General features: G+C 47.3%; 11 protein-coding genes and 1 non-coding gene across 17 annotated transcripts; 5 read left to right on the forward strand and 7 right to left on the reverse strand.

Annotated features, from left to right (window-relative positions):
• The first annotated feature begins 15,554 nt into the window (after positions 1-15,554).
• Positions 15,555-27,437, forward strand: ABCG4 (ATP binding cassette subfamily G member 4). Its single transcript, XM_052652891.1, has 14 exons — positions 15,555-15,792; positions 20,797-20,914; positions 21,025-21,157; positions 21,289-21,339; positions 21,719-21,864; positions 23,017-23,140; positions 23,268-23,382; positions 23,578-23,720; positions 24,679-24,777; positions 25,001-25,169; positions 25,256-25,356; positions 26,622-26,780; positions 26,956-27,074; positions 27,212-27,437. Exons 1-14 carry the CDS (start codon positions 15,555-15,557, stop codon positions 27,435-27,437), a joined length of 1,941 nt encoding a protein of 646 aa, XP_052508851.1.
• Positions 27,438-35,644: 8,207 nt separating this feature from the next.
• NLRX1 (NLR family member X1) lies at positions 35,645-51,891 on the forward strand. 2 transcript variants are annotated; one of them, XM_052652733.1, is made up of 10 exons: positions 35,645-35,727; positions 37,545-37,672; positions 38,231-38,300; positions 38,775-38,863; positions 39,367-39,986; positions 40,366-41,181; positions 48,555-49,150; positions 49,389-49,475; positions 50,241-50,492; positions 50,820-51,891. In XM_052652733.1, exons 2-10 carry the CDS (start codon positions 37,603-37,605, stop codon positions 51,139-51,141), a joined length of 2,922 nt encoding a protein of 973 aa, XP_052508693.1. In that variant the 5' UTR covers positions 35,645-35,727; positions 37,545-37,602; the 3' UTR covers positions 51,142-51,891. The 2 variants fall into 2 exon arrangements, with proteins under 2 accessions (XP_052508693.1, XP_052508692.1); XM_052652732.1 differs by lacking the exon at positions 35,645-35,727 and adding an exon at positions 35,852-35,924.
• A 438-nt stretch (positions 51,892-52,329) lies between these two features.
• Positions 52,330-56,123, forward strand: NHERF4 (NHERF family PDZ scaffold protein 4). The gene is made up of 11 exons (XM_052653214.1): positions 52,330-52,411; positions 52,788-52,815; positions 52,966-53,039; positions 53,370-53,581; positions 53,877-54,069; positions 54,161-54,297; positions 54,543-54,747; positions 54,979-55,175; positions 55,271-55,495; positions 55,641-55,841; positions 56,094-56,123. Exons 1-11 carry the CDS (start codon positions 52,330-52,332, stop codon positions 56,121-56,123), a joined length of 1,584 nt encoding a protein of 527 aa, XP_052509174.1.
• Positions 56,124-58,401: 2,278 nt separating this feature from the next.
• CCDC153 (coiled-coil domain containing 153) lies at positions 58,402-62,245 on the reverse strand. Its single transcript, XM_052653352.1, has 6 exons — positions 62,176-62,245; positions 61,707-61,772; positions 61,194-61,313; positions 60,412-60,504; positions 58,802-58,932; positions 58,402-58,530 (listed from the first exon to the last, which is right to left on the reverse strand). Exons 1-6 carry the CDS (start codon positions 62,243-62,245, stop codon positions 58,402-58,404), a joined length of 609 nt encoding a protein of 202 aa, XP_052509312.1.
• Positions 62,246-69,383: 7,138 nt separating this feature from the next.
• On the forward strand, positions 69,384-149,973 carry CBL (Cbl proto-oncogene). The gene is made up of 16 exons (XM_052652621.1): positions 69,384-69,569; positions 89,269-89,516; positions 124,675-124,821; positions 126,968-127,124; positions 127,950-128,071; positions 128,405-128,542; positions 130,419-130,506; positions 130,873-131,004; positions 131,199-131,402; positions 136,370-136,501; positions 136,587-136,967; positions 138,681-138,775; positions 146,961-147,101; positions 147,485-147,585; positions 148,501-148,683; positions 149,671-149,973. Exons 1-16 carry the CDS (start codon positions 69,384-69,386, stop codon positions 149,949-149,951), a joined length of 2,736 nt encoding a protein of 911 aa, XP_052508581.1. The 3' UTR covers positions 149,952-149,973.
• On the reverse strand, positions 88,263-88,335 carry TRNAG-CCC (transfer RNA glycine (anticodon CCC)). Its single transcript has one exon. It is a non-coding gene; the product is annotated as a tRNA-Gly (tRNA).
• A 7,808-nt stretch (positions 149,974-157,781) lies between the features above and the next one.
• Positions 157,782-166,177, reverse strand: MCAM (melanoma cell adhesion molecule). 2 transcript variants are annotated; one of them, XM_052652677.1, is made up of 16 exons: positions 166,077-166,177; positions 164,131-164,255; positions 163,837-164,041; positions 163,681-163,751; positions 163,481-163,568; positions 162,227-162,406; positions 162,003-162,124; positions 161,756-161,918; positions 161,542-161,660; positions 161,326-161,467; positions 161,067-161,188; positions 160,818-160,959; positions 160,658-160,729; positions 160,352-160,499; positions 159,942-160,059; positions 157,785-159,460 (listed from the first exon to the last, which is right to left on the reverse strand). In XM_052652677.1, the coding sequence occupies exons 1-16, from the start codon at positions 166,141-166,143 to the stop codon at positions 159,431-159,433; spliced, it is 1,914 nt and encodes a 637-aa protein (XP_052508637.1). In that variant the 5' UTR covers positions 166,144-166,177; the 3' UTR covers positions 157,785-159,430. The 2 variants fall into 2 exon arrangements, with proteins under 2 accessions (XP_052508638.1, XP_052508637.1); XM_052652678.1 differs by lacking the exon at positions 159,942-160,059 and having other exon boundaries at positions 157,782-159,460.
• An 18,969-nt stretch (positions 166,178-185,146) lies between these two features.
• RNF26 (ring finger protein 26) lies at positions 185,147-187,881 on the forward strand. The gene has a single exon (XM_052652770.1). It carries the CDS (start codon positions 185,699-185,701, stop codon positions 186,998-187,000), a length of 1,302 nt encoding a protein of 433 aa, XP_052508730.1. The 5' UTR covers positions 185,147-185,698; the 3' UTR covers positions 187,001-187,881.
• Positions 187,882-189,750: 1,869 nt separating this feature from the next.
• Positions 189,751-191,704, reverse strand: C1QTNF5 (C1q and TNF related 5). Its single transcript, XM_052652981.1, has 3 exons — positions 191,509-191,704; positions 190,974-191,230; positions 189,751-190,632 (listed from the first exon to the last, which is right to left on the reverse strand). The coding sequence occupies exons 2-3, from the start codon at positions 191,185-191,187 to the stop codon at positions 190,115-190,117; spliced, it is 732 nt and encodes a 243-aa protein (XP_052508941.1). The 5' UTR covers positions 191,188-191,230; positions 191,509-191,704; the 3' UTR covers positions 189,751-190,114.
• Positions 191,705-192,421: 717 nt separating this feature from the next.
• On the reverse strand, positions 192,422-197,279 carry MFRP (membrane frizzled-related protein). The gene is made up of 13 exons (XM_052653200.1): positions 197,226-197,279; positions 197,001-197,103; positions 196,770-196,883; positions 196,489-196,650; positions 196,140-196,353; positions 195,573-195,703; positions 195,329-195,454; positions 195,031-195,107; positions 194,511-194,659; positions 193,866-193,996; positions 193,615-193,737; positions 192,736-192,863; positions 192,422-192,646 (listed from the first exon to the last, which is right to left on the reverse strand). Exons 1-13 carry the CDS (start codon positions 197,277-197,279, stop codon positions 192,422-192,424), a joined length of 1,737 nt encoding a protein of 578 aa, XP_052509160.1.
• A 7,651-nt stretch (positions 197,280-204,930) lies between these two features.
• Positions 204,931-230,392, reverse strand: USP2 (ubiquitin specific peptidase 2). Of its 4 annotated transcripts, none has more exons than XM_052653247.1 (14): positions 230,264-230,392; positions 221,298-222,115; positions 220,892-221,077; positions 209,527-209,577; positions 208,883-209,006; positions 208,603-208,714; positions 208,392-208,502; positions 208,169-208,233; positions 207,883-207,986; positions 207,716-207,796; positions 207,502-207,580; positions 207,215-207,322; positions 206,904-207,024; positions 204,931-206,686 (listed from the first exon to the last, which is right to left on the reverse strand). In XM_052653247.1, exons 2-14 carry the CDS (start codon positions 222,072-222,074, stop codon positions 206,599-206,601), a joined length of 2,007 nt encoding a protein of 668 aa, XP_052509207.1. In that variant the 5' UTR covers positions 222,075-222,115; positions 230,264-230,392; the 3' UTR covers positions 204,931-206,598. The 4 variants fall into 4 exon arrangements, with proteins under 4 accessions (XP_052509207.1, XP_052509206.1, XP_052509209.1 ...); XM_052653246.1 differs by lacking the exon at positions 230,264-230,392 and adding an exon at positions 228,141-228,269; XM_052653249.1 differs by lacking the exons at positions 220,892-221,077; positions 230,264-230,392 and adding an exon at positions 228,141-228,269.
• Positions 230,393-250,107: 19,715 nt separating this feature from the next.
• On the reverse strand, positions 250,108-255,846 carry THY1 (Thy-1 cell surface antigen). The gene is made up of 4 exons (XM_052652715.1): positions 255,760-255,846; positions 252,935-252,995; positions 252,103-252,438; positions 250,108-251,352 (listed from the first exon to the last, which is right to left on the reverse strand). Exons 2-4 carry the CDS (start codon positions 252,969-252,971, stop codon positions 251,240-251,242), a joined length of 486 nt encoding a protein of 161 aa, XP_052508675.1. The 5' UTR covers positions 252,972-252,995; positions 255,760-255,846; the 3' UTR covers positions 250,108-251,239.
• Positions 255,847-280,415: the final 24,569 nt, after the last annotated feature.

Consider the following 280,415-nt stretch of genomic DNA (forward strand, 5'->3'; position numbering starts at 1 on the left):
GTATTCTTGCCTGGAGAATCCCAGGGATGGGGGAGCCTGGTGGGCTGCCATCTATGGGGTCACATAGAGTCGGACACGACTGAAGCAACTTAGCAGCTGCAGCAGTCACATCTTAGCACTGTGTCCACTCTTAAGAGTCTCTGCCACTCTCAAGAGATCAAGGAAATATTCTTGGGTCTTGGATGGGCAGGAAGCTATCTCCCCCTTCAAAAATTAAATGTAATTCTTACTACAAAAAAGTACTTTTTTGTGTGCCTGTTGCTGAAAGAATTCAGGAAGAAAAGTCAGTTAATTCCATTAGCCATTTACTGAGTTCTAAGGGTACAAAGATAGACAGGTAAACGCAGGCAGGACCTGCCCTGGAGGGACTTGCAGTGCAGAGGTGAGGAAAGGCCTAAGGGAGTGTCTGGTCAGGGCTCACTGAGGAGACTCAAAGAAGGAGCTGACAGGATTACTTGGGCAAGGGCTCAGGAAGGGCTTCGGCAAAGAAACAAATAGAGCTACCATCTACAAAGGGGTGGCAGGTTTTTCCAGGCAGAAGGCACTAGGCCTGAAATTTAAAGAGGGACTTCGTGGTCTCAAGCACTGAGGGCCGTAGGTTGTAGAGAGCAAGAAGACTGGGAAAGAATGCAAAGCCACCCGGAAGGACTGTCAAGATTTATAATGATGATTCTCGCTATGATGGAGAATGAGAGAGCAGGCCGACCGAAGTTAAGGGGTTGCTGCAGGAATTCAGGCAGAAATTCTGAGGGCTTTAAGGTCAAATCAGTGTAGATGTTCATTTGCCTTTGCAAGAGCCCCTTCAAGAAACACCAATGTGTTCACCATATACAAAAATAAACTCAAAATGGGCTAAAGACCTAAATGTAAGACCAGAAACCATAAAATTGCTACAGGAAAACAAGCAGAACACTCTGACATAAGTTGTGGCAACGTACTTTTGGATCTGTCTCCTAAAGTATAGGAAACAAAACTAAACAAATGGGACCCAATTTTTAAAAGCTTCTGCATAGAAAACCTGTAAACAAAATCAAAAGACAACCCACAGAGGGAAAAAAAAATATTTGCAAATGATACTCAAAGAGTATCCAAAATATATAAAACAACTCATGCAACTCAAAAAGAAAAAATTAGAAATTGGGCAGAACTGAATAGATGTTTTTCCAAAGATGACATGCAGATAACTGTTAGGGAAATTAAAATGGAGGAAGTCTTGTTCAGGTTTCAAAGACAAGAAAGCGGAGCAGGCCTCTGACCTTGCTTATGACCTGCCGTAACACTGCCTTGGCCTCCCTTGCCTATGACGTTCCTGCTTGTGAATGCACTAATTGGTTCCAGTAAGGTGCATGACACTATAGATAAGATAGAGATTGAATCTTGAAATTCTCTTGAGCCCTGAGAATCTGGCCAACTCCCCAGGACCTGAAAAATTTCATAATTCACAAGATAAATAGCTTTGTAGAAAGGTTAAAAACTAGAGCTGCATTTTTCTTGTAAACATGACGATGTCAGTTTGAAGCTTGGGATTGTAACAGGGAGTCCCCAGAACTGCAATTTGAAGTCTTGCCCGTGGGTGGATGCACTGCCTGGGACCTTTTCTCAGTTGGGACTCCAGATTGCTGTTACACATCCCAGTGCTGTTTGGATGTTAGTCCGGTTCAGTGATGTATGTGGTGTTTCTCTCCTCTGCTGTTTCTATTTCTCTTTTAGTGGTTGTATGTTGAAAGTAAGTTAGATACTTCTCTATTAAATATTCAAATTTTTTATTTGTGTATAATGAGTGGTTACTTTTACTGAAACGAAACTTAGAACTTTCAGCAAAACAATAGCCAACAGGCGTATGAAAAGATGCTCAACATTGCTAATCATCAGAGAAATGCAAACCAAAACCACAATGAGATATCTTCTCACACCTATCAGAAAGGCTATTATCAAAAAAGAACATGTTGGTGAGGATGTGGAGAAACAGTTCACTGTTGGTGGGAATGCAAATCAGTGCAGCCACTGTGGAAAGCAGTGTGGAGGTTTCTCAAAAAACTGTAAGTAGACCCACCATACCATCCAGCAATTCTGCTGCTGCTGCTGCTAAGTCCCTTCAGTCGTGTCTGACTCTGTGCGACCCCATAGATGGCAGCCCACCAGGCTCCTCCGTCCCTGGGATTCTCCAGGCAAGAATACTGGAGTGGGTTGCCATTTCCTTCTCCAATGATGATAGTGAAAGTGAAAGCAAAGCCGCTCAGTCGTGTCCAACTTGCAGCGACCCCAGGGACTGCAGCCTACCAGGCTCCTCCATCCATGGGATTTTCCAGGCAAGAGTACTGGAGTGGGGTGCCATTGCCTTCTCCGACCCAGCAATTCTACCTGAATGTATATATAAAAAAAAAAAACACATGAATTCAAAAAAATACATGCACCCCAATTATCATAGCAACACTATTTACCATTGCCAATATATGGAAGCAACCTAAATGTCCATCTGAACTGAACTGAACTGAACTGAAATGTCCACCAACAGATGAATGACTAAAGATGACGTAGTATGTATGTTCAGTTCAGTTCAGTTCAGTCGCTCAGTCGTGTCCGACTCTTTGCAACCCCATGAATCGCAGCACGCCAGGCCTCCCTGTCCATCACCAACTCCTGGAGTTCACTCAGACTCATGTCCATCGAGTCAGTGATGCCATCCAGCCATCTCATCCTCTGTCGTCCCCTTCTCCTCCTACCCCCAATCCCTCCCAGCATCAGAGTCTTTTCCAATGAGTCAGCTCTTCGCATGAAGTGGCCAAAGTACTGGAGTTTCAGCTTTAGCATCAGTCCTTCCAAAGAATACCCAGGGCTGATCTCCTTCAGAATGGACTGGTTGGATCTCCTTGCAGTCCAAGGGACTCTCAAGAGTCTTCTCCAACACCACAGTTCAAAAGCATTAGTTCTTTGGCGCTCAGCTTTCTTCACAGTCCAACTTTTACATCCATACATGACCACTGGAAAAACCATAGCCTTGACTGGATGGACCTTTGTTGGCAAAGTAATGTCTCTGCTTTTCAATATGCTATCTAGGTTGGCCATAACTTTTCTTCCAAGGAGGAAGCGTCTTTTAATTTCATGGCTGCAGTCAGCATCTGCAGTGATTTTGGAGCCCCCCAACTAACGTCTGACACTGTTTCCACTGTTTCCCCATCTATTTCCCATGAAGTGATGGGACCAGATGCCATGATCTTCAGGCATACTATGTACAGGAATACTACTCAGTCGTAAAAAAATGAAATTTTGCCGTTTGCAACAATATGGATAGACTTGAAGGATATTGTACCAAGTGAAGTAAATCAGAGAAAGATAAATACTGTATGATATCACTTATTTGTAGAATCTAAAAAAACTAACAAGCTAGTGAAAAGAAGCAGATTCACAGATACAGAGAATGAATGAGTGGTTACTAGTTGGGAGAGGAAAGTGCGAAGAGACAAGATAGGGGTAGGGGATTAAGAAGAGACTTCCCTGGAGGTCCAGTGGTTAAGAATCTGCCTTCCAATGGAGGGGACATAGATTTGATCTCTGGTCTAAGAACTAGGATCTCATATGCTATAGAGCAACTAAGTTCCATGTGTGGCAACTACAGAGCCTGCCAGCTATAATAAAAGATCACGCATGCTGCAAGGAAGATCCCACCTGCCCCAATTAAGACTGGACACAGCCAAAAACAAATAAAAATATTTTAAGAAAAGAAATACAAACTATAATATATGAAATAAGCCATGAGAGGAAATTCTTTGGCGGTCCTGTGGTTAGGATTCTGTGCTTCCACTGCTGAGGGCTTGGGTTCAATCCCTGACCAGGGAACTAAGATCCCACAAGTGGCACAGCCAAGAAAAAATAAGCTACAAGGATATACTGTATACACAGGGAATATAGCCAATATTTTATACTAACTACAGATGGTGTATAACTTTAAAAATTGTGAATTACTATATTATATACCTATAACATATTATACTGCATATTGACTATAGTTCAATTAAAAAATAACTTTATAAAGAAGGCATTGAAAAGGTAATTTCAAAAACTGGCAACCCAGAGGAGAGAGGAAAAGCAAGTGAAGACTCCGTAAGCAAAGCTACTGCATCTCCAGGCTCACTCCTCTAGGATCCTGTGTTAATTTGGCTACCCCACACCCTCTCCCTCCACTAAACAAGTATAATTCTGGTTCCCCCAATAGGCCTTCAGATAGCTGAAGCAACAGAAGTTCTTTGTGCTAAGCACCCTCAGCTTCTTCTAAACTTCCTTGTGTTGTGCAGTTAGGGGTCCCTGTTCCATCCCCACATCCTCGGGGCCTAGGGCTTTGGTAGTTATACCACGTTCTCAGCTTATTATGAAGCCACTGCCCTCTGACATACCTAAGCCTTTATACGTGTTGTTATTGCCCAAACCATGCTTCTTCACTTTGGATGTCTGCAGTGGTGATCCTGGGCCTAACAGCAGGCCCTCGTGTTTATCCTCATTAAATTTTGACTTGTTAGACGCAATTGACAGCTGTCTCAAAGTGGCACGTTAACAGGGCCAAAGGCAAACCCCCAAACAAAGGTCAGTTAGAGACCTTTCTCCTAATCAAGACCAGATAAAGACGGGGACTGGCTAAGACTCTGTGCTCCTGATGCGGTGGACCTGAGTTGCATCCCTGGTCAGGGTACTAGATCAAACATGCCTCAACTAAGTGTTCAGATGCTGCAAGTAAAAATTCCGTATGCTGCAATCAAAGATCCCAAGTGCCACAAGTAAGACCTGGCACAGCCAAGTAAATAAATAATTAAGTTTTTAAAATTATTAAAAAAAAGACCTGCTGCTGCTGCTGCTAAGTCGTTTCAGTCGTGTCTGACTCTGTGCGACCCCACAGACGGCAGCCCACCAGGCTCCTCCATCCCTGGGATTCTCCAGGCAAGAACACTGGAGTGGGTTGCTGTTTCCTTCTCCGATGCGTGAAAGTGAAAAGTGAAAGTGAAGTCGCTCAGTCATGTCCAACTCTTAGCGACCCCATGGACTGTACCCCACCAGGCTCCTCCATCCATGGGATTTGCCAGGCAAGAGTACTGGAGTGGGGTGCCATTGCCTTCTCCAAAAAAAAAAAAAGACCAGGTGAAGACTAAAACCTCTGAGCCCTGATGAGAGTATGGCGCTCCAGGAGCCCCATTCTTGTGTATAATTCAAAATGAAAATATTAAACTGGGAAGCAAATATAAGGAAGAACAGCGCAATTATGCTTTCAAAAACATATATTTATAACCTATCAAATTCTGGCATCAATTTTTTTCTTTCATTTTTTTTGGTGCCCATGTTTTGCCGGTGTTCTAAGCAATGGCGTGGGCTGCCCCTTGCGTGGTTACTCCAGCATTTACTGATGCCATTCATTCCTCAGCTGAGCAGAGCTTTCAGGGTCAGGACAAAAGGGCCTTGCCTGCCAGTTGTATGGGTCACACCCACACCAAATCCCGTTGCTCTGTCTGGACCATGGGGGCAGCAGAAGACATTTTGACCTGATACTGTATGATTCTAGCTCTCCAGGAGGAGGGGATCCAGGGCTCTGTGTGCCTGGGTTAGAAAGTGCTAAACTGGAGAGACAGAGTATTGAGTCTAAGCAGCCAGATGCCTGTGGAAGATATTAGAGGCTGGGGGTGGGTGAGAGCAGATCCCTGGAGGGAGCAGCCTGCCAATACTAATTTGATTAGAGTTTCATCTAGAGTCAGATCGTGGTGCCTGAAGATTAAGGAGACACCTGTCTCACTCTTCACAATGGGGTGAAGGTAGGAAGAGAGGGCAAGAGGGTGGAAGCTAATGCTTCCTTTCTCTTCTTTGGAGCAAGTCCCTAACCTCCGACAAGAGCAAGGAAGAACTGAGCCAGTAGAAAAGAGAAATATTTCTCCAAAATGAGAAGAAGAAGAAATAGTCATGGGGAACAAAGTCATTTCTGTCAGATTATGATATAGGGGATATAGACTTTCAGTGAATGAATGAATGTGGGCAAGATCAGGAATACTATGGTGCATTTGGAGAATGAGGAGCATGCTCATTTCATGTACAGTGGCAGAGGAGGTGAGGCTGAGAGGGAGGTTCAGGAGTTTGTGAAAACTTTTCCTAGCATGCTAAATAGCTGCATTTCTTGACTGGGAAAGGAGTATGGAGGACAAGTGGAGAGAAGGAGCTTGGAAAGGACTGGAGACACCCCTTCTTTAAAGTAGTGGGAAGACAGAATGAAAGAGGACATGGATTTAGTTTGTAGGAGGTATAAGGTGCGAGGGGCATTTCATGCCTGGAGGTCTCTGTTCTCTTGATAGAGTGGGGATTAATGTGACTGAGGGATAACCTGTTGGATTAAGTTTCTTTATAAGAATTGTCAAGTTTTAGAAATACCATCAATAGATATAGGAGTGGGATAGATCACCTGACAAGTCAGCAAAGCTGAAATCTAAGAACAGGCAGAGGCAAGTTCAACACAGACACCTTTTTGAAGCCGATATCATCACTCCTGGAGCAAAAGAAGAAGAAAGAAAACTGGATTGATCCTTAACTATGATCTTCCAGCCTAGACATGAATTGCCTAGGGAGAAGGAGCAAGGTAATTAGAGCACCCAGAGATAGATAGTGACATCAATACTGGACACGGAGGCCCTCGGAGGCTAGTTAGAGTCAAATAAAGTGAACCTTTGAAGATTAGAGGGCAGGAGGGAAAGGTGGTCAGAACAAAGGTATATTTTTAAGGTTTTTTTTTTTTTTAACTGAGGTACAGTTAACTTACAATGTTGTGTTAATTTCTGCTGTATAGCAAAGTGATTCAGTTATACATACATACATACATACATATATATATATATATATATATATATATATATATATACATTCTTTTTCAGATTCTTTTCCATTATGGTTTATCACAGTTCAGTTCAGCTCAGTCGCTCAGTCGTGTCCGACTCTTTGCGATCCCAGGAACTGCAGGACACCAGGCCTCCCTGTCCATCGCCAACTCCCGGAGTCCATCCAAACCCATGTCCAACCATGTCGATGATGCCATCCAACCATCTCATCCTCTGTCGTCCCCTTCTCCTCCTGCCCTCAGTCTTACCCAGCATCAGGGTCTTTTCCAGTGAGTCAGTTCTTCGCATCAGGTAGCCAAAGTATTGGAGTTTCAGCTTCAACATGAGTCCTTCCAATGAACACCCAGGACTGGTCACCTTTAGGATGGACTGGTTTGATCTCCTTGCAGTCCAAGGGACTCTCAAGAGTCTTCTCCAACACCACAGTTCAAAAGCATCAATTCTTCAGCACTCAGCTTTCTTTATAGTCCAACTCTCACATCCATACATGACTACTGGAAAAACCATAGCCTTGACTAGATGGTTTATCACAAGCTATTGAATATTTTAATAGCTTCCTGTGTTATACAGTAGGACCTTATTGTTCATCCACTTTATATATAATAGTTTTCCATCCTTTACCGCTCTATCCCTCCCTCAACCTCCCTTTCCTTTGGCAACCACAAGTCTGTTCTGTATTGCTTTGAGTCTGTTTCTGTTTTGTGGATAAGTTCATGATATGTGGTATCATATGGAATTTGTCTTTCTCTATCTGACTCATGTCACTTAGTGTGATAATCTCTAAGTCCATCCATGTTGCTGCAAATGGATTTTTTTTGGAATGACTAAGTAGCCTTACATTGTATGTAGGTACCATATCTTCATCCACTCATCTGTCAGTGGACATTTAGGGTGTTTCCATGTCTTGACTATTGTGAATAGTGCTGCTATGACATTGGGGTACAAATACCCTTTTGAATTATAGTTTTCTCCAGATATATGCCCAGGAGTAGGATTGCAGGATTGTGTGGTAGCTCTATTTTTAGTTTTTTAAGGAACCTCCGTACTATTTTCCATAGTGGCTGCACCAATTTACATTCCCACCAACACTCTAGGAGGGTTCCCTTTACTCCACACCCTCTGCAGCATTTATTATTTGTAGACTTTTAAAATCATAGCCATTTTGACTGGCTGAGGTGGTACCTCATAGTGGCATTAGTTTTGATTTACATTTCTCTAATAATTAGCAATGGCGAGCATCTTTCTTGTGCCTATCAGCCATCTGTATTTCTTCCTTGGAGAAATGTCTATTTGGTCTTCTTTCCATTTTTTGACTGGGTTGTGTGTGTACGTGTGTGTGAAAAGGGACATTTCTAAATGGAGCTATTAAGAGTCTGGAGTATGTCCACAAGGAAGCAGGCTGCTGAGTGGAGACAGAGGTCATTGGAGTAGCGGAGACCAAGGGAAATAAAGCATTTTGAACACCTACTAGCTGTAGCCTTTCTTCTCACCCTCCAGTGAGTAATCCGTGTTAGGAGCAGGAGAAAAGGTCACAGAGAAAATCTGGGCAGACACCTGGTCTCAGGCTGGTTCCATGCAAAGGGTACAAAGGGGTGTGGTGGGAGTTCAGGTTCTAGGAAAAGAAAGATGGCAAGCTGAGACTGGGAGGCAGAGGTGTGTGGATTCTCAAGGAACTAGAGACAATGACTTGGGCAGAGAACCTTGGCATTCTGCACCTTTGAAGAACCCCTCATTTTCTTCTTATCAAAAGGAAATGGCAGTACATCACAGGTAAGAGATGGAGAGAGAAATATCACACTTTATTTATTTATTTATTTTTTTACGTTGAAGCCCAGTATCTTGGTTTCAGGTTCTTCTAATGGGACTTACATATAAGCAACTGTTATAACGTAGGAAAAGCTGTTCGGATTTCATGCCTCTGACCCTTAAGCACACTTAGGCTATTCACAACTGCATTACTCTCTATTACACAGTATGTCTGGCAGTAAACTGAAACTGAATTCGCTCAGGTGCGTCTGACTGTTTGCAACCCTACTGTAGCCTACCAGGCTCCTCTGTCCATGGGATTTCCCAGGCAAGCGTACTGGAGTGGGTTGCCATTTCCTTCTCCACACACTTTAAAAATATACTTCAGTATTGCTTGATTGTGTTATATATGTTGTATTCTGATTTTTTAAACAAAGTTTTGAAAGTTAGTTGAGTTTTGGCTGCACTGGGTCTTTGTTGCTGTGTGTGGGCCTCTCATTGCCGTGGCTTGTCTTGTTGCAGAGCATAGACTCTAGGCAGGTGGGCTTCAGTAGCTGCGGCGCTCAGGCTCAGCAGTCGTTCCTTGTGGGCCCTAAGGCGCAGGGGCGAGGCACGTAGGCGCGGGAGCTGCGGTCGTGTGTCGCGGGGCACGCGGACTTCAGTAGTTGCAGCTCTTGGGCTCGATCGTTTCGGCTCTGGGCTCAGTAGTTGTGGTGCATGAGCTTAGTTGTTCTATGGTGTGTGGAATCTTTATGGACCAGGGATCAAACCCATATCCCCTGCACTGGCAGGCAGATTCTTGTCCACTGCACCACCAGGGAAGTCCTAACAATAAAGGTGTTTTTTTTTTTTTTTTTTTTTTAAGTAACATCAGGGACTCTTTGTAGATACCACTCCACTGCCTGGACTCAGGTGCCTATACCCGTCTTTACTACCCACCTCCAACACCTCCCTCTTCATCCACCACTCTCTTCCATTTCCCCAAGTAGACAGCAGAGGGTCCTTCCATTGACAAATACACTTGATAATAATCTATCCAAAGATGAGAGGCTGTCCTGGTGGACAAGAAACCTGGCGTGGTGGAAGAAAAACAGAGTCAGCTTCAAAGTCCTCAGTCCAGTTTCTGCCCAGCTCCCATAGGATCCTGATACCCTTCCCTTTTCCCAATAGGTCCATAAATCTCCTTATCAACTGCTTCTCCCACAAATCCGTGCCTAGAGCACCCTGTGTCTGCTTGATTACTTCCTGGCACTAAGCTGAGACAGGAATTTTCTGCTTCTGCCTTGCTCCTCGTAAGCCAATTACCATCAACACTTACCTATCTGGGTCTAGGGAGCCTGTCCTCGATGGAGGCTGTCTTGGTGGTGATGGGAGGGGAGGTTCTGCAATGGGAACTGGGGAGGATCCTAGAGACAGAAGAGGATCAATGACAGGGAACGAAGGAGGTCTATTTGAGGAAAGGGGGAAGGGTTCATTGACGCATTGAGGAAAAGTCCAGGGTAAGAGACTGGAAGTTTATTTGGGGGATGAGAAATCAAAATGTACTCCCAGACTAGCAACATCAGCATCACCTGGGGACTTATTGGAGATGCAGATTCTCTGCCCCCACCCCAGACGTTGAATCAGAAGCTCTGGGGGGTCGGGGACTGTGATCTGTGTTGTAAGGATCCCTCCAGGGGATACTCATGTGTGCTAAGCTTGAGAACCACTATTCCTGAGTTACAAGGCCTCTTCTAGGAGTTAGAGGTGTGCATACTATGGAATCAAAAGTCCTGTCTGGGAAGGTATATGGAGGGAGTTGGAGGTATCTCCCAAGATGAGAAGGGTCTACCCTAGTGGCTTCTAGAAGATTGGAAAACTTCGGTATCCTAGAAGGGGAAAAAGCCTGTTTAGGAGAGTGGAGATGGATCTGCTTCATAAAATGGGAAGCTGACACTACCAGGGACTGAGGAAGCTTGGCATTGTAGATCAAGTCATGGTTTAGAATGTGTAGTCTTGGATTTGGATCCCTGGATCCACCACATGAGTTGTATGACCTCACACTATTTCTTAGCTTCAGTTTCCTCATCTGAAACATGAGAGGATAATAACTGGCCTTAGTGGTCCAGTGACTAAGACTCCACATTCCCAGTGCCTGAGTCCCAGGTTCAATCCCTGGTCAGGGAGCTAGATCCCACATGCCACAACTGAGTTCGTGTGCTGCAAATAAAAAAACAAACAGAAAAAGAACCATACATCCTGCAGGCAGCAACTAAATACCCTGCATGTCACCATGAAGATTGAAGATCCTGCCAGTCAGAGCTAAAACCTGGTGGAGCCAAATAAAACAATCACAGTAACAAATACTGGCCTCTAAAGTTGTGAGGACTGGTTAGACTATTTAGTCAACAGATAGCTATAGAGTGGGTTTTCTGTGTACAAGTTCTGGGAATTCAGGGGAGAAAGAGAGAGACCTAGCTCCTTCTTCAGAGCTCATATCCCTAAGATGAGAGCCGAGCACATAGGAGACGTTCAAAAAATGCAGTTCCCTTTCCTTTGCCAAGGAAATGGGAGATTCTTCTGGGGAAAATGAAATGACTTTGAACCATGATAAGTCTGACTTAGAAAGTAAGACTTAGAGAGTAAGGATGCATGATCTGTTTTTGAGAACGAAAAATCACCAATCTAGGCACTTGAACACTTGAATCTCATAAGAACCTTCTGAGGTAGATATGCAGGATTTTTATCATTCCCACAACTTGAATGACGCTCAGAGAGGGAGAGAAATTTGCTTCAGTACAGAATTAGTGAGAGCACCAAGGGTAGAATGCACATCTTCCAACTCCAAATTCAGGACATGAAAGAAGTGTTCACAAAATGGGGAGAGGGTGTCCTGTGTCCTAGAGAATGTCCCAGGGAAGAGACTGCCTATAGTAGGCACATGAAAGTGAGAGTGAAGTCGCTCAGCCGTGTCTGACTCTCTGCGATCTGATGGACTGTAGCCTACCAGGCTTCTCAGTCTATGGGATTTTCCAGGCAAGAGTACTGGAGTGGGGTGCCTTTTCCTTCTTCAGGGGATCTTCCCTACCCAAGGATTGAACCCAGGTCTCCTGCATTGCAGGCAGATGCTTTACCCTCTGTAGGCACATGACAGGTGTTCTAACCCAGGGAATTGGAAGCTTCATCTAGGGTAGTGGCTCTCAACTTGGCCTGCTCAGTGGGATAAGTTGGGGAGCATTTAAAAATACTAATACCTGGATCCAACCTTAGGGTCAGCATGAACTGCTTTAGAATGTTATCTAAGCATCTTTTGAAAATCCCCAAGTGATGCCTAGTCTCAACCAAAGCTGGGGATCACTGCTCTGGGGCTGGGGATGTGAATCACACAGAGTGGAAAGCTGGTAGAAGACTTAGGAATGTTGATCTCTGAGGATAGGGATGTCTGACCTGAGGAATGGGGACAGAGCATTCCTAAGAAGGGGAGGAAATTTTCCTGAAAATTGTCAGGTTATATGCCATGGAATGGAGGAGAATGTCCTTAAGCTGTGAAGGTTATGAACAGCCTGTCCGGAGAGTGGAGGGAGACAGCCCTGGAACAGGTTTTCCAGGGGCTTCACAGCAGAGTGGGTAAAAGTGAGGGCTTTAGGGTTTAAGCCCTTTTCTGCTGCCAATTAGATATGTCTTCTTGGCACATGGCTTAACCTCAGAAACCTCAGAAACTTATGCCTCAGCTTCTTTATCTGTAAAGAGTTGTTGTAACACCTGCTTGTAGGGATACTGTGAGATTTAAATGAGATAATGCAACTGTGGGGAGGACTGAAGGTTACCTTGGAGAATAGAGGGTGCTGAGGAACAGTGGTGATGTGGGGCATGGGATCAGAGGAAGGTAGAGAGGACTGGACCTGAAATCTATTTGCAACTGTAATGTCGGGAGCCATGTTAGGCATTACTGACCAAATGGAGGCACGGCCCCAGACCCCTCCCCTCATTCCGCAGGCATGGACCCGGGATGAAGGAGTTAGGCCTTGTAATTCTGACTTGTTTTTTCTCTCCTCGGCTGAGTTGACTGAAAAGGAATATTAAGGTGCTTATTGTTCTTGAGAGGAGCATGAGAAGGCACAAAGCCTTCTGCAGCTGTGCTCAGAAAATAATTCATAAAGTTAATCATTGACATTTGTTTAACGACTTTTACAAAAGAGTGTTCCAGGATGAGCACATAGGCCGCAGCTTGAGGCCATGGGAGGGATTGCTATCTGAAGCCTATTTGTGAGGAGAATGTTTATGGCAAAGGAGTTTACTGAATTTAGCGCTTAGAAATAATTAAAACAGTTAGAAATTAAAGATTTAAGGAATGTTGTAAAGTTAGCATATTTTACTATAGCTTATAGAAGTTAGGAATTTTTAGAGACACTATAGTTAGAAGCCTTTTTAAGAGATAGTGAGCTCAGGATGTTAGGGGCAAACAGGACTTAGGAAGATAAGTAGTAAACTGAGGAATGTAGCATGAGTTACAATGTAAATCACAAGTTAACTACAGGACACATTAGAAGAAGTAGATAATAGATGGTAAGGTTGATTCCGAGAGAATCACTGAAGCAGGAGCTCTGTTTGAAGAACAACAATAATTTATGGACATAATAAATCTGGATGAGGGGGAACTGAAAATGTCAAACCTCTGACCTAATGCTTTTGTAAAAGTATAAAAGAAAATCTTAAACTTGAAATAAATAGGCAGTCCAAGAAAACTGAGAGGCTGTCCCATTGCTCGCTGACACCGTTCATCTCTTCAGGTTGAATCCCTGGCCTCTGGAGCTGGACTCCGGCACTCTAAGTCACAGAGCAGGCCCTGGAGGTGTCCTGCAGGGGCCGCCAGACTCCAGGCTGCAGAGAGGCTGGGGGACGGGGGTGCGACCTGCGGGGCAGAGGTTTGACTGCTAGTAACCTCTGCTGCGGTAAGGAGAAGCCTCAGCAGTGGCAACAGCCTCCCCAACCATCCATCTTTGCTATGTGACAGGTGGGAACTTAAAAGCTCAGGTCACGTGTCTCAGCTGGCTAGCCTACTTACCCCTTGAAGACTGGGGCTGGGGCAGGCTGGGGCCAGGAGGAGATGCCTGAGAAAGGCACAGGGCAGGGGGAAGCCCCTGGGTGCTCTGGGGTCTTAAAGGCTTGTAGGGTGAGGGCGAGGATGTACACGTGTGTGAGAAGATGCCAAACACAGTGTTCTGCTCTACGCCCTGGCACACACCTCCAGCATCAGGCGTTGTCTGCCTTAAAGGCCCGAATTTGCCTGGGAGAACCAAGATTTCTACAGTTGGAGATGGAGAAGGAAATGGCAACCCACTCCAGGATTCTTGCTTGGGGTGGGGGTGAGGGTGTCCCATGGACAGAGGAGCCTGACTGGCTGCAGTCCACCGGGTTGCAAAGACTGGATGACTTAGTGACTAAATGGCCATCAGCCGGAGTAGGCTGGGCTCTGGGTACCAGTTTAACCTTGGAGCTGCCTCTGAATTCTCCAAAAGCAGTTCTGTCCCTTTTTGACTGGTCTCCTGGTCCTCAGAGAGGGAAAGGGACGGTGGGGAGAATGTCCCAAGACTCTTGCTTGGGAATTCCTAGGGGATGCTGAGCTCAAGAGCCAGAACTGAGGGAAACTGATGGGGGGTGGGGTGGTGGTGCAGACAGCCTGGCAGCTCCACAATCCCTTGAGAGTGACGGAATCTTCACCCTCCAACCCCTCCCCCACCACCATTGTATAGTCTGAAATTCAGGGACCTGTCTCCACTGAGCGACTTCAGCTCTCTTCACCGCCTCGGAGTCGGCCTTTTGCCACCAATCTCCAGTCCTGGGTCCACACTTGCACTCTCTCCCGCACCCCGCGTAGCCGGCGCTTCTCTGCCCTTCGCCATCCTCGCTTCCCCTGGCTGCGGGGCGGCATGGGCCCTTTAAGAACCGCAGGACCGGCTGGCAGCAGCTTGGGCAAGAGCGCATAAAGGTTCGGCCGAGAGCCGGCGGGTTCGGAAGGACAAGGCACCAAAGATCGGGCTTAGGGAACCGCGTGTGCACGGCCGAGAAGGGTAGGGGCACGCCCCAGTCGCCCCTCCGCAGACTTGTCATCTCTTTTCTGACCTGACGCTCGAGCCCTCCCCTGTCGCCTGCCCCGCCCCGGTCCCGCCCCGGCCCGGCCGCCGGGTTCGGGAGCCGGGACACCGGGCCCAGTGCCGCAGCCAGAGGCAGGTAAGGAGGACCTAGAGTCTCCATCCTCAGCCCGTGGCAGCGCTCATCATCTCAGCTCTGCACCAGCCCAGGGCGCCTCAAGGTGACCAGGCTTGCGGAAAATGGGAGGGGAATGACCCCCAATGCGGCGTTTAGTTGGCAGTGTGGGCTTTGAGTCCGGGTGGTGAGCCCGTTCGAGGCGAGAGTCCAGGGCGCGCGGACCCAGGGCTGCCGGCAGGAGGGACTGGCCAGGGCACCTCGCCTAGAGATGGGGAGGGAGGCGCAGCAGGAGGCCCAGAGCCTACCCTTCCTCCGCCTTTGCCTGGTCCATCCTGCGGTCACCCTGCTACCCTGATTTCCTAGCAGGCAGAGGCTGCTGCACCCCCAGTCCTCACCCCCACCCCCATCCCCGCCGCGCCCCATCCAGTCCCCAGAGACTGCTGGCCTGCAGGGTAAGGAGATTAGAGCCTCCTCGGGCAGGAGGGAGCGGGTGCGGGCTTCAAGGGGCCCGTCTGGGGCTGGGGCTGCTTGGGACCGAGGAGAGGTGGGGACTGAACGAAGCTGCGCTGGGAGTGGTGGTCGGTGGAGGGCAGATGCTCTGGAGGTGGGACGTGGGAGCTTCCGGTAGCGGTAGCCGATCTACCCTGAGAAGGAGGCGGGGAGGCGAGGGCACAAGAGAAAGCAAGGGAGCTCCGAGCCAGGGATGGACGTCTGCCCCAAACTGAGCAGGGCCTCTCCCTTCAGGCCGGACTTGGCGTGATGGCAGAGAAGACTCTGGAGGCCGTGGTCTGTGGACTACGACCTGGAGCTGTGGCCATGGCCGTGGCGCTGGAAGATGGGGCGGAGCCCCCTGTGCTGACCACGCACCTGAAGAAGGTGGAGAACCACATCACCGAAGCCCAGCGTTTCTCCCACCTACCCAAGCGCTCAGCGGTGGACATTGAGTTCGTGGAGCTGTCCTATTCCGTGAGGGAGGGGCCCTGCTGGCGCAAACGGGGTAAGGGAGCCGTCTGGTGGGGAACTGTGGGCCCCCATGATTTGCCTCTTCTGGAACAGGAGGCCTGGGTTTGTCCCCTGTTCTACAAATCCTGCAGGAGCCAGTCCACTAAAATCTCAGCCTTTCACTTACTCTGCAGACAGCTGAGGTCCCAGGGTCTGAGCTCCCTTCACACCTGTAAGCACCAGGGGACACTAGGTTCAATGGTTATTTCCTCTTCTAAGTTGATGCTAGTGCTTCTGGTCCTTGAGGAGTTGTCCTTTTTTGTTTCAGGTAGAGCTCCTACCTTGTAGGGTGGATATGAGAAAGTCTGGGCTGTACGGCAGCGGTTGTCCTGTGGTTAGCAAAAATCCTTGGCCCTATGGAGCACTGCTAATTTTAAAAGATGTTCTCATTCCTGTCTTCTTACTTCATTCTTGCCAAAGTTCTCCAAAGCAGGGAGGGTGAAGGGTTGGTAGGATAGGTGACATCTTGTTGTTTAGTTGCTAAGTCTTGTTCGACTCTTTTGAGACCCCATGGACTGTAGCCATCCAGGTTCCTCTGTCCATGGTGTTTCCCAGGCAAATTGGACTGGGTTGCAATTTCTTTCTCCAGATTTGCCCGACTCAAGAATAGAACCTGGGTCTCCTGCTTTGCAGGTGGATTCTGAGCCACCTGGGAAGCCCTTTCTATGTTGCTAATATGAAAACTGAGGCCCAAAGAAGTTGAGTAACTTGACTGATGTCACACAGCTAATAAGTGGCAGTGTGAGGACCAGAAGCCAGGTTTCCCAGCTCTCCTTGCAGTGCTCTTTTCTCTCTCTTATCTTCCCTGTTAAGCATTCCCATCTTCACTGCTTCTCTCTTTAGGACAAGTGGGTAATGGGATAGCCTGAGGCTCCAAATTCTCTGAATCCTCACCATCTCCCCTCCTTTGCTCCTCACCCCTTCCCCCTTCCCTGGGCAGGTTGAGCTGGGAATAGAGAAGCTGGGGTTTCCCCAGAGCCTGGGTGGAGTTGGGACATTCTTCTCTGAGGTTTAAGAAATGTTTGGGGTGCTTCAGGGCAGAGCTGAGCCTGTATTCTCTCCGTACTCCCAACCCTCACTCCCATGATCGACCAAAAGATCACAGGGTCTGAGTCACTAGAATATGAGATATCTGGGCTCTCTGCTTAGTGCCCTTGGTCCTGAAGCCAGTTTGGGGCACAATCAGGAGGTACCTGTTATTTCCTTAACCCTCAGCTTTTAGGACTTCCCTGGTGGCTCAGACGGTAAAGAATTTGCCTGCAATGCGGGAGATTGGGGTTCGATCCCTGGGTTGGGAAGATCCCCTGGAGAACGGAATGGCTACCTACTTCAGTATTCTGGACTGGAGAATTCCATGGACAGAGGAATGTGAGTGGTACAGTCCATGGGCCCCCAAAGAGTTGGACATGACTGAGCAACTAACACTTTCAGTTTTAGGAGAAATGAAAATTCAAAAGAAGTGTCTAGATGGGCCAACTTTCTGGTGGCTTTAACTCAACTCACTAGCCACAAATGGGCACCCCGACCAGGTCCTGCCCTCCTTTGCCCTTGCCAGCCCCATTCTGTTCTACTGGCCATCCTGCCATCTTTTGCATCCCTTGTCCCTCTCTCTGCCCTCTGTACTCCTCTCTTTTGCCGCTTTTCCCATGTGAATCCCTGTCCTTTTCTTTGGAGGATAGAGAGCAATTAGAGGCAGTGGTAAAGAGGCTGCCTCTTGATGCAGGAGACACAGGAGACACGGGTTTGATCCCTGAGTCGGAAAGATCACCTGGAGAAGGAAATGGCAACCCACTCTAGTATTCTTGCCTAGAGAATCCCCATGGACAGAGGAGCCTGGTGGGCCACAGTCCATGGGGTCACAAAGAGTTGGACATGACTGAGCATGCAGGCACATTCACTCATTTCAAGAGGAAAAAGAATAAGGGGCATGGAGAAAGGGAGATTCTGACTTTCCCAGGTCAGAATTTGTCACCTGCCTCTCCTGATTATATATGACATTTCTTGATATTCAAAACACTTTTAATTATTATTAATCTCACTTAATAGTCATAATAACCTTTTTTTGTCCTTGGGAGGAGATACTTCTATCCTTATATTACAGATGAGGAAATGGAGGCCCTGAAAGAGTAAGTGACTTCATAAAATTGCAAAGAAAGTTACTGATGGGGGCAGAGCTAGAACTCTGGTGGGTCTCCATCCTGAAAGCCTGGGAGGCAGGCCCTTCCCAGGTTGAGCAGTTGGGGTCCAGCAGGAGTCCCAAGACATGGGTTCTTAGCCAGTTAAGCTGCGTGATCTTGGGCAGACTGCCTACCCTCTTCTGCTGTCACTTTCCTCACCAATAAACAGGGATGATAAGAATACTCACTGCATGGGCTTGTGCAGCTCAGCTGAGACATTAGCCATGAAAATGCTTTGTGAAAGGCAAGCGTAAAGATAATATTTGAATTCGACATCAGAGTTCAATCAAATGCTTAGTGGTAATTAAATGAGGGGAAGGTTTATCATTGCCAGTTTTTTCCGGTAAAAGAAATCACTTCTTGTGTGGAGCTCTGAGAGGCATATGCTGGTGTGCACAGCCACACGTCTCTCTGATTGATGGTGACAATGACTGAAGCAGAGGGTTGGAATTCATGATGTCCCTTCTCCAAGTAAAGAACTTGCTGTGTGACTCTGGGTGTCACTGGATGTCTCTGGGCCCTAGCTGCCTCATCCATTGCAATAGCAGTGACTGAGGCCACGAGCTTTGTAAACCAGAAAGCACTATCCAGGCAGTTAGTATGATCAGGATCCCACAGTGGGTACCAGAGGATCCCCTGTCTGATGGAATGTGTTCAGAAGGACAGCTGGGTGCTGCGGAGAGAGGGTGAAAGATCACATCCCTTCACTGCCTCTGCTAAGGAGGTAGAATGGAGGGAACTGGGCTCCATAGGGGATGGAAGAGAGTGGTAGTGAGTGTTGGCTGGTAGGGATTGGTGTTTCAACCTCACTGAGGCAGGCCTGTAAGCAGGGCAGGCAAGGCCAGCCTCCTTGACTTATCTTTCCTCTCCACCTCCTTGTCTCGGCAGTTGACTCTGTGGAATCCCTGCCCTCTGCTCCCTGGATTGTATTACATATATGTTGTTATATAGCAGAATTTTCCTCCCAAAGCCTGGAGAGCCTGTGCCTTCCTTTTCCATTTTGAAATGCTGCTCATTCTTCAACACTTAGCTCAGATGCCGCCTCTTCCTTGAAGCCATTCCTGATTTTCCCCTTGCCCCTCTACCCTCATCAGTTCTATTTTCTAAATCCTCATTGCACAAGACTTATGCTTGTATGATAACCCTTACTTTATCTTTCTTCAGATCTATAGATGATTTCTTTTTTAAAAAATTACTTGTTATTTATGTGACTGTACTGGGTCTCAGTCGCCACATGTACTATCTGCAGTCTCCATTGTGGCATGTGGGATCTTTAGTTGTGGCACGCAAACTCTTGGTTGGGACATGGGGGATCTAGTTCCCTGACCAGGGGTTGAAACTGGGCCCCCTGTATTGGGAGTGCGGAGTCTTGGCCACAGGATCACCAGGAAGTCCCCATAGATGTTTTCATGTCCATCTCTTTTACCTAGACTATCACTGTCTTGAGTGCAGGAACTGTGTCTCCCTCTTTTTTTTTTTTTGATTGAGTGTCTGATAGAGTTTGGAATGTAGTGTATATCAGTAAGCATTGTCACATGGAATTAACATTAAAATGTCACTTGCTTTTAATGCGCTCTATATACCAAGCACTGTGTCATAGACTTTACATACATATGTATATATATATTCATTTCTTTCTTTATGGCTGCGCTGGGTCTTGGTTGCCGTGCGGGCTTTTCTCTAGTTGTGGTGAGCAGGGGCTGCTCTCCAGCTGCCGTGCGAGGGCCTCTCATTGCGGAAGCCTCTCCTGTTGCAGAGCACAGGCTCCAGGGTGTGCAGCTTCAGTAACTGTGGCACATGGGCTCAGTAGTTGTGGTGCACAGGCTTAGTTGTTCCATGGCATGTGGGATCCTCCCAGTACATGCATTGAACCCATTTCTCCTGCACTGGAGGATTCTTTACCACTAAGCCACCAGGGAAGCCCTGCTTTACATATATTATCTCATTGAACCTTTATAGCGACCCAATGAGACAGATACTACCTATCTTACAAGGAGGCACCTTACAAATGAGGCACCTGGAGCTCAGAGAGGTTAAGCAACTTGCCGCAGGTCACACAGCTAGCTGGTGAGTGTGGAGTCAGAATTTGGATACAGATCCAACTGATTCCAAATGTGTACTCTTAATGCGTATGCTGCCTCCCAGTGAGTGAAAGGTGAGATTTTACTGGGCCACAGTAGGGGCTGCTGAGATAAGCCTGGTGGGGAGACAGAGCACGCTGATGAAAGACTTTTAGACGGAGGCCAAGGCTCTGAGAACACACATTCAGAACAAACACTAATTGAGCATCTAGTACATGTCAGCCAATCTGCTAAGGTTACACACACAGACCCTGTCCCCAAGGAGCTCACTGACTAAGAGGCTGGGGGAGGGGGCTGAGGGGCAGGCACCTCAAGTAACAAACATGCTGGCGTATGAGAAGTGCTGTGGGAATAGAGGACAGTTGGCTAGCTCAGCCTGGAAACTGGAAAAGCCTTCCTGGAGGGGGTAAGAGAGTGACCGCCGGGTTTATAGAAGAGAAGTAGGGTCCTCTGTTGGGTCCCCTCTCCATGCCCATCCATCAGATGTGGGGGTTTTCCCGCAGCTTTCAGAAGAGCGCTGTCACCTCTGGCACACTGACATTAGTGGTGGTTGCTTCTGGGGGGACAGAATGAGAGGGCACAGGTCATCACTGGGGCTCTGAGGGTCACTCTGCCATCCTAACCAAGTCACGGTGAGTAGAGCCTGCCTAGTTCACTGATAGCCATGGCTCCTAAGAGTTTTAGGTGTCTCTGTTCATTGAAGTGCTGATCAAAAGTTCCTCCCTCCCTCCCGCATTGCAGGCTATAAGACCCTCCTTAAGTGCCTATCAGGTAAATTCTGCTGCCGGGAGATGATTGGCATCATGGGCCCCTCAGGGTCTGGCAAGTCCACGCTCATGAACCTCTTGGCAGGATACAGGTAAGGACAAGGCTGGGGCAGAGTGGGGGCAGGGCCCAGGAAGAGAGGTGCCCTGGGGAGCACGGTAGAGGTTCCCTGACCTCCATCCCTAACTGACGGCATTCCTGCAGGGGGTCTGGAATGAAGGGGCAGATCCTGGTCAATGGGAAGCCGCGGGAACTGAGGACCTTCCGCAAGATGTCCTGTTACATCATGCAGGAAGACATCCTGCTGCCGCACCTCACAGTGCTGGAAGCCATGATGGTGAGAGCTGGGCAGCCCCTGCCTCCTCCCAGTCCCCCAGGCGCCTGCCGTCCCCACCCTTTCCATTGGCCAAAGGGTCAAGGCCCTGCTGCCCCCACGCATATCTGATCTGCTCTCTCTCTGGGCTCCAGGTCTCTGCTAACCTGAAACTGAATGAGAAGCAGGAGGTGAAGAAGGAGCTGGTGAGTCAGGGCGGGGTGGGGGGATGGGGAAACAAGGCGGCTGCCCTTTCCAGGCCCTGAGATCTGGGGTGCCAGATCGAGGGATTTAGGTGGGAGGAGAGGGGTGGCCAAGGCTGGGATGCTGGATTTAAGGGAGATGCTTATTTAAATTGGGGTGGTGGGGCTTGCCTGGTGGCCAAGTGGTTAAGACTCCACACGTCCCTTGGAGGGGTCCCAGGTTCCATCCCTGGTCAGGGAACTAAGATCCCACATGCTGTGCTGGGTGGCCAAAAAAATAAAACAATTAACAGATATTTTGAATAAATAAATACATCGGGGTGGTGCTGGGGGGAAGCAGAGACTCTGAAGCTGACCTGGGCTGGATCGGGGGCTGGGCCAGGTGACAGAGATCCTGACGGCGCTCGGCCTGCTGTCCTGCTCCCACACGAGAACAGCCCTGCTCTCCGGCGGGCAGAAGAAGCGCCTGGCCATTGCCCTGGAGCTGGTCAACAACCCACCTGTCATGTTCTTTGACGAGCCCACCAGGTAGTTCTCCCCTCCTCTCCTACTGGGCTGCCCCCTCCCCTCTAGCCCAGAGCCAGAACTGGAGGCTGCATCTGCTCCACTGCTGGAGACCAGAGCACGAATTTGCAGCCTCCTGGGGCCAGAGAAGGGCTCCACCCCTGCCAAAGCCTGTTGCCTAGCAGCCCTATCCTTCACCCTCGCAGAAATCCCCATGTCCTCCCTGGCTGATGCCACCCGCTCCTTCTCTCCCCCACAGCCAATCAATCACAGAGTCCTGCTGAGTCTACCCTCTTTCTCCATCTCTCAGATTCACCCCACCCCCATTCTTAGTGCCAGTGCTTAAATTCAGGACATCATCAACTCTTGCCTGCATTTCTGCAACAGACTCCTCTCTCCTTGTCTCCAGTCTCTCCCAGCCCATCTTTCCCCCAAACTGCAACCAGAGTGAACTTTCTAAAAGACAAGTTTGGCAATACTTACTCCTCTGCTTAAAAACATGCAACGATTCACATTTGCCCTCAAAATAAAGGCAGAGGACTTACAAGGTCTGGGGCTGAACCTACTTCTCTGGCCTCACATCTTGCTTCACGCTGTCTTGTATTTTATGCTCTAATAAGATTGAATCGCTTATTATTCTCTTCGTCAAGCCATGTGTTCCATGCCTTTGAGCCTTGCACATGCTGTGTCTTCTGCCTGGAATGCCCTTCACCACTGCACCTGCCCTTGCCCCCTCACTTGACTTAGCTCTTTCTTCTGCCAGACTCACTCAGGAACCTCCTCTGACTCCTCTCCCAAACCTTTGTACAGCGGAGGTGAATTCTCCCCTACTTTTCACCCCCTGTTTCTACAGCATGGTCCACATTGTCTCAAATGATCTGTGCATTTCTCTCTCTCTCCCCCTTCCAACCAGAGTCTATGTCTTATTTATTTGCCCTTGTAATCCCAGTGGCTGGCATTCAACGAGTGCTTAATAATTGCTTGTTGCACCTAACCGTAGTCTGGGCTTCTTGGTACCTCTAAACACCTGAATCATACAGTGTGGATGGGATATAGGGGTGGCCAGAGTGACCCCCTTCCTGCCATCTCCCTCGCCCTCATAGCAGCTGCCCCATCCAGACACTCCCTTGGCCATACACACCTCACCCTGCCCCCTGGTGGCCTCTCTCTGGACAGTGGCCTGGACAGTGCTTCCTCTTTCCAAGTGGCGTCCCTCATGAAGTCCCTGGCCCAGGGGGGCCGAACCATCATCTGCACCATCCACCAGCCCAGTGCTAGGCTCTTTGAGATGTTTGACAAGGTGAGGGTCTCTGGGACTCAAAGGTGACTGACCAGCGATGGGGAGAGGGCCAGGGGTCGGTCAGGGTGTGGTGGGACCTGCCTGACCCCCTTGTGCTATTTTCTTTGCCCTTCTTTTTCCGCCTCAGCTCTACATCCTGAGCCAGGGTCAGTGCATCTTCAAGGGCATGGTCACCAACCTGATCCCCTATCTGAAGGGGCTCGGTTTGCACTGCCCCACCTACCACAACCCGGCTGACTTCAGTGAGTAGGGGCCTGGTGGTCCAGGCTGGGATATGGTGGCGGGCCAAATCCAGGGGTCCAGATCATGTACTTGGACCTCCTGGGGGCAGAGATCTCACTGTCGCCTGCCTTCCACACACACTCAAGGAATGGCTGGCTTGCCCTTGGGAAGCAAGGAGATACCTTAGCTGAGTGCACTCCCTCTGTGTCCCCCAGTCATCGAGGTGGCCTCTGGCGAGTATGGAGACCTGAACCCCCTGCTGTTCAGGGCTGTGCAGAATGGGCTCTGTGCCATGGCAGAGAAGAACAGCGGCCCTGAGAAGAATGAGGTGCCCACCCTCTGTCCCCCTTGCCCTCTGGTGAGTAGGGGTGGAGGGAGCAGGATGCAGAGTTGGGGAGGGGAGACAGGACCGTGGACATGGCCCAGCCAGAGAGGCTGTGCCCCAGAGCCATGCCAACCACTGGGTACTAGGAAGAACCCAGGACTTGGAATAGACCTACTATTAGCTGTGTGACCTTGGGCACATTACTTAACCTCTCTGAGCTTCGGCTTTGTCGTTCATTTATTTGTTCAACAAATTCTTACCAAGCAGCTGTAGTGCCACCTGGTAAGCAAGGTTGAATCTGTCTCTGGCCTTGTGGCCAGTGTGGTTTACTGTAATCTTTAACTTGGGGGTGATGATACTTATTTCACAGGCTTATTGGGAGGACTAATTAGATTAGTCACACAAAGCTCTTCCTACTCTAGCTGGCTCTTTTCCTTAAATGAGAACCTGTGACCCCAGGGGACCAGGAGGGTTATTGTTGCTGTTGTCATCATTACCACTGTTAAAAATAGTATCGTGAAACTGGTTGCATAAAGGTATTATGCCCTTAGGATAAACGTATTCAATGGATTAAAATTTCCCCAGAATGACTGGGAATTCCCTGGCAGTTCAGTGGTTAGGACTCTGTGCTTTCGCTGCCTAGGATGTGGGTTCAATCCCTGGTCAGGGAACTAAGATCCCGCAAGCCATGCAGCTCAGTCAAATAAAGTTTAAGAATAAACAACTGATCTATTTGTAGCCACCACAGGTGTCCTTGACTCCCCTTCTGTCTCCTCCCTCCCCACTTCTGTTTACTTCCTCTTTGTGTCTCTCTGAATCTCACTCTGATTCATACCTCTAAGGCCAGCTTCCAGGTACCCAGCTCAATGGTGGAGAATTCTGGAGGACCCTTGTCCCTGGGGACAGGCTCAGGGGTTTTCCTACTGACTGAGCTGGCTGCGTGGTGGGTGCGTGGGGCAGCCCCTCACCTGATCCAGTTTCCTCTCCCCAGGAAGTGGATGCCATTGAAAGCCACACCTTTGCCACCAGCACTCTCACGCAGTTCTGCATCCTCTTCAAAAGGAACTTCCTGTCCATCCTCAGGGACATGGTGAGACATCAAGTTGGAGGAGGGGGAGGCTGGTGTTGGCCTGGCCTTGTGTGGTGTAGGATCCCAACAGGGGAGATGGTGATGGGTCGCCCTCCCAGCAGCCTCCCAGTGCTCCCATGGGTCTCTGTGCCCGTGAGGGCACACCCACATTCCTATGCAAGTGTGACTCACCCATCCCTAGCCTGTGATCCATCCTCTTTCCTCATGATCACCCCTCACACAGGTCCTGACCCACCTGCGGCTCATATCCCATGTGGTGATTGGCGTGCTTATTGGTCTCCTCTACCTGCAAACTGGCAACGATGCCAACAAGGTCTTAAACAACACCGGCTGCCTCTTCTTCTCCATTCTTTTCCTCATGTTTGCCGCCATGATGCCAACTGTGCTCACCTGTGAGCTGAGATGCCCTGGGCATGGGAGGACGTGGGGAGCATGGGGTAGGGTCAGGGTGCTATGCCTCATCAGCCTGTGTCTTCAGTCCCCTTAGAGATGGCAGTCTTCCTGAGGGAGCATCTCAACTACTGGTACAGCCTCAAAATGTATTTCCTGGCCAAGACCATGGCTGATGTGCCCTTCCAAGTGAGCCTCTTCCTCCTACCTCCCTGCTGCCTCCCTCCTGTCTTGCTCCTTCCATCCTTACTTCCTGCCCCCACCTCAACCTTGTTACGTGCCATCCTTCCCTTCACTTCTGCTTACTTAGCAAGAGGTGGTGAGTACCAACCATGCACCAGGCTCTTTGTCAGGCCCTGGGGATGCAGCAACAATAATGACGGAAGTAGTCTTGACCTCATGGAATTTGTGTTCCAGTGGGAATAAGAGAGGGCAAACAACACATGATGAAAATAATAGCCCTACAGATGACTCTTACTCAAGGCAACAGAGAGCAGCATGGGCTCTGGAGCCTTGCTCTCCTTGTTAGCTGCAAGACACTGAGCAAGTCACCTAATCTCTCTTGGCTTCAGTGTCTCCATTTGTAAAATAGAATGATGATAATATCTACCTTGGGATTGTTTATGAGAATGAGATGAGTTAATACAGGTAAAGTACTTAGAATAGTGCTTGGCACATACTGAAGTACCCAATAATGTTTGCTGGGTTTGATTGTTATGGCCACCACCACCCTCTTCCAAGCACCAGGGTCACCCTTTGAGCAAATTAGAAGACGTGTTCCTTCCGCAGGGCGAGGGTGCATTGTGCCAGGGTGAGAAGAGTACAAGCGGGGGCTTGGCTTCTGGTTGCCTCTTGGTTGAGGGCCTCGTACAGGGAACAACCCTCACTCCTCCACTTGATAGTCTCGGTCCCTGTTGCCAGGAACTGATGGGGACAAAGGGCTCCCCAGGTGGCGCTAGTGGTAAAGAACCCGCTTGCCAGTGCAGGAGATGTGAGAGACACAGGTTCAGTCCCTGGGTTGGGAAGAGCTCCTGAAGGAGGGTATGGCAACCGACTCCGATATTCTTGCCTGAAGAATCCCATGGACAGGGGAGCCTGGTGGGCTATGGTCCATAGGGTTGCAAAGAGTTGGACATGACTGAAGTGACTTAGCACGTACAGCGGGACAAAAGGCTCTCATATGTAAAGGAATTAGCAATATAAAGAACACACTGGTCCAGATGGGATGGATCTTCAAAGAAGTCACCAGGCCTGCATGGGTCTGAGTGGGCCTGATGGAAGGTGAATGAGGTTCTTAGAGCCAGGGAAGGGGACCCGTGTCAGGCTCATGTGACAGCATGAGCAGGAGTACAGAGGACCAGGCATGGACACTCTAGCAATCGCTGTCCTAACGGCTCCTGCCTGGGTGGAGTGGAGGGTCTTGGCCGCTGCCCAGCCCCGTGCCTGCTCCCCAGGTGATATGCCCAGCTGTGTACTGCAGTATCGTGTACTGGATGACAAGCCAGCCGGCTGAGACCAGCCGCTTCCTGCTCTTCTTAGCCTTGGGTGCCTCCATGGCCTTGGTGGCCCAGTCTTTGGGGATGCTGATTGGAGGTGCCTCCAGCTCCCTACAGGTGAGCAGCTGGCACGTGGGGACCCCCAAGAGAGGGGTCGGAGTCTTGTGGGAGGAAGCAGGGGCTGGCCTAAGGAATGGGATGGATCTCGGAAGCCTGGGCACCCCCTCAACTCCAGTCCTGAGTCTGTCCTGGTCACCCCTGTGATGGCCCGGTCCCCCTCCCTCCCCTGCAGGTGGCCACCTTTATGGGTCCTGTCACCGCTGTCCCCGTCCTCTTGTTCTCCGGTTTTTTCGTCAGCTTCAAAACCATCCCCAGTTACCTGCAGTGGAGCTCCTACCTGTCCTATGTCAGGTCAGTACCCCTTCCCTTACCATCCGCCCCTGCTCCTCCTTGCAGGAAGTGAGAGATTGCACCTGGCCTCTGGCAGTTTGCCCAGGTGGCAGGGGCCCTGTGCTCTGCGTCCTGCTCTGATGCCTATGATTGCCTAGGTATGGCTTCGAGGGTGTGTTACTGAGCATATATGGCATGGGGCGAGAAGACCTGAGCTGCCTGACGGAACACTGCCCTTTCCAGAAGCCAGAGAACATTCTCCGAGCCATGGACGTTGAAGATGGCAAGCTCTACATGGACTTCCTGGCCTTGGGCATCTTCTTCCTGTTCCTGCGGCTGCTGGCGTACCTTGTGCTCCGCTACCGAATCAAGTCTGAGAGATAGAGCTCTGCTCTGGCCTGGGCCCCAGCCCTTCGGGACTGTTTTAACCTTGTAGACTTGGGCCCTCCTTTCTCTCAGCTCCTTTGCAGGCTGGCTGGCAGACTGCACTCCCAGCCTTGGCCCTAGGGGTGGGGGTGCCAGGCCTCTCTGCCATGCCCAGGAATCTGTCCAAGTTGATGCAGTCTGTAGCTTCCTCCCTCCTCTCTCCAACACCTGCATGCGAAGACCACTAGCAGGCTGCCACCCTCCTTCCTGCCCCGCCCCCAACACCCTCCTCTGTTGTCTGCCTGGGAGCCCCTGGCTCTCCAGGCCCCCCCTTACAATTGACCAAAGTGGCCCCCCTTTTGGGTCCCACCACACAAGTGTATGTAAACTGGCTGTTATAAGGTTGGGCTTCTAGGGCTGGGTCCCAGTGAGGTCCCCTGGATGTCCTGTTGGAATGGGGCAGGGACAGGCTCTGGAAGTCTCTTCTTCCTTCTCCTCACCTCTCTCCACCCGTAGACCCTGGCTGGTCTGGACAATCTGTTGGGACAGGTGTCTGGATCTGTCTGGACCATCCCTCGCAGTCCTAGGGCTTGGAGAGGCCTGGTGCCTTGGGCTGTCCCCCGGACCCCTCTGGTGGGGGCTGGGCCTGTGGCTCCACTGCAATAACATCTCTGTTTCTTTCCCATCTGTTGCTGGAAGTGGAGAATGCACTTTATTCCAGGGTGGGGGTGAGGGTGGGGTGGAGGCGGTGGTGGTGAGTGGGCGAAGACCCAAGCCTCCTTTCTTGCTGTTCATGTGGTCCCGCAGTGGTCCCTCCCCTCTCCTGAGTTACAGGCACAGATACACTACACAAACAGGCAATCTCAACCCTATACACACTCGCCATCCCCCCAGTGGCTCAGAGGAAGGGTGATGGTGGCATGGTGGTGGCAGGTGCTGTGGGGAGGGCAATGCCAACCTCTTCCAGGGGCTCCCACTTTGACTCTAAGGATGAGGTTGATGGTGCCCAGGCCGTCTCCAGGAGCTGCAGGTGTCTACCTCCCCGTCTTCCCTCCTTCCCAAGCCTGGGGTGGCACAGGGCACCAGCTCCCTGGCGTCAGGACCCCACACAAGCACAAAGCGCGAGCATGAGTTGGACATGGTCACTGCCACCCCACGGCTCTTCTTTTGTGTGTCAAGCTGGCAATGTCACTCCTCCACCCCTTCCACGGCCACTTGCTGCTCATTCAAACTCCTGTCCCTGTCCTGCTACCTGCTTCCTATCAGCCAAGGTGGGCCCTGGGGGTCAGAGCAGCATGGCCGGGGCACCGGAGTGACAGATGCACCTAGAACATGTCTGACTTTCCTGGGGTGGCTGGGGTCCAGGCTCATTCTACTGCTGATTCCCTCTTCCCTTAGGGCACTTGTCACCCCTTCTTCCTGTGCACATACCTCTCTACCTTCCTTACCCTGCAACGGATTCTCCCCATCACACAGAGAGGCCCATTGTATTTGTGGGATTTCACTCATTATTAATAAAACCTATATTTATACAGTATGCTGTGTGGAAATGTGTGTGGCTCTGGCACTCGGTACCATGGGCTATGAGGTGGTCTTCAAAGCTCTTGGCAAGAAGTCTATGTGCTTTAGGGAGCTGTGGCAACAAAGGATGGGAAGTCCTAGATGGAAATCAAGCTGGTGAGTGTGTAACTTATGAGATATCTGTATTATGCTCCACATCTTACAAATGCTTATGTTCACTATCTCAAGGGAGTCTCAGATCAAACCCACATTACCCCTCGTGACAACCCATTTTGCAGATAAGAGAGCTGAGACTTGGGTTAAGTAACTTGCCAAAGGGCCCTGAGTTAATGGAAGTGGGAATCAGCTCTGGCAACCAGGTCTTCTGCCTCCTGCCTCATCCTTGGCATCAGCTGATGATGCTTATTTATGGTGGATCTGCAAGCTGTGTGCTTCCCAGGTGGCACTAGTGGTAAAGAATCTGCCTGCCAATGTAGGAGACTCCAGAGACGTGGGTTTGATTCCTGGGTGGGAAAGATCCCTTGGAGGAGAAAAGGCAACCCATTCCAGTATTGTTGCCTGGAAAATTCCATGGGCAGAGGAGCCTGGAGGGCTACAGTCCATGGGGCTGCAGAGTCAGACACAGCAAGCATACACATACATACAAACACATGCAAGCTCTGTGCATGGGTTCTGTGTCTGTTGCATGGGTGTGTTCGTGCCTGACTGATAGCTGGCTCTCTTTTCAGAACTCACTGAACCCTGGTTCCCCGATTGTGCCTATGGGAGAGAGGGGAGGGTTAGGAGTCGTGAAAGCAGTGAGAAGCAGAAAGCTCCAGGGGCCTAAGCCCCTAGATAAGAAGTGGCAGGGACCCCACTGAGCTCAGCACAGCTTTCCCCATTTCCTTTTCACTTCTTTCCTACTGAGCCACACTTCCAGGGCCAACCCATCAGCCATGAGGACTGCTCTGGTTGAAACCATTTGGTGTTGTCTGGGGGCTCCAAAGACCTCTGGTACCATAATTTTTTATGTCTCAGCACAGAGAAGATAGAGAGAAATGATTCATTAGAATAGGAGGCTCGTGAGACTTACAAGCAGGCAGGCAAGGGATGCTTCACCCAGAACTTACTGGGCTACAGTTTTATAATCAAAAGAAAAATGAGGAAGCGGAGAAGAACTTCTTTGTCTTTGACATCGTGCTTCTATCATCAGCTCCTTCTCCAGGTTGAGCAGGGGAGTTTTCTTGTCCCTATATGGTCAAGCTAGGTCCACAAATTATGGACCAGATTTTGTTTATGTATGCAGAGGGCATGTCCTAGGAATCATTAACCATTGTTTTCTTGTTTTGGAGCATGTCTTGTGCTTCTGTTGCATGGTTTCACTACTAAACAAGCCTGTGTGGTTTTGTGGTTAAGCAAACCTGCTTTCTTGAGTACCCATTAACTTACAGGGGTCTCCCATATTTCTTTACTTACAACTGCCTAGTGGGATTATCTATTTAATCACCTACTTTGTCCCTGTACTCTGTCTCTGTCACTGTGGCCTGAGATTTGAAGTAGGCAATTGGCCTGAGATTTGAAGTAGGCAATTGTCTGGAAGGCCTTAAGGGCTGGTAGCAGGATTACCCAAGAAGGAATACATTGTCTCACCCTCTTCTCTCCTCATCCTGAGCTTGGGGACTGAAGGAAAGGGCAGCATCAGTCCTGCTGGTTGCCCAGAGTACCCTAGTAGTGCCACGGGCAGAGCTAAGTGCCCTGGGCTAGAGCAGGGCCCAATCTATGACTGGCTGGGTTCTTGGCTGGAGATGGACAAACTGAGTTTCTTATGGGGGTGGGCATGGGGGTTGGGAAGCAGGAAGTCTGAGTCCTAGCTCCTGGCATTGTAGTTAGCTTTAAGGGCCACTCTGGGTGCCACCTTCTCCCTGGCATAATGCCTATAGATGGCTCCTGTAAGTCAGAAGGCACAAAATCCCACCACTACATAGTCTTAAGATACTTCATTTTTACTTTCTCTCTCTCTTAATATTTATTTATCTGGCTGTACTGAGTCTTAGTTGCAGCATGTGGGATCTAGCTCCCTGACCAGGAATTGAACCCAGGGGCCCTGCATTGGGAGCGCAGAATCTTAGCCACTGGACAATCAGGGAAGTCCCTTCTTTCTCTTTTAAGATGAAATTTAAAATACTTTCAAAAGAGTAACACTTATAAGTTCACACATTTGTACATTCCCTTAGGAGCTAAAGGAAATGAACAGCCATTCCAGAGCCAGCAAGGGCCCTTCAGGCACAAAGAACATTCGTAGAGTGGCTCACCTAATTGGGAAGAAAGCACTTTTGTTTCTTGCAGCAACCCCCTGTGGCTGAGAGAAGGAGTATGATCATTTCCTCCATTTACAGAGAAGGAAACCAAGGCATGGAGAAGTGCTTTGAGCAAGCTCTCAAGTTGCAATGCTCTTGTCACCGAGAGCCTTCTCAATTTCTACTCCCAGGGCCAGTACCCTGCGGAGGTGCGGGGCGGCTTTCAAACGTTTTGAAATGCACCCACTCTCCCCTGAATGCCAACCTTCCTGGACCCAGAGATCATTTCCTTCAACACGGTGCCACCTTCTGCGTCAGGGTCTGTGCAAGGGGCAGGAGGACAGCGATGACCAAGTCTCGTCTCTGTGCCATGGCTTTGTGGCACCTGCCGCCCCATCCTGAGGTCAGACGACAGAGCGCGTGCCCGCAGCAAGACTCACGGTGCTTCTGTCTGCAAGAGGCCAGTCAAATTATATGTCATTAATAGAGCTTACATGGCTGCCATACCCGCTGAGGGGGCGGGGGAGGGAAATGGTTTGTTCTGTACTGGGTCCAGTAACGCAGCCAGAGGCCTGTCTGCCTCACGTGGCTAGGGAAGTGGAGTGAAGCTAGAGGGGCCTCCCAGGCCCTAAAGCCGCGTTCGCAGGGTCGCTCTGCCTCCTCTCCCCTCACCCCTTACCCCTCCCACTCCCTGTTCAGAACTCTGTTGAAATCAAATGTGTTGTTTTCCTGCTGTCTGGAATGCCCTTTCATTCCTTGGTTTTTTAAGAAAAAATTTAATTGACGTATTATTGATTTACAATGTCTCAGGTGTATAGCGATGTGATTCAGTTTTTTATATATATATTAAACTATATATATATTCTTTTTCAGATTCTTTTCCATTATAGGTTATTACAAGATATTGAGTATAATTCCCTGTGCTATTTGCTGTTTATCTATTTTATTTTTGCTTTTTATTTATTTTTATTTTTATTTTTTTATTATTTTTTTTAATTTTATTTTTTTTAGTTTTTTATTTTTTTAATTTTAAAATCTTTAATTCTTACATGTGTTCCCAAACATGAACCCCCCTCCTACCTCCCTCCCCATAACATCTCTGTGGGTCATCCCCATGCACCAGCCCCAAGCATGCTGTATCCTGCGTCAGACATAGACTGGCGATTCAATTCTTACATGATAGTATACATGATAGAATGCCATTCTCCCAAATCATCCCACCCTCTTATTTTTACTTTTTATTTAAAAAAAAAAGTATTTATTTATTTTTTTGGCTGTGCTGGGTCTTAGTTGTGGCAAGTGGGATCTTCCATCTTCATTGAAGCACGTGGCACCTTTTTAGTTGTGGCATGTTGGATCTAGTTCCCTGACCAGAGATTGAACCCGGGCCCCCTGCAGTGGGAGCGCAGAGTCTTAGCCACTGGACCTCCAGGGAAGTCCCTGCAGATAAGTCCCTGTTTTATATGTAGTAATGTATATCTGTTAATACCAAAGTCCAAATGTATCCCTCCCTTCCCTTTCCCCTTTGGTAACCAAAGTTTGCTTTTTATGTCTGTTTATTTCTGTTTTGTAAATAAGTTCATTTTAAAAATTAATTTATTTTTAATTGGAGGGTAATTGCCTTACAATATTTTGTTGGTTCCTGCCATACATCAGCATGAATCAGCCATAGATATATATATGTCCCCTCCCTCTTGAACCTCCCTCCTTGTATCTTTTTTTTTTTTAGATTCTGCATATAAGTGATATCATATGATATTTGTCTTTTTCTGTCTGACTTACTTCACCTAGTATGATCGTCTCTAGTTCTATCCATGTTGCTGCAAATATCATTATTTCTTTGTTTTTTGGGGCTGAGTACCATCTTATTTTTTAAGATCCAGTTTAAATGTCACTTCCGGGTCACAGTCAGTAACTTCCTCTCCCAGACTTTCCTAAGGCTTCTATCTGCCTCTGAAGCACAGTCCTTTGGGTCCCCTAGAGGGGAGCTGCTCTGGTCTGGTCCTTGTTCTGAAGAAGGAATTCATAGGGTCTGGACTCCATCTTAGGCCTGTTCATGCTGATCATGCTCGGCCACTTTTCCAATGGGCTCTGAACTCTGTGTTTAGTGCCTATGAAAACAACAACAGAAGGATAAGACCCCTCAAGACAGGGGAACCTTGAAGATCATATCTAGGTGACTCATCACCTAAGAGAAAACCTACACTAATCACCCCTTCCTCCAGACAGGCCATAAGTTTTTCTGTGTCTGTCGGAGTGTAAACTTGGGTTTATTGATTATTGGCTAACTGTTTGACTGTTTGAGCACATGAGCACATAGCACGTGAATGATGGGTTATTGGGATTGTATTTTCCTTGGTTTATGTAAGTCTCAAGGAATTTGGAGTGGTGGGTTCAGACACGTACACATGGGGTATAAAAGATTTTCACAAATGCTGGTCGGGGTCCTTGGCTAAGAGGAGACTCTGCCTTGGGCCCGCCAGTGTAATAAACTGCACTCCACTATCTGCATTGTCCTTCTGAGTGAGTTTGTTTCCTGGAATGCGTGGTTACAACAGTTCTTCTTGTTCTTGATGTTCAGTCTTAGCCCAATGCACATGTTTGGTGAAAGAACAGATGTTTACATGTTTAAGTAAACAAGGGGAAAAAAAAAGTAAACAAGGATGGAGAGTAGAGATTGAGTCAGGAGATAGATGGGCTCCAGGCTAGACATTTACAACTGGGCTCCTGTTTGCATTTCATGGGGCTGGAAGAAGCGGGCTTCAGCCTGGGTAGTTAACAACAGTTTGCAATTCCTGATATAAGAGATAGGTAGGCTCCAGTTGAGGAATTTATAATCAGCTTCCCCCCAGTCTTTGTCAAGGTAATAGTCATGGCAAGGACAAAGATGTGCAAAACTCTGTTCGAGTAAAGGATTAAGGGATCTCCATTCCCCACTTTTTGGGAAAAAGGAGACACTATACATGCGCAGAAAGGCTCCTTGAGGGTCAAAATTCAGGGGATAATTCCAGGCAATAATGAATGAGTCTTGTGCCTCCCAGAAGCCTTCACTTTGAGATAAATCTTGACTGAGGGATGCCTGTGCAACCAGGGGAGGGTCCCAGGGCAGGTCAAGAAAAAGGAACCAGGTAATTGGCTGAAGGAAGACAAAGACCCAGAAGGACTGACCTATATAAATGACTTCACTGCTATTTTACTGCACTCTTCCTCTCTAAGGGGTATGCTCCTTCTTTCCGGGTGTACATCTCTGCCTTGCTTCTGCCTTGACTAAACAAACCATTTCTCTATATGCTCTCCCACCTGTTGTGCTATGTCTCTAATGATACTTTGTACCAACATTTACAATTTTTGCCTCTGTGATACATGTATTTTTCACTGGGGGCAAAGATCCGGGGAAAAATGTTTTCTAGCCTCTAGCCCTTGTTGGTCTGGTGGCTAGGATTTCTGTTTATCATCCAGGCTACCCAGGTTCAGTCCCTGGAGAGGGAATTAAGATCTTGCTTCAAGCCACTGCTCACTGCTGCCTCGCTGAAATCAAGATCACAAAGCCCTCTTCCCAGCCCTGCCCGGCTGCCTCTCTACCAGTTCCCTACTGCACGCCTCTGTTCAGTGCACACCTGTGTTTGCTTGCGGAGGCATGCCCTGGCTGTGGGTGGCGGGTGACGCCTCCCTCAGCTTCAAGGGTCCTGAGCATGCCAGGTATGGAAGCACAGGGACGAGAGTGAGGGTTTTGAGGACCAGGAAGCCCCAGGGCTAGGCTATGACTGGGTGCCAGACAAGAAGGGCAGTTAGAGGTGGGAGCAGTCCCTCGCCCCATTCTTCTCTCTTCCTTGAGGCAAGTGACCAGAAGCCACAGACAGAGGTTCTGGGCAGAGGTGAAGAGAGCCAGGTACAGAGAGAAGACCCAAGATCCCAAGATCTCTGCCAGGAGGTAGGCTGAAGCAGTGAAGAGGCACAGAGGGAAGAATGTTCTGGGGATGAGGGAGTGAGATCGCCTTGGGAAGGTCCAGGGGTCCGAGGTAGGAAGACCCAGGCCCCAGATTCTTGATCTGGTTCTTCCAAGTTGGGTCAACCGGCGGTGCAAGTCATTTCACCTTTCTGAGCGGCAGTGCCTTCATCTGTACAATGGGCGTTGCAACAAGCCCTGCCTGAGAGATGGTGACTAATGGGATGAGATTGTCACTCGGTGACCTGCAGAAGACAAGCTCCAGCCGGATGGAGGGGTGTAGCATGGGAGGCGCGGGGAGATGGCCGGACGAATGCGGAGAAAGTCCCCGCCCCGGGCCTGCTCTCCGGGACCCCAGCCTGTCTCGCTATCTCCCTCGTTCCAGGACCCGGAGGCCGGGAACGCTGAGGCGCGTTCTCGCGCGTGCCCGCTGCCGGGCGAGTAGCCAGAAAGGGCAGGGCTCCGCGCAGGCGGGCGGGGCGGGCAGGAAGCGCGGCGCCGCGCCGGGCCTCTGCGAGTAAGCGAGAGACTCCGGCGGCGACCCTCCCGGCCTGGACCGCGGCGGGTAAAGGTCTAAGCAGCGGGGACGGGGCGGGGCTGGGCTGGAGCCGCAAGGAGCTGGCTACCGGGGTTGCGTAGGACGCAGCGGTGCGCTGAATGGTGGCCGTTATGGCGGGCTCTCCTCTTGGGTCTGAAACCAACTTGAACAAGGAAAGCTGGGGTCCCGGATTAAGGCTCTGGATTTGTGCGAGCACAGACCTGGTACCTTTCCTGCGGTGCCCTCTTTTCTCATTGCTCTGGAGACCAGGGGTGATCCTCCGAAAGTTAACCCTCCCCACCCCCGCCCCCACCACGAGTCCCATCTTGAATCAGAGGCCCTGCGTCTGATTTTTTCCCACTGAGCTAGTTTCCCCGAGCTTTTCCAGCTTGCCAGGGCCGCCTCTTAACCCTTCTTCTGCAACCGGGACTCCAGATCTGAGCCCCAGCCTGCACCTCCACTGGTTGGCCCTGCTGGCAAGAGGGCCCAGTGCACCCACTTCTCCCTAAGTGTGTCCTGCCCGTAAAGAGCCACATCCCAGTGGAGACCGGCTGCCAAAGAGCTGTGTGCTTCATTTAAGGGAACTCAGGGATGGAGAAAGACTGCCCAGGAGAGAGGGACTTTAAGCCGTTTTTAAAAGCTTGGGTAGGATTCTGGCAGGAGAGAAAGGTCTTTCCAAGCTGATGGAAGAGTATGAACAAAATTAGTAAAGTGCAAGCAAATTCGGAAAGCCTGGTGGATAAGGTGCCGGTCAGGGGCATTATCAGAAAGATAGCAGTTGTAGGTCAGGTATTTGGACTCCATACAATCGAGGATTTTAGGGAGGTGGTTGGTGGCTGGGATGAGGGATGGGAATGGAATGGCACTGAGGGCAGAGAGAAGGTAAAGAGAAGAGGGGTCCCCGGAAGTCTGGGGAGGGTCTGAGTTAGCACAGGGGTGGGAGGGATGATGCAACAGGAACAGGCTGGCAAAGAATGGGGGGGAGGAATGGCTGGGCTGTTTCCAGTGGTTGAAGGAGGAGGGAAGAATTTGAAGACAAAGTGGTCAGATTTCAAGAAGAAATCATGTGATTGGGAAGATGTGCGGTAAAGTAACTGAACAGGGACGAGGGATGCTGAGTTCAGTTCTGCGAGCATGCATCTTGAAGCACAGGCAGGATGTCCATATGGAGACACCAAGTAGGAAGTCCTTAATTCATTTATCTATTATTTATGCCAGCCTGAAAAGCAGGTTAGATAAAAGTCACAGAGAAGATAAAACGGTCAAACTATTAAAACCCAGCTAAAAGGACCGGATAGCTACAGAAAAACTTTAGAGGAGAGTGGATGATTGTTTACTGGGAATTGTTGGCTCAGAAAAGCTTCTGAACATGAACACAGAACTCCTATGAGTTTGCTGGAAGCCAAGCAAAAGAAGAAAAGGACAACAAGGGGGACTTCCCTGGTAGTCCAGTGGTTAAGACTCCGTGCTTGCATTGCAGGGGGTACAGGTTCCATCCCTAGTCAAGGAACTAAGATCCCACCCACATGCTTTGCAGTGCAGCCAAAATAAATAACTTTTTTTTTTTTAAGGACAACTAAATAGTTCATTAGGCTGGAACTCAGGAGAAAGGCGATCATGAAGCCATAGGGTAGAGGCAGTGGGTAGTAGGAGATAAAATGAGATCACTCAGGTGGGGGATGTGGAGGAGGCAGGTCTGAAGGCCAGGCCAGGGTTTGGCGACACTGACCCTTAAGGAAAAGCTAATGTTCTCTTGAGGAGGAAGGCCACCCTTTGGCCTGCTCGGGGAGGTGGGGTGGGAAAGTTGGGGTGTGTGAGGTCCATTCATACCATTTTTCCTGCAGGGGAACAGGCTAGAAGGCGGTGTGCTCAGTCCCGCAGGCTCTGACTTTTTCTCCTGCCATGAGGTGGGGCTGCCATTTGCCCAGGGCCTCTTGGAGCCCTGGTCTAGGAAGAGTACTCCAGCCAGCAGGTGAGCAGGAAGCAGGGGTTTCTGTTTCCAACTCTCCCTTCATCTTCAGAGTCCAGACGGCACCCCCAGGAGAACAGGGATCCAGATACCAGGCGTGCTAGTTCCAGCTCTGTGATTCACTAGCTGTTGACCTTGAACAAGTCACTGCACCTCCCCAGCTTCCTTTCTCCCATCCTAAACTAAGGGAGTTGAACTGGAAGATCTTTGAGGGTCCCTGTAGCTACATAAGCCCAGGAACACTTGTCTGACTTCATTTTGTGTTAAATAGATATTTATTGAGTGCCTGCTGTGTGCCAGACAGACCCTGTGCTTAGTTCTAAGTAGATAATTATGAACAAAACAGATGTAATCCCCGCTCTCATGGAAGAATGGGTGTGTGAATGAATGTTAATGAAATAATTACATAATGAAATATAATAACTGCTGCAAAGGGGCAGGTCGTGATGCTGTGAGAGCAAATGATGACGGGGGTTGACATAGATGTGGGGGTCTATATATTGTTGAGCTAATGTGGGTGAGTTCTTGATGCTATTTCTTCCTTCTTCTTTTTCTCTGTAGACGAACGTATCCCCTTCCTGATTCACTGGAGTTGGCCTCTTAAAGGGGAGCGCCCTCTTGGGTCCCCGAGGTGAGGCCTTGGTGTCATACTTTAGGACACATCTGGACACAGAAGAGTAGCCTGGGAAGGGTCAGGACTTGCAGAGAGCTTGATGCCCTGGGGAGAGGTTGGTCTTCGGTGGGTAGAGAGCGTGGAGAGTCAGCTACTAGACCTAAAGAGGAAGTTGGCTTATATCATCCATGGTGCAAGTCACAGTGGTCAGCCAGAGGAAGAACTGGTGGAAGGTGGGCGGAGTCCGGCAGAAGCCAGCCTGAGTTCCAGGCAGGCAGGGAGCAGTGGGGAGCTGGAGGGCTAAGGGCGAGACCTCAGGCCCTGGGAAGGGTGTGAGAGAGTCAGACAAGGCTCTGGACTTGGATGTCCATGGTCAGGGCTGGATCTCAGGAAGCCAGAAGTCTATCAGCTGAGGCAGGACTGGACTCTGAGCCTCTGTGGAGCCTGAGCCCAACAGCCAAGCCCCAGCTCCCTCCCTCTCTTTGCTCACAGGGCCTTTATACGCCACAACGGAAGCTCAGTGGGCAATGGTCCTTCATGCGGGAGGCACGGACAGTTGTTCCAGGGCACTGCTGCATCTGGTAAAGGGACTGGCTCCTCAGTCAGCCTGAGGAGAGGGGCTGCTGGGATCCCAGGGGGTGTGATGGGGTTGGGGAGGGTGGGCAGAGAAGCAAGCAGGAAGGTGGTATAGAGTACCCGTTACCATCGGCCATCTGTGGACCCACTCTCCCTGGCCTTATTATCCATCTGTCTGTGTACCCTTTCCTGCGACACTCGTGCAGTGCACACTCACGATGTACAAAGCACTGGGAGGGACACACTGCCTCTAGCTGTCAGGGTGATCATGCACAGATAATCGTGCAACCGGTCAGCCCAGACTCACCGTCACTCATCCCATGGCTCCCCACTTCCTGTCACAGGGGTCTGAACTTCCTGGACATTCTGAGCGAGTCTTGTATGTCCAGCACCATTTTGGACTCCAGCATCTCTTGACTCGGCAGCTTGACCCTACCATCTCCCTAAGCTCTTGAGTTTCCCTGCCCCTCTCCCTGACGCCCCTCTCTCCTCTTGCCTTCCCATTCAGAAGCTCTCCAGCAGCACCGCCACAATCTGGCCGAGTGGTTCAGTCGGCTGCCCAGGGAAGAGCGCCAGTTTGGCCCGACCTTTGCACTAGACACAGTCCATGTAGACCCTGTGATCCGTGAGAGCACCCCTGATGAGCTGCTGCGCCCACTGGCTGAACTGGCCCTGGAGCGTCAGCCACCCTCTGCTGGGCTCCCCCCACTAGCCCTGTCTCAGCTCTTTGACCCAGATGCCTGTGGGCGCCGGGTGCAGACGGTGGTGCTTTACGGGACCGTGGGCACAGGCAAGAGCACGCTGGTGCGCAAGATGGTCTTGGACTGGTGTTATGGACGGCTGCCAGCCTTCGAGCTGCTCATCCCCTTCTCCTGTGAGGACCTGTCATCCCTGGGCCCTGCTCCTGCCTCCTTGTGCCAACTTGTAGCCCAGCGCTACACTGCCCTGAAGGAGGTTCTGCCTCTGATGGCTGCTGCTGGCTCCCGCCTGCTGTTTGTGCTCCACGGCTTGGAGCATCTCAACCTCAATTTCTCATTAGCCAGCACAGGGCTTTGCAGTGACCCTGAGAAGCCAGAGGCGCCAGCTGCCATCATCACCAACCTGCTGCGCAAATACATGTTGCCTGAGGTGAGTGTGCCCTGCCCCGATTTGGTGTCCCTAACTTGCCTCCTAAGGATTTTTGCGTTCGGGGTCCACATATTTAATACATAGGAGTGTAGGCTTTGGGTTAGTTCAAATCCTTCCCCTCCGCTTCTGAGCTGTGGGACTGAGCTGGTCAGTAGCTTCTCCAGGCTTCCACTTCCTTCTCTTCTTGAGTTGCGTTGATCAAATGAGATGCTGCATATGAAGTGCTTAGCACGGTGCCCTGGATCATAGTGGGTCCACAGTAAATCTGAGTTATTATTACTGAGGTCATCATCATCTTCACCCTTGGACTCGCCTCCCTGGCAAGTGAGGCAGTGAGGACACCAGGGTCTTTCTTAACCCTCCACCATGCCCTTCCCAGGCCAGCATTCTGGTGACCACCCGGCCCTCTGCCATTGGCCGCATCCCTAGCAAGTACGTGGGCCGCTATGGCGAGATCTGTGGCTTCTCTGATACCAACCTCCAGAAGCTCTACTTCCAGCTCCGCCTCAACCAGCCAGACTGCGGGCCCGGAGCTGGGGGTGTGTCGGTCACGCCGGCTCAGCGCGACCACCTGGTGCAGATGCTGACCCGGAACCTGGAAGGGCACCATCAGATCGCCGCTGCCTGCTTCCTGCCCTCCTACTGCTGGCTCGTCTGTGCCACCCTGCACTTCCTGCATGCTCCCATGCCAGCCGGCCAGACCCTCACGAGCATCTACACCAGCTTCCTGCGTCTTAACTTCAGTGGGGAGATGCTGGACAGCACTGACCCCTCCAAGTTGTCCCTGATGGCCTATGCGGCCCGAACTATGGGCAAGCTGGCCTATGAGGGTGTGTCCTCCCGCAAGACCTACTTCTCTGAAGAGGACGTGCGCGGCTGCCTGGAAGCCGGCGTCCAGACAGAAGAGGAGTTTCAGCTGCTGCGCGTTTTCCGCCGAGACGCCCTGCGGTTTTTTCTGGCCCCGTGTGTGGAGCCAGGACACGCGGGTACCTTCGTGTTCACCGTGCCCGCCATGCAGGAATACCTGGCTGCCCTCTACATCGTGCTGGGTTTGCGGAAGACGACTCTACAGCGGGTGGGCAAGGAAGTGGCCGAGCTCGTGGGCCGTGTCGGGGAGGATGTCAGCCTGGTTCTGGGCATCATGGCCAAGCTGCTGCCCTTGCGGGCCCTGCCGCTGCTCTTCAACCTGCTCAAGGTAACAGCCCCAGGACCCCCGGCTGCCAGTCCCCATCCTCCCTGTTCACCCCCTGCTCCTCTCCCAGAAGGAACCTGTTTTCCCTGCATAATTGTGAATCTCCTTCTTGGCTCTGTTTCAGATCTGGGCAGTCTGGGTTTTAATGGGATTGGGGTATAAGGAAGAGGGAGAGAGAAGCCATAGGCTGGGGAACGCTTGGAGGGGGATCTGAGGGTGCAGGGACTTTATTAATAACAATCCCATAACTCTAGTCTTCGTTGCTGGGCAGCAGGGGTCACTACAGTCCAGGGTTTATCCTGTGCTTTGCAGGTCCAGAAACCCAACTGTATCTATTCCTCAGAGGTGATTAGACTCTGGGAGTGACGTCTCATCCTAACTTAATCACCAGAGACAGGTTTATAAAGCAGATGCCGTTTTATTCATTTATATCAGGAGGATAAATGGCATTGGTAATTGATTTAGGACAATCCGTCCAGGGTGCAGGTCCGCTCCAGAAACCAAATAACAGGCCTGAGGACTGTGCTGTGAGCAGTGCAGATGCACTAAGTTTTTGATGGGAAGAAATATCCACTTTCAGCTGATGTCTGCCGGATGCCTTGTAAATGAAACACTATTATAATCCTTTTTATAGACGAAGAAACTGGGGCTCGCAGAGGCTAAGTAACTTGACCAAGGTCACTCACTAAGTAGAATAACTGGGATCTGAGTGCAGGTTTTATAGTTCCGAATCCTGTGCTTTTTCTGCTAAACTTTACTGATGTACTATGGATATTTCTGTGAAGCTGTCGTGCTTTGCTGGTAACCCCGGTCCTCTGTAGAAATGTTTCAGTTACCTATCTTGAAGAAGCAGGGCCTTGGTAAGTGGACAAAATTTTAACAAGTTTTCCTTTTTATAGGCAGCAAAACGTCAGGGTTAAGAATAGGGATTCTATAACACAGCTACCTGGGTTCAAATCCAGGCTCTGCCACTTAACTAGCTGTGTGACTTTGTACAAGTTACTTAATCTCCCTGTGTCTCAAGGTCCTTATCTGTTAAATGGGAATAATGTGTGTGTTCATTCACTCGGTCATATCCAACTCTTTACAACCCCATGGACTGTAGCCTGCTCAGGCTCCCCTGTCCATAGAATTTTTCAGTCAAGAATAATGAAGTGGGTTGCCATTTCCTACTCCAAACTGGAAAAATAAAGTATCTGTATCATTGGCCCCATATGAGGATTAAATGTCTTCATCTGCAGATCCTGGCACATAGTAAGTGCTTTTTAATTGTTTGTTAGGGACTTCCCTGGTGGTCCAGCGGCTAAGACTCCACCCTCCCAATTCAGGGGGTCCAGGTTTGATCCTTAGTCAGGGAACTAGATCCTACATGATGCAACTAAGGTTTTACATGCCGAGAGTAAGACCCAATGCAGCATAATAAAAATAAATAAAAAGCTTAAAATTTTTTTTTGCTGTGAAACATAAACAGGCTCAGGCAGCCCATCGCTTCTCACAGCATCAACCCAGGCAGGAAGGTAATGGCCATTGCTGAGGCTGCTCCACCCCTTTGAGGATGTACTTGCTTCATCTGGATCGCAGTGAGGTTGTGGTCTCCTGACGGGATTCAGAAAGCCGCTCAATTACTTGAGGGGGCACCACACCCCCAGCCCCTCTTGGAGGGAGGGTTGCCTAGCAGAGGTTGGGTCCCATCTGTGCCTATATGAGCCTATTGATTCAGCTTCCCAGAGTGACTGTTTTCGTATCTTGTGTCCAGATGATGGTTGGGGGAGGGACACCCTACCTCCATGGTGAGAACCTTGCCTGTAACAAGTGAAAAAAAACAAAAGGCAGGCATTAGAGGTTATTGTTCAGTTGTTCAGTCGTGCCTGACTCTCTGCGACCCCATGGACTGCAGCACATCAGTAGAAGAGGTGCCACAGAACAACCTCGTGGCTCTGGCTGGAGGTCTGTCCTTCTCAGAACCATTGCAAACATGGGAGGTGATGTCACCAACCTCCCAAACATTCATTTTTTTTCGACAGATATTTGAGTGCCTGCTGTGTGCTAGACAACGTGTTAGATTCCGAGGAAGAAACCTAACAGAACCCCAGATTTTTGTCTTTTTTGATCATGCAGTCTCAACACAAACATGTCAGCATAGCCATGTGATTAAAAATCTTGGGAAGTGGCCTGGAAGGCCAAGTTCCAGGTGCTGTGGAAGTGTGTAAGGCAGGGACCTGATTTAAGGGGATAAGGAAAGCAGCTCTGTAGGAAGGGCATTTAATCTGATTCCTGGAGGATTAACCAGGAGAAGCACTGGGGGGAAAACACTCCAGGAAGAGGATGTAGCTTTGAGGGAGGAAAAATCTTAGCACTGTCAAAAAGACAGCAAAGAGAGAGAGAGAAGCAGAGAGGGCAAGAGCAGAGCGAGTGAGAGGCTGTGATGAAGGCGCTGTGGTTGGCAGGGGCCTGTCAATGAAAAATTAATCAATCGTCCATCTGTTGCAGGAGGGAGGACCCTTTCCAGGGCCTGAGAGTGGGCTCTTGTCTAACTCTTGGAAATGAATTGTCTGGGGAGACACATACTGACAAAGCAAGAGGCTATATTGGGAAGGGAGGTCCAGGCAGAGAGCAGTGGGAAAGGGGGTGGAGAGAAGCAGGACTGCTCTGCACTGTGACTCACAGTCGCAGGTGTTATGGTGATGAGATTAATTTCTGGGTTGTCTTTGGTCAATCGTCTTGGCCCATATTTAGTCTGACTCAGGGTCCTTCCAAGTGGCGTGTGCATCTCTTAGCCAAGATGGATTCCAGTGTGCAGGATTCTGGGAGGTTAGTAGGACAGTATTATGGGGCTGGCATCTCCTCCCTCCTTTTGGCCCCTCCCAGATTTTCCAGGTTAGTTTCTGGCAGCAGCACCATGTTCCTCTTTGGGACCTCCTACTGTGAGAAAACTCGTGCAAGTGGCCATCATCGCTCTGGTCAAGGAGGGCCGCTTCGGTCAATGGCTCCGTAACATATCTAAGAAAGAAATGGAAATTTTAATTCAAGCCAATCTGAGGATTATAACCTGGGAGACAGTCTCTCAGAGGGTTCTAAGAACTATTTCAGCGGTAAAGAGGGAGACCAGTAAATATACTGTTTTGTTGAAGGGAGTGTGTGTGTGTGTCTATGTGTGTTTAGTTGCCTCAGTCGTGTTGTGACCTCATGGACTGTAGCCCACCAGGCTTTTCTGTCCATGGTATTCTCCAGACAAGAATAGTGGAGGGAGTTGCCATTTGCTTCTCCAGGGGATCTTTCTGACCTAGGGATTGAACCCACATCTCCTGCTTGGCAGATGGGTTCTTTACCACTGAGCCACTAGGAAGCCCCATCTAGTCATGAGGAACAGACATCTTAGTTAATGGTTTTAGTGCTTTCCTAAGTATGGAAAGATGCAAGAATCCAGGTTCATAAAAACTCCTGAAAATATCTAATGACCAGTTCTGTCAGTTTGAGTCCAGTTCAGTCGCCCAGTAGTGTCTGACTCTTTGCGACCCCATGGACTGCAGTACACTAGGCTTCCCTGTCCATCACCAACTCCTGGAGCTTGCTCAAACTCATGTCCACCGAGTAGGTGATGCTATCCGACCATCTGATCCTCTGTCGTCCCCTTCTCCTCCTGCCTTCAATGTTACCCAGCATCAGGGTCTTTTCCAGTAAGTCAGTTCTTCGCATCAGGTGGCCAAAGTATTGGAGCTTCAGCTTCAGCATCAGTCCTTCCAATGAATATTCAGGACTGATTTCCTTCAGGATGGACTGGTTGGATCTCCTTGCAGTCCAAGGGACTCTCAAGAGTCTTTTCCAACACCACAGTTCAAAACCATCAATTCTTCCATGCTCAGCTTTCTTTATAGTCCAACTCTCACATCCATACATGACTACTGGAAAGACCATAGCTTTGACTAGATGAACCTTTGTCAGCAAAGGAATGTCTCTGCTTTTTAATATGCTAAGTTGGTCATAGCTTTTCTTCCAAGGAGCAAGCGAATTTTGATTTCATGGCTGCAGTCACCATCTGCAGTAATTTTGGAGCCCAAGAAAATAAACTCTGTCACTGTTTCCACTGTTTCCCCTTCTATTTGCCTGAAGTGATGGGACGGCATGCTATGATCTTCATTTTTGAATGCTGAGTTTTAAGTCAGCATTTTCACTCTCCTCTTTCACTTTCGCTGTCAGTTTAACCAGAGCACAAATTGCCTCATCCTGATCTTTGCCCTGAATTCCTTTCAAGGTTATTGTAGGCCAGCAACTGCAGTGGCTGATGACTTGATTTTGTAGAACTGTGTAGTGGGCGACATTCTTTATTTTACAATCCCTTCCCTTTCACTCTTAATTTTGATCAAGGTTTGGGAGGCAGTTTGTGACCAATTTGTTCCAGGGAACTAGGACTGCTCATTCCCAGGTCAGGCAAGGATTTCACTGATGGGTCACTCAGTGTGCTGTTACTGGACTAGGCCTTGTTAACAGTAGCCAAAATCCTCTGTCCTGCCTGTCTTACTAGTCTGTTATGATCCAGAAAATGATTCCTTCTTGTTGCTTCATCCCATATCTAGAGTTACAACTTACAGTCATTCATCTTATAGAACTATATATTTGATCAGTATTTCAAGTTGCCTGGCCTTCCCTAGTGGCTCAGTTGGTAATGAATCTGCCTGCAATGCAGGAGACTCAGCCAGGTAGGGAAGATCCCCTGGAGAAGGAAAGAGCAACCCACTCCAGCACTCTTGCCTGGAGAATCCCATGGACAGAGGAGCCGGGCAGGCTGCAGTCCATGGGATTGCAAAGAGTCAGATGAGACTGTGTGATTAACTTTCACTTTCAAGTTGCCTAATCATGAATTTTATCTGAAGCTCAGTCACATGGTAATTCAGAAAACAACAGTCTTATAAAATAGGCAAATGCCAGCAAATTTGGAAAACTCAGCAGTGGCCACAGGACTGGAAAAGGTCAATTTTCATTCCAGTCCCAAGAAAGTCAATCCCAAAGAATGCTCAAACTACCACACAGTTGCACTCATCTCACATTCTAGTAAAGTAATGCTCAAAATTCTCCAAGCCAGTCTTCAGCAATACATGAACCGTGAACTTTCAGATGTTCAAGCTGCTTTTAGAATAGGCAGAGGAACCAGAAATCAAATTGCCAACATCCTCTGGATCATGGAAAAAGCAAGAGAGTTCCAGAAAAACATCTATTTCTGCTTTATTGACTGTGCCAAAGCCTTTGACTCTGTGGATCGCAACAAACTGTGGAAAATTCTTCAAGAGATGGGAATACCAGACCACCTGACCTGCCTCTTGAGAAACCTATATGCAGGTCAGGCAGCAACAGTTAGAACTGGACATGGAACAACAGACTGGTTCCAAATAGGAAAAGGAGTACATCAAGGCTGTATATTGTCACCCTGCTTATTTGACTTATATGCAGAGTACTATCATGAGAAACGCTGGACTGGAAGAAACACAAGCTGGAATCAAGATTGCCGGGAGAAATATCAATAACCCCAGATATGCAGATGACACCACCCTTATGGCAGAAAGTGAAGAGGAACTAAAGAGCCTCTTGATGAAAGTGAAAGAGGAGAGTGAAAAAGTTGGCTTAAAGCTCAACATTCAGAAAACGAAGATCATGGCATCCAGTCCCATCACTTCATGGGAAATAGATGGGGAAACAGTGGAAATAGTGTCAGACTTTATTTTTGGGGGCTCCAAAATCACTGCAGATGGTGACTGCAGCCATGAAATTAAAAGACGCTTATTCCTTGGAAGAAAAGTTATGACCAACCTAGATAGCATATTAAAAAGCAGAGATATTACTTTGCCAACAGAGGTCTGTCTAGTCAAGGCTATGGTTTTTCCAGTGGTCATATATGGATGTGAGAGTTGGACTGTGAAGAAAGCTGAGTGCTGAAGAATTCATGCTTTTGAACTGTGATGCTGGAGAAGACTCTTGAGAGTCCCTTGGACTGCAAGGAGATCCAACCAGTCCATCCTAAAGGAGATCAGTCTTGGGTTTTCATTGGAAGGACTGATGCTAAAGCTGAAACTCCAATACTTTGGCCATCTCATGCAAAGAGTTGACTCATTGGAAAAGACTCTGATGCTGGGAGGGATTGGGGGCAGGAGGAGAAGTGGATGACAGAGGATGAGATGGCTGGATGGCATCACCGACTCTATGGACATGAGTTTGAGTGGACTCCGGGAGTCGGTGATGGACAGGGAGGCCTGGCGTGCTGCGATTCATGGCGTTGCAGAGTCGGACACGACTGAGTGACTGAACTGAGCTGAACTGAATAAGTAATAGACCTAATAGCACTGATAAGATCATAAGTAAGTATTGAAGCTAAGATCTCCCATGAGGTGAGGCCCAGTATCCTCCCAGGTCATCTGCGAAATCTTGTTTTGCATCAATCGATAGCTTCAAGGAAAATGACATACTGGCATTTTACATAAAGTTCACCTAAGATGTTTGCATATACAAGGTGAAGGGTAGATCATCGTGACCCCTTAGAGGATTGAAAAAGGAATGTTATCTTCAAAGAAGTCACATAACTGACACCAGAAAAAGAAACTGATCTTTGTGGCAGGTATTTTTGCCATTGGGGAAGTCTAGTTAAATGTAGAATGGAGATGCACAGTGCATACCAGAAGGAAGGGAGGAGGCCCAAATGGGCAGAGAAAAAGTTTATGTTTAAATTTTTCTTGTCTTACGTTAAAATATGAATTTTATTTCATCAGGTCAAGTCATGAAGGGTCTGAAGTAGTAGGAGTGACATCAGTCATTGCTGCTGTGATGACAGTGATGATGTTGAAGATGGTGATATATTTATACCACCTAGCAACCCACTCCAGTGTTCTTTCCTGGAGAATCCCAGGGACGGGGAAGCCTGGTGGGCTGCCGTCTCTGGGGTCGCACAGAGTCGGACACTCTCTGGGGTCGCACAGAGTCGGACACGACTGAAGTGACTTAGCAGCAGCAGCCTGGGACCAGGCTAGATGAATAGTATATGCTAATTTCTTCAAGCTAAATGCATAATATATGCTAATTCTTTTCCACCAACCCTGAACTTTGAAACAGAAGGGGTGTTAGGGAAAAAGAAAGAATTTCCTTATGTCTGGAGTAAGTGAGACAAGTGCTGAGAGATGACTCTGGAAAGGTCCAGTTGGGGGCAAATTCTGCAGTTTTCTATTTCACATGGGCAGCGGGGAGCCACGGAAGGTGCTGCAGGAGGGGCGGGTGGTGTGAGCTGACAAAGCACGTTCCGGTTTAAAGAAGACCTTGAGGCTTAGGCAGGAAGGCTGAAAGGCAGGCAGAAGGCTGCACCCGCCCCCCAGTCCTCCATACTGCTTCCCTTCCAGGTGGTTCCACGAGTGTTTGGGCGTGTGGTGGGTAAGAGCCGCGAGGCAGTGGCCCAGGCCATGGTGCTGGAGATGTTCCGAGAGGAGGACTACTACAACGACGATGTCCTGGACCAGATAGGTGCTAGTATCCTGGGCGTCGAAGGTCCGCGGCGCCACCCAGACGAGCCTCCAGACGATGAAGTCTTTGAGCTTTTTCCCATGTTCATGGGCGGGCTTCTGTCTGCCCACAACCGGGCAGTGCTGGCTCAGCTTGGCTGCCCCATCAAGACCCTGGATGCCCTGGAGAACGCCCAGGCCATCAAGAAGAAGCTGGGCAAGCTGGGCCGGCAGGTGCTGCCCCCCTCGGAGCTCCTGGACCACCTCTTCTTCCACTATGAGTTCCAGAATCAGCGCTTCTCTGCCGAGGTGCTTGGCTCTCTGCGCCAGCTCAACCTGGCAGGTGTGCGCATGACGCCCCTCAAGTGCACGGTGGTGGCAGCTGTCCTGGGCAGTGGAAGGCATGCCCTGGATGAGGTGAACTTGGCCTCCTGCCAGCTGGATCCTGCTGGGTTGCGCACGCTCACGCCTGTCTTCCTGCGTGCCCGGAAGCTGGGGTGAGGCCCTGCCCTCCTGCACGGGCAGAGGAAAAGGTTCTCCGGAGACCAAAGGGAGCGAGGAAGGACCAGGGGGTGGGGTGAGTCTGGTGCGGGTGGAGGTGACGAGCCACGGAAGGGGACGCAGCTGTGGGCTACAAGAGGTGCATGATGAGGGAGGGTCCTGGTGGGTGGGCGGGCTCCAGGCTGAACTCCTTCCTTGGTTTCTTACCTCCCCTCTGGCCACCTTCTGCTCTAGGTTGCAACTCAACAGCCTGGGCCCCGAGGCCTGCAGGGACCTCCGCGACCTGCTGCTACATGACCAGTGCCAAGTGACCACCCTGCGGTGAGTGCCTGTGCAGGGGGCTCCATCCTGCTGGCCAGCTATGGTCAAGGGTGGGCTCTCCACTTCCCAACATGCCTGGTGTAATAAACAAGGCAGGAGTAGACCCTGACCCACCCTCGTTACTCCCCCCACCCTCCTCTCCCCAATCCTCCCTGTCTAGTACAAGCAGGCAGGCAGGGGGAAAGTACCACAGGTCGTAGCCACCTCTCACATGGCTAAAATCAGCCTGGGGAGGGGCCAGTGGAATAACACCCAGTCCAGTTGCCTGGTAATAGCACCACTGATTCCCTCCCAGGATTTTCCCTGTTGCCTCACGAGTTTGACCCTGATGCTGGGCACTCAATAGATGCTCCCAAAGTGTTGACTGGTTGACTAGCAACCGAGATGCCTGGGTTCCTGATTTCAGGTTGGAGTAAGGGGAGATGAATGGGGTGGGAAGAAGGAGGGGCAGTTGGGAACAGAGGGCAAAGCAGGGATTGGAAGGGAGTGAAAAAAGGAGGAAGAAGGGGAGGGGGAGAGGGGAAAGGGAAGGGGGGTGTCACAAGGAGAATGGAAGGCAGGAGGAAGGGAGGGAGAAGCCAGCTTCCATTTCACTCTTCCCCCTCTGCAGTGAGCTTACCCCTATTTCTCATTTCCTGGCCTGCATTTCTCTGCATCCAGGCTGGTCTCTGCCCCAGGCGATGCACCCTTTAGGCCCAAATCCCAGTGCTCAGCACAGGGCATCTGCTAGGAGCTCTCATAACCTTAGACTGCTCGTGGCCCTAGGCTGTCCAACAACCCACTGATGGCGGCGGGTGTGGCCCTGCTGCTGGAGGGGCTGGCAGGAAATACCTCCCTGAAACATCTCTCTCTACTGCACACGGGCCTTGGGGATGAGGGCCTGGAGCTGCTGGCGGCCCAGCTGGACCGAAACCAACAGCTCCAGGAGCTGAACGTGGCCTACAACGGCGCTGGTGACACGGCGGCCCTGGCCTTAGCCAAGGCTGCCTGGAAGCACCCTTCCTTGGAGCTGCTGCAGTGAGTTTTCCTGCCCCTCCCCCACCCTGTCCCATCTCCCCACCTCCCATCCGTGATGGGCCCTTCCCCTGCCCTGATTCTCCACCACTGTTTCTCTTAGGGTCCTGGTGGCCTGGTTCCTATCGACTGTGGTCCCACTGAATTCTAGTGCCATTCCTGCCTCCCAGTGGCTACCGCCCTCTGTCTCTGGCATATTGCAGACACTTTCCCCATTGCATTCCACAGCTAGGGGATGAGTTATGAGACCCTTCGCTTTCTGTCCACCCGCCCTCCGCCTTCCTTCTCAGAGCCCCACTGAGTGGCATCTACTCTGCTCTCTCCCGCTAGTCTCTACTTCAACGAGCTGAGCTCAGAGTGCCGCCAGGCCCTGCGGGACTTGGGGAGCGCTGCAGAGGGCGGTGCCCGGGTCGTGGTGTCACTGACGGAGGGGACAGCAGTGTCCGAGTACTGGTCGGTGATCCTGGGTGAAGTCCAGCGGAACCTCAACAGCTGGGATCGCAGCCGGGTCCAGCGCCACCTGGAGCTGCTGCTGAGGGATCTGGAAGACAACCGGGGAGCCACCCTTAATCCCTGGCGTAAGGCCCAGCTGCTGCGGGTGGAGGGCGAGGTCAGGGCCCTCCTGGAGCAGCTGGGCGGCCCTGGAAGCTGAGACCGTGGCAGCAGTGTGTGTCCCCTGGCCCCAAGTCCTCTCTGTCTGTGACTCCCAGCTTCCACTACTACTTCTAGAAAGATCCCTTCCAGGGATGGTTGGAATGTGCACACAGGTGTGCCAGTTGCTCTCCTAGGGCATGTCCAACCAGTGTTCCGAATCTGGAGTTTCCAGGATCGTGGAACATGCCTCACCTCCCTTCAGCTAGAAGGGCTGAAAGATGTGGCATTTGGTGGCCACATTGTCCCTTAGCGTGTGTACCTGCATGCTAAGTCGCTTCAGTTGTGTCTGAGTCCTTGCGACCCTTTGGGCTATAGCCCACCAGGCTCCTCTGTCCATGGGATTCTCCAGGCAAGAATACTGGAGTAGGTTGCCATGCCCTCCTCCAGGGGATCTTCCCAACCCAGGGATTGGACCCATGTCTCCTGTGTCTCCTGCATTGCAGGCAGATTCTTTACCCCTGAGCTATTCGGGGAATACACCTGTCCTGTAGCAGCACCACCAAGCGCCTCTCTGATCGTGCCACCAGAGGGCACTCTTCTCATGTGGGACTTGCTGTCCAGATGTGTTGGAGGGTTTCCGCGTCCTGCCTTTATGTTTTCTGGGGACACCCAGGTTGCCAGCAGCCACTTTCCTCTCTCACTGGTGCTGTCTCCTCACCGTCATCCCCCTTTCACCAATGGTACCCAAGCTCGGTGGCCCCTAGGGACGTGGGCACTGACTTGCTTCTATTAAAGAGCTGTGTCTTCCAACTACTGTGACCTCTATTTTGCCTGTTGCTTTCAAGAAAGGGTGCTGTTCTTGGTCATTCTGGTTAAACCACTGGCCACTTTCTATTGCAGCTGTTTCTTGGGCACTGAGTTCAGAGGCAGCGAGGGCTGGGGAGGGGGTGTTACATGAACTAGATGTTGGGGGGGGTGGCCTTATTGGGCCATAGGGCTTCTGTCACCCATGTCATACACTTATCCCAGGCTTGGAATTACAGTGACCAGCAATTATAGTGACCTTTCTCTGCGCAGAGGGGGACCTGGGACAGCAGCAGAGCCTCCTGAGAAAGTCGGGGCTCAGGAATGGGGCGGGAAGGACATACACACTTCCCCAGAAGACAAGACTCTCCTCCCCTTAACCATTACCCAGCTGCTTCTAAGGCAGTGTCTTGAAGGAGGCGGGACGTGGGGGCGGGGGTAGATGGGAGGATCAGCTGGTTTCGATGGACCTTGTCCTTACACGGGGCGCTGGGTCGCAGATCCAACCATGGAGGCAGCTGCAGGTAGGAGGCCGGGAGAAACCCTCCGGAGGGGACTTCACGCCAGGGGGTGGATTGGAAGGGTTTGGGACTAGGACACACTTGGTATTGGGGCTTGGAGCCCTGAAAACAGACTGGAAGTTAGGAGGTGAGAGGTGAGTGGGTGGATGTGTCTGCCTTCCTGGTCCACGCCCTGAAATCTGATATGCTCAGATTTCTGTGTATATCAGGTCTGGGCCAGGGAATGGAAGGAAGGGGAAGGGAAGACCCTTTGGGAGCAGAACACAGGGCGAGTCCTGAATTTGGGGGTTCCCCTAAGTCCTTTCAGTTAACGACCATGGAAGTGGAGTCTCGGTGGGGAGGCTGCCTCTCGTCCCCTCACCCCTTCTTTGCCTGGCAGATCTTCAGGACACAGCCTCCTTGGCCCTGTAAGTGCCGTGCTGTGAAAGACTGGGGCAAGGAGAGGAGGGAACTGAAGTTGGGGAGGCTCATCAGCTGCCTTTGGCACCTCAAGGCGAGCCTGGGACCCAAGTCTGGATGTCAGCTTTCTCCTATCTGCGTGACTTGCCTCCTTGCAGGAAGTTTGAGTTTAACCCAAAGCTGGGCATTGATAATCCTGTCCTCTCCCTGGCTGAAGACTACGACCCTTCTGGTAACCTCCCCCAACCCCTTGGGGCAACCACTTCCTTTCCCCAGAGCCACCAGGGCACCACAAAGCATCCTGTCTCCTTGGAAACCACTCACTGTCTCCCTCTGATGACAGCCTTGGTGGGGAGTGACTACCTGGAGGAGGAAGGGGGCTGGGCTTTTTCCTTCTGTCCTAGCCACTCTGCCTGGGCTGTGTTCAGCCCCACTACCCAACACCTAACTGGGCAGAAGCCTGTTCGCTGTTCAATCACATAGGCAGGGGCTACCAGGCACAAGGTGACTTGGGTCATGTCCCCTTTCCTCCGCATTTTCTGCTGCCCACCTCCCCATCCAGATCTCTGGAGCCTGGAACGGCCTCGCTTCTACCTGCTGAATAAAGAGGAGGGCAGGACTTTTGGCTTCCACCTGCAGCAGCAGCCGGGCAGGGCTGGGCATGTGGTGTGCAGGGTGGAGCCAGGCTCTTCCGCCCAGCGCCAGGGTCTTCGAGAAGGAGACTGGATCCTGGGGGTGAACAACCACGTCGTGGAGCATGAAGATTATTTGATGGTGAGGTTGGGCTGGAATCCCGGTAGTACGAGGGAACATTCTGTAGCACCTGGGGGAGACAGAAGCCTCTTGGTCACCTCCCTGGGTATGTGGGGGTGACGTATCTCCCACACGGGAGGTGGGAGGGTGGGGGGGTCACCTCCCCCATCTCCCAGAATTTAGGGATGCCCCAGGTCTGAATGGCTGGGTGAAGGCCTCCAGAGAGCTGGTTCCCATGGTGAAGAGTGTAGCTTCTAGGGAGGGGACCTTCATAAGAGGGGCCGGCCCAAGCCCACCCCGCGTGCCTGCTGTTCAGGTGATTCGCCGGATCCGGGCCAGTGGGCCTCGGGTGTTGCTGACAGTTTTGGCGCAGCATGTGCACGAGGTGGCCCGAGCTCAGCGGGGGAACAACAACACCCATCTTTGTCCCCCTCTCGGCCAGGGGGTCCGGCCTCGGCTGTGCCACGTAGTGAAAGACGAGGGCGGCTTTGGCTTCAGTGTCACCCAAGGTGAGCTTAGAGCGTGGGAGGGGTCAGCAGGGGGGCTCTGAGCCCTGTTGTGGGTGGACAGCAGGCAGAAAGTCACTCTTGGGGCTTCCAGGACGTCGGGGTCCTTTCTGGTTAGTGCTGAGCACTGGAGGAGCAGCTGAGCGGGCAGGAGTGCCCCCTGGGGCCCGGCTGCTAGAAGTGAATGGGGTCAGTGTGGAAAAGCTCACACATAACCAACTCAGCAGGAAGGTATGGCTGCTTCCTCTTGTCCTCACCCCTCTGGGCTTGTCCCTGTCTCGGGAAGCAGGCTCTCAGTCTCCCAGTCTGACCTTGTACCTCCATCACCATCCTTCCCTTTCCACTCTGTGCTCGCCACCCCCCTCCCCTCCTGAGGGCTTCATTCTAGGGCCTGGGAAGAAGGGCTGGGAGGGGGTGCCTGCTTCTGCCCTCCCTCCCCAGTTGGTTGATGCTGATGCCCTGCTGGGTCCCCACAGCTTTGGCAGAGTGGCAAGCAGGTGACCCTGCTGGTGGCAGGGCCAGAGGTGGAGGAACAGTGTCGCCAGCTGGGAATGCCCCTGGCTGCTCCTCTGGCAGAGGGGTGGGCACTGCCCACCAAGCCCCGCTGTCTGCATCTTGAGAAAGGGCCCCAGGGCTTCGGGTTCGTGCTCCGGGAGGAGAAGGGCCTTGACGGTCGCCTCGGTGAGTGGGAGCCCTGGGGATAGGGGTGGGAGGGTGGGCCTTGGGGTGGGCACACCAGTGTCTGCATCCACCGCTCAGTGCACACAAGTGGTGGCCCTGGCTGAACCCCAGCCCAGGGCCTCCTCCTCCTCCTGTGTACCCCGGGGTCAGTCCCCCAGTGTGCACACAGTGGCCTGGGCTGGCACTGGGGGACAAGGGGGGGAAGGAGCCATGAGGATGTCTGCGTCCCAGGTCAGTTCCTTTGGGAGGTGGACCCAGGACTGCCAGCGGAGAAGGCCGGGATGCAGGCTGGGGACCGGCTGGTGGCTGTGGCTGGGGAGAGCGTGGAGGGGCTGGGCCACGAGGAGACAGTGTCCAAGATCCGGGCGCAGGGCTCCCGAGTCTCCCTCATTGTCGTCGACCCCAAGGCTGACCGCTTCTTCAGTATGGTGCGAGCTGAGGGGCCGGGGCTAGAGACGGGGCCGGAATGGAGCAGGGCTCAGGTTAGGGAGGAGCACGGACTTGTCCTGTTCCTCTTTTCCAGGTTCGCTTGTCTCCACTCCTCTTTTTGGAGAGCACAGAGGCTCCTGACTCTCCCCGGGGTAGTGGCTCAGCCGCTGTGGTTGAGACCAACAGCCCACTTGTCGACACAACTGTGGCTCCTGTCCCGTGCAGCTTCCGCCAGTGCTTCCTGTACCCTGGGCCTGGTGGCGGCTATGGCTTCCGACTCAGCCATGTGGCCAGCAGGCCTGGTCTCTTCATCTCCCAGGTGATGGATGCCCCGGGCACCTTGGATGTTTTCAATCCTTTGCCTCTTGATGAGCCTTCTTATGCTTCCCTCCCAGAGCCCCAGAATACCCAGCAAACTTTTCTGTGGTGTTCCAGGCTCCTCTAGACCCCACCTATTCCACCAGGTGACCCTAGGAGGCTCCGCTGCCCAGGCAGGGCTGCAAACAGGAGACGTGATTCTGGAGGTGAATGGGTATCCCATGGGTGGAGAGAATGACCAGGAAAGACTTCAGCAGCTGGCTGAGGCGAAGCCACCCCTATGCCTGAAGTTGGCGGCCAGATCTCAGCAGGGCTTGGAAGCCTGGATTCCCCCAGGGTCCAGAGAGGTGAGGAAGAGGAGATGGATGAACTGTGAGCAGCCAGAAGAGGAGAGGGCGTGGTCAGAGAGGAGGGCAGAGCGGGAGGCTACAAGGTGAAGCAGTTTGGGGGACCCTGGTTGGGACTTTAGGCCAGGGTAGGTGGGAACAGAAAGACCCCAGAGAAGAAGCCCTATTCCTGGGCATTCCAGTGCAGGTGGGGACAGGGAAAAGGAACTCTTCTGTTCCCTGAATGACTTCTTCCCTTCTTTCTTTGCTTAGGATGGGGTTCTGGCCTCAGATCTGCTGTAGCACCCCATGCTTGGCAATGATCTGCCCAAGCTTCCCTGTCTTCACCCTCCAGCCTGAGGTGGTGGGAGCTGAGATGCTCTCTTTAAACCAGAAGCTGCAGCTTTAGGACTCCTGATACCGCCAGTCACAGGATTGTTCAAGGTCTCTCTCCCTACCCATGGCTCCACCTCCTGGAAGAGGGTGTGGCCAGAGCCCTCAGGTGGGCCCGTGAGGGAGCTTCCCATTTGATTCTGGAGGTCATGTGGGGTCTTTGGGAGCTGTGCCCCAGAGATGAAGATCTGCTTGAGATGAACAGTGTGATTTTGTGGTTTATAACAAGAAATATATATTAGGTTTTCCTATCCTTTCCTGGCAGAGAGCTTCTAAAATCCTTGGGATTTTCTAAGTAATAAGAGTGATAAAGGTGTCTTCTGTTATTCATAATAAGGCTCGTTCAATTACAGCTATCCTTGTTAATGAAGTACCTTTTGGCAAGCACCTAAGAATGGGGCACTGGTTTCCAGGGGAACCGACCATGTGATTAGCAAGCTGGAACTTTCAGTGCCACCCCCACCCTCAGTCTCCTGGGAGGGGACAGGGGCTGGAGGTTGAATTAATCACCAGTGATCAATGGATTGATTAATCATGCCTACATAATGAAGTCTCCATAGAAACCCAGAAGCACAGGTTCAGAGAGCTTTCTTTGTTGATGAACACATGGAGGGGCAGGGGTTGGCACACCTGGAGAGGGTATGGAGCTTCCATGCTCATACCCCACCCCGTGTATTTCTTGCATCTGGCTGTTCTTGAGTTGTGTCATTTGTAATAAAATGGTGATCTAGTAAGTAAACCATTTCCCTGAATTCAATCACTCTAGCAAATGATTGAACCCTAGGGAGGGGGTTGTGGCTATCACTGATTGATAGCCAGTTAGTCAAAAGCACAAGTGACAACCTGGACTTAAGGTTGGTATTTGAGGTTGAGGGCAGTCTCGTGGGACTGAACCCTTAACCCCTGGGGTCTGATGCTATGGCCAGGTAGATAGTGCCACAGTTGAGTTAGATTGTAACACAAAAGTTAAATTATGTCTACAGAGAATTACTTGTTGTGGGAAATCTCCCCCTCCCCCCTTTTAAAATGTGTTATATTCATTTCTCTTGGAGAAAGTTTAAGCACCATGGTGGTGTGGTGGTTTAGCTGCTCCGTCGCGTCCAAATCTTTTGTGACTCCGTGGACTGTAACCTGCCAGTCTCCTCTCTGTCCACGGGATTTTCCAGGCAAGAATACTGGAGTGGGTTGCTATTTCCTTCTCAAGGGGATCTTCTTAATCCAGGGACTGAACTCAGGTCTCCTGCATTGCAGGTGAATTCTTTACTAAGCTACCCAGGAAGCCTTTTAAGCTCCATAGCTAAAAGGTGCACAGTTGTGCATAGTGGAAACAACTGTGCGTAGTGAGTGGAATCCTGATACTCATTTCTACCTAAACCTCCACCTGTTCTACCTGAAAGATCAGTCTGTAAGGATGAAACACAACTTACTGAAAGGAAGAATCTACAGAGGGTGAAAATGAACTGTTTCTGCTGTTTCTATTATGGTGAATATATATTCTGTTATTCCCAAGAGATGGCAAAACAGTTAGAATATATTTAGTTATTCCTACTTTATACAAAATTAATTAGACTAAGTAAACTTTTTAAATGATATTATAAATTCAATACAAGGCAATGCTGGGATTTCTTTTCAAAATCTCCCCCTTCCATATTTAACCGGAAATGAAGTAGAACTGAGAACATCGTCGTAAAATAAAGGAGAAGCAGAGAGTATTCCATTTTCAGGTGGGCTGTGGGGCTGGCTAGGATTGAAGCCATCTGGAACTTTCCCTAAGCATGACTCCAGGATGTTGGGTATGTTATAAGAATTTGGAGACTAGCTGCACCTTCCCTCTGTGGGCACCTGGGGATTGTGGGGGCTGGTGCCTAGTCACTGTTGGTCCTTTATAGAAATAGCCTTATCCACAAATCTGGCTGCCTTTGTTGGTGCTGGTGGGGATAGGGTGACCAAAAGGGCTCAAGGGTCAAGGGGTGGGACCCAGACTCCCTAGGAGAGAAGTTGAGACCTTGTCAAATTTCTCTCTTCTTATTCCATCTTCAGGATAATGGGTCAGTCCAGAACTGAGATATTCCCATGAGAGGCACTCCTCTCTGCCAAAAAACACAGCTCACAGTCCTGCTGAGGTCTACATCAAGACAGCTTTATTGCTGGGGCCTCAGAGGGCCCCAGAGACTAGAGACTCACAGCTTCAAAGATCCAGGGGGTTGAGTCCAAACTGGCGGAGCTGCTCCTTGAGCCTGGCGTGGAGTCTCAGCACAGCCCCGTCCCACTGAGGCTTCACGGCTCTCAGCTTGGCCAGGAGCCGGTCCAGGCTGTCCTGCGGACACCGAGCTTCAATCTCAGGAAGGAAGAGGGTAGGGTAAGGGGTGCCCCCAGCCTGGTCTGTAAGCTTTCCCAGCCAGTGTTTTCTTCAAGCTCTTATTCTTAGTGGGTAGGCATGGTTGTATCCCCTTAAGACAGAGCAGAATCCCCTGTGAAGATGCTTCTTTCCCTTCCCCCTGGTCTGTCATTGTCATACTCGCTGGGATTTGTGGGGATGGGGAAGGGCTGGGCCCTGGGATGGCTGGTCTTCAGAGGATAGGGCTTACATGTAAGATTTCCTCATACTTGGCCTCCATGTCTGCCACGTGGGCCCGAAGCTGAGCCAGAGTCTGGTCCCGCTCTCCAAGGGCCTGCTTGGCCTCCCTCTGGGCAGCCTCAGCCTCCCTCTGGCACAGTTCTGGGGGAGATGGTGCCAGGGAGGAGGATGAAGGAGGACAGGATTGTGACACTCTGCCTCTGAACAGAGTCTCCCACCCGAAGAGCACAACATGAGCAGGACTGTTTCAGACTTCCCCAGAGCCGTCAACCTCCCCTAGTTCCTATAAAGAGCTGACATATACCGTTAAGGTACAAGAGAGGGGTCGGGGTGCTTGGGTCAAGAGATTTGGCTCCCAAATCAGGTTGCTGTTCACTACTTGTGTAACATCTGACACATCTCTAAGACTCAGTTTCTTCCTCTTTATAGAGAAAATGACACGTGCTTCACAGGTGTGCTCTGAGAGTTAAATGTGATAATGTGAGAACATCCTCAGTGCCAGTGGCTAGGACTCTGCGCTCCCAGTGCAGGGGGCTCAGGTTTGATCCCTAGTCGGGGAACTAGATCCCCCACGCTGCAACTAAGAGTTCACATGCTCCCAACTAAGACTGGGGGCAGCCAAACAAACAAATAAATAAAAATACATTTTAAAAAATGTGATAATGTGTGGGAAAGCACCTCGTATGTAGGAGGTGCTTAAAAATGCTGATTGCATTTGAGATAAGGCAAAGATTAGGAAAGGAACTCAGGGTCTGCGTGGGAAGATAAGCAACTCTTGGATATCTAAAGCTAAACTAAAGCTACTTTAGGATAAGAAAACTTTGAGGGCAAAATTGTGGAAAATCCGTGCCATGCTAAAATTTTTCAACTCTGTCCTGTTACCAAGATGGGAGAGAGCAAAAGCTTCCTGTTTGTTTTTTGTTGTTGTTGTTGTTTTGTTTTGCTTTGTTGCTTATTTAGAAGCTCATTTATTTATTAGCAAATAGTTATTCAGGACCTACCACACATTAGGTCTTGAAGATACGGAGGTAAGTAATTCAAACAGTTATATTCAAGCTTGCTTTCATTCTAAACATCAGCCAGACTAAGAGAGAATGTGTTTCGCTCGTGAGACATGGGGACAGTGGGGAGTAAGAACTGTCTTTAGAGAGACCATTGAGAGAGGGAGGTGCAGTGAGAAAGTTAGGTCTTCTTCATTTATAACTAAAAGTTTAAGATTGGGTATTTTTTGCTATCCTGAACCTTCTGTTGGAAGTAGTAGAAGAGTCAGTGGGGGAAGACAGTATGAGAGCTTAAACTGCAGTTTTCTAAAGAAAGACCATTCTAACTCCACCCCTTCAGGCTGGACTACATCAGTGTGATCCTCTGAGAGAAAGTGCTGTGAGGGCAGGGTGTGCTGTGTGTGCGTGCTAACTCGGTTAGTGCTTGACTCTTTGTGACCCCATGGAATGGGGCTATCCAGGCTCCTCTGCCCATGGGATTCTTCAGGCAAGACTACGGAGTGAGTTGCCATGCCCTCCTCCAGGGGATCTTCCCGACCCAGGGATGGAGCCCACATCTTTTAAGTCTCCTGCATTGGCGGGCAGGTTCTTTACCACTAGGGCCACCTGGGAAGCCTACCTAACTGCTCCTGCAGGCCCTTCACTTCTTCCTCCAGCTTCCTGGTGCGACTCTGCATCGCCTCCTGCAGGCTCCGGCACTGACGACTCATCTCTGGCAGAGTGGTGGGTGGCCAGGGACCCAGGTGGGGAGAGAGCAGTGGAGAAAGGACAGGAAGTTGTGGGTGGGGAGGGCTCTGCTTGGTCCAGTGGGCAAGTGCATAAAGGTCTGTTGGGGGCCTTCCCTGGCAGTCCAGTGGTTAAGACCTCACCTACCAATGCAGGGGACGCGGATTTGATCCCTGATCTGGAAGCTAAGATCCCATATTCCTCAGGGCCAAAAACCAAAGCATAAAACAGAAGCAATATTGTAACAAATCCAATAAAGACTTTAAAAATGGTCCACATTTAAAAAAAAAATCTTAAAAAAAAGTCTTCTGGATTCTTGTGGTGATCTGAGAAGGTGGCGACAGAGCTAGGAAACAAGACACCCATCCGCTATGCCAGCTCAGTATATGAATTCAGGCCCTCCTTCCCACCCACTCCCACGGGAGGAGTGAGATAAAGGCTAGGGCTGCGTTTCATAGTCCACGGGACATCAAGCACAAAGCACTGCATGTCACGGAAGGTTTCTGCCCAAGACCACAGAAGGCCCCCTCAGGATTCCTGTGGGTGCAGGGAGGGCTGAGGCTAGGTATGGCAGTTCGAAGTCCTCCTTGTCTCCCTTTCTAGCATCCTTGGGCCCTCCCAGTTGTCCTCTTCCGGGCCCCTGTCTCCCGCCCACCTGCTCGATCAACCTCACACCTGCATATATGGCCATCCCTTCGCTCCGGGCCCCCTTCAGTTCAGCCTCCAGGTCTTTGATCCTCTGCTTGAGCTGGTCTTCCGAAGCCTTGGCTCGGCGGGCTTTATCTCTCTGCAGAGCTGTGAACAGTCCAGAGCAGCCCTCTGCACTGGCTGGGGGCTCCACTCAGTCAATCAGCCCCCATGGCCTTGATGGACTCTGTCCACCTTCAGAAACCTGGCGGCAGCCTGCCAGTCTCTCATCGTCATTCTGTTTCCCTTCCCCGCCTCAGAATCCTACAGACTCTGTTACTAAGAGGGAAAAACTCCCTCTGTGTTCCAGCTATGAAAGTTAGCTTTCTTTATCAACCCTCACGGCCCACCCTGTCCTCATGACCCCAGCTCTTGACAATCTTTTCCCATTAGGGGATGGTTAGAGATCAGCTCAGCCCTCCGCCATTGTTCCAAAACTTTAAGCTCCCAGGGATACACAAATGCCCACTGTCTCTGTTGCCGAACTTCTACCCTTCTTACCCAAGTGGTCTTGGAGCACCTCCTTTTCCAGCAGTGCCAGCCTGTGCATGGATTCAGCCTCCACATCTGCCCTGGCAAGACGGCAGACCCTCAGCTTGTCAGGATCTCAGCCTTCCCTACCCTCCTCCCACCCTCCTCCCATACTCTGGACTTCTCTTTTTTTTTGTGGGAGATACAAGGACCATTAAATGAGGGATTTTTATAGCAAAGCCTAATGACTTCACTACCCAGCTCACAGTAGGTATTTGAAAAATTGTAATGAATATACAAGGAAGGCACACAGCCAGAAGGGATTCATGGGTGCTGATTTTCCCATGTTCCCAGCTCCATGGCACCTGAATATGGATATAAAGGGGGAAGGCCAAGACAGCTCCATCTTGTCACGCAGAGGGATAAATTCTCTCTGGAGGTCTCTGAGCCAGAACAAGGAGAGGCTGGGAGGCACCCACCTCCACCCAGTCTGACTCACCAGCACCTGCATTTCTTTTCTTCTTCTGGGCCCCAGCTTTTGTCCCTTTTTCTTTGGTCTTAGGTGGCATCTCCTTCCTGTCCTGGAGGGAGGGAGGGGGCTCATATTTAGGTCTGGACATGGAGATGCTCTCCTGACTCCCTAGACTGAACCAGGAGTCCCAGGAGAATTAGTGCTCTCATCTCCAAGTCTGTCTCTTACACTTTCCAGAAGCTTCAGTTCTTGGTTTCCTTGGAAACTTAGGCAAGGCTGGGGCCAGGGGGAAGGATGAGCCCATTTCTCTCTACCAGTCAATCTCTAAGTACAGAAATCATTCCTCTCAACCCTCTTTCAGAGAAAATAAAGCTCAGTACCTGGCCCCTTCTCTCTTCCCATCATCCTTACCCTGCCTCTTCCTTCCTCCAAGACCCTCACTTGTCTCTGTTGTATCTCCCTGTGGCGTGACCCACTTTCCAGGAGGGGCAGAGAAAAGGCCCAACCAGCTAGGAGCCGGAGGAGGAGATTGTGTTCTGGGACCCAATCCAGAGTGGCAAATTTCATTTGGGGGTGGGACTGAGAACTGGAAGGTTGGGCTTCTGGAGGCTGCACGTTGTCCAGGCAACTGGGAAACATGGAGCTGATAGGAAGGTACATGCATGCTTGCTCAGTCGTTATAATTGTGTCTGGTAGAAGGGGCTAAATACAATGCTTAAAATACCAAGGTCTCAGAGGGCCAATACTCTTCTTGTCCCCAGATCCTAAGTGTAGTTTGAGGAGAGAGGGCTTTGGAACTGATTAAATATGATTCACTTCTATGTAGCACTGCCTGCAATTTGGACACTTACAAATTATAGATTTACACATCCAAAATAATGCTATTGCACTTATACAGAGGAAAAGAACTCACGGTAGCCATTTGGGGTGATTTACATTTCCCAAAGTCTCATCAACAAAATGACATTATTAAATAGGCTTAAAATTGAAGATCCCTTTCAGGAAGGTATTCTATGGTGAATGAGGGAAAGAAATTCAGGAGACGGTGGTTGAGAGAGTTTCCCATTTCAGATAAATGAGACACAGAGGAGAGTTCGACCTAGGACCTCAAGGTGCTGTGCTAAGTCACCTCAGTCGTGTTCGACTCTTGCAACCTCTTGTGACCCCATGGACTGTAGCCCTCCAGGCTCCTCTGTCCATTGGATTCTCCAGATAAGAATACTGGAGTGGGATGCCATGCCCTTCTATCCTGACATAGATGCAAATCAAGAAGAAAGGGTACTGGTTAGAGACAGGAGCTTTTGAGTTCTCATCCTTACCCTTCTCCAGATATGTAAATTTGGGTAAGTCATTTTCCTTGCTCAGCCTCGGTTTCCTAAATCTTTAAATCTTTGATTTTGTAAATCTTGAAAGGCTTGGATTTTCACCAGGTATTTACAGGGCTATCTTCTTTTATGGTGACTTAATATATTTCCTCTTTCTCCCTATTCCTGTCTGTGGTTGATTTTCAGACAGGTGCTGAGAGAATAACCAGCTTGGTTCCCTGTGGCATTGAGTTGATTTGGGCTCCCTCTAGTGGATTTTCTTGACCTTCTACTAAGCCTCCTGAATTTTTCTATTTAAATTATTTATGGAGCAATGTTGGGGGCACCCCTCATTTAGGGGTGCTGCCTAGCATCTTGCTGGAGTCACGAATAGTTGGAAAAATAAATCTGGAGAAGGGAGAATGCTGAGTGGCTTGCTCTGGTTAGCTGTTCCCTCCCCGAAACCCCTCTCTCCAGCCTTTTGCTATTGGGAGCCTTTGCTGTCTGTCTGCCACCAATTTGTGAACACCAAAGTGGCTAAAATGAAAACAGCAGAAACTTCAGGGCTTTCCCCCTTGTGGATTTAGGGAACTGCAGACTCTTTCTTTAGATATTTCTCTGTCTTCCTCAACAGTTTTGGTCAATTGCCTGTTATCAAGAACAGATCTGAAGAAACTGCCTGCAATGAGATCTTGGGGCCAGGGGTGCGGTGGGGGTCGGAAATCCTTCTTCTAGGTGGTAGCAGATTCAGGCAGAGCCTGAGGATATTTATTTGTCACCTTCACAGCTGCAGGATACCTCTCTGACCCCAGTGACATTTTACAGAGTAAAGGGAAGAGCCAGCCTTGTTCTTTGTGATGCTTACTGTTCCTCTATTTCAGTGTCAGAAAATCTTGCCCACATGCCCCAAATCAGAAGAAGAGTTTTCTTCTAACCTTGACGCATGTTTTCATTTACTCCTGCCCTCCCCACACCACACCACCCCACCGACAACCGTCTCTCCCCGAGTAGGAAAGCAGTAGAGGTCTCTGTCCTGTCTTTCCCCTCGTCCAGAATTCTGTGCTGGGGACTTTTCCATAGAATGATTAGTGTCTCTGCTAGGCTGAGGCAGGGAGTCATATACTGAGGAAGAGATTACAGAGAATAAACAACATATCGTGTCTCAGAAGAGCATTTACTTTTCAAATACGTTCAGTCAACTGACTTTCAGGTGCAGAATGAGGATGTGGTTTGGGGTGAAGGTGAAATGGAATAAGAAGAGTGCCACGGATCACATGATGCTATACAAACTGAGCCAGCTCTAGAATGATCCAGGAATGAGAATGACATTGTGCTCCACGATTCAATCTCTAGTACATTTTGAAAACAAGCCAAGTGAAAATTGGGAAAGAAAGGTCAATCTTTCGTCCTTTTTTTTTTTTTTTTTCATTAACCTCAGTTCAGAAGTGAAAAGAGGAAAGATCATTTCAGCAGAATTCTGCCTTCCTTTAAATAGGATCCCATTTGGGGGTTTTAAAGAGACACAGAGAGAAGGTCACCCTCTCTACTTTATTCAGATGTGAGACATAGGTCATCATGCATTAAAAGAAATATGGCTTGCTGCAGCAGGAACAAAGTGCAAATTACACCATCCCATTCTATAATATACAGACCATACTGAACGTAATACAAATTGGAAGCCTTAAACCAAGCCAGAGATGGTGTAGATGAGCCACAAGCTCATATGCAACTCTAAGGGTTAATTTCTCACCCTGAGAAATCTGTATGCAGGTCAAGAAGCAACAGAACTGGACATGGAACAACAGACCAGTTCCAAACTGGGAAAGTAGTACGTCAAGGTTGTATATTGTCACCCAGCTTATTTAACTTATATGCAGAGAATACCATGTGAAATGCTGGGCTGGATGAAGCACAAGCTGGAATCAAGATTGCCAGGAGAAATATCAATAACCTCAGATATGCAGATGATACCACCCTTATGGCAGAAAGTGAAAAAGAACTAAAGAGCCTTTTGATGAAAGTGAAAGAGGAGGGTGAAAAAGTTGGCTTAAAGCTCAACATTCAGAAAACTAAGATCATGGCATCCTATCAGTTCATGGCAAATAGATGGGGAAACAATGGAAACAGTGACAGACTTTATTTGTTGGGGCTCCAAAATCACTGCAGATGGTGACTGTAGCCATGAAATTAAAAGACACTTGCTCCTTGGAAGAAAAGCTATGACCAACCTAGACAGTATTTTAAAAAGCAGAGACATTATTTTGCCAACAAAGGTCCATCTAGTCCAAGCTATGGTTTTTCCAGTAGTCATGAATGGATGTGAGAGTTGGACTACAAAGAAAGCTGAGCACTAAAGAATTGATGCTTCTGAACTGTGGTGTTGGAGAAGACTCTTGAGAGTCCCTTGGACTGCAAGGAGATCCAACCAATCCATCCTAAAGGAAATCAGTCCTGATATTCATTGGAAGGACTGATGCTGCAGCTGGAATTCCAATACTTTGGCCATCTGATGTGAAGAACTGACTCACTGGAAAAGACCCTGATGCTGGGAAAGATTGAAGGCCATAGGAAAAGGGGACGACAGAGGATGAGATGGTTGGATGACATCACTGACTCAATGGACATGAGTTTGAGTAAGCTCTGCAAGTTGGTGATGGACAGGGAAGCCTGGTGTGCAGCAGTCCATGGGGTCGCAAAGAGTCAGACACGACTGAGTAACTGAACTAAACTGAACTATACTCTATTAAATCTAGGATTTGACTATGAGGGGGAAAGTGTCCCCTTGCATGTCTACAGTGTGCTAGGTACTGTGGAAGACCAAAGTTGATAGGACAGTATAGCATAAGTTAATGCCCGCATGTGTGCTCCGCTGCTCCAGTCGTGTCTGACTCTGCGACCCCTTGGACTATAGCCAGCCAAGCTCCTCTGTCTATGGGATTTTCCCAGCAAGAATACTGGAGGGGGTTGCGATTTCCTCCTCCAGGGGATCTTCCGGACCCAGGGATCAAACCTGAGTCTCCTGTGTTGAAAATGGATTCTTTACTGCTAAGCCACCGGAGAAGCCCTCAAATTAATGTGTAATAGGTGAGAAATAGATGGTTATGGAAATTTAGAGGAGAGAAGAATTATTCTAGCTGGAGTGTCTGATGAAGAGGACAACATTTAAGTATAAAAAATGGATTGGACTTCATTGCACTCTTTAGGCAGAGGGAATGCTCTGAGTAACGGTGATGAAAAAAGAATTGTGGTATTTCATGACTTGGTGAGTCACCCAGCATAGAATATATGTACTAGAATAGTATAAAACTGCAAGGTAGTTTGGAGTTAGATCATGACTATTAACTTCATTAAGGAGGCAATGGGGAGTGCTGAAAGTTATTGTTTTTTTGTTGTCAGAAGTATACTTTAGGAACACTGGTCTGGTGACAGAATGGATTTAAAGTGGCAGGGAAATCAGTAAGGAAACGGTTTCTATAGACGCAGTGGGAGGAAAGGAGGGCCTACAACTAAGGGTGGACGCATCAGGGGTGGGAAGTTTTGACAATTATATAAGAGCTTTGCCTGTATTTTTTCTTTAGCCATTCTAACTCTTTCTAGGTAAGTACTGATTAATGGAAATTCTACTGATAGGAAATGATAATTCTGACTCCACAATCAATTGTAGATACAGGCCACTGAGTTACAAACAAGAATGTCTGGCTGAAGAGTCTTTGAGTTCAGAGATCTTTTTTCGCCCCTCTCTTCTACGATCATTTGATAAGCTTAATTCCCTAATCAGTCAAGAGCTTTGTAGAAGAGCCAGGTGGGGAATCTAAGGCGGAACTGAGTACTTATTGACACACCAGGGCCTGCAAACTCCCAAAGCTGAGGCTCAGAATTAGCAAATTAGGGCAGGGCACTTCCTTCTTCAGGAGGGAAGTTCTGTTTTTTCAAAGTTCTTCCAACGGAACTTTGAGACTAGAAAAGTGGAAGTGACTGGGAACTGCATTGCTGTTCCTGGGAGGGGCATGGCCTCCTCAGGCCAGGGCTCAAAGCTCAAGGTTTCTGTGGTCAGGGCCTGATAACTGGCCTACCCACCTGCAGAACAAGGTGCTAAGCAAGGGAATCTTAAGGCAAAAAAAGGGGGAAGTGGTTTTTTTTTCAGAAGGTCAAAGGGCCTGGAAGAAGAACTCATGGCCTGATGGTGCTAGCCTTTCTGAGGTCTAATCAGGATGCAATGATCTGCAGCATTCCCATTCCTGGTCCTGACTTAACTAGGAGTTTAAAACACAAGGGAGTGGGGGAAAAAACTTCCCTTTTTCTTCCACAATGTTAGGAGAAGCAAATAAAGTTCAATTTCCTAATTTGTCAGGTGTGGGGTAAAGACAACATCGAGATTCTTTCCATGGCACGTCTTATTTATTTATTTAACAATTGGGGATTCCCAGCTGGTGCGAGTGGTAAAGAACCCATCTGCCAATGCAGGAGACATGAGAGATGTGGGTTCAGTCCTCAGTTGAGAAGATCCCCTGGAGGAGGGCATCAGGACTGAAGCGACTTAGCATGCATGCAGATGTTATCTTAAGGCTTCTCAGGTGGTACTAGTGGTAAAGAATCTGCCTGCCAATGCAGGAGATGTGGGTTTGATCCCTGGATGGGGAAGATCCCCTGCAGGAGGGCATGGCAACCCAGTCCAGTATTCTTGCTTGGAAAATCCGTGGGCAGAAGAGCCTGATGGGCTACAGTCCATGGGGCCACAAAGTGTCAGACACAACTGAATGACTGAGCACGCACACTACCTCCCCAAAACACACACTCTTTTCATAATGTAGAAAGGAGCTTTCACAAAGCCAGAAGTTTAGAAAAAGAAGTTTAAGCTCAGATGTCATTCTAAATTTGACTCTCATCAAATTCCCAAATGTCCTTTCTTCTAAAATCCTTTCCAAGAATCATTATAGGTAAAATAGTGCAGTAGACTCTCTTTTAAGAAGACTCAGTATAAACTAGATAACCAACAAAGACCTACTCTGTATCACAGGGAACTATACTTAATATTTTGTAATAACTGTAAGTGAAAAGAATCTGAAATATATTAATAGGTACATATACAACTGAATCACTTTGCTGTACACCTGAAACACAACATTGTAAATCAAATATACTTCGATTAAAAATAGAAATAAAAATAAAAAAAGAATTCAAATGACCCCTCACCACAAGCCTGAAATATACATGAAACTGAAGTTTGACTCACAACTCAGGCATCAATTTTTTCTATTAAAGTAGAGGTTCATGTGGGTAACCCTCTGAAAAAGACCACTCAGAATCAGTAACTCAGAAGAGGTTACAATCACTTTGTGGGAGAACTGGTCGAGGCCTTTGTTCTGGTTCTGATTAACCAGTGGAACTTCCTAGCTCTACCCGTCTTAACTTAAATAGCCCAGTGACCTCCTCCAAGGCTGACAACCCACAACCCAGAAGGAACATGGAGGGCCGGCTTCTGCCTAGTGCGCAGACTCCACGTTAGCCACGCCCCGCCCTTTCCCCAACTCTTCCAGCAGGGGGCGAAGGGGGACGGTTCGGCCTGGGCCCGCCCCCCGGGGGCAGGGACGGGGGAGGCGGCGCGGAAACTTGGCGGCGGCTTTCCGGACGCGGTGACTCGGGAAGGGGGAGGCGCAGGAGAGGCCGCTCCTCAGTCCAGACGCGGCCGCTCGCTTCTCCGAGCCCCGCGCGCTCCCCCCGGGCTCGCGCTCTGTGAGGGGGCGCGCCCGCGCGGACTCGCGCGCCCGGCGCCGCCCACTCCCCTCCCCGCGGCCGCCCCTCCCTCCGCCGGCGGCGGCTGCGGCGGCGGCGGCGGCGGCCGGGAGAGGCCCCTCCTTCACGCCCTCCTTCCCTCACTCGCAGCCGAGCGGAGCCGGCGGACGCGGCTGGGCCCTGACCCTCTCCCGGGCCATGGCCGGCAACGTGAAAAAGAGCTCTGGGGCCGGGGGCGGCGGCGGCTCCGGGGGCTCCGGCGGCCTGATCGGGCTCATGAAGGACGCCTTCCAGCCGCACCACCACCACCACCACCTCAGCCCCCACCCGCCGGGGACCGTGGACAAGAAGATGGTGGAGAAGTGCTGGAAGCTCATGGACAAGGTGAAAGGCCCTGCGGAGCACCCGCGGGAGCAGGGGTGGGCGTGGGCGGAGGGGCTGAGGGAGGGGAAGGAAGGGACGGAGGAAGCTGGGGGAGGGGACGGGTCGTGCAAGGCTGGGGAGGCGAGGAGCCGGGGTGACGGGGCCGAGGGCTGGGGGGTGTGGGGGTAGGGAGGAGATCAGGAGGACGGGGGTCGGCGGAGGGGGAAGGGCTGCGGTTGGGAGTCGGGGGGAACGTTGAGGTGGTGTGTTTGGGGTTGCGAGACAAAGATGGGGTGGGGGCTGGGGGAGGTTAACTGGGGAGCCACCGGGGCGGAAGTCTAGTGGGGCTGCAGAGTTTGGGGCTCTGCGCAGGATGTAGGGATGTGGGTCACGGAATTGGCCCCGGGAGATAGGAGGGAGGGGGCGGTGAGGAAGAGCGCTTGATTTACCGGCTGGGACTGAGCTGGACGGGCTCTAATTAGGGAATTGGGTTTTACGGGCTCTCGTGGAGAGACCTGGGGTCCTGACAACTCCGCGGGCAGACTGCTCTGGGTGAGCGTACAATTGTTTTTTTTTTTTCCTTCCCTTCTTCTCATTAAGATGTGACAGAGATAAAAGAAATGGTAATATTTAAATGGACCGAGGAAGGAACTTTCCTCCACATCTAGTGCTGGCTCAAGTTTTTCTCTTCCAAAACATTGGATGGGATCCATTGCTGGTGCTGAGATATGCACTGATTAAACCACAAGTTCTGGTTATAACCTTTATCTTCGGAGAGATACGTTGACCGAGTGGGTTAAGCAGCAGATTCTGACTCCTTTCAGAACTTCCTCCTCATACACAATGCTTTTTGTTGGGTTCTACTTTTTTTGTTAATTATCCCAACTCCTTATTACAGAACCTGACTTTAAAATTGTTAGATGAGCTGCTTTGATTACTTTTTTTTTTAGCAAGTGTGAAAAATAACTTCACTTTAAGCTTGGCATTTGACAGAATTTTACTTCCTTATAGTATGTCTGTATAATGAAAGATAGTAGTTAGTCCCAAGCCTAACGGTTTGTTCCAGAGCATTCAGTTTTTCCTTTCTGTTTTTCAACATTTATCAATAGCTGATTTTTGCAAAACTCATTCTGTAGATGAAAGATGGTTAGAAGGATCAGGCGTATATTGTAAGAGAATGGTGTTATTTCCTCCACAGTAAAATTGGTTTTCTTTGGTTCCTCTCTGAGCCTAGGTTCCTCTTCTGTAAAGTTTTTCATGGATTGCTTTGGACTAGAAACAGCTAATAAAAGTGATTATGAAGCACTTGGCAGATATAAATGTGCTGTAGAAATACTTAATAAGTCCTGTGTGAATTAGCGCTCCTGTAGTGCATACCAGTGGCTTCAGAAGCTACTTTTTCAGGGCTGGTTTTTCTCATGTTAAGTAATTGGTATTGTAATTACTGTTACAATGCTAATTTCATTCTTAGAAATTGCAGTAAAACCATTACAGAAAGGTAGGCAGTTAAGGGAATTTTAAGTGCATTGATACTTTAAAAATATATATTGAATATATTCAAAATCTGAAGATTGTAGGTTTGCATTTTAGGGATTTAGAGTTGACTTAAAAAGTTTCTCCTGAAATTTGCATTTCTAATTAGCTTCTCATTTGAGACACATGTATCAACCTGCAATGTATCAAGATTGTATTGATTAGAGACCTCTCCTTAAAAATAAAACTTTTTGTCAAACTCTAGAGTCTCTGTAATGTAGTCCTTAAAATGGTTGCCCCCACCCCTTAAGCCTTAACTCCATCTTTTTAAAGAGTGTGTAGTATGATTTCTTCTGCAGAATGTTTAATTATTTGGGAAGAATAAAGACCTCTGTTTTGAGTCAAAGGCTTTTCAGGTTTTGATAGTTGAAGGAAAGTAGGTTTCTACCTTTTCCATTCTAGTGTAGGAAGAGCGGTGGTTTTATTCTTGTGTTGATTGTTTTGAAAGATGATTTTTAGTAGTCTGTGCCCTGTATCACATGTTACTGGTTGTGCTGAAATGAAAGCTTCATTCTTCTTTCTGATGTGTTAATCCGATAGATTTATTCTGCTTTCCAGATTTTCTGAATACTCCTGTAATGTTGTTAGAGTGTGCTCTTTTACTTTTGATGTTTTGAGCATAAATGTTCTCTTTTTTCACTTTATTGTTGACAGCCTTAATGTATCACTAACCCTTCTTGACTTCATGTCGTATAATACAAGTGATGAAGAACTTCGTGTTAAATCCACAAATGTCCCACTCATTTATTGAATTTAGCTCTAAGTCACCATCTCTTACCTGTTTTAACCTTGTCATTAAAGCTAGGTGAATATTATTCCAGCTTATTATTAATCAGCTTATTGATTTAGTACTGGAAACTGTCTCCTCTCCTTCGTATTTGATATACATGGATGGAGAAGTTGGCCTAAGTCATGGATTCTGGTCAGTGTAGGTTCAATTTACTATTCCATTGCAAAACTTGAACTCATCGTTGGAAAAATGCTTGTGCTAGGATGCTTGTTATTAAACAGAAGATGTGGTTCAGTCTCTATAGTTTTTTTTTCTTTTTTTCCTTGCCATCCCAGTATATTGTAATTGATATTTGTGAAGCTACCCATATGTGAAGAAAGTGGCTAGTAAGGAAATAGACAACTAGCTAGGGGGTAGAGAAAGCAATCATATAATTGCCTTAAATGTAAATGTGGAAATATCAAGTATTGAGTTTAGTGAGAGACTCAAAATTCCATTGTGAGATAGAGTGGGAATTGACAAACTTTCTGTCATGGAACAGGTAGTAAATACTTTAAGCATTGCTGGCCACCTATGCAGTTCTGTATTCTTGGCTGCTGTTGTTTTTACAACTCTTTCAAAATGTAAAAGCCATTCTTATCTTGCAGGTGTACAGAAAAATCCATCACGTTTTAGTTTGTCCACCACTGAAGTAGAGCATCATGCCGGCAGTATTTTAGGTCCCTGCTATGTTTTTATTTTAAATTAGCTTACGTTAGTAAAACCTCGAGGTATTGATTTATTTAATGGAATATAATTTATTGGAAAAATGCTTTCCTTTAAATCATGGATTTGAAAAAGCTTTTTAAAAAGATAATCCTCCTACTACTTACCTTTTCTGGCTTGCTGTAAAAAAAAGCACCTTAAGTAACTTCTTGTATTTTGGAAGTAAAATGCACGTAACAGAATTTATGAATCCGTATGTTTCATTGGATTGCTTTCTCCCTTCCTTTTTACCTTTCCCCCATGTTTGCATGCTCACTAAATCCCAAGGATAGCACTACGTGTAAATTCTTGCATTCCAGGAGATTCCATTATAGTGATAAGTGACTAAGTAAGGATGTTCAGTGCGATACGGGATCTCTTAAGTTTAAACATCACGTACAGGGACTTCGCTGGTGGTCCAGTGGTTAAGACTCTGCACTGCAAGTGCAGGGGGCATGAGTTCAATCCCTCGTTGGGGAGCTAAGATCCCACATGCCACGCAGTTTGGCCAAAAGATTTTTTTTTAAAAAAATGCACATATTTCTTCTCTATCCTAACCTCTCAAGATGTAAATATCACGAGGACAACAGCTGTAATCTCTTTATCTCCTGCAGTCTCTAATCACGAGGTCTTACACAATAGTAAGTGCATTTGTAAATATTTGTTAAATGAAATTGCTTTGTGTGTCCCCAAAGGAAAACTGAAAGGAAGAGGTATGCAAGTGGTAATCACTATTAATTACATTAATTTCTTTCACTAGTTCTTTGGCAGTATCATTCCTCTTTTTTGGGTACTTAGCTTTGAAGAGGTTATGTTACTTAGTTAATAGGGAGCTTGACTTAGAATCCAGGATTACCCACCTCCTAAGGCTTAGTTGGGGCTTGTACCTTGGAAGGAAAGCTGTGACAAAACTAGACAGCCTGTTAAAAAGCAGAGACATCACTTTGCCAACAAATGTCTGTACAGTCAAAGTTTTTCCAGTAGTCAAAGTATGGATGTGAGAGTTGGACCATAAAGAAGGCTGAGCACCAAAGAATTGATGCTTTTTTGAACTGTGGTGTTGGAGAAGAGTCTGGAGAGTCCCTTGGACAGCATGGAGATCAAACCAGTCAATCCTAAAGAAAATCAACCCTGAATATTCATTGGAAGGACTGTTGCTGATGCTGAAACTCCCAATACTTTGGCCACCTGATATGAAGAGCTGACTCATTGGAAAACAGACTCTGATCCTGGGAAAGATTGAGGGCAGGAGAAGGGGAAGACAGAGGATGAGATGGTTGGATGGTATCACTGACTCAGTGGACATGAGTTTGAGCAGACTCGGGGAGACAGTGATCGACAGGGAAGTCTGGCATGCTGCAGTTCATGGGGTCACAAAGAGTCAGACACGGCTTAGCAACTGAACAAGGCTTAGTTATTTCCTCCATACAGTAAGTTCTCAGGTATACAACAGTCTTGATAATGAAAGTCATTTTTCAGAAAGTGACCTGTGTAGGTATACAACAGCAATCCTCATGCATACTCTCACACCTCCATTCACACACAAAGTAGATATTTTCTTAAATGATATTAACATGATGTTTAACTAGTACCATTAAAAGAAGTATCTACTTTTAAGTTAAAGATTTGTGTCTTTTCAAATTATGTGTACTGGTTACTTTGCATGGTTATTGTGGGGGCTTCTACATGTTATTTTTCTACGATACTTAATTGATGTTATCTGTGGTAGCATTTATCACTTTTTATTTCATCTGTCTCTTCCTCCACTAGATCTCTTCAAGATCAAGGCTTTGTCTTAACTTCAGTTCCTGTGTGTGATATATAGTATTATACTTGTTGAATGAAGTGCAGACATTTTAATAAAGTAAAATGAGATTGAAACATGCTCCCTTATTTTCTGTGTGATTAATTAGGGGGATAAGGTAGGGAATTTTTTATTTTTTGAGTGTTGAATTAAAATAACATTTGCTAAAAGTAGTTTTTACCTTCTTTTGGTTATAAAAGTGATACATAGTCATTGTAAAAAAAGATGGTGTTGTTTTCAAACCTGTTAAGAATTCCCCCAATGGATGTAATATTCTCTCTCAATTCTTGTGAAATGTGAGCTCACTGAGCATTTCATGTGATTCATGATAGAAATTTTGAAGGGTTTAGGCTGGGGAAGAAGATAGTCTGCTCTGTTCATTTTGTGGCTTTGGTTGAAGTTTTTGGTGACTCTTGCTATAATGAAACCTATTTTTCATATGTTGTTAGCTGTATGCACATGGGCAAGTTGGTTCCCCAAGTCTACTTTCAGTGGAGTTCATGTTACAGTGAACCATATGAGAATGTCCACTAATGACTAACCTAGAGCATTCAAAGAAAAATGAACTAAGTATTAAAAGAAAAATGAAAAAAATAAATAAATAAATAAAAGAAAAATGGTCTAAGTATTTGTTTGAAAACTGGGCCTAAATTTCATTCACATTTCCCAATGAAGTTATTAATTCTGATCTCCATTAGGTTTGTTGGAAGAGGGGAATTATAACAAGCAAGTCATTGTGAAATATTTTCATGATTAGCACATTTTGTGCTGGAAGGAAGTAGGTGGGAGTAGTCAACCAGGAGCACTGGAAGCCAGCCTCAGCTCTGTCCCCACAATGTTCCTTCCTGCAGCAGCTTCCAAAAGGAGGAGGGGAAAGGGGTGATGGCATTCATGGTGCACACCCATGGGGAGTCAAGCCCTAGGAGATGGAATGTCACCACTATAGAAGCTCCTTAATCAGCAGTGACTCGGGGTCTCCCCTCTGCAACTTCCAGGACAGGTGGCAGGTCTTACTCAGCGGTGTCCACTACCTCGGGCGCCTCCTCACAGCTACCCCTGACCTTCCCTGTGGCTCTGGGATCAGCCATGAGGAAATCTTAAAATGAGGCCAACCCGCTGCTCCTTCAGTGAGGGGGGTGGGATCCTAATTCCTGCCTCCTTGCTTAGCCCTGGGCTTCCCTGGTGGCTCAGTCAGTCGAGTCTGCCCACGATACGGGAGACCTGGGTTAGATCCGTGGGTTGGGAAGATCCCCTGGAGAAGGAAATGGCAACCAACTCCAGTATTCTTGCCTAGAGAAATCCATGGACAGAGGAACCTGGAGGGCTACAGTCCATGGGTCACAAAGAGTTGGACACGACTGAGTGACTTTCACTTCTTAGACCTATCTGAATAGCAGTATACAAATACAGCACTCTTTATGAGAAACAATTTATGGATCATAAAATATATAGAACAAAATGTAAGTCTCCGTTTAGTCCCCTACCCCTAAACTACTATTCTCTCTAGAGGTAACCACTGTCTACTATTTGGGGTCCATCCCTCCAGTTCCTTTTTCTAAACGGCTCTGAACAAGTTGTTGCCTTCTTAGCATTTAGTCGCGAAGACTGACAACTACTAATTCCTTATATTGTGGAGCAGTTTACAATTTCACATCTGCGGATACAGTAAAAATTTCAGAATAATGTGTCTTATGAGATCGAAACAAGATTCAGAGAAATTAAGTAAGACAAGCCACCCAACTCATAGTTTTGTTTTTTAATGTGGATCTTGAACTGGTGTTCAGACTCTGTTAAGTGAGTTTTATAAACCAGTGCTTCTCAGACTTTAACATAAATTCAGATCTGTGGATCTTGTCTGAATAGGTCTGAGGTGGGGCCTGAAACTCTGTGTTGCTGACATGGATCATACTTCAAGAAGCAAGGCCCCTTCCACAGTTACTTTTATTTTAGATAAGTTTGACAAATTTTATTAAAAAAAAGTGGAGTATCTTATTTAAGTTTAAGATATTATGTTCTTAAATTTGAAAAGTGGTATATATAATGTTTTTAATACATATAAAATACATTGTTAAGCAAAAGTGGGATTTTTAAACAAAAGTGCTTCTAGAATGAAAAGATTATCTACGTTGATACAACATGTAGGTCTCCTTGAATTCTTTTTTTAAGTTTTATTTATGATTTTATAATATGGATATGTTATAAATCATATTCTTATAGGTTGTTTCTGATTTTTAATATTAGAAACGGTGTTACAGTGACAATCTATTATGCAGTTTCTAGGTATTCTTCAGGATAAACTTCTAGAAATGAAATGTACTGGGTCAAGGGAATCATACATTAAACTTTGAAAAGTATGTATTGGCACCTTGCCTTCCAAAAAATCCGCTTTTATCCGCAATCCTTGTCTAGTTTGTTGATTTAAATATGGTAGCTGATTCCTAGTTTCTTTAGGTGAAAATTGTGTTGGCACCTTTCCACATCACATTTTCACTGAACTTCTTGCTGGGTGCTAGGGAATTAAGAATGAGCCAATGCTCACATTTACAAACTAGAGATAGAACTGAAGTTATACCGGCTGAGGAATCCCAGCCCTGCTCCCTATACCCCACACCGTGGGAACCATCAGGCACATCTTTACCTAATCCTTGAACCAGAAAGGGAATTGGGACTGGGGAGGTGCTTCAGACCAAACTGGAAACTCTGCAATACCCTGATTCACAGTTGTGCTCTCATTAGGGTCTGACATCCAAAAATCTTGCTAAAATAATTTAATCTCTAGTTCATGCTAAGTATTTGGTTTTGAAGTTGCATTGATAAGTCTGGGAAGAGAATTATTTTTTCCTTTTAAAGACAGAATCCATATATAAAAACTGCACAGTTAAGCTGTAAGCACATGTCAGTTGTTTGATTTCCTATTGACTGTATTTTTGTCCTGTGATTAATGTGATAAATGAAAATAATGAGATTGGTAATTAGTTGTAAGTGGCAGAGTGTTTTTAATAAATAGTGTTGGGTGGTATTTGAGAAGTTCAGTTCAGTCGCTCAATCTTGTTCGACTCTTTGAGACCCCATGAATCGCAGCATTCCAGGCCTCCCTGTCCATCACCAACTCCCGGAGTTCACCCAAACTCATGTGCATTGAGTCAGTGATGCCATCCAGCCATCCCATCCTCTGTCGTCCCCTTCTCCTCCTACCCCCAATCCCTCCCAGCATCAGGGTCTTTTCCAATGAGTCAGCTCTTCGTATGAGGTGGCCAAAGTATTGGAGTTTTAGCCTTAGCATCAGTCCTTCCAATGAACACCCAGGACTGGTCTCCTTTAAGATGGACTGGTTGGATCTCCTTGCAGTCCAAGGGACTCTCAAGAGTCTTCTCCAACACCACAGTTCAAAAGCATCAATTCTTTGGCACTCAGCTTTCTTCACAGTCCAACTTTCACATCCATACATGACCATTGGAAAAACCATAGCCTTGACTAGACAGACCTTTGTTGGCAAAGTAGTATCTCTGCTTTTGAATATGCTGTCTAGGTTGGTCATAAGTTTCCTTCCAAGGAGTAAGTGTCTTAATTTCATGGCTACAGTCACCATCTGCAGTGATTTTGGAGCCCCTAAAAATAAAGTCTGCCACTGTTTCCACTGTTTCCCCATTTATTTGCCATGAAGTGATGGGACCAGATGCCATGATCTTAGTTTTCTGAGTGTTGAGCTTCAAGCCACCTTTTTCACTCTCCTCTTTCACTGTCATCAAGAGGCTTTTTAGTTCTTCTTCACTTTCTGCCATAAGGGTGGTGTCATCTGCATATCTGGGTTATTGATATTTCTCCCAGCAATCTTGATTGCAGCTTGTGCTTCATCTAACTGAGCATTTTGCATGATGTACTCTGCACATTAAGTTAAATAAGCAGGGTGACAATATACAGCCTTGACGTACTCCTTTTCCTATTTGGAACCAGTCTGTTGTTCCATGTCCAGTTCTAACTGTTGCTGCCTGACCTGCATACAGGTTTCTCAAGAGGCAGGTCAGGTGGTTTGCTATTCCCATCTCTTTCAGAATTTTCCACAGTTTATTGTGATCCACACAGTCAAAGGCTTTGGCATAGTCAATAAAGCAGAAATAGATTTGAGAAGTGTTGGGCAGAAAGTGAAGAGGAACTAAAAAGCCTCTTGAGGCTTAAAGCTCAACACTCAGAAAACTAAGATCATGGCATCTGGTCCCATCACTTCATGGCAAATAAATGGGGAAACAGTGGAAACAGTGGCAGACTTTATTTTTAGGGGGCTCCAAAATCACTGCAGATGGTGATTGCAGCCATGAAATTAAAAGACTCTTACTCCTTGGAAGGAAACTTATGACCAACCTAGATAGCATATTCAAAAGCAGAGACATTACTTTGCCAACAAAGGTCCATCTAGCCAAGGCTATGGTTTTTCCAGTGGTCGTGTATGGATGTGAAAATTGGACTGTGAAGAAAGCTGAGTGCCAAAGAATTGATGCTTTTGAACTGTGGTGTTGGAGAAGACTCTTGTGAGTCCCTTGGACTGCAAGGAGATCCAACCAGTCCATTCTGAAGGAGATCAGTCCTGGGTGTTCTTTGGAAGGACTGATGCTAAAGCTGAAACTCCAATACTTTGGCCACCTCATGCAAAGAGTTGACTCATTGGAAAAGACTGTAATGCTGGGAGGGCTTGGGGGCAGGAGGAGAAGGGGACGACAGAGGATGAGATGGCTGGATGGCATCACCGACTCAATGGACATGAGTTTGGGTGAACTCCGGGAGTTGGTGATGGACAGGGAGGCCTGGCATGCTGTGATTCATGGGGTTGCAATGAGTCGGACACGACTGAGCGACTGAACTGAACTGAACTGAACTGGGTAGTGATTATAGTTCAGGTCCCTGGATGGGTTTTGATAAATCAATAATGGAGAATAGTAATTTGAGTAAAAGCCTTTTTTTCCTTGGGGCTATTACTAGTGATGATACGTTTCTCTTAAAAAATATGGGTTTCTGATTTCTCTTTGAAAAAAGTCAGGAGTTGTTTTCACTTAAATACTTCACTGTGTAGTTACACTTGTAAAACTTAAAATCTCTTTTAAGTTTCTAAGTTGATTAGTTTCTAAAACTTGAAGCTTTAAGAAGACTTTAAGAAATTAATTGATCTAACTTAATTTGTAGAAGGAGAGAGTCCTAGAAAGATGAGTAACCTGCTCAAGGTCACATAGCCAGTTAATGTCAGTCACCAGACTAGGACCCAGGTCTCTTGGCTCCTAGTCCTTTCTGGTGTACTTCCAGTTCTCTTGAGCAACTGATTCTTTAAAACTGTAATCAAATTTTCTGTGTTTTATGTATAGTTCACCATACTGAATACTTGCTTTTGAAGCATAGTGGTTGTTTTAATCATGCTTTTTATCATACGAAAAAGTTTGAAATGAAAAATGCTTCCATGGATAAGGTTACAGAGATAAAAATACTTAATCATTCATAGTCTATAAGTTATACTAAAACTATAAGCTTATAGTTTTCTGCCTAACTATAAATTTAATTCCTTAGTGTTGTAGAAGATTCTGTGTTCAGAATAGAATTAGGCAATTTCCAACCATAATTTATTCCTCTTTATTGTAATCATAGCACTTTCCAAATTTTTTTTTTGTTGACTGTTGAGCCCTTGGCAGAAGCAAAGGGAGGTGTTAGGCCAGTGAGGAAGCTATTATGAATGGAGTATATGGCAGCTGTACAAGTATATTGTTGGTTTCCCGGAGCTGAGTGTGTTTCTTTTTGACATTGTTCTGAGTGATGCTGTAAATGTACAGGCAGAAGTAAACAAAAGGAAGCCATTTTTGCTATTCCAGGACTTGTAAAGCAAAATAAAATTAGTCAAATGGAGAATAGACAAGGAAAATATCTTTCAGAAATTTTTTTGGTGAAGTTTTAAAGCTCAGAATGCTCATTTGTACTTTAGAGGTTAATGAAAACTAAGTGTTTAAAATCCTTTGCGACCCCATGGACTGTAGCCTACCAGCCTCCTCCGTCTATCCATGGGATTTTCCAGGCAAGAGTACTGGAGTGGGTGGCCATTTCCTTCTCCAGGGGGATCTTCTTGACCCAGGGATTAAACCCAGGTCTTCCACATTGTAGGCAGACGCCTTTAACGTCTGAGCCACCTTGTATCCCTAAGTAGTAAAGGCAGGTTCTTTTGGCTTTTGATGTTTGTTAACTATTGAGTTGAATTATTCACAAAGGCTTTGGGAAACTTTTCCCCTAGAGGCTCTAAATATTTAGGGAATTTTTTTTTTTCTGGAGATTTTAATATCAAAAAAGTTACTCAACCTGTATACTTTCTTTATGGTCTGTGTTAGTGTTAAAGACTCAGAGTTGTCAGTGGAGTGCTGATTTTCCTGGTCATGTGATGATTTATCTTTGAAATATCTTGAGAAAAGCAGATATTTAATCTACAAACGATCTTTATGAGGTCACATTCTAAGGAGGGACTGGTAACATTCATGGGATGTACCACGGGATGGTGGTGGTTCAAAAATGTGAACTAATCAAGTGTTTAGGAGACATTTTAGACCTCATGATATTTTAAATCTGTTTGTTGTGAGGGGTAATATGGTTTTTCAGTTCATTGTCATTAACAGCATTTATGGTTTGCTTACTATAGGTTGGGCAGAACAATTTTAGTTTAGTTTTGTTATTGGAAGGAAGTATACCTTTTTCCCAGAGGTGTTAGGGAAATACTCCATTTTAGCTTGAATTCTTAATACATTTGCTTTGAAATAGGGAGAATATAGGAGAAGACAATGGCAACCCACTCCAGTACTCTTGCCTGGAGAATCCCATGGACAGAGGAGCCTGGTAGGCTACAGTCCATGGGGTCTCAAAAAGTTGGGCATGACTGAGCGACTTCACTTTCACTTTTCACTTTCATGCATTGGAGAAGGAAATGGCAACCCACTCCAGTGTTCTTGCCTGGAGAATCCCAGGGACAGAGGAGCCTGGTGGGCTGCTGTCTATGGGGTCACACAGAGTCGGACACGACTGAAGTGACTTAGCAGCAGCAGGGAGAATATATGGGTTAGGGGTGTATGGCCTTGGATACAGTAAATTTGGAGGGACCTCTGCTTGATTTGAATCTTTGAAGGAGTGGATACTGTAGCTTTTGCAGGTTGTTGGTCACCCTACTCTTGGGAGGCTTGCTGCCTTTTCTCTATCTTTTGGTTACGAAGTAGTCTGAGACCATACACGTTTGGAAGGCTATCTGCAGCATGGCCAGGATGGTAGGAATAATGGGGTCAGTTTCTGGGAGTTATCAAAAGGTTATGTGAGGTCTAACCTGTCTTCAATAGATAATTCCTGTGTAACCTGCAGATAAACCTGGTCAAATTGTATGGAAATGGGGAGGGGATGAGCCTTAAATGTCTGCTTTTTTTTTTTTGAAATTGTGCAGTCCCTTCATAAACACTTATTATGAGATGGGTATTATTATCTTACAGGTAAAAACTGAGGCTCAGAGGTTAAGAAATTTACTGAAAGTAAAAGACAGAAATAGGACATTCTGATGTGGCTATTTGGTATAATCTTGTTGTATTAAAACATTTCAATTCAACACATAAACACATATTTTAGGCTTTCTCTTACTGTCTCCTTTTTAATTCCCTGATGCTCCACATCTCTCTCTTAATGACCCTCTTTACCTTGCTCTTTACATGTTAGTCTCACTGACCTTTCTGTTCCTCAGATCCAAACCTGTTCCCACCCTAGGGCTGTTGGATTGGTTGTTCTCTCTGTTTGACCTACGCTTCTGCTGATTCTACGTGACTGGCTCCTTCCTGCAATTTTAACTGAGCCTAAGTTCATCTTAGAGAAGCCTTCCCTACTCACTATGCTACAGTGTCATTCAGTATTTTCTTATTATTCTATTTTAATTATCTGCAAAGAAGCTGATATTTTTCTTATTGATTTCCTTTTGTTGTTTATTGCTTGATTCCACTCAGATTCAGGATTATTGTATTTTCACTTCTATGTCCCAGTGCCTGACATATTTGTTGAATGGGTGCATTGAGAAAAATCAAAACCAGGTGCAATCTTCTTAAATATTTGTGTCTGTTTCAACCTGTCCTCACTCCCTTTCTTCCTGTTTTAGGGGAAGAAGGTGTCCCTTCTTTCTATGGTATTAGGTGTTTAGTGTTCCTAGCTGAGTTGTAGACCCCATTTAATTTATCTTCTCTTCTGGCTCTTTATCCATGTGAAACCCATTCCGTAGTCTCTGAAGATAAAACCTTCAGTCTTGGTCTCTTAGTCTCAATGTCACTCTCCCCTAACTCCTTCCGTGCACCAATTTAAGAACCTACCATTTTAATTTTTATTATAAATGTATATTCTCAGTCATAAATACCTGCCTTACAAATGAGATTTTGGAATGTAATACTTATAAATCAAAGACTACTTTTTAAAAATTAGTATGAGTTCATAACTCTGTTGCATTTCAAGTATATTATCTTCTGAGGTAGAGTCCTGTTTCTTGGCTGTGTTGTTCCCTTTTGGCTTGAAACCCTTAATAGGATGAGCCGCTTCCTAAAACACTATTAAAATATTCATAAATCAGATATTTTTGTTGATTCAGCTTGTCTTTATTTGCTAGGCTTATATAGGGCTCTGTTTCAAGAGTACAGGAAATGATGTACAGAGGATAAAACATTTAGTTTAAAAATTTTCGTATGCTCTTACATCATTTGAAGAACAACTAGCAACTAAATTGGAATTTTGCAATTGTTCTAGATGGACCTAGTGATTCCATAGTTGTTCATCACAGTCATATTTGTAATAGCGAAGACTTAAAAACAATATTAATGTTAAAGTGGAGGGGATGGTTTAAGATGCAGTATGTCCATAGAGTACAATCATTTAGATGTCTTTAAAAAGTTTATATAAGCTTTCGGTGACACAAGAAAATAGGCATTTTAAAATATGAATTAAAGCATTGGAAGTCAGATTTCTTCTTCTACCAATGTTAGACTAGGTTGTTTGGAACCAAATAATGCTGCTGGCAACTAGAGAAGCTAGAAGAGGTCAAAGAGCTATAAAGGCAATGAGGAATTAGAGGCCAGGATCTGGAAGATAAGGAAGGCTCTGAAAGGTAAGGCTGATTTTTGAGGCTGCCTTGCCCATGAGGTCATTGTTGATTCTGAAAGCAATAGGTGAAGAGGCCAAATAGAATTTTCAAAATGCTCATGTCATGGAGGACAAAAAACTGGAATTAGGGCCTGCCACGGTGGAGGGAAACACTCTGGATTTGGGGGTTGAGTCCCTGAGGGCCTGAATTATAGGAGTTATTCACTTCTGTCTTTACAGGGAACTGAAGACTGAAACCCAGCTTTTTAATCTCAATTTTGGGTTAGATTAAGACGACCTGGAATTCCTCATGTCCCTAGCTAATCTGTTTGCTAGAAGCAAAAGCAAATCCTTTCTGGATAATATCATCCATAGCCTCAGATTATCTCTATAATTTTTTATATACACTGTTCAGTCCTCAATAAAAATTAGGAAGGCTTATGAAAAGGTAAACTACAATGAACAGGAAAGATTGATAATAGAAACATACAAGGGATACAGATATTTGAGCTGTCAGTCATGGGTTTATATCTATGATAAATGTCTTAGAAGAATTGAAAGTAAAATTGATAATTTTGTCAGAGATCTGAAATGGTACATAATGAAATAGAAATTCTAGAACTGAAAAACAGAAGAACTGATTGTTAAAGAACTCAGTGGTTGGGTTTAACAGCATAAAGCTGAAGGAAAAACTAGTGAAGTGGAAGATAAGTCAGAAAAAAATCTAGACTGAAGCATTGAGAGACAAAAGGATGGAGAGTGTGAGAGACGTATGGAATACTGAGTAAAGTTCTCATGGACAAGTACTTGAAATTGAGAAAGAGAATAAAGGGAATGAGGCAGAAGCTGTATCTGATGGAAAATTGGTTGAGAATTTTCCAAAACTGGTGAAAGTGAAGTCATAAAGTGTTCTCAACACCAGGAAAAATCCAGAGTAAACTGCACTGAGGCACATTCTCAGTAAAGCCCGAAGAAAAGAGAAATCTTACAAGCGACCACAGGATAAAAGACGTTTTACAGTCAAAGGTGCAGCAGTGAGACCGACAGCAAGCCTTTCCAGCAGGAGCAGTGGCATCCAGAAGGCATGCCTCATTTCATTGCGCCTGACAGATGATACATGTTTATAAATTGAAGGCTTGTGGCAGCTCTGTGTTGTCAGTTGAAGATTAGCAATCTTTTAGTAATATTTTAAAATTAAGGTATGTATATTATTTTAAAAGACACATTACTATTGGACACTTAATAGACTGCAGTATAATATAAGGATAGCTTATGTGCACTGGGGAACCAAAAATTGTGTGTGAGTTGCTTTATAGCAGTACTCCCTTCATTGCAGTGGTTTGCTCTGGAAATGGTGGTATCTCCGAGGTATGCCTGTAGCTGAGGAGAATTTACAGCCCATAGCCTATACCCTGAAGGGCAGAGGGTGTTCTTGAGGCTGAAGGAAAATGATTTGAGATGCAATGAAGAGGATGAAGGGTGGTTATGTGGGTAAATATGAATGAATGTTGTCTGTATAAAATAATAAATAGTAATGACTTCTGAACTTGATATGCTATTTGGGAGTCAAATGTATGATAGTAATAGCACATGACTTGAAAAGAGTAAATGGAGTTAGTGCTCCACGTCCCTTGCATTGTCTGGGAAGTGTAAAAGTACTACTTGATACAAGTTTTCATGAATCAGAGTGCATTTTATAATTACTAAGGTCTTCATTTAAAGGTGTTCATTTAAAGAGTAGCAGAAGAATATATATTTGACAAGCTAATGGTGAAAAATGGGACAGTAAACGTGTAAACTAAATGACGGCTAGAAAGGGAAGGTAAAGGAATGTGAAAGAAGAGAGACACATTGGAAACAGTAAATTATTTTATTACTTACTATACTGTCAGAACTTATTAAGTGAACCATATGAAATTGGCAGTATTTGACCTGCAATAATAAGTTTCATAATTGAAGTGTAAACAGGTCAAATTAGTTAAAACCAAAGATTGTCAGGATGGATTAAAAGGAAGCCAGTTACATTCTGCACAACAAAATCATGCCTTAAATGTAAGAATCCTTTTTTTTTTTTGGTGCACATCTCGGCTTGCAGGATCTCAGTTCCCTGATCAGGGATTGAACCCAGGCCATGCAGTTGAAAGCCCAGAATCCAAACCACTAGCCCCCTATTTGTAGACTTTTTGATGATGGCTAGGAAATCCCGTGGACGGAGGAGCCTGGTAGGCTATAGTCCATGGGGTCTCGAAGAGTGGGACACGACTGAGCGACTTCACTTTCACTTTTCACCTTCATGCATTGGAGAAGGAAATGGCAACCCACCCCAGTGTTCTTGGAAAATCCCAGGGACAGGGGAACCTGGTGGGCTGTCATCCCTGGGGTCGCACAGAGTTGGACACGACTGACGCGTCTTAACAGCAGAGCAGTCTGACCGATGTAAGGTGACCCCTAACTGTAGTTTTGATTTGCATTTTTCTACTAATTAATGATGTTGAGCATCTTTTCATGTGTTTGGCCATTTGTATGTCTCCTTTGAAGATGTGTCTATTGAGATCTTCCTCTTATTTTTTGATTAGGTTGTTTGTTTTTTGAAATTGAACTGAATGAGCTGGTTTGTATATTTTGGAGATTAATCCCTTGTCAGTTGCTTTGTTTGAGAACATTTTCTCCCATTCTGTGGGTTGTCTTTTGTTTTGTTTATGGTTATGATTTGTTTTAGTGTCTTAAGTAATACTTCCCCTTTGAGATCATAAAGTTCAACAAATATTTTCCAAATTTTTTTCCGAAAATCTTGAAAGCTTTTTCTCTGCACAAAATCTTTAATTCACCGGAAATTTACTTCTTATGCAATGTGTAAGGGATATGTTTTTTCCATATGGATAACCAGTTTTCCAGTAGTTTTTCTCTTTAATTGATTTGTGGGTTTGCTGTTTTTTTCGCCATGCCTCAGGGCATGCAGGATCTTAGTTCCCTGACCAGGGAGAGGACCCGCCCCAGAAGTAGAAGTGCAGAGTCCTAACCACTGGATCACCAGGGAACTCCTCTTGGTCTTATTTGTAATGCCGCTTCTGATACTGAATTTCTGTACGTGTGTGTCTCTGTTTGGTCTCTCTTCTTATTCATTTGGTCATTTATCTGTCTTTGGCTGATATCACATTATTTTAATTGTAAGATATGAAAGAGTCTTGATAGCCCATTGGGTAAATACCTCCTACTTCAAAATAGGCTTGACTGGTTTTCATTTCTTTTTATTCCATGTGAGTTTGGGATCAACTTGTTAAGTTCTGCGAAAAAGCTCTTTGGGGTTTTGATAGGAAGTGCCCTGCATTTATATACTAACTTGGGGGAGAAGTGACATTTCCTTAAACATGATACAATTGTTCCTTAATTTCTGTTTTTACCTTCTTCAGTAAAGTTTAATAATTTTCTTCATAAAAGTCTTGCAAATTGTTAGATGTATTCCTAGGAGCCTTAAAATTTTATTTAAGCCATTTAAAATGACAACAATTAAAATCATGTTTTAAACTTATTTATAAAATATTTATGAATGCTGTTTTGGTTTATTGGTTTTGAATCCAGGTTATTTTTGAATCCAGTAACCTGTTAGACTGTTTGTTTCTAATGGTTTGTCAGTTCTCCTTTATTTTAATCATGGACAGTTATATCAGCTGCAAATAAGATAAATTTTATTTTTTTCTGTTACTTATATTTTTACCACCCATGTATGCATATCTCAACAATTTAATGGGATATCTTTGTAACAGTAGTGTAGTCATATATGATAATGGTGTTAAGTATATTTTGTTTTCTGGTTTCTCTAGATCTGTTTTGAGAGGAGCATCCATGTGGTAGTATGGTGGTGGTGGTGTAGTCACTAAGTCGTGTCCAATTCTTGCGACACCATGGACTGTAGCCTGCCAGGCTCTTCTGTCCTTGTCCAGGCAAGAATACTGGAGTGGGTTGCTATCTCCTTCTCCAATGTCGTAGTGTAATATTGCTAATAAATATACTACAGTTTATCCACTCTACTGCTGATGGACATTTGGGTTGTTGGTAGTTGTTAGTTGTTAAATATTTTTGTATGTGTATCCTAGTATACCTTTCCAGGTGGAGATCTGCAGGTTGGTAGAGCATATGAATCTTTTAGCCTGACAATATAGTGCTGAACTGTTTTTCAGGGTGGTTTTATTAGCTTAGATTCCCACCAGTAGTATTTGAAGGTCCTTGCTCCTTTCCAGTGATTTAGCATTCCAGTTTCGTGTGTGTAGTGGTAGTTGTGAGCGTATGATTTTCATTTTAATGAAATTAAAATGATTAATAAGATCAAGGACCATTTCATATGTTTAGTGGTTATTTGGATATCTTCTTTTGTTGTGTTCTTGTTCAAGTCTTTTGTTCATTTTGTATTAGGTTGTATCTGCCTTACTGATTTGTAGATGCTCTTTATATATTCTGAATATATATATGTCTTAATATGTACATATTATAAATATCTTCTCTGTTTCTGTACATGTGTTTTCACTCTTTCATGGTATCTAGAAATTCTTTTAGAGTATAGTAGAGTTTAATATTTTCCTTTATTGCTAGTGTATTTATGGTCCTGTTTCAGAATTTTTTCTCCATCATGAGGTAATGAAAGATAGTTTTCCTATCTTCTAAAGCTGCCTTTCACATTTGGGTCTAGAACCCATCTAGGTTTTTGGTTTTGTTTTGTCCTTTTTTTGAAGAGTGGATTCTTTTTATTTTATTCATCTTAATTTTTGGCCATGCTGTATAGCACATGGGATCTTAGTTCCCTGGCCAGGGATCAAACCTGTGTCCCCTACATTGGGAGTACAGAGTCTTAACCACTGGACCACCAGGGAAGTCCTTGATTTGTTTTGTTTATTATATAGTATAAGGTGAGGGTTTAGTTTGACTTTCTTTTTTTCCTGTGTGATTGTACCACTACTGTTTTTGGAAAGATCGTCACTCCATTGTGATAAGTCAAGGGTCTATATATGTGTGGGTCTATTTCTTTACTGAAATAGACGTTATTGTTCCGCTAATTTATGTTTTTTTCAGACACAGAAAAATCTGTGTAAATGTAAAGTGCTAAGTAAGAATAAGAATGAATGCAGATTATTAACCATTATAACAAATATAAAATATACTAAAGTCACCAGTCAAAAAGACAAAGATTGTTACATTGGATTAAAAAAATCTGACTATATGTTTTTTAAAAGAGACCTACTTAAAGCTAAGAACTCAAAAAAGTTTAAAAGAAGGTAAAATAAATTACCAGGCAAACATTCTGAGAGTCTTGCATTTAAATGGGAAGAAATGGTGTCTTGAAAGAGTTGGTTTCAACTCTGCTGGGTCCAAGAGTCTGTGCTCCTGTCCCCCAGTGGTCGTCAAAGCTCTAGGCTCCTACATTTCCAAGGTTTTCCTCCCAGGGCAGCCATGTTCTTTATTTGTGCCCCTGGAAAATTTCTTTGTTCTGTTGTGGGATGAGCCATGCATTTCAAAGAAACTTGCTGTACTTCGTCTAGCATTTTTTAGGCATGTGTGTGGGTGTCTCCCCCACCCCAATTGTGTAGTCTTCTGTGTGTTATCTGAACTGTTAAATACAGTTTAAAGAACCCACCCTTTCGGGGGACTGCTAAAAGTGATTGGGGGGGTGTTATGGATCATTATATTCTTGTGCATTTTTCGTATTTTTGCAAAAGAGCACATATTTTATAACTTTTTTAAATTTAAAAAAGGAAGTTGCCCGTAAGATCCTCCAAGTAATAGTCCTTCTTTTCCATTTGTTGCAGGTGGTGCGGTTGTGTCAGAACCCAAAGCTGGCGCTAAAGAATAGCCCACCTTATATCTTAGACCTGCTGCCAGATACCTACCAGCATCTCCGCACTATCTTGTCAAGATATGAGGGGAAGATGGAGACACTTGGAGAAAATGAGTATTTTAGGGTGTTCATGGAGAATTTGATGAAGAAAACTAAGCAGACCATAAGCCTCTTCAAGGAGGGGAAAGAAAGAATGTATGAGGAGAATTCTCAGCCTAGGTAATGGAGAATACTACACAAATATTTATTCAGGTCTGTGACTGCCCGAATGGGTAACACATAGAAATAGTTGAGTTGGTTTTAATTTAATGTCAACAGAAATAGAACGCAAAGATTACATTTTGACTTAAAGCTGTGTTTTGTGTTAAAGGTTGCCTTGGAGGGTAGTGATCCATCCCTAGCTCTGATCATTTATTTACCTCTGAAAAGTGAGTGACTTACAGTCAGGAAGATGAGCTGGAGACAGGCGGTTTTTTAGAGATCCGGAAGATTGTGGATAGGTGAGAGTTTGAAAGAAAGTAGTTGGAGTTGACAGTAAATAGTAAGGGGTCAGATTTGGACCATGAACTGTGGCCCGCCAGGCTCCTCTGTCCATGGGATTCTCCAGGCAAGAATACTGGAATGGGTTGCCATGCTCTTCTCCAGGGGATCTTCCCCCATCTAGGGATCAAACCCGTGTCTCTTACATACGTCTCCTGCATTGGAAGCTGTGTTCTTTACCACAAGCTCCATTGCCTGAGCCTCATTTGCCTCATTTGCCTGAGCTGGTAGCATATTAAGTAAAGTTATAAGTTGGGGATAATAGAAAAAAATTAGCTAGTAGTTTGGATAACTTTAAAAAAAACTAAACCTAAGTGAAATGACATTTCCTTTATAGGTAAAGTAGATTTTTAAATAGAGAAGAGTAGAATACTTTTCAAATAGAATTGGCAAAATGCAGTTAATGCAATAAATATTTGAGGAACCATTAAATATTCTTCTGTAGTTGTTATATGCTAAAAACTGTATTGGCGGTTCCGTATGTTATTGGCTTGGTTGTTGTAAATTACGTATGGGGAGAGAAATAGATTGATTGCATGTATCGTATAGTTGTGTTTTGTCCAATCGGAATTAAATATTAACTTACCTGGAACAAGTAATAAGATATAAATTCTGTTAGAACTTTTTGGGGAGTAACTTACTCTTGAGGAGTGACTTGAATTGGGAGGGACAATAATTTCTGAGGGCATTCAGTCGGTGTGCCAAGGAGTAATTTACTAAATGGTATCCTTGTAGCCTTTGATTCTGTTGGCTTAGATTCTGGGAACTTTCATCTCTCACTTAAAATTTTACCCACATCATTACTCATGTTAACTTTACTGTGACAAATGACTCAGGTTTGGTCCAGAGTATTAGAATTTTCTTCTTAAGAAGATTTCTGGTGACTGAATTCTATTTGTAGGAACTTTTATAACATCTAATTTATATGAAAATGACCTTTGTCTACTCAAATTATTTAAATTTTATGGCTTTTGTTAAAACCATGACTACTTAGACATTAACTAATCAGTCATTTTGTATTGCTAAATTAAAAGTAATTTTGGACTTTATTAAGTACTGTAACTTAAGAATAATTTTATTTATCATCCACAGTGTACTCGGTTCTAATTCTAGGAGGTGAAAAGAAGAGTTAAGCATTTAATTCTGATGTGATAAGTGCTTTAATAAAAATATATACAAAATGCTGTGTGAACAGTTTTGCCTAGTGGCATCAGGGAATGTGGCACAGAGAAAGTATTATTTGAGCTAGATTTTGAAGGATCTTCTGAAGGAATTTTCTAGGCAGAGAAGTGAAGCAAAGGCCTTTAACACAGTGGCGTGAAAATGCAGGCTCTGTTTAAAGAACGTGAGCAGTCTGGTTTGGCTAGAACTAGGGGAGATAGATAAGCTGGAAATACAGGTTGGAGTCAGATTGTAAAGAGCTGTTTTTTGACCTCTAGAATTTCTCCTGTTGATAACATGCTGCTATAGAAAAGGTTTTATTTATTTATTTTTTGAATTGTTGTTCAGTTGCTAAGTCATGTGCAACTCTTTGTGACCTCATGGACTGCAGCTTTTTTAAAATGATGAAACAAAATTTGTAGATTTTTCAATCTTTTTGGAGCACACTGAACATTGACATTTTATTTTTTTTTAATTTTTATGACTGATAGTTCATCACTGAGAGGCAGGACAGTCTACTGGTTAAGAAGAGGATTAACTCTGAAGCCAACTGCCTTAGTTTGAATTTAACTTTTCCGCTTACTTAGTGAGCGACTTCACTTTCACTTTTCACTTTCATGCATTGGAGAAGGAAATGGCAACCCACTCCAGTGTTCTTGCCTGGAGAATCTCGGACGGGGGAGCCTGGTAGGCTGCCGTCTATGGGGTCGCACAGAGTTGGACACGACTGAGGTGACTTAGCAGCAGCAGTGTGATTCCTTGGTTTCCTCATCTGTAAAATGAGATAATATAACTTTTCTTGTGGGGAATTTGATAAGTAAATGTTGGTACTTAGAACAGTGAATTTTCTTGTTGGGAATTTGATAAGTAAATGTTTGATACTTAAAACAGTGATTGGCATATGGAAAATAATGAGTGGGTTAGCTCTTATTATATTAATCATCTTCATTACTTTTATTACTATAAACATAGATTGTTGTGTCAGGCTGTTTGTTATTAGTAAGCGTAACCTAATGGGACTTCCCAAATGGTGCTAGTGATAAAGAACTCACCTGCTAGTGAAGGAGATAGAGGAAACAAGTGTTCGATCCCTAGATGGGGAAGATCCCCTGGATAAGGGCATGGCAACCCACTCCAATATTCTTGCCTGGAGAATCCCATGGACAGAGGAGCCTGGCGGGCTATAGTTCGTAGGGGTACAAAGAGTCAGACATGACTGAAGCGACCTAGCAGGCACACATACATGCCGTGAAACGCATAAACCAGTTTGCTCTTACTACATGGCTTCACAAGATGCTTGTAAGTTCTTTTGCCTTTTTTAAAAAATCTTACTGTCAATATGTCTGTTGGTATCAATTTCATTTCCCCTAATATAAAGCTTTTAATCCACTATAGGCTTTGCCCATACAACCAGGCTTGTACAAATTATATATAAAGTGGGAATAAATAAATTTGAGGTGAGAATACAGTTTTTTTAAGTAAAGGAAAATATATGGCTTTATGATCTTTGTGATCTGTATTTTGGTTGTTAGGAGGCTTTTTTCCTATGCAATTTTAAAAATTGAGATAGAATTCATATACCATAAAATTCACCCTTTTAAAGTATATAATTTAGTAGTTTTTAGTGTGTTCACAAAGTTGTGCAACCGTCACTACCACTTAATTCCAGAACATTTTTATCTCCCCAGAAAGCAGCCTCATTTTCATTAGCAGTCACTCCCCATTCCCTTCTCCTGCTTCTCCCCAGCCCTTGATGACCAGTAATATTTACTTTCTGTCTCTGTGGATTGCCTGTAATAGACATTTCATTTACATATGGCCTTTTTTGTCTAGCGTCTTTGACTTAGCATGTTTTCCCATTCATCCATCTTATAGCATAGATCATTACTTCATTCCTTTTTATGGCAAAATTATATTTATATTGTATTTGTGTGTGTGTGTGTGTGTGCGCGCTAAGTCATGTCCAACTCTGTATGACTCCATGGGCCATAGTCCACCAGGCACCTCTGTCCGTGGGATTTCCTAGGCAAGGTTACTGGAGTGGGTTGCCATTTTCTTCCCCAAGGGTCTTCCTGACCTGGGGATCAAACCCGTGTTTTCTGTGTCTCCTGCATTGGTAGGCGGATTCTTTTCCACTGTGCTACCAGGGTATTTATATTGTATTGTAATTATATTTTATTGATATTGTATTGACATTTTGATTACAGACATTTGGATGCTTTTATTACTAATAATGCTACTGTGAACATTTATGTGCAATTTTTTGCGAGACTATATGTTTTCAGTTCTGTTGGATATATATCTAGGAGTGGAATTGCTGAGTCATATGGTAATTCTGTATTTAACATTTTGAGGAACCACCAAATTGTTTTCCACTGCAGCTGCACCATTTTACATTCCCCAAGCAATGTATAAGGGTTCCAACTTCTCACCAATACTTTTATTTTTTTTGTTATAGCCATCTTACAGGGTATGAAGTAGATACTCAATTGTTTTGATTTTCGTTTTCCTAATAAGTAATAAAATGAGCATTCTTTTTATATGTTTATTCTCTGCTTGTGTATGTTCTCTGGAAAAATGTTTATTTGAATCCTCTGCTTGTTTTTTTGACCTGGGTTACTTGGCATCCGGTTCTATCACTTCATGTCATGTAGAAGGGGAAAAAGTGGAAGCAGTGACAGATTTTATTTCTTGGGCTTTAAAATCACTGCAGATGGTGACTGTAGCCATGAAATTAAAAGACACTTGGTCCTTGGAAGGAACGCTATGACAAACCTAGACAGAATATTAAAAAGCAGACATCACTTTGCCGACAAAGGTCCATTTACTGCTGCTGCTGCTAAGTCACGTCAGTCGTGTCCGACTCTGTGCGACCCCGTGATGGCGGCCCACCAGGCTCCTGTCCCAGGGATTCTCCAGGCAAGCATACTGGAGTGGGTTGCCATTTCCTTCTCCAGTGCATGAAGTGAAAAGTGAAAGTGAAGTTGCTCAGTAGTGTCCGACTCTTTAGCCTACCAGGCTGTAGCCTACCAGGCTCCTCCGTCCATGAGATTTCCCAGATAAGAGTAGTGGAGTGGGTTGCCATTGCTTTCTCCAAGGGTCCGTCTAGTCAAAGCTATAGTTTTTCCAGTAGTCAGGTAATGATATGAGAGTTGGATCATAAAGAAGGCTTAGTGCCGAAGAATTGATGCTTTCGAACTGTGTTGCTGGAGAAAACTCTCGAGAGTCCCTTGAACAGCAGGGAGATCAAACTAGTCAATCCTAAAGGAAATCAACCCTGAATATTCATTGGAAGGACTGATGCTGAATCTCCAGTACTTTGGCCACCTGATGCAAAGAGCTTACTGTTTGGAAAAGACCCTGATGCTGGGAAAGATTGAAGGCAAAAGAAGAAGGGGGCATCAGAGGATGAGATGGTTAGCTAGCATCACTGACTCAGTGCACATGAATTTGAGCAAACTCTGGGAGATAGTGGAGGATAGGGGAGCCTGGTGTGCTGCAGTCAGTGGGATTGCAAAGAGTCAGACACGGCTTAAGGACTGAACAACAACTTGTCTTTTTATTGTTGAGTTGTAAGAGTTCTTTACATATTCTGGATACTAGATTCTTATCAGATATATGATTTGTAAAACTTTATTCCTATTCTGTGAATCATCTTTTCACTTTGTTGGTAGTATAATTTGGTAGCCTTTCCCTTCTTTAGGGGATCTTCCCAACTCAGGGATTGAACCCAGGTCTCCCACATTGCAGGCAGATTCTTTACCAGCTGAGCCGCAAGAGAAGCCCAAGAATACTGGAGCGGGTAGCCTTTCCCTTCTCCAGGGGAGCTTCCTGACCCAGGAATCAAACTGAGGTCTCCTGCATTGCAGGCAAATTCTTTACCAGTTGAGCTCTCAGGGAAGCCCAGATTCTTATCAGATACATGATTTATAAAACTTTATTCCCCTTCTGTGGGTCGTCTTCTCTCTTTCTTGATAGTGTCATTTGAAGCAGAGAAGTGTTTTATTTATTTATTCGGTTGCACCGGGTCTTAGTTGCCGCACACAGGCTCTTAGCTGTGGCGTGTGGGATCTAGTACTCTGACCGGGGATCGAACCTGGGCCCCCTGGATTGGGAGTGCAGAGTCTTAGCCATTGGACCACCAGGGATGTCCCTGAAGCATGAAAGTTTTTAATTTTGATGAAGTGCAGTAATTTCTTTCTTTGGTTCCTGCGCTTTTGATTTCATAGCTAACAGCGAAAGTGACAGTGTTAGTTGCCCAGTTGTGTCCCGACTCTTTGTGACCCCATGGACTGTACCTCTGTTCATGGAACTCTTCAGGTAAGAATACTGGAGTGGATTGCCATTCCCTTCTCCAGGGGGTCTTCCTAATGTAGGGATCAAACCCAGATCTCCTGCATTGCAGGCAGATTCTTTACTGTCTGAGCCACCAGGGAAGCTTCATAGCAAAGAAACCAGTACCTAATCCAAGATCATGAAGATTACAGTTATGATCATTTTGTGTTAATTTTTGTTTATGGTGTAAGGTAAGGGTCCAACTTAATTCTTTTGATTGTGGTCATCCAGTTTTCCAGCACTATTTGTTGAAAAGACTGTGCTTTTCTCACTGAATGAAGTTGGCATCCGTGTTGAAAGTTAATTGACCATGTGTGTGAAGTTGTATTTCTGGGCTCTCTATTTTATTTCATTGGTCTATATGTCTATCCTTATGCTTTCCCTGGTGGCTCAGACAGTAAAGAATCTGTCTGCAATATAGGAGACCTGGGTTCAGTCCCTGGGTTGGGAAGATCCCCTGGAGAAGGGCATGCCAACCAACTCCAATATTCTTGCCTGGAGAATTCCATGGGTAAAGGAGCCTGGTGGGCTCCAGTCTGTGGGGTTGCGAAGAGTCAAACACAACTGAGCAACTGACTTTAGCTTTCTGTATATATATCTTTATGCCAGTACCACATCATCTTAATGACTGTAACTTTGTAGTAAAGTTTTAAAATCAGAAAGTGTAAATCTTCCAGCTTCATCCTTTTTCTAAATTGTTTTGGCTTTTTGAAGTCCCTTGAGATTCTTATGAATTTTAGGATTAGCCTGCCAATTTCTACCAAAAGGGTAGCTGGAATTTTAATAGAAATTGCACAGGACCTTTAGATCAGTGCAGGAATTACTGCTATCCCAACAATACTAAGTCTTCGCAATCTATGAATGTGGGATGACTTCCCATTTATTTTGGGGTCTTTAATTTCTTTCAGCAGCATTTTGTTTTCAATGTACAAATCATTTACCTCTTTGGTTAAATTTATTCCTAAGTACTTTACTCTTTCAGATGCTATTATATGAAATTGTTTTTTCTTAGTTTCATCTTTGGATTGTTCGTTGCTGCTGTGTAGAAAGAATATGGTTCAGTTTTGTGAAGTTTTGTGTTTGATTTTGAATCCTGTAACTTTGCAGAAATAATTTATTGGTTCTGGTAGTAGTAGGTTTTTTTTTTTTAATGGATTCTTTAGGATTTTCTACAAACAAGATCATGTCATGTGCAAATAGAGGTGGTTTACCTCTTCCTTTTCCATGGGGATGTTTTTAATTTCTTTTTCTTGCCGAATCACTTTAGCTAGAACCTCATGTGTTGGATAGAAATTATGCTGAATAGAAGTAGTGAGAACAGACATCCTTGTCTTGTTCCTGATATTAGGAGGAAAGCTTTCAGCCTTTCATCACTGGGTATGATGTTAACTGTGGGATTTTCATAGATGCCCTTTATCAGGTTGAGAAAGTTTCTATTTCTTTAATTTGTTTTTTTAATCACAAAAAAATGTTATAGGCCTTTTATGATTTGCTCCTGGTTTTTCTTCTTGGGAAAGGAAAATTTCTGGACTCTTGAAATTCTAGAAAAAGTATCTTGAGTTGTGTTAAGGACAAGAATGCAGGCAAGCCCAAGGAGTAACTGAAATCAGGGTTGAGAATCCTGCCAGGACACCACCTGCATTCTCTCAATGCAGATTAATATCTGAATTGTGGGGAAATCTGGTCTCTGCCAGAGGCTTCCCCGGTGACTCAGTGGTAAAAGAATCCACTGCCGATGCAGGAGATGTGGGTTTGATCCCTGGGCTGGGAGGTCCCCTGGAGAAGAAAATGACAACCCACTCCAGTATTCTTGCCTGGGAAATCCCATGGACAGAAAGCCTGGCACGCTACAGTCCATGGGGTCACAAAGAATGAGACACAATTCAGTGATTGAGCAACAGCTGGCCTCTGCTAAACCCAAGATTTACATCTTACAGGTTTCCACCATAGCAGAGCATCTGTGTCTTGATCCCCCTTTTGTTTTAGGCTTGGTATAGACCAATTGATTATCTATGGACCAATCAACTCTAAAAGAAAATCTTAGTTCTATGATTAATCAAACATGGACAAAGTGTCACTTCTAAACAAGCCTGCTATGTCTTGGGGAACATATCTGTTCCCTCAAACCATGTACATGAGGGAATTTGCTCCCTGACTGGATGTTAAGGAGCTTATCCCTTAAATATTCTGTAGAAGAGTGTACATAAGTATCTCAGTATACAATACAGTTACTTCCTGTTTTTATTTTAGAGAGGATATTAGATGAATTAACTTCTCTGAAGACAAATTTGCCCTCATTCTTCTTAGACTTTGTAGAAAATGAATTAAGTGAAAACCATAAGCTGCTTTCTTGCCTTTTATCTTTAATTCTGGTTTTTGCACCTGTTTTCCTTAGTGTGCAGGATGTTATAGTAGAAGCTGAGTGGGATTATATGGTGCAGTTAATTTAAAAATTATCATACAGTATTGTCATTGTCTTATTGTATTCATTTTGGAAGTTAGATTAAACTTTTCTGTTGCATGTATATTATCTTTTTAGAGAAAGCTGAAATTATCAAAATTTGGTTTTGTTATATTCAGCCAGGAAGAATTCAGAAATAGATAAAAGCTTATGTGCTAACCATTCATTAAAGAAAAAATAGTAAGGAGTATTTTCTCTGTGGTAGACACTGCTCTAGGAGCACTGATAGAGCAATAAACAGAAGATAGTCCCTTTTCTCACGATGCTTATTGCGAAGAGTAGTACATGACTTAATGGTTGAACAACAAAATTATAACCTTATGTTCTGTCTCTTTACATTTGCTTCAAAAATATAACCACTGAACCAGTATTCGTTTGGTTTCCGGGTTATCCTCCAGTGGAAGAGTGGTGATTCACAAAGAAATGGCAGAATTTGTTACTGCTGTAGTTTTTCCCTAGTAGCCTGAAAATAGGTGTCAACAAGTATGGCAAATCCTATTGGTAGATAATGGTGTCTTAGATCTGTGTTGAGGAGTTTGGGCAGAACTTGAGGTGTTTTAAAGCTTGCATAACATGACTTGTAAATGCATTGGATTAGGTTTCTGGTTTGAGCACGTGGATGATGTAATGGGAAGCCATGGAAAGGTATAAATAACAAGGGACAGTCATGATCTGATTTTTATTTTACAGTGCTAGTATTAGCTGTTGTGTCGGAAATAGATTAGGCTTGTGGAGGTAGCAGTGATGAAAGTAGAGGGAATAGGTTAAAAGGCTACTGCTATAGACCAGATGAGATAACTTAGATTAAGGATGAGAAAGTTGAAAGGAAGGAAAATAAGTGGAGCTAGACTCAATAAGAATTGCTAATGGATTGGACAAGGGAATGGTGAGAAGAATGGGCAGGGAAGAATCAAGGATGCTTTGTAGGTTTGTGGTCATTAACTCTGCCAACTGGTGGCAGCATTTACTAAAATGGAGAATTCAGAGTAGAGATGGGAAAAGTAAGTTGAGAGTAAGGGAAATTAAGAGTTCCATTTTGGGCAACTTTAAGTTTGAAATATTTTCATGAGCCATCTAAGGTGATACATCAAGGAGGCAATTGCGTATATTAGAGTTTGGAGTTTAGAAGGAGAGATCTGGAATAGAGAGAGAATTTTGGTAATATTCAGAATAGTATTTAAAGTCAGGACATCTGGTTGGGGAGAGAAATCATCAAAGGAGACTTAAGAAGGGGCACAACTAAGGAAGAAAGTAGAGAATAGATTAAAATAGCCAATACAGTAAAAATCAAAAACAAAAGAATTCTCTCTAAAATGGAACCCTGCTATGCTGTTGGTAGAACTGTAAATTGGTGCAGCCACTGTGGAAAATAGTATGGATATTCCTCAAAAAAAAAAAAAGGCAACTAAAAATAGAATTGCCGTATGATCCAGCAATTCTATTCCTGGGTATTTATCCAGAGAAAACAATAATTCAAAAAAATATATGCACCACTATGTTCATAACAGCACTGTTCACAATAGCCAAGACATAGAAACAACCTGAATATCTTTGAACAGATAAATGGATAAAGAAGATGTGGAATACACACACACACAGATGTACATACACATCATGGAATAGCACTTGGCCATAAAAGAAGGATGAAATGATGCCATTTGCAGCAACACGGATGGACCTAGAGCTTATCATGTTAAGTGAAGTCAGTCAGATAAAGACAAATACTGTATGATATCACTTATATGTAGAATCTAAAATATGATGCAAGTGAATTTATCTACGAAACAGACACTCACAGGTATAGAGAACATACTTGTGGTTGCTGAAGGAAGGGAGGTGGGTGAGATTTGGGAGTCAGCAGATGCAAACTAGCATATATAGAATGGATAAATAGCAAGGTCCTACTATGTAGCATGGGGAACTATATTTAATATATTTAATATCCTGTGATAAACTGTAATGGAAGAGAATATAAAAAAGAATGTATATATATGTATAACTGAATCTCTTTGCTATATGGCAGAAATTAATACAACATTGTAAATAAACTATACTTCAGTTAAAAAAAAAAAAAAAAAGAAATATCCTTCCTTCCCCTCCTCAAATTCTCTCTAAATACAAAACTAGCAAAGGAAATAAGTAATCCATGAAAGAAGTGGATTGCAGGCAGATTCTTTGCTGCCTGAGCTACGAGGGAAGCCCTTCTATCAATTTGTTAGTCGTAAAAAATTTCCTTTTGGCCTGTAAAATTGGCAAAAGACAAAAAAAGGAAAATCTACTTATAACTAATGTTTCAAAGGAGGGGGTACAGGAATGTGAGTACTCATACCTGGTTGTGGTAGAATGAAACTGGTTTAGCCTTTCTGGAGGGTGATTTATCAGAAAGAACAGAGACGCAATTTGGGTTAAAATGCAGTTACAAAGCTATTCATTTAGATGCTGTATATAAAAGGGAAGAACTGGAGACAACCTAAATGTCCAACATAAGATAAATTACATACACAAGAGAAGATAAGGTGTGCTATGTAGACATAAAAGTTTCTGTCAATAAAGATTTTTGATAGGCAGTATATTAAAGAAATAGTAAAAGTGTCAAAAGGTACATATTTCTAATTATAAGGTGAATAAGTCCTATGGATATAATGTACAACATGATGACTATAATATTTTTATAAAGGAAAAGAGGCTACAGAATTATATCTGTAACTAATAAGATCACATTTTTGTAAAATGTATTTAAGAAATATAGAAAAAACATGGAAGGAATGATACCAAAATATCAACAGTAGTTATTTCTAGGTATTGGAATTAGAGGTAATTTTAGTTTTCTTTCTATTTATATCTTTTCTCAATTTTCTCCAACTAATATATAATCAACCAAATTATTTTTTGAAAGAAGAAAAAGATGTGATACTTCTTAGGTGACAACTTGGATTTACAAGGACAATCCTGAACTTCCTATTTCTTGTAGTAACATGATTGGTAGGTTCAGTTGAGTTCAGTGAACCTAGTCAGAGTCCCAAGTTCTCAGCTCGAGAGGCTAGAGAACTGGGCTCAAATGGACAGGGTGAAGTTTAATGAAGGTGAAGAGTCACATTTAGTTCTTAACACCATCCTGTGCAACTATAATATGACAGCACTTACAGACCAGTTAATCATAAATTACTGTGGTTAATTGTTAATATTGATAATAAGATCTTAAGAAATTCTAATGTAGGTGTTTGGCTGAATATTAGTGCCTAAAGTACTGTTAAAAATAAATATCTGCATTGTCGTATAGAGCTGTTGTTAATTGATATAGTTTCTTCCTCAAAGAAGACCTCAGAGAACTTTCATGTATGTGGATTATATATCTATCAATATTTATCATATTCACTATTAAAACCAAGAAAATGAAAATATTTAAAATAACATTTAATAATAAGCCCATTACATATTAACATAAAATAGTTTTTTAAACCTGAAAACATTTTAATAGAAAAAAAATTTTTTTTTCCCCTTTTTTGGCCACATCACGTGGCTCGTGGGATCTTAGTGCCCTGAGCAGGTACTGAACCTGTGCCATAGCAGTGAAAGCCTGGAATTCTAACCAGTAGGCAACCAAGGAAACTGACCACTAGTTCCTAAGGGAACTCCTTGGGAAATATTTTAAAAAATAAGTATCTTTCCATTTTCACAAACCTCTTAAACTGCCTCAGACAACATTTTGTACTTGGTTACATCAAAATTCATTGGTCTGTCTTGCATTTGGAATGAATCTTTTACCCGTGCATGGTTTTATAGCGTCATCCCTTAATCACTTGGAAAATATTGGTTCACTAGGTTATGTAGATTTTCCAAGTGTTGACACATGACTGTATAATCACATTCATTAGTTAAACATCATTAGAAAAGTTTAATTTGGAAGCTGTTAAGCTCATAGTGGAGGATGGGCAATCACTTGTTTTCCTTGAAGTGACAAGTCACTTTGCTTATTTTGGAGAAACTGCTAAATAGCTGAGTCTGAGTAACCATACTTTATCTATTAGTCATTCTTTGAAGCAAAAATGGTGTTCTATGCCATATGTGAAAATCCCACAGCTAACATTATACTCAGTGGTGAAAGACCGAAAGCTTTCCACTGACATCAGAAGGGATTTCCCTGGTGGTCCAGTGGCTAAGACTCCATGTTCCCAATGCAGGGGGCCCAAGTTCAATCCCCGGTCAGGGGACTAGATCCCACATACCACAATTAAGACCTGGCACAGCCAAATAAATAATTTTTTTTTTTCAAACGAGAAATAAGACAAGGACGTCTGGTTTCACTGCTTCTATTCAACATGATTTCTGTTCAGCATATGAAGTTCTAGCCAGAGTGATTAGGCAAAATAAAAGAAATTAAAAGCACCCACATGGAAAAGGAAGAGGTAACACTATCTCTGTTTGCTCGTTACATGATCTTGTTTGTAGAAAATCTTAAGGAATCCATTAAAAAAAAAAACCACTACTACCAGAATCAATAAATGATATCTGCAAAGTTACAGGATTCAAGATCAAACACAAAACTGAATTATATTCTTTCTACACAGTAGCAATGAACAATCCAAAGATGAAACTAAGAAAAAACAATTTCATATAATAGTATCAGAAAGAGTAAAGTACTTAGGAATAAATTTAACCAAAGAGGTGAAAGATTTATACACTGAAAACAAAAAAAATGCTGCTGAAAGAAATTAAAGAAGACCCAAATAAATAGACATGTCATGTTCATAGATTAGGAATGAGTCAGTATTGCTAAGATGGTAGTACTACCCACATTGATGTAAAGGTCCTGTGCAATTCCTGTTAAAATTCCAGCTGCCATTTTGGTAAAAATTGACAGGCTAATCCTAAAATTCATTAAGAATCTTAAGGAACTTAAAAAAGCCAAAACAATTTAGAAAAAGGACAAAGGTGGAAGATTCACGTTTCTTGATTTCAAAACTTTTAGTACAAAGCTACAGTAATCAAAATGATGTGGTACTGGCATAGGGATAGACATATAGACAAATGGAATAAAACAGAGAGCCCAGAAATACACCTTCATACATATGGCCAATTAATTTTCAACAAGGATGCCAAGTCTTTTCAACGAATGGTGTTAGCAAAACTGGATAACCACAATTAAAAGGATGAAGTTAGACTTTCACTTTATAGTGCATATAAAAATTAGCTTTAAATGATCAAAGACCAAAATTAAAGCGCTAAATACTAAACCCTTAAGACAGGTGAAGATCTTCATGATGTTGGATTAGGCAGTGATTTCTTGAGTTGCAACACCAAAAGCACAGACAAAAAAAAAAATTTGATCGGTTGGATTTTATCAAAATATAAAAACTTTATCCATCAAAGGACACTAACAAGAGAATGAAAAGACAACCACCAACTGGGAGAAAATATTTGCAAAGCCTATATTAGATAAGGGATTTAAATCCAGAGTATGTCAAGAACTCCTACAACTCATTAGAAACACACACGCACAAACCCAGTTCAAAAATGAGTAAAAGATTTGAATAGACACTTCTCCCAAGAAGTTATGTAGTTGGCCAGTAGGTGCATGAAAAGATCCTCTATGTCATTAAGAAAATGTAAATAAAAACCACAAGATACCACTTCACACTCTTTAGAGTGGCTATTATGAGGAAAGCGAAACTAACAAAAGTTGGTGAAGAGACATTGGAATCCTTTTCCATTTCTGGTGGAGATGTAAAATAGTGCAATCACTTTGTAAAGAATTTGGTGGTTCCTCAGAAAGTTGAAGTGGAATTACCATATGCTTTACTGATTCCGCTAGGTATCTACCCCCAAAGAATCAAAAGCAGGGACTTAAATATTTGTGCACCTGTGTTCATAGCAGCATTCTTCCTGATAGCCAAAAGGTAGAAACAACACAGGTGTCCCTCAGTAGATGAATGGACAAGCAATAGGTGATGTACTCATGTGATGGAATATTATCCAGCTATAAAAAGAAATGAAATTCTGATACATGCTACAACATGGCTGAAACTTAAAAGCATCCTACTAAGTGAAATAGATACAAAGAGACAAATATTGTAAGATTCTGCTTATATGATGTATCTAGACTAGGCAAATTCATAGAGACAGAAAGTTAGAAACGAGGTTACCAGGAGGCTGGGCAGAGGGAGAGTAGGTAGTTATTGCTAGCATTTCTGTTTGGAATGATGAAAAATTCTGGACATGGGTAGTGGTGATAGTTACACAACATTGTGGATGTACTTAATGCTACAGAATTGTACGATTTAAAATGGCTTGCAAAAGAAGATATTCCTCAAAAAAAGCAACTTCTTCAACTAACTAAACATGGCACGAATGCTTTTTGTGAGGACAACTGTTATTACAGCGAGAATGCTTCTGGGGTACTTCTCATTCGGTCACACGTAGTTTTTTTTTTTTTTTTTCACACGTATTTTAAAAAATATTCTCAATATTCAAAATCTAAAGAAATTAATGGTGTTTCCTGTTTCATCAAGGATATTCTGACGTACAGTTAGCACTTTTTTTTATTTACTGCAAATCATGGTGATGAATACGGTGCCTCCATGTGCAGTTCAGGGCTCCTGCCTTGATTTAGCCAGGACACCAGCAAGACACAACTCACCATTGACTGTGTCTTCGGTGCAAGTGTCAACCCAGTGGAAAAGATGAATCATGTCACGTCTTAAGTAGTAGTATGGAAATAGTTTTGATGTTGCAAACTCTGAAAGGGTCTCAAAGACCCCTAGGGATTGCATAGCACACTTTGAGAACTACTATATTGATATACAAGTTTTAAAAGTGCTTCAGCCATGTTATAGAGAATTGAAAAGTAGTGCAAGGAAAAAGATAGTGATTCATGCTGCTGTTATTTTGATATAGTTTCTTTTAGTCTCTTAAAGAGTGACTTGATGTTATACTGTTCCAGTACTGTCTCATAATCCTGGAGCAAGGCAGGCTAATCTTAACCCTCTTTTATGTTTGAACCATTATACATTTCAAGGGAACAGAATATCAAGGCTGGTAAATAGGTTTTAATAATTGCTGGTCCTATAGCTAGGGTATAGCTGCTTAGATTGTTGTTTTGAGGAGTTCAGTGGGTAAAGGTTGGCTTAGAAATGTGGAATAGAAGTGTCTCTTGGACTTGGGAAAGAGATATGATATTGTCATAATTTGTTCTTTGTACTATTTTAGTCTAAAATTCATAGTTTTAGAAAATCTTTATCTAATTTCTTCAGAAAAAAATTGTTTTTTCCCCTCAGGGGGCTCCATTTATATGTATATTTGGCTACTTGATGTCATCCCATAGGCCACTGGTACTCTGTTCTTCATTTTTTCCCAGTGTTTTATTTTGAGGATTTTCTATCACTGTGCTTTTGAGTTAATCTTTTCTTCTGCAGTAGTTAATCTGCTGAGAATCCCTTCCATTTTAGTTTACATGTCCAGAAGGTAGGTTTAGATCTTTTTTATGTCTTTTATCTTCAACATGTACAAGAATTTCTCTGCCTTTTTGTACAAATATAGTTTAAATAATTATTTCGATATTCTTGTCTGTTCTGTCATTGGTGTCACTCATGGATTTAATTCTGTTGATTTGTTTTTATCCTTACTTGCTTATTGCTTCATTTCATGTTTGCTGATTTTTGATTGGATGCTAGACATTGTTAATTTTACTATGGTAGGTGCTCTATACTTCTGTATCCTTATAAATATTCTTGAGCTGTATTTTGGGATATAGCTGAATAGTTTGATCCTTTTAAACTTTGTTGCTGCTGCTGCTGCTAAGTCACTTCAGTCGTGTCCGACTCTGTGGGACCCCATAGATAGCAGCCCGTCAGGCTCCCCCGTCCCTGGGATTCTCCAGGCAAGAACACTGGAGTGGGTTGCCATTTCCTTCTCCAATTTTAAACTTTGTTAGGCAAGGCCAGAATAACTTTAAAAAAAAATATTAACCTTTCAAAAATTGAAGTATAGTTAATTTTGTACAATGTTGTATTAATTTAAGGTATATATCAGGTGTAATTATATATATATATATATAGAGAGAGAGATTTCAGATTCTTTTCCATTTTAGATACTGAGTATAGTTCCTTGTTCTATACAGTAAGTCCTTGTCATTTCTTTTATGTATAGCAGTGTGTATATGTTAATCCCAGCCTTCTAATTTACCTGTGCTCCTCCATTATCTCCTTTGGTAACCATAAGTTTTTTTCCTATGTCTCTGAGTCTATTTTTGTTTTGTAAATAAATTCATTTGTATCATAAGTGATATATGATATTTGCTTGACTTCACTTAGAAGTCTCTAGGTCTGTCATATTGCTGCAAATGGCATTATTTTGTTCTTTTTTTAGCTGAGTAATATTCCATTTTGTGTGTGTGTATATACACAGATATAAATGTGTTGTTCAGTTGCCCAGTTGTGTCCGACTCTTTGCAGCTCCATGGACTGCAGCATGCCGGGCTTCCCTGTCCCTCACCATCTCCTGAAGTTTGCCCAAGTTCACGTCCATCGTATCAGTGATGCCACCCAGCCATCTCATCCTCTGACAACGTCTTTTTCTTCTGCCCTCAATCTTTCCTAGCATCAGGGACTTTTCCAGTGCGTCAGCTGTTCACATCAGATGACCAAAATACTGGAGCTTCAGCTTCAATGTCAGTCCTTCCAATGAGTATTCAGGGTTGATTTGCCTTAAGATTGACTGGGTTGATCTCCTTGCTGTCCAGGGGACTTTCAGGAGTCTTCTCTAGCACCACAGTTTGAAGGCATTAATTCTTTGGCACTCTGCTTTCTTTATGGTCCAGCTCTCTCGGCCATATGTGACCACTGGGAAGACCATAGCCTTAACTATATGGTTGGCAGAGTAATGTCTCTGCTTTTCAACATACTGTCTAGGTTTGTCATAGCTTTCTTGCCAAGAAGCAGTCATTGATTTCATGGCTGCAGTCACTATCTGCAGTGATTTTAGAGCGCAAGAAGAGGAAATCTGTCACTACTTCTATTTGCCATGAAGTAATAGGGCCTGGTAGCTCAGCTGGTAAAGAATTTGCCTGCAGTGCAGGAGATCCCAGTTCAATTACTGGATCGGGAAGGTCCCCTGGAGGAGGGATAGGCTACCCACTCCAGTATTCTTGGGCTTCCCTGGTGACTCAGATGGTCAAGAATCCGCCTGCAATGTGAGAGACCTGTGTTTGATCTCTGGGTTGGAAAGATCTGAAGGAGGGCTTGGCAACCTACTCCAGTATTCTTGCCTGGAGAAACGCAAATCACAAAGAGTCGGACACAACTGAGAAACTAAGCATAGCACAATGGGGCCGGATGCCATGATCTTAGGTTTTTTTTAATATTTAGTTTTAAGCTGGCGCTTGCACTCTCCTCCTTCACCCTCATCAAGAAGCTGTTTAGTTCCTCTTCACTTTCTGCCATTAGAATGGTATCATCTGCATATCTGAGGTTGTTGATGTTTCTGCCACCTATCTTGATTGCAGCTTGTAACTCATTCAGCCCAGCTCGTCTCATGGTGTGCTCAGTGTATATATTCAAACAAACAGGGTGACGGAAGATATATAATAGTCTGTAGGTCCATCATGTTGCTGCAAAAGGCATTATTTCATTCTTTTTTTTGCTGAGTAATATTCCTTTTTGTGTGTGTGTGTGTATACACATATACACACATACACATGCATACCACATCTTCTTCATCCATACACCTGTCAGTGGACGTTTAGATTGCTTCCATGTCTTGGTTATTGTTAATAGTGTTGTTATGAACACTGGGGGCATGTATCTTCAAATTCTAAGAGTTTTCTCCAGATAGATGAATAGCTTTTAATCTAGCTGCATTCCAGAACTACCTGTGCTCTCTGAATTACAAGATTCCTCCCACCACCTCCTATGTGAGAACTGGGGCATGTTCCTGTACTCCTTTCATATGGGTTGTCCCCAACCTCAGGTTGCCCTTTGCTTATCGGTGCTCAGCTGTGGATTTCCTGAGCTTGTGCTCTCTATGCATGTCTCTCCTTTCTTGTATTCTGTACTGAGAACTTCAGCTGCCGTGGTTTCCCCAGACTCAATTCTGTTTTCTCAACTAAAGAGACGGTCAGGTTCTGCCTGGGTCCCCCCTCCCAGTACTGAGACCTGGAAACTCCAGGCAGTAAGTGTAATCAGTCATAAGCGTTCACCTCCATTTGTTTCCCCTCTCTTAGGGATCACAGTCCTCTGTTGCATGATGTCCACAGTCTGGAAACCATATTTTATATATTCTGTCCAGTTTTTTAGTTCTTTCAGAGAGGGCATATCCAGTCTCTGCAAATTCCACCTTGGGTGAAAGTAAGAGTCTCAGTCTAAAATTTAATTTGGAGTTTGAGTTTTCCAGATTCAAATATCATTAACATTTATCATGTGATTGCTGTATGCCTGAAAAGTTCAAATGTGGTCTAATCTTTACTGACTCCCTATCTCACCACACTTATCAATTGGGCACTCTCTCTTTTACGTTGAACAAAAAGAGCATGACCTTTGCCTTTTCACTTTATAGATGTAGAAACCAAAGCTCAGAAGGTTAGACTACGTCACCCAAGTGTATGAAGTTATTTAGTGTCAGGGCCTTTTAAATTTAAGCTAGTCTCCCAAGTGTTTATTAACAATTACTTTGGCTTTCTTGGTTTGAATTTAAAGGAATAATGATTGTGTGTTTCATTTCATATTACAGAAACGATCCCTTGGAGGCCATATTTCAAGTAGTATATGAAATGGTAAACTACATAAACTTGGGGAAGTTAAAACATTTTAATAGACCTGTCTTTTGAACAGGCAAATATTCAATATTGTGATCTACTACAGGATTAGGTATTCACATAGCAAGAGAATTTCACTCAGAATATTTCTAACAGAACATAGGCTTGATTATGCAGATAGAGAGGGAATATGAAGGTACCCTGGCCCTTGCCTCCCCTCAAAGAATCAGTGATGACTTTATAAGACCAGAGCAGTATAGAGAAGTAGGCAGTGAATGTTGAATAGAATGTGCGAAAGCCTTTTGTAATCACTTTGCTCTAATAGTGCCAACCAAGACTTGCTCTAAAACCATAATACTTGTGAAGTCTACAACTGCATTTAAATTAGGACATCTTAAAGAACAAGCTCAAAAGCTGGCTACAAGAATGTCTTTTTCCGGACTATAGTATACAAAGCAGCAAATGCTTGCTAGAGATACCTAGTAGTGTGAAAATGTTAGAAACATAGTAAACTTGAATCCTGGAAACATATATATATATATATGTATATATATATATATATATTTTAGTTTTACTTGCTGTTTATTGAACCTGAAGTGTATGTTTTGTTCAGAAAGCTTAAAACCCTATATATTAAATTTGTTAAAGAAATGGAATAAAAAACTCCCATTAGCATTTTTCTTTTCTCTTTGTTTAAACCCTTCCCCTACTCCTTTTACATGCAAAACACTCATCCTGCTTAGCATCTAATAAAATATATCTAAATGATTTAAGGGAAATAGATGGGGAAACAGTGGAAACAGTGTCAGACTTTATTTTGGGGGGCTCCAAAATCACTGCAGATGGTGATTGCAGCCATGGAATTAAAAGATGCTTACTCCTTGGAAGAAAAGTTATGACCAACCTAGATAGCATATTCAAAAGCAGAGACGTTACTTTGCCGACTAAGGTCCGTCTAGTCAAGGCTATGGTTTTTCCTGTGGTCATGTATGGATGTGAGAGTTGGACTGTGAAGAAGGCTGGGCACTGAAGAATTGATGCTTTTGAACTGTGGTGTTGGAGAAGACTCTTGAGAGTCCCTTGGACTGCAAGGAGATCCAGCCAGTCCATTCTGAAGATCAGCCCTGGGATTTCTTTGGAAGGAATGATGGTAAAGCTGAAACTCCAGTACTTTGGTCATCTCATGCAAAGAGTTGACTCATTGGCAAAGACTCTGATGCTGGGAGGGATTAGGGGCAGGAGGAGAAGGGGATGACAGAGGATGAGATGGCTGGATGGCATCACCGACTTGATGGATGCGAGTCTGAGTGAACTCCAGGAGTTGGTGATGGACAAGGAGGCCTGGCGTGCTGCGATTCATGGGGTTGCAAAGAGTCGGACACGACTGAGCGACTGAACTGAACTGAAGTATTCAGAGTTACTATTTCTTAACTTGTTTCATTCTTATTCTTATGATATTTTTCTTATTTACATTTAAAATAATTAGTTGAATGTTTTATGTACCCTGTAACATTGAGCCAGATTGTAGCGATCCCTTTTCTTTTATTCTTCTGATCTAACTTAAAAGGGCATGACTAAAAAGCCTCTTTTTAGTGGCTTTTTAGGAAAGGAAATCTTTCATCATTATTTCTGTTAACAGTGAGTTTGAACTGAGTTCTCTGTTTTCTGAAAAATAATTTTATTTATGTATGTATTTACGGCTGTGCTGGGTCTTCGTTGCTCCGCGGGCTTTTCTCTAGTTGCAATGAGCGGACGCTGCTCTTAGTTGCAGTGTGTGTGGACTTAATGCAGTGGCTTCACTTGTTGCAGAACTCAGGCTCTAGGGCATGCGGGCTTCAGTAGTTATGGCACCCGGTCTCTGAGCATAGGTTCGGTAGTTGTGGCACATGGACTTATTTGTTGCTCTGTGGTGTGTGGGGTCTTCCCAGACCAGGGATTGAACCTGTCTCTCCTGTATTGGCAGGTGGATTCGTTACCACTGAGCCACCAGGGAAGCCCCAAGCTAAGTTCTCTTGACATGAAACATTGTGAAGGGCTCTTTAGGCCTGTATATGACTGAATATTACCTATTTCATTTTTTATTACTAGATTAAGGTTGCATAGATTTGATGAGTGATTAAGGCACTGCTTAATACCACAGGACCTAGGTATTTGGTTTTTTAAAACTTAGAGATATACACTCATTGAAAAATTATGGGAGGGGGAAAATGTTAAGAGAAGTGTCGTACATATACACTTTAAAATAGTAATAATAAATTTTATGTCATGTATAGTATATTTGTCATTACTTTTAAAAAAGAAATGGCATGATTCAAAGGCTACTAAAATTTTCTTTATGCAAGTATTCATTCAGCAAGTATTTTTTAAAATTAATTTATTTTAATTGGAGGCTAATTACTTTACAGTATTGTGTGGTTTTTGCCATACATTGACATGCATCAGCCACTGGTGCACATGAGTCCCCCAGTCCTGAACCCTCCTCCCACATCCCTCCCCACCCCATTCCTCTGGGTTGTCCCAGAGCACCAGCTTTGGGTGCTCTGCTTCACGCATCAAATTTCCACTGGTCATCTGTTTTACATATGGTAATATACATGTTTCAGTGCTATTCTCTCAAATCTTCCCTCCCACGCCTTCTCCCACATAATCCAAAAGTCTGTTCTTTACATCTGTGTCTCTTTTGCTGTCTTCAGCAAGTATTTTTTTTTTAATTTAATTTAACTTTTGCTTTTTGGCCATGCGGTACGGCATGTGAGATCTTGGTTCCCCAACCAAGGATTGAAACAGTCCCCCTTGCATTGGTGCATAGAGTCTTACCCACTGGGCTGCCCCAGAAGTCCCAGCAAGCATTTTTGAAATCTTGCTCTCAGTGCATTCTAGGTGAACATCAGGCTTGAATTCATAAATGGAAGGATGAGCCTGTATAGAGACACCTATTTTCTTGGTGTCTTGTGGAGAGAAGTGCTCAAGCACAGTTGGCTGTGTCTTGGGAGTGAGCTCCAGGAAAGGGGCTCAACTTCCTGCATTGTACCCCTGCACTCTATTTATGGGGGTCAGTGTGATACGTGAGGTAAAAAGTATGTTTGGTGCCACCTCTTTATAGGAGTTGCTGAGAACCAGTTGCCTGGTAACTAGAGACTTTGGAGGTGGCGGTTCCTTGGGAAGATGTTAGGAGGAGCCCCTGGTCCTAGTTAAGCTCGTTGCCAAGCAATGCAGAAAGAGCAAGATGACCAGTCAGGGGTCAGATGCAGTAATCTTAGAGGGATGGTCATTGTTTGTACTAAGGTAGTAACTGAACTGTGGTGGAAATAAAAAGTCACTGGATCGATAAAATAATTACATATATATACACACATACACACGTTGCATATGAGTAGCTTATTCCTCTGTTTGCTAAGTAGAATTCGGTTATATGGGTTTACCACAATTTGTTTATCCATTGATGTACATTTTAGTTGTCTCCAGTTTTTGGCTACTATAAATGCAGCTAACAGGAACATTCATGTCCGAGTCTTTGTGTGGATATGTATTTTAATTTCTTTGGAGCAAGTATTTAGGGTGATATGTGTATGTGTGTGTATGTGTGTGTATATACACACACACACATATATATTTTTTAATAAGAGAAGCCTGCCACCTCTGTCCTTTTCTGACTCCATCCTACATACCCCCATACTTCCAAAGGGAGAAATTCCAAATCTTTTCAAAACGGTGTTTCAGTTGCTTTTAAACTTTTAGAAGTTTATTGAGATGTGACTGACATACAGCGTTATGTAAGTTTAAGGTGTGCAGTATGTTGATTTGATAAAAGCTCCATTTCATTTTGATTATCCCATGTGAGTGAATTAGCAGATAGGTCATTCTCAACAGCGTCCACAGCCTTACAGAGGTATTCACAGATCTATTTCTCTACTTGCTACCTCCTTCCTAAGTTACCTGCTAGACAGGCCATAGTAATATCTTTCAGACATCTCATACTCAACATGTCTGAATACTGAATGTGTCCTCTTCATTAGCAAACCAGCTTCCTCTTCTAAGTTCCCTCGGTTAGGATTATATAGTGGTGACAGGCATTAGTTACGAGACTGACTCTGGGATTAATTTCTTTCAACCAAGGTTTCTTTCATCTATAAAATGGGGGTAAGAGCAGAATCTGTCTTAGAGGATTGTGTGTGAAAATTAATTAAGTAATAAAAAATATAAAATGCCTGACACACAGTAAGCCCTTTAAAAATATTAGCTTTATTGTATATGTATGGCTGAGGCCCTTTGCAGTTCACGTGAATCTACCACAACATTGTTCACTGGCTATGAAAGAAAGTGAAAGTCGCTCAGTCCTCCGACTCTTTGCAACCCAATGTACTTCTCCAGAAGTCCATGGACTTCTCCAGACCTGAATACTGGAGTGGGTAGCCGTTCCCTTCTCCAGGAGATCTTCCCAACCCAGGGATCGAACCCAGGTCTCCCGCATTGCAGGGGGATTCTTTACCAGCTGAGCCACAAGGGAAGCCTGTTCATCGGCTATAGCCCAATAAAAAAAAAAAAAAAGTTTTTTAAAAAAGTATTAGCTTTATTAACATATTATTTTTAAGACCCTACTCTCAGCTGCGCAGGCTCAGTTTCATCATTTCTTCCCTCCTACTAATCATCTCATTTTCTTGATTTTACTTCTGCAGTCTCTCTCAAATCTGTCTTATTTTACTGCCCATTTTTTGGGCTCCCATTACCTTTCTACTGCAGTACTATCCTGATTGAGCTTGCTGCTTTTGTCATTTCCTCTCTGTTTCATCTTGCGTACTGCTGTCATTTATGGCCTTGAAACAGATTCGATGTCACCCCTCAGTTCCAAACCCTTAATGACTTCCTGCTGCATCTGTAATCTCTCTCATCTTGGTAATTAAATCTCTACATTTTGAGTCCTGCCTGTGTTACTCAGTTTTATCACATGCTGCCATGATTCTACATTCTAGCCCATGCTCAGTTGCTCAGTGGTGTCTTGACTCTTTGCGACCCCATGGACTGTAGCCTACCAGGCTCCTTAGTCCATGGAATTTTCCAGGCAAGAGTATGGTGTGGGTTGCCATTTCCTTCTCCAGGGGATCTTCCTGGCCCAGGGATCGAACCTGTGTCTCCTGCCCTGCAGATGGATTCTTTACCCCTGAGCTAATGGGAAGACCATGTCCATCTATTTGCCGGTCCCTGAACTTTTTTCTGCTGAGCCTTTGCCTTGGTCATTACCTTGACGTGGAATCCCTTGCCCTCCCACATTGTCTTTTGGAATCCCATCTATTCTTTAAGAAGCCTCCTAAAACATACTAGTTTTAATTAATGGTTCTCCCACCCATGCTCTTTTGACACTTCAGTCTACTTTATTTTACTCTAGTCCTCAGCAAAGTCTGCCTAAATGTGTGAGTTTGCTTTGATAACTGGTCAGGGCCAGGAAGACCTTCTTTGCTGTGTTATCTGACGTTGTCTTTAACTATAGCTTTTTAATAAAACCATATTAAATTTTGTAAAATGCTGCTAATTAAATACTACTAACTAAAATACTAACACCAGAGTTGTACAGACATAGATTCTTGAACTTGAGGAGAATTATTTTTCATGGAAAATACATTGCAGAAGATGGCAGTGATAAAGATTCTCTGATTTTGATGCCTCCACATAGAGGAGATTCAGTTAGATATAGAAAATTTCTTCTTTCCCAACTTTTGAGCAAAGTTGCTCTGTGTTTGTTCTGGGAAGCCATGTATTTGAAATGGAAATGGATGTCTGATAAATCATACTCAGGAGTTAAATAATTAATGACAATTTGATATGCTTTTTACGTATTTGATTAGATTCTATTAGAGCTGTCTCTTCCTCGGTATATAATTTGTCTGTGTATTTGTATATTTTAAAGTGTTTTTTTTTTTTTTTTAAGTTCACGGGATAAAACTTCTGAAGGTGCTTGGTAATTTTTGTCACTTGTTGAGGGGTGTGAGAAGTTTTGGAGATTTCGGTATTATGTTACTGATGTATTTGTATGTTCTTTTAAGTCACTGATGTAGAGAAATAGTGGGCTTCCCTGGTGGCTCAGACTGTAAAGAATCCGCCTGCAGTGCAAGAGATGAAAGTTCAATCCTTCGAGGGCATCTTCTCCAGAAAGACCCCTTGGAGAAGGGAATGGCTCCCCGCTCTAGTATTCTTTCCTAAGAAATCCCATGGACGGGGGACCTGATGGGCTGCAGTCCACGGGATCACAAAAAGTCAGACACAGCTGAGCGACTAAGCATGCACACAGAGAAACAGTAATCAGTTCTCAGGGTTAATTTGCTTTTAGCTGCAGACAGATGCTCCAGTGTATGTAACTTACATAGTTATCTTTCAGAATGTGGGTTGAGTAAATTCAGAGGTTAATTTGAAAGATAGGGAAGTCTGATTATATTCTTGACCTCTTTAGGAAATAATGATGATAGTACCTTAAGTTAATGTAACTTAGTGAACATTTGCTAAATGTTTCAATGAGTTTTAAGCTGTTTTTGTCTTTTCCAAATGCACTAAAAACCAAAGATATTAACTTATAAATACTATGTTTTTATAGTGTGTGCTTTAATGAGAATATCACATTAATCATTTAAAAATAGTGATGAGTATAAGTGACCTGCTTTACATGAGTTAGGAAAGAAGGAATGTATCTGTGGGAAAAAATAGTAAGTCTTTTCCAGTAGTGAGTGGAGAAGCATGGCAAATCCTTAGTGCCTTAACTCAGGTGGTCAAAGTTAATATCACCAGTGATGTCCTGGGACTTCATGTACCCTCCAGTATTAGGTGATGAGATAGGCACCTCTGTGGTATTGTGACCATAAGGCTGATAACCCCAGTCAAAGCATGAGAAAAACATCAGCTAAATAGAAACTGAGACACATTCTACAAAATACGTAACTGGTAACTCCTCAAAACAGTTTAAGATCATGAAAAATAAGGAGTGACTGAAGAACTATTACAGACCAGGGGAGACTAAGGAGATGTGTGGATAAATATAATGTAGTACCCTAGATTAGATCCCTGGATAGATAAGAACATTAATGGAAAAAGTAACTGGTAAACCCTGGATAAAGTCTAGGGTTTAGTTAATAACACTGTACTGATTAGTTTCTTAGTTTTGACAGATGTACCACAGGAATATAAGATGGTACTATTAAGGGAAACCATTGAATGAGGGGTAGGGAATGCCTTGTACCATCTTTTCCGCTTTTCTGTAAATCTAAAATCCCACAATAAAATGTTTATTTAAAAAATAAGGAATATTTTTCAATCCTATAAATTTATGGACTGTCTAAGTGCAAGGCAGTGTGCTCACCACTGCAGGGGATAGAGTGTATAAGACACCTTCACTGCGCCTGCCCTTAAGGAGTTGTCATCCTGCTGGGGAATAAGACACGTGATACACAGTGGAACATGATGAAGCCAGTGCAAAGTATGAACAAGATGCTGTGAGGCACGGCAGGCGTGTGTCTGAGTTTGAAAGTAGACACTAAATGAAGACTGGGAATACATTTCTGAGAAGACAGCATTTAAAGTGAATTTTGAATGGGCAAGATTTCTGTAACCATAGTCCTTGGAAAGGAAATGATACATATCACACCAGCAAGCCTGAGCTCTTGAATCACAGATTTGCTCTGTCACTGGCTCTGTGACCTGGACAGCTTATTTGATGTTACTAAAGTCTTTGTTTCTCCTTGTAAAATAGGATTAGTAATTTCTGTTTCAAAGCATTATTATGAGAATTAAATGAGGTATACATATAGCTTAACAAAGTACCTGATGCATGAAAAAAGTGCAAGTGTTGGTTGCTCAGTCGTGTCTGACTCTCCGAGACCCTATAGACTGTAGCCTGCCAGGCTCCTCTGTCCGTGGAATTCTCCAGGCAAAAATACTGGAGTGGGTAGCCATTCCCTTCTCCAGGGGATCTTCCCAACCCAGGGATCGAACGTAGGTCCCCCGCGTTGCTGGCAGATTGTTTACTGCCTGAGCCGCCGGAAGAGCGTATCTGATCCATAGTAAACTCTTAATGTTACTATGAGAAAGAGAGACATAGATTATTGATATAACACCATCACCATAGGCCTGGGGCCTGGAAAATATAGAATGTTTTGGGAAATACTGAGTAGTGTATGTCTGGAAAAGTGAATCAGGACCATACTGTGCATGCTTAGACTTATAAGCAGAGTAGCTTAAACATTTTTAGTAGTTATTGGTAAATCATTGAGGATTTTGGTGTAGGGAGATTAAGGAGATTGAGTCTATGTTTTAAGGTTGTAATAGAATTAGAGGGTCATGTTGGAGATTGTTTTGCAGGCTGCTGCCTTCCCCTTTACCTGGTGAATGAGATTAGTGTTTCTTCAGGTTTAAAATTCTATGAAATGGCTCCAAATGCTCTGAATAATACTGTTCTAATCTGTTACCATGTAACTTGGGGGGTCTCAAAAGCATGACCATTAGTATATTATCAAATACACTTAATATGTGTTAAGTAAAAAAGGTCATTGATATTTTTAGATATATTGGCTTAGTACTTTTTTCTCAATAGGTGATGGTTTTTGCTTCACCTCCCTCCTTTTTTTTTTTAGCAGCTTAAGCAGATAAGAGTTAAACAGTACTTCATTGACTTCCTGTGAAGCTTTGCTGAAAGAAGTTCCGTTGTATCTATTTTTAAAGCTGATTACTGTGAGCAGAGGATGCTGCTGTTGAGTTATAAATGTCATCTCAGTATGTTCTCACTCAGCGTTCTTTGGATGACACTGGTGTTTGCATATAAAGTTTTGGAGTTTAATGAATAGAAAAAGTAACACAGTTATCCCTGAAATGGTACCAGTAAATGAAATACTTAAAAGCGTTGATCATGTCACTGTTGAGCAGTATGATTATTTCTCATCATCTGTGGAGGTTTTACAGCTCACACCATGACTGAGTGGCAGAGGGAGTTATATTGTGACCTTATTTGGGAAATACTTGACTGCTCCAAAATGGTATTGTATAATGGTGTGCAGCTTGTTTGTCAATCATTGTATTAAGTGTTAATCATTCTGAAATTTACTCCCTGGGAAGTACAGGATCATTGGGTCTACAGATACTATTAAAATAGATTACTGAGGTTTTCCCCACCAATGTTTTATTATAAAATTTTTCAGTCATACAGAAAAATTGGGAAAAATTTTTACAATAATTATATACCTATCACCTAGATGCTACAGTTACCTAGATTATTGTTTTCAAGAGGAAAGTTGCACTTCCTTTGCTTTTTACAAATAAAAGTTTTGAGCTTTGAACCATTTTCACATGTGACAATATTTTCACTTAACTGGGATGATTTTTGATGTTATTTTTTCAGAAATGATAAAATTCTTTGAGTAAAATAATTCAGTACATATTCTAGAATTTAGTAGACCCCTAGTACTAGAGTAGACAACAATATTTTAATTTATCTCCATATACGGTTAACTTTTAAAATTCCATAAGATGTAAGTTTATTAAATTTTTGCAGGCAGAAATAAAATGTACTTTTAAAAATTCTTGTTTCTTGACATTATTTCTAGCCCTCTGTCATATAAGGGTAAAGTGCTGCCTTTCTCTCATGACTTCAATCTTATGCAGTTAAACTGCTGAAGTTAAGGTTTCTTTTCCAGTTTCAAATCAGTGATAATAACTAACATACATTTATACATTTTTATAAGTGGAAAGATACCTTTGGGAGTAATTGGTTCCAGTTTCCTTATATTACATTTGAGTCAGTGGAGGCTCAGAAAGTTTAAATAACTGTTGCAGGACACAGTAAGTTAATGGGAGACCAGGAAGTGCATTTTAGATTTCGAGTTGTCTTTTCCCCCTGTGTTTTGGCCATGCTACGCAGCATGTGGGATCTTAGCTCCCTCGCCAGAGACTGAACCTGTGCCTCCTGTAGCGAAACATGGCGTCCTAGCCACTTGACTGCCGGCCAAGTGCCTAGTCGTCTTGACTATTATCATATATATTTTCAAGTACTCTTTTGCAGAAAGAATAAACAGAGCATACTTGTCAGTTATACAGTTTAGCCACTGAATGACAGCAGCTGACTATCAAAATGTAGTTTTCAGAAAAAGGAACTATGGGAATATCTTTATGAATACATTGGACTGATTGTTTTGTAAGTCATCATTAAATTTTTTTCTAGATCTCAATCTCTTAACATTAATTTCTCAAAATTAATGTATAAAATTAATAAATTTCTTTTTCTTGAAACTTTTTTTGGGATGGAACATTCTCATTATAACAAAAAAGAATGGTACTGTTCTCTGTACTTAACTTAAACATTAATAGATACACTTTAATATAGAGGGTTAATACATCTCCCCATACTATGTTCTTTTTTCCATTTCCTTTTCGCAAAGTACTTTGTGGCCAAGAGTAACATGGCAGCTTGTGTTTTAGTATTTTGTGTAATAGAAAATTCATTGGTTGGCCTCTTTTAAGGAGTTTTCTGTTTGTTTCATATTAATATAAAGGCTACTTTCCAACACTGTCTTGCTTGATCTATAGAAATGGTGATTGTGGTTTCTGTCAGGTTGTATTTATCTTTTTACTTTTGAAGCTAAAACAGGAACAGTGGTTATTTAATTTTCAATATCCTTATGTATTGGTGAAACGTACATCTTAGTCCCTTTTAGCTGAAAGTATACATGGAAAAATGTATACCGTTACATTAGGCCTGAGGTACAAAGGTACTTTGGCTTTTAGAGTAGGACCTGAGGTTGGGGAGGAGAACTCACACCAGTTCTGAACCTTTTTAAAAACTGACACTGCATACTGAATCAGCATTGATTCTGGGGAAGTTGTGAGACGACAAGAGAAAAGAAAGATGGAAGCTATAGAGTAGAATTTGCAGTTACTTAGATGTGAAGGTTAGTGTTAAGGGTAGTAAGAATAACTGCCTTCAAATACTGAATTAAAGAAAAGCTTTTGTTACCACTCAAAAGTTAAGAAAGACAGGTTTTGTCTTCAGTGCATTTACAAGAAAAATTGAATAGTTGTATTCCTCTGTGGATCTTTGGAGAAATGTTAGAACACATTGTATAACTGAAGTAACTGCTGACAGAATTTTGAAATGTAATTTCTTACTTGTAATAAGCCCAAATATCCATCATGCTTCATTGCTCTAAGTTTACAAGTTTAGACAGATTTTGCTGGTTAAATTCTGGCCTGAAGGCACTGAACCATAAGCCTACTGCCTTAAAATGTTTTTGAATAGAATTGCAACTCAGACCACTTATCAAATACTCTGATCCATGCATGGGCTCTTATAGTTTCTTTTTTTTCCTTTTAAGAAGTGTGATGCTTATGGTGCACATCTCTGGTGGTTTTAAGAAATATAAGCTGGCTTTTTGGGGGATGCATCCTTGAATAGGAAAATGTTTTTAATTGATTTTCAGTAACTCTGTCAGCCAGCACTTCAGATTGTTCTTATGCACCTAGTGCCGTTATATTCTTGTGGTCAATAACTTTCTTCATGTTGTGGCTTACTCCACAAATTAAAATAACTTTTTGGCCCATTATATTTTGGTTCGTGTATTTTATCTCTGATCCAGCATAGTACTGGATACCTGGTAGATTCTTAGTGGAAAATTATTTGAAAACTCAAAGATATCGACATGGCCCAGTCACCCAAACACTGGCTTCCTACCTTCACTTCAGAATTGGCTTGAAAAATCACCCCTCAGAGAGGACTGTATACAACCATCCTCTCTAAAGACGGCAACCATACAGGCCTCTCTTCACGTGCCCTGCTTTGTTTTTCTTCAAAGCCTTTTTCTCATACAGCCCTGATACCAAGGAAGTGGGAGTGCTGTAGAACCAGTGCTCTAACACTGCCTTCAAATACTGCATTAAAGAAAGCTTTTGCTGCCACTCAGACTTTGTCTTGTTCATTGTTGTATCCATCCCTTGTCCCTAGCGAATAGTATGCAGTCACATATTTTCTGGAGGTGTATTAAAGGTTAGAAATGATGCCAGAAGGATATAAATATACATCAGAAACGAATTCAGCCCTCATGTACACAGATAACTGTAGTACAGGATGGGTTCAGATGACATGGAGAAGAACTGCAGTGAAAATCCTCAGGGTATTTTAGAGGTTTGTTACTTCTAGCTAGCCTCTTAGGAAAGTGACATTTAAGCTGAGTCTTTTTCAAATTAAGGAACAAATACATAGTGATTCAGAGATGAAAAAGTGAATCAGGGTAGTATGTATAAGAAAAGGTAAAATGAGAAAGAAATGCAGAAAGGCAAAATGGTTGGCTGAGGAAGCCTTACAAATAGCTGAGAAAAGAAGAGAAGCTAAAGGCAAAGGAGAAAAGGAAAGATACACCCATTTGAATGCAGAGTTCTAAAGAATAGCAAGGAGAGATAAGAAAGCCTTCCTCAGTGATCAATGCAAAGAAATAGAGGAAAACAATAGAATGGGAAAGACTAGAGATCTCTTCAAAAAAGTTAGAGATACCAAGGGAACATTTCAGGCAAAGATGGGCACAGTAAAGGATAGAAATGGTATGGTCCATTTCTGGTCCAGAGCAGAAGCAGAAGATATTAAGAAGAGGTGGCAACGATACACAGAAGAACTATATAAAAAAGATCTTCATGGCCCAGGTAACCACGATGGTGTGATCACTCCCCTAGAGCCAGACATATTGGAATGTGAAGTCAAGTGGGCCTTTGGAAGCATCACTACGAACAAAGCTAGTGGAGGTGATGGAATTCCAGTTGAGTTATTTCAAATCCTAAAAGATGATGCTGTGAAAGTGCTGCACTCAATGTGCCAGCAAATTTGGAAAACTCAGCAGTGGCCACAGGACTGGAAAAGGTCAGTTTTCATTCTAGTTCCAAAGAAAGGCAATGTCAAAGAATGCTCAAACTACTGCACAATCACACTCATCTCACAGGCTAGCAAAGTAATGCTCAAAATTCTTCAAGCCAGTCTTCAACAGAATGTGGACTGTGAACTTCCAGATGTTCAAGCTGGATTTAGAAAAGGCAGAGGAACCAGAGATCCAATTGCCAACATCTGTTGAATCATCGAAAAAGCAAGAGAATTCCAGAAAAACATCTACTTCTGCTTTATTGACTATGCCAAAGCCTTTGACTCTGTGGATCGCAACAAACTGTGGAAAATTCTCCAAGAGATGGGAATAGCAGACCTCCTGAGAAATCTGTATGCAGATCAAGAAGCAACAGGTAGAACTGGGACAACAGATTGGTTCAAAATCGGGAAAGGAGTACATCAAGGCTGTATATTGTCACCCTGCTTATATAACTTATATGCAGAGTACATCATGCGAAATGTCGGGCTGGATGAAGCACAGGCTGGAATCAAGATTGCTGGGAGAAATATCAGTAACCTTAGATATGCAGATGATACCACCCTTATGGCTGAAAGCAAAGAAGAACTAAAGAGCCTCTTGATGAAAGTGAAAAAGGAGAGTGAAAAAGCTGGCTTAAAACTCAACATTCAGAAAACTTAAGATAATGGCATCTGGTCCCATCACTTCACGGGAAATGGATGGGGAAACAATGGAAACAGTGACAAACTTTATTTTGGGGGGCTCCAAAATCACTGCAGATGGTGCCTACAGCCATGAAATCAAAAGATGCTTGCTCCTTGGAAGTAAAGCTATGACCAACCTAGATAGCATATTAAAAAGCAGAGACATTACTTTGCCAGCAAGGGTTTGTTTAGTCAAAGCTATGGTTTTCCCGGTAGTCATGTATGGATGTGAGAGTTGGACTATAAAGAAATCTGAGCGCTGAAGAATTGATGCTTTTGAACTGTGGTGTTGGAGAAGACTCTTCAGAGTCCTTTGGACTGCAAGGAGATCCAACCAGTCCATCCTAAAGGAGATCAGTCCTGGGTGTTCATTGGAAGGACTGATGGTAAAGCTGAAACTCCAGTACTTTGGCCACCTCATGTGAAGAGTTGACTCATTGGAAAAGACTCTGATGCTGGGAGGGATTGGGGGCAGGAGGAGAAGGACGAAAGAGGATGAGATAGCTGGATAGCATCACCGACTCGATGGACATGGGTTTGAGTGAACTCCGGGAGTTGGTGATGGACAGGGAGGCCTTGTGTGCTGCAGTCCATGGGTCGCAAAGAGTTGGACATGACTAAGTGACTGAATTGAACTGTATATATCTGTTAATCTCAAATTCCAAATTTATTAATGCATCACTCAAGGAAGGTTAGTTTTAAGTCTGAGAATGTTGCTTTGAGTTGCTAGCATTTGATTGGAGAAATACAGTAGGCAGTTGGAAAGCTACCAAGGCCTAAGATTTGGGAATCTTTTGCAAACCAGTTTTTGAGTCCTTGAGTTAGCAAAGGAAGATTCAAGAGAGTGCATGGAGAGAGAAAGGAAATGGAGAGCAGATTCTTCAGTTCACAGCAGATTCTTGGGAAATAGCTATTTTAGGAGGATAGAAAGGAAAACCAAAGGAAGAACAAAAGCAAGTAGGAGAACCAAGAGAGGATGACACCGGAGAAACTAAGGAAAGACATTTTCAGGAAGAAGTAGGATTCAAACTGTTTCTTCCAAAAGGATCTCTGTTGTAACTGTGTAATATGCGTATTTTCTGTCATGTATGTTACTCTGCTGTGCTGTTTAGCATAGTTCTTTACAACACATAGTTCTCAGCAATTTAGCATATCTTAAGGGAATCAGGACTCTCTTGCTTATCTTTAAGGATTAACATTTGGGAAAATGTTATGTAAATATTAGGGTTTAGTGCATTGTGCAGTCTGGTGTCCTGCTGAAGACTTTGGGAAGTCATTGGGAATAATTTGTGCTTTGCAGATTTTCTATATTATTATCTGTGAGATATATATATATTAATATCAATAGTCTCTGTTTTTGTTTCCTGTTTATTAAAACAGTAACTGTCCTAACCAGCAACAATTGAAGGCTCTTAAAATACCAAGAGGAAAACAATTAATGGAGTTTAGGGATTGGATAAGTGATTGTGTTTTTCAACTTACTTACTTGAGCTTTACAACTTACTTGAGCTATTTGGCATATGAATTATTTTAGACTGACTTCAATGAATATTGATTTTATCACTTTTTTGATGCTTTCAGAAATAGGAAAATTAGAAAGAGTAAAACTTGATTCAAGTGCAAAAGACAGATACCAGAAAACTTAAGCTGATTTGTTGAAAAGCTGATTAGAAAGATTTCAGAAATATTTTGCAGAAAAGTTAGGGCTGTAGGGACTTGGTGCAGCATTTTATCTAGGAAGGACAAAGATGGGACTAATGGTGAAAAGAAAAATCTGTGTTAAAGAGAATTTTGAGGCAATAAAATTGATCATGGATTGACTTGAAATTTTATTGTCTACTTGTATGAGACATAAATACTAATTGTTGAGGCAAGGGAAACTAAGCAACTGCACTAGTAGCTGGTTTGGTGAATAGCAATATCTAAGGCATCTGTATCTTGTTCTGTAGCAGTACCGTTAAAGATTACTGAGATAATCTGATTTAAGTACACACCTGAAAGCAGAGACATCATCTGGTGTCTTAAATTGGTACTTTATAACCACAACCATTAAACAGAGGTGGTCAGGCTAAAGTTAACTTGTTAAAATATAGTAGTAACGTGCACTTATTTAGAAGTTTTTACATGGTCTGGGTGTTAGCTTATTTATTTTTAATTTAGATGAGTTGCAATAATTTAAACATCCAGATTAGTTTATGCAAAGCAGGAAATAATATATTTTGCTTTTCTAACATCTCTTTTGTGAGTGAATGGTTATAGCAGTGTACAACTTCTTATACTTTTTGGTTGAGTCCTCTTTTATCTATCAGCCTAAAAAAGGTAGATTTGTTCATAGAAGTTTATGCTCAGTTATTAGGCCTGATTAAGATTAAAAGTCTTGAAATAGATTACTGTTAAAATTATTTTTTCTTATTTACCTGTTAACGCCTATTTGAACAGAGGGACAGGAGTGGACTTTAGTGAATGCAGCAGTCTTTCTTGCATTATAATCACACACCTGGTGTAGTGGATTCAGCACATTTAAAATAAAAATAATTTTATGTGCTCATTTAACCATTGCACTTCTGATCATTTTTAGGCGAAACCTGACCAAACTGTCCCTGATCTTCAGCCACATGCTGGCAGAACTAAAAGGAATCTTCCCAAGTGGACTTTTTCAAGGAGACACGTTTCGGATTACTAAAGCAGATGCTGCAGAATTTTGGAGGAAAGCTTTTGGGGAAAAGTAAGTGTCAAAATAATGAATTTGAACTATGAAGAACTGAAGCTTGTGTTTTGGGTTTTTGTTTAGTTTGAGGCAGAAAAATAAGGAATATATGCATAACTACTTCCCAACTGTGGTAAGTGTTAGCCTAGTTTTTGTTGTTGTTGTTGTTCTGATCATGTTTGTGTTTTTTTCCTTAGAGAAGTAGATAGACCTTTGCAGTTCTCTTGAAACCCATGCTGTTCTCTTTTTCCTCATCCATTATGCTGTTAATGAACACATACATTTCAGAGTATTTGCTATTGCAAGCAGTGCTACAGGAAAGAAAATTGTATTTCCCTTCATATGCAGGGGAGAAAACAAAATTGTATTTGCTTTCATATGCAGGAGTTTCTCAATACTTACATACTTAGGAATGGAATTGCTGAGTCAGGGGGTTTCACATCTTCTGCTTTGCCAAACGTTGCCTAACTGCTTTCCAGAGTGGTTGTACCAGTTTCTGTTCCTGTGAGTAGCATGCACGTGTTCCAGTAGCTCTGCAGTTCGGCTAACTCTGGTAATATGAATTGGTATCATATTTTGCTTTATATTCTTAATGACAAGGGAGCTTGAGCACCTTTTCACATTTGTCACCTGTCTAGATTCTTTTTCTGACTTGGCTGTTTCTATTCCTGACTTGTCTGTTTTCCTGTAGACTTGTCTTTTTCCTATTGTAAGATACTAATTCTTTGTTATTCACTAACATTAGAGATGTCTGTGGCTTGTGTTAGTCACTAACATTAGAGATGTCTGTGGCTTGTGTTTCCACTTTGTTATATTGTCCTTTTTATAAAAAAAAAAAATTTATTTGGCTGTGCTGTGTCTTAGCTGTTGCACAGGCTCTTCTTTAGTTGCTGCAAGCAGGGGCTGCTCTCTGATTGTGGTGCATGGGCTTCTCATCGCAATGGCTTCTCTTGTGGAGCACAGGCTCTAGGACATGAGGGCTTCAGTAGTTCAGATTCCCGGGCTCCAGAGCACAGGCTCAGTAGTTGTGGCACAGGGACTCACTCAGCTGCTCCACGGCATGTGGGATCCTCCTGGAATAGGAACAAGGATTGAACCCATGTCTCCGGCATTAGCAGGTGGATTCTTTACCACTGAGCCACCAGGGAAGCCCATGATTTAAGTATTAACATAAATGTTCTGGAATATACTCTGAAATTTTAAATTAAAGAACTGAAAAAGTAGAAAACAATAAAATTTTTCAGTTGAGTATACAGATCCTAATGTAAGTTTCTCTTTGAATGCTTTTTTTTTTAAATTGCAATATAGTTGATATACACTGTTAAGTTAGTCTCAGGTATATACTGCATATTGATTTGATGTATGTTAAATGCTTGCTTTATTTTAAAAAGTTGTGTTTAAGCATCAGATATGGAATAATTAGATAAAATAATAATTATTTTAAAAAACCTAGTTGAAGAGGATAGGCATGAGTTTAACTTTGTTACTTTAACTTAGTAACTATCTACTTTCTAGAGTTTGAATTGCCACTTGATCTCTTACTTTCAGGCAGGCAAATACATAAAGGCAATGAGATTTTACTTTATTTATTTTTTTAATCTTGAGAAGTAGAAATCCCGTAGTACCCTTTGCTAGCCACATCTGGAGTTTAATCATTCTTTTGTTAAATAATTTCTTCTTCATTTGTATCAGAACTCTTTTCTTCCTGTACCTTAAGCTTTATATTCCTCAGGTCTAGTCCTTGATAGTGTGGGTTCCTCAAAAGAATCAGAGTGTTTTATGTGCTTTAAAAGGTTAGTTTAAACACAGTGAGTGAAGATCTGGCCATAGGTTACATCTCTAATACAAAAAGGATAATGTCATCTCTCTTCCTGCTTCTCTAATACAACAAATGTCTGAAGGTGAGAAAGGGGATTAACATGTGGCACTTTGCCAAAGAAAAGTGGGAAAAGATGTCTCTATTATTAATTTACTCATCAGGAAGTTAAGACACGTATCATTTATGCCCTTTCTGTTATCAATGCAAAATATAATTCAGTTTCTCTAGGAAAATTAAAGTAGATTTTGAGAATTTAAAGAGACTATTTTCCTTGACCGTAGTAATGCCTGGAATTATCTGCTATCTTATTCTGTGCCTTCTCTCTCACCCCCACCCGAATCCTAGGACAATAGTCCCTTGGAAGAGCTTCAGACAGGCCCTTCATGAAGTACATCCCATCAGTTCTGGGCTGGAGGCCATGGCTCTGAAATCCACTATTGATCTGACCTGCAATGATTATATTTCAGTTTTTGAATTCGACATCTTTACAAGACTCTTTCAGGTAGGATGCTAAAATGTTGGCTGAACTAATTATTGCCACTTTTCTGAAGGGGAACCTTTTAAAAAAATAACATTTGGACATTTGGGAGTTTGCCTATTATAAAAGTATTTATTCTAGAAACTATAGTTTAAAAAAAGGTTAAAACTACTCTGTATTTTATATTTATATATATATGTAAAAAGAGTAACTATAATCTGCTTATTCTCCTCATATTTATAATATTTCTCTGTTGTTAAATATTCTTCTTTACATCATTTTTTTTTCTTTGCATCATTTTAATGGTTGTATTTTACCCTGAAAATGGGTATAATATACTTCCTGAGTTCAGTTACTGGACATTTATGTATGTTTCCAGCTTTTTCTCCTGTGGTATTAAAATTCTTGACTAATACTGAGATGCATTGATGGTTCACAACTCCTTTCCTTTTCTAAAAATAATGTGTGTATATGCTACCTTGCATAAACCTTTATTTGGAACTTGTTACTTGCACATCAGGCCTTGCCCTGTTTTCTCTGTTTTTGTCTGTTGTTTAAAACCTCATCATTACTCTAATAGCTCCAGCAGGTTAGAGCTGCTTGAAAATTTTCTGTATTTTGCACAGTTAGGCTTCTCCCTGTGTGTTATTTTCTTCTTAGCTTTTCAAAGTTTTTGTTTCCCAAACATGTTTATCTTCCCTTAAAGTAACAATATGGTTGAAAATTTGTGGCACTAAATGGAGAATTTATATTTGAGCGTTGAGGTGGTTTTTCTTTTTGTTCTTCATTGCTCTGAGGCTGGTTGTATGTTTGGAGCTGGATGGTCTGATTGGTCTCTTGTTTCCTTAGCCCTGGTCCTCTTTGCTGAGGAACTGGAATAGCCTTGCTGTAACTCATCCTGGTTACATGGCTTTCCTGACATATGATGAAGTGAAAGCACGACTCCAGAAATTCATTCACAAACCTGGCAGGTCAGTGGAATGAAGCAAAGAGGCTTATTCACCTGAATTTTATTCTGTGACCTTTGCTGAAAAGGAGGAAACATGATCTTTTACTAGTTCCCCAGTGGCTACATTTCTGTGGTAGGATTGATGTCTGTTTATCAGAGGAATTGACTTATTCAGATACTATGATTTGATAAATGCTTTCAAGCCACTTAAGAATTAAGCTTTTGTGCCTTTTCCTTTTGGTGTGGAGTCACTGAAGAATCTATTATTGATGGTCTTTTTGATTTTTGTCTCTGTCTCATCTTCCACCCTAATGCAAGCATGTGTAATCAAGGTTTTGTTTCTCTCTGTTTTCAGTTACATTTTCCGGCTGAGCTGTACCCGTCTGGGTCAGTGGGCTATTGGGTATGTCACTGCTGATGGGAACATTCTCCAGACAATCCCTCACAATAAACCTCTCTTCCAAGCGCTGATTGATGGCTTCAGGGAAGGCTTGTGAGTACCTACTGTTGATCCTCTGTTAGAGTCTAGGAACTTAGGGCTGTGAAACTGCATCATTAATGACTTTATTCCAGGTTTTCTCTACAGGTTAAGATTCAGGAAACATATTAACAGCTTATATTGTTTGAATTTTCAACTTTTGTAGGACTTCTGTTTTTATTTAAAAAGGATTCCTTGAGTGAAATTATTTTTTCCTCTACTATTTCCCTTGTTACCCTGAGTAGATTTTATCTTTCTTTTTTTTCCACACGTTAACTTATTTTCAGGTCTATATTAGATTTTAAAATATATAGTACTGTCCAAACACAGGGGCCTCCCCTAGAGCTCAACAGGTAGAGAATCTGCTTGCAGTGCAGAAGACACAGGAGACACGAGTTTGATCCCTGGGTTGGGACGATCCCCTGGAGAAGGAAATGGCAACCCACTTGCCTGGAGAATCCCACGGACTGAGGTGCCTGGTGGGCTAAAGTCCAAAGGGTCACAAAGAGTGACACAAAGACAGGAGTGAGCTACTACAACACTGACAACATCAGCATTGTCCTCCAGACACTGTTATTCTATCTCCAGGGCACAGTGCCACAGGCTGTATTTTAATCAAGGGGTTGATAAGCTTTTTTTGTGAAGGGCCAGATAGTAAATATTTCACCAGTCTTTGTAAACCACATAAGTCTGTGTCACTTGGTGGTGCAGTGGTTAAGAATTCACTTTGCAGTGCAAGGGACATGGGTTCGATCCCTGGTTGGGGAACTAAGATTCCACATGCTGCAGCTAGAGATTTCAGGGCCACAGTGAAAGATCCCTCATGACACAGTGAAGATCTCCCGTGCTGCAGCTAAGACCTGACTCGGCCAAATAAATAAATAGATAAATATTTTAAAAATGTATTTCTATACCAGTTAGCAGAAAATGTTACCAGTTATTTGACTAGGCAAAATTAGGATGACTTAAATGTTCCTGATGGCAGCCGGCTTAGGCCTTCATCGTATGTTCATTTTAATTCAGCAGAATTTCTTCAGGCTATGGGTTTTTGTAATCTCTGCTAATATTTATGATTTAAGTTCCTATTTATTCTAGAATTCCTATTTCTTTGGAAATTCAAATTGATTATCAGTTGGTAACCACTAAGAATACTAACAGTTGACCAGGTATGAGAAAACTACTTGTGTTTTAAAGTGATTAGGAAAATCCATTTTCCACTACACATCATTTCTACAGTAATGTTAGAACTGAAAGGGGTACTTCACTAGATGTCAGAGCAATTGGATGCTAGAAGCTTCCTGGTAGTTGATCTCAGTGGCTTAATTTGCTTCTTGTTACTTTTCTTTCAAATTGGTGTCTCTTAGTGTTAAACTGTAAACAAGGGTGTTTTAAGGTCTTTGGTTGAAGCAAATGTCGTTTTTTTAAATTGAGAATTCACACTTTAATCTGTGGTCATCCACAGATAAAAATAGGAGTTGGTAAGTTATGGTGCACAGACTAGGTCTTCTAGTCTGTGTCTAAGATAGTTTTTCCTTTTCAGAATGTTGTTTAAAAAAAAAAAAAAAAACGAAAAATATGTGACACAGACTTATGTGGCTTGCAGAGCCTGAAACATTTACTAACTGGCCCTTTACAGGAAACGCTTGTCAACCCCTTAATTAAAATAGAGCCTGTGACACCCTGGAGAAAGAATGTCAGTGTTTGAAGAGTATCTTCTTAGAACTGATCTGTGTTATTTAATTTTTTTGAAGTACTAATAAAATTTCTGTTTGCACTTCTCCTAATTTGCCCTTTTAGAGTGAGAGAATTCCTAGATAACATTTGTCTGTATTAGTAAGCAGTGATAAATTGGCTTCAGTAGACCCCCCAAGATTGGTTACTCTTTTTACAGCTATTTGTTTCCTGATGGACGGAATCAGAATCCCGACCTGACAGGCTTATGTGAACCAACTCCTCAAGACCACATCAAAGTGACCCAGGTGAGTTTTGTTTTCCATTTTAACCATATTTCTAGACCCACCCTTCTGTATATTACTCTGTAGAACTGACAGAATTATATTAAGTGATTGGAACACTTAAAATTTTAAACCATCGACTAGATTAGTGAATTTATGTGTGTGTGGTCTCTTTTTAAACCCTGTTTCTTAAAATAGAACCAAGACTAGGTGCTTTCTGTTTTACCTGTTCACTGTTGTGACACTCCGTTTCCAGGCAAAAGATTAGTATTACAAGTAACCATCTTCAGTTTTCCTATTTTTAGCATTTATAGTTGCAGTCATTCATTCATTCATTCAACAAATATTTGTAGCAGACCGAATAATCTCTTTTTTCTTTTTTAATCAAAGGAGCAATATGAATTATACTGTGAGATGGGCTCCACATTCCAACTGTGTAAAATATGTGCTGAGAATGACAAAGATGTGAAGATTGAGCCCTGTGGCCACCTCATGTGCACATCCTGTCTAACATCCTGGCAGGTATGGATCCAAACCATGCTTTTTCTCAGCTAAATAATCACAGTGAAGAATTGGGGATTGTATATCCTTTATGGATATAAAGAATGGTTTGTGGGGTAGGTTCTAAACTTTTGGTGCTTTTTTCATTTTTAGGTACTGTATTTTTAGTGGACGAATATTTTAAGAACTTTCAGATGTGTCTGTTTCCTTTGTAGGAATCAGAAGGCCAGGGCTGTCCTTTCTGCCGATGTGAAATTAAAGGTACTGAGCCCATTGTGGTTGATCCCTTTGATCCTAGAGGAAGTGGCAGCCTGTTGAGGCAAGGAGCAGAGGGAGCTCCCTCCCCAAATTATGATGATGATGATGATGAACGAGCTGATGATTCTCTCTTCATGATGAAGGAATTGGCTGGTGCCAAGGTAAGTCTGCAGTTTAATAGATTGTGGCAAAATCTATCATCAGCTGTGTCCTAAAGCAGTAGATCACTTAACAACATCTAAAATACAAGGAGTAATAATAGCTAATATTTATTGAACATTTACCATGTGAAAGAGAACCATGCTAAATACTTGACTACTTTAACTCATAATCCTATATTTATCCATATTCATGTAACCCTATGAGTAGAAGCTATTATTATTCTCATCCAGCAATTGAAGAAATCAAGGAACAATGAGGTTAAGGAATTTGCTGAAGGTCACACTACTAGTAAGTTGAGCCAGAATCTGTGGCCAGGCATCCCGCCTTCCAGGCCCATGCTCTTACTGTCTGTATCTTAGAACTGGGTTCTACTCGGATAGCTTGGTGGAGAAAATGAAGGAGTAAAAGAATTGGACCGTGTCTTGCTACTGTGACTAGAATATTTTCTCCTTGTTTTTCTCTCTAGTGGAGTCTTGGCAATGGAAAGTTAGGTTTAGGCAGGAGAAACAAGGCCTTGTTAACAACTAAATAAATGGCAACTAAAGTGATTGGAGGGCGGTAGGAGGTACCGTACAGAGACTAAACTAACTAGAAAGGCCCTAGTAAAGATAGGAAAGATAAAGGCCAAGAAAGGATGTGACCAGATTCTGTTACATCAGTGGTAGGATAAAACAGATTTATTTGCTAATTCAAAGTAAGGCAGTCACCAAAGATTTTAATAAATATAGGGCAGACAGAGGTTCTAATATGCTATCAGTTCTCTAGTTTTAGGCTGTTACAGCTTTCATAGGAGGCATTTTTAGTGCAGAAGAATCTTTCTTTTGTGTCAGCACCTGGCTGCCTGGTGCATGGTTGGTGCTCAATAAATCCTGAGAAGGTGGGTGGGATTCTCTTCAGTGATTGTGTCCCGTTTGTTTCGTCCTCTCTGTCCTCAATGCCACTGCCTTATTTCAGGCTCTCAGAAGCATAGGTTCTCCCTGTTTCCAGAGTCATTGATCTACAACACACACCTTGATCATCTCATTCCTTTGCCTCGTGCTCTTTAATGACTTCTCATTACTTAATGGGTTAGTCAGTACATTCTCTGTTCTAGGCACTTTGCCCTGATAATCCTTTCCACTTTGTGTTTTATGGGAGCTGAATCATCAAAGATTTCTCCATGCTTTTGTCTTGATAGTTTCTATGTAATTTAGCTCAGTTTTCATATCCTGAGAAATCTTTCCAGACTATACCCTGCTTCTCCTACCCCTAACTCACACATATTTACCCAAATATAATCTAGGTCTGGCTAAGTATTTCTGGGATACTGTGAAATGTCTGCCATAGAATTTACCACCTGGCAATAAAAAGTATTTCCTGGAAATTGCATGGCAGTCCATGCCTGGAAATTGCATGGCAGTGGTTACAGTTCCTTGCTTCCACTGCTGGGTTTGATCACTTGTTGGGTAACTGAGATTCCACACACCATGTTGTGTGACCAAAAAATAATCATTTCCCATTGTAAGTTCCTAGAAGGCAAGAGTCACCTCTCATTTGTAACTGGCTACTCACAAATGAGCACATAGTAATTGCTTTGGATGTTTGGGAATTAAAAACACATTGAAACAAATTCATAAATGTGTCTATGCTATATGGATAGTTGAGGAAATCTGGACTATTTGAGGACTGCATTTTAAATTTTTTGAAGTTGACCCTTATGGGCATTCTTTTGCAAGTCTGTCTGTAGGGTGAATTTCTAACAGTAGGATTGCTAGATGAGAGTATGTCCATTTAAACTCTTTGAGAGAGGAGAGGGATATAATTAGTGCTGGGGCATATGGGAATTTCAGAAAGCAATGGTATTTCGTTTTTTTAGCTGAAAGGTAGGTTCTATGTGGGTGTTTCATCTTATTCTTTGTACCTTAGAGTTCATTATCTACTTTGTATGGATAAAATATTAGAGTAAAAATATCTCTTAACTCTTTTTGGATAGACATTAAAATTTGTTCCCTGTATTTTTTGTCCTAAGGTCACTCCTAAAGTGTATGCGACTATGAGAGGACCTGCTTTGTCACATCCCAGTAGCTTGTTGTTTTGTTGCTTAATTTTGATTTGTTTTTAAAATAGTGAATCTACTTTTAAAAATATCCTTGTGATAAATACACATGGTTTTTTTGTTGTTGTTTAAAGTTGAAAAGAATTGCTAAAAATGTCGGTTATCTGCTTCCATCTCCTCGAGCTCCTATGTCCCATTCAGATTTTTCCATTCCTAAAGCTGTTCCCTAGCCATAGGCTATACTGCTTTCTCCTGGTTTTTCGATATTAGTTATATGTTTAGAAAAGGATTGAAATCTCTTATCTTCCTCCTTCCTACTCCCTAACTTCCGACTGTAGTTAATTGGAATGTTTTTGGGTTCAGTCAGTATTCAGTGTTTAAATGATTTTTGCTCCCTATTGTTTCAAGTATATACTATAATGTGATTACTTTTGCTTTGTTTTACAACCTTCCACTTTTCTGAAATAATTGATTTGTTTTTATTTCCTTAGTTTCCAGTTTGTACCTGTCACTACCAAACATCCTCTTGCTATAATTTTCTATGGAGTAAATTCTATGCATGTATTAATAAAGTAGATACTGTATAATGTGGTATACTGATATATGGGAGCCTGTCATGTTCTGGCTCCAGTGTGGACTGGTTTTCCACTGGGTGTGCTGCCTTCTGTCACCCTGAAGTCTGTCTTCACCATCATCATGGGACGTCATTGCCTCTCATCTGTGTTGGATTTCGTAACTCCCGTGTTTTTCTGTTTCTTGCTTTAACTTCCTTGTTTGAGTAGAGTATGCTCTTAAAATAGCATGCTGTGAAAAGGTGAGAGGTGAAATTTTTGAGACATCTGATATCTTAAAAATGTCTTTATTCAGCCCTCAGACTGTCTAAATATAGACTTACTGGGTTGAAAAAAATTTTCACCTCTGTGAATTGTTACAGCCTCAGTGACTTCTAGTTTCCAGCAAATTTTTGCTCTTTGGTGCCTCCTTTCTCTCTGTCCTCAGAAGCCGTAGAATATTTTCTTTATCCTTGATTCCCTGAAAAGGGTGTTGTTGTTTGGCTGGTTATGGGTTTCTTTTCTTTCTTTGGGCTACCTATGTAATGAACACTTTCTATATGGATATTTATATCCCTTAGGTCTTGCAAATACTTTTTTTTTTTGTAATTTCTTCCTCGTATGCACTTTTATCCTTTTCTGGAGCTTTATTATATGTTGAGATAAAAGAACATTTTAGGGATTGGTTATGATATTGAGGCATGAATTGAAGAATATGATTGATTAGCTCAACCCTCTGCCCTTTAGGGATGAGGAGTGATGATTGAGGAGGGGGATTAAAATAGGCAGAGAGGACTTTCCAAACTGAGAAACAACTTGAAGAAAGTTAAGGAGGTAGGAATTCCAAAATAGAGAATTACAGAAAACGCTATTGGTTAGGGAGACCAAATTAGACTCGTGAAAGCCAGGTAGGAAAGTGACATTTTATGACATGGGAAAGTAGGAGTTAGTGGTGGATGGTTTTTGAACTAGTGAGGGTTTAAGGATGGTTAAGCTGGTAATGGTGAGCAAAATGATTTGGCGAGATAAGAAACTAGAAAGTTGGGAGAATCGTTAGAAGGTGGTTTTGATAAATTAGGTCTGAGGTTGGTGAGTAGAATGAAAAGGAAAATACAGATATGCCATTCTTTTGTGGAAAAATAACAAGATACAGTGAAAGAAAGAAAGTGAAGTCACTCAGTCTGATTCTTTGCGGCCCCATGGGCTGTAGCCCGCCAGGCTCCTCTGTCCATGGGATTTTCCAGGCAAGAATACTGGAGTGGGGTGCCATTTCCTTCTCCAGGGAGTCTTCCTGACCCAGGGATTGAACCCGGGTCTACCCGCACCGCACCATAGGCAGACGCTTTACCGTCTGAGCCACCGGGAAGGTGTAGTGACTGACTAGATATTGGTGATGGAGGGAGAGTGAGTGTGGCTTTCCACTTTCTTAACCCTTGAGGTACGGCGCTGCTCATGTTCCATTGGCGTGGAGGCTGTGTTCTTGTGTGAGTCAGAGCAAGCAGCCTGTAATGCAGGCTTTTCCCCTCATTCCCCGCTTGGCATTAATGATAGGACTTAATATGAAGATGGTTGTTTTTCTGTCATTTTACATAAGTGCTTGTAATACATATTTGCCTATTTTCCATCTGTTTTGCTTTCAGGAAATGCAAATGCAAAGTAGTATTTTGTATAAATTCTCGTATATCTCTTGACAGCCTACTTGGACAAGCTTATCAGCTATTCATCACCCTGCTGTGGGCAGGGAAATGGAAAAGGTTATACATTTATTTGTTTCTTTTGATTTGACACAATTTTTGGAATACAAATTGACAAAAAAATCATCCTTTTTAATTACTGAATCAAAATAACATTTCTTTGGAAGATCACAAGATGCTTTTTAATAATACCATCGATCACTTTATCTTATAAATCTCTTTTTTTCTTTGAATCATAATAACCTCTGGAGAGTTTATTTACTTTGATTTTTTTCTTCATTCTGCTCCTTAAGCATTATTTTCTTACATGATTTGTTGAGAGATTAATGTGTATCCCTTTCTTTTAATACGACTTTCTTTTTTTAATCTTGAAAAGATTTTTCTTCTTCTGAAGATTAAGAGGTGTGAAATCGTAAAGTTTTTTTTAAATTGTCAGCTTGAAAGCTTCTTACAGCACAGCAGTTTCCAGATAAAAGCTTTGTAGCTTGTATCCTTATGGTACTTTTGTGATTGAGAGCGCCCTCTTATGGTAACATATAAATAATTCAGAAAGCACTTCTGTAAGCCAAAGTCAAGCTCATTGGTATATTCACTGTTCACATTATACTTCTTTACATATTTAGGAGTTGAGAGTTACCCCTCCTCCAAACAAGAATAACCTATTAGGAAATTTTCACTTGTATTAGGTGGAACGACCTCCTTCTCCATTCTCCATGGCCCCACAAGCTTCCCTTCCCCCAGTGCCACCACGACTTGACCTTCTACAGCAGCGAATATGTATCCCTTCAAGTGCTTCTGGTCTTGGAACTGCTTCTAAGGTAAAACGTTATCCATTTCTACAGTTTTTTCTGATTCTTTTTTGTGGATTAGTGGAATTTGATTACTTCCATCATGCTTCCGTAGGCTCCTTCTGGCTCTCTTCATAAGGACAAACCATTACCAATACCTCCCACTCTTCGAGATCTTCCACCACCACCCCCTCCAGACCGGCCGTATTCTGGTGGAGCAGAAACCCGGCCTCAGAGACGCCCCTTGCCTTGTACACCGGGCGACTGTCCTTCCAGAGACAAACTGCCCCCTGTCCCCTCTGGCCGCATTGGAGAAACGTCATGGCTGCATCGGCCAGTCCCCAAAGTACCAGTAGTTGCCCCAAATCCTAGTGACCCCTGGACAGGGAGAGAATTAACCAACCGGCATTCACTTCCGTTTTCATTGCCCTCACAAATGGAACCCAGAACCGATACGCCTAGGCTCGGAAGCACATTCAATCTGGATACCTCCATGGTGAGTCCTGATTATTATTGAAATTATTGAAATTATTTATCTTAGTAACAAATATTTGTGGATGACATTGATGGGGAATGTTCTATGGTGTGTTTTATACTGGATTCAGAGATAATATAATTCCTGTTTTCAAGAAATATATCTGTTAATATGTTTGTGAATGCAAGAAGCATATATCTGCCATGAGTTATATAAATAGAAAACATTTTAATTTTAGAGAAAGAAAAGATTATTTCCAGATAGAGCAATCATGAGGGCTTTACGAGAAGAGTGGCATCTGAATTTTAAGTATCCTTTCCAAAGTAGATACTGTTTTAAGATAGACCTACAATGACAGAAATGCTTAAGATGTATTGTGGAATAAGACGTGTTTAATTTGAGAGAAGGAGAAGTTTTGTGTATCAGAGTAGGAAAGGGGGCTAGAAAGGAACACTGTTGCTAGACTAGAGGGCACTCTCCCAGAAGAGCTGGAATTTATTTGGTGTACATGAAGATTAAATTAGTGCAGTAATGTGACCAAAATGATGGCTTAAAGAGCGGAATCTAGGAATAGAATGCAGAATGGATTAGAAAGAGAATGGATTGAAAGAAGACAGGTTAGCAGTCCATTGGATAAGCAGGAGATAAGGGATAGAACTAGGGGTGGGAGCGGTGTATTCCTTCTTTTGTTGGTTCTTTATGCACTCAGCAAAAAATCTTGCCCTCAAAAAATTTACATTCTACTGGAGGAAGGATAGAAAATAAACAGGATAAACGATAAAATAGAAAAGATATTGGATGCTGATGAATGCTGTGGAGAAAAATAGGGTGAAAATGGTGTAGAGAAAGCTGGAGTTGGGATAGGGAGGGACATGAAGGGGCGACATACATTTCTGAGCAAAGACATGGAGCAACAGGGGATGGAGGGAAAGCAGATGAGTTTGGGAGAGTCTGTGGTTGTAATCACAGAGAGGTTCCACATAGCTGGTACAGGGTAAACGAGAGGGAGACTCCTGGTCCAGGAGCAGAAGGGGGAGCCTGATTATAGATAGAGACTTTAGGGAGCATGAAACAAAGACCCAGTGAGTCTTGAAAGCAGTTGGTCAGTGGAAAAAAGGATGAGAGGTCGCATATACATATATACACATATGCACACACCCCAGAGGTTTTTAACCTGGCTAACTAGGGATAGACATGTTGAATTTGACACGAGCCATTAAAGGAAGAATTGCCCAGTGGATAGTTAGAAACCCAAGAAGAAGATCGAATTGAAGGTAAAGTTGAGAAATGCTGTGGTCCTTAAATGAACTGTGTATTTCTTGGTTGAAAGAGAAGGGGGAAGGTAACTTAGCATTTAAGTGGCATTTATGGGATAGGCAGTCTCAATTAGTGAGAATGGATTAGGTTTGACTTTCGGTGGCATCAACATAGAAAAATACGTAGATTTTTAAAGCTAGAGTGGTATTTGTGCAGACAGCCAGTTTCCTCAAATCTTTCTAGAATTAAAACAAACAATTCCCATTTCCTTGCCTCATTTTTAGATCTATTCTCCCTAACCCTTATGTTTGAACCTTCAGCTATACTTTTGTCACATATAGTAAGCCCAAAGCATGGCATTGAGGATGAGGTCTCTGTCTATATGACTTTTCTTGTTATTTTGAATAGGTTAAATAAGAGGAGATGCTTAGCTATATTAAGAATATTGTTTTTTTTTTTAAACTCTTTTCTTTCCAGAATATGAATAGCAGCCCATTAGCAGGTGCAGAGTGTGAGCATCCCAAAATCAAACCTTCCGCGTCTGCCAATGCCATTTATTCTCTGGCTGCCAGGTAAGTTTCCTAAAACTGTATTTCATACAATGGAGTTGATACTTTCAAACAACTTGTTTATAGGAAATTTAGAAAACCCAGAGGGTTGTAAAGAAGAAAATAAAAATCGACCTGTATTTCCATTATTTAAAAATTATCATGTATTGGACTGTTTCTTTCCATTATTTTCTCTGTGTATATGTACATAGTAGGAATGGAAAAGTAGGAAGTCAAGATATATCTGGAGTAACAGGCAAGTTTGGCCTTGGAGTAAATAAAAATGAAGCAGGGCAAAGGCTAAGAGAGTTTTGTCAAGAGAACACACTGGTCATAGCAAACATCCTCTTCCAACAACAAAAAATGAGAAGGAACTTTGAGACCAAAAAAGCAAAATAAGGTACAACGTGGAGTATATTGTGGAAAACTTTCATATAGGCAGGATATTGGGCAGACAACCATCCAGAGGCACTTGTAGCTGCGCTGCACGCCACTGAAAGGGGAACAAGGGAGTATAAAGGGGCTAAAGCTAAAGATAGAATCTGACTTCTGAAGGAGAAGTGTGTCTGCAGCAATAGGAAGCCGGTGGGGCGAGCTGTGGGGAGAATCTCTTGCCATTATTCCTCACAGACCATTAATCATCTGTGTCAGCCGAAGCTGCTATTCAGTTTTCATATCAGATGAAACAAAGGTAAAGGTTGATAGGGAACTTACCTGGCTTGGGCATATTCCTTGTGAGCAGGCTAAACCCAGTCACAGAGCAGGGGCGGGCACGGGACTGCAGGTGTAGATGGAGCTCACAGAATGGAGCCAGTATGGTTTCAGCTACACAGTTATTCAGGAGTGTGTCATTTAATTTCCACAGTTTTGTGACTTTTCAGTATTACTTTTTTTTTTAAATTGATTTGTAACTATCTGCTGTGATTAGAGAAAATGTTTTGTATGATATTTTAAAGAATCTGTTGAGACTTAGTTTGTGGCCTAACATGTTGTCCATCTGTAAGGTGTCCTGTTTGTGCATGAGAAGAGCGTGTGTGCTGTTATTGTTGAGTAGAGTTTTTCTGTTTGTCTGTTACATCTAATTGGTTTATTGTACTAAGTCCTTTGTTTCTTTACTTATCTTACATTCGATTGTTCTGTCCATGATTATGAGTGGGGTGTTGAAATCCCTAGTTGTTGTTGTAGAGCTGTCTGTTTCTCCCTTCAGTTCTGTCAGGTTTTGCTTCACATATTGATATTTGGATGGCCTGTCATTAGGTGTATCAGTTCAGTTCAGTCGCTCAGTCACGTCCCACTCTTTGCAACCCCATGAACCGCAGCACGCCAGGCCTCCCTGTCCATCACCAACTCCTGGAGTCCACCCAAACCCATGTCCATTGAGTCGGTGATGCCATCCAACCATCTCATCCTCTGTCGTCCCCTTCTCCTCTCTTTCCCATCATCGGGGTCTTTTCCAGTGAGTCACCTCTTCGCATCAGGTGGCCAAAGTATTGGAGTTTCAACTTCAACATCAGTCCTTCCAATGAACACCCAGGACTGATCTCAGGTGTATAAATGTTTATAATTGTTAAAATTTTCAGTTTATATAATTTTCTTTGTCTCTTGTAACCTTTTTTGACTGAAAGTCTATTGTGTCTGAATATTAGCATAGCTCCCTCCTCCCTGCACCCCTTTGGCTATTATTTGCACAGAATAACTTAATCCATCCTTTGGCTTTCAGCCTGTTTGTGTCATGGAGTCTCAAATGAGCCTCTTATGAGCCTCTTATAGATAGCATATCATTGGATCGTGTGTTTTAATCCAATTTGCCAGTCTCTGTCTTTTGATTGGAGAGTTTAGCTCATTTATATTTAAAGCAGTTACTGATATGAAGGGACTTCTATCATTGTGCTGTTTGTTTTTTTGTATTCCCTGTAGTTTTTTTGTCCCTCATTTCCTGCATTACTTTCTTTTGTGTTTAGTTTTTTTGTGTGTGTGGTGAAATGTTTTAAGTTCCTTTCTCATTTCCTTTTGTGTATATTCTATAGATTCTTTCTTTGTGGTTACCATAGGGATTATACGTAACATCCCAAAGCTATAACAGTATAATTTGAATTTATACCAGCTTAACTTCAGTAGCATGTAAAAAACTCTGCTCCTTTACTGCTCCACCACACCCCTTTGGTTGTTGAGTCAGTGAATTATCTTGATATAGTGTGTGCCCCTAGTTCTTTTAAACTAGATTGTGATCTAGTTCTTGTAAGTGCATTAGTTTCCTAAAATTTATACAGAAAGAGAGATTTAGAGTTACCAACCAAAGTTACAGTAATACTGGCTTTTACACTATTTAATTATGGATTTTTTTCCTTTTAAATGCATTGGTCTGTTAATCATGTAGAAAAAAACAGGTACAGTTACAAACCACTCTTATAACAATACTAGCTTTTATAACTGTCCGTGTATTTACTTTTATGCATGTCTTTATTTCTCCATACAGCTTGAAATTACTGTCTAATGTTTTCATTTCACCCTGCAGGACTGACTTGGGCATTTCTTGCAGGGCAGGTCTAGTGGTCATGTACTCCCTCAGCTTTTGTTTATTTGGAAATATCTTGATTTCTCCCTCAATTTTGGAAGCAGTTTTACCAGATACAGGCATACCTCAGGAGACATTGTGGTTTGGTTCCAGACCACTGCATTAAGGGGAATAGTGCAGTAAAGTGAGACACCTGAATTCTCTGGTTTTGGTTTCCCAGTATACGTAAATGTTATGTTTACACTAGGCTGTAGTCTACTAAGTGTGCAGTTGCATTATGTCCTATACACACACACACACACATACACACACACACACACACGTTAATGTAAAATGTTTCATCGCTAAAAAACTCTAACCATCACCTGAGCCTTCAGCAAGTCATAATCTTTTTACGATAGTAATATCAGAGATCACTGATTACAGATCACTACAACAAACATAATAATGAAAAACCTTGAAATATCTTGAGAATTATCAAACTGTGGCACACAGACATGAAGTGGAAAAATGCTGTTAGAAAAACGGTGCTAGTAGACTTGCTCGATACAGTTGCCACAGGTCTTCAATTTATTAAAAAACCCAACAAAGTGCCATCTGTGAAGTGCAGTAAAATAAGGTATGCCTGTGTAGGAGTCTTGGTTGAGAGCTTCTTTTCTTTTAGCATTTCGAATATATAAGCCGACTGTCTTCTGGCCTTTGAAGTTTCATAATCTCATTGAGGATCCCTCATGTCTGCTGATTTGCTTCTTTCTTTGTCTTTGTCTTTTAAGAATGTGAGTCTTTTTGAGTTCCTTTTACTTGGAGTTTGTTGGACTTCCCAGATGTTTGTGTTCATTGAGTTGGGAAGTTTGGGGCCCTTATTTCTTCATCTATTCTCTCTGCCCCTTTTCTCTCTCTCTTCTAGGACCCCCACAGTGTGTATGTTGGTCCTTTGGTGGTGGTATGTCCCGCAGCTCCCTTAGGCTCTGGTGTTCTTCAGTCTTTTTTTCTTTCTGTTTATTCCTCAGCCTTGATAATTTCCATTGTTCTCTCAAGGTCACTGATTCTTTCTCCTCACTGCTAAAGTCTACCTTTGAATGCCTCTAGTGGTTTTTTTTTTTTTCATTTCACTTGTACTTTTCATCTAAAATTTCTTTTTTGTTTCTTCTTAGGTGTTTCTGTCTCTTCTTAGGTGTTTCTGTCTCTATTGATACTTTCATTTTGTTCCACAGGGTTTTCTTGATTTTTCTCCATATCTTCCTTTAAGTCTCACGGAAGTCACTTCAGCTGGTATGGGAGGGACTTAGAACAGTGCAGGGAGGCGCAGCAGCAGTGGCTTTTGTCAGCACCTCTGTGAACAGGAGCAGCAGTCCGTGATCAGAACACAGATTCCCAATACTTGAGGGGCTGAGTCCTTTTTGTCCACCTTAACTCCTGAATATTATGTGTGGGCTGCTCCAGGAATGTTTGTAGAGCTGCCTGCCCTGTGACAAGGGCTGGGAATGGATAGCGGCTGCTATGCTCAGAACTGAAATTAATAGCAGTTTAGCATCCTGACCTTTACCTGGCAGTTACAAGCCTTCAACAGACTCTGGAGTTCCAAAAGGGTTACGTCAGACAACTTCTACCATCTTCCCAGAATCCTCATTGGGTATCTGCTTTTTGTTTCATTGCTTTCTCCTCTTATATTTTTTCTTCCAGCTTTCTTTAGGCTTTATTTGTTAGTTTTCTAGCTCCATGAGCTGGGTGCTGTGTTAATAGGCTCAGGCTGCCATAACAAAATACTGCATGCCGACTGGGCATTTTAAGCAGCAGAATCTAATTTTCTCATAGTTCTGGCGACTGGAAGTCCAAGATCTATCAGGATGTCAGCATATTTGGTTTCTGGTGAGGAATCTCTTACTGGTTTACGTGCTCACATAACCTTCTCACTATGTTCTCATATGGCTTTTCCTTCATTCATGTGTCGAGGGAGGGGTATAGAGATCAACAGCGGGCTCTCCGGTGTCTCTTCATATCAGGACACCATCCTGTTGGGTTGGGGCCTGTCCTCATGACCTCATCCAACTTTAGTTACTGCCTCAGATGCCGCATGTTCACGTATAGCCACACTGGGGATTCGGGCCTCAGCACAGTAGTTTTGGGAAGGATCCACACAATTAGGCCATAGCAGATGCTATAGCTGTAAACTGCAGATTTTGATAAGTCATGTTTTCTTTATCATTCACTTCAAATTATATGATGATTTTCCCTTTGTGATTTCTTCTTTGACTCATCAGTTTATATGTTCCCTGATTTTCAAATATTGAAGATTTTCTAGTTATTTTTCTGTTCCTGACTTCTAGCTTCCTTCCAGTGTGGTCAGAAACCATACCCTGTGATTTAAATATGTGCTACTTGTGGGACCTTCCTTATTGACTAGTTTATGGTAAATTCCATATGTGTTATTACCACCTTCATTTTATAAAAATGAATATTCTGCAGTTGTTGGACACAACATTCTGTATATGTCAAGTTTGTTAATTATATTTAAATGTACTGTTTCCTTGCTGATTTTTTTTTTTTAATTTACATGTTCTGCCAAATACTAAGAGGCATTATGTTAATAACTCCACCTACAATTGTGGGTCTCTGTTTTTTCTGCTTATTTCTGTGTACTTGTATGTGTATTAGTCTATGTAATTAGGGTACATAGAAATTGAGAATTATTGACTAAATAATCATTGTTCTTGTTACTCCATTCACTCTCTGAATGTCCTTCTAACTAGCTTTAGTTTGCTTTATTGTTATTGTTCAGTTGCTTAAGTCCTGTCCGACTCTTGTGACCCCATGGAGTTTGACTTATATTAAAATGTCTGTATCATAGTCCTAACCCCTGGACTCAGCTCTGTTTTAGTGTTTGCTTGAACTTTTTCCATCCTTTTACTTTCAACTTTCCTGCTGAGGGGATGTTTGAAGGTATGTTTCTCGTAAGCAGTATATATAGATATACTTTTTGGCTTTTTTCCCCCTTAAATCCTGTCTAGCATTTTTGTTTTAAAATATGTGTTCCCTACTCTTTGCCCCATTTTTCCTGTCTTTGCTCATTTTTTTCCCCCTAGTTTCTTTCTTTGGGAGTAAAATAGTTTTTATTATATCATTTCACTCCTTATATTCTTTTAACAGTTATCTTCGGGATTCCAACATATACCCTTGACTCGTGATCATTAGAGTCCACTTGGAATCAGGGCCTCTTAACACTTCAAGGACATTTAAATTTCCACGTATTTATCCTCTAGTATTTTAATTTCTTCCTGCTTTGCCACCATTCCATCTGAAATCTTTTTCCTTCTGCCTAAATAACTTCCTTTAGAGCGACAGAGGGAGAGAAAGAGGAGGCTGTGTTAGTATATCTTCTATTAATGGATTCACTTAAATTTTCTTTGACCTAAAATATCTTTTATCTTTCATTTTTTAAAGATATTTTTTCTAAATATAGTACATTCAACCCTTGAACAATTCAGGAGTTAGGGGCACCAACCCACTATGTATTGGAATATCCAGATATGACTACAATACACCCTCTGTATCCACAGTTATACATCCAGATTCAACCAACTGTATGGATTGTGTACTACTATAGTATGCATTTATGGGGAAAATGTGTATAAAAGTGAACCAATACAATTTAAACCCATGTCTTTCAGCACTTTAAAAATATCATCACACCGCCTTTTGATTTTTATTGTTTCTGTTGGAAAATGAGCGTAATGTTGCTCCTTTAAGGGTAATGTTTCTTTTTCTGACTACTTATAACACCTTTTTGTCTTTGGATCCCAGCAGTTTTACTATAATGTGCCCATGTAGTTTTCTTTATATTTATGCTTAAGGTTTTTGAGTTTATGGGTTTTGTCATTTGATGTTTTTAATCAGTTTTAGGAAATCTCAGTCACTGGGAATTCCCTGGTGGCCCAGTGGTTAGGATTCTGTGCTCTCACTGCCAAGTGTCTGGGTTCAGTCCCTAGTTAGGAAACTAAAATCCTATAAGCCGTGCAGTGCAGCCCCCTTCTCTCCAACCATTCCCCCCCACCCCCCCCCCCGCCAAAAATCAGCATGGGAAATCTCAGCTACTATTTCCTTTTTCTTTTTTAACATTTTTATTGGAGTATAGTTGATTTACAGTGTTGTGTTAGTTTCCAGTGTGTACTGTTTCTTCAGAAGACTGAAACAGTGCAGTCTCTCTTCTGTGACTCCAGTTACCTGAAAGGTCAGTCTTCTTGTCATACCTCGTATAGCTCTTTTGCTCATTTCCATGTTTTCCATTCTTTGTCCTCTCTTTACTTGAATTGGAATAGTTCTTACTCTATTTCACTTGCCTAATCTTTTTCTTTTTTTTTTTTTTCAGTTTCTAATCTGCCCTGGAATCCATCTAACAAATACTGTGTTTTTAGGTTCTAGACTTTTCATGTATAGCTTTCTTATAAAATTCTTTTTTCTTGCACATATAAACTATAACTATTTTAAAGGCCATATTTCAACTTTGTCTCTCTAGTTTGGCAAGACAGCCAAAGTACTGCTGCTTTTTGCTTGGTTTCTCAGGATCTTGTCCCATGCATATATGGTTTAAGGATTCACAGTAGCTCTAGGGAAAATTGCAGGCAGCATTTCAAACCTGTGTCTGATTTTTGACTCCTTGTGTCTTGGCCATCGGGGTATTCCCAGATTCCAGTCCCTCTCTCCTCAGTCTGTTGAAAACTACACCGAAAGCCCAAGTTCAGAGCTCCTAATGCGGGGCTTATTGCAGCGTATTCTCCTTGCCTCTGGAAAGAGAGTATGCCTCTGCTTCTTTCTTTCGTGTAGTCTCCTGCTTTTATAGCTGCCTGTTACAGGCAGACAGTCAGACGATACTTGCTACTTGGCCGTGGCTGCAGGGATGTCAAATGCATTTATGTTTGAGATCAATATAGTGTTATGTTTTCCCTTTTTTTTTTTTAAACTTAGCATTATATATTGGGCATTTCTTCCTTCCAGTTAAAAAGTTCTTCAAAATCCTCACTTTTAACAGTTGCATACTATTACGCAACATGACTCTTTTGTTGTCGCTCAGTCCTGTCTGGCTCGGCGACCCCATGGGCTGCAGCGCACCAGGCTTCCCTGTCCTTCACTATCTTCCGCAAGTTTATGACAGCGTATATTTAATCATTCCTGTTGTTGGATATTTATTTTGTTTGAAAGCTTTTAATGTAGTGACTTGACTTCAGTGTGTCTTTCTACATAGCCAGAGATGGAGCCAAGGTAGAATTACTGTGACAGAAGAATGTGAATATTTCAGAGTATGTATTGCCAAAATGCTTAATGAGTAAATGGTGCAATTTTATATTTTATTAACATCAACAAAAAGAATTGTAATTAAAATTTTCCTTTTAATGACCTTTTTCTCTTCATGAAAATAGTGTTATAAGAATATTTAAAAAACACAGGTGAGCAATGCTAAAGAAAGTTAGCAGAATCTTACCACCTAGAGTCAGACAGTAATTGGCAATAGGTAATATACTCATTGCCATTCTTATGTGTTCAGAATCATGCTTGCTGTTTTTTACTAGGAGTATCTTGAACATCTGAGGATGTTATATATTTCTTCTGCCACAGTGATTTTCGAATTACTTCAGGTAATTGCAAAGCAGTTCATTCTTTCTGTTTTCCTTTTCTGTTTTTTTATTCTTCCTCTTCCAGACCTCTTCCTGTGCCAAAGCTGCCCCCTGGGGAGCAGTGTGAAAGTGAAGAGGACACAGAGTATATGACTCCTTCCTCTAGGCCCGTGGGACTTCAAAAGCCAGAAGTGAAGTGGCCTCCGGAGATAACGCAGAGTTCACGGTAGGTTCACAACAGTCGTGTTTGGGAATTCAGTTGACACCAACTCACTCACCTGCTTGGCTTGCTGCCTGCGCATAGCGTTATCCAGCCAAAAATACAGCAGAAAGATGTGTGTAGCCGCTAATGTTTTAAGCTTCTTGCAGCTGCAAGCAGTTCCACTTAACGTTTCTTCAGCATCACAGTAATTTCAAAAACATTCACAGCTGTTACTCACAATAGGAGTCAATCTTATGATATTTGCTAGTAGTGGCACTGGTGAAGGGAGAGTGTTATCTTGATAGAATCAGGGTCTAGAGAAGTTGTGAATAAGTGACTCCTGGTAAGTCTGCAGATAACAGAGCTCTGTTTCTGAAGATCATTATGCCACTTTGCTTCCGGTCCAGAACGTGTGACTGTGACCAGCAGATCGATAGCTGCACGTACGAAGCCATGTATAATATTCAGTCCCAGGTGGCGCCGTCTGTCACAGAGAGTGGTACCTTTGGTGAGTAGTCATTCTGCTACTTTATTTACTTATTTAAATTTATTTACTCATTCGGCTATGCCGGGTCTTAGTTGCAGCACGTGGGATCTTTAGTTGTGGCATGCAAACTCTTAGTTGTGGCATGTGGGATCTTAATTCCCTGACCAGGGATCAGACTTGGGCCCCTTGCATTGGAGACACAGAGTCTTGGCCACCGGACCACCAGGGAAGTCCCCAGTTTTGCTGCTTTAACAATCACTGATGTGCCGGAGGAATGAGCTGGTAATGTCTGGCCAATGAGAGCTTGATCTAAGTGGAATATTCGTAAATAATTTTCTTTGCAAAATATCTTTGATCTATGGCAGTAAAGGCCTTTCTTCTCTTTTACTTCTCATTCACACAGCCAGTTCCATTTGGGTTTTTCATCCTTCCAGGGCCTGGCGGCCCTTGTGTTATATGGCCTGGACCTGCAGTGCTGGCAGCTAGCTCCCTCTTACTCCCATTGCTTTTCAACATTGATGAAATTCTTGTGTGTGTGGGTGGTGAATACTCAATTCCCATATTAACTAGCTTACCAAGTTGAAAGTTCAAGAAGGCAGTACATACAACAGGGCCCTTTGGCTGATCTTCCAAGGTGAAATGCAGATGAAAATGTTGACTGAATGCTGTAAAGTGGTGCTTGAGTCTTGGATTTCAGTGGCTGTTAACCTTGGCCAGGGTAGCTTTTGACCTATTTAGAAAAGTAGAGCTGCAGGACTGGTGCAGATTTTAGGGTCCTTGTTTCTTTTATTTCTACCCACAGGGCCACACAGGGTTTGGCCCATAATGGATATCCAGTAACTGATGCCATATATGCTCGATGAGTGAATGTCCCTGTCCTGAAATGTTAGAGAAGTACGTTAGAAAAAGAGGATAACTGCATGAACTTTTCTCTAGGTGACGGGAATTTGGCTGCAGCCCATGCCAACACTGGCCCTGAGGAGTCAGAAAATGAAGAGGACGGGTATGATGTCCCCAAGCCACCCGTGCCTGCGGTGCTGGCCCGCCGCACGCTCTCCGACATCTCCAACGCCAGTTCCTCCTTTGGCTGGCTGTCCCTGGAAGGTGATCCCCCAACACGTGAGTCTCCAGGCTCCCTCAGGTTTTCCTAGAAATGCTGTGTGGCTCCCTGTTTATATCAAACAGAGAATGGCTGCCAAGTGACAGTAAGTCAGTAGCCGAAAGGAGTGGACCAAAGTGGGAGGAAAGCTGGTCCTGGGGCCCAGATTGGGAAGTTAAAGCTGATTTAGACTGTTGAGAATTTTGCCTGACTTAGAAATAAGGTTATTCCTTACACCCTGGCTCTGCATATGCTGGGGGTAGTAGGCTTTCTGGCTCATCTGAGCATCCGTGATGACAGTGATAATTCAGCTTGATGATTCGGAGCACACATTCCTGACTTCTAGGCCCTGTCCCGCTGGAAGGGAGGCATACTGGCTCTGGAAAGCACACTGAGTGGGCCTGGAGCCAGCCCACGTTTGGACCTCGACTGTTAAGGGCTGTCCTTCTTGCACCTGTGGCCGCTTGGGAACGCAGCGGCCAGAGTTTCTGTCACTTTAGTAACAGAAGACAGCCTTTAGGACAGCTGGTGAAAAAAGATACATAGCATCCATTGCCCAAACAGGCAGTGATTCCCTGCCACCCAGCCTTGTTTAATGCTTCTTCACTGTGACCTCGGCTTATTTCTATTCCTTGATTTGTAAAAGGAGAAATCTAGTGTCTGCTCTGGCCCCTCAGAAATGTTTTCTGACTTATTTAGGCAGTAATGCATGTGAAAATTTGGTGCTCAATGTAAAGTGTGTTGCAGATGTGTGTCCAGGGCAGCGTGGTCCCTGTCAGTAGGGCAAGTGCATGGTGTCTTTAGAAAGTTGTCCTGCCATGAGAGGAAGGCTGTACACTAAAACCCTTAAAGCTGTTAAAACCCAGCCGTGTAACTGAAGAACACATGGAGCCGACTGACAGTGGGTCAGTAATATCTCATACTAGCACATCGTTATTAGATGAGGCTCTCTCCCCACCCCCACCCACCTCCAGATTTGCAAATATTCTCTTTCCGATTTCTTCCAGACGTCACTGAGAGTGCACAGGTTCCTGAGAGGCCACCCAAGCCGTTCCCTCGGAGAATCAACTCTGAACGGAAAGCAGGCAGCTGTCAGCAGAGCAGTGCTGCCGCCTCAGCCGCCGCCTCCCCGCAGCTCTCCAGCGAGATCGAGAGCCTCCTGAGTCAGGGCTACTCCTATCAGGACATTCAGAAAGCCTTGGTCATTGCCCACAACAACATTGAAATGGCCAAAAACATCCTCCGGGAATTCGTTTCTATTTCTTCTCCAGCCCACGTGGCCACCTAGCACACCCCCTCCCTGCTGCAGCTTAGAGGACCGAGGAGCTGGGAGCTCTTGCTCAGGTAGCACCTGAAAGGGCGGCTAGGTTCCTTTGGAAACTTCACAGTGAGATCTTGCCCTGTCTGTGGGGTATCACATCTGTGGTTCCAAGATTTCAAAGCAGTGGACTGAGGACGGAACAGCTAGGAGGCTTGATTCTTTTCTTTGTTTTAAGAGTGCATTTGAAGGTGTCCTTCAGTTCCCACTTGGAAAGAGTGGATTTTTGTGAAATGGTAGCCTACCTGGGGAACAGTCCAGAAAGCAGAAGTACTGTGCTGTAAATCCTAATTGAGGACTTAAGACTTTCTTGGGTTAAGGATATGGTTGTGTGCGTTTTGTCCGTCTGTCTGTGGTTGTGTGTGTCCTGTGATTATAAGATTAACCTGCTGTGTGTGTAAATTCCAGGCGGGGAATTAGCACAAGAGGTTTAGGAAGGAATCTTAAAGACTTCCATCTACTGTGGTTTTCTCCCCAACCCCAGCGTGTGTTACAACTCAGACACTCCCCTCTGGCTTAGATTACCATGTGCATAGCTGAAGTCTTGTATTTTTAGAACACCTCCCCTCCACCCCCACCCCGCTCTGTCTTTTCCCTGTCTCCTCCGCCCTCCTTCTCCTTAGTGTCCGTCATTGGCAGTGGGCTTGCTATGGTCAGCCTCACTGACGCCAAGCAGCTTATAGGATGTTCTTTATAATGTGTGATGGTGTTGGTTTGTTTGGTAGATAGATGGGGGAAAAGTACTGTTGCTCTGTCATTATGGTCCTGTTTGATACTCGCAGCGAACACTGGTCACTCCGAAGCACTGTTTCTATAGGAACATTGAATCTGTTTTTAAAAAGATGTTTTAATTATCGTAATTACATAATGACTGATATGAGATAGAGGCCTTCAGATACATTCCATGCTCTCCCCAGAAAGTAGTCTGCGGGAGTCAGTTGCCTTGGTGCCAGGTATGTGTTCTAATGTAGGTCATGAGATTTTCTACTTAATGGAAAGGGGAAATCATTTGTTTCCAGCATGGCTTTCTGGCCCAAATACCATGAAGCACTTAGGAAGCTCCGTTCACACGCTCTCTACCTTGTTATACATAAAATGCACACAGCAGACAATAAAGATTTCTCTCTTCAGCTTTTCTTCCCAGTGGATTTCAGCTTATATGGGTGTCTCCCTGTGATAATGAGCCAGGTTATATTTTCAGAGATGAGTTTTTTCTTTCCTCTTTAAGGAGTTGGGGGTATTACTCCAGGGTAGCACAGCATTCTGCTGACAGTTAGCACCAACCCTACACTGGTGCTGCCTGGCGACTCACTTTTCTCTTTGTGCCTATGGCTTTGGGAATGTAGCATTTCCTTCTTCCTCCCCTTCCCCATTCTTTTTCCCTCTAGCTCTCAGATGCTCTTTAGGGACTGCGTTCCCCGTGGTCTTTAGACATCGCTGGTGTGATCAGTGCCTTTGCTGCACTCAGACAACATGACAAGCCCTGCAGCTTGTGCCCTTGCCAGCTGGTAAAGAAGACTCGGAGTTCGCTGGTCTGTCCTGTGGATGCTGCCAAGGGACCTCTTGATTTCAGTTAGTTCTCCAGCCCGAGCCTTTTAACTGACTTCCCTGGCAGTGGGTGGCCTTCCTCCTGGTCAGAAACAAGCCTGCTCCTTGATAAACCCACCTGCCTCACAATCTAAAACCTGATTTTGTCTCACAATCCAAACAGAAATGACTTCGCATCTGGTTTCTTTCCCATGTTATCATCTTTGGACTTAAAGCTTTTCCTGACTCTTTTCTTGGCTTTCAGTTACTCTTAGATCTTTTGTTTTTCTCCTCTTGCCTCCGAGCCATTTACATTCCCAGAGTGGATGGTTTGGGGATTCTTGCTGAATTGCCGTGGTTACCCATTGTCTTCTCTTTATGGTAGAAAATGACACAGCCCCCAGCAGGTGCAGGAGGGCCTGAATCCGGGTGGAGGGGCAGAGGAAAGCGCCAGAGAGTAGGAAAGAGGACCATAGTATCTCCCACTCAAAGCCAGTATAGTGTTTCACTTGTGGCAGCATTCATTTTGCACTTTGTTTAGATGTGGAAGGCCTAGGTGAGGAACTAGAAAACCTGGCGGCAGCCTGCATGCCTCGCTGCTGGAGTTTTTCCTCATCTGCAGATACTGCCCCTAGCCTGAAGATCTGTCAAGAGAGCAAAGCAGTGGTTCTGCAAGTCCTTCGTCTTTTCAGAGTGCATGCAGAATCTTCTTTGAAGATTATGTCCCTACGTATATATGCTAAAGGCAAGCTTATCCTTTTTTTTTCCGTAATGGTTCATTGGGTCATTCAGTACTCAACAGTTCATTGAGTACCTGTGTGGTTCATTGGGTCAGCCCTCAAACTTGGGGTTGAACATATGCACCATTGCTTGGCCTGGTTCTTAGCTTGTTGGTTGTTTATCTGCAGGCAGTCAGGGTCTCAGACCTTTCTGTGAGAGGTTCCTTTGGGTGCTCTGAGTTCATGCCTGGGTCTGAGCCTGAGATTGCCAGGTGAGCCTCAGGCAAGTTTTTGCATGGTTCTTGTTTTGAGGATATTTCCAAAACCAAACTTTCTTAAATTTTCCTTTGAGGCACCAGTCACCCATTCTTCATCCTCAGTTTGTGTGGCAATTTTTAATTCTTTGGTTCTGCTATTGCCCTTTCACAAGTGGGCTTTGAATTTTGCCATTTGGAGCAATCACATCCCCTTTCTCCCTCTAAATTACAAATGGTTCCTCCTCTGTTAGCTATCAGGTAAGTAAGGTAAAAACCACTTTGCTGTTTTCCCTTTGCTCAAATGCATTAGGCTCTTCGGTTCAACCCTACTTCCCCATGTCTCCCTGGACTACTTTCCACAGCCCTCCTTGATGCTGGGTGGCTGTTTCATCCACTGCCTCTGCCATACTCCTTCCATTAAAGTCAGGGGTTCTCAAGGTGGAAAAAACCTGTGGGCTCAGTGATATACCTACCTCCCTTTAGGTAAATAATAGATTTGGCAGTCTGTCGTCTCAGCATTTATCTGTTAATATATATATCAATATAAATGGCCACCTATGGGTGGCCATTCTCGCCCCTGACTCTCTCTGTGCCCCCAACCCTGCTCTGCATGTTGTGCCATCCTTCTGTTCTTCTGCTTCTCATGCAGACTCTTAACACCAGGGCCCACAGCGTGGGATAGTACTGCTAGTACCATTTAGCTGTTCTGTGGATTTAGAAGAAAAATTAGGGGGGTTGCTATTTCTCATACTTAAAATATTTATTTCCTTTATAGAAAAGTAAAATATATTTTATGGTCCAATCAGAAACCTCACGCATGAATTTTATATATTTGCTTGCACAGTAGGGACCAGCTGTATGTTCCCTTTAACAAGATCTAGACCTTTTTTGCATGTGACCAGCAATGGTTTTAGTGCAGAATATTCTCCTACCTCATGTCATGAGAGGCAAAGGGGTACAGGCCCTCTTCCCAAACTGTAAATCTCCTCTCAGGCTGTTGGCCTTTCTGACTCTGCAGTGACCACTGCCCATGGAATAATGATATTCTGACCATTGGCCTGGCTCTCACAGAGTGTGTGTCATTCAGCAGGTGGTTGTGAGTGAACACCATGAGCCTGAAGTGCCAGCTCTGTGTCCTCCCCTGCCACCACAGGGCGGTTTACTGATGTTGAGGAACTGTACTTGGACTGTCTGGCACGTCCATTTGGCCCTAAAATACCCATTCCCGGTTCAGTCGTGCAGTTTATAGTCACAGCTCGTGCAGACGTGCGTTTCCTTATAGAGCTGTCCTGGTTAAGAATCAGTTCAAGATGCTCCCCTTAAACCCTGTTATCTTCCTATAGTTTTGACAGTGTCTGGGAGATTCCTCCATGTAAGTCCCATGGATTACCCACCATTTTTATGTGTTTACAGTCTTTGGTGGGTCTGTTCATCAGCTCAGAGTTGCACAGTAGGGCAGTCAAATGTTTAAGGAAAGCATCTGCCTACAGTCCCCTTTCCACTCTAGTGCCTTCCTTGATCTTTTTACTCAGCTGCTTGTATTCCTATTTTCCTTTATTGGGAAGTTTTCTTATGACCCTTCTGGGACCTCTTACCATCTCCCATCCTGTGTGGAATTGGTTTTCAATCATTCCACAACCTTTCTGCTAATCCTGTGTCTCTTTAGAAGGGCCGAAGTTGTGAGAGGAGGATGAGCACCTGTCTCTGGGTCCTGATCGTCCACCAGTTGTTTGGTCTCCCGAGAGCCAGGCAGTGAGGTAGATTGAACTCAGTTCTCAACAATGTCAGCCTGTATCTCTAGGAGTATGGAGCTGAGAGACCCTGGAACTTAGTGTAAGAGTCAGCACGTAATTTTCCTGGATTTTCATGCCCTAGAAATTCGATCTGAAGTATTCTCAGCATAAAGCATTACTCTTACTCTGATCTCAGTCTGCATTAGCAGCCTCATGTTAGAAAGGCATGTTGCCACTTAATGCATGGAGGAGGGTGCATAGTGGAAGAAGGTCAAGGCTGTATGTTTGACCATCCTGTTGAGCAGTCCTTCGGATACAAGAAGCAGAAGAATTCAAGCAGAAGAAAGGAGGGAGTCATCAGGATGCAGACTGTTGCCCAGAACCCAGCGAAGCAGTACAGCTGATTCTGCATGGAGCTGAGAAACTTTGCAACTTGACCTTTCTCCTCCAAGGAAATCTGTTTGTCAGTAATATGTGGCCCTGAAATCGGAACCCTAGTCCTCAAGTCCTCATGACCCCCCAGTTCTAGGGAGCATCACTTTAACAGATACCCAGCTCCTCTTGTTCATATTCTCAAGGAAGACTGTCATCAGCCCAGCATATTGATCAGGTGTGGACACCCAACCAGTCAGCCTTTGCCACACAGGGTGGCAGCCGCATGTTAGTTCAGGCGGGAAGAAGGGGCAGTGGGAGGTTCTGACTGGAGGTGAGAGAGACCCTAAATCATTTTGGGTTGTCCAAAAAGTTCAGTCAGCTTTTGTGTGTGATGTCATGACGTGAAAATCCAGATGCGCTTCTTGGCCAAACCAATACTTTAGTAGTAAAGTTTACCATACTGCTTTCTCGAGAGGGGAAAGGCAGGCGTGGGACTGTGTCTGGGACATTGAAGAAACGCTTAGGTTAACGTTAACTTGGGTTACTGTCTTCACTGTTTCTTTATGGCCTGTGTTTCTTTCCTTTATGAGTCCTGGCATCCAAGATTTCTTGCCTCTTTCTTCAGGACCCGTTTCTCGTGTTCCAGAGCTAGTCTGTTCTTAGGTGACATTTCTTAGGTGACATTTCTTAGCCTTCATTTAATCTCAGGTTTCTGGCTGTCTTTCGGTTTCTTCAGAGAGCAGATCACAAATCCCCCGTCACCCCTGCCCGTGGACTTCTGGGCTCTCTTCAGGTTTTAGTGCTGAGAACATACTCATTCTCCAGGCGCGTGGCCTCAGTCCTTGCATGTCCTCCTCCCCACCCTTTCATCTAGTCTTTCCTCTGCAGTGATGTCCTTAGGCAGGCCTTCTGCAGTACCTCAGAGACTACTTTGCAGTAAGAATTTATGGCATTGGGACAGTTGCCAGGATGTGAATTAGGTATAGATTCCAGTTGAGAGTTGCTACTGAGAGCTCTTTCGACAGGATGCATCTGTCCTCTCTGTCCGGTTGCTTCCTTTGTCGTCCTGTAGTAAAGCCTCTATTTGTTGTTTTTTTAAAGCCATGTTTCTGCTTGCCTGAATCTTCTGATCTTATTTCGCTCATCCCAGAGCCTGTCCCTTGTTATTAATGCATTTCATAATTACTTAACAACTTTTTTAAACTACTGGAGTCATTTGATGTACATCGAAGTCACCTAATAATCCAAAGATACACGCTGAGGCCCATGGTGAAGGCTGGGGCCTGTGTGTTTGAAATTCCCTTCTAGGCTCCAGAATTCAGGGGCAGAGGGACAGCAGTGCCTCGTGCCTTCACTGAGTCCTAGGAAGTCTGGGTTGGTTTCAGAGAGGGAGCACCAGTGTTTCTTGTTTCCACAAAGTAGCCCAGGAGTGAGTGGGGGAGTCGGGGTGGGGAGAGCCAGGCCTGCCTGGAGGCCCCCTGCCAGTCTTCTGGAGAACACGGTGCCAAAGGGCCAGCTGTTGACTAACAGACTAACAACTGTTTGGACATCTTGCTGCCCCTTCCCTTGTTCATTGCTTGAGAAAAATGTAGCTGACCACTCGCTGTGTGTGTAGAGAGCAGAGGCTGAACGCCAACCTACTGATCTGGCAGTGGAACAAATCAGAGTTCTCATGCCCGGCCCCAGATTCTTATTTGGCCCCCAAAATGTGAGAGGCGCCCTTCACAATTTCTCCTTCTGCCGCTGGATCACTTTGGAAGGCCAGGGGATCCTGCTCGGTACCGGCTGTCTGAGCCTCCCCAGGCCTGGCGCCGCTTTCATGCTGGGTCCCCGCCTGGGGTGTGTGTGTGCCTGCACCCAGCGCTCTGACATAGGTGCTAACGTGCCCTGTGTGTCAGTCCCCTCCTCCCCACCTCCCTCTGACGGCGTTTTGTGGCTGAGGAAGCTGTGCTTACGGCTGTCCGGAAGCTGATGAGGCAGGGGACTGCATACGAGGCTGTAGACCACGTGTATTCTCTTCCTTGGCTTCTTCCTTCTGCTGTTGGGGTGAGTGAGCCTGCAGGCGCCAGGCCCACAAGAGTGGATGCCTCCTGACCTGCCCGTCTCAGCCTTGTTTTAGTGTCTTGGCCTTGGCCTCCTGCTGAAATGTGTGGCAGGGGCGTGGCAGCTAGGAGGTACCTCCTCCCTCTGCTTTCTGGCTGTGGTGACTTGGTATTTTTAACCTTATATATCTTTTTCCTTTATTCAAAACAAAACAATTTTTAGCACACTGAAAAAAAAAAAAAAAAACCAAACATTTTGTGCCTTTCTAAGGCAGCACTGTATCCCAGGCTGCATTTTAGGACTTAATATGGAAATACCAGAGTCTTAGCTCCTCTACCTTGAGTGTCATTAGTTCTCCAGTCTAGGGGAGAGGAAGTGTCTCCGTGCAGCTGGGGTGGTGGCACCCAGGTGCAGCGGGTCAGCGGTCCCTTCTCCCAGCCACAGTGCTGAGTTGGAAGAAATGAGCATTGTACTCCAGGATGGTTTGGTTGGCTCCAGTCAGAATCTTAATTGTCAGGTTGGATGTTCTGTACTCAGGAGGAGACAGAACGTTCCATGACTGCCAGGTATCCTCTGGACCGCCTCAAGTGACCCAGCCTCCCGATCCTGTCAGTGACCCAACTACATGGAACAGTGTCGGGTGGACTCCCGAGAAGAGGAGGTTGTCTGTCTTGTCTTTATGCTGGATCCTGAACTGGCCTAGACCTCCTGCCTCTCTCTTAAGACTTGGCTTTCCTTTCATTTGAAAACTTCAGTCGTAGAGCATTAAGCAGATAGTGCCTCTGCAGGGGTGAGTTTTCCCCTGGTCAGGGTGGCAAGGACCACGTGCCGGAACAGAAGCCTGTCCTCAGTATGGTGGCCACTGTAGATCTCAACAACAAAAGTTTTCTGTATAATGACGTTTTACTTGTCTCTTCCCCTCTTCTCAGTTCTTCCTTGCCTTTAACTTAATAAAGAATTGGGAGATAGAAACAGTTCTTTTCAAAGTCCTCCTTTATTCAGGATTTTGACATTCTTGGCCTGGGTGGGGCTGGAGAGAACTTGATGCTTTCTCCAGAATGAAGAGTCCCATTTGTATATCAGTGTTAAAACAAAGTGAAACCTTAGATGAGATTTTTGTGGACTATTTTAAAAATGTGTCATTAATATAAAAAAATTATATTAGCAGTATTTAATCATTCTCACCTGTAAAGAATAAAACAGAAGGTAAATATTCTTACAGAGAATAGCAGAGCTTTAAGAGTCATTTTCATTTTAAGTCCATTTTGTTTTGCCAATGTATTAATGTTTAGAGGTTCTGTTATACTAATGTTATTTATTAATTTTTTTCACTTCCATACACAGTTAACTAAAGAGCTTTTTCAGGCACCCATGTCTGTAAAAAATATTTTTAAATAAAGTTTCTTTTGTTGTAGCAGACCAGAGTTCTTGCTCATTCCTGGGTCAAGGAGTAATACCTTGGGAAACTACAGGGTCAGATGTATAATCCCACCAGTTCATCACCAGACATCTGTTCTGCTACCTGGAGGGCCGTCTAAGCGACTGGAAAGGGGCAAAAACTCTTGCCGACAGCTCACCAGACTCTGCAAGCTGCCTTGATCAGGGCAGCTCTGCTGCTAAGGAGCAAGCTTATCCTCTGTGTTAGAGCTCGAGCCCTCTGCTGAGAAGCAGAGATGACCTCTGGTCCCTGCTCCCAACTGCAAAGGGCTCTGTGTTCCTTTTGGCATGGTTCCAACTGCAGGCCGCAGGCTGCTGTGGTACCCATGATGAATAAAAACTGAAGATTAAGGGACAATTAAGCTTTATTTTTCATATATATATATATATATACACACATATATAAAAAGGAAACAATTTGCAAATTTACAACCTAACAAAACTGTAAATATACACACACACATACACGCAGATACACATACACGCCCCAAAGCTCTAGCCAGGCCCATTTCTCATCTCCAAGTACCATTCTCCCATTAGAACCCTGGTGCTAATATAACTTTATAGCCTTAACCCTTGTAAAGGACAATCTGGACCTCATCTCCAGCCCCTACCCGCAGCGTTCAGTCATAACGTGATTCCTAGAGAGGGTGGGGGGAGCCAAGTGAATGAGGGTGCTCGGGCCCAACGGCCTTCACTCTGGAAAGCTGTGCCCGGCATCCTCACTGACTATCCTGTAAGGACCACCACCAGGTCCTGGCTTCTGCCCAGGGAAAGAAAGGAGTGTCGCAAAAGGGACTCCAGGAGCAGGCAGGCAGCTGCTTCCATTTACTGTGGGGGGGTCTCCCCAGAGCTGAAGTGAGCAGCAACCCTCACCCGCGGAGACAGGCCTGGGCTCACTGCAACCACACTTCAGCGATACGACTGGATTATGAAGCCAGCCCTGGAGCAGGAAGTCAGCTCAAGATGAACAGGCTACCTAATTTGGTTGCTGGTAGAAGACAGGTACTTACATCCATAATGTGTAAAGAGAAAACAAGTTCTATAAGAAACTCTCCTATGCATTTCTGGGATACTGAGGCCCCTCCTTGGTCTGAACAAATTGAGACCATGGTGAACAGGTCCCCAAAGAGGGGGCCTCCAGGGCCACATGAGGTCTTTCTCAGGACAGCTCAGGTCCCAGCCCACATGCCCTCTGAAACAGGGTCTGCAGGTGAGCTGGGGGCGGGGGGGGGTGGTCTTCTCCACTTCAGTAGTCCACTTTAGAGGCTTTGGCGACCATCCTGAGTGCTGCGGAGGAGGCTGAGCAGGGAACGGGAGGTTCCAGGCAGGACAGGGAGCGCCGTGTGATTCAGCGGCTAGTGCCTCAGATCGATGTATTTCTCTCCCTAAAGAGGGGTGAAGAGCAGAAGTGAGGCAGGAATTCGGAGACACAGACCAGAGTTTAGGTGTGAGCACTAAAAGGGAGGAGGGACTGAAGCCACAGCTGATGGACTAGGTGCAGCGCCTGGAGGGAAAGAAGCCAGGGTGGGGTGGGGGCGGGGGGTGGCAGGGCAGGGAATGAGAGATGAGACCCCAAATCACACTGGGCCGCACGTCACACCTAGTGATGTGAGCCACCAGCGCCGTTCAGGAAGTGGTGATAGACTGGGTCCTGCTCTTGGTCCTGGGGGCTACCTTCTCCGGGGTCCCTCAGCCACCTGCCTGGCCCTACCAGCTGTGAGTAGTGTTAGGGAGACAAGGTGGGAGCTGCTCCCCGTTGGAGATGGGGAAGGATGAAGGACAGAGTTAGTGTTCAGCAACCGTCAGCCCCTGCTGCTCCCAATCCCTGAAGACTGTCAGGCTCTGGCCACGGGAACTGCCTCCTACCTGGTCTCCTGGAGCCCTCTTGTCACCGCTGCTGCCCTGAAGGAGTCCCATCTCTTCTGGGAGCTTATCTGACTTAACTTCAACTACAAATTCGCTCTTACGAGACGGGGGCAGCGTGCTGGGAGGAGGGAGGGAGGCAAGAGGTTGGCAACTTGAGGGCAAGGGAAGGGGGGCTGTCAGGAGGGATGGGGCACTGGGTGATGACGGGCCCTTGGGTGTTCTGGGCCAGCTGGGGAAGGGCAACAGGGAAGAAGGGAAGCAGTGTGGTGGAAGGAGCTAGGTAGTGGTGGGAAAGCAGGTGTCCCGGGCAAGTGGGCCAGGGGCTGGCGGGGGAACGTCCCTGAGGAGGCAACAAGCTGGCAGCGTGAGATGGGGGGGTGGGTGTGCAAGATGCCAGGTACCATGCTTACATCTCTTGTTTGCCTGACCGTCCACATGGCAGCTTGCCCTTCTTGTAGAAGAAATAGAGGACAGCGCCCAGCAAGGCCAGGACCAGGACGCACACGGTCACAGCCACGATGACCACACCCTTGCTTTCCGGCTCTGTCAGCTTCTTCTCTGTTCCACAAAGACACTCAGAGTCACTCCCTGCCCCAGGCTGCCACATTACCATCACTGCCCTGCCCAGTCCAGGGCTGATGGAAGGTAGGCAGCTGCCCAGGGCTCCCCTGGGCTGGGCAGGGCAGAATGAGGATGCCCGGTCCAGCCCAGCTCACCTGTTGAGGTGCCGTTGGCTCTGGCAGGGGGGCTGACGGTGGAGGTACTGAGGTTGGTGGTTCTGTTGGAGTCTGGGGTGGAAGACATGAAATGGATTGGGGTCAAGGGTGGGATAGGAATGAGCCCACCCCCGCCCCCTCTGCAGGACCCGGCCCTTACCCAGCTCCAGGAAAATGATGGTGGTGTTTCTGCCCAGGGAGTTGGAGGCCACGCACTCAGCGCCTGTCTCCAACAGCTCTGGGGTCACCAGGACGTTCAGGACACTCAGGACATTCTGTGGCTCCTGGTCTTGCTCACTTGCCTGCAAGGAAAGAGAAGCAGCTCAGGGGTGGGAGGGTGTCGGGCAGTGGCTGCAGAGCCTGCAAGGGGACGGCCCAGCACCTGGGAGGCTGCCGTGTGCGTGCTCACCATGCCGTGGACGCTCCACACGATGCTGGGCCGAGGGTGCCCCGAGGCTTCACAGGACAGATTCAGCACTGAGTTCTCCTTCACCCACATCTTCTTCTCCCTTGATGCCATCCACGGGGGCCCTGCGTGAGGGCAGGGCGGGTTGAGACAGCACACTCTGCCTGCCCGCCACCCACTCCCGCACCAGAGTGCCCTAGGGCAACAGGTGATTTCTGGCCCCCAAAGAGCTTGAAAACACTGACCAACTCAAGGGCCTCACCAAAGATGGCCACGTTGACCAGCTGGGAGCGGTTCAGGCCGGGAATGCTGGGCACAGAGGCCAGGCAGCGGTAGCCTCCCCCTTCCTCCCGTTTCAGGTTGTGTAACTGGAGCACCTGCCCCTTTGCCAGTAACTTGCCTGTCTGGGGTGAGATATGGGTCAGAGGTCACTCCCAGGCCCACCCATCCCCCCGGAGCCCTGGGCCCACCTGGGTACCTTTTCTCTCAGCCACTGGAACTGAAGGTCCTGGTTGCTCTCGGCCTCACAGTTCAGGGTGAGGCTGCTGCCCTCCTGGCTCTCAGGGGCTGCGGGGCTCACCCGGACATCAGACACATCTGGGGGTGCAGCAGTGGGGTCAGGCAGGACAGGGCGGGTTGGCTTCCCTCTTGCCCCAGCCTGGTCCCCCTGTCCTGGGCCCCCAGCCCCTCACAGTTCACCACCAGCTCCTGTTGGTCGCTCTGCAGCGATGTCGTGGTCTCCAAGTCCAGGCCCTGACATTCATAGCGGCCACTATGCTCCTTCTGTGCAGGATCCAAGACCAGGACCCCGTTGTCATCCGTCCTCTCTTCCTCCATCTCCCTGGTGTTGAGGTTCTGGGAGAGGACGAAGGCGTGATCAGAGCGGACCTCCAGCCACTCCTGCATGCCCGCCTCCACCCAGAACAGAGGGCCCCACACCTGCTTGATGATGCTGAAGTGGGGCTGGGGGTTGCCATCAGCCAAACACCTGATTTCCACACGGTCCCCCTCCTTCAGCATCCCCTCAGGCTCCACTTCCAACCACACTCTCTCTGCCGGGTCTGCACAGGCAAAGGGGACAGTTCTCAGCCCAAGAGCGGCCTCTGCGCCGGGTGGGCAGATGCTCGCAGGACTCAGCCCCATTGTGAAGAGTCGGTACTCACAGAAAACAGGGACGGTGACCTCCTTAGATTCTTTCATGTGGTTCCCACTGGGCAGCCGGTAGCTGAGCTCACAGTAAAACTGGGCATCTTTGTCCTCCTTGGACACCTGCGCCTGCAGAACGCTGCGCAAGGTAAACAGACCACTCGACTCCTCCGTCTGGGATGACTGGATGTGGACCCCTGGGCAGGGAGGAAGGGGAGAATGGTTCGGTGAGTCTCCGCTCCGCCTCCATCCCCACCCTGTGTCATCTTGAGTCGGGGAAGGAAGGGCAGGGAGCCCTTGTAGAGGGCCACGGATCATTACGAATGCCACCTGCAACCCTTCAACCCAGCTCTTTACTGCTTGTTACCTACCCCAAACACACGTGGGCACTCATACAAGGGTGTGTGCAAATAATACTGCAGTGATTTAAAAATACAGAGAAAACACTCTGGACATCTACTAACCAGAATGAATGGTTAGCTAGATCATATTATAGCTATATTATATATTAGATTATAGCTCAGCCATGTGAAATGCTGGGCAGTAGGTAAACAATCAATCAGGTAGATCTAAACAGAGCGATTCAGCAAGATTTCCAGGACTTGTTGTCAAAAGGGAAACAAAGTGTAGGGCAGGCTGTGCCATTCAGATCGGGGTTTCTCCACCTCAGCACTGAGATCTGGAGCCAGAAGTACTCTGTGCCCTGTGGGATGTTTACAGCATCCTTGGCCTCACTAACCCCCCACCAGATGCCAGTTGCATCTCGCTATTTGCAACAACCAAAAATATTTCCAGACACTGCCAAGTGTCCCAGAGGAGAGCAAGATCAGCCTTAGAAGAGAACCACTGATTTAAGTAATAAAAAACAAAACTCTATATAGTCCTAGATATATTTACATGTGTGAGTAAGGACCTAGAAATAGGCTTGAAAGAATACATACACACTGACAGCAGAGATATTTCTGGGAGGGGGGTCTGGGGCAGGAAGGAAAATTTTCCTTCTAGATTTTCTGTACAGTTTAAACCCTAATGATAATATTTTCATGGATGGCTTGTGTACTTGAAAAAAAAAAATACAATAGTGACTTCCCTGGCAGTCCAGTGATTAAAGACTCCATGCTCCCAATACAGGGGTCATGGGTTTCATTCCTGGTCGGGGAACTAAGAGCCGGCATGCCTCACACTGCAGTCAAAAAAACAAAGTAAAAGTGCAAAGCGGTCCCCATACAGTGCCACAAGCATGGCTTCTAAGGGCAGAGAGGATGACTTACGGTTCTTCTCCTCCTTCAGGGACTGGCCATTCTTGTACCAGGTGACTTGAGGAACAGGGTACCCATTCCTTCCGACACAGGTGGCAACCTAAGGAGGGCAGGGTGTGAGGCTTCCTAACTCTGTGACCTGGCCAAGCTGCTCCCTCTTAGCTCCTGCCTACCTGCCTCCCCCAACCCCAGGCCACCCCAGCAGACCTCACCTCCACAGGCTCCTCACTGTTGACAGAAATGCCCAAGGTATTGACCTGGATGCTTGGCTCCTCCGGAGCTTCTACAAGGGAGAGAGATGGGGAGGCATGTAGGACCACCGCTTCCCATGCCCCTCGCTGCCCACAAGGCACGGACAGGGCACTCACTGTAGACACGGAGCCGGATGCGGTGCTCCTGAGCCCGGCGCTTGCCCTGGCACGTGAAGATGCGGTCATCATGGGGGGTGATGCCGGTCAGGACCAGAGTAGTCCCTTTGTCCTGGAGGCTAAGCCGGTTGTGGTACTCCCCAGGCTCGCTCTGGCCCTGGCCCTGACGCACACGGAAGATGAGCATCCGCTTCTCCTTGTGGACCTGAGCGGAGGCAGCAGGGTGGGGGTGAGGGTCCTGGGACTACATGAAGGGCAGGGCCTCCCACCCCTGCTGCCCTCTTCTGCACTCACAGAAAACCAGTCCACGTGGCTGAGGTTGCCCTGGGCGTGGGAGAGGCCACACTTCAGAAGGGCCGTGTGGCCCACTTCCACCTCCACCAGCTCGGGCTCCGGCTGCTCGGCCTCTCCGGGCACACCTGGTGGGGTCGGGGGGGCACCAGCAGCTGTGTAAGCTCCAGCTGCTCACCATGCCCTTCGCTCACACCCACTTGTAGCAGCTGTTCTCTCTGCCACTTCAGTGAGGGTTCGAAGGGCACGCTGTCCTCTCTAAGCCTCAAGCACTCTGTATGACCCCCCAACCTGGGGACTGGCCTTCTCCTGGCTCAAGGGAGCTAGGGATGGACATTTCTGGTCATTGGAGCAGAGACCCTGAGCACTAGGAACTCCCAGATGAGGCTGGCAGAGGGTGGGCCAAGAGGAAGGCCCCTTTCCTTCCAGGCCCCCTCCTCCCTGGGTGAGCTCAGGGTGAGGGAATGCACGGCACGTGCCAGGCCCAGGCACACAGGCCCTTTTTGTCCCCACACCCAGGGTAAGACATCACTACTCTACCCTTTGCCCCCGAACGCCCCCCCATAAGACCCCAATGGGCAGCCCTGGTCAGGAGACCCCTACCTCCTACTCCGTAAGCAGCACCTCTGTGAATTCCCACACTCTCAGGGGACCCCATCCTGGGAGTCTTGTGAGTACAGAAGGGGTCAGAGTCATGGAGGGGCCAGAACCTCTCCCTGGGGTCGGGGGGCAGGGGTCAGGGCAAGGGCCAGGCAGTGGGCAAGAGTGACGTCAGCGGTGCCAGTGTCCTGCCCGCCCCACAAGGAGGTGATGTCACTCCATACCATCTGGTTGGACTTGGGTGCCTGGGTGGTTGCCCTGGGCTGGCTCCCATACAATGAGGGCTGTTGGAGTGGTCTTCAGCCCAGAGCAAAAGCCTCAGCTCCCTGACTCGGTTTCCCCAGCCCTAGAAGAACGGGGCAGGGTGGGGCTGGACCTTCTGCAGCACTGGAGCCCCATGCAGCCCTTTCCCCTCCATCCCCCAGAAAGACTTTGAAGGCAGCAACCGAGGGTACCCCAGGGACACTGTTGGCATGGGCACGAAGCCATGGCATTGGGTATTGCCCAGACCTCCCCTTTCCCAGCCAGCCAGCGGCTAGAACCCGGGAAACGGAGCCAAGAGAAACGAGCGACACCACTGCGGCCATACAAGGGTAGGGTGAGCCCGGGAGCGCTCGGCTCCTAGGCAGTTTCAGAGAAAAACTCCGAGGTGCTGGGGCCCTTTTCCCACCTGAATCTGGTCCCATTCCGGGACGTGTAACAAACAAGTCTGGGGCGCTCGCACTCTGGGACTCCGCGATCCCTAGTCCCTGCCACCTGTGACCCCGTCACCCGGGTAGGGGCGAGGGGACCCACACGGCGCTCCAGTCTTTGCCAACGCCCTGGCAGGGCGGGAGCCGCCGTTCCTCCCCCTCGCGCTCACCTCTAGCCTGGCTCGAAGCCCAGGCGGGAGAGGGAGGGGTCGGTGCACCCCTCCAGCTAAGAAAGCTGCGTTTTCCAGCAACAGGCGGGCGCGGAATTCAGGATTTGGGGATGCGCTGTAGCTGCCCCTCCCGCCAAGGCTCCAATCACGCTCCCCGCCCCCCGCCCCCGAGAAAGCACCTGAAGAAAAGCTCTCCCCAGAGCCCGAAGGGACTCTGCTCCACCCCTTCCCGCTGCATGCAGCAGCCCCCTCCCCGTCTGCCCAGTCCTGCTCCCAGGATGGTCTGGAACAGAGGCTGCAAACTGGCCATAAAGAAGAGTTGTACGCGCGCAAGGCGCCGGGTGCCGGGGACCCGGAGAGGAGGAGCGCACGCCGCCGCGCAAAGCTCCGGCCCCCGCCGGGATGCGGGCTCTGCTCCCGGGCACGCTCCGCCGAAGACCGCCCGGCCGGACCGTTCGGGGTGCGAGGCCCCAGCGAGCTCACTCACCCGCGGCGCGGCGAGAGCAGCAGCAGACGGCGAGCAGGAAAGCGCAGATGAGCCCGGACCGTCCCATGCTTCCCGGCCGGAGGGCGAGAGCCAAGTGAGGGAGCTCGCGGCCGCCGGGGCTGACGTCAGGGGGGCGGGGGAGGGGGCCCGGGCGCCCGGGCCGCCCGCCACGCCCCGCGCAGCCCACCCCCCGCCCGGCGCGCCGCAGCCCTAGGGGGCGGGCCCGGCGCCGAGATGCCCGGAGCTGCGCCGCCGAACAGCGCGGCGCGGGGTTAGGCCGGAGCCTTCCTCCCAGCCCCTCGCTAGGGAACGGACAGGGGGCGGTGACAGGTGTCTCCGAGGCGGCTGCAGGGAGAAGCTGGCCCGGATGCTGGAGTCCCGCCGGGTCAGACCCGGCTTAGCCCCAGCCAGCCCGTGTAGCCCTGGGGGACCTCCTGGCGGAGGAGCCACTGGCAGGTCCTTAATGTCCTTGATGGGCACCTCGCTCCCTTTTAAGCTCTTCTGCCCGCCGCCTCCTCCACTCCCCCGGACCTCTGCCCCAGAGAAATCGGGCTTCCCAGAACGGTTGCACCACTGCGGCGGCCGGCGGCCTGGCACTGCCCCCAAGTCTTGCAGTCCTGGCCGCTGTGAGGGAAGAACCCTGGGCCCAGGGCCCACAGAGCCAGAGGCATCTGTACTGGGGAGTGGAGGCGGCGCGCTAAGGGTGGTCCCTTCATCCCCAGCTCCTGCAAGTCTCAGACCAGAGGAAGCAGGGAGGGGCTGAATTCACAGGCCCGAAGTTGTCACACTTGTCCCACTGAGCCTGGATCTTGAGGTTTCTGCTTCTGGCTTCACTCACTGAACCCAACCTGGGACTCAGTTTCCCCTGAATGAAGAAAAGAGGGAGAAAAATGAGTTAATGGGCACAAGGTCTCCAGCTTGCTCCCCCCATACCTGTTGCTGTTGCTGAGGGTTGATGGGACCCCCTGCAGCAGGGCTCTGGCCCCCCAGCAGCTGAGGGTGGGGGGTTTGGAGGAGGAATCAGAACTGACTCCAGGCTGCCCTGCCCAAGTGGAATCTGTCCCAGCAAGGCGAGGGGACCTGCATTTCCCCTTATGTCCAATGCCTGGGTCTTCGGGCCCCTTGAACCTGAACTGAGGCTCTGGAGAGTGAGACTGATTCTTGTCTCATAGAGACAGACCCCCAGCTCCCTGACCCTGGGAAAGGGGTCCACATCAGCTGGGACCCCTCTAACTGGGATGGTCTAAAGGAGGCCTGGGTTTGGAATAGAGTCCTGTCCTAGGCAGGGCAGCCTTGCCGCTGGGTGGGGGAGGAGCAGGGTGAGGCAGCAAATGGGCAAGTGACTTAGAGGATGCTCCGGGATGGTGTTTTGATGACGCCGAGATGACTCTTGAGCCACATCAGCCCTCATCTTTCAGATCCTTGCTGCTCCCCTCCTCCGTCTCCATTAATTTTCAGCCAGAGGCCATGCCAGGCAGGCCAAGCCAGGGGCTTGGAGCCCAGGGTAGGGGTGGGGGGTAAGAGAATGATGGTGCTTCCTCCTCCCCCAGAGTGAATGTATGGACTGGCCCAGGGCCCAGAATGGAATGGATGCGTTTGTTTTTGTCTGCAGGGGCAGGAATGGGAATGGCTGAAGGATGCTGTTTGCCCTGACAAGCTCAGAGCTGGGCATAGTATTCTGCTTCCCTGCCTCCACCCCCCTTCCCTTCTCTTAACACCATTAACTAATCATTCTCCTCTCTCCAGCCTGAGAGCAAAGCCAACCAACCACCAAGGACGGTCAGTTCAGAATCCTTCTTCCGTTGTGAGAAGAGTGAAGCTAGGAGGGAGTGGTGGGGCTGCCTCTGCGGTGAAAGGGAAGTGAGGATAGAGCCCAGGGTGACCTCTGTGTCCCACACGTCCCCACCAAACTAGCACAGAGACTGTCCTTTAGGGAAGCCAGTAGCTTAGGGTGCTCTGGGCTGCCAGGGAGTGGGTGGTAGAGGTCAGGGGGCAGACAACCTCAAGAAGGCTTCATTGAGTGGGGCCGCGCTAGGATTCCAAACCAAAGAGGTCAGGTCCTTGGAGGGGCTTCAGAGGGGACTGGAGGCAGAAGCAAGCAGAACGAGGGCAGCACAGGGTGAAGGAGTGGGAGGTGGAGTGTGTCTGAGATGGGCATCTGCAGGAAAGAGAGGAAGCAGACGGGGAAGAACTTTCAGTGAGAGAGGATGGAGGTCCAGCAGAAGGGGAGCGCCAAGGAGGCCACTGTGGGCTTTCCATCTGCAGACACTGCTGTGCCTGGACTCGGTGGAGGTAGCCTTGCCCAGATGCAGGCCAGGATCAGCAGAGCCCCTGACCAGAGCCCTAAGTTCCCTGCCTCATTTCTCTCCAGAAGGAATGGGTAGGAAGGCTGCCTTCTTCACTCCCACGGCAGACCCAGGGGGTGCAGAAGGCCCTTGGTGTGTCTCTTGGGCATAAGTCTGACCACAGGTAGAGAAACTGAGGCTGCGAGGCGTGGTGGCCACTGTCTGAGTCCCTCAACTCCTGTCTCTGGGGTGAGTGGGGGCTTTCATTTCATTGTACAATGTGGGACCACCCCCCATCCCCCACGTGGAGGTGGAGGTAAAAAGACAAGGCTAGTCCTGCCCCGGGGGGTTAGCCCTGCTGGGGTGAGATTAAACCCAGGAGTCCTCTCTCATAGTGGGTACAGTGGTCTCCCACCAAACCCGTCCGGTGGAGGGGCCTTAACCAGGAGGATATGAGGTCAGGCTGAGCAGAGGAAGGAAGCTGATAAAGACAAGTTTACATCTGCAGTAAGAGAAGGCACTGTGGGGTGGAGGGGGTGGGCCAGCAATACTGGCGATGACTGAGGCTGGGGAATCCCCCCCCTTCCCTGGCCTGGCCTAAAAATAGGGTTCAGTCTGAGTCTTTGGAGGGGAGGTAAGAGAATTTTTTCCAGTGTTGGGGGCTCTGAGCTGGGAGGAGACTGTGCTAAGGGAGTGAAAAAACAGGGTAGGAGGAGGGTGGGGGGCAGTTGCTGCTGAGGCAGCCTCGGGCCAGGAAACCGGATATTGGGGGGCTGGGTGGAAAATGTTGGGGAAGAGATTGAATAGGGGGAAGCGGCCCCTGTCTTGGCCGGACGTGGTCTCACCCATGTCCTTCGCACCTGACTCCAGGCAGGAAGGAGATGTGGCCTGGACTGAGCTGCACCCCAGAAACACCATGGGAGAGAAGGAGGGTGACTTGTGCTGCTGGTGGTGGGTGGGGCGGGGGGGGGGGGAGATGGGAGGGGCTATTTTTAAACTTGGAGAAACCGTCAGTGAGTTCATCTCCACCCTGAGTGCTGGAGGAGGCAAAGGCCTCATTGTACAGGGGTCCAGAGAAGGGGCGGGGGAGGGGAGGTGGCACAATGACCGGGATTATATCAGAGCCGGTTGGGGAGAGGAGGGTGCGGGAGGGGGCGTCTCCATCACAGCTGGCCTACTGAACTCCGGGGTTGAGCCAGGCTGGGGCTGGGACAGAGGGGTTTTCCCACTCTCACAGAAGCCCCCTCTTGGGGAGGTGGGATCTGTCTCTGGCATCCGGTGTCGCATCCTGGGGAGGGGGCTGTGGGTGGGATTCCCACAGCCTGGCTTTCCCAGGGACACTGCAGGGTCCGTTCCCAGGCTCCCAGCATTCCAGCGACTCCCCTGGGAGCTGCCGGCCTCTCCTCTCAGCCCCTTCCCTGCTAAGGGGGTGGGGGGAGAGAGGGAAAAGAGGATGTGGCCGCATGGGGACTCTTCCTGGGGATTAGGGACCCATAAACCAGAGGGAGGGTTTGCAGTGAGTGTGGTGTGCAGAGGGGGACCCATCCCTCCCGTCCTAGTCCCCAGCCCTGCTGAGCCGTCCCTCGGGCCTGGACTGTCCCCTCTAGTCCTCTCCGACCCCAGGTCCCTCTCCCTCTCCACGTGGGCCGCCCTCCAGCACCCAAGGCCTCAGCCCAGGGGATCCCAGGTCCTGCCCAGGGAAGGCGGGGCATCCGGCTGAGCTTGCCCCAATCCAAACATTACCATAAATGCTCAGGCTGCTGCGGGCCGGGGAGGGGCTCAGGCAGGGGACCTTGGGGGCTCTCCGGAAGCCCCAGATCCGGTCTCCAGGCCTTTCCCAGCGAGGGCCGGTAGAGGTGATTCAGTCTCTGCTTTGGAAAAAGAAGGGGGAGCTGAGTTGAGGGTGGGAGCCGGGTGGAGTTTGCGGAGAGAGCCACATGACATGGGGAGTCCCTGAGCACTGCCTCCGGGGGTTGGGGGGGTGCGCAGTGACCTCTGATAGAGGGGAGGGGAGGATGATCCAGCCAGGATTTCAGCCTTGGACAGGGCTGGGGGCTCCTGTCAGCTGTGATAAAGGATTGTCTTGCTTCTGGTCCTGGGTCTCTGCTCTCTGGCCTCTGAGGACCCAAACGTCTTCCCACTTCTTCCTCCCATCCTAAATTTGGAGAACAGAGCAAGCTGGGGGCAGGGAGGAGGGCAAAGGGCCGGAAGCTGGAGCCTACATCTCTCCCCCTCAGGGAAGTTCACATCCGCTCCCCAAAATACCACCACCCAGGAGGAGGAGTGTCCCCAGAGAGCTGTTTAAATTTTGACTTTGAGTTGTCCCTGAGGAAGGGCCAGCTAGTCTACCGAGAGGAGCCTATAGGAAGCCTAGTGATCCCAGATTCTGCTACACCCCTGGAGACACCTAGAGCTATGAACACCCCAGGGAGAGCCCCAGAGCAGGGGAGCCTTGTTCCACTGCACTCTGGCAGGGCCTGTGACCCCTTCTGTTGTTGCCATAGCTGGCCTTGGAGGTTGCCAGAGAGGTGGGGAGAAGGGAACAGCAAGCTGGGGGGAGGGGGACACTGAACCCTGTCTCCAGGGTCCGCGGCCTCTAGGGAACTTGAAAAGTGGAGAGAACACAGGATTTGGAGTCAGAGAAAATCCCCAGACCAGGTCAGACTGGGCCTGTGTTCTCCCTGGCACCTTCCTTCTATGTCCCGATCACACTGGAAAGAGCTAGTTCAGCTCTGGTCTCCAGTGTGTGAGCACGCACATGTGCCCAGGCCCTTCAGTCGTGTCTGACTCTTTGTGACTCTGTGGGCTGTAGCCCGCCAGGCTCCTCAGTCCGTGGGATTCTCCAGGCAAGAGTACTGGAGTGGGTTGCCATGCCCGCCTCCAGGGGATTCCTGACCCAGGGATTGAACCCACATCTCCTGCATTGTAGGTGGATTCTTTTACCAACCGAGCCACCTCAGAAGCGCTTGTCTCCAATACCCGGCTATAAACTCCATGAAGGAATTGGTGGCTTTGAGATCTCCCTGCCACTTAATTAACTAATCTTGGTGAGTGGCCAAACCAGTGACTGTTGAGAAGGGACATGGCAGTGCTCAGAAAGAGAGAAGAAGCTACTCATACCTAAGATTTTCACAGGGCTGTACAACTCAGCCCATGACTTAAGGGTCATTTTCATTGCTAATGTTTATCTTGATCTTTGCAACAAAAAATGAGGAAACTGAAGTGAAAAGAGTTACATGACCTAAAGTCGCACAGCCTGTGAGTAATGGAGCTACATTTTCTTCAGTGGGGTAAAATATGCATAACCTAAAACTTACCCTTTTAACCACTTTAAGTGTACAAGTCAGTGGCATCAAACATGCTCACAATGTTATGCAGTCATCACCTTTGTCTAGTTCCAGAGCTTTTTTGATCACTCCAAGGAACTAAAAGTTGAACCAAGATTGATCCAACTCTCAAATATGGGCCCCCTACCTGTGATAATTTGCAGCTGGATTAAGTAAACACATCATGGAAAAGAAAGCAACAGATTGAATACCACCGAATTATGTGGTATAAACAGGAAATGCAACAGGGATTCATAAGAGGGAACATCTATGGACGGTGCCTGCCCTAGCCAGGAAAGCCTTTCTGAAAGTGTGGAGGCTCCAGCGAAAAGTCAAGTTTAGATAGGGGAGGAATGAGGCTAGATCATTCCAAGCAGAGCAAATGGCACAGACAAGGAGAGGAAGGGTGAGACTGGAGAAAGGGACACACACGGTAACAACTGCTTCTTTGGTATTAAAGAGTTTCAGCATCAGCATCTGGCTAGAAGGTCAGGCTGACGCGGGGAGGCCGGCAGACATGAATTGCTGTTTGCACAGCCAGCTCACCGCTTTCACTTTCATTGTATGTTTACTTAGAGTGTCTTGAGGAGAGCTTCAGCCACCGCTACCACCTATTGGCACCACCTTCATACAAACAGCTGGTGCTAAAATAAAGTGTTACACGGCAAACTAGAGATTCAAGAGGGTAGAGGGTGCATCCACGGGAGAGGTTGGGCACATGAGGTTGGGTAAAGTCATGGTGGGAGGAACTTGGATCCTAAGATAGAAAAGGCAGTGGGGACCCACTGCAAGTTCTTGAGCAATGATGTAACGAAATTGGAATTGAGGTTTATAAGGCTTTCTCCATCCTAAAGGGAATCATCCCAAAGGAAGTCAGTCCAGCCTAAAGGAAATCAGTCCTGAATATTCAGTTGAAGGACTGATGCTGAAGCTAAAACTCCAATACTTCGTCCACCTGATGCGAAGAAACGACTCATTGGGAGAGACCCTGATGCTGGGAAAGATTGAAGGCAGGAGGACAAAGGGATGACAGAGGGTGAGATAGTTGGATGGCATCATGGACAGGATGGACATGAGTTTGAGTAGGCTCCGGGAGTTGGGATGGACAGGGCGGCCTGGCGTGCTACAGTCTGTGGGGTTGCAGAGTCAGAGGATTGAGCCATTGAACTGAAGGGTTTCTCTATTTCTTCTTGCCTGAGAGCGCCCCCTGGTGCCCCCAGTTTAGATTGTTCTCTCATCTCAGGGAAAGCAGGTAGGATGGGAGGATGGAAAAACAGAATTGATCAGTTGGAGAAACCAGAGTCTTAGGCTTCATTTCAATTCATCCTGAGTGATGCCAACACTGCGGTACAAACAGAGGTGACGTGTGCACAGATAGGGTTCACTTTGCAGGAAAAGGGCATTGTGGCAGCTCCTTTCTCTGTCTCATCATTGAACCAGGATGTCGTGTGTCAGATACTAAGCTTGGGGGCGGAGGATGGGATCATAATTTAGACAAGGTTCATGGGCTTAAGAGATTTGTACTCTAGTGAGGCAATGCGTGCTTGGTTGCTTCAGTTGTGTCCGACTCTTTGTGACCCCATGAACTGTAGCCTGCCAGGCTCCTCTGTTCACAGGATTTTACCAAGCAAGAATACTGGAGTGGGTTGCCATGCCCTCCTCCAGGGGATCTTCCTGACCCAGGCGTTAGACCTGCCTCTCTTGCACTGCAGGCGGATTTGTGAACGCTGGGCTACTGAGGAAGCCGTAGTGAGGGGGACTGACAAGTAAACAATTAGAATATAATGTGCAAGTACTAGCGTGCACAAATGCAAACAGTTACTTAACTCAGCCTTAAGTGGCCAAGGAAGGCTTCCTGGAAGAGTTGACGCCTACCTTCATTTTAAGGGATAATGGCAGGTAACCGGATAAATAGGGTATGGTAGCATCCTCTGTGCAGGAGACGGCTAGTGGTTGGTTCATATCCTGCAAGGGAGGAATGAATTCAGTGAGGTATGAGGCCAGATTACACCAGATTTGTAGACCCTGATAAATGGTTTAGCACAGCAGGGTGTGTATAAACGGTTCCGAGCAGGGGATCTCCTGCCAATCAGTTTACCTCCATCTGAATTCAGGCACAGAGGGACAGAACCAAAGGTCTCATTTTTCTTCTCTTTTTTTTAACTAATGAATTAGGCTGTGCCAGGTCTTAGTTGCCTCATGGGAGATCTTCGTTGCCAAATGCGGGATCTTTTTTTTTTTTTTTTAGCTGCAGCATGCAGGATCTTTTTAAAACTGCAGCTTGTGGGATCTAGCTCCTTGACTAGGGATCAGCCCAGGCCTCCTGCATTGGAAGCATGGATGGAGTCTTAGCCACTGGACCACCAGGGAAGTCCCCCCAAAAGTTCCACTTTCTTTTTTTTTTTTTTAGTTTTTTTTTTTTAAATTTTAAAATCTTTAATTCTTACATGTGTTCCCAAACATGAACCCCCCTCCCACCTCCCTTCCCATAACATCTCTGTGGGTCATCCCTATGCACCAGCCCCAAGCATGATGTATCCTGCGTCAGACATAGACTGGCGATTCAATTCTTACATGATAGTATACATGTTACAATGCCATTCTCCCAAATCATCCCACCCTCTCCCTCTCCCTCTGAGTCCAAAAGTCCGTTATACACCTCTGTGTCTTTTTTGCTGTCTTGCATACAGGGTCGTCATTGCCATCTTTCTAAATTCCATATCTGTATACTCTTTAGTTAGAATCAAAGATGATTATTAATGTTTTGCACAGATTTTGCTTTTTTCTTTTTTGGCCAAGCTACCTGGCTTGTGGGATCTTAGTCCCTCCACCAAGAATTTGAACCCACACTCTCAGCAGTGAAAACTCAGAGTCCTAACCATTGCACCACCAGGGAGTTCCCCAGATTTTGCTTTTTTATTCTCTCTAAATTAAAATCTATATTAAATTTTAACTAAAATGTTTTATTTGATATGTGTACATATGTATAATTATTCTAAATCATGAAAGTAGATTGCATACAGTGTGCTCGTAGTTCCCTTTGTACTTCAATATTTCCTGAGAAGAAGGATATTGCCCCATATAATCACAATACAGTTATCCAATTTAGAAGATTTAAACTGATACAAAACATTAGTCTATAATCCATATTCCAGTTTGACAAGAGTCCCAGATGTCCACTGTGGTGCTGGTCTTTTCCCTCTAGAATAGGATGCAGTCCAGTTTTCTCTACTATCTTTAGTCTTCAGGTCTCGTTATTTCCCTATATCTGCAACGGTTCCTCAGACGTTGCGTTCATATTTGTCAATCCGGGTTTGTCTGTTGTAATCTTGTGCATGAAGTAGGGCTATGCAACCCAGGCTGAAATATTATATAAGTAATACATACGTTAGCATCCCGTAATGGTTCTGGTCTGAATCAATTTTTACCATGATGGCTTTATTTATTATGATTTTTAAAATTTTTGGCTATACCCCATAGCATGTAGGACCTTACTTCCCCAACCAGGGATTGAACCTGCACCCTCTGCATTAGACCTGCAGCATATTTCACCACTGGAGCCCTCGGGAAGTCACTCTGATGGTTTGAAATGACAATTTTCGCCCGTCAGCCTCCCTCCTTCTGTATCAGTCAGTGTTCCATTGTAAACAGGAGCCCTCCTTTCTAGTTTTTTGTTTATTTATATTCTTTGTAATATATTTGGACTCATGGACTCCTATTTTATTCAGTGGGTTTTATTCCATTATGGTCCTTATTCATTTTGATGCTGAAATCAACCCAGATGTGGCCACCTTTGATCTGGCTTCTGCATCCTCTGACACAGCCACCCCCACCCCCAGTCTGCTGGCCCCTGCCCCATAATTTTTGGTGCTACTTAATTTCTGGCAGAATTTTCAACCTTCTACCTTCTCTGTCTATAATCAGCCACTATAATCAACTCTTTTCCCCAGGAACCCTGTTTCTTTTAGTGGGGAATGGTAGAAACCAACATCTGAGTACTAGGTATGCTTCTTGCTTCTAGGGTTTTATTGCTTCTAGGTTCTTTCAATGGACACACATAATCACATATACTATGTATATAATACATCTAAGCTAATATATAGTATATCTAATATATATATTATTATTATAGAAAGCATGAGTTTATACTGGTAACTTACAATTTTGATCCAGTTTCATGCGTTCTCTACCTTCCTGTATTTCATATTCATGTCTCCTTTTATCCAAACAAAGAACTCTGGCTCCCAGCAATATTTCAAAATTGTCATACACTATAAAAAGTAAGCCTAGTAAAGTGAGTCCAGGAGGCCTTTACTTCCCCCAGGCTGAGGGTGTGTGGCGTGCTGTTGTCGTCCAGTCATGCCCGACTCTTCGTGACCCCACGGACTGTAGCCCACCAGGCTCTTCGGCCATGGGATTCTCCAGGCAAGAACACCGGCGTGGATTGCCATTCCCTCCTCCAGAGGATCTTCCTGACCCATGGACGGAACCCGGGTCTCCTGCATTGCAGGCAGATTCTTTACAGTCTGAGACACAGGGTATACTTCCCTCCTTGCTATGTGGTTATATCACTCATATGAAATTCAGCTGGGTTCATTTGTTTCTGTTTGCTTTCAGTTTCTTTTTTTCTCATATTTTGATTTAGTGTAATATTTTAAGTGTGTAGGAGATTAACATGCTTCTAAAAGTCAAAATGACGCAAGAGGATTCCCTGGCGGCCCAGTGGTTAGGACGTGGCGCTCTCACTGCTGTGGTCCAAGAACTAAGACTCTACAATCCATACAGGCGGGGCCAAAAACAATTTCCAGTATTTTGCAATTATAAATAATGTGACAATAAATTTTCATTTTGTTGAAAGTGTCTTAACGGTACATTCCTAGAGGTGGATTTCTGGGTCAAAGGGTAAAAGCATAAGTAGAGTTTTTTGTTTGTTTAATTGTGATTTTAAAAAAAGGTAAAATTTAACTCCTTTGCCATGTTGAAACATACAGTTCAGTAGTGGTGAGTGCTTTGCTGTACCCAGTCTTTTCAGTCGTGTCTGACTCTTTGCGACCCCGTGGACTGTAGCCCACCAGCTCCTCTGTCCAGGGCATTTTCCAGGCAAGAATACTGGAGAGGGTTGCCATGCCCTCCTCTAAGGGATTTTCACAACCCAGGGATCAAACCCGTGTCTCTTATATCTCCTGCATTGCAGGCAGATTCTTTACAGTCTGAGCCACCAGGGAAGCCTGGGGAATTGCAAATTAAAACAGTGAGATGCAATGCACACCTATTGGAATAGCTAAAGTTCAAAAACGTGGGCAACACCAAGTGCTGGAGAGCAGGTGGAGCGATAGGAACTCTCATTCATTTCTGATGGGAATGCGAAATGGCACAGCCACTTTGGAAAACAGTTTGGAAGTTTATTATAAAGTGAAACATACCTTTACTATAAGATCCATTAATCACGCTCCTTGGTATTCCCCCAAATGAACTGAAAACTTAGTTCTACACAAAACCTCCACATGGGTGTTTGTAGCAGATTTATTCATAATTGTCAAAACTTGGAAGCAATCGCGATGTCCTTTAATAGGAGAATGGATAAACAAACTGGTAGCTGCATCCATACAATGGAATTATGCAGGGATTAAAAAGAAGTGGGCTATCAAGTCACAAAAAGACATGGAGGAAGCCCGAATGTTTATTGCTAAGAAGATAATTTGAAAAGACTACATACTGCATGATTCCAGCGATATGACATTCTGGAAAAGGCAAAACGAAGAAGATGGCAAAAAGATCAGTGATGGCCATGAAGTGGGGCTGGAGGGGAGGCAAGAAAGGGTCATCCTTGTGGAGCACAGGGGATTTTTAGGGCAGGGAAAATACTTTGCATGATATTGTAATGGTAGGCCATGGTATAATACATCTGTCAAAACCCATAGGATCTACAGCAGATTTCAGGGTTTTTTAAAAATATTTATTTTTATTTATGTATTTGGCTGTGCTGGATCTGATCTGCGACATGTGGGAATCTTTAGCTGTGGCATTTGGAATCTAGTTCCCTGACCAGGTATAAAACTCCACCCCTCTGCATTGGGAACTTGGAGTCTTAGCCACTGGACTACCAGGGAAGTCCCTAAAGGATGCACCACATTAAAAGTGAGCACTAATGTAAACTATGGACCTCAGTTAGTAGTAATAATGTATTAGTATTAGCTCATCAATTGTGAAAAAACAAAGAAACTAAAACAATCAAACTTAGGTTTAGATTCGTTAAACTTTTCTCAATATTATTAAGAAACAGTCCCTCTCAAATATCTGTGGGTAGCACACATTCAAGAATAATTTCATTTTCCACTTGGGACCATGTGGAAACTATTTGAGAGCTTTCTGTTGTTTTGCTTAACTCTTCAAGTTCTTTTAGTAGCATGTGTTAATTAAATCTACTTGTTTTAATAGCATTTAGCCAATATTCTCATCATGTGTCCAAGAGTGTTGTAAAGTCAAATGTGATATGTGTTTTCCTAAGATATTTCATCTTTGGGAAGATCCAGAAAATTCTGTATATAGTCTTTTTAATGTTCCAAAGAAAGCCATGATGACCACAATTGAGGTTAGGTCATAGTAACAAATAACTATGTGCCATACATGGCATATGGCACAAAAAAAGGTTTCTGGATTTTCGTGAAAAAAATGACCTTGTTCATTTTATTTTTACTAACCGTGTCCATCTTTATTTTTACTAACCGTGTCAATCACATTATCAACTTACCTTCAACATCCTTTTAAATCAATGCCTAAAATCGTAAGTTGCTTTTCTTCAGTCCTTCCTGTAAATCAGAATAGGACTAAAGCCAATAAAATCGCGAGCATGTTTCATCTAGATTCATATATAGACAAATTTTAAAAAATATGAATTAATATTACAAATGTTCCTAAGCCACTATTGCATATACCACATTAATTTCGGAGTACTTCTGGAACCACAAATTGGAACAGGAGGAAAAGCAAGAGGATTTGACTAGTTAATTAATGTATTTCTTTTCTTCCCTAAGTGCTTCAGTGGCTGAAATCCTCCCGTGGCACAAACCATAGAACTTTGTGTCATTTGGATACAGTCACCTCATGTTTCCAGGACATGGGTTATGAGATGTGAATTGCTTCTCTGGGCCTGAGCAGTGTTATTACTAGAGCCGATGTTTAGGGTTTGGGTTCTCCTGTACCAGTGCCAAGCCTCAGATGCCGATTGAGGAAAACAGTTTTCAGTGTGTTTGCGATTTGTGGGGCTTAGGGTGTTACTCGAAGGGAACGGGGTGGAGGGGCCAGGGTGAGAGCAAACTGTGGAGCCCTATACCCAGGTCACAGGACAGCAATCTCTGCCACTAACGGAGCCCTGTATCTACCACTGCCATAAGCCTTCGGATCTAAACTAGCCAGTTCCCTCACCCCATATTAGGTAAAATACCCACCCAATGCATCCTAAAAAGTGAAGTGTTAGTTGCTCAGTGGTGTCTGACTCTTTATGATCTCATGAACTGTAAGCCCGCTAGGCTCCTCTGTCCCTGGAATTCTCCAGGCAAGAATACCGGAGTGGTTGGGTAGCCATTCCCTTCTCCAGGGGATAGATCAAACCTGCATCTCCTGCAGGTAGATTCTGTACCATCTGAGCCACCAGGGAAATGACCACAGTATCTTAACTAGTCACTAATGCCATGCTAGTAAAGAAATGCTGGAAATTCTCCAAGCCAGGCTTCAGCAGTACATGAACCGTGAACTTCCTGATATTCAAGCTGGTTTTAGAAAAGGTAGAGGAACCAGAGATCAAACTGCCAACATCCGCTGGATCATCGAAAAAGCAGGAGAGTTCCAGAAAACATCTATTTCTGCTTTATTGACTATGCCAAAGCCTTTGACTGTGTGGATCACAATAAACTGTGCAAAATTCTGAAAGAGATGGGAATACCAGACCACTTGACCTGCCCCTTGAGAAACTTATATGCAGGTCAGGAAGCAACAGTTAGAACTGGACATGGAACAACAGACTGGTTCCAAATAGGAAAAGGAGTACGTCAAAGCTGTATATTGTCACCCTGCTTATTTAACTTATATGCAGAGTACATCATGAGAAACGTGAGGCTGGAAGAAGCACAAGCTGGAATCAAGATTGCCGGGAGAAATATCAATAACCTTAGATATGCAGATGACACCACTGTTATGGCAGAAAGTGAAGAGGAGCTAAAGAGCCTCTTGATGAAAGTAAAAGAGGAGAGTGAAAAAGTTGGCTTAAAGCTCAACATTCAGAAAACGAAGATCATGGCCTCTGGTCCCATCACTTCATGGGAAATAGATGGGGAAACAGTGGAAACAGTGTCAGACTTTATTTTTTGGGCTCCAAAATCACTGCAGATGGTGACTGCAGCCATGAAATTAAAAGACGCTTCCTCCTTGGAAGAAAAGTTATGACCAACCTAGACAGCATATTTAAAAGCAGAGACATTACTTTGCCAACAAAGGTCCGTCTAGTCAAGACTATGGTTTTTCCAGTGGTCATGTATGGATGTGAGAGTTGGACTGTGAAGAAAGCTGAGCGCTGATGAATTGATGCTTTTGAACTGTGGTGTTGGAGAAGACTCTTGAGAGTCCCTTGGACTGCAAGGAGATCCAACCAGTCCATTCTGAAGGAGATCAACCCTGGGATTTCTTTAGAAGGACTGATGCTAAAGCTGAAACTCTAGTACTTTGGCCACCTCATGCGAAGAGTTGACTCATTGGCAAAGACTCTGATGCTGGGAGGGATTAGGTGCAGGAGGAGAAGGGGACGACAGAGGATGAGATGGCTGGATGGCATCACCAACTTGATGGACATGAGTTTGAGTGAACTACGGGAGCTGGTGATGGACAGGGAGGCCTGGCATGCTGTGATTCATGGGGTCGCAAAGAATCGGACATGACTGAGCGACTGAACTGAACTGAACTGAACTGAATGCCACCCTTCCAGTAGGAATTTTCTCAGTCTTGAGGCTATAAAAATTGCCTACTAGCCCTTGAAAGGCGTTGGATTTCTCTTGAGTCAGCTCTCTGTTCTAACTGTGTCTCCCACTCTAATAAACTTCAGTCTCTTCTCATTCTGCCTCATATCTGGAAACTTTTCCAATCCACACACAGACCATGACACAAACCTTTTAGGAATATACCTTTTCATATAGTTTGACTTTGGGGATCTGGTAAATGATCTGCATAATTAAAAGGCCAAATTAAATCAAAAAGGAAAAAAATATCAAACTCTTAAGACCATGGCAGTGATATGGATTTTACTGAACACATGATGGGAAGATAAAAGGGAGGGTTATAGGAGACACAGCGCCACAAAGCAAAACTCCTAAATTAGACAGTCTTTCTGGTTTCACCCCATCTCTTCAAGCCTGAACAACCTCTAAAAACCCCCTCTGTTGTCCCAGCTCGTATCTCTCACCTAGCAGCACAAAAGCCCTGCGCTTGGCACAACAGCAGAAACCAGCTGTTGTTGCAGCAGGCCCCTGGGCAGATGCCTGAGCATTTTAGATCATACCACTGTATCTTCCATGACACAATTCTGCAAGGATAGCGCCTCCAGGCATTAAGTTTTCTCCAGATCTGGTTTCTTTTTTCTCAATCACTACAACTCACACTCATAAGCAATTTGAACTTCTTCCCTAAAGTCAGTTGCTGTTGGTTCTTTCTTTTTCAAATTTAATTTTATTCATCGACTTAATTAATTATGTATTTATGTATTTCTGGCTGGGTCTTCGTTGCTGTGCAGACTTTTCTCTAGTTGCGGCAAGTGGGAGCTAGTCTCTAGCTGCAGTGCGTGGCCTTCTCGTTGCAGCGACTTCTTATATTGCAGAGCACAGGCTCTAGGGCACATGAGCTTCAGTAGTTGCGGCTCCCAGACTCTATAGCTCAGGCTCAATAGTTGTGGCGCATGGGCTTAGCTGCTCCGTGGCATGTGGGATCTTCCCGGATCAGGGATTGAACCCACGTCTCTTGTATCGGCAGGTAGATTATCACTGGACTACCAGGGGAGCCTGGTGTTAGCTCTTTTGACCAATACTCTCGAGTCTTCCAGCCTCCAAATAGAAGATGGGGATTTCCCTGGTGGTCCAGTGGCTAAGAGTCCATTCTCCCAATGCAGGGGACCTGGGTTTGATCCCTGGTCAGGGAACTAGTTCCCACATGCTGCTACTAAGGCCCAGAGCAGCCAAATAAATAAAAATAAACATTAAAAAATATTTTCAAATAGAGATGACCCCTGCTTTGGCAACAGTGGGTTTGAACTAGCTGTTATCTGAAACACAGTCCTGGAAGAGAAAGAAATATCAAGTCAGTAGAGATAGTGCTTAAGTCCAAACCACAACAATCACCTCAAAGGGAGTGTTTACAACCTCTCAGAATCAAGAAGTGCCTTGGTTTTCCCAAGCAGTGGGGGGGAGGGGGGTGTCATCCCAGCACTTCATTTGCTCTGTGGTCACATGGTACTTTATATTTCTAGCATAGGGATGGAGAGCATTTTGCAGTAATTCACCCATAGTAATTTACCCAAAGAATGTTGACCACAGGTAACCTCTGGCTGTCTACTGCTGGAATGCCAACAGAGTCAAAGGCTGTGTCTTGTTTAAGGATGTCTCAGATCACAAAGGTAAGGCCTTGGTCCCAGGTTAATGGAAATACTGTCTTAGAGGATCCTGCCAGATTCAAGGTCTTTCTCGGTGCAGAAAGCTGGCTGGTTAAGTACACACAGTGTAGGCACAGCAAATTTGCTGAGTTTGATTTTGGACACATTAAGTTTGAAGCACCAGTAGGCTATCCAGCAGCTGTTCAGGAAGCAGCTGGAACCTGAACTTTGAAAGACAAATTCAGGCTGAAGACACAGATTTGGGAATCACTGGTAGAGAGGAGAGGGGGCCATGGTGAGCACAGAAAGAAGACAGGAGAGGGTAAGGTCCAGAGGCCAATGGTGGAGGAAGTCACTGGTGTCAAGTGCTTCAGGAAGATAGATTAAAAACACAATAGTATTCATTGGACAAGTAAAATTTTTGAAGAGGACAGGTTATGGGTGGTGGGATCAAGTATCTTGAAGAGGAGATGGGCATTTTCGCTAAGATTTCAGATTAGGGGGAAAAAAAAAAAAACCACACACACAAAAAAACCACCAGCAACAATAACCACAACAGACTGTGATATGGACAGAAGGTTAAACAAATCTTTATATTATTCTCCTTTGTGCAGAGAAATGAGGATTTTGTGGCTACAGTTTAGAGGGAATTGGGGGTAGAAACAGACTATTCTGTATATCAAACAACAATGGAGGACTTCCCTGGGGGTCCAGTGGTTAAGAATCTGCCTACCAATGTAGGGGACATGGGTTTGATCCCTAGTCCCAGAAGATCCACATGACAAGGGGCAACTAACCCTGTGAGCTGCAACTACTAAGCCCGGGCTCCACAACTACTGAAGCCCACATGCCCTAGAGCCCGTACTGGGCAACAAGAGACGCTGCCTCAGTGAGAAGCCCGAGCACTGCAACTAGAGAGAGCCTGCATGTAGGAATGATGATCCAGTGCAGCAGAAATAAACAAACAAATAATAACAGTGGAAAGTTGGAGTCTGGTGGTTCGAGAAAGAGGGAAATCTCAAAAGGAAGAGGAAGACAAAGGGAAAACATGTCTCAGAGAAAACATGAAGTTGGGGCCTGACAGATGTGAGAGAGAAGCTAGAGAAGAGCGTGGGGAGTTTAGAAACTGCACTATGTTCTAACCTGTACTGGGAGCCACCTGTCTCGAAAAGGTGTGCAGAATATTTCAGCCTTGAATCAGTGGTGCTTTGGGAAAGAAAGGATTCAGGCAGTGTCCAGGGTGGGGTGATGGAGACACTTTAAGAAGAAGTCTTAAAGACAGTTTAAGAAGAGTTTAATGTGCCAACTAAAAACTGTCACTAGCCACCAGTCACTGAACTTTGACATACCCTGAAGGGAATTCAGAACCAAGAGCAGGAATGAGGCACTCTGTGCTCTGGGAAAAACAGGCAGAACAGGCCTTCAGATAGTTATTTTCAGGAGATTTTATGAACACAAATTCTTGCACCTTCTTATATCTAAAAAAGCACTACAATCATTAATGGAGATATGTGCTTCTCATGACTAGCAGCAAACTTCCTGTGACCAGCAGCAGCCTTCTGTAAAAACATGTGTGAAAAGATTGCACGTCTGCCCAATTACCTACCAAAATTACGTATATATATTCAGCTCCCCTCTTACCTCTTCTGAGCAGTTCCTCAGAACTATCTGAGAGACTGTCTGCTGGCCTATAGTCCTCGTTTTACCCTAAGTAAAACTTAACTCACAACTTTCTTGTTGTGCGTTGTTTTCAGGGAACAAATGCAAGCAGGAAATTAAAGCAATAGAGGCCAGGGGGAGGCTCAGACCCCCAAGTATCCTTGGCTTTAGTAGAGAACACCAGGCTTTCAATGTATTTGGGATAGGATCTTCGCTATTTTGAATATTATTTGAATATTTTTAAAAGAGATAAAATTTTGAGGCCACTACTAAGGCTGCCCAGGTGTTTAAGTAAACAAATGAATAGGGCCTGGGCTAGGAGTGTGAGCTATTTCCAGCCTGTGACCTCTTTTTCTTACTGACAATGAGGTAATCTCCTGAGGATGCTGAGAAAACGTGACAGAGCTTGAGGAAACAGTTTGGAAATAGCAGCTTGGGAATCCCCTATCACAATCTGTTTCCCTTTAAACTGCTTGTGAGCAGGCAGGTCTTAAACATTTTTTGCATCCCCAGTGCATGTGTAGCAGCTCAATATACGACGGAGAAAATGGATGAATGGAGGACAAGTGACTGAGTCTGGCTGTGGAGGTGGTGCAGTCCTAAAGCCTGGTTCAGAACAGTGACCACCAATCCGGAATTTAAAAAAAATGAAGGCTGGAGGCGAAGAGAAAGAACAGCGCCCGTAATAGCCCAGTCCAAAGTCCTGTTCCTTTAGAATCCACCTACCAATGCAGGAGACTCAAGAGAGGCGGGTTCGATCCCTGGGTCAGGAAGATCCCTTGGAGTAGGAAACGGCAACCCACTCCAGCATTCTTGCTTAGGAAATCCCGTGGACAGAGAACCTTGGCAGACCACAGTCCGTGGGGTCGCAGTCTGACACGACTGAGCCAGGGAACACACACACACAAAGTCCTGCTCCTTTAGGGGGCGGGGCTGGGGCGATTCTCCTCTGCCCTTCAATTGACCAATCCCCGCCTCAACGGGGAGGGGATTTCAATCTGTTTCCGCCTCATCTCTGTAAAGCACTGAATATGTTTGGGCGCCGTTCAAACGGACCAATGAACGCTCGATGTTTCCTGTGGTTGAGTCTCACCGATTGGCCAGAGTTCGTCGCCCCTCCCTCCTTGACATGCCTCTTGCCCCACCCTTTCTCACACAAGATGGCAGCGCCCAGCGGAGTAGAGGCCGCGCCTGGGGTTTGCTGAGGCTCGCTCCCTTCCCTCCTGCTCCCTTGGGCGCAAAGCGCCGCGAGCCCAGAGAACGGGGGCCGGGAGGGGACAGGGGCACCTGCGTAGCTGGACCGCGAGCCTGCGCCCAGCCTGCGCCGCCCCCACCCGGCCCCGGCCTGGCCCGATCCTTTCCGTTCCCGGTCTTCTCTCGATCTGACCCATTGCCCGGCCGTGGTACGCCACCAGCAGGCCTCCAAAGCTGAGATTTTTACTCCAGCCCGGGATCACTTCCACTTTAGAGATGTTTGGCTTCTTTTTTCCCCAAACAGACCGCCTTGAAAACCGGGAGTCCTGGATCGGCACCTGGCCCTTTTTCCCTCCCCTGAGACTCCACTTCTAACCCAATTCTTCCTCAGTTTCTCTCTGATTGGAGAGACCGTTCACTTCCCTTCCAGATTAATCCTTGAGCCCCCTTCCGCCCACATATTGACAAACCTGACACCCCCCTCAGCCGGGAGCCAGACTTCTCTGGGACCAACCCCATAGCCCTATCATGGAGGCTGTGTACTTGGTAGTGAATGGGGTGGGCCTGTTGCTGGATGTGCTGACCTTGGTGTTGGACCTCAACTTCCTGCTGGTGTCCTCCCTCCTGGCTTCCTTGGCCTGGCTCCTGGCCTTCATCTACAACCTGCCACACACGGTACTGACTAGTCTTCTGCACTTGGGCCGTGGAGTCTTACTTTCACTGCTGGCCTTGATTGAAGCTATGGTCCGCTTCACCTGTGGGGGCTTGCAGGCCTTGTCTACGGTACTGTACAGCTGCTGTTCTGGCCTGGAGAGCCTAAAGCTCCTGGGGCACTTGGCCTCCCATGGGGCGCTTAGGAGCCGGGAGATCCTCCACCGGGGTGTCCTCAATATGGTCTCCAATGGCCATGCTTTGCTGCGTCAGATCTGTGACGTCTGTGCCATCACCATGAGCCTAGTGGCCTACGTGATCAATAGCCTGGTCAACATCTGCCTCATTGGCACTCAGAACTTCTTCTCCCTTGTGCTGGCCCTGTGGGATGCAGTGATAGGGCCGCTGTGGAGGATGACAGATGTAGTGGCTGCCTTCCTAGCCCACATTTCCAGCAGTGCCGTGGCCATGTCCATCCTTCTCTGGACCCCCTGCCAGCTAGTGCTGGAGCTCTTGGCCTCAGCTGCCCGTCTCCTGGCCAGCTTTGTGCTTGTCAATCTCACTGGCCTGGTGCTGCTGGCTTGCGTGCTGGCAGTGACAGTGACTCTGTTACACCCAGACCTCACCCTGAGGCTGGCCACCCGGGTGCTCAGTCAGCTCCATGCCCGGCCATCCTACCACCGGCTCAGAGAGGATGTTGTGCGGCTCTCTCGGCTAGTTCTGGGCTTGGAGGCCTGGCGCCGAGTCTGGAGCCGTAGCCTGCAGCTGGCAAGCTGGCCAAACCGGGGAGGGGCCCCTGGAGCCCCCCAGGGTGGCCCTAGGAGGCTGCCCTCAGCCAGGACATGGCGACAGGATGCTCTTCCTGAAGCTGGGCCCCGATCGGAGGCAGAAGAAGAGGAGGTCAGGATGGCCAGAGTGACGCCTGCCCGGGGCCGGGAGAGGCTCAACGAGGAGGGGTCTGTAGCTGGGCAGGACCCGTGGGAATTGCTGAAGGAGCAGGAGGAGCGGAAGAAGTGTGTCATCTGCCAGGACCAGAGCAAGACGGTGCTGCTGCTGCCTTGCCGGCACCTGTGCCTGTGCCAGGCCTGCACTGAGATCCTGATGCGCCACCCCGTCTACCACCGCAACTGCCCACTGTGCCGTCGGGGCATCCTGCAGACCCTCAACGTCTACCTCTGAAGGTTTCCTCCTCCCTCCTGCCCACCCCTCCATGTCCACGCAGCCAGCTGTGCTCAGGCCGTGTTCACACCTGATCTCTGGGTCCTGGCCTGCATCCCCTGCTGCTCCCACAGTCATCGTGCTGAGTCTCTAAGCTGCATCTCTAGGACACTGAACTGGGAAACCCTGAAAGACTGTGACTTGGGTAGGGGCAGGGTAACAGCTTTTCCTTACCCTGTGTGTCCCTGTGATGCCAAGGGTGGTGAGGGTGTCACTCTGCAAGGCCCCGGAGACTGTTCACTGTGGACTCCCCTCCAGCCAGGGCCCACCCTGATGCCAGCGTTGGGGACTCCCCCCGCTTCGCTTCTGGTTTTTCTGTTGCAGATTTGTAGGTTCTCTCCTTGCATCCTCCCCACTTCCTTCCCAGCTTCTTCAGCCATGCACATCAATGTCATTTGGGTATTTTGGCAATTCAAGGGCCTTAGAATTACCTTGAACATTTGCTTTCAGCTGGAGCTGCTATGCTCTGGCAGGCTTTGGGGGTAGTATCTCTCAGGTGCCCTTTGAACTGCTTCTACCTGTTGTGATCTTACAAGGCTCCCTCCTTACCTGACCTGACAGCTGGGGTCAAGAATTACCCCCTAGGTGTGTGTGTATATGTGTATGTTTGCACCTGGCTTTGGGACCATGTACCCTCTGATACCCGGCATCACTGGGAACCTCAGGAGGGATAACCAGATTGTTCCTCTTCCTTTCACTCCCCACATCACAGAGAAAAAAATGACATTCCCCTTCTGTCCGTCTCTCCCTGCCACTGGGGAGGGAAGACTGTGCACATTTCACTAGAGTCCAAATACAGAAGGAGCCAGGGCTGAGGGGCATGCAGCTCCCTGAGGGGTCCGTCTGGCCCAGGATCCAATGAATAAAGTGTTACAGCTCTGATGGCCTCTGTGTGCATCTTCGCAAGGGTGAGTGGTTGGTTATGGTAACAGATGCTGCAGCAGGGTCTTTCAGTCCCACGTGTAGTTGATGGGGGAACTGGCAGGGGAAGAGCTGAGATAGGGTGTCTTGGGGAGAGCCCGTGCCCTGTGTGGCTAGATTTGCTTTTACCTTCTCCAATTTGTGCCCTCTCATATGCATGACTTTGGAAAGCTCTCCCTATCTTTTCCAGGCTTCCCTGGTGGCTCAGTCAATCAAGAATCTGCCTGCAGTGTGAGAGACCTGTAGGGTTTGATCCTTGGGTTGGGGAGATCCCCTGGAAGAGGGCATGGCAACCCACTCCAGTATTCTGTCCTGAATCCCCATGGACAGAGGAGCCTGGCGGGCTGCAGTCCATGGGGTTGCAAAGAGTCAGACACGACTGAGTGACTAAGCATAGCCCTATCTTTTCCATTTTGTCAGAATTGAGCCCTCGGAAAAAGGAATGTGAACTTACCCATTGAGCAAATTTTCCCTCTAGTGCCATTCTTTCCAGGAGAGAACTTGGGGCTTCTGCTGCCTGGAGTCCAATCTATCCTGAGATTCCTGAAGGAGTTGGTGTCTGTGTCTCTTGGCAGAGAGGCGCTATGATGGGCTGGAGTATAGCTGCAGGGCCTCCTCTTGGAGAGCTGGGAGGCCTGTCTCTGGCTCCTGTAATGGGCCCAGTCCCCATTGGTCATATCAATCCTCACATGACCTGCAAAGGGGTGGGGGTGGGGGGCGGGACACTACCCCATAATTGTATGTTATATGTAGGAGCATAATGCCAGAGACAGCCTTCTGGAAGGAGGGGAGGGGGAAAAGGGGTAGGTCAGGAGGAAACGCTTAGGAGAGGCCCCTCCACTTTTGTGTTGAGAGCCTGAGCTGATGTGGGCCTGGCAAGCCTGGGTTTGTTAGTCATTGGGTTAGGGGTGGGACAAGGCAGAGAGATTGAAGGGGCTCTGAGGCTAACCTCAGACTTAGTGGCGCGGCCTAGCACAGTGAGGGAGCGTTCCCCACATCCACCTTGGAGTGGAGAGGCCTGAGGAAGGGCTTTTCTGCCCCCCTTCCCCCAACCCTGGAAGGGGAGATGACCAAGGGGAGGCTTAGTTCCTTCCAGTCTCTGTTTAATGTGAGGATAAACATTTTATGAGAGGAAGATAAACTTCCTGAGCTGGGAGCAAATGACCCCATTATCCCCCACCCCATCTGGAATCCTACTGGGAGACCTCAAAACCCTTCCTCTACCTAATCGCCCTAGTAGCCAGGAGCTCAAGCTATCTACGGTCACTGCTGCATTCTGGAACTAGGGCGCCCCCTTGTGGCCATCTCCGAAATAACATCTCTAGACAGCCAGGGACACTTCACTCCCCTGGCATCAGGGACAGAGAAATAGTGTTCCAGTCATCCAGGAAACAGGCACAGAGCCAGAGCAGCCATGGGTGAAAATCCCAAGTTCCTTTTTGTTGGTCAGGGCAGGGATGTGTGTGTTGAAGCTCCAGCCAGTTCTTATGACATCTTTGAGTTAGAAAAAGGTGTGCCTTCTTGGGTGGCCGGAGTCCCCCACCAGGACACCATCCCTAGCAGGGCGCTCCTGTTCACAACCTACACCGCTTGGGTGGCAGCTCCGCGGACCGGCCTCTTCATCACCTGGGCCTGTTTTCTGTATCTCCTGGCCCAGGATCCATCTAGCCTAAGAGCCCTCCCTTCTGCCTGAACACCCTCTCCCTCCACCCTGCTCCCTGGTCTCCCCATTCTCAGAATCAAAGCATCTCCACCAGTAAAGAGAGACAGAAGCCAGTAGGAGGGTTTTATTAGATTTATTGAATGATCTCTGAGAAAAAGGGCCCAGGAGCAGGAGGGATAAGGGAAGACCCAGAGAGACAGGGGACCAGAAAGCAAGCACCACACCTTGGGGTCCCGGGCCAGAGCAACTGGGGGGAACTACCAAACTCCTTTGATCTAGGGCAGAAATCCAGCCACTGCCCCATGCTGCCAGCCCTGATCTCAGCCTTGATCCCCATTCCCTGCCAGCAGCAGAACGGAGAGGCCCCCACCCCACCTCTGCAGTCATTCAGGACATTCCAGGGGGGCCAGCCCTCCCAGGTGATGAGGCCTTCGGTGTCACCCCCTCCTCCCCTAGGAGTGAGACAGCATGAGCTCACTTTCCAGTGGGCATCAAGCGAAGACAGGGGAGTTGTGCCAGTCAGAATACACTAGAAATCCAGAGAAGGTGCTGTCTGTCTTGATGCTGGCGTAGATGCCAATATAATCCCCCACGCCCACCTGTACCCACACCTGGTCTTCAGGCTCTAGCCTCACCATGGCGCCCCCGGAGAGCGAGGCTGGCTTGGGCCACCCCCCAAAGAACTGGAAGAAAGAGGCGATAGATTCGCCATTCTTGACCAGATCAAACTGCAGGCTAGCCCGGTAGACAGTGGCGTGGACGGCGAAGTAGTAGACCCCGGGCACCTGGCAGGTGAACTTGCCGGTGACGGCGTCGTAATGTCCCTGCTCGTTCACCAGCACGCGGTCGAAGGGTAGGGGCGCGTCCGACGGCGGGGGCACCCGGCTCTCAGAGCGCTTAGCGCTAAAGGCGGAGCGCGGAGGCACCGAGCACTCACCCGCCGGCCCGGTGGCCCCCATGGGTCCCGCCTCTCCTCGCGGCCCGGGCTCCCCACGCGGCCCCGGGAGGCCTGCGGGTGGAAGGGGGAGGGAAGCAGAGCGGTTAGGGTGCGCCCGCGGGATCCTCCCACACCCTCCCTCAGCCTCCCAGCCGCCCCTTCCCGGCTGGGGCCGCCCTGCGCCCCAGGGCCCCCGTCCCCACTTCCTGCAGGGCTCGGGGCGGATCTGAGGGTCCCAGGGGTTCCGGCTCCCGCCGCCGAGTCACTCCTCTGCGGCTCCCCGATGTGAAGGGGTCGGGCGGGGACGGGAGCGGCGCCCCCTGGCGTGAACCCCTAGCTCGGGACCCCGCGGGCAAGAGCCGGGCGGCGCTCACTGGCACGTCCCCACCGATTGCCGCCGAGGCGCCGCTTACCTGGCCTCCCGCCCTCGCCTTTCTCTCCCGGAGCCCCGGGCGCGCCATCGCGGCCGTCGCGGCCGTCGCGGCCCGGCAGGCCCTGGCTGCCATGGTGGCCCGGCGTGCCGGGAAGGCCCGGGTGCCCCGGACACAGGCTGGGGATCTTGTTGTCGTCCAGAGGGGCCGAGCCGGTCGCCAGGCCCAGGAGCAGCAGGGCGAGGAGCGGCCTCATGGCGCTGGCACGCGGAGCCCGGACGCCGCGGGCCTCTGGTCGTCTGTGGGCCGGGCAGGACAGGAGTCGGGACCAAGAATCCTGGGACCTGTCTCGGTCCCCACTCCCAGCGCGGCCGGCTCGGTCCCCACCCCACTGCCGTGTCCCTGAGCGAGGCTGAGTGGCCGCGTGGGGAAGAAGAAGGGGTCCCTAGACCCGGGAACCTCTAAAGCCCCGCGCCGAGGGAAGGACAGACCGGACCGCCCTCCTCCTCCAGCCCCGGCCGGCGCCCAGTCTTTCCCACAGTCCCCTCCCCCGGCCCCATCTCCCCGCCCCACTCACGCCCCTCCCGGCGCCCGGGGCTGCTCGCTCTCTCCGTGGCCTTCGGGGCTCTCGCTAATTCAGACCCTCCAGGTGACCCCAGCGCAGCCTTCCCTGCGCTTCTCTCCAGCCAGTCTCCCCCTGCTGCCGGTGTCTCCCTGGTCCTGGTTCGTTCCTTGCCGGCTCCGCTGTGCTCCTCCCAGACTCCAAGAGGAAACCAGTTGCTCGGGGGCCAAGAGCCCGGGCCGGGAAATAGCAGGGAAATAACTCGTGGTGTCGCGCGGCGGCCGGCCAAAGTTTGGCGGAGAAAGGAGGGAGAGGTTTGAGGCGGGCACAGAGAGGCAGAACTATTGACAGACGCTCAGGGCATCCATAGCTCCAGGGAGCTGGAAGCAGAGATGATGCCGCTACAGAGACCAAGGATAACAGAGTCCAAGGATAAATCCAGGAGAAACAGAAGCTGAGAACTGAGGGTGGAGGGTTCTAGAACAGTAGACAGCTGGATGGCCAGGGCTCAGAACAGGCCCTGCCACACGACTAGTCTCGATATAACATTTTCTGTTGAATAAATGAAAATGTCAGAAGGCGGGGTGATAGAGAGCCTGAAAAACTAGATGGGAGATGAGGAAGGCAGAAGACAGGAAGTCAAGGTCAGGGACTTGGGTGGGAAGGGGTCCAGATTGTCAGTGGTACAGCGTGGAGTCAGGCCAGCTGTTTGCAGCAGCTGGGGAAAGTAAAGGGATAGGGGAGGATATGGGAAGTTGGGAGGGCCCCACTAGCCCCACTGAGGACTCCTCTTCCCCTCCCTGGGAGGACCCTGAAGTGGGGGGGATGGGCAGAGTTCCATGCTGGGCCCCTTCCCTTGCTCCCCTGCCTGCCCACCCTGATGGGCAAAGGAGGGTGTGTAGCAGAGGGCAAGGGCCCCGCCTAAGGGTCAGGGCTGGGCACAAGCCTCCAGGCCAGCTGCCTCAGGCAGCCTGTTGCAGTTGAAGGGCCAGGGGGTGCCCAGTAGCACCAGGCCAGACTGGCACTGGCGCTCTGCCTCCTGGCAGACAGAGCGGCAAGGGGGAAGGACGCTGCCTAGTGGGGTGCAGTGGGGCACCAACAGCCCGCAAAGGAGCCTCCGGAAATTCTGGTAGCAGGGCAGGCTCGTCAGGCTCTGTGGAAGGAAGAGAGGAGCCCTCAGGCACCCGGCTTCCCAGGTTCCCTCCCTTCCTGGGGGCTCCTCCTTATCTCTGCCTGGAGCACCTTGTAACCTCTGAGGACCTCCACCACCTCTTCCTGGGTGGTCATGCCCACCCAGATGTTAGGGAAGGCCGTGGTGTTGTAGCTCAGACCGACGCACATCTCCACCTGGACAGGCTCACAGGCCAGCTCTGCAGGGAGGGGAGGGGAGGGTCACCCTGGGGAGCACTCACTGGCTGTGTAACTGGGGACAAGTCACCTAATTACCCTTTATGAGTCAGATGGGGCTTGTTGTGAGAACCAAAGGAGATAACATGGAAAGAAAGTGAAAGTGTCAGTTGCTCAGTCATGTCCGACTCTGCGACCCCATGGACTGTAGCCTGCCAGCCTCCTATGTCCATGGAATTCTCCAGGCAAGATCCTGGAGTGGGTTGCCATTGTTGTGAGAATCAAAGGAGTTAACACAGAGAGATGTCTTATATACTTGTCGAGGGTTCCTGTTCTCAGGAGCCTACTCCAAGCATCTTTCGCCAGCCCCGGGCATCATGCAGGCACCTCTGTGATCTCAGGGAGCAAGGGTCACTGACATTGGCAGAATCACTAGCCATCTGGAAGGAATTCCCCAGGGCTCACCCACATCTCTGAAGTGGGCCCTGGAGAGAGCCTCTGTGTGGCAAAGGCCGGGCTGGTTCTTGAAGCCCGAACCATCGTTTCCCAGATTCCCATTTGTCTTGGGGGTCACTCTAAATGTTGTTGCCACGGCTAGGGGAGAATCTCTTCAGGATTTGGTAAAGTGGTCTAGAGTCTGAACAGGGGGCCCTCAGCCCCCATCAGGAAGGACAGGGATAACTGTTAAGCTGTGTGCCCGTGGGCTTCTCTGGATGGGCACCCAGCCTTCCCAGGCCTGCCAGCGCTGCCCGCAGTGCAGGGCAGGCTCCTCACCTGGGGGTGGGAACAAGGGGCTGGTGCAGTTGTCATTGGCGCAGTCTCGCCACGTGCTGCACATCCACTGCAGACTCTTACACCCTCCATCCTGGCAGGAGACCTCTCCGGGCCTACAGGGGCCTGCAGGCATGGGGGGACATGTCTGAATCCCCATGGCCTTCACTGTGCCTAGACCAGGGTCTAGAACCCTTCCCCATTCTTCTGGAGGCGCCCCTACTGCCCACACCCAAGCGCCCAGGGCCACCTACTCTCTGTGGCGTTGAGGGCCCGGTAGGTGGCTGAGAAGCCCCCAACGCTGAAACCATGGTCTGTCCTAAAGAGCACTGCCAGCTGGTCGTGCGAGGAGATGAGACGTGGGGGCGGCTCTGCTCCACAGAACCTGTCCAGAGCAGGCAGGAATCCTGGCATCGGGCCCCCCTGGCTGGGCGAGCATGCATGAGGCCTCTTGCAGGCCTGGGGGGGAGCTGGGTGTTCTGGACAATGCCAGAGGGGATGGGAGGCATAGTCATTGACTCATGGGAGGAAGACACACATGTTCAGTAGACAAAGTACTAGACACATTGCTTGAACTTGAGCCACTTCCACCTAGGGAAAATCAGTGAGGGTTCTGGGGGAACTGGAAATGGACCCAGGAGAACTGGGAGTGGGAGAGGCCTGGGGAGGGCTTCCTGGAGGAAGCAATGCAAGGACTCGAGGCAAGAGGGACAGGCACAAAGGACAGGTGCGGAAGGACAAGCCTCTTTTTAAAAAGTGTGACAGCGAGGAGACCTTCAGCTTGGTGCAAGAGAGGACAATGAGGCTACTGAATGGGGGTGGTAATTTGTGGGCAGCCTTCACGGCAGGCTGTGGAGGCGGGGTGTATCCTCGGCTCCTCCCGTGGCTCTGCCCTGTACCTGTCCAGGAGGCTAAGGGCCCCAGAGTTGTGGGCCTCGTACACCTCCACGTAGTCAGACTTGCACTCGTCCTGAGCTTCCAGGCTGAAGTTGTGAAAGAGCAGTTCGACGCCATGTCCAGCAGGCACCGAGATATGCCAGGTACAAAGCTGGGGGAGGGCACAGGTGGGGTAATTTATGGGTTCCTTCTCCTGTTCCAATCAGGGTCCCCAGGCTGAACTCCAGACGGGCTTTCCCTGGTTGCAAGCTGGGTAGGGAGTGGGCAGGCTTGGCCTACACCACTCTCAACACCGTTGGTGGAAGGGCCTTTAACTTGTCTGGTCTCAGAGATAAGCTTACCCAGCACAGGAGCTGGGTACCTAGTAAGCACTTAATAATGTCCCCTTCCTGTTTGCTTGATCTCTGGTCTTTCCAGGTACAAGGAGTATCTGCCATGCCGTTCTCAATCGCACTAACCCCGCTGCTCAGGTGTTCCCACACGTGCCCCACTGCCCTCCCCGTGGAGCACTGGCTGGCTTACCTGTTGGTGAGGGTACTGCTGCAGGTAGCTGGGAGCAGAGAAAGTGCCCTCAAGCCCGGTCAGGTTCCCCCCACACCCTGTAGAGAGGAGGGCGGGAGGCTCATGAGTTTGCTAAGCTCTGTGCCTTTCGCCAGTAGGCCTGGCAGTGACGGCGGTGAAGAATCTTGTCTGTGCCCATGGGAAACAAGTTCTGGGTCAGAAGGATAACCAGGCAGGTTTGGAGCTGGGCCAGGCCGGGAGGGGTCCAGCCTGCACCTGGATCAGACAGTACCCGCCCCGAGGCTGATCAGACCTGCACCTGAAAACTTGGCACTGCAGTTGGTCTCGTCACTGCCATCAGCACAGTTGGCAAAACCGTCACACACTGAGTCACGCAGCAAGCAGACGAACTGGTCACAGGGGAACTCCTCGTGGGCACAGCTCCCTGGGGGTAGGCATCTGGATTCAGAACCCTCTAGAATCTCTGTCGCTTTTTTAGGGCTGGGAGCAGCTGGAGTTGGCCAGTTGATGGGTAGCTGGGCATTTGGTGGAAGAACACTCACCGTGTCCAGGGGCCACAGCCTGGTACCAGGCATGGAAGCCAGATCCTTCCACACTGCTGTCAGAGACGAAGGCCAGCCGGAGGCGGCTGGTGTTGGTATTGAATGTGGGGGGAGGCACCCTCCCACATACTCTGCAAGAAGCCAGATTGGGGGTGATGGTGGCTCAGAGCTCAGGGCAAGCGGGAGTGGAGCCTGCCTGGGCTCTGTGGTCCTCTTTCCTGAAGCCCCATCCTGGGGACGATGTGTCAAAAAAGGTTCTGTTTCTTTCCAGCAGAGCCGTGACCTCCCTGGGACCTGCTTGTCCATCCTTGAACCATTGATTCATGGGAAAGACATGTGGGAGCTCCAGCTTCCAGATTTGGAAGCCAAGGTCAGAGAGGGGAAGTGACCTTCCCAAGGTCATGTAGTAAGATGGTGGCAGAGCTGGGCGCAGAGGCCAAGTCTCTCCATTTCTTCCTCCCAGTCAAGAGTTTCCCTCTGCACCTCCCTGGTTCTGCCCTCCAGACAGTTGTTCAGGACAGGGATGAGAGAGTGAGGGTTGGGATCTCCGGGGACAGAGGAACCTACCTGAGGAGGGGGCCTTCAGGCTCGGGAGAGATTTCCAAGCGATCGAAAAGACAAGAGGCCACGCTCTCCATGCTGAGAGTTTCGATCTTGAGCTGTATTGCATGGTCTGTGGCCACCTGGATATGCCACACGCAGTGGGCATTGGGTGGGTAAGGGTCTGGGTAGTTGGGGCTGCTGAAGAAGCCCCTTGGGCCGGGAAGGAGGCCCCCACAGGCTGCAGAGATGGAGGTGAGCAATCAGAGGTCAAAAGAAGAGAGAGTTTTTTTTTCCTCTCAAGGTGCCTTTTCCTGCACGTCCCCCTCCTGCCATCTTGGGCCCTTCTCCGGGAAGATCAGCCCTCAGTACTCACCGGACTGAGGTGCGAGGCTCACTCCTGCCTCCGGTTGCCTTTTAGGGGTTCCAGTTGCCTGGGAGGTGGTGGTGGAGGTGGCAGGGGTAGTGCCAGTGGTGGCGAGGCCTCGGGAAGGCAGTGGACGGTAGGTGGCCCCCGGTGGGGCTGTAGCCTGCAATTCTGGAGGTGACAAGATGGGGGAGGGGCCTCAGAGGCTCTGGATCCCTCGGGGGCATGAGCAGAAGAGCTCATGGGGTCTCATCCTAAAGCCCTTTTTCCAGCAGGCCCTGGGGACTTACGGGCCAGGATGATGGCCACCAGCAGCCCGAGCAGCAGGAGCAGCAGGCCGGCCAGCAGGAGGACACACAGCCAGGAGAAGTGGCAGTCTGGCTGCAGCCGTCGGGGATGCCGACCTGCGGACAGGCAGGGCGGGGTTTTGAGAGCCCTCTCCCTAGGGCATCCCTCACCTACCACCCTGAGCTGCCAGGCCTTTATTGTCCTACCCCCGGGTCACCCCCTGAGATGGTTACCTTGCCAGGGAGCTCGGGCGCTGCAGTTGGCGTCCTCCCGGAGGGTGGGGAGTGGGCAAGATGGCCCTGATTCAGGCTCGAAAGCAGGATTGCAGAACTCAGTCTGAAGGGAGAGATCTGAGGGCTGCAGGCCGGTGGCCGTGCTGCCTGGCAGGTGTGCTCATGGGGCACAGCAGCCCGAGGCAGGCGTCTGGGGCTTGTGGGAGCGGCCCTGGTGGCCCTTACCTTGCTCAGCTCTGCCGTTTCCACACAGACGACGCTATCTGAGCAGTCCTTCATGGCTCTAGGCTCTGCATGGCTTTCTGGAGTCCCTGTGACAGCAGCGCAAGACCCCAAAGAGCCCACTTCCTGCCCTAGTCCCCCTCTCAAGGGGCAGCCTCTGCTCCCTGAGGCCGGGGGCAGTCGGGCTAGACCAGCTCTTCTGCTGCCCTAGGCAGACTGGCTCAGGTCGCTGGCTGTTCAGTCTCCGTGTGGGGGAAGGGACAACAGCCAGAAGGAATTCACAAAGGCATGGAATGGTCGCTTAATCCAACTCAGCTGAGGATGCTGAAGTCGAGGCCCTGGCACACAGCAGGGGTCCTTAAAGGCACAGGCCATGGCTGAGGACACCCTGCACAGGAAGCTGGGTGCTCTGTGCAGGCTGTGGTGGGGAGCTGGTCACCCCCTTTCTTAATCTCACTGAGGTGTTGAGTGAGGGAGGGAAGGAGGGCAGTGGGGCAGTCTTGCAAGCATGAAGGAGCCTTCAAAGCCAGGCGTGAGGACTTGGCAGCTTCAGAGCCCGAGTCCTGAGGGCCCTGGACAAAAACAGCAGCCTTCTGCTCCTTCCAGGTTTCTCAGGTGGCTCAGGGGTAGAAAATCTGCCTGCCAATGCAGGAGACGGGGGTTCAATCCCTGGGTGGGGAAGATACCCCGGTGAAGGAAATGGTAACCCACTCCAGTATTCTTGCCTGGGAAATACCATGGACAGAGGAGCCTGGTGGGCTACAGTCCATGGGGTCGCAAAGAGTCAGACAACAGTTTAGCAGCTAAACAACAACTGCTCCTTGGCATCTGGGTGACTGAGGCATTACCCAAGCTGGGTCTTTGAAAGTCCCCCTAAAGCACCCGGGTGCTCAGGGACAAGAACACGGTGTGGGTGGGACATGGTGTGTAGGGGCTGCTTGTGAACTCGAGGGGTTGGCTGCTGCTTCCTGGGTCGCTTCAGGCTGCAGGAGAAAGGACAGAGGAGAAGAAGGTGCCTGAGGCCTTGGGCAGGGTCAGGGCAGGCCCTTCAGATGGGCTGTGAATTCTGGTGGGTGGTGCCATCTGCTGTTGCAGGATAGAAAATCTGCCCTCTGCAAACTACATCACTCCGTGCCTCTCTCTCCAGGAGCGAAGTTCTCCTGGAAAATCCCCGCCTGGCTCAGCTGTCCGCAGGGAGACTGGAAAGGGATTGTCATCTGTTTTGACTCGGCCATGCTCGGGCTGAGTTGGGCAGGGCAGGAGGTGGGGAAGCAGCGTATTTTTTTTCTATGGTTTGTAGAATGTCTGTTACACACTAGCCCTGGGTGAAAGGTCCTAAGTGCAATCTCTCTCCTTGAATCACTGTGAGGCCGCATAATCCTGTTACAAATGATGGCCTACGGCTCCCGGGGAGGTTCAGTAACTTCCTCAAGGTCACACAGCCGGTGAGATACTGAGACAGGAGTTGAACCCGGGACTGGGAAAATCCAAAATGCACATTTTCTCAGACACACCTCTGCGCCTGTACACTGGCCCGAGGCAGGCTGGTGACGGGGCGGGACTAAGTGAGGAGCCCGGCAGGGAGAGAAGCGGGGAGGCTGAGTCTGTGGCCCTGAGGCAGCTCTCCTCACACGCACACATCCAGCCCTTCTCTCTCTCTCTCTCTCTCTATTTATTTATTTATTTATTTTAATTTTTTTAAACACCAAAAACATTTCTGTATTGGAGTATATAGCCAATTAACAGTGTGATAGTTCCCAGTGAACAGCAAAGGGACTCATACACACATATACATGTATCCACTCTCCTCCCAACCCCTCTCCCATGCAGGCTGGCACTTAACGTTGAGCAGAATTCCCTGTGCTATACAGGAGATCCTCATAGGTTATCCATTTTAAATATAGCAGTGCGCATCAGTCCATCCCAAACTCCCTAACTACCCCTTCCCCCTGGCAAACATAAGTTTGTTTTCTTATGTCTGTGTCTCTCTTTTTATTTTTTAAAAAATATTTATTTGGCTGCGCCAGGTCTTAGTTGTACTATATCTTTGATCTTCGTTGACACATGCAGTCGCTTTAGCCGAGGCATGTAGGATCTCATTCCTGGACCCCTGCACTGGGAACTCAGAATCTTAGCCTCTGGACTACCAGGGAAGTTTCCAGTTCCTCTCCAGTCACCCGCTGGAGAGCCCTGGGGCTTTTTGTCTAGAGGAGAAAGCTTTCCTGGGTCCTAAGGCTGGACTGTTTTTAGAGGGTTTAAAAGGTCAAAAGTATTGTCCATAAATAACACAGGCATTATTTGTCCTTCTCCCTTTCATTCCTGAGCGCACAGCATGGTTTCATGAGGCTGCTTGATGTGAAGCAGGTGAGAATCCAGCCAGGTGTTAATGAGATTTGCAAAAATGTAAATACTATCCTTCTTCCTCAGTTCTTTTTGTTTTGGAAAATGTAGTTTTATTACTCAGCCATTAAAAAGAATCCATTTGAATCAGTTCTAATGTGGTGGATGAAACTGGAGCCTATTATACAGAGTGAAGTAAGCCAGAAAGAAAAACACCAATACAGTATACAAACGCATATATATGGAATTTAGAAAGATGGTAATGATAACCCTGTGTGCAAAAGAGACACAGATGTATTGAACAGTCTTTTGGACTCTGTGGGAGAGGGCGAGGGTGGGATGATATGGGAGAATGGCATTGAAACCTGTATATTATCATATGTGAAACGAATCGCCAGTCCAGGTTCGATGCATGATACAGGGTGCTCGGGGCTGGTGCACTGGGATGACCCAGAGGGATGGGATGGGCAGGGTGGTGGGAGGGGGGTTCAGAATGGGGAACACACATGTACACCCATGGAGGATTCATGTCAACGTATGGCAAAACCACTACAATATTGTAATGTAAAAAAATTAAAAAATAAATAAAACTGAGATTAAAAAATAAATAAAGAATCTAAGCATGACTAAAAAAAAGAATTTAAGGGAATTCCCTGGCAGCCCAAAGGTTAGGACTCTGTGCTTCCACTGCAGGGGGTCACTGGTTCGATCAGGTGGTTTAAATCCCTGATCACAGAACTAAGATTCCACAAACTGTGTGGTGCAGCCAAAAAAAGAAAGAAAAGAAAGAAAATGTTACTTATGTTAGCATATAAAAGGTTTACTGTTATTTTAAAATTTTATTTAAAAATTAATAAGTATTTGGATTCCTTTCAAATTTTAACATGGTAAATACTGATAGCTATAACGGGCAGGGAGACTTCTTGGAAGAGGTGGACATGTGGTCTAAAGTTGAGAGTTGAGGGACTTCCCTGATGGTTCAGTGGATAAGACTCTGTGTTCCCTATGCAGGGGGCCTGGGTTCTATCCCAGGTCAGGGAACTAGATCCCACATGCTGCAACTAGGACCTGGCATAGCCAAATAAAATTTCTTTTCAATTAAAAAAAAAGTGAGAGAATTGAAAAAGATTTTAGTAGGTAAAAGTTGGGGGTTGGGTAGGAATTCCAGAAAAGAGGGGCTGCTTAGCACTGTGGGCCTCAGGAGCCTGGGTTGTAACCCATTTAAGCAGGGAGTGGCTTGGTCAGAACCGGGTCTCAGAACAGCCCCTGTTTGTGAGAAAGTGGTAGAAAGGAGGCAAGGGGGAGGCAGGCAGGGCTGGAAGCTTCTCTCTGGTTTTGCCCTTGCCCATGGCCATCCTCCACGACACCCTTTGCAGATGGTTGCTTCGTGAAAGTATTCCTAGGAGAGAACGTAGGCTGAGCGAGGCACCAGGGCAGGGCCGGATGAGGGCTCGGCTAAACGGACAACGAGAGAAACAGAACTTAGACCCTTCACTCATTGGCTCATTTGACCCTCATAACAGTCCTGGGAGGCAAGGACAGGGGAGCGTTTTTGTTCCCATTTTCCAGATGTCACTGAGGCACCAGAGTAGCACAGCTGGCAAGGAGCAGTGCTGGGTTTCAGAGCTGGGTCTATTGGATTCTGATTTTTTAGCTTTTATTCCTTTTCTTCCTTTCCTTTTTTATTTTTTTCTTTCCTTCCAAGTTTTTTTCTGCAAACCGTGTAGAATAGCGGGGGCGAGAGGGCCTATAGGCAGCCTTTGCTGGAGCCCAGGTGTGTGGAGGAGGCCTGGGCCTTGAGGCCCCGGAGAGGTTTTCTGCTGGCGGCCATCGAGTTCCAGGTTCTTGCTTCATTCTTGGCTGCCTCTTGGGCTTCCTTTTCTCCTTTGCAGGCCCCAGGCCTTGGCCTTCTTGCCTCTTCCTTCTCAGGGGTGTCCCCACCTCCTTGCTGCCTGCAAGGACTTTGTGTCTCCAGCCCTCCCTTTTCTTGCCCCTACAGGGGCAACTGCATGGACTTTCCTGCCAGCCACTCTGGATAAAACTAACAAGCTAAGGGAAGTGACCCCTTTTCTTGCTCAGACGATTTCCAGACTCCCAGAAGCTCCACTGGGCTTTTGCTTTGGTTCCTGCAAAAGCTTGGCCTGCCTGGCTCTCTGTGGCCCCTCCATAACCAGGAAGGGCAAGGCCAGCTGAAGTTAGCTGTCACCTTCTAGACTCTGGCTCACTAGCTCTCCCTCCTACTGGGCCTCTGGCCCCTGACCTCCACTCCCACCAGACTGGCCTCTCTCTGGTCGCTGGCACACACTGTACCCACCCTGTCTTTGTCTAGGCTTGTCCTCTGATCGGAACACTTTCCTTTTGCTCTCTCCCAGGGCCAGCATTCTAGGCATGCATTTGGACATAATTCTCCTTTACTAAGGAGAAGGCGATGGCATCCCACTCCAGTACTCTTGCCTGGAAAATCCCATGGATGGAGGAGCCTGGTGGGCTGCAGTCCACGGGGTCGCGAAGAGTCGGACACGACTGAGCGACTTCCCTTTCACTTTTCACTTTCATGCATTGGAGAAGGAAATGACAACCCACTCCAGTATTCTTGCCTGGAGAATCCCAGGGACCGGGGAGCCTGGTGGGCTGCCTTCTGTGGGGTCACACAGAGTCGGACACGACTGAAGTGACTTAGCAGCTCCTTTACTAAGTCTGTCAAAAACTCTCTCCTCTCGTTATTCACTGCCATCTGTACCCTTGACTCTCACCCCTCTGGTTCCTGGATCTTTAGTCTCTAGGAGCCAGGACGACTGCAGCTCTATCCCAGCCCACCCTCTGCGGTCTCCAAGAGGAAGGTCACACCAAGTACCAGGAAATCAGAAGAGCTCAGCCCTTGGCTTTGGAACGCCCAGACAGTGCTCTGCGTCACTAACTCTGTGTGGTTTGGGCGATGCTGTACTATACTTCTTGCATTCCTGAAAAGTCAGAAACACTCTGAGCGGCCAGGGGAACTTGGCATTTGCCAAGGATCACTCGCTATGAGAATCTTAGTGGAATGTTGATGGCACAATCCTGGAAATGGAGGTGAGGCTGGGGGAAATGGACATCCATTGAGTACCTACTATGTGCCAGACTCTCACAGTCACAATTCTGAGTAGCTCTTTGCACAGATCACAGAGGTGGGAACAAGCCCAGAGAAATGAAGCACTTTGCTCGGACGATGAATGCTCTTCTCTCTGCTGCCCCGTCTCCTGCCCAGGCGCTCACTGGTGCCTCTAGAGCGGTGAAGGACGGGGCCCTCAGAGGTGCGTGGGCCCAGGTATGCAACAGATCGTGCTGGTTTGCTCTTGGCTGTATGCGCGTGTAAGAATCCCATGGACAGAAGGGCCGGGTAGGCTATAGTCCACAGGGTCACGTGTTGGACACGACTGAAGCGACTTAGCACGTACGAATGTGTAAAGTGAGTGAGTTCCCAGGTTACTGTTCCGCTCAGCTGAACACAGGGTTGGGTAGTTTGCTGCAGAAAGCTCTGAAAAATGCTGTCAGTTATTTGACCAAAAGACCACTAAAATGAAAGAGAGCTGGTGGGGAGTCAAGATCCCCGAGTTGTGTCCTGTCCCTGCCACCGACCAGCTGGTGGACTTGAGGTGTCTCTAGAGCGTGTGTCCTCCCTGGCAAGATGAGAACATGGACAAGGTGACCCCAACGGAAAGCAGGGTGCATTTTCTGAGCACTGGCTCCTTTAAAACAGATAGGCTCTAGGAAATGGAATCAGGGAACCATTGGACTTGCGTTTAGGGAAAAAATGATTTAGAGTGAGAACATTTGAGTTGAGACCTTGGAGAAACTCTAGTCTAATCTCCTTAATTCAGAGATGAGATACCAAGGCCCAGAAAGAGGGAGGTTCTTGCTCAAGGTCACACAAGAACAGGAGCAAGGGGAGCCTCTCCTCTAGGGAGAGGCCTGCTGGGATGCCAGCAAAGAATGGGGACCGCAATCCCAGTTGCTAGGAGGCAAAGCTGACGGGTGAGGAAACATGGTGATAGGCTGTTTGGGGACTTGGGCAGCACTAGGACCTGTTGCCACGGGGATGAGAAAGCACCACAGCTTAAGTATAGAAGGAAGGGCTGGGAGCAAGGATGGGCTGAGCCCCCGTCCTTGAGGGGGCCCTTACCTGTAGTCTGTCTGCTCCCCAGCGGAAGACAACGAAACACACAGGTGACTTCTACATCTCGTGAAAAATTGGTCACAGAAGAGGCAGAGCACCTTACGTGGATTAGGGGCTCAGCCAGCCATCCACTTTGCTCAAGCCTAATGTTTCCATTTGGAAGGTCATCCTGTTCACTTGTGGTTTGGGGGAAATTATCTTTCCTAGGTCAGGCCCCTGCCAGCGCATGTTTGGGAGAATTCTCTACCTTGAGTCACTGTTGTTTTTGATCCTACCCAGGAAATGCCCAGGAGGTGTGACAGCAGGTGCCACTGTCTCAGAGAGGGAGAGGGAGGGAGGCCTTGATTTCTGTGTCTGGATCATGGGTGGCAGTTGTTACTGGGAAAAATCCCACTAAGACACTCTAAGTTCAACTGGTGGAGACTTAAGTTTCCCAAGTTCTAGATAGGTGATAGAAATGGAAAATCTGAACAGAAAAAAGAGAAAACCCAAGGAACCAAGTCCCTGGGGGTGCCAAGGAGGTCCTTCCTCCAAGAAGTTCAATCTGGTGATGTCTTGACAACAGTAGAGAACAATTTTAATGTAAACGCAGCTGTTTCCAGGTATTAGTGGGGCACGTTGAGATGTTTCATATGAGGACCAGGCCTTGATCACTCCACATCCAGGCATAGGCCACTTTGCTCTCAGAGCAAACCATGCTGTCTGTATTCAGCCTCTGCTGGAGACCTGTCTTGGCTCGTCATGGGTCTGTAGAGGGACCCGAGTTGTCAATAGAGAACCACCAGGGTGCCCATACCAGCAGTTAAAAACCAGACAGACCATTTAGAGAGAGGTCTGTTAGAGATTTCCTCGGTGTGAAGCCAGGGTTGTGGTTACATGGGAGAAACACGCTGAGGTGTTCAGAAGTGGTAATAGGATGCCTCACCCCCTAAATGTTTTGCCCCAAAGAATAAAGTGTATATACATAAACAAATGTGGCAAAAAGTTAAAATATCGGTGAATCCAGATGAGGAATATTGTGTTCAAAATATGTACTACTCCGGCTTTTTTAAAACACAGAATTGAGAAGTTTAAGCTAAAAAGTAGATAGTTTACTTTTTCTAGAACTTGGAATTTACAACCTGGTTGAAGCAGTAAGATATCTGGCCACTGGTAGGCTAGGAGCGCTTCCTGGGTTCGGACCCCTCCCAAATCAAGAGTCCATCACTTATCAGCTTATTTCTCAAAGCTATGATTTATTCTGTACAAGGTTCCACTGTACATCACACATTCATCTACTCTTGCTTACACGGTAAACAAGTGTATACACCAGCCCTTTGGCTCAGGTTCACAGGTCTTCCCTGGAGAAGGATGTCAGGCCAGTTAGACTCAGGGTGTCTTGTTCGGCGGCCTCCTGGAAGCACTGGAGAGTTCTGCCCTCGAGGGGCACAGGCAGGGCCCAGCTGTGTGGGTGTGCAGGGTACACCACCCACAGAGCTCTGGGCCTTGGTGCTGAACAGCTTTTCTCTCTGGGACAACAGAGTTTTGCCCGACGACTTAAGAGCAAAATCAAGCCCATGGGGAAGAACCATACAACTGAGGCAAGATGTCCCCAGACACCCAGGCTCCAGCTCCCAGGCTGAACTCCAGACTGATGCCAAGGGGAGCTGGGGGTGGCATGGGCATCCCTGAGAAACTCGGTCCAAAGGGCCTATGTCAGGAGGCTCTGAGAAGGGGGGTGGGGCAGGGAGGCTGGGGAGAAGGAGCAAGTTAAGGGGGAATAAATTAAAGGTGAGAGCAGCTCAAGGATCAGGGGCTCGTGCTATCCTTCCAACAGCTGGGGAGTAGACCAGGGCTGGGTTAGAGGAAGCTGCGGGAAGAACTTGATACACTATCAGAAGAATTTCCTCTTACCTACTCTCCTCTTCACCTCTGCAGTGCGAAACGAGCCAGGGGCTGTGGATGTGACCCCGAGCTCCCTGGCAGCTCTGGACATGGCACTGGGGAAGAGGGAAGAGGCTGAGGGATATTTCAGGGAGGGGCAGTTACCCCCTGGTCCCCAAACACTATAAGGCACAATTCTTGGAGGCAACTAGATTCCATCCAAAACATTAAAAAAAAAGAAACAACAACCTGTCAGATCCCAGGTCTACTGTGGCTGTGCTTGGGCCTGGCCAACTCCCACCTAGCACCACTGGGGGCTAGCACTAGAAAAGTTGTACTTGTAGAATTAAAAAAAAAAAAAAAATGACCAGCACAACATCCCAGCTGTGAAGAGGTGTGAAAGAGAGCATCTCCAGTCTGAAAACTTTAGTTACGGTAATTAAAAAAAAAAGTTGGGCTTTTAAAAATCAAAAACAGCTTTTTTCAAAGACGTCCCCTCATCTGTCCCCCTGGAGTTAGCAGCCTTAAGAGGACTCTTGGCTCATGGGTGTTTTTCTTGCTCCTGGAAGGGTGAAGCGGGGTCCAGGTAAAGACGGGCAGTGTTCCAGGCGGCAATCCTCCCAGCAGGCTCCAGAGGGCGCTGTGTTCTCAGGAGGCCAGGGCTGGGCCAAGGCCAGTGGGCCGGAGGACAAGGATCTTCTCCCCACAGAGGGCTGCAGTTTATCACACATGGGAAAAGAACCACGCGCTTACAAATGCAGACATGAGAAGTCGAGGGCACCGTGCTGGCTCGGTCTGCGTCCTGCCAATCTTCCCTACCAGGCGGGGCTCGGGGGCACCGGGCTCCCCGCTCCAGGCTCTGGCCAGGCTGCAGCAACTCCTGCTCTGCAGCTTCACTTTCCTTTATTTTCCTCTTATTTGTCAGGACTTTTTTTTTTTGCCTTTTTTTGGTCTTTTTAAAAAAAACTTAGGTTGTGGGGCCACCACGGGGAAGGGAGGATGGGATGTAGCTCCTCGTTGCTACATGCGGGAGGGTGGACTGGCCAACTCGTAGAAGAGCAGGTAGGCGTCGCTGGTACGCACTTGGCTGGAGGACATGGGGGAGACGCTGCGGAGAGAGCAGGACAGGTCAGCCTGGCAGCCTGGGGGGCCCGGGACGCGCAGCTGGGGCAGCATGAGGGCCCGTCTCTGACCTATCGGACGCCCGAGGCCATCTCCTTCTGGAGAGCCTTCTGCTGGGCAGCTCCACACCTTTCGGCCCTGACCGCTACTGCGTGAGGGGCGGGTGTCCGACGGCCGGGAGCCCCGCCCAAGGCCCGTCTCACCTGGAGTCGTTGAATGTGTGCCACTCGCCTGTCACCGGACTCCGGCAGTAGGCTGTGTAATGGCCGCCCATGGTGGTTCCGGAGTGATTGGACACAGCGTACAGGTTGTAAACAGCGTGGTCTGAAGAGGAAGCCTGAGGTGTCAAGCCCCAGGGTGTCCCTTGGGCCCTCTCCTCCTGCCCTCCCAGTCCTGCGTCTCCTCCCAGTTTCCACCTCTCTCTCCTCAGCCGCTTCCCGCCACCTTGGGGCCTCCCATCTGCAGCTCAGACACCCGTGCCTTGGTTCTGTGCTTCCAGCTCAGAAACGCTTACTGGTGTTTTCTGAGGCAAATTCCCTCAAGTCCAGGTCTCTTAGTGGGAAATTCACAAATGCTGTGAGCTTGCTGGTTCGTATCCTGGATTCTGAGAATCGCTTCAGATCTGGTGTTGGCGTGAGTCAAGGACAAAGTCAGAACAGGAGACACAGGGTGACTACACGTCTCAGGAAGTTGAGGAGGGGAGAGCCCAGCGAGTTTTCTCGTCCTACCCTGCTGGCCCTCAGCCGGCCCCCAGTCCTCACTCTCTACCGTCAGCCCCTGCCCTGACCATCTGAAGGATACGGAGCACCAAGATCTTTGGGAACCTCTGGATGGAGAACTTCTTTATACACCGTTTTCTGGCTCGGCAGTGACAGCACGTCTGAAAGATATAACAGGACAGAGCTGGGAAGGACTCATGTGTGAGGCCAACGGCCGAATGCAGCAATTCCTAGGCTGGTCTACCCCCAAGAGGGCTCCGGGAGATGCGCCCTCACTGCCACAGAGGGTGACGTACCGGCTTTTCATCGCCATCAAGCACGTCCTCTTTGGTGAAGAGCCTCATGCAGTCCATTAACGTCACCTCAGGATAACCTCGCTAGGAAGAGAAGGGAGGGGTCAGAGGTCAACGAAGTGAAAGCGTAAGAGCAAGAGTTTCAGAACTGGGGCGACAGGGGTGCCTACCTTAGTAATGGGCAGAGAGAGGTCCCAAAAGGGATCAAAGACCGTAGAACAGTAGCCACAATCAGTGCACGTCAGGGAGCTCTTCAGCTGCCCAACAAAGAGATCTGGGGAAGAGATGGACACATGACGCCTAAAGGCCACGGCTCCTTTCTCACTGCTCCCACCTCAGTCCCCTGGGGGCTGGGAGCTGGAGGGATCCTGGGAGAATGGGCGTCTCATGCTCTGCTCAGGCCAAGCAAACAGGGAAGGCAGGCAACCCACCCCCACTCCCCTTGCTTGCACTTACCCCCGATCCGACTGTCTTCCCGTTCTAGATACTTTCTCCACATCTGGCGCCCTTTCTCATCATCACTAGGACCCAGAGAGAGGAACGGAATTGGGTCAGACCTCAAACCGTGATAAGTGTAAAGGCCTAGCCATCTAAATCCTTAACATCCAAAATTCTTCTGAAATCATTATCCCCAAAGAAGTTCCCATAGTTCGGGCCCCAGCCCTCTCCTCCTACTTACGGCAGGTGGTCGAGGTTTTCAGTGTTGGACTTGGGCCTCGCTGTGACCCGGTTCACCTCATTGTGCAGCCCGTCCAGAAGGAAGCGAAGAAACTCCTGAGCATCCTGCTGACTGAACGTGAAGAGAAGGGAGTTAAGCGACACCTCTGGTCCCTCAAATCTGCTACTGCCGCCACCCACTCTGGGGGGGGACACGTCCCCAAGGCCCTTACTTATAGCCGACGAAGCGTGGTGCGTATCTCTGGATCTGGGTTTTGAACTCAGAGGGGCTCACCACGTCATTGGGGGATGAGGTCCATATGGTCTGGATTAGTTTTGCAAACTCTATAGGAAGAAGAAAAGGGTAGAGGAGGGCGTGGAGGATAGCTGAGCCATTTTCTCTATTCTGTAGAGTCCCAGCAAAAAGAAGCCAGAGGAAGAGAAATGGGAGAGAAGCAGGTAACCCTCGACTCCTACAGTAGCGTGGAAAAGTTTGCAGGGCCGGGCCCTCACCTTCCATGAGGGCCGTGTGTGCACGGCTGCTGTGGCTGAGGTCCCGCAGGTAGAGCCGCTGCAGGCAGTAGTCTCTTAGCTCCCGCGTGTTGCTCAGGCACTGTAGGATGGAGTTCATGAAGCACTGTGGGAGATCACTAGACGTCAGCAGCGGAACAAAGACCCCTGGCTGGCATGTCTAGTTACCTAACACTCAGAGCCCTCTGGTATACCTGGCCTACAAGTGAGCCTCAAGCCTCCCATGGCCTCAAGTTCCTCTTTCTGTAAGTCACAGTGTTGAAGTGAGGCAAATCCCCACTGCTGGCACGGGTGAAGTAACTGGTTATTTACTACAGAGGTGCACAAAAGAGTATCGGGCAGCTGGACAGAGTGGGTGGGAAGTGATGGGTGTCCTGGGGGAGAAGGATCCAGGAAAGTGACTAAGGTATCAGTCAAAAGGGTGACTGCCCTTTAGCAGGGCTTCCTGCTTGGGTGGGGGTGAGGCAGAGCCCAGCAACTCTGTAAAACATCAGCCAGGAAGGACAGGTACCAACTGGCCTAGGGGGTAGGGAGTTAGCTGTAGCCAGCATCATCTCGTTAGACAGTCCCAGTTGAGATGGGACTGAGTCCCACCTTGGGAAAGAAGTTGGCTGGGGAGAACTCACCGTGTTCCCAAGGTTTCGAAGACCAGCCAGACCCTGGGCGCTCTTAGAATTCTGTAAGCAAAGAACATGAGGCATATTCAGGCTGAAGGAAGAGGCCTGGCCTACGTTAGGTTCTCTCTGCAACGTTCTGCCAGTTGTAGCCACTAGCCTCAGGCCGCACACATGACCCTCTCTTCAACTTTAATCTACTTTACATTGTAGGAAAGAGGGGTATGGAATGCCTGTCATTTTCAACACATGACAAAAACATTCCTCAAGATTTTGCTTTCTTTTCTTATGTGGTTTTGCTTTCTTTAACTGACATGTAATTACCCTCCCATCCTTTATGTTAATACTTTTCATTCTCTGCCATATTGGAGACTGGACATTAGAAGCCAGAGACTAGGAATTCATATACCTGATTCTGACAGATTTCAGGTCCCAGATCCAGGCACTCTCTCAAATGACCTACATTTGTACTCTGAGATGTCTGATATCTAAAGCAGCTGTCATAATGAGCACTTCATGGAGGTCTTCAAAAGTTCAATGACAAAACATCTAAACTGAGTTTAGATCTTCAGCTGGGGAAAACCTCCAGTCGGCCTGCCATTCTGAACTGCCAGAGACAGGTGGAATTCCTTCCAGCTGAGCTCAGCTCCTGAGGGCTGTTTAGAGCCTGGGAGAATCCTCCCTGCCTGGTTCAGGTTTCAACATCCTGATCAGCCACTGGCTGGGAATCCTTCTGATGGCAGCTTGCGGCCAAGCAGAGGTCAGCACCCAGCTAAAGGTGCTACTCTTGCTCCTGTACTTCTCGTGGAGGCTGGTGAAGGGGTGGGAGAGTGAACAGGACTCTGAGCATTGTTTGTCCAGGTCTCTTGGCTAATCCTGGCCCAACCTCCAAGAAATCAAATAACCTTTCGGCTCAAAGGGTTAAAGCATCAGCATACAGATGAGCCTGCTACTCTCTTTCTTGGGGAGGGGACTGGGAGCAGGCAACTCTGGAGCAACACTGGCTGGGGCATGCGTGGGGCCAGCTCAACCCTGATCAGAACAGGAGCCTGAAATAACTCAGCTAAAATTACTCATGCCGTGTGCTGTCAGCAGCTCAAAGCCCATGAGGTTGTCAGCATAAGGGGGTGGGGTGGGGAGAGGAAGGCTGAAGGAGGGCTTTTCTCAGGAATTGCCCTGCTGATCCGCCGCCCCCCCCCCCCCGCCCCCCGCCCAAGTAAGACGATCCCTCCTTGGCAGTTATTAGGTCTAACACTCACAGGTAGGGAGGGAAATACCTAAACCAGCAGGCAGACCTGCTGTCCACCTGCAGCTAGAAAGAAAAGCCTATTGGCAGCAGGTGGGGTACAAGCATCACTGAAGATCAGCAGTGTATGGTCCCAAACATGACATTTAAATCTTATTTGTATGACAATCTAAACCCTGATGTTCCAGTCAGTGGGCCACAACAGACATAATTCCCTGGACAAAGACCTTATCAGCGTTTGGAAGGAGACCTGGGGCTCAACAGAAACACTCAAGTCTGTGTTGCTCATTTGGAACTAAATATTAAAGCCTGCCCACACCTGCATACCTGCTCTTCCTCTCCTAGAATACCCACTCGAACACCTCTTTCCAGCACTGCTTTATCAGTTCTACCTCGCACACCTCCCCCACCTGCCCCTCATGCCTCAGACAACATCTGTCTAAACAGACCACAGAAGCAAAGCATTCTACCGCTGGTGACTGTCACTGTCCACCAAAGTGGGCCCTTGACTGAGACAGCAGTCACGCAGCGCCAGTTGGGGGTGTGGCAATGGGAGGCTGGAGGCGTCTTTCTAATGAAGCATTCCTGTGGTGTTGACACCTCTCTCTGAACCAGGGGAGGGCAGGTCAAGAAGAACAGGTCATGATCGGGGTTACTATCCTTAAGAATCTAACCCTATGTCTGGCCTGGCTGGTGGAGGGATGCAGGAGGCTCCTTTAAGGCTTCTTTGCCAGGACCCTCTTAATTCTGGGGGTGGGGGCTGTGCCTTTGTCTAAAATTTCCTGAGCTTGAAAGTGCCTGCCAATTTCCAAGCACTCTGTGTAGAAGGCGGATGGGTATAAGGAGTCAGGGGATGGGAGTGGAGGGGAGAGCAGGGCTGTTCTCTGCCCAGCCAGATATTCTTCTGCCATGAATAGGAAATCAGGAGCTCCAGGGAAAGTCAGCAGTTTCCATTCCAGAGGGGAACAAAATGTCCCAGGAGTGACCTTTCTTATGGGGAAAACAATCCTACCTCAGGGCTGACAGGGAGAGGCCCAAACTGGAGAAGCTGGGAGAGACCCTGCACACCAGCCTCTCAGCAGGAGAAGGAAATGACTCCAGCTGGGCTGCTGGAGCTCAAGTTGCAAAGAGCTGAGAAAAGTTCGGGGCAAAAACTTACTTAAAATTAGCCATCAGAAAACCTAATTCGACTCAGGAGCAGCCATTGTTCTAGAAGGCAGGTGCCACCTCCATGGCCAGTAAACAGACAGTATTCACCGCTCACTGAAGGAGCGAGAGCCCCGCTGCTATTCGAACATGGAGGAAACATCTGGGAACACGGGCCACAGAAGAAAAGCTGATGGAGGTTTGTGTCCTCACACTTGAGACCCCAGGAAAGGGCTTTTCCGGCTTACTTCACCTGTGCCATGAGGGTCAGCCATGAGTCCTGGCTGCAGCCAAGGAGCCTGGTGTGGCCCTGGCACGGGGCAGTGCACGCACTGCCAACACGGGAGCTTGTGCTGTTACATAAGATCTGTCAAACTCTGGCCCCTTCTCCCTTCCCCGAGGGGGCAGTGCCCAGCTTTTAGCCCCAGCATCACTCTGGGGCGGCTACATCACTGAAGGGATCCAGTGCCCACCGAGCTGAACTGGGGAGAGGAGGGGAGGGGAGGGGAGGGGAGGGAAGGGAAGGGAAGGGAAGGGACGTTGACCTCTTTCCCTGTCTGCAACTCCTTTGCCCTTCGCGGGGTCAAAGGACCCCTGTTGCCCACCCTCTGGGAGAGGGCGTTTTGCGATGAGTGACGGGGAGGCGGTCCCTTTCCCACCAGCCTTTCTTGCTGGCTTTGGGCCTTGGAGGAGTCACACCCGCAGAGTCCAGCGGGCTGCCCGTTCCCTCACACCCCGAGAACTAGTCAAGGTTACGCTTTTCTGCACCTGTCCTGATAGGTGCCAGGAATTTCGAGCCCAAGAGCCACCTGGTGCTGGGGTCGAGGAGAGGGAGGGGCCAGGGGGACTTGGGGTCGGGGGGCAGGGACCTCAGCAAGGGGGATGGGGCCGCGAGTAAGCGTGAGATCACCTGGGGAGGGGGCATTCCTTGTCGGGAGACCCTGGGAAAGGAGGGGAGGGGGCTGGGAAGAATCTGTGCCTCGGCCGGGCGGGCGCGCGGTGGAAGGGGGCGGGAGGGGAGCACCCCGGTAAGGAGGCAGAACCCCAGCCCTCGGCGTGAGGGTCCCGGAAAAGGGCCCCGCGTACCTTGGCTTTGTTGAGCAGGAGCCCCACGAAGGTGGAGAGCAGCAGGGAAGGGGAGAGCGGGGAGCGCGGCCGCAGCTCCTTGGCGAGGGCGGGAAAGGGGGCGGCGGGGGGCTCCTCGGGCAGGGTTACGGTGTACGAGGTGCGCATGCTGGGGGGCGGGCGGTGGGCTCGGCCCCTCGCCTAACGTTGGCCAATAGGGCGTGGGGGAGTACCGCGAGGTCCCACGGCCCGGACGCCCAGGCCAGCGAGGCCGCCACAGCACGCCGTCCGCGGCGCCCGGCGGTAACCGCTCCGGCGGGCCGACCGCGCGCTCCCGCACCTCAACCTCCCCAGCACAAGCAGCCAACGGACCCGGCGCCGGCTCTCGCGCTCCGGCCGACTGGGGCCCCACCGGCGCCTCGGGCCGCGCGACGTCATCGCCGGGGCGGGGGCAGGGCCCGGCCCCGCCCCACTCGGCCCCGCCCCCGGGCTCCGGCACGCGGACCGGAGTGAGGCCGCGCCCCCGCGCCTCCACCCCCGGCCTGGCTGCCCCCAGCCCCCATCCGGGACCAGGCGGGCCTGCCCGCGATCGAGACTTGCAGTCCCGGGGCCAGGCCAGACCCTGGCGGGCAGGACCGGAGCGCGGAGCCCGGGAACCACCTCAGGGTTGGGACTCGGGAGAAACTGCTTTTGAGGCCCAAAGAGGACACGTCTCCAAGGCCGAGTATCAGCGGGTGAGCTTCCCCGAGGGCAGCGAAAGATTCCTAACTTTTGGAGGGCTGCAGATCATTTTGAGAACCCGATGAAAGCCCTGTACTCATTTTTTTCAGGAAAAAATGCACCCACGCGCAAACTTTTGCACAACATTCTGGGCGTGTGGGTGGGAGAGGACGACTCAGGCCTTCTTGAAGCCCAATATCCACCCAGTCCGTGAGGGTAAGAGGACCCAAAGGTAGATTTCCACGGCTTCCGGACGAACTCCCCTCCTCCCTCCAGTCCTAGTTTGGCCCACTATCAAGAAAGGCAATGCCTAGATTTTTTACATGATGACAACAGGTCAGTGTTCCTTTTGGCCTCAGGAAGAAACCTTTTTCTGGCCTCATCTACCCAATTACCCAACTCCATCTCTCTGAGAATCTCAGATTTTGATTTGTTTTTGGGAGGTGGGAAGAAAGTCACAGCACGTGGGGAAACTGGTGCTCAGGTGGTGTGTTGGGGGAAGTGTCCTTCTCTGACCCTAAGGGCAGCAATGCTCAGAGATCAGAGGTCTCTGGGTTTTATTCTTGCTGCTCCACCCGTCTCACCTATCAGGGACCCACACAGAATCTGCCTGGAGAAAGTATCTTGTTTGGAGCTTGACGGCTATTTTTAGCCAGTATTTTTAGCATTTAAAAATACTCTGAGAGGCAGCAGTGTGTGCTGTTACTCATCTGTGGCCTCCTTCTGTTCCTCTTGGCCTGCTCATCCCCACATGTACACGCGCACTGCACACACAACCACAGCCACATGGGGAATATGTGCAGGACACATGTGTGGCTGTACCCCAGGCCTCCCACAGCACAGCACTTCTGTGCTGTGGAGAGAGCAGCACAGACAGTCGCCCCCGTGTTCCCGCCTCAGTGGTGGGAGGAGTGGGCAGGAGGCAGGGGCTTCAGGGCATCCTGCTAGGTGGTAAGTGACAGAAGAGCAGATCTCCAGTCACTGTCCTTGCTGGGATCAAAGCTGGGCCCTGGACAAGATGCATGCTTTCCCTCCATGCTTCCTTCTTCCTAACCACACCCCTCTGAGCCAGTCCCACACTGCAGCAAGGCTTGCATTTCATCACATCGCTCCCGTGCCCTGACATACCTGACTCTTCCAGCCAGTCCGGAAGCCTTAGGTAGACTTGTCTGTGAGGCTGTGGTCCATAGGCTGGATAGCACCATGGTTACCACCCTCACTCTTCTCTAATCCCCGCTGCCAATCAACCTGCTTTAGCACATGCCTTCTCTCCTTTAACAAAACTGTCACCAGTGAAGTACTTACTAAATGCCAAGCACTGCTGAGTGCTTTATATATATTATGCCAGTTAACTTGCATAACAACTCAGTGACAGTGACGCAGTAACTGTTACCTCTGTTTTCTAAATGAAGGATCTTAAGCCCTGAGAGGTCCAACAACTTGCCAGGACTGCAAAGCTGGTACATGGCAGTGTAGGGCTTTGAACCCAAATGGGTCCTACAGCAAAACCCACGCTAGTAACAACTACCAGGAGATTCTGGAATGCCCTTCCTGTTCTCTGTCAATTATCTCCTTGTAAATTCTGCTCAAAACTCATGTTTTCCACAAAGCCTTTTCTAATAAACTCCAAGTTCTAAACATTCCATTATTGCGTACTCTCGGTTTTCTAGCATTGTTTCCACCGTACCAATTTGTCTTGGTATGTTTATCTTTGTCTTATACATATTTCTAAGACTTCTGTAAAGGGTCTGAGCTTGGGTGTTGATTGTACCATTACATTGATACCTCAAGGGCAGGACTGTGAGCTCATCACGAAAGGGGGCCAGACCAAGCGGTGCTGGAAGTCCCATTGAGCCTCAGAAGGTGGGGTCAGTCTGGGTTTGCGTGTTGAGTAAGTGATTTGCAGGAAGTGCTGTCAGGCGGCCACCCACTGGTGCGTTCGGCCTGTTTCCCCATGACATAGGCCAGCTACCCTGGGGACATCATGGCATTCTGCCAGCCTGCTCTCTCCCTCTTTTCTGGGATGTAGGAGGTCAGGGGCATTGCTGGGAGCAGGGAGGCCCAGCTGGGGAAGGCTCTTGCATGGGTGCCCTTTGAGAAGTCTGGTTGGAGAGATACAAATGGGGCCCAGTCTCGTCAGGTAGGTGTGATGGCTGCTGGACACGGCCATAAAGAACTGTGGTGATTTCTCAACTAACCAGGACCCCGAGAGACCCTTTCTCCTCAGTGCCGTTTTCTGAAGCGGCATGGGCAAAGCAGACAGTCTTTGGGGATCTGAATCTGGCTCTGGCTCTGTGACTTTTTGCCTCAAACACACTGAGCTAATCTGAGCAGAACTCCTTGCTGGAGCCCAAGACTGCCATTTCTCAGACCCCGTGCTTGGCCTGCCTCCCCTGGCGGTATTTTCTCCCCTCAAATCCCCCCTGGCACGGATGGAGTATTTAAATAAATTAAAGTCAGGTTTAGTTGTGTGAAGACAAGACTACAAATATCTTGCTTTCTCAGCTGTTAGTGGGCAGCCCAGTCCTAGGTTTAGAAACACGGCTTAAACCCTGCTCCTGCATGCACCTGCAGTTAGCCACGCAAGATGGGACAGACTGGCGGCCTGATTGCACTGGTGGGGGCTCAGGGTCCTTGTTAGGGGTGCGGCTTTCAGCCCTCCAGTGCCCTTGGGGAGGGAGGGCCAGCCAGCTGGACCGAGGTCCCTGGGAAGCTCCTCCTTCCTGCATCACGCAGACCCCAGGAGGCCTAAAGCTCTGTGCTCCTTGGAGCCCCTGGGCAGTCTGGTCTGGACCAGCTGGATTCCAGAGGCCCACACACTTCCCTCTCTCGTTTATGTCTCTGTGTGGGGCGCCAGTTTTACGTCTCCATTGAGGTGAGAGGGTGCAGGGAACCACGTGTGCAGCTCTGGGCCCTGAACATGATGTTCATTTCTGCAGCAGGATGGTCAGTGGAGCGGCTCTCCCACAGGCAGGAACATTTTGCCAGGCTCGGATTAACTCCTGCCTTGCTGAGCCCACCCCCATACCACTTGAACTCACTCACAGAGACATCCATCCCAGAGTGGGGGTGGAGGAAGAAGTAGGGAGCATGGTGCTGGGCACTGATAGAGAAAATGAGCCTGGGTAAGGCGGCTCCACGGCCACCAGCCAGGTCGCAGTCCACAGCCGGTCTTCAAGGCCTGGAGACATTAGCTTCTTGCTGATTCTGACCACAAACTACAAACCGACTGCTCTTTCTTTCTCAGCAGCTAGGATCAGTGCTGCCATGGGACCCCTCTGTGTGACCTTCCTAGGCCGTGAGCACAGCTTCAGGCCTTCAGGAAGTTTGCCCTCCTCCAGGTGGCCATGTGGGTGAGGACAAGCCCCAGGGTCTCAGGCTGCCAAGCTGGACAAACAGGACAGCAGGGATGCAGTTCAGTGTGGCCGAGTAAACAGTGAGAAGGTCAGGGACAGAGGGAAAGGTCACACTTCTCACCCAGGAGTCCTAGGACAGCCGCCACTGTCCTCCACTTCAGACTAAAACTCCTCCCTCCCCCTCACTGCTTGACAGTGGTCAAGTCCAAAGTCCCACACAAGAGGAGAATCACATGACCTCATCTTATATAATCTCCCTGTCACTGAACAGCTGGAACCTGAGGCTTTGTGAGATGAGTCAGCAGCCCCCCCAGGGGCAAATAGGATCTAGGTAGTCCAGGTGCCCAGGCTGACTGCTCCTAGCAACAGGTCCCAGGGCAGAGGGCAAGGGTGTGGGAGAGGCCGTGTGAGGGCAAGAGTCTGGGCCGGGCTTCGCATCTGAGTAGTAGGTGCCCAGCCCGTGACTTGTGCTCTGGAGGGCCCTGGGCCAGCTTCCAGCTCTTCTCAGGGAGAGGAGGGGGTGCCCTGGGCAGGGTGAGCACAGAGCTGAAGCTGGCAGGCAGAACTACCAGGGCTCAGGGGAGAGAGCAGCTGGAGTGGGTGGAGCTGAGGATTAGCATGGATTGTAGGGGTTAAAGCGCAGCCCTGGCAGGGCTCAATGGGAACAGCTTGTCCTTCCATAGGCCCAGGGGAACAAGAGAGGTGGGATGAAGGGGGGATGTGACCAAGTTGGGGGCTTGGACCCCTGGCTCTCTGCAGGGCCAACCCACCTGGCCTGGCTTGAAGCCCCCACTGTGGGTAGTGAAGGTTTTTTTTTTTTAAAAAAAAAACACACAAAAAACAAAAACCAATTCCGAACCAACATACAACTCCTCTGCAATCTATCTGAAGAGGGAGTCTAGGGCGCCCTCACTGCCCTAGGCTGACAGCGCACACTCCGTGGACTGGCATCTTGTTGGTGCTTAAGCAAGCCAGCCATGGACGGGAGGTGTTCAGAATTCTTGTCCCCCTCCACCAGTTCTTCACTCATGCTCAGCTGAGTCTGTGATGTTCCAAGTTCATGTGGGCTGTTACTATTAACAGGAGGATTGAGTCTGGTTAGATCTGTTCTATTCCCCGTTGGTCCTGCTTCTTTTGACCTGTCAGCTGCCCAGAGAGCCCGGGGCCAGGGCTGCCTAGAGGAGTCAGCTCTCACCGGGGCCCTGCCCTGGGATGCACTCTCTCACCTTTGCTCCTCCCGGTGGTGGTCCCCTCCCCCCACTCCAGTCAGCTGCCAAAGGCCCCGTCTTTTCCCGCAGCACCTTTTCCCCCTTGAGTTGAAGGCAGCTCTCCCATTGCATTTTACTGGTTGCAAATTCCTCTGCATCCATGATTTGCTTTGAACCTCATGACATCCCTGGGAGGTGGGCAGGGCAGGCATGACCATTCCCTTTTATGGGTGAGGCAACAGTTCAGATGAGAGGTATCCAAGGTTAAAGAGGCAAAGTGTTCTTCCAGCGGCCAAACTGTTCATCCCAGCCTCGGATGACCTTCTCCCTTTCCCATCACCTATGACACTGAAAAAACACCTAGGGCGGCCTCCTGGTGCAACTATTTTTAGAACTTACTTCCCCAAGCTTCCCAGAGGGCAGGGACCACAGCTCACACCTCTCCTGCACCAACCCCCCACCCCCACCCCCACCACCAAGCACCTGGAAGGCAGAAAGGAGGACTGATATTGATCAAGCACCTACTAAGTGCCAAACCCTTTCACAGGACAACCTTTGATTCCACACCAGGATCTCTGAAGTGGGAACTATGATTGCTTTCATTTTACAGAGCAAACAGGTTCAGAAGTTCACGTGTTTCTCTAAGGTTACGCTGCTAGTAAGCTGAACACCATAAAATGAATGAATGAGATGGGAAGAGCCGTTGATGGAGGTCAGAAAAGAAAGTGGACCTGGTTCTAGAAAGAAGTGGTCCAGGCCCCATGGACAGGGTGGTTCTCACCCCAGCAAGATGTGATCAGCACCAGAAGTGAGGGTGAGGGTGGTGAGGGGAGAGGAGTGAGGTTAAATCAAGGTCTTACACTGCTGAGCCCAAGAGAAGTCTTTCCCAGTTGGTAGTATTGAGCTGACCAGGAAATTTGTTTGGGTTTTTCTGTTACAGAAAAACTCAGACGACCTTTTTCTTGAGGAAGAGCTCAGAGTGAAACACTAGCTCAGTTGTAGGGGTACTGGTTACTCCTGTGTGTTGTGAGTTGTTTCTGGACAGGGAAAAAGAGATGTTACAGTGGCTGAGTTTGCTCTGGGTCAACCTGCCCACTTCTCTGAGGTCCTCTTGCAAAACTTCCCTCAGGCTGGCCCTAAGGGAGGAGGTTGGGGCCAGGGTGTCTGCTGTGGAGACTCTAGGGAGGTTTGGGATCTGCCTGTGTGGGAAGGAGGTGGGCCTGCTCTCAGGGGATTGGGGCTGAGAATGGCTCTGTGGTTTAGTCTGTGGAGGGGAGGTTTTCACACCTCAGTGTGCTTGAAGATTACCTGAAAAGCTTGTGAAAAAGGGCCGGAGTCTCAGGCCCTATATCCCTAGAGAGTTTGCCTCCAGGGGGTCTGGATGGGGCCCCCAGACAACAATTCAGCGCACAGATGATTCTGAAGTAGTCAGTCTACAGACCCCACTTTTTAGGAACACTGAGCCCCATAAAGAGTCCTTCTGAACAAAGGGAGGGAGCCCCTCAGAAGCCTCTAACACCCAGGCCCTCCATTGAGAGCCACTTTCTGATTGATTGCCCCTGAGATGAGCAACACCAGACCTGTGCCAGCCAATCACGCTTCAACCCAAGTATGTGTCCCCTGAGAGCGTGTCTCTCTCTGAGGCCGCTCTGTTGTTTGCCATTCCTCGTCCACTCTAGCCCTCCACCGTAGCCAGCCCTGCCTTCTCAGGGTCCGAATGTTCTGGGAGGCACCAGCCTTTGGATCTCCCTTGGCACTTCACAGGGGGTCCAGCAAGGCTGAGATTCTCTAAGCAATGGTATCAATTTGTCCTCTCAGGACCTTTAGTTTTGACAAGCTTCAAGGTCTGTGTCCCAAAGTGCCGCCCCTATCCTGTACCGCTGTTCCGTTTTTCTGGACAAGTCACCTAAACAGCATTTCTTGCTATGGCACAGCTATTGTTTCTAAAAGACACGTGTCCTAAGAGTAGAAGGGTACATAAAGTAATGAAGATGACACAACACCCAGTTCTCCTGCCCAGATGCTTGCCTGTCCTTCTGAATACCCACTCACATCCATCCATCCATCTACCCGCTCACTCCCCCCTCTATCCATTCATTCCCCCATATATCTATTCAGCTCCCCCGTCCATCCATCCATTCAACCATCCGTGTGATATGCAGGTGAGCTGAATTCTACACTGAGCTAGGTACACAGTGAGGGATCTGGAGATTTGATTTCTTTCTTATCCTCTGAAAGCTCACCACCTAATGGGTAAACTGATGACTACATAAAAGGAAGAATTGTAGTCAGTGCCCCAGGAGAGGTGTGTCAGGGATCAGATGTGGGTGGGTCATGCCAGCCCTTACTCAAGTCTCCAGCAGAGCCTCTTCCCTTATTTGATCCCAGGCACATTGGAGTAGAAAGAGACTGGATCATCTAAAGCCCTAGACAAGAAGTTCTGCACCAGTTTCTCCAAAGACACACGAGAACTACTCCTGTCTAGACCCCTGGTCCGCAGCCAGGCAGCATCCATCAGAGGAGAGATCCTCTTCTCCTGATGTCTTATGTTCCAACGTTAAGCCATGTCTCTGGACTCAGAGATAAAAGCCTGAGCAGGAGGAGAGATGCAGTCAGGGCCAGGGGGCCTCTCTTACCACAGGGCACACTGGTGGTCTGGGGGTCTCAGCATGCAGTCCAGGATGGGTCAGGGCCTGCAGGGGCCCCAGGCATGTTGGGTGGGAAAGCAGAGGATAAGAGTCGCAGTGTATGTGAGGGTAGCTGGGCATTTCCAAGAGCACTGCAGGGCCATCGTCGAGTGCACAGGTCGTGAAGTGCATTTCCTGGGGAGAGTGGGAGAGCCCCTGAGCAAAGACATCAAGCCACGAGGGCACCAGGTGTGCTGAGATGACTTCCCTGGTTCGTCCCCACCTGGGCTATAGGAACAGCCACTGTGAGGCCTGGGAAGGAAAACCTCTGTCTGCGATTGTCAAGGTGGAAGCCCTTTCCTCCTCAGTGGCTTCCTCCCCAGCCCATCACCAGGTCCCCAAGGGGCAAACTCACCATGGTGTCTCGCCCTGGGGAGCTGGAGCGGCTGGACACAAGGGCCTGGCCCTTGCCCTTCTCCCACAGACTGTAACGGCCACTGGGTCGGTAGGTGGGGCTGAGGACTTCGGGGGCTCGTGAGGGAGGGGTCGGGGTGGGCACCTGAGGTGCGCTGGCCTTGCGCCCATAATTCTCCAGGTAGTCGGCCAGGTACTCGGAGCGGCTGGCCGCCTGGTACAGGCCCTGCAGGGCGCACAGCTCCTTGCGAGTTCGGGCCAGCATGGGGCTGCGGCCCAGGTTCCCAGAGTCCAGCCGGTAGCTATCTGAGGTCCGGAGGCTGGAGAAATCCCGGGCCAGGTCTGATTGACTGTTCGACTTCTTCTGGGTCAGGGTCACCCCCTGGTCGCGGGCACTGACAGGCAGGTAGCTGAGGGAGCTGGTGGTCACTCCATAAGGGAATCCACTGCCCCCACTGAGTCCACTCCCTGAAGGCCGCTCGCTGCCCCGAGTCTGGCTCTCGGCCCGTTTACCACCCCCGATGACGTCAGGTCTCAGCAGGGGGCGGCCTCTGTCATAGTCCAGGATGGAGGGGGGGCCATAGGTACGGGGACGAGTGAGATAGCTGGTAGGGGGGCTGGGCTTGAAACCCAGCTTCTCCTTCTCCAGGAAGGAGGCAGCCAGGTTGGTTCCATAGGAAGAGGGAGTGTAGGTGCCATAGCTCGGTTTGGTGAAAGGCGAATCTGTATAACGGGCCGATTCTGTGTAGCGCTTCAGAGTGGAGGAGAGCTGGGACATCCTTCAGGGCGGCACTCGGTGGGGACTGGGAGCCTCATGGGCTGAAAGACAAGGAAAGCAGTTGTCAGAAGGCCCTGCCGGGGGTCAGGCTGCTCCCACTGTGCCTGCTCTCCATTCCCCAGTGGCTTGACCTCAACCAGGGGCCACACTTGTCTGTTTCCAGCAAAGCCACTGGCCCACCACTGGGACACACCTCTGCATGTGCGTGTGCACCAGTGTGCAGGTCTCCACACACCCAGGCATTCACACCTCAGGGAGAGCCCCAGAGCTGAGAGGCTTTCATAAACCACACGGGCAATCGGTCTCGGCACTGCTTGGACTGGACGCTCCCCTCAAAGCCCCCAGCCTGAGAGCAGGGACCGCGCCACTGCAGCCCTTCAAGCAACAAATAGTACTCCAGGGACTTCCCTGGTGGTGCAGTGGCTAGGACTCCACACTCCCAATGCAAGGGCCCTGGGCTTGATCTCTGGTCTGGGATCTCCCGTGCCCCAACTAACACCCGATGCAGCTGAATAAACAAAAATAAAAAAGCCCCCAAAAGTATTCCAACCCAAATCCCATCTGCTTCCTCTCCTTGGCTTCTTTCTGCAGGCACCCCTGAGATGAGGGATGCCACCGCCCTCACCCCCTGGATTGAAAACTGCTGGACATTCCAAGAGTTCAGATTGCTCCCCTCTTTGGGAGCAATCTTTTGGGAATCTTACCCTGTTTAGACAGCATGACGTGAGGATCATTTAGCCAGATCCCTGATGAGGAACAGGAGGCCCATGAGATGAGGAAAGGGGCCTAGCTGTGGGTGGTGGTGGTGATGGGTGGCTGAGAGGAACGCTTGATCTCAGTCTCCAGACCCAATACCAGAGTGCTTCCCTGGACATGGCCACCTGCTGCGGTGGGGGATCCTCGTGTGGTAGAGCCCACCCTCTGCACTGACCTAATGGAGTTAGGGCCCTGTGGCCTCCCAGGGCTTCCCCTATTAGTACCCACAGCAAACCGATGGTGATAATGACTTGTGCAAAGGGGGCCCCCTAGAGGCTAAAATCCTGCACTGCAGGCAGCGCTCCTATTTCCACCTGCAGTCCTTGCAGCTGGGGTGGATCTGCTGAAGGAACACAGAACCTCTGAATTGAGTTTTCAAAGGCCGAATGGGTCGACTTTTTTTTTTTTTTTTTTTTTTTTTTAGTTTCACGTCATATATATTTTACCACAAGTGAAAGGGGACATTTCCACATCCATCATCCAATTGAACCTTCCCGCGGGCCTAGGGAGTGGACAGCCATGACCACGCTTTACATAGAGGACACCAAAGTGACCGACGTGAAACAGCTACAGCCAGGTCTCACCACGGGGACATCAGATTTGGGAATCTAGCCCAGATTTCCCCTCTGCTGAAACAAGGGTGATCATCAGTTAGGCGCACTGCACCTGTCACCGGCCCGCATTGTCAAGCTCGCTTTAATTGTTGCTACAAAGGACTTGTAGCAATATCCTCCAACTGTTACTCAGACTAAATAGTAAGAGGTCTGCCCAAGCTGTTTTTCAGGAACTTGGAGTCAGCTGTGTCCAAGTGCATGCTCTAGCCAATTAAGACTGGTTAGGACATCCACCACCCCCGCCGGGGGCGTATGAGAGTGTCCCCTCGATGAAGGGTCATCCATCTCATGTTCTCCGTTGTACAAGTGGAAAAGTGCCACTGACTCGCCCAGGGCCACATGCTAGCAGAGCGAGGACTCGTGTCCATGTCTCTCAGATTTCCAGCCCAGTGCCCTTCCCGCTTTACCTCAACTCACCACCCCCATCAAATTTAGGCTCACGTGGCGACCCCCAGAGTCCCTCCACCACTGTAAACCTGCAGGCTTTATCTCTGAAGGAGCCGGAGGGCAAAGGAGGGGTAGGTAAGATCTCTCTTTTTCCTTGAGGGTCTACAGGGGCTCTTGGGGGCTCCTGGGGTGGTGGGGTTGCAGAGCCATCCAGGACTCTCAGAGGAGTCTTGCTCCGTGGCTGACTAGCTGGGTGATTCTGCCCTAGTCATTGAATCTCTCTGAGCCCCAATTTCCTCAGCTGCAAAATCAGTGTAGTAATCATCATTATGATTCCTACCTCACAGGGTTGTTGCGAGGAATAAATGAGATAATAACATGTGAAAGCTCTCAACAAAGACAGTGGTTATTATCTCCTCTCCCAGCCCTGCCAGGCAGTCCGGCTCCTCCCTTTGTAGGCCTATAATAATGTCGGGGCTGACTGTCTCCTGGCCGGGCCGGCCTCTGACCGCAGCCCTGGGCATCGGGGTTCTCCCCGCAGCTCCTAGTGAGATGAGTGGGTCGTGGGCAGAATCTAGCTGTTTGGCAGTCAGTGGCTCAGGCAGCCTACAGCCTGCCCTAGGCCGTAGCCCAGCTCATTAGGGCAGATGGGACCTGGTGCCAAGCCCCAAGTGCTGAGTGCCTGGCAGAGAGCTCTAGATACTCAGTCCATGTAAGGTATGGGATAGGTTGCAGAGGTGGGAGGTGAGCAGGTGGTACTTTTCATATAGGCCCCAGGACAGAACTTCCAGACTCTGCCAGAGACCTCCAGCCATTTTCAGTCCAGGCTGATGTCAGAAAGGCCTGGCCTATAAATGACCATCCACCCTTATTCCCGTCTGGCCTGGCTGGGGGCTCCCTCAACCAGCTGTGTTCCCACAGCCAGCACAACTTTTACCCGTTTCTAGGAAAAGAGAGTGGGAGGAGGGCCTGGTGCAGGGCTGGGGGAACCACAAGCTTCCCTCCCATCTGCTTAGCTTCCTGGGGTCCAGGGGAGGAAGAGGATGAAGGCTGAGGAGGCTAGGGGCGGAGACAGGCAGAGGCTCAGGGTGGGGGTGTGGGACCAGTCCTGCTCTATTTCACTTTGGAGAGCTCCATCAATAATTCAAAGTCACAGAGACTCCAGGTCCCAGGAGCTGGGCTCTGGGACACCGAGCAGCCGATCAGATATGCTCCCCACCCCCACAAGGGCCTGAACTCCTGCCTCCTCCCCACGGGTCTCTCTACCCCTCCCCCCACACGGGGGAATTGGTATTCTGCAGGCAGCGCCCCAAGCTTGCGATCTCTCCTGGCCCTGCTGACGCAGAAGTGCTGGGGCCAGACAGGTACAGCGGACAGGGACAGACGGCCCTGGGATGGCCCACAGGTCGCCCTGGGCAGGATCGGGGCCACGAGTGGAGCCGCACCACCTGTGGGAGGGCTCCTAAACCCTGCTCTCTCGTCTGCTTCAACCTGCCAGACAACTGACGGGCCTCCCTACCACTAACAGCCCCCTGGAAGCTGTCTTGTCAGTGCTGCCAACTGGCAGAGAGTTCCTCTGTCTGGGGAGAGGGTCCTCACTGCGGCTGAGGCCTGGAGCATGCCTGTCTTCTCCCCCAACCCCCAGTTTCCCTCTTGAGGACAGTGCCAGCACCTTGCAGGTGAGCAGACAGCTTGGGTTGGTGCCCCTTGAGTTACCTGGCGTGGCTGTCCCTGGAGGCTGCAGGAGGCACCCTGGGCGGGAAAGCGGACCGGGGCCCTGGCTATAGCTCTGCGGCACAAGACAGGGACAGGACGGGCACTCACATGGCCGAGAGTCTCCTCGTTGCCAAAGGAACGGCCTGAACTGAATGGCTCTTTCATGGGGCAGTGGGAGGCCAGCCGATTGGCTGTGATCCCCCGTGCCCCTCCCTGCCCAGCGTGGGGCCCCTGCTGCCCGACTCCTTTCACTGTTTACCCAGAGCTGGCAAGTACAGGCATGCGGTTCCAGGCAGCACCTCCCCAGGTGCCCGCCACCTCGGACAGTGGGGCAGCCTTCCTGCCAGCCTCCTTGTCTGTGCAGGCTTGCCAAGGCTCTTGGCTCTTCCCTGTTCTGCCAGGCTTCCCTTTCTTCCCTCTTGCTTTACTCAGTTTTCCCTTCTTGGGAGGTGTGGAGGGACTTCTCCTCCTGAAAGGACGAGGGAACCAGTTGGCCATCGCCCCGCCAGCAGGTACAGAGCACCCCTGGACCAGGCATCCCACTGGGTACTTCTTAGGCAGCTTGTCATTTTTTCAGCAGCCCAAAGTCCAACACTGAGACAGCCTTCCCAACGCCCCTGGCTTACAAACATCATTTGAAGGTTTAATTTTTTTAAACGTTAAATTGAAATTCAAAAGACTTTCATTCAAATAGACAAGAAATTTAAATAGTGAAACAGTCAAGTGAAGCGTTTAGCATTCATATTTCTGAAGTTATTAAAGCTTAAATCAGCACTAAGACTTCTGGGACACCGCATATTAATCACTCACTTAATCCTCATGACTGCCCTAAGCAACAGGTGCTATTATTATGCCCGTGTGCAGATGAGGAAACTAGGGTTTGGAGAGGTGGTGTGGATCCCCTGGGGTCACACTGGGACTGGGACCTACCTGGGCTCTGTCTGCTAACGCCTACCTTGAAGCCAACCCGTCGCCCCCTTCTCTCTTCCCTGGCCTTTCCCTGAGCTGGCACAGGCTGGGGGTCCTACAGCATGGGGTGAGGGGGTCCAGGTGTCCACCGTCTAGGCAAAACAGTGTGGCGGGTACAGACTCCCAAAGGAGCTGCCTTTCGAGTTTCCACTGCAGGCAAATGAAAGCGAAGCCAGGCGCAACCTGAGCCCCGGAACAATGCTGATCTGCCAAGAGATGGTCCAGGAGGCCTCCATTTCACCCGTGATGCCCCCCACCTCCTACCCTTGCGGCAGCTTGGCCCACTCCCCAGGGTACCCAGACTAGGTGAGTCAGGGCTTAAAATGAACCCTATCTTCCTGGGGCCACTAGCCCATTACATCAGCCACTGTCATTTCCTGCTGCTCACGTGAAGGGCTCCCTAACCTGCCCAGCCAGGGGAGAGACTTGCTCCCCAGGAATGCCAGGCACTCTTGGCCCCCAGGGTATGGGATGGGTGATGCCCAACATCCCAGGAGCCTTCACGGCCCCTCTCTACCTAGATCCACTCTTCTGTCTGGGGTGAAGGCACGCCAGCTTCTGTGGCCTTGCCACTGCCTGGGTAGAAAGCCCCCAGCTGGGCTTCAGACATAGACCTCAGCGGGGTTCAGTCCCTTTCCTCCTATCTGTGTCCGAGGTAGTTGAGTAGGGAATCCCAGTCAGTCCCACAGGTGCTTGGGAACCGTCACAGGGGTGACCTCAGAGCTTCCCAAAGCTGCTTGCTAACAACATCGGAATGAGGCACTGACTGAGACAGCTGACCTTGAAGGGTAAAGTGGGCTGACAGAGGGGCCCTGTCTCCATCTACACTTTCCCACCCACAGGCCCAGCTGCTGGGACACTGCCTAGACACAAGCGTCATCCCCTAGGTCGCAGGATGTCCTGGCAGGAGTGGAACATGTAGGCGGAGGGGGAGGTTGGGGTGGGGGATATTTGCGCTCTCACAGTTCAGGAGTTCTGTTTACTGCTCTCAGATGCCCAGGAGCCTCAGCCTGGAGCTAGCGGCTCTACCTCTTGGGCTGGCACCCTCTGACCCACCAGTTTAGTGCCTGATATGCCTTGCCCGGGGGTCATCAAGGGGATTGGGTCCCTCTCAGTTTCTCTAGATCCCAACAGTTACTCAAGGGCTGGGACGGGGCAAAAGAGGTAAAATAAAGAGACTGGAGATTAAAACCAGAATTCCGCCTGGAGGAGAAGAGGTGGGTGGGCTTAAGGCAGTGTCTCTTCAGGGTTCTCCTTCATTTGGGTTGGGAGGGGGTGGGCATCTCTATATCTCCAAGAAAAGGCAAAGATATGGGGCCCCCAGGCAGTACTGGAATTCTTAAATTCTGTTTTCTAACCACGACTGTCCCAGGCACTCTCCTGGAACCCCTACCCCAGAGGAGAGCTCCAGGCTCCTTCCCTCTCCTCCAGGGCTTCAGCTTCCTCCTTCTGGCCTCCCAGTCCTTGGTTCTGCCCCTGGGTCTTGCCCATAGCACCTCCGAGGCCTGGTGGGATGGCCTCTCACATGCTCCCCCAAACAGACAGGGATCCCTCAAACAGACAGTCCAGGGCCCTAGGGACAACAGCCCTGTGAATTTCGGATACCAAAGGAGCAGTTACTGACCTGTGTCCGGGGACACTGGGCAGGATCTGGGGGCTTCTCCTTCCCCGGCAGGGCAGGGAGTGCAGTGGCAAGCCCAGAAGCAGGAGTCTGACTTGGGCCGGGTAATCCGGGGCTCAGGTTACTGACTCGATATATATAGTATCTTATCTGACCTCATGGAGATGGCTAGCTCCACTCGCTGGCATTCTGAGCCCAGGGAGAATTAAAGGGGCAGTGGCAGGCCCTCCCTCTCGAGGTGGGTGCCTGGCAAGGAGATCCTAGGAGACTGTTTGCAGGGAGCATTTTGAAATGGAACAGAAGGGGGATTCAAGGGGAAGCAGAACTGGAAAGAGGATAGAGGGATGGGGGTGGAATTAGGCAAAAATATGGAGAAGGAGGTGTCAGTCACAGAACTAGAGAAGAGGAAGAAGCCCCAGTCCACCTCCTTTAGCTCTGAGATGGAGGAGACCTGGAGGCAGACAGCAGCTCCCTCAAGGACACAGAAGCAGGGAGAGGCAGAAGGGACCTCTCTCAGGTTTCCAGTTCAAGCTCTTTTATAATGGACTTCTAGGCTTGGGCTTGTATTCCAAGTCTTTCCTTTTCATTGCCTCAGAGACATTTAAGCAGTCATTTAAGTGGTCCAAACCTTATTTAGTCTTAAAACAGGAGTAATAATAATGATATACCTCATGGAGGTGAGGATTAAAGAATGCTTGTTAATTTCCTGGCACATAGTAAGAGTTCAATAAATGATCATCACTACTAGATCGAATACTTCCACTTCTAATTAGTGGTAGCATTTGTCAGGTGAACCTTGCTAGGGAGAAAAGGTTCCTCCAGGCCACCCCGTGGGAGTGCCCTGTTCTCATGTCAGAAAACTGCCATGGTTTTCCGAGCTGATCCGTGTCCCATAGCTGGCAAGGCAAATGAGGCTTACTCTATTCCCAGATGTGCAGTCCACCCATCAGAGGAGGGCCAGGCCCACTTGGGCTCTTTCCTTCTCTACCTAGAAAAATATATAGCAAGTGTAGCTTCCCCCAGGCTACCAGGAGCAAGCCTGGCTGCTCTGGAGTGGTTCCACTCTACCTGGAGGAGTGTTCAGGATCCCGAGCCTACAGAGCCAGGCTGGTTGGGCAGGGTCACAGGAGGAAGGTGCAGGATTCTGAACCTCTCGGACCTTGGTGCTCTTGTCAGCTCCCAGCTGTTCCTCCTGTTTCTCAATGGCTCTCCCTGGGGGCTGGGAGTACCCGGGATGGTGCCTCCACCCTGTCTCAGCAGAGACTACTGACTCAGCTCAGGTCCTGACGATGCACTTCAGAGGACGCCCTCGTCCCCAGCCCTCATTCCAGTCCTCATTCCGACTCCAGTCTGGCATCATCTACAGCATCAAAGGAATGGTGGCTGCTCCAAACCCAGCCTAACCAGCTCTCCTTTCCTCCACTGTACATGTTGGACTCTGGGGACCTTTTCCTGCCTGTGCCTCGGGAGATAAGCATGGGCAGGATCTCCAGCTCAGTTCCATTCTAAGAGCGGCCAGGTCAGGAGGTAGATGCTCCTCCTTAGAGGACAGCCAGAATGGGCTGGCCAGGACTTCCTTAGGCTGTTGAGTATAAGTTACTTGCCTTGGAGCATCGCGTGCCTGATTCTGGTTAGGGATTGGTGAGAATTTCAAAGATGCCTCTTTCTAGTTTGGGATTGGTGGAAAATCTACCCCTTTTCCACTTAACTACTACCCTCCCCTCCACCCCTACCCCCCTTTGGCAAACTGATCAGAGACAAGCCCCCAGGAGCTTTGAGAGGAGGGAGTAAGAAAGCTGCCACGCACACGTGGGGAGGGGTTTGCCAGGGCCCAGGTGTCACTCTCCGCCACATCCCACACAGGGCAGGGAGATACGGTCCTGCCCAAGCAGCGTTTCCTTAGAACACACTGATCAGCACACAGATGGCTCTCCCTGGCACCCTGAGCTGTCGGCTCACGCACACAACTGGCACCCACAGCTGGAGATCCTCAGCGCAGCTGGCACTTGCCCTACATTTCTAGTGCCCATTTTGCCCAGGCGGTCGTTGACACCTCACTCTCAGAGCCTCAAACGGCACTGCCCTCCGTATCCCCTCTTCCCCAGTCTCCGACAGGTGGCACGTACCTGCCTATTCTCTGAGGATGGATGAGTCGAGCCGGGCACAAGCATGGAGCTACCGATGAGTCCCGGCTGGTACTGGAGCGGCGCAGTAAACAGCCGCTGACGCAGAGGGCTCCCTGGCCTCGGCTCTTGCCCGCCTCTACCCCACCTCCGCCGGGGGCCCAGAGAGGACCTCCCCGGGAAATCGGCGCCACCCAGCGGGCTGCCGCCTCATTGCGCCCGGGGCCGGCAAAGCCACACCTCGCGTCTCTCGTCACTGAGACGCGTCACGGCGATTGGCTTGTTCCTATTGTGACGTCACCAGAGCCCCGCCCGACCAGGATCTCCCAGGCGACCGACATATACAGAGAACCACGTGGAGAAAAGGCACGCGAGATTGGAGGGGGTGGTTGGAGTACCTGAAGTGGACCTGAATATGACACGATGGGACAGCTGGAAGGTATTGGGAAAGAGGAAGGGTCACGGGGAGAAGGCTCAGCGTTGAACCCCAGGGCGTACATATCAGCTTTCAGATTTTAGGGAAGGCTAAATGTTCCAGCTCCTTCCCACCCGACTGGGAGAGGGCCAGTTCTGCCTCTTCCCTTTTTCTCTGCTCTTTAAGACACTCTCTGCTTATTTTACCAACATGAGACGAGTGACTGGTGGTGTTTTCTGAAGTGGGTAAACGGTGGCACTGGGTCAGTAGAAGAGATTTCTCTTTTTGTCTTTCAAGAAAAAAGCCAAAGGAAACTTGATTTTTTTGGTCACTTCCATTCTTTGTATATAACTTTCTCCCCTTTCCTCTACCGTGAAGAAAACCACACGGCCAGGTAGATTGGTGCCAAGGCAAGTCCAAGGTTTTCAGTTTCACCTGGACCATCAGTCCTTCCAAGTGTCCGTAGCTGCTTCTCTTGTTCTCTACAGCTGGCATTTGTCCATTACCACTCTCCCAAGTCCCTCCTTGTCTTCTATTTTCCTGAGGAACTAGAGGCAATCAGGAGGGAAATCCTTAAAGTTCTGCCTACAAACATAGCTGAATTCATTCTTACCTCTGCTCCAGAAGCGGTGAGAGCTGTGTCCTTCTTGTGCAAGACAAATATCTTCCAGATCGCAGCTCTTTTGTTTCCTATTGTTACCCTCAAACCGGGTTCCCCTTTTGGTGGGTGTCAAGCCAAAAGACACAACCAAGTCAAAAGATCTGGAGAAGGAAGAATTTATTACTTGCAGCAAGGGAGGAGAGTAGATGGGATCTTTCCCCAAGCAGTGTCTCCCTGAACAGCAAAATTGGGGAAGTTTTAAGCTAAGGGTACATGCATATTCATGAGGGATTGAGCAGTATATGCATATTCATGAAGGGGCTTAAGCGGAATTCCGCATAGAATTGGATCAAAGGTTAACAGCCTTCAGTTTGGTTCAGTCCCTCAGTCACTGACTCTGCGGCCCAATGGACTGCAGCACACCAGACTTCCCTGTCATTCACCAACTCCTGGAGCTTGCTCAAACTCATGTCCATTGAGTCGGGGATGCCATCCAACCATCTCATCCTCTGTCATCCCTTTCTCCTCCTGCCTTCATTCTTTCCCAGCATCAGGCTCTTTTTCAATGAGTCAGTTCTTCGCATTAGGTGGACAAAGTATTGGAGTTCCAGCTTCAGCATCAGTCCTTCCAATGAATAGTCAGGACTGATTTCTTTTAGGATTGACTGCTTTGATCTCCTTGCAGTCCAAGGGACTCAAGTGTCTTCTCCAACACCACAGTTCAAAATCATCAATTTGTTGGCCCTCAGCTTACTTTATAGCCCAACTCTCTCTTACTTTATAGTCCAACTTTATAGTCCAGCTTACTTTATAGTCCAAAACCATAGATTTGACTAGATGGAATTTGTCAGCAAAGTGATGTCTCTGCTTTTTAACAGAGGGCTTTAGTTGATTGAAGGAAATGGCAACCCACTCCAGTACTGTTGCCTGGAGAATCCCATGGACAGAGGAGCTTGGTGGGCTACAGTCCACGGGGTTGCAAAGAGTCAGACACGACTGAGTGACTTCACCTTAGTTGATTGAAGTCAGAGTGTTGGAAAAGGTCAGCATCATTCCCTAGATTCAGACCTGTCTAGGGTCTCAGCAGATAGTTAATCATCCTCCACCTTGGTGAGGATTTTAGATCCAGCTGAACGAAAAGATTGACATCAGATTCTTATGTATATCCCTTGAGGAAGAACTAGGACTCTTTTTTATTAAACTATTGTTTACTATTACTTAACTGAGCAATTGTTTCTTGACTGGTTTTCCTTTATTTCTGCATTCTTTCCCTTCACTTAAGGTCATTGGTCACTGAGACCTGTTCAAGATCTGCCACTGAGGCCAGGCTTAGATGACAGAACAGCTTCAGCCAAAAATGGCTTCTCCTCTGTCCAGAAAGCAATACCTAGTTCTCTTTCTCCAGGGACCGCCTACTCTGTTTCCCTTAGGACCCTCATTCCATTGCATTTTAGGGATAGCTACTGGACATGCTGGGTAATCTTCTTGGAAGTGGGGATACAGCAGTGAACAAAACAGGCAAAGTCCTTGCCTTTGAGGAGCTTACATTTTGTAGAAGTAGAAGGCAAGAAGCAAATAAGGAAATAAGTAAACTATATAGTATTGGATGGCATTCAGAGTGATAGAGGCAAGTAAAACAGGGAGGATGATGCAGTGTGTCAAGTGATATCAGAGATGGTCCCAATGATAAAGTGGCTTTGGATAACCGAAAGGAGCTAAGGGAGTGAGCCGTCTGGATGTCTGGGCAGAGTGTTTGGAACAGAGGGCACAGTAACGCAGATGTCCTGAGGTAGGGCCACCGTTGAGGAAGAGAACGAAGGTCAGTGCGGTTGGAGTGAAAGAGGACAAGCTAGAGAGAGGAAGACAAAGTCAAAGAGATAAGGGAACACCCTTGTTGGATCCTAAGAGCATTTCAGTGACTTTAACTTTTACTGGAAAGAAGATTTCTAGTAGTCATGTATGGATGTGAGAGTTGGACTATAAAGAAAGCTGAGTGCCAAAGATTTGATGCTTTTGAACTGTGATGTTGAAAAAGACTCTTGAGAGTCCCTTGGACTGCAAGGAGATCAAAGCAGTCAGTCCTAAAGGAAATCAGTCCTGAATATTCATTGGGAGGACTGACGCTGAAGCTGAAATTCCAATACTTTGGCCACCTGAAGCGAAGAACTGACTCATTGGAAAAGAGCCTGATGCTGGGAAAGACTGAAGGCAGGAGGAGAAGGGGATGACAGAGGATGAGATGGTTGGATGGCATCCCCGACTTGATAGAAGAGAGTTTGAGTAAGCTCCGGGAGTTGGTGATGGACAGGGAAGCCCGATGTGCTGCAGTCCATAGTGTCGCAAAGAATCGGACATGAACTGAACTGAACTGAACTTTTACTCTGAGATAGAAGCCACTGAACAGAGGAGGGACGTAGATCTGATTTTTGCTTTAACAGAGTCCCCAAAACCACTGTATGTCATGGCAGTCTGAGCCTGGGTTGGAAAAGAATTTCCAGACACAGAGTATTTCAGAAGGGAGTGAGTTTAGGGTGCTTCAAGTGAAGTGGGCTGACCTTCTGACAGGTCAGGGAGAGTCAACAGTTTTTGTGGGTTAGTAGCCAATTTTTATCGGAGAAAGCAATGGCAACCCACTCCAGTCTCTTTCCTGGAAAATCCCATGGACAGAGGAGCCTGGTAGGCTGCAGTCCATGGGGTCGCTGAGGGTCGGACATGACTGAGTGACTTCACTTTCACTTTTCACTTTCAAGTATTGGAGAAGGAAATGGCAACCCACTCCAGTGTTCTTGGCTGGAGAATCCCAGGGACAGGGGAGCCTGGTGGGCTGCCATCTATGGGGTCGCACAGAGTCAGACAGGACTGAAGTGACTTAGCAGCAGCAGCAGCAGCAGCCAATTTTTATAGCCTCAAGAAAAAAAATTCCTGCTGGAAAGGTGGCATTAGGTGATTGGTTAGGGTGAGTATTTTGCCTAATTTGGGGTCAGGAAGCTGCCTGTAAGGACTGGGGGGCTTTTGGCAATGGTTACAGCTGGGTTCAGTTAGTTCCATAGATGGCCTTGGTTCAAGGTCTTGCATCTGTGACCTTGGTATGGGACCCCACAGTGAATGGAGGACAGATCTGAAGAGAGCCTGAGTAGAAGCAGGAGACCAAGTACGTCACTACAGTCATCCCATGAGAGGTGATGGTGGCTCTGGTTAGTGTGGTAACAGGAGAGGAGGTGAGAGGCAGTTGGATTCTGGATGTTTTGAATATAGAGCCAATAGGGTTTCCTGATGGATTGGGTGGCATAAGAAAAAGGGAGGAATTTTTGGCCTGACCATTAACTGAGGATGTATAGGCTGTGAAAATTTTACCGAGTCCTAGGTCTTTGTGCTCCATGCACAACAGGCCAGTAAATTGGGAGACAAGGTGCTGAGGCGAGGAATAGAGACATTATTCGGAAAGCTGGCAGAGAAGATGGCAGACTAGTGTCTCAAAAAAGCCATCTTATCAGGGTCTGGATGTCTTCTATAGGACAGAGATGGGGAGGAGGTGAGGAAGTACAGTATTTAAAAAGGCCGTGTGTGTATGCTCAGTCATGTCCAACTCTTTTGTGACCCCATGGACTGTAGCCCACCAGGCTCCTCTGTCCATGGGATTTCCTAGACAAGAATACTGGAGTGGATGCCATTTCCTCCTCCAAGAAGTGAAGTGAAGTGAAATTGCTCAGTCGTGTCCGCCTCTTTGTGACCCCATGGACTGTAGCTAGTCCAGGGATCAAACCCAAGTGCCCTGCATTGGCAGCCAGATCCTTTACCACTGAGCCACCTAGAAAGCCCCCAAAGGCCATAAGTCTTGCAAATATGTCCTGGAATGGCCAGTCTTGTGTAATAGAGGGAAGGAAGTGTGTTAATTTCTTCTTTCTTACAGCCATTCACAGGTGGACAAGATCAGGATGTCTCCCTAAACAAAGGCACTTTGGTTTGATCTTCAGGCAGAAGGGAGGGTTCCCTATGGCAGGCCATTATGTACAGACAGTATCCTGTTAGTGAACAAAAGCAACAGGAAGCAAAGATTAGAGTAAAAGACAGATCCAACATGTAGTCAGATTTTGCTCTGGGTGGCTCAGTGGTAAAGAATCTGCCTGCCGATACAGGAGACATGGGTTTTAATTCCTGGATTGGGAAGATCCCTGGAGTAGGAAATGGCAACCCACTGCAGTATTCTTGCACGGAAACTTCCTTGGACGGAGGAGCCTGGCGGGCTACAGTCCATGGGGTTGCAGAGAGTCGACCAGACTGAGCAGCTGAGTGCACACGTGCGTGCGTGCACACACACACACACCACAGAAGGAGTAGATCTGGGAGTGAGGGGAAGGTCAGGAACTTGATTCAACATGTATTAAGTTTGAGATGTCTATTAGGCGTGTCAAGACACCAAGAAAGAAGTTGGATTTACATGTTTGGCAAGATCTGGGTTGGAGATATACAACTGAGAGTCGTCAGCATATGGATGTTATTTAAAACTATGAGATTAAAAGAAATCACCAAGGGAGCAAATATAAACAGGAAAGAAAAGATGTGCAAGGACTGAACCCTGGCGCTCTCTGTCGACTTAAAAAAGATACACAATGTGAGAGTTACGATTTATTGGGGACAAAATAGTTTTATTTGGGGGCAAAATGAGAACGGCAGCCTGAGATGCTGCACCTCAGATAGCTCTGAGAAACTGCTTCAATGAGGTGAGGTGGTGGGGAGGTCACTATATGTGGTTTTGGTGAAGGGGGAGTTCATACAATCAAGCATTTTCTTTGCAGAAGTTTTCTGCTAGCCATGAGAGGCTGATGTCACCATGAGGGGATTTAGTGCTTTTCTAGATAGGAGGAGATGCAAGGATTGGGCTCATAAAATCAGTTCCTGAAAATATCTAGCTATCTAAGGACCCATTCTGCCAGTTTTCCTGGAACACAAAGTATCTAGCTCCTGTTTTCCACCCTGAACTTCCTTCGGGGCATGTGGAAGATCAGCAGCTGCAACAGCATGGGGTTCAATCCCTGCAGAGGCAGGTGGCAAATGCCTTTGGCAAGTGCCAGTTTGTCCTTGGCATCTCTGACATTAAATGGTTGTAGAGAATTTCTGTTTAGTTGCTAAGTCGTGTCCAACTCTTTTGCGACCCCGTGGACTGTAGCCTGCCAGGCTCATCTGTCCATGGGATTTCCCAGGCAAGAATATTGGAGTGGGTTGCCATTTCCTTCTCCAGGGGATCTTCCCAACCCAGGGACTGAACCCGTGTCGCCTTCTTTGGCAGGCAGATTCTTTACCACTGAGCCACCATGACAAACTGGTTAGAAACATCTAGGTCCAAGATGGCAGGAGATTAGACTTCCAGTGGACCTTGAGCCTCATTCAGTTCAGCGCAGTTCAGTTGCTCAGTTGTGTACGACACTTTGCGACTTCATGGACTGCAGCACGCCAGGCTTCCCTGTCCATCACCAACTTCCGGAACTTACTCAAACTCATGTCCATCAAGTCGGTGATGCCATCCAACCATCTCATCCTCTGTCACCCCCTCTCCTCCTGCCTTCAATCTTTCCCAGCATCAGGATCTTTTTCAGTGAGTCAGTTCTTCACATTAGGTGGCCAAAGTATTGGAGTTTCAGTTTCAGCATCAGTCCTTCCAATGAATATTCAGGACTGATTTCCTTTAGGATGGACTGGTTGGATCTTCTTGCAGTCAAGGGACTCAAGAGCCTTCTCCAACACCATAGGTCAAAAGCATCAAATCTTTGGCACTCAGCTTTCTTTATAGTCCAACTATCACATCCATACATGACTACTGGAAAAGCCATAGTTTTAACTAGACAGACCTTTGTTGGCAGAGTAATGTCTCTGTTTTTTAATATGCTATCTAGGTTGGTCATAGCTTCCGAGGAGCAAGCATCTTTTAATTTCATGGCTGCAGTCGCCATCTGCAGTGATTTTGAAGCCCAAGAAAATAAAGTTTCTCACTGTTTTCATTGTTTCCCCATCTGGTTTGCCATGAAGTGATGGCGAATGAGTTTCATTATATGCTCAGTATAATACCTTAGCATCTAAATGACACACCCTCCAGCACCTTGACCATTCAGAGCTAACCCTAAAGGTCAAAGTGGGTGGTGGCCTAATTCCTGGAAATTCCCACCTCTTCCTCCAGATAGCTAGAACACTCCTCCCACTCATTAGCTTATGAAACTGACGACTCCATACACTGGAGCCGCTCTCACCTTCTGAGATGGCCTACACTCTGTCTGTGGAGTGTGTTCTAAGTCCGCTTTTTATCTATCACTTTGTCTCTCACTGAATTCTCTTTGTGATGAGACATCAATAAGCTGAGTTTCATTAAGTCCTGAGACCAGGTGTGTGATCCCAGTTAAAAGACTGTGGGTTCAAGTCCCAGTCTGAGTTGCACAGTTTCAGTTCCGACTGTCTGGGGCTAAGTGTTGGTGGTCAGCATGTAGTTAACTTCTTCCACCTGGTGAGGGTTTCAGTATCTGCAGAATAGCGCAAAGGATATGGCTCAGAATATTATCCATGGCCCTTGAGGAGGAACTAAAGTTCGTGAGTTGGTTTATTTATTTATTTGTTTTTGAAAAATGTATTTGGCTGTGCCAGGTCTTAGTTTTGGCTTGTGGGGGTCTTTGTTGCCATGTGTGGGATCTAGTTCCCTGACCAGGGACCAACCCAGGGCCCCTGCATTGGGAGCACAGAGCCTTAACTGCTGGGCCACCAGGGCAGTCCCCCTTGAATTGGTTTAATAGATAAACTCTTATTGTCTTGCTTGACTGTTTTCCTTTCATTCTGCATTTTCTCACTTCTCTGATTAAATTTGTTCTTTGGGAAGGCCTAGGAGGCTGAAGTCTTTCTACAAATAAGAGAAGGGCAGAGGATATAGGTGGCTCTGTGCTGGGAGGGCCCCACAGGGTCCTGTTCAGTTACAAAGACAATTTTTAAGTGGCAAAAATAGTTGTACATTTATATGTTGATGGGAAAAAGCCAGAGTCAGATGATGCAGGGGAGAAATTAGTGGAGCAACCTTGTTGACGAGGTAAGAGCGGATGGGATCTCGTATAGAATGAGAGCTTGGCCTTGGTCAGGGCACTAAGGTGCATCCAGAGTGAGAAATGAGCAGCACAGTATGGGCACCACGGCACAGAGATGGATGGATGTGGTGGAATCTGGTGGAGATTCTCTCGGATGGCCTCTTTCCCTCAGTGAATTAGGCAGCAAGGTCAGCTGAGAGAGAGGATGGAGGAAGGGTTGGAAATTTAGAGAGGTCGGGGCGGGGTTGATGCACTAGTCATCTCGGGGCACTTAACCTTGAGTGTATATCAGAATCACCTAGAGTCTGTTCAAGCCCCATCCAGAGTGTCTGGCTCTGGAGGGCTGGGTGGGCCTGAGAATCTGAGTTTCTAAGGAGTTTCTGGGTGGTGCTGAAGCTGCTGGTCTGATGACCCTTTGAGAACTAGCCGGTATGGGCCAGTGGCTGGCAGAGCGAATGTATGAACTGTGCACAGACAGGGTTGTCAAGCAGCTTCAAGGACTGGTTTGAGGTTGGAAATCAGGGATTGAACATGTTTCCATTCAGTATTCTTCCTTGCCACATTCACTGTCACTGTCCCCTGGTGGAATCCTGTCTTTTTCTTTTTTTAACTTTTTATTTTGTATCGGGGTATAGCCAGTTAACGATGTTGTGGTAGTTTCAGGAGGACAGCAAAGGGACAGCATACATACACATGTATCCATTTTACCCCCCAATTCCCCTCCCATCCAGGCTGCCCCATGACACTGAGCAGAGTTCCCTGTGCTATATAGTAGGTGCTTGTTGGTTATCCATTTTAAATACAGCAGTGTGTACCTGTCCGTCCCAAATCCCCTAACTTCCCCTTCCCTTCATTCTCTCCCTACCATCCAGCCAGTTCATGTCTGTGAGTCTCTTTCTGTTTTGCAAGTAAGTTCATTTCACATATAAGGGACTTTATATGATATCTGCCGACTTTCCCTTTGACATATAAGTCTCCCTATTCTTCCCCTTAAAAAAACCCATAAATCTTGAAATCTCTTAGCTCTCTTCTCTTCACCGTTCTCTTGGAAGAGTTGTGCACACTGTCTCCCCACCTCCCCGTCTATTCTGCAGAGAGCCGGAAACCGCCCGCACCCACTCAGTATCCTCTCCTGCTTGGTTGCTCCAGTGGGCCTTTTTAGTCATACTCGATTACTTGACCTCTTACAAAATTAATACCTCCCACAGATTGTGTGATTATGCTTTTCTCCTTTACTCCCTGCTGCCTCCTTCTCATTCCCCCTCTCCTCTGGGGTCCCTTCAGTCTCAGTTTTCAGAGAGCTTATAGCACCGTGGCTATTTTACTTGCAGCCTGTATGCTGTAGATTTCCTGAGAGAACTTCTGATTCCTCTGGTTACTAGCGGCGAGCCCTGCAACGTTTACATCTGTATCTTCATATGTTAACAAAAAATGGGGGACTTCCCTGGTGGCGTAGCGGATAAGAATCTGCCTGACAATACAGGGGACAGCAAGTTTGATCCCTGGTCTGGGAAGATCCCATATACTGCAGAGCAACTAAGCCCGCGGGCCGCAACTACTGAGTCCATGTGCCCTCGAACCCACAAGTCATGACTGCTGAGCCCATGTGCTGCAGCTGTTGAAGTGCCTGCCCCTGGAGCCTGGACTCCGCAACAAGAGAAGCCACTAGACCACAACTAGGTGTAGCCCCTGCTCACCACAGCTAGAGAAAGCCTGTGTGTAGCCACGAAGACCCGGCGCAGCCAAAAATAAAGAAAGAAACATAGCAGTGTGCATGTAAAAAAGATATCCCCCAAAATGGGGATAGTAGTACCTGCTTTCCCACGCAGTTGATTTGAGGACTAAATGGGTTCGTTTAGGAAATTCTGGGGCAGTCCAGTGGTCAGGACTCCATGCTTTCACTGCCGAGGGTGCGGGTTCAATCCCTCATCGGGGAACTAAGATCCCGTCAGCCATGTGGCACGGTGAAAAAAGAAAAGTCCATATAAACAAAAAGCGTTCAGTGGTGCTTGGCATGTAGTGAGTGCCTGAGCTCAGCTGATCGCTCGCTCATCCATCAGCTGTTACTTGTAGGGGCTGATGATGCCCAAATGTGTACTCACTCCCGAGTACCAATCATAGTTATCCAGCTGCCTCCTGACATGCCCTTGGACGTCACATCAGTACCTCAATCTGAGCGTGTCTAAACCTTTAAACTTACCATTTTCCATTCCATTTGCTTCCCTTCCTTTAATCCCCACATCTATGAATGGTGGCATCATCTATCTAGTTTATTACCAAAACTTTGCTAGTTTTCAACTTCTCTCCTCCCATAGTTCTCAAACAGAGGTATTCTCTTAGTCTTCCAACTACAGGAAACTAACTTGTTTTTTTTTTTTTTTGCAATACGGCTATATTTCTGTGTGGCTGCTGTTTAGTTGCTTAGTTGTGTCTGACTCTGCGACTCCATGGACTGTAGCCTACCAGGCGGCTCTGTCCATGTGCTTTCCCAGGCAAGAATATACTGGAGTGGGTTGCCATTTCCTTCTCCAGGAGATTTTCCTGACCCAGGGATTGAACCTGAGTCTCCTCCTTGGCAGGTGAATTCTTTCCTACTGAACTACCTGGGAAACCTCTCTATGTGGAGCCAGCCCCTATTTAACTGGAGTGGTGGACACTGAGTTTTGGTCCGTTGATGGAGTTGCCTTTCCTTTCTGCAAGGATTGCCTGAACTCTGAGGGGTGTCCCATACATATTTACTAAAGCCCTGGAGGAAGTGGCCCTTATTATTGGGTTGGCCAAAAAGTTCATTTGGGTTTTTTCTGTAAGATGTTCTGTAAGAACCACCCAAATGAACCTTTTGGCCAACCCAATATTAAATGGCCACTGGAATGTATGTTGCCTGGTTCCTGCTTGTGTGACCTCGTTAGGTCTCTGCTACCTGTTGGTCACTCTTGGACACGTGGGAATTATTCTGCCTGTTCCAGGCCCCAGAATAGCATGAGGAAGCATGACGCTGTCCAAGGTTTCAGCTGTCTCCAAAGTAGGCTGCTCTCTGCAGTCACTTCCTCTATCTGGGGCCCTGTCCTCTATCTTAGGATCTACCCCTGGTTGGGTGGTAGGGCCTCCTTGTGGTCAGATCTCAAAACCTTCTCTGGTTTTTTTTCTGTCTCTTGGCGGCTTCGCCTCTGGCTTATGTCTGCAGGTGGTGCTGGTGGTTGTGCCAGTGGGAGGCCTGGCTTTACCCAAGACATCTTTTCCACAACTTCTCTCCAGCCCGTGAGTCCTTTCTGTCTTGTGAAGGGTCTAGGCTAATGGAGCATAAAGGCCAGAACTGGCTTCCCATTTTTCCCCTTTCTTTTTTTTTTTTACTGTGCTGGGTCTTTGTTGTCCCATGGGCCTTTTTCTAGTTGCAGAGCCCAGTCTTCCCTTTGCGGTGGCTTCTCTTGTTGCGAAGCATGGGCTCTAGGGCACGTGGGCTTCAGAAGTTGTGTTTCCTGGGCTGTAGAGGACAGGCTCAGTAGTTGTAGCGCACAGACTCAGCTGCTCCGCGGCTTGTGGGATCTTCCGGGTTCTCCACCACTGAGCTACAAGGGAAGCCCTGCCCCCTGGTTTTTGCTGTCACATCCTTTTCCTGAGGCATGAGCACAAAACCTTGGCTGGACTCCAGTGTTCTTGCCTGGAGAATCCCAGGGATGGGGGAGCCTGGTGGGCTGCCGCCTATGGGATTGCACAGAGTCGGACACGACTGAAGCGACTTAGCAGCAGCAGCAGCATAGGGGTAAAGGGAAGCCAACAAAAGTAATATTTTAAAACATCATCGTACTGTATGTAGTACATCTTGTGGGGACCATTCTCTTTCTTTTGTTCCCCTCAGGTTCCCCTCTTACCACCTCCATTGTGTCTTAGTTCCAAGTTTTTGTTTTTTTTTAAGATTTTTTTGGTGTTGACTATTTTTAATGTTTTTATTGAATTTGCTATAGTATTTCTGTTTTCAGTTTTGGATTTTTGGCTGTGAGGCATGTGGTATTTTGGCATCCCCAACCCTGCATTGGAAGGCAAAGTCTTAACCCCTGGGCTGCCAGGGAAGCTCCCCGAGTTTCATTCTCATATTTCTCCTGGTTTGGCAAAATTGTCTTCCCAATCCTGAGGTTCAGGTTTCTGGAAAACAGTGTGAGGTTTTTATGGTTGAAGACCTTTAATTAAAAAAAAAAGAAAGTTTAGGAAGACTGAGTGACATACCCAATGCCTGATAACTGTTTTATCTTAACTAAAATCAATGCCGACATTTAACACTCACACTAAAGGAAGTATCAGTAACATTTTACAGACCTGAAGTTAGCAGTAATATGTATATTTTAATTTATGTTTGTCGTCCCTGGGTGACTTCACCTTTTTGGGATTTCCCTGCAGTTTCAACAGTCTAGTTGGGTTCAGTGCAGGCGCCATGTAGTTAGGGGTTTTCCTCACGTTAGGTGCCTTCTGCCCGAACTTTAGGATTTCCAGATGGCATGGCCCTGCTGTCTCATTCCCTCATGGTCTCCAAGCCGACTTTGCAGAATCCTTTATAAAGGGTGCCTTTATAAAGGCACCTGAGATCAGATCCTGATTTTTGACACCTTGGTAAGGAGAAGCAGGAAAAACCATCCTTTAAAAGTTGCCAGCACAGGGGCTTTCCTGGCAGTCCAGTGGCTAAGACTCCACGCTCCCAATGCCTCCCAGGGCTTGGGTTCGGTCCCTGGTCAGGGAACTAGATTCCATATGCTCCGACTAAAGACCTGGCAAAGCCAAATAATAAATATATTTTTGAAAAAGTTGCAAGCACATTTTCAGTTTATACGGAGCGAGAGACTTCCCATGGGGGCTGACTGATTCTTTGCTTTGGGAAAATAACCACAAAGAGGTTTTAGTTTCCCAGACGTGGAGCAAGTATCCATCACTGAACTGAGAGGGTAGTTAGATCTGGTGGATGGGAATTGTTTTCTGGCCTTCTAGCTTTTATAGAAGGCACTAAGGAGAAAGTATGTCTTGGCTCTGAGTTTTGAGTCCCCTGGCTGGGTCTCTGCCCAGCGTATGTGTGCAGGATCGGAGGTGTGAGACAGGGACCCGGGCCGGGGGGTGGGGTGGGGCTGGAGGTGATAGAAGGTGAGAGGGAGCTGATGGGTGGTGGACTTCCTTCAGGCCTACTCAGGGCCCAGATGGCTGGCTAACACAGACATTTTCAAATGAACTGAGTTGGCGTGTGTCACGAGTCTGGGTGTAAGTGGCCTCTTAGGGTTAGAGGCATACCCCAGCCCATGCCTCTGAAGGAAGTGGACTTTCGCTGTTAGTTGTGCTGACAGGAAGTAAAGAATGGGGGGTGATGGATCTTAGACTCTCAGGGTGAAGAAGCTTTCTCCTTTCTGAGCCTCCTGACACTGTGTTCTGGGCTCTGAGGGGTTGATGTGCTCAGAGCATTGCTGGAGCTGACCTTCACTTGAGGGAGTGAGGCGAGGGGTGTTCCTATTAAAGGCCCTCCTCCTCTTCACAAGTTTGGCTGAGGTGAGCAGCTCTGCTTCATAAGGACCGCGGTGCAAACCACCGTGGTTCCTGCCCTTGGTCTGGTCCAGCTCTGTCCAATAGAGCTTTCTGTGAGGAGGGAACATCACCAGCCACGTGTGCTATTGAGCACTTAAAGTGTGGCTGTTGTGGCTGAGGAACTGAAAATTTAATTCACTTAAGTGTTACTTGTTTATGTCTAAACACCCACATGTGGCCAGTGGCTACCATACTGGACAGCTGGGGTCTAGATGGCAGAAAGCCACGAAGCGTTAAAGCCCGAAGGCTGAACCTAGAGCTGTGATGCTGGCTGTTGTCATCAGAAGACACGGAGGCTCCAAGAGGCTGTGTCACCCTGTGTGGGGGGTGGAGCTGCCCCAGAAGGCCCCACAGCCGGAGGCGCCAGTGTCCTAAATGTGCCAAGGCTGCAGCTGACACCCCAAGAGCCCGGGACAGTGGGACCAAGTGTCAGGCCATAATTAAACTGACTGCCCACCGTCCCATAGTGACTGCCTCAGGCCCGCTCCTCCCTGTCTGGCTCCGTCACTAGTGGTCCAGAGAATTCAGCATTTCTCTTCTGTAGAATCTCCTTACCTGAGCCAGTTCCCATCCCCACCTCTCCAAAACCCTCTCACGCCTGGACACTCTTCTGGGATGGACAAGCTCTGCTTTGTTCTCAGCCTCTTCTCCGGAGAGTCTGAGTGCTGGTCTTCAATGAAACTCATTGTCCCCCGAGGACATTGTTTCCCTTGAAGCCTCCTTCAGTGGAGTCTGCTTTTTTTTAAACTGGAAGATAATTGCTTTGCGATGTTGTGTTGGTCTCTGTCACACAACAATGTGAATCAGCCATAATTATATATGTGTGTGTGTGTGTGTATGTATGTATCTCCCTTCCTTCCCGAGCTTCCCTCCCCGCTTCCAGTGGAGTCTGCTTTTACTCCATCCCTCACACACCTCAGGGTCGGGAGGTGGGATTTGGGTGTCCTAGGGCTGCTGGGACAAATGACCATTTCTTAAAGCAACAGAAATGGTTTTTTTAGACTTACACTTTTGGCCAGAAGTCCAAAATCAAGGTGCTGCCAGGGCCACGCTCCCTCTGAGGCCTCTGGGGGAGGGTCCTTCCTGGCCTCTTCCAGCTTCTGGTGGTCCCCAGTGATCCTAGGCTGGTGGCAGCACCACTCCAATCTTTCCTCCATCGTCACATGGCGGTCTTCTCTGTGTGTCTCTTGTTTCTCAGTGTTCAAATTGCCCTTTCTCATAAGGACACCAATCTTTGGATTAGGGTCCACTCTAATCCTATGGGCTTCCCTGGTTGCCCAGAAAGTAAAGAATCTGTCTGCAATGCAGGATCCCTGGGTAGGGAAGATCCCCTGGGGAAGGGAATGGCAACCCACTTAGTATCCTTGCCTGGAGAATTCCATGGACAGAGGAACCTGGTGGACTACAGTCCATGGGGTCACAGAGTCGGACATGATTGAGCAACTAACCCTGATCCTATGACTTCATTTTAGCTTGATTACATCTGCAAAGACCCAGTTTCCAAATAAGGCTTCATTCATAGGTCATGAGGATTAGGACTTGACTGTACGTTTTTTGGGGAGGCTACACTTCAACCCACAGCAGTGGGGGGCGTGTCCTTGCAGCCTCCCTCCCTTGTGGAGGAGTCTACCGGCGGCTGGGTACCCTATTGCCACCCTTCCTCACTGCTGCCACCTGCTGGCTCCAGGTCACTGCTGGCTCCTGGCTCAATGGCTTCCTTTCCACTCTGTCTCTTTCATCCTTCTCCATGATTTCAACAACCACGTGGATGCTCCTTCCAGCCCTCCACCCTGTCAACTTTTGGCCCCCTGTACCTCCTCTTTCCATCTATGTGTAATCTGCCCACTCTCTGACCTTTTTACTTCCTGACACAGTTAAGACTCTAAAATGCATTTTATAAATGTAAGTGCTCACATAAACACAGCAAAAAGTTCCCTTGTTTCCTTTTTTAATAAAAAAACATTGTGTTAAAATACATAAAACCGTTTGGTGCACATTGTTGTGAAACTTCCATCATCCATCTCCAGAATGCTTTTCATCTTGCAGAACTGAAACTCTGTACCCATTAAATAATGACTCCCTATCCCTCCTCCCTGCTCCCCTCAACCTCTGACAACCACCATTTTACTTTCTGTCTCTCTGAATTTGATTTTTGGCTTTTTTTTTTTTTTGGTGGTAAAAAAAAAAAATATATATATATATATATATAATTTACTATCTTAGCCATTTTTAAGCATATAGTTAAGTTGTGTTAAATAGCAACTTCTTTTTAAAGGTACATTTTGGTTCAGTTGTGAGTGCAGAAATTCCAAGTAACAGTCACTCTAATGCAGTATTCCACGGCTTCTCTAATAGCTCTACTATCACTAGAAATCCCAGCTGCTGCCTTGTACTTTGTCATGCGTAGCATGACAACTTCTGTCTTACAGCCCAGGATGGCTGCGCCAGCTCCAGCCATCGACTCCACATTCCAGCCAGCATGAAGATGCAAAGGGTTGAAAAGCACACATTCTCTCTTTAAGAGCACTTCTCTGCTTGCAACACAGGAGACAGAGTTTGATTCCTGGGTCAAGACGATCCCCTGGAGAAGAATATTGGAGCTCACTCCCATATTCTTGCCTGGAAAATTCCATGGACAGAGGAGTTTGGCAGACTATAGTCCATGGGGTCATAGAGTCAGGCATGACTGAGTGACTGAACACACATACATAGAAATTATACTGATTATTTTGTGTTAATGTTCCATTGGACAGAACTTAGCCATATGTGCACATCTTGCTACAAGGGAGCTGGGAAATGTAGTCTTTATTCTAGTTCAAATTTGTGGGTTCTACTGCTGAGAAAGAAGAGGAGAATGCATGTTGGGAAACCACTACGCAGTCTGCCACAGTTTTGCTGCCTCCTAGCAACAATCACTGCATTGAAATCAATTCCTGACTTCTTACTGGGCTGTAGACTCCTTCAGCCAGGGGCTGTGTCTTTTACCTCTTAGCACAGCTAGGTACTTAACATTTGTTGTACAAATAAATGTTCCAGTGCTACCATCTGATTTTATTTTTTATTTTGTCTTTGGCTGTGCTGCGAAGCTTGCAGGATCTTAGTTCCCTGCAGTGGGGGGCGTGGAGTCCACTGGACCACCAGGGAGTTTCCCCATCTTATTTTGGAAATCAGAGGAGTGAGGCATTGAAGGGTGACGTGACTAGGATCTTGTAGCCCAGGTTTCCACTAAGTACCAGAAGCTATTTGAATGACCTCCTCTGACCATGCCCACTGCCAGCCACTCCCACCTCTGTGCTGGGCCAGGCCAGCCACCAGTGGCCCTTCCAGGGTAGAGCCACACTTGGCCTCTGCAGGACTCTCCCATTGGTCCTACTGTGCTCTCTCTAGCATGTGCCCATTTCCATACCTTCCCTGTCCCCAGGTCTTCCCTTTGTCTGGGCAAACATGCCTCCTAAGAGTCTTTTTTTTTTTTTGCTGTGCTGGGTTTTTGCTGCTGTGTGCAGTGGGCTTTCTCTAGTTGCGGTGAGCGAGGGCTACTCTGTAGTTGCTATGGGTGAACTTCTCATCTGGGTGGCCTCTCTTGTTGCAGAACACGGGCTCTAGGCCACAGCAGTTGCAGCTCCAGGGCTCTAGAGCACAGGCTTAGTTGCCCCTCGTCATGTGGAATCTTCCCAGACCAGGGATTGAGTCCCAGTCCCCTGCATTGGCAGGCAGATTCTCTTACCACTGAGCAACCAGGGAAATCCTTCTGGGAGTCTTCACAGGACACGATCCTCCTGAGGGGTAGGCAGTCCCACCTTTGTCCTGAATCCTTGCTGGATTAGCAGGAGGGAGGAACTTTGTCATGCTCTGCCAGAACTCAGGACTCCAGCCCCACAGATTCCTTAATGATAGATGAGAAAGCGGTTGACTCCTAACCTGGGACTTGCTTCCTTCACATGTAAAGAGAAACCTGCTCATGACAACATGGGAGTTGCAGACATAGGACAGGAGCATCACGCTGGTGGTGGTGGGCAGAGGGGTGGGGTGTCTGGAGGACGCATGTCATGGGTCCCCTGGATGCCGGGTACATTTGTTGGTTGGCCAGAGAGAGTCCCTGCGTCTCCCCACGGTGATGCCCTTGCCCTTCCCGAGGTAGCCCCTGGGTGTTGGGAAGACCCTCACGCGGTTGTTCAGGTGTTCCTCTGTCTCAGTGATGGAGGTGTGGAGAGGAGCTTCTGTCTGTTTCCACTGAGCAAGCGTTCTGTGCACTAAGGGAGGGACTGAGATGGCCGAGCGGGGCGTGGCAGAGGGGTGAGGAGGAGTGGGAGGGGCTTGGTGGGGTGAGCTCTGGGCATCAGTGCAGGAACCAGGGATGGCTGGGGCCCAGGCCTCTTTTTTCCCCCCAAATTTAAACTTTTAATTTTGTATTGGGGTATAGCCAATTAAAAATGTGGTGGTTCCAGGTGAACAGTGAAGGGACTTAGCCATACATATGCCTGTACCTATTCTCCCCCAAACCCCCCTCCCATCCAGGCTGCCACATAACACTGAGCTGACTTCCATATAACAGGTCCTAGTTGGTTATCCATTTAAAACACAGCAGTGTGTACACGACCTTCCCAACGTCCCTAACTACCCCGCTTTGTTATTAGCCAAGTCACTGTGGACGTGTTGCAGCGCTTCAGGCTCTCCTGCCTTGACCGAGAGGAGCTGACTGCCATCGTGGCCTGCCTCTGAGAGCCCGCCGCAGCCCCGGCCCACAGTCTTTCCCGGTCAGCTTGTGCTGTGAGGCCTGACGGCTCTGACTTTTGTCACTGAGCCCCTTCTCAGGCCCAGGCCTGTGCCTCTCCTCTCCGTCTCTGCCTTCCGGGAGCCCCTCGACCTCAGATGGCCTCTGTATCTTCTGAAGCTAACCTCACTCACTGTGGGCCTTGGGCTCTCCTCCTCCCCCTCCACACCACAGCGGTAGGGGGACCCTTGAGGGGGTGGGGCACTAAACTCTTGAGGGGTACAGCGCCAGGGTGACAAAGACCCCACAGGGGGCTCATGCAGGTGCCAGGGTCTCATGGCTTCTCACAGTTGAGGCTGCACGCCTGGCTTCCCAGTTCCTTCCGACTCGAACTCTCACTACCCCGAGTGTAGCATTTTAATTCCCTTCCCCTGCTAAAGGCTCTTTTGGCTCAGTGGTAAAGACTCTGCTTGCCAAGGCAGGAGACCTGGGTTCGATCCCTGGGTTGAGAAGATCCCCTGGAGAAGGAAATGGCAACCCACTCCAGTATTCTTGCCGGGGGAATCCCATGGATGGAAGAGGCTGGCAGGCTACAGTCCATGGGGTTGTAAGAGTCGGACACGACTTAGGGACGAAACCACCACCAAGCAAACCAAAAGGGAACTGTGCGCAGGCTGGGTGCCCCGTACTGAATGTCTGACAGCCCACATGGGTGGGCCCCTGTTGTTGGTGACAGTTTCTTTTCCTTGGGGACTTCTCTTGCTCTCTTCTAGCCTGGCCACCAGGGGCTTGGGAGTCACTGGCGTGACTTTAGATCCTAGGCCTTTAAGCAAAAGCTCAGAAAAATCATCCTACCCAGCACCAAATATCAGATGAGTCAGATTCTGGGTAGTCGCCACTCTCCTCCCCCAGATCCCCTGGCAAAGCCTGGAAGGATGTCTGGGAGCTGTGTCACTCTGCCAGCCACTGGGATCCAGAGCCACCCTGTGGTGCTGTTCTAGCCCCTGGTGCCAGGGGGCGCTGTTGGCGTTCTGCTCAGTGATTTTAGGAGAGGGAGCCCAGGATGGGCCTGTGTTGTCTCCCCACCCCAATGCTCTCTATGGCCAAGCTGGACTTAAGAGATGCTTGTCCTCACACCTTGATGGATGTGGGCAGCTCCCACGTAGCAGATGTAACCTCATCTGAGAACAACCCCATCTGAGAAGGCAGACTCCACACCTTGATGCTTGTTAGCCTATCCTGGAACCAGCACCATGTGGCTTGGCCCAAACCGTGTTGTGGGCAGGTGAGTCTGGAGAGAGGGAATATTCCTTTATTTGGGCAAACACGTGGTGTTAAAATGGTTGAGAAGCCAGGCGTGCAGTGGTCCACCCCTGGAGGCAGAGGGGAGAGGAAGGGCTGCTGAAGGCAGGGAGCAGGGGGACAGGAGGCAGGGGGTTGGACCACTTGGCTAAGGGAGTGGTGGACAGGCCTGGAGAGAGGAGCAAAGCAGAGAGCCACAGGAGGGCAGATTCCAGAGGCTTGGTTTTATTGTACAGTATTCTTTTTCCTCAACGAGATGCCATAAGCTATGCTGGCACTACACACGGTCACGAGACTTGGCAGAGCCGCCGGGTGGGGAGCTGGGTGCTGGGAAAAGCCATCGCTCAAGACAGGTCCCACTCGTGGGTCTCAACCCGTGGCCTACCTCAGCGTCCCCTGGAGGTCCCTGAGAAGGCAGGCCTAAGGGGCAGGGGGCTGCCAGAAGGCTCAGGCACTGCTGGGGGAGAGGGGAAGAGCCTCCCGGAGAAACACTGGGGCCAAACTCCGTGGGTCTCCACCAGGGCCTCTACCAGGCCTGACTTTACTGCCTCCAGGTCCGAGTTCTGGAAGCTCATATTGGGATAAGCCCGGGAGCGGGCTTGTCCTCTTCTGCCGCCTTTCCAGCTGCTGGTTGGCCAGTGAGAGACACTGGACTCCCAGCTGTAACTTCCTCTGTGGTGCCCCCTCCACCTGCCCCCAACCCATCAGCACTGCTTCCCACACAATCGGCATCGTCACTGGACCAGACCCTGGGCCCAGGGCCCCTCGGCAGGGTGAGAAGATGGCATTCTTCTGTGGCAGAGAGTGCTCGTGGCAACGCTTGGTGTTCCCCTCACGTGATGGGCCACGCTTGGTGGTGCCCCCACATCCGGGGCCTTCAGACACCGCCCCGCCTGCTCGGGCCAGACACACCCTCCTCGTGCAGGGCTCTCCCAGGGCTCAGGTCCCCGTGGGCAAGGATGACGGACTCCAGAGATTGATACCCCTCCATCCTTCCACCCCTCCCATCCCCTCACTCTCCATCAGGTCTCTAACCCTGGCCTCCCCGTTCACAAACTCCCCAAGAAAAGGAAGGATAAGCCCTAAATATAAACCAGATGGAAGCAGCTCTGGAACAAAGAGTACAAGTAGCCAGTGGCGGGCAGAGGGGGTGTGAGGTGGCATTGGCGGAGGGGAGGGAATGGCATGCAGCACTGGAATTCCTTAGGAGGGGAGGGGTCCCCATTGCTCCCCAAGGTGTGTGAGGGGTTGTGGGGAAGGGGGTTAGCCGACTCAGAGAAGCAGGCTCTCTGGACTGGGCCTTGTGGCTTCCTGTGTCCTCCGTGGGCCTGACGTGTCACAGGGAGATGAAGTCCATGGCCTGCAGCAGAGGCAGGGAGAGCAGCAGCAGCAGCAGCCACGAGGTGTTCTGGATCAGCAGGCTTATGCCCCCACACCTGACCAGTTTATCTGTGGCAAGAGAATGGGGCAGACAGGAAAGGCGGGAATGGAGAGGGGCCAGGCCCAGGGCAAGGGTGCTTTCCCTTGGGGAGGCTGGTGCCGTGATGTCTTGGCTGCAACCAGGGCCAACCTAGTGGAACCAACCATCTTCCCCATTTGCAGGTTCCTGAGCCCTTGAAGCGCTTCCCTGGTGGCTCAGATGGTAAAGAATCTGCCTGCAATGCAGGAGACCCAGGTTGGATCCCTGGGTCGGGTAGATCCCCTGAAGAAGGGAATGGCAACCCACTCCAGTATTCTTGCCTGGACAATTTCATGGACAGAGGAGCCCAGTGGGCTACAGTCCAGGAGGTCACAAAGAGTCGGACATGACTGAGTGACTACACTTTCATCTGTTTTTTCCTTTCCTGAGCCCTTGAACACATATCCTCACAAGAAAACTGTGGGTGAGGTAGCTAGAGCCATCCTGTTTTCCAGGTGGGGAGAAGGAGGTTTGGGGAGGCCTAGTGATTTGCCCAGTCATAGGGGAAGCATCCACCACATTACTCCACCTGTCTGACTGTTCCCTTAGCCCTTCCCCCATTCAGGCTGGGGGTAGTGATTCCCCTGGGTACAGGCGGCAGTAGGGGACAAGGGGAGAGAGGTTATGGGGCCACTCTCCTCTGTGGCCCAGCCAAGAGGCTTGCCTGGTGTCTCAGCTGGCCCGCTCCTCCCCAGCTTGCCTCTGCCCGCTTACTTGATCTTGCAGGGGGCTTGCCTCACCTCTGAACACAGAGACATCCTTATTGGAGACAGTGGGATTCGGGCCAGAGAGGCGGAGTTCACACGTGTAGGTCCCCTCATCCTTGGTGGTGAAGTTGGACAGGTAGAGGACCTTGAGGTTGTACTTGCTGAAGAATTTGGTTCGGGAGCTGTATTCTGGCCTAGTGACCCCATTGGAGCCAGAGAGCACCCACTTCTTTGTATCACGGGTCAGGCTGAACTCATACTGCATGGGCGTGGTGGTGGTATTCTCATGATGGCAGTCTAGACGAAGGCTCTGGTTCACCAGGCAGGCTGTCAGGCTGGTCACCTTCTGCCCACGGGCCACCTGTAAGACTGGCACCAGCAGTGCCCCCTCCAAGTTGGGGAAGAACCTATAGAGCAGGGGGCTTCCCACCCACATTCACAGCAGAGGAAGGCCTGACCAGGGAGGGCACAAGGGTCTGCTGTCGAGCACCTCTTCCTGCTCACATGGTCCCTGAGGGCCAGTGTACCTTCCCTTCTGCAGACTCCAGCCCATCTCCCTCTGTTCTAGTCCTGTGGTCCTGCCAGTGTGTTCCAGGGGCAGGAGATCTTGGGGGAGTTGATGCTATATCTTGGACTGCATTTGCAGACTCCAACTCAGTATGGGACAGGCTTAGTGAACTGTGTTTCCAGAAATGGTCCCAGGTAGTCAGAAAACCAACTAGGTTGCTCAGCTGTCTTAGGGATAAAAGAAGCCCTCTCTCCCTTAGTCACCTCCACCTTCTGAGTTCTTGAGGAAGAAGCTAGCTTTTCTGAAAAGAAAGCAGCCAGGGAGCTTGGAATCCCAGCCCTACCCCTTGCCATATACCTGTCAGCAGGAGGGCGATGCCGATGGTAGGGTTCATGGTGCCGAGAGCTCAGTCCTGGATCTGGGGTGGAACAAGATGGGAATCAGCCAGGAGGTAGCGCAGGTGTCCCCAGACTTATTGCCAGGGTTGGGGGCCCTCAGGAGACCTCCCATAATGGCGATCCAAGCCCCTCTCTACAGCCCTCTCCCCTCCCCTCCTCTCAGTGATTGTGACACTGCCACTCAGCTCTTCGCTGTCAGGGAAGCAAGGAGGTGGGAGAACACAGCCTTCTGTGGTGTGTGTGTATGTGACCATTTACTACATCGGTGGCTTTGAATAAGTGACTTTAACTTGACCATTTCCAAGGCAGGGCCCTCCTACTTTTTTTATCGGAAAATTTCCAGAAACACAATTTATCTTAACCATATATATTAAAAAAAAAAACTGGCTGCATCAGGCAGCATGGAGTCTTAACCGCTGGACCACCAGGGAAGTCCCTGCTAATCATTTTTAAGTGTACAATTCAGAAATGTTAAGTTCATCCACACTGTAGTGCAGCCAATCTCTGGAACCCTTTTGTTGAGGAAATTAAAATGGAGGAAGTCTTGTTCAGGCTTCAGAAGCAGGCAAGCAGGCCTCTGACCTGCCTGGACACTGCCCGGATTCTGTGCCTGCCTGCAAGCACAGCTAGTCAGGTGGCGCTTTAGTCAAGAAAAAAGAAGAAAGAGCGGGTCTTGGAATTCTTGAACTCCTGAAGGTCTGGCCAATCTCCCAGGGTCTAATGAAATCCTATGACTCATAAGGTGAAACAGCATTGTCAAAGGGTTAAATAAGTAAAAAATCCAGAAGAGCATTTCTGCATGCAAACAAATGATGCTATCACTGTAAGGCCTGGGATTATAAGCAGGAACCCCCAAAACTGCAATGTGAAGTCTCACCCGCTAAGTGGACGCACAGCCTGGGACATTTTTCCAACTGGGACGCAAGACTGCTGTTATTTGGGACTTCCCAGTGCTGTTTAAGTCTGGATGTTGGTCAGCCCAATTCGGTGATGTATATGCTGTTACTTTACTTTTCCTATTTCTCTTGTCTTTTAATGATTATATATAAATAAGCCTCTATTAAATATTAAAATTGTGTATTTATTTGTGGTTTCTTTTGTTAAGGATACTTCCAACCTGAAATGAAAGTTCAGCAAAACACCTTTTCATCTTGCAAAACCCACAACTCTCTACCCATGAAACAAAACCTTCTCATTCAGGGACTTCCTATTTCTTGTTCTGAAGAAACTCCCCAATACCTAAACAGATATAACAGATGGCATATAACAGATGTCTGAAAGATACTGAATGAACCTGGCTTTAGATACCCACCGGGTTGTGATGGGCTTAAGGAAAATGACAAACATCTGGCACTGTTCAAGAGTGAGTGATCCATAAGCGTTCATCTCTGACCGACTGTGTGGCTGGGGAGGATGGCTGGGTGGTCGGTCATGTGTGTGGGGGGCCCCACGTGGCACACATCTAAACGTGTCTCTGGTTGTGTGTAAGAAGGGTGACAGTGGCCTCCTATTGCATGTGTTCTCAGCATCGGAACCAAGACGTTTTCTATTGTTCAGCTCTCTGGGCGGGGTTCCTGGACCTGCAATTTTCCAGTCCGGCTGCTGGTAGCCTCTCTGACTCGGCTCTCTGCCCCATCTTTTTTTGCAGCCTGGGCTCAATCAGTATCCTGGCGAGGCAACAGAGCGGGTAGCCTAGCCTGTCCGCAGCAGCGCTCGCCTGGGAGAGGCCACAGGAGGGCCGTGCCCCGGTGCTAGCGCTCCCACGCGCAGGGCGCGGCGCTAGCGGCGTCCAGGTCCCTGGCGCTCTGCCCAGTGCGGGGAGGGAGGGGCGAGGCTGGGGTCCCCGGGCGCCTGCGCTGCAGTCAGTTCCCTTTCAGACCCCCGCCGAAAGGGACCCGGAGGGGCTGTTGGGGAAGAAAGGGGGGTGGCAACATCTGGTTTTGATTAGCAGACACCGAGTTACAGAGGCGGGCGGCGAGCTTGGGATCTAGAGAGGAAGCGGGGAGGCGGCTAGAGCTAGAAAGGAAGAAATGGGGCTGGAGCTGGAAGGGGATGCAGAGCGGAAGGGTGGGGTGGACGCTATAGGGGAGGCACCGTCTGTTAGCGTTTCCCTGGCCTTGTTTCCCCGCAGCTCAGAACCCGGAGAAGCTTCGCGCTCCCGCCCACTCTAGCCCGCATTCGACTAACCCCATCCTTATTCCGTTTCCCTATTTCAAGCCTCTCCTTTTCCAATTGAGGTCCCCCTTCCCCCTGGCTTATCCTTCTCCGGTTCTCGCCTCCCCTGTCTGCCGGCCTTTCTCCCGGTGGCCCGCCCCCCCGCACTCCTCCCCCCCACCCCCCGGCCTCGCGGCACTGCGGTTTCCCGTTCCTCGGAGGCCCCGCACCAAGCCCGCCGCGAGGTCGCAGGGCAGAGACTGCCTTCGGTTTTCGGTCCTCCGTTCCCTTAGTCTCACCCAGTCTCACAGCCCCGCCCCCGCCCCCGCGCCTTTACGATCTGGGTTTGGGTACTTCTGGGTGGAGAGCAGAACCCAAGCCTGTCCTTGCCGCTCTCCTCCCGGTTCTCCTCCAGCACTCCAGTCCCAGGTAAACGTCTCCCAGCGGGCGAAAGGTGCGCCGCTGCTCCCGCCCCTGCCTTGCAAGCAGGCCCCTCCCCAAGCACTGCGCAGCTCCTTCCCAGGGCGCCCTCGGTCCGCTTTCCAAAGCCTCGGGTCGGGAGGGCTTGCTTGGGCACCGGAGACCTATCTATCCCTGCGCCCCGGGTCCCGCCCTGGCTCCAGCTCCCACCTGGCCTCCGGTCCTCCGCCGCTGCAGCCGCCCGCAGACGCGCCGCCGCCTCCAGTTGCTGCACCGTACCCCGCGCCCGCAGTTTTCACCAGGGGTGGGAGAGGGGGAGCGGGGAGGGCCCGGGGGCTCGGCCAATCAGAGGCTGAGCGGCAGAGAAAAAGGGTGGTGGAGGGAGGAGGCGGCGGCCCGAGATAGAAAGAGGGGACTTCTGCAGCAAAAGGGGGCCGCCATCCTGTGGCCGGCTGGCCTGGCCTGGGAGGGCAGGGTTCTGGACCCTGGAGATCGGGCTGGGGTCGCTCAGGGAACGCTAGCCGCCTCCCAGAGCCCCGCCAAGACCGCTCCCCTTTTAAGGCTTTAACCCTTTCTTTTGACCTAGGTTTTGGAAGCCTGCGCGAAAACCGAGGGGGTAAGGAATGGTGGATGGAAGCCAGCTGCTGGGCCCCCTTAGGCAACGCCCACGCCTCCTCGTTTCCGTTTCACCTAGAACTCATCTCTGCGGGAGCAGTCAGTGAGAGGTTTTTGGTGTTGGAATATTCCAGGTTTTCTCCAAAGGAGGATAGTGGGGTGTATTTCCACATGGCAACAGCCCTTAATGGCAGCACTTGGTCTTTCCTGGTCCCCAGCCCTGCCCCAACTCCTCACCCAGCCTAGAACACCCATCTCTTAAGAGGCTTTCTGCTCTGGGGCACTGTGTCCCTCAACTCCGGGGCTGGCACTTGCTGTTACAGACAGCTAGAAGGTTCTCCTCGATTTCATGTTCTCCTCTTACCCCTCACAGCCACCCAAGTCCCTGAGCGCTGTGTGCTTGGTCTTCAGACAAGAGGCGGGGTGCTGCTGCCCTTTAGAAAACACTCTGCTTGGCCTGTTCCATCCATGGCCACAGTCTGCTGGGATCATCTCATCCCATTTCATGGCTAAGAGGTGGGGAGATGGCCAGTTGACCTGGGCTATGGAGCCCCAAGTCTTTGGAGTCCCAAGTCTTTGGTGCTGAGCTATATTCCATTGCTGCATTTCAGCCCAGGGGAAAGGGAAATTCTGCAACTGTGGGAAGGGAGAGGAGGCAGGACCACTAGCAAGAATAGCAGATACCATGCTTTTGATCTTCTGGGGCATCTGTCCTTGCTCTGTTAATTTGAAGTCACCAGAAGCCCTTGGACCTTTTTTTTTTTTTTTTAATAGCCAGTGCTGATGACTTGTGTCTCCATTTTTTTTTTTTGAACAAAGGTTTATTTGATTAATTTGCCTCCTTGTGGCCTCTTTGTGAATTCTGGTTGAGACATCCTGTGGGCTGACCCTGCCCCACCCCCCCACCCGCAGCCATTCTCCTATTTCTTTGCAGAGATGGTGTTGGCACCTTCTCTGCAGTTTCCATTACTGTAATGGTACTGTTGGAAGCCATCCCTGGGCTAGCAAATGGGGGATTCTCCCTCCCACTCCTCCCTCCTTTGGAGGTTAGGTGGCCTCCCAGCACTTAGAGTGATGGAACTTTCTAACTGGAACAAGCCTCACAGATGGTCCAATCCACAGAGCCTTGGCTCTGGTAAACAGCAGGAGCTCCTGGAGCACTTTATGAGAAATGTAGCTGCTCCTGCCCACCCGGGATTTTCCTAGCCTAGTAGTAGGGCTGCTGGAGTCTACATTTCACAGGCTCGCAGGACCTGGGAACTGCAGACCATCCCTTTTCATAGATGAGGTGACCTGGCTTCTCATTGTCTGGAGGGTAATTTTTTAAAAAAGTATTTATGGATTTAATTTTGGATGCTCTTTGTTGCTGGGCACAGGCTTTCTCTGGTTGTGGTATGTGGGCTTCTCATTGCGATGGCCTCTTGTTTTGGAGCACTGGCTCTAGAGACTGAGAGCTTCAGTAGTTCCGGCACACGAGCTCAGTAGTTGCAGCTTGTGGGCTTCGGAGCGCAGGCTCAGTATTTGTGGCGCGTAGGGTTAGTTGCTCCGTGGCATGTGGAACCTGGAATCTTCCCGGACCAGGGGTTGAGCCAGTGTCCTCTGCATTGCAAGGCAAATTCTTAACCATTGGACCACCAGGAGGGTAATTTTTAAGTGCCCGGATGTCCTGCCCCTGGCAGCCGACCTCCACCACCACCTCATCTTTCCCATTCTTCTTCCTGCTGCATTCTGGACACGCTAGCCTCCTCCTTGGCACTCCACTCTGTCTTCTTTCCTGCTCACCAGCTTTCTGGTTCTCAATCCAAGGATCTTTCCTATCAAAACACAGTTGCTTTAGTTGCTTTTGCTTCAGCCTAATCCTGCCTCCTACCCCCATGGGGTTGGAGATGGTTTTTTTTTCCTTTGGGCAAGACATGAGGATACCCACAGGCCCCTTAACAACAGAAAATATCTGAGCTCTGTCTGGATAAGACCCTGGATGCTCTGTTTCCCACTCTATGGCCCAGTCGCTGAGTGTGGCTGGCTGGAAGGCCTGGCTGTGCTATTTTGATAAGGTTTCAAGGACCTGGCCTATTTTTTGGGTCCCCAAGCACTTTGCTTCAGGAAGGGGAGGGGAGTGTGGCAACAGTGTGTCTGCTAAACCAAGGTGTCTGACTGGATGGAGTGAATGGCTCAAATGATCAATTTAGGGGCTGGGATGGAACACAGGGTCCTGATGGGGAGGAGATTTAAAAACTCCCATTTTCTAATGGCACAGGATAGGAGTGCTGAAAGCAGGAAGGAAGGGTTTATCCACCCAAGGCAAGATTTCCCGACTTACTGTGGCTGCCCTGCGGGCCCCTTAGGTCTTTCCCATCACCTCTGGGCGCCCCATCTGGAGATACATGGAGTAATGCTCCTCTCAAAATGCACCTTCCTTTAGGCTAACAAAGGGTCTACCAGCCATTCACTCTATTTCCTGATTTCATCTGATTGTCTTTATAAAATCACAGAGGTGGCGGAAGCCATCTCGTCATTTTGTAGCTGAAAAATGAGGCCCCAAAAGGATAATGATCTGTCAAAGGTCAGACAAATATTATGAAACACAGCCAAGACAAGCTGGACTGCAGATCTTCTGATTCCACGTACAGCGTGCTCCACTCCTTCCAGGGCGGGTCTTCAGCCTTCTGCTGGACTGACTTCACTGGTCTGGATGAAATGGGAAAAACAAGGACGTTGTGGAGTACTCTGAACATACCTGTCAGGCTGCTACACTGTTTTGATCGCTTCCCCTTCACTCTGTTGATAAGGGAGAATTCCCAGATTCCCATCCTAGGGTTTTGGAGATGGTCAAACACATAAAACCTGTTGACTTAACAAAATAGTCACAACCTAAAAGTTAAGAGTTCTGTTTTATTTGGTGGGAATTTTTAGGACTTCAAGCACGGGAGACCGCATCACAAGTGACCCTGAGAGAACTGCTCAGAGGAGGCGAGAGGAGGAGCCAGGTTATAGAGAAGTTTGGCAGGCAGTCTGAACATCAAAAGATTATTGTTAATTAAAGAAAATCAGAATCCCCAAGTTAAGGAATTTAGCGCTTTTCTGTGTATGGGAAGGTGCAAGAGTCTGGGCTCCCTCATTGAAATTATTGCTTTCAGGTGCATCTCAGCTATCTGGGGCCAGCAGCCTGTGTTTTCATGTCCTGAGCGTCCGGGCCCCCCATAGGGAGTGGCTGTAGTCTGACGCCTGCTAGATGGCAGGTATTCTTTTCCTTCCTGAGTGCCCTTAGGGCTCACTAGCTTACCTTGGAGGGCTGTGATGGCTGATGACTGAGGGGCTTCCCAGGTAAAGAAGTGGTAGTGGTAGTGGAAAAGAAGCCACCTGCCAGTGCAGGAGCTGCAGGAGACGTGGGAGACTCAGTCCCTCGTTGGGAAGATCCCCTGGAGGAGGAAATGGCAACCCACTCCAGTATTCTGGACTGGATAATCCCATGAACCGAGAAATATAGTTCATGGGGTGGTAAAGAGTCAGACGTGACTGAGCATGCATGAACTTGATATCCTTGTTTAACGGATATGGCAAGAAATAGTCCATGCCTGACCCTGACACTGTACAGATGTGATTGACTAATAAACAGCAGTTTATTAGTCACCTGTACTTACAGCCCAGAGAAAGACACCACATGCCAGGCCCTGCCACTCAGGAGCTGCACTCGAATAGTAAACAAACAGGAGCTCTGGGAGGCTTTGTGGTATCCAAAGAGTGGAATGCTCATTTCCCGGAGGAGGATATGATTGGCTGGGGAACTGAAGGCTGATTCTCAGGGATAAGAAGGAAAAAAGAAGGTTAATTGACTAGAGGAACTTATCAACAGAAGCTAATAACTGGGAAATAGAATTTGTGGTTAAACCACTTGAGCCCCACACAATTTGATCAGATATCAAGACAATATATACTGTTGAGTCCTAATTTTGGTCTAATTGAGGCTACACACTGGCCCTTCCTTGGGATGGTCTGTACTCTTGTTCTAAGCTTATACCTTTCTACTTTTTTGAACCAATGGTGGTAGATGGTGTGTTTTTTAATGTCCCTTCTAGGCACAAAAATAAAAGTGGTAATTTTCTGTTGCTCCTCAAACTTCTTTGGAAATATGACTAGTCTATGAAATTAAAAAGTCTTGAAACTGCTTGACACTCTTCCGCCTCTCCTAATCTCTAGTTGAGGTCAACTCCCAGAGTGAGGTCACGCCCTGAAAAACTGCATGTTTGGTTGAAGTTTCTCTTAGAATGCAGGGCAGAGGTCCAAGCACCAATGAAGATCACATTCTCAACATTTAAGAACCTTTATTCATGAATGTTTTATCAAATAATTAATAGTAATGTGTATCTTTTTGCCAGTTTTTCTAAATGTCCTTTGGACATCTAATAACAATGTATAAGATACAAAATTTTAAATATATTTGAGTAGGATATAAAATAATATAAATTAATATAAATATAAATCTATTATATCTAAATTATTAATGACATCATTCAAGATGCTCCTATTCTTATTTTTTCTGCACTTGATAAAATATTCTCAGAGAAATGTTACTATGTCTCACTATGATTATATATTTTTTCTTTTCCCTTATGTTTCTTCTGATGTTTACTTTATGTATCTTTGTTTCTTTGTTGTTAGGTATCCAATAGTGTATGATATCTATCTTCTTTGTGAATTGTACCCTTTATCATTAAAAATACTCATATTTATTTCATTTAAAAAAACTTATTCAAATGTTAATAGCAATATTCATAGTTTCCAAAAAGTGGAAACAACAGAAAAGTCCATGAACTGATGAATGAATAAACAAAATGTGTGAAATTAATCAAATAATTAAAAGACATTATTGCTCTAAGCACAATGTTTAAGGCACAGGGCTGGACACTGGGAACACAAAGATCAATAGAGCACAGTCTCTGCCTTGGAAGGGTTGTCCAAGTGGGGATATGGAAATGGTTAATAGATAATTAGAAAGCAATAGGGGAAAAGCATGGTAGATTCTTACATTACTGACCTTCAATGAATCATCCATCCTGATTTCCATGCCTCCTTGTGATCCCCTTCTGCATTGACTCTGGACTTGGCCATATGTCTTGCTTTGGCCAATGGGCTATCAGCAAATGTGATACAAGCAGAAGCTTCATAAGTGTTTGTATGTTGGGACTTGCCTTCTTGGAATTCAGTTGCCACAAGAGAAAGTTTGAGCAAACACATGGAGAACCGAGGTGCCTCAGTTTATATCAACAACCATTTGGGATAAGCTAGCCCCAAGTTGACCTGCCACATGCTCACAAACACATGTGTAATCCTAACTGATGCCACCTAGAACATCATTCGTAGTAGAGGACAGACTGTGGTACATTGCTCAGTTGATGGCTCCCCAGGGAGTCATACCTCTTCCATATTGATTCTGAGCTTAGCCACATGACAGGTTTTGGCCAATGGGGTCTGAACAGATGTGACTCAGGCAGAGACTTCATGAGGGCTTGCCTCTTGGAAGTTAGCTGCCATGTGAAGAAGCCCAGGCTAGCCACATGGAGAGACCTGAACTCAAATGCTCTAGCTAACAGCTCCCCTGAACTGCTGGGCACTGAGTGGGTCATTCTAGATCATCCAACTCCTAGGCCACCTGTAAACTGGCTGCAAATGCGTGCGTGAGCCCTGCAAGTCTGTATGGAGCACAGATGAGCTGCCCTGCTGACCCCTGACCAAGCCGCTGACGCCCAGAATTGTTATTGCCTTTAGTTCCTGCTCTGAGTGGTTTGTTACACAGCCACATATAACAAATACACCGGGTGAAGAGAAGAAAGGGCATTTAAGATCAAGGAGAGAGGATAAACAAAGGCAGAGACTCAAAGCAAAGTGGATGTGGGAAGATACAGATAGTGTGGGGTTGCTTGTGCCAGGCAACTGGAGGAAAGGTGGCAGTCAACATGGATTGCTCTAAAAATGGCTAAACTAAAAAAAAATAGTCACAACCTGAAAATTGAGAGTTGTGTTTAAGCGGTGGGAAGTTTTAGGACTTCAAGCCCGGGAGGCAGCATCTCAGGTAGCCCTGAGAAACTGCTTCAAGGACGTGGGGAAGGAGTCAGGTTTTAAAGAAGTTTACAGCAAAGGGGGCAGACAGTCTGAACATCAAAGATTACTGTAAATTAAGGAAAACCAGATATCTCCAGGAATTAGCACTCTTCTCTCCAGTAGTCATGTATGGATGTGAGAATTGGACCGTAAAGAAGGCTGAGCACCAAAGAATTGATGCTTTCGACTTGTGGTGCTGGAGAAGACACTTGAGAGTCCCTTGGACAGCAAGGAGATCAAACCAGTCAATCCTAAAAGAAATCAACCCTGAGTATTCACTGGAAGGACTGATACTGAAGCTCTAATATTTTAGCCACCTGATGTGGAGAGCTGACTCATTGGAAAAGACCCTGATGCTGGAAAAGATTGAGTGGAGGAGGAGAAGGGAGTGACAGAGGCTGAGATGGTCGGATGGTATCACTGACTCAATGGACATGAGTTTGAGCAAACTCTGGGAGATAGTGAAGGACAGGGAAGCCTGGCGTGCTGCAGTCCATGGGGTCACAAAGAGTCAGACATGACTTAGCAACTGAACAACAAGGAAAATCAGTTATCTCTAGGAATTTAGTGCTCGTCTGTGTATGGGAAGATGCAAGTGTCTGAGCTCACTAAACTCATTTGTTTCACATGGATCTCAGATGGCTCTGACATTTTTGTTTATAGATATGGCAGGAGATATTCCATTTCACCAAAAGGTGGGATGGGTGTTTAGAGAAGTAGAAGGGATCTTACTGCTGGTGCAGGTGATGAGGGAAATGGTCTGTAAAAAGAAAGAATTTCCCTGTCTGGGTTGCTTTGGGCCACGTTCAGGTCTTGCATGAAACATAAAAAGGCAGTGAAATGGCTATGCTTGTGCATATCCAACAGCACGCCTGGGGAAAACCAGCCACTACTGTGGTGCCAGAGCTCTCTGAAGCCCTGAAACGGCACCAGATGGTTTTAGTGTGATAGACACTTCCTTGAGGGGCCCGTCTGTGTCGTATTTACTGCTGTATCTTGAGGGCCCCCAGGTCCTAGCACAAAATAGATCACATATTTTTGAGTGAATATGAAAAGAAATAAAAGAGACTTCCCTGGTGGTCCAGTGGTTTAAGAATCAGCCCACCAGCGCAGTGTACATGAGTTTGATCGCTGATCTGGGAAGATCCCACATGCCACGGGGCAGCTAAGCCTACTAGTCACAGCTGCTGAAGCCGGCGTGCCTAGAACTCATGCTGTGAAACAAGAGAAACCACCACAATGAGAAGCCTGGTCACTGCAACCAGGGAATAGCCCCAGCTCTTCGCAGCTACTGAAAAGCCCACATGCAGCAGCAAAGACCCAGCACAGCCAGCCAAAAATTAAATACAGTTAAAAGAAAAAGAAATAAGAGCAATCAAGTATTGTTGGTGCTGTTTATCGGACAAAAAAGGAGGAAAGTCCCAGGAGGGTATGGGAGAAAGTAGTGGTTGTTTCTCTGGAAAGAAGGGTGTTTCTGACAGAAATAAAGGCATGGAGGCCTTAACAGTGTCTGGGAAACTGCACATTCTGAAGTTCCGTGGAGTTCGAGTATGGAGTGGGCGGAGTGATGGTGCCTGAGTTGTGGCAGGGGAGAGAGAAGAAGCCAGATGACAGAGACTGGATTTATAAGGCTAAAGGTTTTAGCCTTTATCCTGTTAGCAGTGGCAGGCTCTGAGGCCAGGGAGAAGTTTGATGAGACTTGCATTCTGGAGAGAGGAGTGGAAACTGAAGTGATGGTGTGGGCCTGGAAGGATGCACGAGAATGGATGCAGCTCACATGGAAGCATAGGAGTCGGGCTGAGGGGGACGAGGGCCTGAAACGGGGCAGGAGCTGTGGGGATGGACGGGCAAGGTAGGACAGATGAAGGAGACGCACTTGGGAGAAGTCACAGGACCTGGGCACTTCGTAGATGTGTTTGAGGTCTGACAAGAACTACCAGTGCTGTGGTTGCTCTGAAAGAAGAGATGAAGCAACTTTGGGGCAAAAGGTCCTTTAAAAAATCATTTATTTTTAATTGGAGGATAATTGCTTTACAGTGCTGTGTTGGTTTGTGCCATACATCAACATGAATCAGCCACGAGGTGTGCCTATGTCCCCTCCTTCTCAGACCTCTCTCCCACCTCCCACCCCTCCAGGTTTTTACAGAGTACCAGGTTGGGCTGCCTGCATCAGACAGCATATCCCCACTGGCTATTTATTTGACATAGTTTGAGTGAACTCCGGGAGTTGGTGATGGACAGGGAGGCCTGGCGTGCTGCAGTTCATGGGGTCGCAAAGAGTCGGACACGACTGAGCGACTGAACTGAGCTGAATGTGTATGTTTCACTGTTACTCGGTCAATTCATCCTTCCTTCTCCTTCCCCAGTTGCATGCAGAAGTCTGTTCTCCCTGTCTGCGTCTCTGTTGCTGCCCTGCAAATAGTTTCATCGGTACCATTTTTTTTTTAAGCTTCCATATGTATGTGTTAATATGTGATATTTGTTTTTCTCTTTTGAGGCAAAAGATCTTGAGTTCAGTGTCAGCCCTGCTGGGTCTGAGATCCTGTGGATAAGCAGGGGAGAGGTCCAGGCTAGGGCTGAGGAGCACGGTCTGAGTAGAGGGCAGATGTTTGGTAGGTGTTGGCAAACAGGGGGTGATGAGTGCCCAGGGGGCATTGCAGGCCTAGCAGAATACAGAACTCAGGACAGGACCTGAAGGAGCACTGGTGTTTAAGTCACAGAGCAATGTGAGAAGGAGTGCCAGAAGGATGGGAGAGCCAGAAGAGGGCCACACCCCAGAAATGGGGAAGTGGTCAGTGGTGCATGTAAAGACTGAAAGGTATTCAGGAGATTTAGCACAGGAAGGTCGCCTGGGGAGGACAGTTCTAAAAGCTGGTGGGAGCTGATGTCTGAGGTCGTTGTTTAAAAATATAGGTTTTGTTGTTAGGTGTGGAAGGCCTGCCATGAGGGGATGACTACCACTGAAAAGGCAGTTGGCTATAGTCATAGATTGCACTCACAGAGGCAGGGGTGGTGGGGAGCCCACTGGGAAATACTGGCACTAGTCAGGAAGCAGAGGAAAAGCGGAGACTGTGGGCAAGAGTTTTTCTTGTGGTTTCTGTGGGAAGGACTAGATGAGGCAAGATGAACAGGTTTAAGGTTGGCTAGTTTGAATCATCTCAGTGGGCACTCTGGGGCATGAGGGTGTTTCTAGTTGGCTCGTATCTGGCTATGAGATGATGAAGCCAGGTGGAGTGTGAGAGCCTGATATAGCGGATGGTTGAGGGTGTGGGCACCCTCAAATCTGATTGGTTAATTGAATTAGCTTGGTTGATTGAAGTGGCTGTTTTATATTTGAAAGGTGCAGTGGTGCGTGAATGGTTTACCACCTCCAGGAATTGGCAGACCATGGGAGGAGCAGTCACCCCAGATATCTAAGCATCAGAAGACAGAAAGTAAAATACATGGTTAATATAGTCATGGGTTGGGCAGTGAGTCAGAAAGACTGACGATGTAAACCTTGTATGTGAGGGGCTACCAGGGGCTCCCTCTTCTCTCAACGGTGGTTGGGAGTGGTGAGGTGGGTTGCTGGTTTCCAAAGCAGAGGGCTGGAGTTCCCCAGGAAGGTCAGGACCTGCCCACTAGTGGGATCCTGCTCATGCCCATCTCCTGGGCAGCAGCGCCTGGCAGAGATGTTTGAGAGCATGGGATGTGGGGTTACCTGGACTTTCAGGCTGAGTCTAGGGGGTTTTGTCTTGGCTGAGCTGAGTTTACTCAAAGTTGGGGCAGGCCCAGAAGGGGCTGAGAGGTGAGAATAGCCCCTACTGAGTCCTGACTCAGTCTCTCCAGTAAAGGGAAATCGAATTAGCAGTTTTTTGGCAGGTACTGCTGTGCCTAGGGATAAACAAGACTCATCTTTGTGGAATGTGAGCAGAGTTAGCATTTTTCTTTTTTTTATTGGCTTTTGGGGAAAACAAATAAAAAGAATACAGTCATAGGTCCCATAGCTCTCTGAGGTCGCCTCCATCTTAACTTTCCGCAGCCAGGACACATCTTGGGCAAAGCTGCCTTGTAAGCAAACTGTTGTTTCCTGCTTTGCAAGCTCACTCCTTCTGAAGAAGCTGACAATTATCCAACATCCCATTGCCAGCTGGCTTCAGCCAATAGAATTGCGGCATGCAAATAGAGCTTCTGCTGCTGCTCTGGGTCAGGCTATACTGCAAAGTAGGAGGGGTTTCCTCTAAGAGGGGGAAATTCAGCTCTTAGATGGGGGAAAATGAAAAAAAAATCAGAAATATATATATTTTTTATGTTGGAGGCATTTCTGCTGCTCCTTGGCAGGAAAGAAAGAAGGAGAATGTTGACGGGTATTCTTTCTTCCAAAGTGCACTGTGTATAGGAAGGTATGTATTAATATTTCAGCTTCTCTGATGAGAGTATGAGGTGCAGTCCTGGAGTCCATGTAATGGTGAGAGTGTGTGTGTGTGTGTGTAGGGGGGTGGTGGGGAGGCGGTGGTGGTAGCTGGAGCTCAGTTCACCTAAGCATGCCCTGAGCCTCTCTCTTCAGCTTGCCTAGGAAGATCTCTGTCCATCCACCCTTCCAGGAGCTATTGGAGGAATAGATAGACCTGAGTGGAGTAACTCTGGGTACAAAATCCTTCTTAGCCCAGATCCTGGGAGTTATTCTTTCTTGTTTTCACCCCCATAACCAGACTTTGAATTATACCTGTAAAATGTTCTTGGAGCCAACTCTTCCTTCCCATCCTCATTGACACAGCTCTAGTCTTGGGACTCATCTTCTCTCGCTTGGATTATTCCAGTAGCCAGTTAATGGGTCTCTTGCTTCCAGTTGTTGCTCCGTACTGCTACCCGAGTGATTTTTTTCCCCCCAAACCACATTTAAAAAAATTTACATACTTAAAATGTTTGTGATGCCTGTTGTTGTTGTTTAGTTGCTAAGTTGTGTCTTGACTCTTTTGTGACTCCATGAACTGTAGCCCTCCAGGCTTCTCTGTCCATGGGATTTCCCAGGCAAGAATACTGGCATGGGTTGCTATTTTCTTCTCCAGGGGATCTTCCTGACCCAGAGATCGAACCACATATCCTGCATTTTAGGTGGATTCTTTATCACTGAGACACCAGGGAAGCCCTGTTGCAATGCATGTATATTGTTCTAAATTCAGTTATATGGAAGAACATGGAGTAGAAAGTAAATCTTTTTCAACTTCTGTCCCCTAGTCATTGCTACCAGTTGTTATCAATAGTGTGATATATGTGTGTTACGTCGCTTTAGTTGTGTCTGACTCTTTGTGACCCTATGGACTGTAGCCTGCCAGGCTCCTCTGTCCCTGGGATTCTCCAGGCAAGAATACTGCGGTGGGTTGCCATGCCCGCCTCCAGCAGATCCTTCTGATCCAGGGATCAAACCTAGGTCTCCTGCAGCTCCTGCATGGCTGGTGGATTCTTTACCACTGAGCCAGTGGGCGGGCCCCAGCAGTTATGTATCTTTCCAGAAATAACCCATGAATATAACATAGCAAATCTGTTTTTTGAAGAAGTATGGAGAACACACAAATGTAGCCTTCTATATACATTTTGCTGTGGATCTTACTTTTTAACTGAATGATATCTCTTGAAGGTCATCCTATATTAGGACATATAAAGTTGACTTATTCTCTTATCAATGATTTTGTAGTTCATTTGTGGTCATATTACAGTCTATTTAACCAGCTCTCTCTGTGTGTGTGTGTGTGTGCGCGCGTGCGCTCAGTCATGTCCAACTCTTTGTGACCTTGTGGACTGTAGCCCACTATGCTCCCCTGTCCATGGGATTTCCCAGGCAAGAATACTGGAGTGGGTTGTCATTTTCCTCCTCTGGGGGATCTTCCAGACCCAGGGATCAAACCTGCATCTCTTGCATTTTCAGGTGGATTCTTTACCACTAGTCCCAAAATGGCAACCCACTCCAGTGTTCTTGCCTGGAGAATACCAGGGATGGGGGAGCCTGGTGGGCTGCCATCTATGGGGTCACACAGAGTTGGACACGACTGAAGCGACTTAGCAGCAGCAGCAGCAGTGCCACCTGGGAAGCCAACCAGTCCCATATCAGTGACTGTTTAGGTGATTTACAAACAATGCTTCAATGAGTGATTTATGCAAATGTCATTTTACATGTGTTTGATCAATCAAATTTCTTAGGATTTGAGTGCCTTTAAATATTATTACTAAATGTCTAATTCAAATTATATTGTTAAATGTTTCCCTCTTGCAAAAATGAAAAACATGTTTGTAACTTCAGTCAAGACTGTTTCCTGAGCTCCGACCCACTGATCAACTATTACTTTGTGTAGCCACTTGGAGATCTCAAATCTGATATATTCTAAATTGACCTCTAGTCTTTCCCATTGGATAAATGGGACCCCCATCAGCTCAATCACTTAAGCCAAAAATCCCTGCAGTCGTCCATGATTACTTCATTTCCCATACTGCTACCCTGGACCATCAGGGAAGTCCCAGTACCACTCTGTTTTGATTACTGTTGCTTTGCATATGATTTGAAATTGGGAAATGTGAGTCTCCTAGCCTGACTTTTATTACATGGATTTTTTTTTTTGCAATGTATATAGGTGGAATCATATGAAATGTATTCTGTTGTGTTTGTTTTCTTCTACTTAATATTATCTTTGGGAGCTACCTTTTAAATTAACTTAAAAATATAAAACTTTAGGGCTTCCCTGGTGGCTCAGTGGTAAAGAATCCACCTGCCATTGCAAAGGACACAGGTTCAATCTCTGGTCTGGGAAGATCCCACGTGCTGTGGAAAAACTAAGCCCGTGCACAACTACTGAGCCTGTTCTCTAGAGCGCTTGTGCTGCAACTACAGAAGCCTGTGTGCCCTAGGGCCCATGCTCTGCAACAAGAGAGGACAGCACAGTGAGAAGCCCATGCATTACAACTAGAGCATAGCCCCCTACTCGCTGCAACTAGAGAAAGCCAGCGCAGCAACAAAGAGCCAGTGCAGCCAAAAATAAGCAAATAAATAAGCTGATTAAACAAATAACATACTTAAATCATTTTAAAAACTCAAGTAGGATGAAAAGGTTATAGTGAAAAACCATGCTGTCTCCAAATCCAATTCTCCACCTCCCTCCTCCAGAGATAACCAATGTTATCAGTTTCATGAGCATTTATGCAGAGAAAATTTAGGCATAAACAGGTCTCTAATTGTGTACCTTTCTCTCCCACCCCGCAGAGGTCATAGTGAACGCTACATACAGTAGAGAACACTCTGTTAGATTTATTTTCTAATTATTTCGTGAACTGGCCTACTTTTCCTCCATCCCTACTGGTATTATTCAATTCATTTTTTAAAGAGTACAGGGGCTATTACTTTGTCGCTGTCATTTAATCTGGTGTTTCTTCATAATTAGATTGAATTTGTGCACTTCAGGCAGTAACACTACAGATTGGTGTTTTGTCCCTCTCAGTCCATCGCTTCAGGATGCACCTTATGTCAGGTTGTGCCATTACGGGGGAACTGAATTTCGTTCACTTGGTTAGGATAGAATCTGTCAGCTTTCTCCACTGCAACAATATCAATTTTTCTTTTCAATTTTTTATTTATTTTATTGAAGTGTAGTTGATTTACAATGTTGTGTTAATTTTTGCTGTATAGCAAAGGGATTCAGTTATACATACACATACCTTCTTTTTCATATTCTTTTCCATTATGGTTTATCATAGGATATTGAATATATGTACTGTACTGTAGGATTTGTTGTTTATCCATTCTATATATTACAGTTTGCTTCTGCTGATTCCAAACCCAAACTCCTAATCCATCCCCCAACCCTTGGCAACCTCCATTCTCTATGTCTGTGAACCTGTTTCTGTTTTGTAGGTAAGCTCATTTGTGTCGTATTTTATATTCCACATATAATTGATATCATATGATACTTGTCTTTCTCTTCCTGACTTACTTCACTCAGTATGATGATCTCTAGGTCCATCCCTGTTGCTGAAAATCGCATTATTTCATTCTTTCTTATGGCTGAGTATTATATCATTGCATATATGTACCACGTCTTCTTTATCCATTCATCTATTGATGGGCATTTAGGTTGTTCCCAAGTCTTGACTATTGAGAATAGTGCTGCCATGAACACAGGGCTGTGTGCATCATTCTGAATTATAGTTTTGTCTGGATATATGGCCGGGAGTAAGACTCCTGGATTATGTAACTCTAGTTTTAGATTTTTGAGGAACCTCCATACTGTTGTCATAGTGACTGCACCAATTTACATTCCCACCAACAGGGTAGGAGGGTTCCCTTTTCTCCACACCCTCTTCAGGGTTTATTATTTGTAGACTTTCTAAAGATGGCTGTTCTGACCAGGGGGCTTCCCTGGTGGCTCAGTGGTAAAGAATCCACCTTCCAATGCAGGAGACATGGGTCCAATCCCTGGATTGGAAAGATACCCTGCAGAAAGAAATGGCAACCCACTCCAGTCGTCTTGCCTGAAAAATCCCATGGACAGAGGAGCCTGGAGGGCTATCGTCCATGGGGTGGCAAAAGAGTCAGATACCACTTGGTGACTAAACAACAGCTCTGACCAGTGTGAGGTGGTATCTCATTGTAGTTTGGATCTGCATTTCTATAATAATTAAGACGTTGAGCATCTTTTCATGCCATTTTCAGATCCGGTTGTTTGTTTTGTTGTTGTCATGTTGTATGAGCTGTTTTTATATTTTGGAAATTAGGCCCTTGTTGGTTGTATCATTTGCATCTTCTCTCAGTCCGAGGTAGTCTTTTCATTTTGCTGATGGTTTCCTTTGCTGTACAAAAGCTCATAAGTTTGATTAGGTTTCATTTGTTTATTTTTGCTTTTATTTCTATTGCCTTGGGAGGCTGACCTAAGAAAACATTGCTACAATTTATGTCAGAGAATGTTTTTGCCTATGTTCTCTTCTAGGAGTTTTCTGGTGTCATATCTTGTATTTAAGTCTTTAATCCATTTTGAGTTTATTTTTGTGTATGGTGTGAGGGAGGTTCTAACTTCACCGATTTACACGTGGCTGTCCACCTTACCCAACACCCCTTACTGAAGAGACCATCTTTTATCCATTGTATATTTTTGCCTTCTTTGTCGAAGATTACTTGACTGTAGGTGTGTGGTCCCCTCTTTTTACGGAGCCTTTATAAGAAAACACATGAGCTTACTTCCTCTCTCAACTCTCTCTGCCAGGCGATGATACAATGAGAAGACAGCTATCTGTGAATCAGGAAGAGGATTCTTGCCAGACAGGGGATCTGTCGGTGTTTTGATCTCGAACTTCCAGCCTCCAGAAATGTGAGAAATAAATATCTATTGTTTAAGCACCTTTCCCCCTACTCTATGATAGTTTGTTACAGCAGCCTGAGTTGAATGAAGTGGCGGTGCTAGGGGGGTAGCGAGTAGCCATGGATTAGGATGGGAAGGTCTGCATGGCTTGACGTGAGGCAAGGGTGAAGGTCCCCAAACTCCAAAAGCCCAGACTGCTCACATCTGTGTCCTGCTCTGTTTCCCAGGCAACATCACATTTGGTCCTTCCAGCAGCCCTTTAAGTAGATAAGATGTTTCCATTTTACAGATGAGGAAACCGAGCCTCCAGTAGTTCCACAGCCTTTGCCCAAGTCACGTGGGGTGAGGCAGGGATTCAAACCTAGGTCTTCTGATCTCTTCTGACCCCCAGACCAGGATATCATCTTGACTGTGGAGCAGAAACACAGCTGAGCTATTATCGCCTTGCCTTAAGAGATGAGGGCACGGAAGCACAGATGGTCGAGCTTTGCTTCCTGGCTCTGGAGTGTAAGGACAGAACCTCAGAGGTCTGGCTCCTGCATGACTTTCTTCTATTTCATCCAACTGCTTCCTTCTAGCCAGGCCCGGATTTCCTTACCTAGCGGTTGGCATGCCCTCAGGTGGGGGCTTAAACCATGGCAACACACACGCCCCACTCAGACTGGGGACAAACGTGGTTGTTCCTTTTGGGCCATGTTGCCTCCTTCTTTTGTCCCCCAGCAGTTCTCGGCCCTGGGAAATCCTGGGCAAAGTGTATCATCTCTCTGGCCTCAGTGCGGTCCTCTGTGAAATGGGCTGATGGCTGACCCTCATGCCCCCGTCCTAGCATCCTGTGTAGCTCAGGTCTGTATCCAAAGGCTGTGCTCAGGCTCCATCCACACGCTACATCCTCAGAGAGGAAACCAGCTGCCTGGGATATTGTCAGTCACAGCTGCAGTTGAATAAATCATGACCAGGAGGAGGCCAGCACTCCTGATGTCGCGCTCCTGAGAGGGCAGGGGTGCTGCTTGTCTCCTGGGCCTTCCCCATCACTCCGACCACTCTGCTCCAAACCACATCTCCCTCCTCTCCCTGGAGCCAGCCCAGAGCCCGCCTTCAGGAAGCTTCCTCCAGGTGATTCCACTCTGAGCGACTGTGTGTTTCTCGTTTTTGTGTCTTGACCCAGGGCCCATTTCATTCAGTTAGAAAAACACCAAAAATGTATAAAAAGGACAAAAACAAAAAGAAAAAAGTAAACAAAAAAGGAAGAAAGAGAGAAAGGAAAACGTCAGCGGAGTCCCTGTCTGGGCTGCAGGATGTCGTCGGGCTTTTTCAGGCAAGAGCACGAGCACGCCAAGGAAACCAGTGTTCTTGTGAGGGGATGAATGCCCGCTGGAGTTCAGGAGCGGGGACGCATCCAGGGCCCAGCCAGGTGGGAAGGCTGCGGGGGGTAAAGACGGAAGAGGGGCTGTGTGTGTGCGCGTGCTTTTGGTCCCATTCCAAATCCCCCACGGATCCTTGGGTATGCTTTTCTGTATGGATTCTTCGTCAGGCCCCGGTACATACAATGCACTGATTTTATTTAATTAATTAGAGACAACAAGAGATAAAATCCATGGCATTTTCCAGGCCAGAATACTGGAGTGGGTTGCCAGGCCCTCCTACAGGGGATCTTCCCAACCTAGGGATTGAACCCACATCTGTTATATCTGCTGCATTGCAGGTGGATTCTTTACCATTTGAGCCACCAGGGAAACTCACACACAAGAGATAATGCATTTCTTTATTTTCTCTAAAACAACTTCAGTTAGACTCCAAACCCAATTTCTGCCTGGTTGGTGGGAGCTGAAACTTTGTCATCTTGGTGTCTTGAGACCCAAGGCAGTACAAAGGTTCCAGGTCACATATGGAGCCCAGGCACCAGGAGGCAGGCCTCTTGGCAGCCATGTTTGCCCTCCACACTGCCGAGGCTCCCTTGAGCTGCTCTGCTGCCGGCCTCCCCCTGAAGCTCAGGTTTGAGGTACAGGAATCCTGTACCTGGTCATTGGCTGGGGAGATAGTGGGGGGCAGGACATGTTCCCCACTGCTGGCAGTTCCTCCTCTATACCTCTCTGGCTAAGGAAAATCTCTTTTTAGTCCAGGAGACGCTCTTTCTATGCTTCCCAGCATCTCTCTTCTCCATCAAGGACACATAGCATATCCACTTGGGAAAACAGAAGCCAGGAATACAGGAAGAGTACTGTATTCATTGGTGTTATGGACTGAATTGTATCCCCACAGAATTTCTATGTTAAAGTCCTCAGGCCTGGTATCTCACAATGTAACAGATAAGGACCTCAAAGAGATAATTATGTTAAAAATAAGGTCTTCCCGATGAGCTGTAACCCAATAGGACTGGTGTCCTCATGACAAGAGATTTTGAACACAGACATGCACAGGAGGGAAACCATGTGAAAATTCCAGAAGAAGGAGGCCATCTGCAAGTCAAAGGACAGAGACCTTAGAGGAAACCAACCATGCTAACGCCTTGACCGCAGACTTCCAGCCCCTAGAACTGCGAGAAAGTAAATTTCTGTTGTCTGAGCCACTTGGTCTCTGGCATTTTGTTATGGCAATCCTAAGAAATTAATATTGTTAAGAATTTGTGTTTGGTTTCTCTAAAATACGGGTTTTCCAGGTGGCACTCGTGGTAAAGAATCCACCTGCCAATGCAGGAGATATAAGAGACGAAGATTCCATCCCTGGGTTGGGAAGGTCCGCGGAGGAGGAAATGTCAACCCACTCCAGTATTCTTACCTGGAGAGTCCCTATGGACAGAGGGGCCTGGAGGGCTACAGTCCATAGGGTTGCAAAGAGTTGGACATGAGCAAGCATGCACGTTGTAACAGTTCAGTCAGTTCAGTCGCTCAGTCGTGTCCGACTTTTGCCACCCCGTGGACTGCAGCACGCCAGGCCTTCCTGTCCATCACCAACTCTCGGAGTTTACTCAGACTCATGCCCATTGAGTCGGTGATGCCATCCAACTATCTCATCCTCTGTTGTCCCCTTCTCCTCCTGCCTTCAATCTTTCCCAGCATCAGGGTTTTTTCAGATGAGTCAGCTCTTCGCATCAGGTGGCCAAAGTATTGGAGTTTCAACTTCAACACCAGTCCTTCCAATGAATATTCGTTGGACTGATTTCCTTTAGGATGGACTTTTTGGATCTCCTTGCAGTCCAAGGGACTCTCAAGGGTGGAACCCAAAATACAGTGGCTTAAATATGATAGAAGTTAATTTTTATCTCATGAATGAATGTGAACATGGGCATCAGGGCCGATATGGGGCTGGGGACTCACCTTTTGATTTTCTGCTCTGTCACTCCCAGGAATGTTGCTCTTATTTTTATGGTCCCCGAGAGCTCCCAGTCATGTCCCTGGGCCCACACAGAGGAAGAAGGGAGAGGGAAGGAAACGCCCCTTCCTTTGAAGTGCACTCCGCTTCTGCTCATACATAATGGACCAAATTTGGTCACATGGCCATATCTAACAATGAGTAAGGCTGGCAAATGTCATGATTCTGGATGTCTATGAGCACAGCCCGAAAGTGCGGGTTGAGATACTACCAGAGTAAGAATAAAATGACATCTAGCAGTCTTTGCCCTCCCAGAAGCAAGGAAGAACAGGATTTATTGATTGGCTGGAGGAAAGGGAGAAGGGGAATGGCAAGGAGGAAATCGTAAATATCTTCAAAATTATCCACTAAACAAAGAACAGGAAAACCTGTGCAGATCCTGTCCTCTAGCTGCTCCCGAATGCTCACCATTTCTAGAGAACAGTGTTTAAAAATGAGCAATTATAACAAACATGACCATAGGCAATGGAGTGAAAATGACTGCAGTTACAAACTACATTGCACTTGCTCTTTGAAAGAGGCTACATCCATTAGAAAAATTTTCCCATGAGCCACTTGGAGGTGGGAGGGGACAACCTGAGAGCCAAGACCAGCTGGATGCTGAGAAAGAAGAGCAATACCAAAACGAATCTGTGTAAGAACGCTATAGGAATCGGGCATCACAGAGGGCAGAAGTGAGGACCAAGTAAGAGGCAGAGAGGTGAAGGGGACTTCCCTGGTGGTCCAGTGGCGAAGACTCTGTGCTTCTAATTCAAGGGGCCGGGGTTGGATCTTTGATCAGGGAACCAGTCAGTTTGTTCAGTGGCTCAGTTGTGTCCGACTCTTTGCAACCCCATGGACTGCAGCATGCCAGGCTTCCCTGTCCATCATCAACTCCAGAGTTTACTCAAACTCATGCCCACTGAGTCAATGATGCCATCCAACCATCTCATCCTCTGTCATCCCCTTCTCCTCCTGCCCTCAATCTTTCCAAGCATCAGGGTCTTTTCAAATGAGTCAGTTCTTTGCACCAGGTGGCCAAAGTGTTGGAGTTTCAGCTTCAGCATCAGTCCTTCCAATGAATATTCAGGACTGATTTCCCTTAGGATGGACTGGTTGGATCTCCTTGCAGTCCAAGGGACTTTCAAGAGTCTTCTTCAACACCACAGTTGAAAAGCATCAATTCTTTGGTGCTCAGACTTTCTTTATAGTCCAACTCTCACATCCATACATGACTACTGGAAAAACCATAGCTTTGACTAGATGGACATTTGCTGACAAAGTAATGTCTCTGCTTTTTAAAATGCTGTCTAGATTGGTCATAACTTTTCTTCCAAGGAGCAAGCGTCTTTTAATTTCATGGCTGCAGTCACCATCTGCAGTGATTTTGGAGCCCAAGAAAATAAAGTCTCTCACTCTTTCCACTGTTTCCACATCTATTTGCCATGAAGTGATGGGACCGGATGCCATAATCTTAGTTTTCTGAATGTTGAGTTTCAAAGCCAACGTTTTCACTTTCCTCTTTCATTTTCATCAAGAGGCTCTTTAGTTCTTCTCGCTTTCTGCCATAAGGGTGGTGTCATCTGCATATCTGAGGTTATTGATATTTCTCCAGGCAATCTTGATTCCAACTTGTGCTTCATCCAGTCCAGCATTTCTCATGATGTACTCTGCGTAGAAGTTAAATAAGCAGGGTGACAATATACAGCCTTGATGTACTCCTTTTCCTATTTGGAGCCAGTCTGTTGTTCCATGTCCAGTTCTAACTGTTGCTTCTTGCGTTGCATACAGATTTCTCAGGAGGCAGGTCAGGTGGTCTGGTATTCCATCTTGAAGAATTTTCCAGTTTGTTGTGATCCACACAGTGAAAGGCTTTGACATAGTCAATAAAGCAGAAATAGATGTTTTTCTGGAACTCTCTTGCTTTTTCAATGATCCAGCGGATGTTGGCAATTTGATCTCTGGTTCCTCTGCCTTTTCTAAAACCAGCTTGAACATCTGGAAGTTCATGGTTCACGTACTGCTGAAGCCTGGCTTGGAGAATTTTGAGCATGACTTTACTAGCATGTGAGATGAGTGCAATTGTGTGGTAGTTTGAGCATTCTTTGGCATTGCCTTTCTTTGGTATTGGAATGAAAATTGACCTTTTCCAGTCCTGTGGCCACTGCTGAGTTTTCCAAACTTGCTGGCATATTGAGTGCAGCACTTTCACAGCATCATCTTTTAAGATTTGAAATAGCTCAACTGGAATTCCATCACCTCCACTAGCTTTGTTCATGGTGATGCTTCCTAAGGCCCACTTGACTTCACATTCCAGGATGTCTGGCTCTAGGTGAGTGTGAGTGATCACACCATCGTGATTATCTGGGTAGTGAAGATCTTTTTTGTACAGTTCTTCTGAGTATTCTTGCCACCTCTTCTTAACATCTTCTGCTTCTGTTAGGTCCATACCATTTCTGTCCTTTATTGAGCCCATTTTTGCATGAAATGTTCCCTTGGTATCTCTAATTTTCTTGAAGAGATCTCTAGTCTTTCCCATTCTATTGTTTTCCTCTATTGTTTTGCATTGATCGCTGAGGAAAGCTTTCTTATCTCTCCTTGCTATTCTTTGGAATTCTGCATTCAAATGGGTGTATCTTTCCTTTTCTCCTTTGCCTGTCACTTCTTTTTTTTTTTCCACAGCTATTTGTAAGGCCTCCTCAGACAGCCATTTGGCCTTTTCGGATTTCTTTTTCTTGGGGATGGTCTTTTTCACTGCCTCCTGTGCAACATCATGAATCTCCATCCACAGTTCTTCAGGCACTCTGTCTATCAGATCTAATCCCTTGAATCTATTTGTCACTTCCACTGTATAATCGTCAGGGATTTGATTTATGTCATACCTGAATGGTCTAGTGGTTTTCCCTACTTTCTTCAATTTAAGTATGAATTTGGCAATTAAGAAGTTCATGAGCTGAGCCACAGTCAGCTCCCAATCTTGTTTTTGCTGACTGTATAGAGCTTCTCCATCTTTGGCGGCAAAGAATATAATCAATCTGATTTCTGTATTGACCATCTGATGATGTCCATGTATAGAGTTTTCTCTTGTGTTTTTGGAAGAGGGTGTTTGCTATGACCAGTGTGTTCTCTTGGCAAAACTCTATTAGCTTGCCCTGCTTCATTCTGTACTCCAAGGCCAAATTTGCCTGTTATTCCAGGTATTTCTTGTCTTCCTTCTTTTGCATTCCAGTCTCCTATAATGAAAAGGACATCTTTTTTGGGTGTTAGTTCTAGAAGGTCTTGTAGATCTTCATAGAACCATTCAGCTTCAGTTTCTTCAGCATTACTGGTCAGGGCATAGACTTGGATTACTATGATATTGAATGTGGTTTGCCTTGGAAACAAACAGAGATCATTCTGTCATTTTTGAGATTGCATCCAAGTACTGCATTTTGGACTCTTTTGTTGACTATGATGGCTACTCCATTTCTTCTAAGGGATTCTTGCCCACAGTAGTAAATATAATGGGTAAATTCACCCATTCCAGTCCATTTTAGTTCTCAAATAAATAAGATAAATATTAAAAAAATAAGTGGAGAGGTGGAAAGTGACTTGATAGAACCCTTAGAACAGGATGCCTAGTATTTCATTTTAAATCACTTGAGTTCTGTAATGTAACTCTATCCTGCAAACCTTTAGTCAAATCTACTAAATAAAGGCCTGTGTGTGTGTGAATTTCACATCTGGGTCATTAGTGCAGAACAGGGGCAGCTTTATGAGAGGACAATGCACTTGTTTATTGAACAAATTAGGCAAAATAGGGCTGAAGCAGTGGTGACTGGAGACTGCATTAGCAGTATATCCCCTTCAGAATTCTAGAGGGACAGGGATGGAGGTGAGAATGGAATTCTAGCCAATTTCATTGAATCTCAAATATCAAGGCACATCAGCAGTATTTGCATTAAACCACTATGACACAAAAACTGGTTAAATGTTGCTTCCCAGGCTCACGTCCCTCTGCCCAGGGGAGTCAGAGAAAGTATTGCGAGACCCCATGGACTGGGGCCTGCAAGGCTCCTCTGTCCATGGGATTTTCCAGGCAAGAATGCTGGAGCGGGTAGCCTATCCCTTTTCCAGGGGCTTTTCCCAACCCAGGGATAGAACCGGAGTCTCCTGTACTGCAGGTGGATTCTTTACCGGCTGTGCCACCAGTGAAGCCTCAGTTAAATATGCTTCCTTGGCTCATGTTCCTCTGCCCAGGGGAGTCACAGAAAGTGCTACAGAGGAGAGGACACAGTATTGCCTTAAAGGAGATGAGGACTAGCTTTTATAGTGGACGGAAGAGGTTTTTGAAAATAACACATTAGAAGGTTATAAGCAGGGTTAATGCCATTGAATCTGGGCTTTAAGAATGAGATGGGGTTTGGATCTGTGGATGTGTTACAGCCTCTTTCCCCCTGCTACTCACTAAAGACATGTATCTTTTTTGGAGGATTTTCTCCTGTATCTGCCTGCAATGGAGATGGCTATCTGTGGGGCCCTAAATGGGAAACCTTAAAGAAGATGGGTTAGCTTTGTGGTCGGAAGCTAAGATGGCGCCTGGCGGAAGAGATAGGGGCGTGGTCTATGTTAGCTTTTGATTGGCTCTCTTGAGTTCCGTGCACGTGGACAGCTCGTGATCACCATAGACTCCTGTTACAATGAAGGTGCATGACGATTTGACCTTTAACGTGATTGGTGCAACTATGGCATATTATGATTTGACCTTTAACGTGATTGGTGCAACTATGGAAAGTCCCTCGCAAAACCCCCTCGCTTGCCTATATAAACCAAGAGTTTGCGGCCATGAAGTGGAACTGCTTAGATGGAACGCCTGTTGCGTGGGACTGTCTCTTGCTCGCCGAGGGGCTGGGTTGGCGGACAGCAGGCTCACCTCTCCTCGGGATCCGTCGGCTTTGCTGAGGGACGTTCCACTGCCTTTCTCTTTCTGCCAAAACACTGGTGAGAGGGGTAGAAAGAGACAGCAAGAAGCCCAGATGCGGATGTGCATTGGGAAGGGCTGAGAATCACTTGTGGGAGATGGTGGGTGTGCAAGGAGGCCCTCTAAATAGCACCCCTCTTCTTGCCTAAATCCTGAAACAATGAAGATGAAGACAGGGTGACAAGGTGTCAGGCAGTTGGAGATGAGCTATCACGATATGAAGTAGCTGTTGTTGGTGAGTGTGACTTCTAAAAACATTGAATAAATTGGACATATAACATCGTATAAATAAAAGGTGTACAACTGCAGGCAGGCATTGCCTCAGAGAAAAGAGGAATTAGACCTCACCCTGGTCATCCCTGCTTCTACATTAAACTGTTGTGACTCTCTAACACTTACTGAGAGATGCAATGGAAAACCCCATGTCTTCAGGATCTTAAGAGGCAGACATATGGGGGGTTGTATATCTAATCAAGAGAAGAGGTAAAAAGAGGGTTCTGTAGGCCAAAAATAAAAAGCTCATT

The sequence above is a fragment of the Budorcas taxicolor genome, chromosome 15, assembly GCF_023091745.1.
Source record: "Budorcas taxicolor isolate Tak-1 chromosome 15, Takin1.1, whole genome shotgun sequence".
Lineage (NCBI taxonomy): Eukaryota > Metazoa > Chordata > Mammalia > Artiodactyla > Bovidae > Budorcas > Budorcas taxicolor.

What these genes read in the sequence shown, in the direction of transcription:
- MFRP (XM_052653200.1), bottom strand. Translation starts at nt 197,279, where the DNA reads ATGAAGGACTGCTCAGATAGCGTCGTCTGTGTGGAAACGGCAGAGCTG. An exon ending in GGCCCTCAACGCCACAGAGA is followed by an intron (nt 193,738 to 193,865) that starts GTAGGTGGCCCT and finishes CCATGCCTGCAG; the next exon opens with GCCCCTGTAGGCCCGGAGAG. An exon ending in CCCCTTGTTCCCACCCCCAG is followed by an intron (nt 192,864 to 193,614) that starts GTGAGGAGCCTG and finishes CCCTCCCTGCAG; the next exon opens with AGCTGGCCTGTGAGCCTGTC.
- USP2 (XM_052653247.1), bottom strand. Translation starts at nt 222,074, where the DNA reads ATGTCCCAGCTCTCCTCCACTCTGAAGCGCTACACAGAATCGGCCCGT. An exon ending in GAAAACCTCGACCACCTGCC is followed by an intron (nt 208,234 to 208,391) that starts GTAAGTAGGAGG and finishes TCTGGGTCCTAG; the next exon opens with TGATGATGAGAAAGGGCGCC. An exon ending in CCCAAAGATCTTGGTGCTCC is followed by an intron (nt 207,323 to 207,501) that starts GTATCCTTCAGA and finishes CGCCAACACCAG; the next exon opens with ATCTGAAGCGATTCTCAGAA.
- NLRX1 (XM_052652733.1), top strand. Translation starts at nt 37,603, where the DNA reads ATGAGGTGGGGCTGCCATTTGCCCAGGGCCTCTTGGAGCCCTGGTCTA. An exon ending in TGCTCTTCAACCTGCTCAAG is followed by an intron (nt 41,182 to 48,554) that starts GTAACAGCCCCA and finishes CTTCCCTTCCAG; the next exon opens with GTGGTTCCACGAGTGTTTGG. An exon ending in CCTTCCTTGGAGCTGCTGCA is followed by an intron (nt 50,493 to 50,819) that starts GTGAGTTTTCCT and finishes CTCTCCCGCTAG; the next exon opens with TCTCTACTTCAACGAGCTGA.
- C1QTNF5 (XM_052652981.1), bottom strand. Translation starts at nt 191,187, where the DNA reads ATGAGGCCGCTCCTCGCCCTGCTGCTCCTGGGCCTGGCGACCGGCTCG. An exon ending in AGGCGAGGGCGGGAGGCCAG is followed by an intron (nt 190,633 to 190,973) that starts GTAAGCGGCGCC and finishes TTCCACCCGCAG; the next exon opens with GCCTCCCGGGGCCGCGTGGG.
- NHERF4 (XM_052653214.1), top strand. Translation starts at nt 52,330, where the DNA reads ATGGGAGGATCAGCTGGTTTCGATGGACCTTGTCCTTACACGGGGCGC. An exon ending in AACCATGGAGGCAGCTGCAG is followed by an intron (nt 52,412 to 52,787) that starts GTAGGAGGCCGG and finishes TTTGCCTGGCAG; the next exon opens with ATCTTCAGGACACAGCCTCC. An exon ending in ATAACCAACTCAGCAGGAAG is followed by an intron (nt 54,298 to 54,542) that starts GTATGGCTGCTT and finishes GGGTCCCCACAG; the next exon opens with CTTTGGCAGAGTGGCAAGCA.
- RNF26 (XM_052652770.1), top strand. Translation starts at nt 185,699, where the DNA reads ATGGAGGCTGTGTACTTGGTAGTGAATGGGGTGGGCCTGTTGCTGGAT.
- CCDC153 (XM_052653352.1), bottom strand. Translation starts at nt 62,245, where the DNA reads ATGCCACCTAAGACCAAAGAAAAAGGGACAAAAGCTGGGGCCCAGAAG. An exon ending in GGGCCTGCAGGAGCAGTTAG is followed by an intron (nt 58,933 to 60,411) that starts GTAGGCTTCCCA and finishes CATCTCCCCCAG; the next exon opens with AACTGTGCCAGAGGGAGGCT. An exon ending in AGTATGAGGAAATCTTACAT is followed by an intron (nt 58,531 to 58,801) that starts GTAAGCCCTATC and finishes CGGTGTCCGCAG; the next exon opens with GACAGCCTGGACCGGCTCCT.
- THY1 (XM_052652715.1), bottom strand. Translation starts at nt 252,971, where the DNA reads ATGAACCCTACCATCGGCATCGCCCTCCTGCTGACAG. An exon ending in CATCGCCCTCCTGCTGACAG is followed by an intron (nt 252,439 to 252,934) that starts GTATATGGCAAG and finishes TGCTGGTGCCAG; the next exon opens with TCTTACAGGTGGCCCGTGGG. An exon ending in GGATGTCTCTGTGTTCAGAG is followed by an intron (nt 251,353 to 252,102) that starts GTGAGGCAAGCC and finishes CTCTTGCCACAG; the next exon opens with ATAAACTGGTCAGGTGTGGG.
- CBL (XM_052652621.1), top strand. Translation starts at nt 69,384, where the DNA reads ATGGCCGGCAACGTGAAAAAGAGCTCTGGGGCCGGGGGCGGCGGCGGC. An exon ending in CCTGTCTAACATCCTGGCAG is followed by an intron (nt 131,005 to 131,198) that starts GTATGGATCCAA and finishes TTTCCTTTGTAG; the next exon opens with GAATCAGAAGGCCAGGGCTG. An exon ending in ATTTATTCTCTGGCTGCCAG is followed by an intron (nt 138,776 to 146,960) that starts GTAAGTTTCCTA and finishes TTCCTCTTCCAG; the next exon opens with ACCTCTTCCTGTGCCAAAGC.
- ABCG4 (XM_052652891.1), top strand. Translation starts at nt 15,555, where the DNA reads ATGGCAGAGAAGACTCTGGAGGCCGTGGTCTGTGGACTACGACCTGGA. An exon ending in AGGAGGTGAAGAAGGAGCTG is followed by an intron (nt 21,340 to 21,718) that starts GTGAGTCAGGGC and finishes GGGCTGGGCCAG; the next exon opens with GTGACAGAGATCCTGACGGC. An exon ending in TCTGTCCCCCTTGCCCTCTG is followed by an intron (nt 23,721 to 24,678) that starts GTGAGTAGGGGT and finishes TCCTCTCCCCAG; the next exon opens with GAAGTGGATGCCATTGAAAG.
- MCAM (XM_052652677.1), bottom strand. Translation starts at nt 166,143, where the DNA reads ATGGGACGGTCCGGGCTCATCTGCGCTTTCCTGCTCGCCGTCTGCTGC. An exon ending in ACAGTGAGGAGCCTGTGGAG is followed by an intron (nt 163,569 to 163,680) that starts GTGAGGTCTGCT and finishes TGCCCTCCTTAG; the next exon opens with GTTGCCACCTGTGTCGGAAG. An exon ending in AGAGGGCTCCAGGAGACCAG is followed by an intron (nt 159,461 to 159,941) that starts GTAGGAGGCAGT and finishes ACCCCTCTTTAG; the next exon opens with GGAGAGAAATACATCGATCT.